This window comes from Mobula hypostoma, chromosome 12 (assembly GCF_963921235.1).
Source record: "Mobula hypostoma chromosome 12, sMobHyp1.1, whole genome shotgun sequence".
NCBI classification, from domain to species: domain Eukaryota; kingdom Metazoa; phylum Chordata; class Chondrichthyes; order Myliobatiformes; family Myliobatidae; genus Mobula; species Mobula hypostoma.
Window position 1 is genome coordinate 19,919,582 of NC_086108.1, and position 271,441 is coordinate 20,191,022.

The 271,441-nt window shown below is 41.0% G+C and overlaps 3 protein-coding genes across 8 annotated transcripts; 2 read left to right on the forward strand and 1 right to left on the reverse strand.

Moving 5' to 3' along the window:
* Window positions 1-1,253: 1,253 nt before the first annotated feature.
* Window positions 1,254-79,431, forward strand: klhl20 (kelch-like family member 20). Of its 3 annotated transcripts, none has more exons than XM_063063710.1 (11): window positions 1,254-1,585; window positions 29,062-29,635; window positions 40,054-40,212; window positions 53,312-53,406; window positions 63,139-63,254; window positions 64,044-64,227; window positions 66,336-66,479; window positions 68,249-68,382; window positions 69,273-69,481; window positions 74,844-74,950; window positions 77,945-79,431. In XM_063063710.1, exons 2-11 carry the CDS (start codon window positions 29,093-29,095, stop codon window positions 78,027-78,029), a joined length of 1,776 nt encoding a protein of 591 aa, XP_062919780.1. In that variant the 5' UTR covers window positions 1,254-1,585; window positions 29,062-29,092; the 3' UTR covers window positions 78,030-79,431. The 3 variants fall into 3 exon arrangements, with proteins under 3 accessions (XP_062919780.1, XP_062919778.1, XP_062919779.1); XM_063063708.1 differs by lacking the exon at window positions 77,945-79,431 and adding an exon at window positions 76,521-77,916; XM_063063709.1 differs by lacking the exons at window positions 66,336-66,479; window positions 77,945-79,431 and adding an exon at window positions 76,521-77,920.
* Window positions 79,432-79,508: 77 nt separating this feature from the next.
* Window positions 79,509-121,873, reverse strand: cenpl (centromere protein L). The gene is made up of 5 exons (XM_063063701.1): window positions 121,621-121,873; window positions 112,303-112,468; window positions 100,532-100,777; window positions 93,722-94,258; window positions 79,509-85,687 (listed from the first exon to the last, which is right to left on the reverse strand). Exons 2-5 carry the CDS (start codon window positions 112,459-112,461, stop codon window positions 85,586-85,588), a joined length of 1,044 nt encoding a protein of 347 aa, XP_062919771.1. The 5' UTR covers window positions 112,462-112,468; window positions 121,621-121,873; the 3' UTR covers window positions 79,509-85,585.
* A 122-nt stretch (window positions 121,874-121,995) lies between these two features.
* Window positions 121,996-217,424, forward strand: dars2 (aspartyl-tRNA synthetase 2, mitochondrial). 4 transcript variants are annotated; one of them, XR_010019869.1, is made up of 18 exons: window positions 121,996-122,250; window positions 134,799-134,898; window positions 143,449-143,515; window positions 159,335-159,436; window positions 162,481-162,576; window positions 163,618-163,741; window positions 170,015-170,061; window positions 177,346-177,452; window positions 182,414-182,483; window positions 184,417-184,596; window positions 185,581-185,688; window positions 186,476-186,538; window positions 190,407-190,559; window positions 191,807-192,025; window positions 194,202-194,312; window positions 209,952-210,027; window positions 212,864-213,039; window positions 214,336-214,431. XR_010019869.1 is itself a non-coding variant. In XM_063063705.1 (17 exons), the coding sequence occupies exons 1-17, from the start codon at window positions 122,070-122,072 to the stop codon at window positions 214,524-214,526; spliced, it is 1,992 nt and encodes a 663-aa protein (XP_062919775.1). In that variant the 5' UTR covers window positions 121,996-122,069; the 3' UTR covers window positions 214,527-217,424. The 4 variants fall into 4 exon arrangements, 3 of the variants coding, with proteins under 3 accessions (XP_062919775.1, XP_062919774.1, XP_062919776.1); XM_063063705.1 differs by lacking the exon at window positions 212,864-213,039 and having other exon boundaries at window positions 163,621-163,741; window positions 214,336-217,424; XM_063063704.1 differs by lacking the exon at window positions 212,864-213,039 and having other exon boundaries at window positions 214,336-217,422.
* The last annotated feature ends 54,017 nt before the right edge of the window (window positions 217,425-271,441 follow it).

Below are 271,441 nucleotides of genomic sequence, written 5' to 3' on the forward strand. Positions count from 1 at the left end.
GAAAGGTCAAAAGCCTGTCTCAAAAGTAAAATCTACACAGAAGGCCGTAAAAATGCATGCTGTACATACTCAGCAGGTCAGCCAACATCTGTGAAGAATGCATCTGAATTACCGTTTCGATTCAATGACCTACCGTTTTCATTTCAGAAATTCAACATCTACATACATTTCTCTAAGCATAACTTACCGTTAGAGTCGGAGAATACAGCAAAGAAACAGGCCCATCTGGTCTATGCCGAAACTATTTAAGCTGCCTATCGACCTGCACCGGGAACGTTGTCCTCCATTGTCCTAACTTCCAAACTTCTCTTAAACGTTGAAATCGAATTCGCATGCACCACTTGTGCTGGCAGCTCATTCCACACTCTTGAGAGTGAAGAAGTTTCCCCTCGTGTTCCCCTTAAACTTACCCTTCACCGACAACCTCTGGTTGTAGTCCCACCCAACCTCAGTGGAAAAAGTCTGCTTGCATTTAGCCTATCTATACCCCTCATAATTTTGTATACCTCTTTCAAATCTCCTCTCATCTTCTGCGTTCTAAAGAATACAGTGCTAACCTGTTCAATCTTTCCTTATAGCTCTGATCTCCCAGACCCGGCAACACCTTTGCAAATTTTCTCTGCACTCTTTCAACCTTATTTACATTTTTCCTGCCGTTAGGTGACCAAAACTGCACACAATACTCCAAATTAGGCCTCACAAATGTCTTACACAACTTCTACATAACATCCCGTCTCCTGCACTCAAAACATTAATTTATGAAAGCCAATGGGCCAAAAGCTTTCTCTACGGCCCTATCTATTTGTGATGTCACTTTCAATATCGACAGTAATGCATATTAATAAAGAAATTGCATTTTGTCACCTTTTAATGTAATAAAACAGCACCCCAGAGTTAGCTGATACACATCGAAATAAAATTTAAAAAAACATACAAAGCTAATGCGGGAGATCATGATGGGGTTAAGAATGGAAGAGTTTGGTCAGAAGGGGAATGTTATAATAGGAATAAGGATGTGCCTTCAAAGGAAAGCACTGTTGCCAGGAAACAGGGCGAGGAGGGTAAACCCAAGATCAGCTTATTTGAGGAGAAGGAAGTATTTTCTATCTCTGAGGTACCACCTGCACCCATCCATCCCATCCGTGCCAAATTCGGCTCGTACTTGAGCGCCTCCTCTCCGCGCTTGCGCGGCTGTCCCTGCCCTGTCAGCGGGTGGCAGTTGCCGCGCAGGCGCTGAATGGGCGCAGCCGCCTTCCAGAAACAAGCCGAGGACGCGCTGCCAGCTCGGTCGTGTGATGGCCTCTTCCTTGATTTTGAAATGCTGCGCGGCTGCTGGTTATTTTTAACTTTTGAGGCCACTTGTCGCTTGTACCGTACCTGGGGCACTGCAGACTTTCGGCCTTTCTTCAACTGGCGTGGTCGGTTCATGTGAATGCAATTTTTGAGCCACTTGGCTGCTTTGGTAGGGAAGATATTAGCGGCTGCATCATCTTCTACTTTCCGAAGGTGCGCAGTGCAGCTGCGCAGTTGGCGAGTGACTGGAGAAACTGTGTGGATCAATAAACTAAAAGCAAAGAAAGAACAGGTATTTATTTATTGTCCAGTGACAGAAGCTTTACAGCATCAAGCTTAAAGAAGGTATTTTAAAATCAATGACAATGCCAGCCCATCTATAACATCAAGGGACCCACAACCTACTTAAGTTGTGTGGAGACATTAAAAATGGGCATTGATCAGCTGAGTCCCAGGTATTGAATTGGACGTGTTATTCATACTCGTGTTCTCTCTCTGCTTGTCGGACATGTGCGGCATGGAATTTTGTCAACCACAGTCAACTGTATGAATGCATCAGCAGTTACTTTTGTTGCCCAAAACTATACGAACAGCAGTTTAATGCTATTTGTTGATTTTACTCCGGGTAAATGAGAAAAATATATTTCAATATAAGTTTTTGTATTATTCTGATACTAATTAATAGATGTCTTTTAAGTTAAAGAAATCTGAAGAAAAGCTACTTGACAATACAAACACCAGGAAGATCAGAATGATTTCAAAGTTGCTAAATCACTTCGTATTTTTAAAACTTTTTTTTAGTTGTGGTCGCTTTGTTTTTCTAGGCATCATCTTAGTGTCAGTGTCTCGACTGGCGATAGTGTCAGTCCCGACCCCCAACGAATTAGGGTTGTAATTTTCTTTCCTTGCACCAAAATACTTCAGTTCAAAACATTTCACCGGTGCTGTAGGTGACTCCTCTTCTAACCAATTATACCTTTTTTTGTGAGCTGATTAGTGCTGTTGTATTTTGTGTAATATAATGCATATTGTCCAGAGAAATAGGAAGTGGCAAAATGTATGTTGCATGATCATCCTATTGTCTTGTTTCTAATGACCTTCTGGGGGGAGGGGTCATTGATATTATAAAGTTAATACTGTACTGTAATCAGGGTGCAGAAATACAGAATGAAGCTGTAATTACTTGAGTACCAATACATTGACATTTTGTTGTGTGAAGAATGGATATTATTTACATGTACATTTGTGTCTGGTTTCAAATGGCACAGTTATTCGTGGACATTGATAACAAATAGCTTGGATCACTGTTATGAAACTTGCAGCAACTATCAGGATTGGCACTATTAGTTACCATCCTTACTGATTGCCAGTGTTTCCTGACCACCTCATTGCTTTTTTGCTGAGTGACTTATTGGAGATGTTTTCTGACTTCATAGCAGAATCACTGAATAATTAGGGCATATGCTTGGTTTCAAAATAATATCTTGGATGTCTGCTTGATATGTGGTAATTAAAGGTTTGGACCAAGTGTTGTGAAGTGGGATTAGGTTGGATCTGCTGTGGACACAATTGGCCAAATGATCCCCTGTACCATGGATTTTCATCTTCCTTCAGATTTCTCCTTTTCTGATGATTTGCTCAGAAATTTGTTTTAAATTGAACTTGAATTGTTTTGCATCTGTTGAAAAGTTGTCACTATCATTAAAGATTTTTGGGAATGTTTCTTAATTATACTGTTGTGGATTTTATTCATAAATTTCTAAATTGTGAAGCAGTCTTTGTTTGAATATGGTAGGAACTAGACATTTAACTTATTTAAGCTGAGTAAGATTCTTGAAGTTATCAGTGAACATCTCCTTTCTCAAAATAAGGGCTGCATTTTCTGGACTGACAAGAATCTCGGAATACTCAGTCTAACAGATTGCAAAGATTTGGTCTTTGAGCATTTGAAGGCAAAGCCCGAGAGTTTTGTATATTAACAAAATCAAGTAGAGTGTGATTTGGGCAGCAAAGAGATTCTGGGTTAGAATCAGCTGTAATTTTACTGAATGCTAGAGCAGGTATGTGGGGGCAAACAACCATTTCTTCCTTCTATTTCCTATAGACAATCAAATCATTTGTATTGACTTTCCCTTCTTGAGTCATTTTCCAATATTTGCTAGCTCAATAATTTTTCGGTTCGGGTATAGTTTATGGGTTTCTGTAATGTAGGGTAACATTCTAAAGTGTTTAAATACATTAATACATTTTTAACTGAAAAATTACAGTGATCATGTACTATTTTAAAGTTATATTAAGAAATAGTGATATCATTAAAGAGTTTAGCTGCTTTAGAATTCTGGTTCTGAAAGTCATAACTTGGTGAAATCCATCAACATTTCTAAAAGAAGTACAAGATCTCTGTGTGTAAGTGAGGACTCTAATTAACTAATTTTAGTTACTTTAAAAATTGTGACTTTTTAATTTAATTTTTATTTAAAATGAGAATGTGAAAGCAAGTGGTTAAAGGCCTTGATAGAGTGGATGTGGAGAGGATGTTTCCTTTGGTGGGAAAGTCTAAGACCAGAGGACAGCTTTAGAATAGAGGGGCATCCTTTTAGAATGGAGATGAGGAGGAATTTATTTAGCTCAAGAGCGGTGAATCTGTGTAATTCTTTGCCACAGGCCAGTCTTACGTATATTTAAGGCAGAGGTTGATAGATTCTTGATTGGTTAAAGCAAGAAGGAATATGGGGAGAAGGAATGAGATTTGGGCTGAAAGGAAAAATAAGTCAGCCATGATGAAATGACGGAGCAGACTTGATAGGCCAAATGCAAGTAGCCTAATTCTGCTCTTATATCCTATGGTTTTATGGATTCCTTGGTGGTGTTGAGTTACCCAAGTGTTGGTTGAAGTATACAATGAAATTGAGAATTGGTTAGTTAATTTAGAAGACTGAGTTATTGTCTCAAAAGATTTATATTTCCATTTTGGAAGTTACCAGAACAGCAAATGTGTTGCTAATGAAGCAGCATTGCTTATGCAGTGCAATGGAACAACAGTCTTGTTTCTATCACTTGCTTTTTCATAAATAGAAAATATTTTAAAGATTCTATTGACTGTACGGAAGGAAAGCAGATGAGTTGAGTATTTAAAATGTATTAGTACATCTCTGAAATCTGAAACATTGCATATGTGAAACAAGAAGCAAGTAGAAATTGTATATATTGAATTAGATTTTTCTTAAAATAAATCTTTTTGAAAGCCCTTTGTACCCTTGTTTTTGAGCCAGTGTTGATGCTGCTGTTAGTCTATGTTCTGGGAAGTAAATACAAACATAAAATGTTGGAAGCAATCAACAATTCAGCCATCATCTGTGGAAAGAAATCTGCTGAGTATTTCCAATATTTTGCCTAGTATTCAGTTTGTAGCATCAAATGTTTTTTGATTGATGAAAAACAAGGTCAGCAGCCACTTAAAGTTTCTTAATTTCTCTAGGTCAGAGGAGAGAATGAGTGGAAAGAATGTGTGTACTTTTGAGTTCAAAATAATTTGAGATGATCTTCATACTTTAATATATTTTTAAATGTTTTGGCTGACGTAGGATTGATCAGCTGGAATAGTGGTACTGTAGCATGAGAGAGAGCTGAAACCAGGCAATGTTGTCTCAGGCTAAAGATTTACTAATTAGGACTGTGATGAAAGGAAATCCCTTCACTTAAATGGTTGGATCTTTGGAATTCATCTCCCCAAAGAATTGAGTATCTTTACTGTTGAGACAAATGGATTTTCAATGGTAGCACAGGAGAAGATTGATACAAAAGATCAGCCATGTCTTTTTTGGAGGTTAGACCTTAATATTTCCAGCATTTTCTTATTTAGATTTCCACTGGCTGCGGTTATAACTAATAATCAAAAATTTCCTTACTTTAGATTATACAGAGATACTCGGCAGGGATATCTTCTTATCCCTTTATTATTTAACTTGTCTTTAGAGCCCCTTGCTATTGCTCTTAGAGATTCCAATACTGTTCAGGGTATTAAGAGAGGGGACAAAGTACACAAGGTTTCATTGTATGCAGATGACCTGTTAGTTTACATTTCAGATCCTAGGAAATCTATTCCTTCTATGCTATCTATATTTTCTGAATTTAGTTGTTTTTCTGGATATAAATTAAATTTACATAAAAGTGAGTTATTTCCCATTAATAATTACTCAGATCAGTATCATCAAGTACCTTTTAGTATTGCTAAAATTACTATATTTATCTTGGTATTAAAATTACTAAAAATTTTAAGGACCTGTATAAATATAATTTTCTCCCATTAATTGATTACACCCAACAAATGCTTTCTAAATGGTCACCTATGACATTATCATTAATAGGTCGAATTAATGCTATTAAAATGGTAGTTCTACCAAAATTCTTATATATACATTTCAGGCAGTTCCTACCTTTGTTTCTTGATAGAATAGATTCTATAATCTTATCTTATATTTGGAATAATAAAAATCCTAGATTGAATAAACCTTTAGTACAGAAATTAAAAAAGGATGGTGGTATGGCTTTGCCAAATTTTAGAATGTATTATTGCGCAATTAATATTCGATATATTACTTTTTGAATTCATTACTCAGACATACATGAATGTCCTTCATGGTTGGATTTGGAGGAAAACTTGGTGAAGGGGTTCTCTTTGGCCTCTTTACTGGGAGCTCCTCTTCCCTTTTTGTTTTCTAAGATTAGTAGTCAAGACTTTAATCCTATTATTAAACATACTTTAAGAATTTGGTTTCAGTTTTGTAGATTTTGAGTTAAATAATTCTGTTCTTTTTAGTAATAGCCATTTTAATTATTTTTTTAAACCATCAATCTTGGATAAGACCCTTTTAATTTGGAAAACCAAGGGGATAACAACTTTTTTCAGATTTGTTTTTACGGGACTGTTTAATGTCTTTTTCTCAGTTAGTGGATAAATATAATTTACCTAATGAACATTTCTTTAGATATTTACAAATTAGGAATTTTTTACATGATTTGCTGCCAAATTACCCTTCTGTTTATCCACCTAATATGACACATGCTCTTTTTCAGCTTAAACCACTTCAGAAAGGGTTGATAGCTATAATTTATAAACGGATATTGAATTTACAAATGATATCTAAAGATAAAATTAAATGTGCTTGGGAATTGGAAGTTCAAGAGTCATTTTCAGATAATCAGTGGAGTAAAATTCTTCATTTGGTTAATAACTCATCTACTTGTGCCCGTCATTCTTTGTACAGTTCAAGGTAGTGCATCGGGCCCATATGTCAAATGATAAACTAGCACGTATTTTTGCCAACATCAAACCTATTTATGACAGATGTAATAGTGAGGTGGCCACTTTAACTCGTATGTTTTGGTCTTGTATAAAGCTAGACAATTTTTGGAGTGATGTTTTTAAAACATTATCAAAAGGCTTGGATCTGGACCTACAACCTAATTTACTTATGGCAATATTTGGGATTACCCCATTGAAACCAGGAAATATACATTGAGCAGAAACAGGAATGATAGCATTTTCAACTTTATTGGCTAGGAGAGCCATTTTACTGAAGTGGAAGGATTCTAATCCACCTATTGTCTTTTATTGGCTTTCCTCCATTATGTCTTGTCTAAGTTTAGAGAAAATAAGAAGTCGGACATTTGATACATCCTTTAAATCAGAGCAAATCTGGCGACCTATTATTCAGTATTTTCATTTAATTTAATTTACTACTCTTCCAATTTTTTTTGAAGTTTTAGATTTGATCAGAAAGTTTTTTTCTTTTTTTTTTGGTTGTATCCTCAGAATGGACTGCCAGTCCCTTTTCCTTTTTTTGTATAGTGTAGTGGGGGTCTTTTTTTCCCTTCATTTAAAATTCTTTCTTTTTAAATCTTTTTATTGAGTAAGTATACAAAAAAGGTAAGCCATATAAACATTAATACAATGTTAAAGTATAATAAAATTCCAAAAGATATCGATACCAAAAAGAAAATACTACAAACAATGTAATTTAAGCATAAGAAACCAAGATAACATAATAGTATACTAAATTTTATATATATCAATGGAAAAAAAAAGAAAAAAAAACCCCCAAAAAAAAACCCACCGTGCAGCTAACTAAAAGCAAAGCAAAGCAATGGGCTAACTTGAAACCAAACAGAGTTAAACTTAAAATCACGTCCTCAATCCCGACCTCCATTAAAAACAGTGAAAAAAAAACAAGAAGGGTAAATATTACATTAAATGAAAATATCGAATAAAAGGTCCCCAAATCTGTTCAAATTTAAATGAAGAATCATAAAGGTTACTTCTAATTTTCTCCAAATTCAAACATAAAATCGTCTGAGAGAACCAAAAAAAGGTAGTTGGAGCATTAAGCTCTTTCCAATGTTGTAAAATACATCTTTTCGCCATTAAAGTAAGAAATGCAATCATTCTACGGGCTGAAGGGGAAAGATTACTAGAAATTTTAGGTAGTCCAAAGATAGCAGTAATAGGGTGAGGAGAGATATCTATATTTAATACCTTAGAAATAATATTGAAAATATCTCTCCAAAAAGTTTCCAAAGTAGGGCAAGACCAAAACATATGAGTTAAAGAGGCTATCTGCCCCGAACATCTATCACAGAAAGGATTAATATGCGAGTAAAAACGCGCTAACTTATCTTTGGACATATGTGCTCTATGAACCACTTTAAATTGAATTAGGGAATGTTTAGCACAAATAGAGGAAGTATTAACTAATTGTAAAATCTGCCCCCAATCATCCACAGAAATGGTAAGCCCCAAGCCCTTCATTTAAAATTCAAAGTTTTTTTCCTTTCCTCTTCATGAACTGATAGGAGGAGGATTGCTGTTTTCTTTTTTATTATATACTAGCTTAACACTATGTATGATTTTGATAATGTCTATTTCAATCTCTGTTTGTATTGTTATTGAGATATATTGTTATATATATATTTGAGATAATTCTCTTGTTTGTATTTATGTTCCTTTTAAATCAATAAAAAGATTAATAAATAAAGATGACTTCCACTTTCTTCAATTTTGGGCTCTTACAATTCTTTTTCTGAACTGTGAAGGTGTTCTATTGATTAACAATTTACTGTTACAATCTGCTTTGTTATTTCATATACAGCTGAAATGATTCATGGCAGCATGTTTTTGATTGATTGCTGCCCAAAGTGGGATTTGTTTGTTAGAGTTCCCCTTTTTTAATTGATACATAGAATTTGTTTGGACTCAAAGACTTTAGTGCAAGTATAATCAGTTTGAGTCAGTTTCCACTCTGACCTTTCCATTTTCAACCTCTTACATTATGTTCCAAAGAAGTTCGGTGAAAATACAGGGAAGAAAAAGAAACCTCATCTTTCTACTAAGCACTCTGGTCTTACCATAGGTCTTAATCAGTACTCCCACTTTATTTTTCACAACCAGCTGCTAGTAATGGAGGATGGCTGTACAGATGCATCAGCAGAGAATGAGATGGAGGCATGTTTTGGGGATATGGATCCCCTCGTGGCACATTTACAAGAGTGCTTCATTCCCTAAGACTACCTGTTCTCGATTTTTATGTCACTCTCACAGATCATGAGAGTTGTATCCAGTTTTTATCTTCAATGCTTCCTTTCTGGTTTTTACAAATAGTTTGCTTCTCCAGATCATATTTTGTTATTAAATTGAGATTTTTCTTCCCTCAAGCACAGTTGTGCTTTTCTATCTGATCCTACAATTGCTTAAAAGCTATTCAACTTATATTTTCTTACAAGAAAGAAAGAAACATTCTGGCTCAATAAGTCTGTGGACACCTCCACACATAAACAAGATCCGTTAATGTTATTGAATTCAAAAGTCCGACATGCATATGTTCATTTCCATGAACAGCAAGAATTGTTTCCTTCATCTGCTTTAAATATTATGTTTTCAGTTTTATGTGCTTTTGATGCCGTGCATTGCCATATAGTAGAGGTATGGTTACCATATGGTGTGTGTTTTTTCTGTGGATGCCTAAGTGTAGAAAGTGGAGACATTGGTGAGCTTTTCTGATTGTGCAGGTTATGTTCTAGGATCATGAGAGGTTCTATGAGATGTGAACTTCCAGGAGTTTGAAACTGCTTGCAGTTTCCACTGCTGTGTTGTCGATGTAAAGGGGGATGAGAATGGTGTGAATTCTCCTGAAGTCAATAATCATCTCCTTCGTCTTGTTAACATTGAGGAAGCAGTTATTTGCTTGGCATCAGACCAGTGTTAAGGATGATGGGAAGGGAGCAGCAGATGTGCAACCTGACTATCTGAGGTCTGTTAATCAGGAAATCCAATAGCGAGTTGCACGGTGGTGTAGTTAGACTGAGGAATAGGAGTTTGTTCACCAAGGTCTCTGGGACAATAGTGCTGAATGCCAAATTGAAATCTAGAAACAGCATTCTGGCATAATTATCCTGGTTTTCCAGGTGTGTCAAGACCTGGTGTATGGTGTAGAGAGCTGTTATGTTGGTAAGCATATTGGTGAGTCTCCAGTGTGGTAGGAATTGATTTTTTGATATGTGCCATTACCAGCCGTTCAAAGTGCTTCTCAATGATTGGTGTTCATCCCACTGGGTGGTACTCATTTAGTTCTGTGGGTGTAGAGTTCTTCAGGGATGCTGGCGGCTGATTTGAAGCATATGGGGACAGCAACTTAGATGAGTGAAGTGTTGAAGATGTCTGTGAAGACATCAGTGAGCTGGTGTGTACTCTCCCTGAGTAGTTGGCCTGGGATGTTATCTGGCCTGGCCACCTTACTTGTAGACTGAAACTGACATTAAACATTATCATAATTTGAAGTTAATGAAGATATTTTAGGCCAAGAGACTTGATGAAGTTCTTTTAGATTAGGCATTATTCCTGTAGTACTCCTCTGTACTAGGAAAAGTATCACTGTGGGATCACCAAAAGTGGATACAATATAATATCCAGCAAATTTCTTAGTGACCTTTCCCTTTGGATTGTTTTAAGATTTAGGATCAGAATCAGACTATTTGGCCCGTCGAGTCTGCTCTGCCGTTTTATCACGGCTGATCCAATCTTGCTCTCAGCTCCAACCTCCTGCCCTCTCCCCCATATCCCTTCATGCAATGACCAATCAAGAAGCTATCAATCTCTGCTTTAAAAATACATAAAGTCTTGGCCTCCACAGCTACCTGTGGCAAAGAATTCCACAGATACACAACTCTCTGGCTAAAGAAATTCCTTCTTATCTCCATGCTAAAAGGACACCCATCTCAATTCTGAGGTGGTGTTCTTTGGTCTTGGACTCTGCCATTGGAGAAAATATTTTCTTCACATCCACTCTATCAAGGCCTTTCACCATTCGATAGGTTTCAATAAGGTCACCCCTCATTCTTCTGAATTCTAGTAAATACAGACACAGAGCTTCATATGACGAGCCATTCAATTCAGGAATAATTTTCGCGAACCTCCTTTGAACCGTCTCCAGTTTCTGCACACTCTTTCTGAGATAAGGGGCCCAAACCTTCTCATGCTCCAGGTGAGGCCTCACCAGTGCTTTATAACGTTTCAACATTACATCATTACATTCTAGTCCTCTTGAAATGAATGTGAACATTATATTTGCCTTCCTCACCACAGACTCAATCTGCAAATTAACCTTTAGGGAATTCTACACAAGGACTCCTAAGTCCTGTTGCATCTCAGTTATATTTTCTCTCCATTTAGAAAATAGTCAACCCTTTCATTTCTTCTGCCAGTGCATGACTGTATACTTCCCGACACTGTATTCCATCTACCATTTCTTTGCCCATTCTCCTAATCTAAGTCCTTATGTAGCCTCTCTACTTCCTCAAAACTACCCACCCCTCCATCTACCTTCATATCATCTGCAAACTTAGCAACAAAGCTGTCAATTCCATCATCCTAATCTTTAACATATAACAAAAAAAATCAGTCCCAACACAGACCTCTGTAGAACACCACTATTCACCGGCAGCCAGTCAGAAAACGCTCCCTTTATTCCCACTCTTTGCCTCCTGTATGTCACCTTGCAAAGGACTTCTGAAAATCCAAGTATTGTACACAACATCAACCAATTTTCCTTATTACTTCTTCAAAGAATTCCAACAGATTTGTCAGGCAAGATTTTCCCTTGAGGATACCATACTGACTATGGCCTATTATGTACTTCCAAGTACCCTGCAATCTCATCCTTAATAATTGACTCTAACATCTTCCCAACCATTGAGGTCAGACGAACTGGCCTATAGTTTTCTTTCTTCTGTCTCTCTCTCTTGAAGAGTGGAGTGACATTTGCAATTTTCCATTCTTCCAGAATCATTCCAGAATCTATTGATCCTTGAAAGATTATTATTAATGCCTCCATGATCTCTTCAACCACCTCTTTCAGAATTCTGGGGTGTACAACGTCTTGTCCAGGTGACTTCAGATCTTTCAATTTCCCAAGAACCTTCTCTCTAGTAATGGTAGCTTCATACATTTCATGCCCCCTGATGCCTGGAGCTTCCACCATACTGCTAGTGTCTTCCACAGTGAAGACTGATGCAAAATACTTATTCAGTTTGTCTGCTACTACATTGTTCCCCATTACTGCCTATCCAGCATCGTTTTCCAGTAGCCCAATATCCACACTTGCCTTTCTATTACACTTCATGTATCTGAAAAAACTTTTGGTATCCTCTTATAAGCCTAGCTTATTTTCGTATTCCATCTTCACCTTAATGACTTTTTTGTTGCCTTCTGTTGTTTTCTAAAAGCTTCCCAATCCTCTAACTTCCCACTAATTTTTGCTTTATTATATGCCCTCTTTTTGGTTTTAATGTTGGCTTTGACTTTTCTTGTTAGCCATGGTTGTGTCATCTTACCTTTTAGAATATGTCTTCCTCTTTGGGATGTAAATATCCTGCACCTTCTGAATTGCTTCCAGAAATTCCAGCCATTGCTGCTCTGCCATCATCCCTGCCAGTGTTCTTTTCCAATCAGTTCTGGTCAACTCCTCTCTCATGCCTCTGTAATTCTCTTTACTCCACTATAATATTGATACATCTGACTTTAACTTCTCCATATAATTCTGTATAATTCTCAGAATGCAGTCCAGTAATCTGTTACCAATGGAAAAATACAGCATGTACTGGAAATATAGACATTAAAAAATTGCCGGTAATACCTACAGATCAGATGGCATACTGTTTTCAGTTGTATATGCAGCTTTATATTTGTTGTGATCTTTCAGTGATGTGTCTCCAATGATACTCAGGACTTATTCTCTCTCAATCCATACTGTTTACTAACAAGAAGTACTGATGTTCTGAACTGGGCTTATCAATATCAGATAAGTAAAGGCATAATAAGGCAACTCAGTCCTACACCTTGTGCCATATTGGAACTCCAGGAAGTTGTTCATGTTCCTTGGATTCTTTCTCATAGCTTTCTCCCAACTTTATGTGGTCTAGGCCCAGAGTGTATCGATGTGGCAGGGTCCGTGAGGAATGATTTAAAATGACGGGCCAGGTGGATTGAAAAGGCAGGATGTCAGAACCAGAAGTTAGGCTGGTTCTGCTTGCTGCTCCGCGATATTTACTCTGCTTTTCACTGAACTGAGGCTGAGACCTGCTCTGGGTGCTCCGGGCTTCGTGTCTGTGGGCTCTGTGATGTTTACTCTATTTGCTGTTCCGGGCTTCGTGTCTGTGGGCTGTGTGATGTTTACTCTATATGCTGCTCCAGGCTCCGTGTCTGTGGGCTCTGTGATGTTTACTCTATATGCTGCTCCAGGGTTTGTGTCTGAGACTGACTTTCATTTTAAATGCTATTTGCTTACTTTTATTGTTTGCATGATTTGTTTTCTCGCTGTCTGTCTCTGTCTCTCTACATTGCATGTTTGTTTTTTTTTGTGGGCTCTTTTGAGTTTCTTGTCTTGTGGCTGCCGGTAAGGAGACCAACCTCAAGTTTGTATAATATGTACATACTTTGATAATGTAATTTGAACTTTAAACTTTGAACCTTTTTGAATGCCCAAAATATAGTACGTCGAATGGTTTTCCCTTTATTTATGCTGTTATATTCTCAAAGAACAGAACAGGTTCCCTGGGATGATTCAGTGATGAAAGGCTTTAGTTATGCGGTTGACTGGAGAATAACTTTATGTATTAATTCAAGGATGCTGCTTTTGCAGGCTGAGCCATCATTTTAATCGCCCGTTCCTAGTTTCCCTTGAGAAAATGGTGGTCAGCTGCCTTCTTGAACCACTGCATCTTGGAGGTATGGGTGCACTCACAGTGGTTTTTAAGGAAGGAGCTCAAGGGTTTTTACTTAAGTGATGGAAAGGCAACATATTTACAAGTCAGGATGGAAGGGCAACTTCCAGATGTGGTGTTCCTAAGCTTCTGCTGCCTTTATCCTTCCAGATGGTAGATGTGACACATTTGGAAAGTGCTGTCTAAAGAGTCTTGGCGAGTTGCCGCAGTGCTTCCTGTAAATGGTAGAAATTGCTGGTACTGTTTAACAGTGATGGAGTGAGTGATTAGTTGTGGATGGGGTATCAATCAACTAGGCTACCATGTCCTGTAAGGTTCGAACTACTTGAGTCATGTTGAAGAAATGGAATTTTGAAGGTTGAGAGAAATCTGATAGAAGTATTTACTATAATGATGGTTGGTGACAGAGTACATAGAAATCATTTCATGGACAGAAGTTTAAGAACAGAGGTCATAGATTGAACTTGATTGAGAGAAGAATAAAATTGAGGAAAACGTTTTTAAGCAGGCGGCTGTTAGAATTTGGAATGGAGTCTTTTGGGATGACAGCATGTGGGCAGTGGTAGGGTAGAGGCAAGGGGAGCTCCTCTAACTGGATTGCACTTGCATAGTCCTGGAATAGAGCTGATAGGGCAACAATCTGCTTCCTATGTTGTAACTTCTTAATGGTGAGCATGGCACCACATTTATGCAAATTAAATGCCACATGGCCCATTTCTTTAATGTATTGAATTTGACAGTATTCCTTCACATCCTTAACCCATGTACAGTTGCTTACTTGTCATGCCTCTAATATCATATTCCAGGGTATTAATAAAGGAAACGAACAGTGAAGTACCTAAGGCTGATGCTGATCAAACAAGGCTGAATTTCTTCTGTTGGATAAAATCTTGTAGTTAACCTCCACTCCAGATGATTAATTTTCTATTGATACTGCAAGATTCTTCACTAACATAATTTAGTATGAGCAACCTGATTGAAAGTTTTAGAAAGTCAAGGTGGTTGCTATGTTAGTGGTTAAAATCTAGATGGAGTTGACAGAAATATGGAGAGAATAAAATGGGATTATTAAAAATTTATCTAAAAGGTTGATTGATAGTCAGCATGGATTTGATGGGCTGAAGCGTCTATTTTTGTGTTGTATGGTTCTGATATTTTTTATTGAATTTCTACCATTCAATATCAAACTAAACTGAAATGTTCATGAATTTGGAAGCCATTACCTGGAAGTTAACTATCTCCAAAAAGCTAATCACTTTAATAAGTATTATTAAAGTGCATTTTGTGTGATCTTACATAACACATTTCCAATAATTTTCAGCATAATATTATAATTACATGAAGAATCAAATTTATGTTCTTTTTGGTGTTAGTAAACTTCGAAAGTAAACCATTCTATTTCAGATGTGGGCAAAGACTCACAGCACTTGTGTCCTGTTTTTGAATTCTGGAACAATACCTGAATTTAGGAAAGATTCAATCTGATTTGATTCTAATCTAACTAAGGTAATATTATTGCCTATTTTAGTAATTCTACTCGGTGCAGAAATTTGAAAGAGTTATTTGGAAATCATAGCCTTGGAAGCTGTTTGAATTTTCCCTGTGGTTTCTATATCCTGACATAGCTGAAAATGTTTTCATAATTGTTGTAATCTGTTTTTGCAGAGATCTTTTTGCTCCCATTATAATTGGTTTACCTCCCTCGATTGCATGCTATAATTATCTCTGTTCTCCTTCAGTTAAAATGCACAGGTTTTTAAAATGTTACAATTTCACTTGAACTGGACTCATTCATGCATGTTTTATTGACCTTTGTCACATATCAGTGAATCTAACTTGCCTTGACATGCTAAAACCAAATTGCTTTTGTCCCTTAGTTTCTCAAGTGTGGTTGCATTTGGTAACTTATAATTTTCAGGGACAACTATTGCAGAATCTTGAATTTTAAAAGATGATAACCAGAGTACCCACTATCTTTTTAGCCACCTCTTCTGAAACTCTGAAATGTGGAACATTAATAACTTCTCTGGTTATTCTGTTTTCCTAAAAGTTGCTATTTTTATATCCATTCCTCATCAGTACTAGATCTTTTGTTCTGTTACTTTTGTTTCTATTATGGATCAATACAAAAAAAAAATTCCTCTTTATGTATAGAAGTTCTTGTGATCTGTTTTGTTTATCATTGAGTCCAACCAAATTGAACAGTTTGGAATACAAGTCTGGAGTAGGTCCAACAGCATTGGCCAAATCATAACTGTTATTGAAGCTGATTAAGAAATAATTGGATTGAAGTCTTTTCACCTCCTTCAGCACTGTGCCCAAGACTTACATTGTTCTTGTAAATATCAGTAGATGATCTTGATTTGGTTCAGCATTCTCCGCCATGCAAGTTGGACTTGAACTATGCTGTGTTACCTCATTCGTTGTACATTAATGGTTACTATTTTTTTTACTAGTAAAGCCAGAATTGATACTAAAGAAAACACAGAATCCTAATTTTTCTTGTGAGTGAACGAAGTATGTATTCCCTTTCATCTTTGATCTGTGTGATGGCAAATTCCTCCATAATGAGAATGTTATGCTTGGCCCATTGGCTGAAGATTGTACAGAAGTTAAATGGTAATTGAAGATATTGAAATAAAGTACAATATCCAGAATGTCATTGCAAGCACCGAGATTTTGGACTAAACTGGAAACACAGATGCACGCTTGACAGCTGTGTCAGAGCTTGAACAGTATTACTTTCTACAAGTCGAGGTCAGTTAGCAGAATTGGCAATGGCCCATCACTGCTGAGTGAACTCAATGCCTTTTTTACATGCTTTGATAGAGATCGACTAAAGCTCAGCGTTTAACAGAATTATCCCATCCTAATCAAGGTTAAAGACCTGGACCTCTGGACCTCCCTCTGCAAATGAATCTTCAATTTTCTCATTGGGACCTCAATCAGTGTGGATTGGTAATGTCTCTTCCTTGCTGACCATCAGCACAAATGAACCTCAGGGCTGCTGTGTGGTTAGACCCTGTACTACTTGCTATACTCATGCTAAACACAACTCCAATGCCAACAGCACACTGATGGACAGGACACCTGGTTGAGTGGTGCAGGAACAACAACCTCTCAATGTCAGTTAAGGGAGATTGGCATATTACCGAACATTCTATCAAACTTCTAGATGGACTTGAAAGACTCATATCATGGTCTGGTAGGGCAATTGATATTGCAAAGGAATGCGAAGAGCTACAGAGAGCAGTGGACTCAGCCCAATATATCGCAAGAACATCCCTCCCACCATTGGTAGTATCTGTGAGACACTACCCCAAGAAGGCAACATCTATCATCAAAGATTCCCAATATGTAGGCCATGCTATCTTCTTGCAGCTACCATCGGGCAGCAGGTTCAGAATCCCAAAGTTCCTCATCATCAGGTTGAAGAACAACTGCTTTCCTTGAACCATTCAGTTTTTGATCCAACTAGGACAACTGTATTCACTACAGTTTAGCAATACTCTGACCACTTTGATCAGAGTCAGGTTTATTATTATCACTGACATGGTTTGTGAAATTTGTTGTTTTGTGGCAGCAGTACAGTGCAATGCATTAAAATACTATCAGGTATAATTAAAAAAATATAAAAAATAAATAAATAGTGCAAAAGGGGCAAAATATTGAAGTAATGTTAATGGATCCAAGCATCATTCAGAAATCTGATGGCAGAGGGTAAGAAGCTATTCCTAAAATGTTGTATTTGTGTCTTCAGTCTTCTGTACCTCCTCCCTGATGGTAGTAATGAGAAGAAGACGTGTCCTGGATGGTGAGGGTCCTTAATGATGGTCCAGAGGCCAGTGCCCATGATGAAGTTGACTGAGTTTATAACCCACTGCAGCTTTTTCCAATCCTGTGCAGTGGGGCCTCCATACCAGACAGTGAGAATGCAACCAGTCAGAATGTTCTCCACAGTACATCTATCAAAATTTGCTAGAGTCTTTGGTGACATACCTAATCTACTTAAACTCCTAATGAAATGTAGTCATTGATCAATCGCTACTGAAGTGGACTTTGTTTTTTTGTGTTCCAATTGTGTACTATCTTGTAAAATTTGTGTGTATGTTTTTCTTGTGATGCTGTGTGACAATGATGCTGTTGCAAGTAAGTTTTCAATGCACCTGTGTATATATGTATGACAATAATCTTGATTTTAACTTTTGAAATAATTAGATGTTGGAGTTTAGAAAGAAGAAAGCATAATACGGATCTTGAGGGAGTTGTAAGTTTTCCTGTAGCGGGATAAGGAAAACTTTGAGAATCTATCTTTATTGGGCAGTAGAAGAGCCAAATTTTAAAAACACTTAAAAATTTTAAAATGGCAAAAATGTGGAAAGAGATGAATCACGAAAGAGACTTGGCAGGAAGCTCAGACACCTCAGCCTGCACGCCACCTTTTGCAGCTGGATCCTGGACTTCCTTTCGGATCGCTGACAGGTGGTAAGGATGGACTTCCCTACCTCTGTCCCACTGACCTCAACACAGGTGCCCCCCAGGGTTGTGTCCTGAGTCCCCTCCTCTACTTCCTTTATACCCATTTCTGTGCTGCCACACATAGCTCCAGTCTGCTGAATAAATTTGCAGATGACTCAACATTGATCGGACTTATTTCTAACGGTGATGAGACAGCCTAGAGGAGAGGTTTAACACCCTGACGCAGTGGTGCCAAGAGAACAACCTCTCCCTCAGTGTACAAAAAACAAAAGAGCCGATCGTGTTTTACAGGAGGAACGGAGACAGGCTCACCCCAATCAACATCAATGGAACTGTAGTTGAGAGGGTGAGTAGTTTCAAGTTCCTTGGATACACATCACCGAAGATCTCACTGGACTGTACACACCAAGTGTGTGGCAAAAAAAAACGCAACAGCGTCTCTTCCACCTCAGATGACTGAAGAAGTTCGGCATAAGCCCCCAAATCCTTCTACAGGGGCACCATTGAGAGCATCTTGACTGGCTGATCACCGTCTGATAAGGGAACTGCACCAAACTTGATCACTGGGCACCGTAGAGAGTGGTACGGACAACCCAGCGCATGTGAACTTCCCTCCATTGAGGATATTTACAGCAGCAGGTGTGTAAGGAAGACCTGGAAGATCATTGGGGACACCAGTCACCCCAACCATAAACTGTTTCAGCTGCTTCTGTCTGGCAAATGGTATCGCAGCATTAAAGCCAGGATCAACAGGCTACGGGACAGCTTCTTGCTACGAGCTATTAGACTTATAAATTCTCATGTCTGTACGTTGTGACTCCCTCATGTTGTGGAACAGATTTAAATAAATTCAAATTCTTTTTTTTTAAAATTTTATTTTTATTTGGATAAGGAATTCACAATTATCACGTACTTTTTTCACACATATAACCTTTTCCATTTTTTTATATGTATAAAACTACAATTATTTATACATTCTTAAGTACACATTGAGATGATATAAAAGGAAAATAAACATTTAAATAGATAATTATGTACTGTGGTAAATCTAACCTATTAGGCTAAGTAAAGAAATTAGTTGTTAAGAAAAATGGTAATAATAGTTTCCATACAACCCTTCTGGACCATTTCCACTGGTCCAAAATGTTGCATACAAGCCTATATACCAACCATTGTAGGTGTTTATATCCCAATTTGTTCGTGCTTGTTCCTGCCCGCAGATATAATTATCCAATCCCTATGTACTTATTTACTTAATTTTTTCTTTTTTTTTTATCCCTTTCCCAAATCTTTCCCTTTACTTGTGTTAATTCTCTATTTTCCAAAAAAAAAACAAACATTTAGACTAGGGGTGCTTACGTTAGCAATATTACTGTGTGGATGAGAAGAGCAATATAAATCATTAGGAGAGTCATCTAAAGTCTGCTCGCATTGGGATTATATATTCAATCCATTTATTCCAGATTTGATAAAATGTTTCTTTTTGAGTTCTCAGGGAGTAAGTCAACTTTTCCATTTTAAATATTTCCAAGATAATTTTGTACCAATCTTCTAATGTAGGTGGTATTGGATTTAGCCATTTTCTAGTGATTGATTTCTTACTTGCCGCTAAGAGGGCCTGCAGCAACTTTATATCTTCCTTCTGTTCAAGGAACAATACATGCCCCAAATAGAGCGTCTCAAAGTTCAGAGGTATCTGGGACCTAAGTACCTTAACTAATATTCTATGAATACCTTCCCAAAATAGACTTAATTTAGGGCAATCCCAGAAAATATGAAAATGATTTGCCTCCTTGGAGCCGCACCTTCTCCAACACATCACATTTGTATCTTTATATTTTTCCTGATATGGGGTCTTGAAGTATCTTGTAATGTTTTTCCAACAATGTTCTCTCCAAGTCAAAGAATTAGTCGAGGACCATTGAAAGCTGCAGATTTTCCCCCAAGCCTCCTCTGAAAGTACCAACCCCGCTTCTTTCTCCCACTTCTCTTTAATATACGTGTCATTAAGGTCTAGATATTCTTTGATTTCTCCCCTTAATCTCTCCATTACTTTCGGGTTATTGAGTATATGTGAGTTTAGCCTCCATAGTGTTTTCCTCATTTTCCTTTCCAGGATTAGAGACATAGAGACTAGGCTATGATCTGACAGATCAATTGTTGCAATATTACAGTTTTTTATCCTGAGTCTATCTGTATTAAAGATAAAGAAATAGTCTATCCTTGAATAGGCTGAATGAGGGAAAGAGTAATATGTATAATAGAAACATAGAAACATAGAAAATAGGTGCAGGAGTAGGCCATTCGGCCCTTCGAGCCTGCACCGCCATTTATTATGATCATGGCTGATCATCCAACTCAGAACCCAGCCTTCCCTCCATACCCCCTGACCCCTGTAGCCACAAGGGCCATATCTAACTTCCTTTTAAACATAGCTAATGAACTGGCCTCAACAGTTTGCTGTGGCAGAGAATTCCACAGATTCACCACTCTCTGTGTGAAGAAGTTTTTCCTAATCTCGGTCCTAAAAGGCTTCCCCTCTATCCTCAAACTGTGACCCCTCGTTCTGGACCTCCCCAACATCGGGAACAATCTTCCCGCATCTAGCCTGTCCAATCCCTTTAGGATCTTATACGTTTCAATCAGATCCCCCCTCAATCTTCTAAATTCCAACGAGTACAAGCCCAGTTCATCCAGTCTTTCTTCATATGAAAGACCTGCCATCCCAGGAATCAATCTGGTGAACCTTCTTTGTACTCCCTCTATGGCAAAGATGTCTTTCCTCAGATTAGGGGACCAAAACTGCACACAATACTCCAGGTGTGGTCTCACCAAGGCCTTGTACAACTGCAGTAGTACCTCCCTGCTCCTGTACTCGAATCCTCTCGCTATAAATGCCAGCATACCGTTCGCCTTTTTCACCGCCTGCTGTACCTGCATGCCCACTTTCAATGACTGGTGTATAATGACACCCAGGTCTCGTTGCACCTCCCCTTTTCCTAATCGGCCACCATTCAGATAATAATCTGTTTTCCTATTTTTGCCACCAAAGTGGATAACTTCACATTTATCCACATTAAATTGCATCTGCCATGAGTTTGCCCACTCACCCAACCTATCCAAGTCACCCTGCATCCTCTTAGCATCCTCCTCACTGCTAACACTGCCACCCAGCTTCGTGTCATCCGCAAACTTGGAGATGCTGCATTTAATTCCCTCATCCAAGTCATTAATATATATTGTAAACAACTGGGGTCCCAGCACTGAGCCTTGCGGTACCCCACTAGTCACCGCCTGCCATTCTGAAAAGGTCCCGTTTATTCCCACTCTTTGCTTCCTGTCTGCTAACCAATTCTCCACCCACACCAATACCTTACCCCCAATACCGTGTGCTTTAAGTTTGCACACTAATCTCCTGTGTGGGACCTTGTCAAAAGCCTTTTGAAAATCCAAATATACCACATCCACTGGTTCTCCCCCATCCACTCTACTAGTTACATCCTCAAAAAATTCTATGAGATTCGTCAGACATGATTTTCCTTTCACAAATCCATGCTGACTTTGTCCGATCATTTCACCGCTTTCCAAATGTGCTGTTATCACATCCTTGATAACTGACTCCAGCAGTTTCCCCACCACTGACGTTAGGCTAACCGGCCTATAATTCCCCGGTTTCTCTCTCCCTCCTTTTTTAAAAAGTGGGGTTACATTAGCCACCCTCCAATCCTCAGGAACTAGTCCAGAATCTAACGAGTTTTGAAAAATTATCACTAATGCATCCACTATTTCTTGGGCCACTTCCTTAAGCACTCTGGGATGCAGACCATCTGGCCCTGGGGATTTATCTGCCTTCAATCCCTTCAATTTACCTAACACCACTTCCCTACTAACATGTATTTCGCTCAGTTCCTCCATCTCACTGGACCCTCTGTCCCTTACTATTTCTGGAAGATTATTTATGTCCTCCTTAGTGAAGACAGAACCAAAGTAATTATTCAATTGGTCTGCCATGTCCTTGCTCCCCATAATCAATTCACCTGTTTCTGTTTGCAGGGGACCTACATTTGTCTTTATCAGTCTTTTCCTTTTTACATATCTATAAAAGCTTTTACAGTCCGTTTTTATGTTCTCTGCCAGTTTTCTCTCATAATCTTTTTTCCCCTTCCTAATTAAGCCCTTTGTCCTCCTCTGCTGAACTCTGAATTTCTCCCAGTCCTCAGGTGAGCCACTTTCTCTGGCTAATTTGTATGCTACTTCTTTGGAATTGATACTATCCCTAATTTCACTTGTCAGCCACGGGTGCACTACCTTCCTTGATTTATTCTTTTGCCAAACTGGGATGAACAATTGTTGTAGTTCATCCATGCAACCTTTAAATGCCTGCCATTGCATATCCACCGTCAATCCTTGAAGTGTCATTTGCCAGTCTATCTTAGCTAATTCACGTCTCATACCTTCAAAGTTACCCCTCTTTAAGTTCAGAACCTTTGTTTCTGAATTAACTACGTCACTCTCCATGTTAATGAAGAATTCCACCATATTATGGTCACTCTTACCCAAGGGGCCTCTCACGACAAGATCGCTAATTAACCCTTCCTCATTGCTCAAAACCCAGTCCAGAATAGCCTGCTCTCTAGTCGGTTCCTCGACATGTTGGTTCAAAAAACCATCCCGCATACATTCCAAAAAATCCTCTTCCTCAGCACCTTTACCAATTTGGTTCACCCAGTCTACATGTAGATTGAAGTCACCCATTATAACTGCTGTTCCTTTATTGCACACATTTCTAATTTCCTGTTTAATACCATCTCCGACCTCACTACTACTGTTAGGTGGCCTGTACACAACTCCCACCAGCGTCTTCTGCCCCTTAGTGTTACGCAGCTCTACCCATACCGATTCCACATCTTCCCGGCTTATGTCCTTCCTTTCTATTGCGTTAATCTCTTTTTTAACCAGCAACGCCACCCCACCTCCCCTTCCTTCATGTCTATCCCTCCTGAATATTGAATATCCCTGAACGTTGAGCTCCTATCCCTGGTCACTCTGGAGCCATGTCTCTGTGATCCCAACTATATCATAATCATTAATAACAATCTGCACTTTCAATTCATCCACCTTATTACGAATGCTCCTTGCATTGACACATAAAGCCTTCAGGCGCTCTTTTACAACTCTCTTAGCCCTTTTTAATGCTTGCCCTGGATTTGTCGGCCTGCCACTTTTACTTTTCCCCTTTGTACTTTTTGCTTCTACGCTCACTTTACACCCCTCTGTCTCTCTGCACTGGTTCCCATCCCTCTGTTGTGAACTAACCTCCTCACACCTAGCCGCTTTAATTTGATTCCCACCCCCCAACCATTCTAGTTTAAAGTCACCTCAGTAGCCCCCGCTAATCTCCCTGCCAGGATATTGGTCCCCCTAGGATTTAAGTGTAACCCGTCCTTTTTGTACAGGTCACACCTGCGCCAAAAGAGGTCCCAATGATCCAAAAACTTGAATCCCTGCCCCCTGCTCCAATCCCTCAGCCACGCATTTATCCTCCACCTCATCGCATTCCTACTCTCACTGTCGCGTGGCACAGGCAGTAATCCCGAGATTACTACCTTTGCGGTCCTTTTTCTCAACTCCCTTCCTAGCTCCCTATATTCTTCTTTCAGGACCTCATCCCTTTTCCTACCTATGTCATTGGTACCTATCTTTACTAGTAGGGTGTAATTCCCTCCAGACATCTATAATTCCCAACTCTTCCATCAATGAATTCACTTTCCGAGTCAGAGGTTTATTCTGAGTAACTATTCTTGAAGAATCTAATATAGGATTTAATCTAATATTAAAATCCCCTCCACAAATTACTACCCCTCGAGAACTGACCATTAGGTCAAAAATGTGTCTATAAAATGACCATTCACTACCTGGAGGAGCATAAACATTCAGCAATGTTATTTCTGTACCTTCTATTCTTCCTGTGATTTTTACAAACCGTCCTTCTTTGTCTCTAGTCTCTGAAATATGTTCATAATTAAGAGTACTTGATATTAAAGTAGCTACCCCTCTTTTGTGACTCAATTTATATGATGAATAAAATATATGCTTAAAGCCCATTCTTTTTAATTTTCCATGTTCAGATTGGCTCATATGTGTTTCCTGGAGGAAAGCTATTTGTGCCCTCTCTTTTTTCAATTTAGACATAATCTTATTTCTTTTAATTGGATTCAAAACCCCATTAACATTATAGGGAATTATTTTTACCAATTCAGTTTGCATTTTTCTCTAGTAGAAAAAAAGCACTCTCCTTTTCTAACCAAACAGTAAGCAATCCCTTCTCAACAGTAAACCAAGACATATAACCACACCCTAGACATTTCTGAACGTATAACATTTGAAAATTTTTCCCGACTTCACACAGTGAGGCCTGAGCACCGACCCGCCTCAGTTCAGAGGGATAACCTCTATCTTCACCCTGTGTTAGAGGGCCCTCAGCAGTTTGAATAATCATAGAGACTTTTCTCCTATTTATGTCTCGACCATATTGCTATCATTCAAGTTATTCCGCCTAGTTTATTTTCAGTTACCAGTTTTCATTTTACTTTTAAGTCCGATTTACTCTTTTCAGTCATTTCTCTTAATTAATCTGTATTCTCTGTACATTCGCGTCTGAATATTTGCAGCTTTTCCTTGTAGTTTGACACTCTGGTTCGAGTGGAGCGTCCTCGCCCCACTAACTGCCACGACTTCTGCCGAATCCTCTCCAGTAGCGACTCTGGTTGGGTGATAACTTTAATAGGTAGTCCCCGGTCCGCCAGGTCCAACGTTGCCTCCTCTACCGTAGCGTAAGTTTTTGTCCCTTCGTCGTAAAAGACTCTCAGCCGAGCTGGATACAGGGTCTGGAATCTGATGTTGTTTTCCTTCAGGACTCTCCGTGTTTCCGTATATTCCTTCCGTCTGGCAAGAATCCCCGGTGCGTAGTCGCGGTCTAAACTGATTTTGCAGTTGTTCCACATGAAACCTTTCTTTTGCCATGCTCTTTTAAGCACCTCTTCCTTCGTTCTGTAACTGAGAAATCTGATCAGAATCGATCTGGGCTGGGCGCCTGCCGGAGGCTGTGGTGCCAACGCGCGGTGAGCCCTTTCTATCTGTAGGTCTTTTGCGGCCGGTATATCAAGGTTCTCTCTAAGCAGCTTCTCCACGAAGGGAATCATCAATCCGGGTTTACCTTCGGTTCCTTCGGGAACTCCGTAGATCCTCACATTTTCCCTTCTTGAGCGGCCTTCTTGATCTATTAGTTTCCACTGGAGCTGGTCTTGTAGCTTCAGCATTTCTGCTATCACTTCCTCGGCGTTTTGTAGCTTCTCTTCAATTCCAACAATCCTCGCTTCGGCTTCATCTATCCACGAATTAGTTTTTACTATTTCTCCTTTAATATCTTCCAGCTGTTTGCTGTTATCTTGTCGGAACTCGCGAATCTCTCCGAGAATCAAAGACAGAGTCACCGATTCCCCCTCATTATCTCCGTCCTGGCTTGCCGTGGGGGAGCTAGGCCCGTCGCCTTGCTGCATCCCTTTATGTTTATCAGCCTTCGAAGCGGACTTTTTATTCTTGTTCTTAGACATCATCCTTGCCCCTTTTATTAATATAGTTATGCAATATTAAGTATTTGTCTAAATTCGATTTTGGGGCAGTTTACCTTCTGTTTTGTCGAGAGACCTTTTCCTTACGCCGCCATTCCCTTGATGACCCGGAAGTCAAATAAATTCAAATTCAATACATAATAAATACTTTACTAACATGTTAGAGAAAACTTCACACCCTATTTTCATTAGAACTGGCAAAGAACAGCAAGATTGTTCCAATCCAAATACTGATGAGGGAACTGCATGAAGCTATATTGTTAACTAACTTTTTAATTGAGATACAACAGAGCTCTTCATTATGAATACATTGATTGGCATAATTTTAATGCGTTGTGAGATAGACAATGCTCTCAGATAAGGTTGTTGTTAAGACTTTATATTTTGCCTTCCCCCTCTCCATTCTTGCGCTCCTGGGTATTGTAGATTTCATGCCATCGTATGAAAACTTAAACATTGATGGGAAAGAGACACAAAGAAACATGTGCTGCTTTATATTGTAATACATGTGCAACCCTGGTGCAAGGCCTGTCTTTATCCTATTCTAATCACTCAAAATTAATGAGTCTATCTAAATGTCTCAAATGATAAGGAAGCAATTCACCATTATAAGTGCATTGATTACTTCATTTCCCCCCAATTGTAACATGGTATTGTATTGCATCGAACAATATTGCTGGAGGTTCTCAGGGGTCAAGCAACATCTGTGGTGATAAATTGAGAGTCATGGTCCCTTCATCTGGACCTACTTGAAACGTTGAGACTAGATTTTCCTGTATGTCTGCTGCTTGACCTATTGAGTTCCTCCAGTAGGCTGCTTTTTTTTGCTCTAGATTTCAGCATCTACAGTCTTTCATGTCCCCACTGTGTTATGTTATGCATTTATTAATTAAGCCATTGCCCAGAAATTCTTTTCCCTGTTCCTTTGGTTAATTCTCTCCAGTTGTATGGAAAGATTTTTACCCTGCAAGACTTTGCTAGTAATATTCTCAGATGAGGGTCACCTTAATAATTGCATCTACATTGTGTAAATGATGCATGTGAAATCACATCAAGATTTGGTGATGCAAAGTTTGTTTCACTCTTAGCAGTTTGGTTGATGGGATAGGAGTTCATGCTCCATTTCAGAACTCGAATTATAACAGGCTGAATGATGTGAATATCCTGCGGCATTATATGGAGTGTAGTATTGATTCCTTTCAGTCATCTGGTCAACACTCATCCCTCTACAACAACAAAAGCAGACTAAAGCCAATTAACATACATCTTTGGGATTTGACTATGCATAAAATGATTCTAAAGTGCCTGGTATGGAAACACCAATGTCCTTGAATAGAAAATCATATAAAATCATATATGCAAACATAAGGAAATCTGCAGATGCTGGAATTTCAAGCAACACACATAAAAATTGCTGGTGAACGCAGCAGTCCAGGCCATATATGATATAAAATCATATATGGTTCAGTCTATCATGGGTAAAACCCACCTCACAGCGACATCCATCATTAGTGATCCCCACCCAGGTCATGTTCTCTTCTTGCTGTTGCCATCAAGAAGAAGGAGGTACAGGAGCCTCAAGACCCACACCACCAGGTTCAGGAACAGTTATTACCCCTCAACCGTCAGGCTCTTGAACCAGAGGGGATAACTTCATTCAACTTCACTTGCCCCGTCACTGAACCGTTCCCACAACCTATAGATTCACTTTCAAGGACTGTTTATCTCATGTCTTCAATTTTTATTGCTTATTTATTTATTATTATTATTTCCTATTTTTCTTTCTTTTTGTTTTTGCACAGTTTGTTGTCTTTTGATCACTGGTTGTCTGCCCTGTTGGTGCAGTCAGTCCTTCATTGAATCTGTTGTGGTTATTGGATTTATTGGGTATGTCCATAAGAAATAAAGTGACTTGCATGTACTCTAATAATAAATTTACTTTGAACTTTGGAATATAATGTGGATGTTCCCCAAAACTTCTAACTGCTCATTGTTAGATTTTCACAGTGCTAATTAGGTAAAGGTACAGATGATATGTAATAAATTTGCAGTTCTGTGAATTTGTTCCTCAATTCTGATTAGCTGATCTTAGCTCAGACAGCTGTTAGCCTAAATATGCCAGCTCAGAGTAAAATACTTGTATAATAATAGCTATGGGCGAATTGCCATGAACTTCATGGCAATGAAACATAGTAAGGTTCAATAGCTAAAAGAGAAGAAACAAAACTGGTGGAAACTCAAAATATTCCATTGTTCTGGTGCATATACTATTTTTTATTTTTCTTATTTTTCCTTTTCCTAAGGAAGTTTATTCAGTAAGTCTGTTGTACATGATGCATTAATGGAGTTACAGGAGTACTTACTGTTTCTTACCTGCCTAGCAGTCTAGCCTTTTTTAAGTATCTATTATATGCCATCTCTTCTGTGGCATAGCAAGTGTGAATTTCAAAAGTTAATTCCATTTTTGCGTACTGCTTTTGCTGTTCTTGAGCTGGGTATCTAGGTTTGCAGATGTAAAATCTGATAATTGTTCCCCAGGTTTGTTTTCAGATTTTTTTCAATGTTCTTTTCTCATTGTATGGTCATGGTCAGATGTGGCAGTTTAACAAAAAAACTGAAATTAACTGTTGACTATGACATTGTAGCCAGAGGTCATATTGCTGTATTGGTGGATAATGCTTATAAACTCTGGTCATTTCATGAACACCACTATTGTGATCTCAATAGCATATATTTGCTCTTCCACCCTTCACTGATTGATCCTTTGTGGTTGAACACTAAAGTAGATTGTACCAGATAACAATCAGTCATTTTGTGGTTCACTGTCAGAGCAGAGTATGAAAGTATTTTTAAAATGTTACTTTAAGGCTCACAAACAAGAGCAAATCTGAAGATGCTGGAAATCCTGGTAACACAAACAAAATGCTGGAGGAACTTAGCAGGCCAGGCAGCATCTAGGAAAAAGGTACACATGACGTTTCGGGCTGAAACCCTTTGGGAAGACTCGAAACGTCAACTGTACTGTTATTTTAAGTCTTCTGTCTGTTATCCTTTGTATCCTTCTGGCTATTCTTTCTATAATTGTGTCAATGAACACTATCAGTGATTATCCTGAGTATGTGCTAAAGGGAATTCATTGATAAAGTGACTTGTTCTATTTCTGTCTGCAATCCACACTAGCGCTCTTCTGTTCCACCTTCTTGTATGGATTTTGAGCTGCTTGATGATGGATTTTGCAGTAAGGTGTTGTGACTGGGGCAAGTAACCTGCCATAGATTTGTGTATTGTTTCAAAATGATGGAAAATTAATATTAACGTTGCACAGTGTTGAACTGATTGCAAATGATGTGTAAATTTGATAAGAAATGTTCTTTTCTTTTCTCAGGTGTATCAGTGTCTGCCCAGGAGAGATCAGAATGGATGTCACGAGCCGATGTACGCTCGGCGATCCCAACAAGCTGCCTGAGGGTGTACCTCAACCAGCTAGGATGCCATTTGTATCAGACAAGCATCCCCGACAGACTTTAGAAGTGATTAATCTTCTGAGGAAGCACCGGGAACTCTGTGATGTGGTACTGGTTGTGGGTGCAAAAAAGATTTATGCACATCGAGTTATCTTATCTGCCTGCAGCCCTTACTTCCGAGCCATGTTCACTGGTGAGCTTGCAGAAAGCCGGCAAACGGAGGTAGTGATTCGTGACATCGATGAGCGAGCTATGGAGCTTTTAATTGACTTTGCATACACGTCTCAGATAACAGTAGAAGAGGGGAATGTACAGACCTTGCTGCCAGCAGCTTGCCTCCTGCAGCTGGCTGAGATCCAAGAGGCCTGCTGCGAGTTCCTGAAAAGACAACTTGATCCCTCCAACTGCCTAGGGATCAGAGCTTTTGCTGACACCCACTCCTGCAGAGAACTGCTCCGCATTGCTGACAAATTCACTCAGCACAACTTCCAAGAGGTAAGGGCTAATGAAAAGGGACAAGGTTCACATTTTCTCTGTGCATTTAAACTTAAGTAGTGGCCCCCATGACACTGCCGCATTTGTTCCATGTTCACAATTGAATGTTCATGGTGCAGTAAAATTGGTTGTTGTCAATTTAATTATTTTGAAATCAATTTTTGCTTGCAACTTTTAATGGTAAGTAGGTGAGGTAATAGAATTATTTTATTTCTTGGAAAATGGAAGCTGAAGAGTGACTTGTGAATGTATAAGAATGGATCTCTTGAATATCTACTAGATATTTCTGCCAGTGATTTTCAATGGTGGAAGCCCCTGCACAGTGGTGGTGGCTGGGATCTTCAGAAAATTGATCCAGTCCATGCCACCAGATTTGCTGTACTACATGCATCTCAACTAGTTAACATACTGCACTGAACATGTTTTGACAATAATAGAGTATAGGCATGCTTTTGTGATTTCAGATAGTTCCCAGACATGGCTATGCCTCTGATTTATTATTTTAAGGCAGTGATGAGCGAACACCGTTCAGTTTCTGATTAGGGAAGGGAATTTAAAGGTTTTGTTATCTGGGTATTTGGGTAACCTTTGAGTAGTGCAAAGCATTCCTTTGCCATAAGCTACCTACGTTGCATAATGTCTGGTTAGTGGGAAATGGAGAGGAATTGGAAATCATTGTATCTATTAAATTCCATTGCATTTCTCTGCTTTCCATTATATAAAAGCCTTATTTAAAATCTGCAGAAATCAAAAACGAGTATCTCACTTGAAAAGAATTACTCTCCTCTTGTCTCTTGACATAAGCTATTCATAAAATACCCATTGAGTTTGTTCTCCTTTCCTTTCTGAATCAAGCCTTCACACATGTTGGTAGGACAATGGTGTCTTGCTCAAATGACCATTCTTTATATGTGATAAAGATTAAAGATTATTTGTCACATGTACGTCGAAGCATACAGTGAAATGTGTCGTTAGTGTCAATAATCAACATAGACCGAGGATGTGCTTGGGGCAGCATGCAAATGTCTCTGTGCTTCCATTGCTAACAGCGTGGTCACAATTTACCAACCCTAACCCATATGTCTTTGAAATGAGGAAACTGGAGCACCGGGAGGAAACATTGCCTTCAATGGGAGAATGTGCAAACGCCTTACACTGGTGGGAATTAAACCCCAATCGTGATAACTGGCATTGTAAAGCATTATGCTAACTGCTAAGCTATCATGTGCTACAATGCAAATCAAGCTTAAAGTTTCTTAAACATATGTGTTTCCTTCTCCATTAAAAGCTATTAGAGAACAGGAAAAGGGTATGTTTTGTGGCTAAGTCGAGCACGAGCAAGAATACAGGTTTCCCCCGCTATCTGAAGGTAGAGCGTTCCTATGAGACGGTTCATAAGCTGGAATGTCGTAAAGTGAATAAGCAATTACCATTTATTAATATGGGGAACAATCTTGAGCATTCCCAGACCAAAAAAAACCTACAAAATCATGCCAAATAACACATAAAACCTAAAATAACAGTAACATATAGTAAAAGCAGGAATGATATGATAAATACACAGCCTATATAAAGTAGAAATACTTTTCTGCAGCACTGTCTAGAGCAGCGAAAATCTCGCGGAAGCGCTCTTGGCAGAAACACTTTCTCCAGTAACCTTTAAGTGATGAAGCTGCCAAATCATACCAAGTAACACATAAAAATACACAGCCTATATGAAGTAGAAGTAATGTGTGTACAGTGTAGTTTCACTTACCGGAATTGGGAAGACTCCAATAAATTGCAGTTTCGTCACAGTTAAACACTTGCTTATACGAATAACCACGTGACGCAATCGGCAATCGCCTCTGATCTGGGCCGACATTTACGTGCCAGGTGGCACCTAATTAATTAGCTTGTTTATTTTGGCTTTTTTCTTAAAGATGTGCTGGGTGCGGCCCGGAGGTTAGGGACCACTGCTTAAACTATGAAGCTGCCCTCGCCTCAGAAGCCGATCAAACCACCCATGACTACCTTTAAATTCCACTTTCGCAACACTTTCATCACCATTGTCCAGTGCTTTCTGTTTCAGCTTATCAAAAAGACTGACCGATTTCTCCTTAAGTATAAAAAAAATTTAACAGAACACCATGTTTTGTACACCCATCAATCCACTCAAGCAATAGACTTTCCATTTTATCCGTTATTGGATGCCGATTAAGAGAGACCACTTTGCTAAGAGTAGTACCAACAATAACATTGGCAGCTTTCAAAGTTCTTCCTCTCTGCGTAGAAATAGTGCGAATGGTGGATGCAGGCAAGTTCAACGCGTGGAGAATGTCCTTACTTCGTTCACCATGATCGAAACGCTTAATTATGTCCAGTTTTACTCTAAGTGTAACACCCTTACGAGCTCTTTTAGGCTTTTCCGATACCTTAGAATTCATCTTGATAACGGATGCACAAAATAAATCGAGTTAAAGTACGTGTTTAAACAATGGCGGCTAGAATGCAGTTCCGGGGGAGGAGCTTGACTGCCTTTTTTCGTAACAGTGAAAACACCTTCTGTTAGCGAAAACAGGTAATTAATGTAGGTCTTTCGTAACAGAGAGGTGTCATAAAGCAAACGTTCGGAAAACGGGGACCACCTGTATCTCCATGGAATAACTTTTAGAATTTTTATCCCCCATCTGTATTGCTGTGGTTGAGATAAGTCTACAGGGACTAATTCCCTATTGTGGAATCTTCTTGAAAATAGTTCATCTAGCCTTGAGTGAAGGAAATAGAAGCTCTTGTGACAATACCTTTGATTTAGGGTTAAATACCGAGCAATCCTCCTTCTGGTCATAGTATTTCTAATTGATTACAAAGGGGCCATTTTGGTACTTTTCTGTATTTCAAGTCTCATGATCAATCATTTAGTCTTTGAATTCTGAATAAATGATTTCTTGATATATTAGCCATTTTAATTTAGTTTGCAGCTGATAGGCTGCTGCAACACACAAGATGCTGCAGGTACTCAGCACACCAGGTAGCATTTATGGTAAAGAGTAAACAGTTAAAGTTTCAGGCCAGGACCCTTCATTAGGACTGGAAAGGAGAGGGAGAAGTCAGAGTAAGACGGTGGGGGGGGGGGGGAGGAAGAAGTACAAGTTGACAAGTGATAGATGAAACTGGGAGAGGAGAAGGGAGTGAAGTAATGAGCTGGGAAGTTGATAAAGAACTGGAGAAGGGGAAATCTGATAGGAGAGGACAGAGACTACAAAAAGCGGGATCTCCCGAGGGCCACCCATTTACCATTTCAATTCTACTTCCCATTTCCACTCCAACATGTCAGTCCAGGGCCTCCTCTACTGCCATGATGAGGCCACACTCAGGTTGGAGGAGCAACACCTTCTATTCCATCTGGATAGCCTCCAACCTAATGGCATGAACATCGACTTCTCGAATTTCCAGTAATTGCACCCTCCCCCCAGGTTAGAGAGGGAAACAGGAATGGAAATGGTGAAGGGGGGCCTCCCCCTTCACATTCGCCATTCCTGTTGCCTCTTTCACCTTATCTACTTACCTGCCCATCACCTCCCTCTGTGGTGCTTCTCCACCTTCCCTTTCTTCCTGGTTTTCTCCCCCTCTTCTATTTAGATACCCCTTTGTCTTTCACCAGTCACCCCCCACTCCCCCTCTCCTGGTTTCACCTATCACCTGCCATCTTATACTTTTTCTTCCCCTCCCCTGACCCAACCTCCTTACTCTGACTTCTCCCCTTGCTTTGCAGTCCTGATGAAGGGTCTCAGCCCAAAGCATTGGCTGTTTACTCTTTTCCATAGACGCTGCCTGGCCTGCAGCATTTTGTGTGTGTCCCTTCAATTTCCAGCATCTGCAGATTTTCTTGTGTTGAAGATAGGCTACTGCTCATTTCTAGCATTTGAGTACTTGTTGCAAATAAAGATAGGTGGGGTTATGTGGAGAAATGAGTAGCTGCTTGCAGATGACTCTTTTTGAAAAGGTCAGCTTTCAATCTGCAGTTGGATCAGTCCCAATGTTTAGATATTTTGAGGCCTGTGGTATATTTTCATTAAGGGTAAATGTTATTACCACTGCTGATATGTGGAACTCACATTTTGTAAGATCTTAAAATGATGCCTTTGGTAATGAGTTGGCCTGGATAACGTGCAGGTTCGTGCTGTATTTGGAAGTACTGATGCTTGCTTTTTTTTTGAAAGATGATGATTTGATACTTAATGCAGGATTTATGAATATTTGGAGAGGCATAATATGATTAGGAATAGTCAGCATGGCTTTGTCAAAGGCCTTACAAGCCTGATTGAATTTTTTGAGAATGTGACTAAACACATATATGGATTTCAGCAAGGCATTTGATAAGGTACTTCATGCAAGGCTTATTGAGAAGGTAAGGAGGCATGGGATCCAAGGGGACCTTGCTTTATGGATCCAGAACTGGCTTGCCCACAGAAGGCAGAGTGGTTGTAGACGGGTCATATTCTGCATGGAGGTTGGTGACCAGTGGTGTGCCTCAGGGATCTGTTCTGGGATCCCTTCTCATCGTGATTTTTATAAATGACCTGGATGAGGAAGTGGAGGGAGGGATAGGTTAGTAATTTGCTGATGATACAAAGGTTGGGGGTGTTGTGGGTAGTGTGGTGGGCTGTTAGAGGTTACAGCAGGATATTGATAGGATGCAAAACTGGGCTGAGAAGTGGCAGATGGAGTTCAACCCAGGTAACGTGTGAGGTGGTTTATTTTGGTAGGTCAAATATGATAGTAGATTATAGTATTAATGGTAAGACTCTTGGCAGTGTGGAAGATTAGAGGGATCTTGGGGTCCAAGTCCACAGGACATTCAAAGCTGCTGCACAGGTTGACTGTGTGGTTAAGTAGGCATACGATGGATTGGCCTTCATCAACCATGGGATTGAGTTCAAGAGCTGAGAGGTAATGTTACAGCTATATAGGACCCTGGTCAGACCCCACGGAGTACTGTGCTCAGTTCTGGTCACCTCACTACAAGAAGAATGTAAAAACTATAGAAAGGGTGCAGAGGAGATTTACAAAGATGTTGCCTGGATTAGTGAGCATGCCTTATGAGAATAGGTTGAGTGAACTTGGCTTTTTCTCCTTGGAGCAATGGAGGATGAGCGGTGACCTGATAGAGGTGTATAAGATGATGAGAGGCATTGATTTGTGGCTAGTCAGAGGCTTTTTCCCAGGGCTGAAATGGATAACACGAGAGGACACAGATTTAGGGTGTTTGGAAGTAGGTACAGAGGACATGTCAGGGGTAAGTTTTTTACACAGAGAGTGGTGAGTGCTTGGAATGGGATGCCGGCAACAGTGGTGGAGGCGGATACGATAGGGTCTTTTAAGAGACTCCTGGATAGGTACATGGAGCTTAGAAAAATAGAGGGCTGTGGGTAATCCGAGATAATTTCTAAAGTAAGTACATGTTTGGCACAGCATTGTGGGCCAAAGGGCCTGTATTGTGCTGTAGGTTTTCCAGGTTTCTAATTTGTTGGTGCTGCCTGACATTTCTCTGGACCCATAAAACATAGGAGCTGAATTAAGCCATTTGGCTTATTGAGTATGCTCCACCATTCCGTTATAGCTGATTTATTATTCCTCTCAACCCCTATTCCCTGCTGTATTCCTGTAACCTTTGAAACCCTTACTAATCAAGAACCTGTCAACCTCTGCTTTGGACTCCCTGATGGACTTCATCTTGTGAATTAAAGAAAACTGCCAGTAAGTCATAATTAATTTTCAAAATTTGTCTGATTCAGTGAAGGTTCCATTAAACAGCAAATGTAAATCCACTTCAGTGTGGGGAAAGCTGGAAACTGCAGGCCAGTTCACTTAATTTTATACGTAAAATGTTAAAGCTTTTATTGAAGACGTTATAGCAGGACACTTAGAGAAGAGCATCCAGGTAATCAGGCAATGTCCATATTGCTTAATCATGTTTAACCATTTGTTGGAATTCTTTGAAGAAATAACCTCTTGTGGATAAGAAGAAATAATCTTGGATTTCCAGGAGTCATTTAGTAAGGTGCTACATCAAAAGCTATTAAAGGAAATAAAAGCAGTTTGTGTAGAGGGTAATATGGAGAGATGACTGGCTAGTTCAGCAGAAAAAAAAGTAGATTTAATTTTTTTTCTTCTTGGCAAGATGTGATGAGAGTTGTGTAATAGTGATTAACCTTTTGAATTTATGCCATTGATTTGAATGTAGGAACTAATGATGAAGTTGCCAGATTGGAATACAGGTATCCCCTGCTTTTCGTAAGTTCGCTTTACGCCACTTTGCTTTTACGAAAGACTTACATTAGTAGCTATTTTTGCTAACTGAAAAAAATCCGGAGGATTTTTGCTTTTACGAAAAAAGGCGAAAAGCGAAAGTAGCATTCAGCATTTGTTTTGTAGCGAGCCGTTATAGAGGCAGCGCGCACCCCGAGCAGCAAGTGTGGCGCTGCCAAGCTCCTTCCCCGGGAACTAAACTCAGCATCTCAGCATCAAGCTGCCATAGCTTTGAACTGTGTGTGTGAGCATCTGTGCTTTATCTCGATTTATTTTGTGCATCTGTTAGCAAGATGTGTCCTAAGGTATCAGAAAAGCATAAAAGAGCGCGTAAGGATGTTACGCTTAGCGTAAAACTGGACGTAGTTAAGCGTTTCGATCATGGTGAACGAAATAAAGACATTGTGCGTGCGTTGAACTTGCCTGCGTCCACTATTCATACTAATTATACAGGCTGTGTATTTATTATATCATTCCTACTTTTACGATATGTTAGTGTTATTTTAGGTTTTATGTGTTATTTGGAATGATTTGGTAGGTTATTTTTTGGGTCTGGGAACACTCAGAAATTTTTCCCATATAAATTAATGGTAATTGCTTCTTTGCTTTACACCATTTCGGCTTACAAAAGGTTTCATAGGAATGCTCTACTTTTGGATAGCAGGGGAAACCTGTATAAGCTGTGAAGAGGGCATTAGGCGGCTATAAAGGGATATCAGTAAGTTAACCGAGTAGACAAAGATCCCTATAAAGTGATATAGGTAAGTTAATTGAGTAGGCAAAGATCTACAGTCATAGAAGTTATAGAACTGTGTATCACAGAAACAAACCTAACACATCCATGCCAATTGTGATGCCTTTCTACGCTAATCCCTTTTCCCACATTAGGCCCATATCCTTCTCCTTTTCCTATACAAGTACCTGTCCGAAGGTCGTTTAAGTGCTTCTACCACTGCCTCTTGCAGTTCATTCCATAAAACTACCATCTTATGTGTGGAAAAACTTGCCTCTGAAATTGCTTTTAAATCTTTCCTCTCTCACCTCAAACCAATGTCTACTGATTTTAAACACACGAGATTCTGCAGATGCTGGAAATCCAGAACAACACACCTAAGATGCTGGAGGAACTCAACAGGTCAGGCAGCATCTATAGAAATTAATATTCAGTTGACTTTTTGGGCCGAGACCTTTCATCAGCAATAGAAAGGAAGGGGGAAGATGACAGAATAAAATAGTGCAAGGAAAGGAAGGAAGTCAAGCTGGAAAGTGACAGGTGAAGCCAGGTTTGGGGGTGGGGGGGAACGAAGGAAAAGCCGGAGGTGATAGGTGGAAAAGGCTGAATAAAAAGGAATCTGTTAGGAGAGGAGAGTGGACTATAGGAGGAAGGGAAGAACGAGGAGCACCAGGGGAAGAAAATAGACAGGTGAGAAGAGGTGAGGCCAGAGAGGAAAAGAAAAAAAGATTACAGGAAGGATATGAAATTTTCCAGCCCTTTAAGCCACGCCACCACTGCAACCCCCAACAAACCTGATTAGGGAGGGAACGTCGACTCAGACCATGAGAGGCCTGCTTCGGGCAGTTTCATGTCTTACAAGGTGCAGATTGGAAGTCTGTGTGGGGCGCCACTCCTTGCACAGACACTAGGGCAATGTGTGGTTAAGTGCCTTGCTCAAGGACACAAACACGCTGCCACAGTTGAGGCTCAAACTAGCAACCTTCTGATCATTAGATGAATGCCTTAACCACTTGGCCACGTGCCTAACTATAACCTACTACAAGACAGTTACAATGACCTACCCGATACATCTTTGGACTGTAGGAGGAAACCGGAGCAGGGAAAAGCCACGCATTTCACAAGGAGGATGTACAGAGGCTCCTTACAGAATGGCACCGGAGTTAAACTCTGAACTCCAAAATACCCTGAGCTCTAATAGCATTGCGCTGGTGCCCAAATTATTGTCCATTATAGGTTTTGCTAGGTCATCTCCTGGTGGTGATGTAGCAGGTGACTTAATGATGTCCTGGTGATAAAGTGTAAGGGAATGGGGGATTTTCAGATTCCTGTAAACAATGGGTTAAGTAACGACTATGTGTATTTTGTGGGTGACTGCAGTGTGTTTGAATACTGTCTCACAGCTGCTTTCTTTGGAGCAAGATGAGGGCTAAAGTTCACCCAGATCCACATAAAATGTCTCTGGGCTTTTCACACCTTTTGATTTTGACAAAAGGCAGTACCTGATGGAAATTTGACAGAACATTCCTTTCTTAAGCATAAATTTGATGTATGTTCTTATCTTTATAATTAAGTTCTGGCTCCAACAAACCATGTAGGACTTTCTTTAATTAACTTGGCTGGAATGCTTATCAAACTGATTGTTGTTTTGTATCGGTGGCCTTATAACTTCTAACAATTCTGACATCAGGCAGTGAACTTGTTGAACTGCTGGGGAGATGAGAACGGTTCTCTCCCTGATGTCGGGTCCAAGTTCACTTGCCGGCTGAGAGCGAAGAAATAAGCGGGTGAAAAGATGAGTAACGATCTTTTTGTGCTGTTGTTATTTGATCCAGCAAATTTACATTTACACTGGAAGCATGTTGCATGTCCAGCCACTTAATATATGGTTTGTTCCATGTGCTAAATCTGTCAAAATCAGTGTTTATGTATACATGAATGGTGATTGTATGTTGCACTCGCAAGAAGTTTTCACATATTTTATAAGATCATAATGGAAGCAAGTGTTACATCACAGGTCTATTTGACTAATTAGCCCATCACTGCCCTTGGGTTCTACGATTCAATCCTGTCTTTAAGTATATTTCTGAGCTACATAACAGCAAGTTTACTACCTGAGCCATTGAGGGAAAACAGTCTAACAGGTGAGTTCAGCTGATGATTTTGCAGCATTATTTGTCAGCTATACTCTTGCTTAGTTATGATTCTCAGTTTTAAAAAGAACAATAATTTATAGAGTACTCTAAAATATTGGAATATATCAGGACTACTTAACAATCAAATAGTTTTCTGGCATTTACTACAGTTGTGGGGAGGTTAACTGTTTGTGTAGAATTGAGAACAATGTTGCCTGGAGGCCATTTTACAAGATGTAAAGTTACTGATCTGAAACTTCTGAACGTGTGTCCTTCATCCTCAAATTGGAGTTTGAATAACGTTTTAGAGATGTTGCTTGCTTCTTTTCTCTCTTATCCTGCATGAAATTAAATACACTGAAGAGGCAGTAACAAAATTAAAGAACTTTGGAGTGGAAAGGAAGGTTGACGATGGGGTAATACTTGAGATCAAATGTTGACATCAGGGAGGTAGGCAGTCGTAGGCTGTGGAGATGAACGTTGGTCATGAACAACTGGTTGACAAGAAGTGCAAAAGGAACCACACAAAAACTGCTGCGGGAACTCAGGTGGTCAGGTATCGAAAGGAATAAAAGAATCAAAGTTTTGGGCTGAGACCCTGTCCTAATTAAGGGTCTCGGCCCAAAATGTCAAGTTTTTATCTCTTTTCATAGATGCTGCCTGACCTGCTGAGCTCCTCCAGTAGTTTGTGTGTATTACTGTGTATTTCCAGCATCTACAGAATTTCTTGTGTTTATTAAGTGTCAAGAGAAGCTGAGTTAACATTTTAGTGGGAATACAGTTGACAAAGGAAGAATCTGGAAGATGAACACTGAAAAATAAATAGAAAATGCTAAAAATACTCAGGTTTAGCAACAACTGTGAAGAGAGAAGCAGTTAACTGTGTTTTACACTCCATAGATGTTGCCTGGCCTGCTAAATATTTCAGCATTAAAAGCAGGAAGTTGGCCCCAACAGGATTTGGGGAAATGGAATACACTGGAGAAGAGTGTGACTGGAGATGATCATAACCTGATAATTTTAAAATTCAAGAGCTTATTTACATGGCATTTCTACCTTATATACGTATGCCCGTGACAAACAATAAACTCAAGCTTGAACCTATCAACGTCGGGATTTTAAAGCAGGTTGTAAACTGTTCCAGACATCCAGTAGCTTGAAAGTAAAGGTATTTGATGATCAGTGAGAGTTTTGTTATGAAATACTGTGGTACGTTGTTTAATTGCTCTTTAAAATATATTTTTTGCCTTTACTTTCAGGTGATGGAGAGTGAGGAGTTCATGCTATTACCAGCAAATCAGCTGATTGATATTATTTCCAGTGATGAGCTGAATGTGCGGAGTGAAGAACAAGTTTTTAATGCAGTTATGGCTTGGGTTAAATACAGTATTCAGGAGAGACGACCACAGCTTCCCCAGGTGAGACAGCATCCAGGTGAAAATCTGAATTCTTACATCTTGGAATGTTTCGTTTCAAAACCTTAAACAGATGGCAGACTATGTTTGCTTAATGTCTGTTGTTTGCAAGATACCAGTGTCTATAATCAGGTCTCCATAAATGAAGAGGAGATATTATGTGCCTTGGCAGGCTTAAAGGTGGATAACACTCCAAGACCAGATGAGATTTGTTTCAGGCCATTATAGGAAGCAAATGAAGAGATTACTGGGGTTTTGGCTAAAATTTTCAAATCTTTTATGGATGCAACTAGATGATATTAGATGACTGGAGAATATCAAATGTGTCATACCCCTTTTTAAAAAAGGCAATAGGCAAAAGCCTAGAAACTATAGACCTGGTAGCCTAACATCTCGGGTGGGATGGTGCTGAGGGAAAGGATTAATGCTATCTTGGAAAAGCAGGGACTAATTATAGACTGCCATTATGACTGTGACCAGTTTGTTTGATTTCTTTGAAGAGGCATCAAAGCGTGTTCAAAGTAAGTTTATTATCAAAGTACATGTATGTTACCATATACAACCCTCAGATTCATTTTCTTGCAGGCATTCACAGTAGATGCAAAGAAACAATGGAATCAATGAAGAGCCACATATGACAAATGGACAAACAACCATTGTGCAAAAGACAACAAGCTGTGCAAATACAAAAAGAAAAAAAACAAAATAATAATAAATAAATGAGCAATAAATATTGAGAACATGAGAAGAAGAGTCCTTGAAAGTGAGCCCATATGTTGTGGAATCAGTTCAGTGTTGGGATGAGTAAATTTGAATGAAATTATCCCCTCAGATTCAAAAGCCTGATGTTTGAGGAGTAATAACTGCTCCTGAACCTAGTGGTGTGGGTCCTGAAGCTCCTTTACCACCTTCCTGATGGCAGCAGTAAGAAGAGAGCATGGACTGGATGGTGGGGGTCCTTGATGATGGATGTTGCTTTTCTGCAACAGTGCTCCATATAGATACTGTATGGATAGGACTTTATCTGTGATCAACTGGGACGTATCCATTACTTTTTGTGGTAATTTTCTGTTCAAGGGTATTGGTGTTTCTATACCAGGCTGTGATTCGAACAGTCAATATACTCTCCACCACCCATCTATAGAAGTTTGTCAGAGTTTTAGATGACATACTGAAACTTTGCAAACTTCTAACAAAGTAGAGGTGCTGCTGTGCCTTCTTTGTAATGGCACTTGCATGCTAGACCCAGGACAGATCCTCTAAAATGACAATGCTGAGGAACTTAAAAGTTGCTGACCCTCTTCACCAATGATCCCCAGATAAGAACTGGCTCATGGACGTCCAGTTTCCTCCTCCTGTGGTCAATAATCAGATCTTTGGATTTGCTGACATTGAGAGGTTGTTGTTGTGGTCAGATTTTCAGTCTCCCTCCTATATGCTGATTTGTCATGATGTTTGATTTGGCCAATGACAGTGGTGTTAGTAGCAAATTTAAATATGGCATTAGAGCTGTCCTTAGCCTCACAGTCATAACTATAAAGTGAGTAGAGCAGGGGGCTAAGCACAGAGCCTTGTGGTGTACCTGACTGATGGTGATTGTGGAGGAGAAGTTGTTACTAATCTAATTGACTGGGTGGGGTCTGGATGTTACCATCACAAACACATCCAGGTGAGAGCAAATAGAAGCATGGCTTACCGCAGAGGTCTGTGCATGGCTGAGAGATCCTGATGCTGCCTTTAGATTGGGGGACGTGACAGCTCTCAGGGAAGCAAGAACTGTGCCTTTCTGCTCCATCAGGAAGGCAAAACGGGAGCATGCTCAGAGAATATACAACCACTTCTGCAATACCAGAGACATGAGGTGTATATGGCAGGGAATTCAGAGGATTACAGACTAAGTTTACCCTATGCATCAGTGATCAGGATGCCTCATTTCCTGACAGGCTGAATGTCTTTTATGCCCGGTTTGATCCACAGAACAAAGTGCAGGCAAGGAAGGCACCAGGGGAGCAGAAACTCAGCCCAGCTAACTGAAGTGCTGATGGATATATTCGCCATCTCTCTGGATCAGTCCATTGTCCCCTCAATTTTCAAGGTGGCAACTATCATTCCAGTGCCAAAGAAGGTGACAGTAAACTGTCTAAATGACTGTCATCCAGTGGCATTAACATCTATCATTATGAAATCTTTTGAGGAGCTGGTAGTGGAGCACATTAAAGCCTTTCTCCTGGATACATTGGACCCTTGCCAGATTGTTTATCAGTCAAATTGCTCCACTGACGATGCCATTGTCTCTGCCCTCCACTCTGCCCTGTCCCACCTGGAAAATAGAGCCTCATATGTTAAGCTGCTGTTCATAGACTTCATTTTGCCATATAACACCATCATGCCCCAGAAAATAATGGGGAAACTATCCTCGCTGGGTCTCAACACCTCCCTCTGTAAATGGATCCTGGACTTAACAGATAGGCCACAGTCAGTCCCTGTGGGTAGCAAAGTCCTAGTCCCATTATGCTGAGCACTGGCGCTCCTCTGGGCTGTGTGCTTAGCCCACTTTTGTTCACACTGTTGATGCACGACTGTGTCAAAGGGTTCAGCTCATACTCTGTCATCAAGTTTGTGAATGACACAACAGTGGGTGGCCTTGTTAACAACAATGATTCGGAATACAGAGAGGAAGTGGAGCGGCTGGTGCGCTGGTGTGAGAGCAACAACCTTAGTGAAGGTGGAGAAGACCAAGGAAATGATTGTGGACGTCAGGAAGGTGCAGATGAACCATCCTCCTCTGCACATACATGGCTCCTCCATAGAGAAAGTTAACTGCACCAAGTTCCTGGGTGTTCATATCATGGATGACCTCACCTGGTCCCTCAGTATTACCTCCCTGAATAAGAAGGCACAGCAGTGCCTCCATTTCCTAAGGAGGTTGAGGCAAGTGAGGATCTCCACACTACCCTCCCTCCACCATCTTAAATGAATTCTACAGGAGCACCATTGTGAGCATCCTGACAAGCTGCTTCTTCATCTGGTACGGAAGCACCAAGGCACTGGACTGGAAGTCCCTCCAAAGGACTGTTAGAACAGCCGAGAGGATCATAGGGGTCTCCTTACCATCCACTGGGGGCATTTATCAGGAGCACTGCAATATGCAGGGCCCTTAGTATTATCAAGGATCCCACCCATCCATCCAGCATATTCTTTGATTTCTACCATCAGGCAGGAGCCTCTGATTCATGAAGATAAGAATGGTCAAGATAGGAAACAGCTTCTTCCCTCAGGATTCTGAACTCCCTACCATATTGCATTCTAAGTGTTACCAGTTAATCTGTTCTGTACCCTACAATATTTAATTTATGCACTTTACTTTGTTTATTTCTGCATGATTCATTTATAGATTTCATTCTTACTTTCCTAATTATTGTGTGTTATATGTGTGCAATGTGTACTACTGTGCTTTACACCCTGATCCGGAAAAAAGCTGTCTTGTTTGACAGTATACATGTATGTAGTTAAATGACAATAAACTCAACTTGACATGATTTGAAGTGAGGAAATTGAGAATCCAGTTGCACAGGGAGGTATTGAGGCCTAGGTGATGGAGCTTATTGATTAGTTTTGAGGAGATGATAGTGTTGAATGCAGAGCTGTAGTCAATAAAGAGCATCATGGTGTATGCTTTACTGTCCAGATGTTCCAATGTTGAGTGAAGAGCCAATGAAATGGCATCTGCTGTTGACCTGTTGTGATGGTAGACAAATTGGAGCAGATCCAAGTTGTTCCTCAGGCAGGAGTGGATATGTTTCATCACCAACCCATCAAAGCGCTTCATCACAATGGATGTAAGTGCCCTGTCCAGGCCAGATGCTTTCTGTGGTTCACTCTCCTGAAGAATGCTCTCACATTGGCTTCAGAGACTGAAATCACAGGGTTGCTGGAGGTTGTGGGAGTTTGTGAAGGTGCCTCCATGTTTTGTCATTTAAAGCGAGCATAAAAGGCACTGAGCTCATGTGGGAGCATACCTTGTTGAAACATATGTCGTTTGGTTATACTTTGTAGGAGGTGATAGCATTCAAGCCTTGCCACAGCTGTTGAACATCTTTCCGTGATTCTTGTTTGGTCCAGAATTGCCATTTTGCACATGAGATGGCTTTCTGGAGGTTGTCCGCAAACCTCTTGTTACTTGGTTCCAAGACACAAATGCCATTGATTCTCATCTGGCTCTCAGCAGATTGAGGATCTCTTGGTTTATCCAGGGCTTCTAAATGATTTTGAGGGACATACCCATCCATGACTGACTTTATAAACTCTGTGACTACCATGGTGTATTCATTCAGATCCTCTTGAGTCCATTAATTTGAAGCAATCCCGAAGCCACTCCTCTGCCTCCTGCAACCACTTCTTCATTGTTGTTGGTAAGGGCAGAGAAGTCAATGTGATTTATATATGGATTTTAGTAAGGCCTTTGACTGGGTCCTCCATGTGAGGCTGTTCAGGAGGTTAGAACTTGTGGAATGCAGGGCAAGGTAATAAACTGGTTCCAAAACTGGCTTAACAATAGAATACAGAGGGGGGGAGGTAGAAGTTTTTATCTCTACAATTAGATGCCATTAACTACTGGTGTCTCACAAGTATCTGCTGGGACCCTCGCAGTTTGTATGAAGGATTTGGATGCGGATGTAGAAGACACAGTAAGTAATGAATGATACAAAGTTTAGTGGAGTTGTTGGTGTGTAAAGTAGTTTTGGGTTGCACAGAGATACTTATGTGTTGGTGAAATGATCAACCACAGCATTTTCCTTATGTATGAACACAAATAAACAAAAAATGCCCTTTCGTACAGTTGCACGAAAAAGTTTGTGACCCATTTGCAATTACCTAGTTTTTTGCATTAATTACTCATAAAATATGATCTGGTCTTTATCTGAGTCGTAATAATGGACAAACAGAATCTGTCTAAAGCAATAACACACGAACAATTGTACTTCTTGTCAGTACCAAGAACAGTGTAGGTTAAAACTGAAAAAATGTTACAAAAGCATTTCTAAAGACCTGGGTGTTCATCAGTCCATAGTAAGAGAAATTGTCTACAAATGGAGGAAATTCTGTACTGTTGCTGCTCTCCCTAGGAGTGGGTGTCCTGTAACAGCAAAAGACCTGCAGAAATCTCCAGAACTTGCTAAAGTGTCTGTTCATATGTCCCGTATAAGAAAAACACTGAACAAGAATGGTGAACAAATAAGGACACAACAGAGGAAACCACGCTCTCCAAAAAAAAAATCCATTGCTGCACATCTCAAGTTTGCAAAAGACCACCTGGATGTTCCATAATGCTTCTGGGACAATGTTCTGTGGACAGATGAGACAAAAGTTGAGCTTTTCGTCCAAAATATACACCACTATATTTGGAGGAAAAAGAGCACTGCACACTAACACCAAAACCTCATCCCAACTGTGAAGCATGGTGGAAGGAGCATCATGGTTTGGGGCTGCTTTGCTGCCTCAGGGTCTGCAATCATTGAAGGAACAATGAATTCAAAATTGTATCGAGACAGGAGAATGTCAGGTTAGCAGATTGTCACCTGAAGATTAATAGAAGTTGGATGATGCAACAAGATAATAATCCGAAACACAAGAGTAAATCAAAAACAGAATGGTTTAAAAAGAAGATTGTTCTTATTTTGTAATGGCCAAGTTAGAGTCCAGACCTGAATCCAATTGAGATGCATGCATGACCTGAAGTGGCCTGTTCATGCAAGGTATCCCAGAAATATTGATGAACTGAAACAGTTTTGGATGGAGGAATGGTCTAAAATTTCTCCTGAACTCTGTGCAAGTCTGATCAGCAGCTACAGGAAATGTTTGGTCGAGATTATTGCTGCTAAAGGAGGTTCTATCAGATATTAAGTACAAGGGTTTACGTACTCTTTCCAGCCTGGACTGTGAATGATTATATAATGTATTCAATAAAGCCATGAAAAGTACAATTGTTTGTGTTTTATTAGTTTAGGCAAATTGTGTTTGCCTATTATTGTGACGGAGATGAAGGTCAGACCACATTTTATGAGTAATTAATGCAGAAAACTGGGTAATTGCAAACTTTTTCTTGCATCTGTATGTCTTTTACATAGAAAAGTTTTATGAAATTACTTAATATCTTTGGAAATTTTTGCAAGTTTATGCATTAAGAGTTTTATTCCAGATGCATAAATACCAAGTAAATGAGTGTTTACTGCAGATAATTGAGTGAGTTTATGAAAAATTGGCAAATATAGTTCAAAATAGGGAAATTGGGGTTATGCACTTCAGGAAAAGGAATCAAACAGCGAACTGTGATCCAAATGGAGAAAAATTTGTCATCAGTGCAATGCAAAAGGATCTGGATGGTAATAGGTGTGAATCATAAATAGTTAGCAAATGGCATATTGGTCCTTCATTTCAGGGACCGAAGCTGTGAAATAGGGAAATTTATTAAAAACTTTCAGGGTATTGCCGAGGCCACATTTAAAGTATTGTGCACATATTTTTGTCCCCCTTTTTCATTAGTTGGTTTTATTAGTTGGTTAAGACAAAGGAGCAGAAGTCGGCCATTTGGCCCATCGAGTCTGCTCCGCCATTTTATCATGAGCTGATCCATTCTCCCATTTAGTCCCACTCCCCTGCCTTCTCACCATAACCTTTGATGCCCTGGCTACTCAGATACCTATCAATCTCTGCCTTAAATACACCCAATAACTTGGCCTCCACTGCTGCCCATGGCAACAAATTCCGTAGATTCACCACTCTCTGGCTAAAAAAATTTCTTTGCATCACTGTTCTGAATGGGCGCCCTTCAATCCTTAAGTCATGCCCTCTTGTACTAGACTCCCCCATCATGGGAAACAACTTTGCCATATCCACTCTGTCCATGCCTTTCAACATTATTGTCACATTATACTGAGGTACAATGAAAAATTAATTTTGCATACCGTTCATACAGATCAATTCATTACAATGGTACATTGACGTAGTACAAGTTAAAGCAACAACAATTTGCAGAATATAGCAGTACAGTTATAGAGTGTAGTGCAAGTAGACATGAAGGTGCAAGGTTATAACAAGGTAGATTGTGAGGTCAAGAGTCCATCATACCACACTGGGGAACTATTCAATAGTCTTCTCACTGAGGGATAGAAGCTGTCCTTGATGGTCTCTTGGGCTTTTGTATCTGCTCCCTAATGGGACCAGGGGAGAAGGAGGATGTCTGAAGTGGTTGGGGGGCCCTTGATTATGTTGAATGTTTTACCGAGGCAATAAGGTATAGACAGGGTCCTTGGAAGGGAAGTTGTTTGTGATGTACTGAGCTGTGAACACGACTTTGCAGTTTCTTGTGGTCACAGGCAGAGCAGGTGCCATGCAAAGCTGTGATTCTTCTGAATAGTACGCTTTCTATAGTGTATAACCAGTGTTAAGAAAATCATAGCAGAAGTATTGCTGCTTTTATTACTGATTGTGGTCTGTTGGTCAGGAAGTCAAGGATCCTGTTGCAAAGGGAGAAGGTTGTCAATAAAAGGTAGTCTAGTGTAGGTGTCTTTGCTGTTCAAATGTGCAAAAGATGAGTGTAGAGCCAGGGAGAGAGCATCCTTTTCAGCAGGAGACAAATTGCAGAGGATTAAGGTCGTCTGGGAGGCTGGAGTACTATGGTTGGCCTCTTGAAGTATCCTTGATTATGGATGTGGATTTATTGGTCTGTAGTCATTAAGGCACATTACCTTGTTTTTTTTGGCTTAAATACAGTACTAGGATAATAGTAGTCTTTTTAAAGTAGGTTGAACCTCAGATTGAAGCAGGGGTTGGTTAAAAATGTCTGCAAATGATCCACCCAGCTGATTTGCACAGGATCTAATGACATGGTCAGTCTCACCATTTGGGCCAGTTACTTTTTCATTAAGGATATAATAGTATTGTAGGAAGTCTAAAAGAGATTCACAAAACTGATTCCTGGAATGAGAGGGATGTCGTATCAAAAGCAGTTGAAAATATTTGGATCTGTATTTTCGGTATTTAGAAAGAATGGTAGGAGTGATCTGATGGTAATGTACAAGTTTCTAAGGGGGCATGACAAAGTAGATGTTAAGATGTGTTCACCACTGGGAGAATTTTGAACAAAGGGATAAGAGGACGGTCCTTTAAAACTGATGATGCAGAGGGCAATGAATCTGGCTATTTAAAGAGTTGGTAGATAATTTCTTTGAACTACAGATTGGATATGCCTTATCTGAAATGCTTGGAGCTGGAAGTGTTTCAGACTTCAGAATATGTAATGAGTAGTTTGGGACTCTAATCATTTCTGACTCTGAATCTACCATTAATATAATGAACATATAATGTGTGGGGGTAACAAAAGCAGCTCAGCAGCATCAGGAGAGTATCTGAATCAGCTGTTGAACAATATCAAACAATGGCAGGCTTTCAGACTCCAACTACGATGCCATGTTTTGATTGAAAGGTTACTGTGTACTGTATTTGAATTTTACATTCCTTTGTTTTTATATGAAATATAAAAATCAGCATTGTAGACTTCTGATGTTAGATTTTCATCAGGGACGACTTTCATAAACTCATCGATGAATTTCTCTGCTACTTCATGATCAGCAGATGGTTTATCTCTCTAATATTTTTAAAATCTCTAAACGTTTGATGCTGTGCCTTTTCTTAAATTTCTGCAGCCAGTCTGCTGAATATTCACAAATTACCTTCAATTTTCAGTTCATTGTGATAGATCTTTGCTTATTTCATGATCACCATGCCATTAAACAGTACATGTTCACTCTGACATTGGTGAATTCATTCTTTCAATACATGATCCAGATCTTTTGTTTTTCTATTTTTCATTCATTTCTGGTCATTATATATGTGAGGTCAGTTCACAGACCTGTCTGTTATGCACAGAGACCTGAGAATCGTCCCAGCACCTTGTGGAATTTTCCATTTGTGATATCATGTCAGCGCTCAAAAAAAATTCACATTTCAGAGGTTTTCAGATTTTGGAATTTTGGATAAGGGGTGCTCAACCTATATCAGGGAATTCAGGACTATGGGGAATTAGCACAAAGGAGAGGTTAAGGCCTTGGGTTGAATATCCATGATCATGTTGACTGTTTGGGCAAGCTTGAGAATAGCTTGCTCTTTCTCCAATTCACTTGTAATCTTGCGTTGCCTGGCCTTAAATGCAAATGAAGTGTTATTAAGAGTTAAAGGTTATGGGGAAAAGGCAGGTAGGTGGAGATAAGTCCATTGCCAGATCAGCTATGATCTTATTGAATGGCGGAGCAGGGTCAGCAGACCAGATAGCCTACTCCTCCTATTTCTTATGTTCTTAAGTGAAGGCTATCAGATGCTGTTATCAATACTTTTAATCTAGCTAACTTCTTCTAAAAAGCGAACATTTTTTAAACCATGAATTCCAAAACTGAGCACTAATCTGATTAAGAGTGGAGCAAATAACTTGCTTCCAAATCTGCAACAAACCAGAAATTCTTTGATAATTACTCTCTGGACACCTGAAAATGGAAAATGGAATAAATACTTTTTTTTTGTTTTTAAAATGTAACACTGATGCATTTCTGCAATCTTAACATTGCTAACTCAGTCATAATGTACAATTGACTCTCTTTTATGTTCAAAACCTCTATGATTGCAGACTGAAGTAGGAATTGATCTGGTAAAAGATCAGAATTTGCATGCATCAGCATCAATACACCTTCTGTTTGTCCTTGATTTTTGTTTGTTGTAATGATTATCTTGCTCCATGAATCGCACTAAGAAATAAATTAGACGTTTTGTATAATATGATTTGGTTGCTCTAAATTCAATTTGTCATTTAGACATGTAATTCTGACTGCTTTCAAAAACTTATGCTGATTTAGTTCCTTTTTTTAAAAAAAAGTCAGTTGGAAATTAGCTGAGTTGTTTGACATATTTGAGAACATGAAATAGAAATAACTGTCGATTCTAGCACCCCTTAAGACCATAAGATATAGGAGCGGAATTAGGTCATTCAGCCCATTGAGCCTGCTCGGACATTCCATCATGGCTGATCCCTGATCCCTGATCCCTGATCCCAGATCCCACTCAATCCCATACACTTGCCTTATCATCATATCTTTGATGCCCTGACCAATCAGGAGACAATAAACTTTCGCCTTAAATATACCAATAGTCGTGGCCTCCAATGCAGTCTGTGAGAGGGTATTCCACAGATTCACAACTCACTAGCTTAAAAAAATTCCTCCTTACCTCCATTCTAAAAGGACGCCCCTTAATTTTGAGGCTGTGCCCTCTAGTTGTGGATACCCTTACCATGGAAAACATCCTCTCCACATCCACCCTATCTAATCCTTTCAACATTCGATAGGTTTCAATGAGATCCTCTCACATTCTTCTAAATTCCAGTGAGGCCCAAAGCTGCCAAACACTCCTCATGTGTTAATCCTTTCATTCCCAGAATCATCCTCATGAACCTCCTCTGGACTCTTCCTAATGACAACACATTCTTTCTGAGATAAGGGGCCCAGAACTGTTGACAATGTTCCAACTGCAGCCTGACTATTGTCTTATAAAGGCTCAGCATTATCTCCTTCCTTTTATATTCTATTCCCTTTTGAAATAAATGCCAACATTGCATTTTCCTTCTTTACCACAAACTCGACCTGTAAATTAACCTTCTGGGTGTCTTGCAGAAGGACTTCCAAGTCCCTCTGCACCTCTGATGTTTGAACCTTCTCCCCATTTATATAATAGTACGCACTATTGTTCCTTTTACCAAAATGCATTATCGTACATTTCCCAACACTATTGTATCTGCCACTTTTTTACCCAATCTTCCAATTTGTCTAAGTCCTGCTGCAATCACATTTCTTCTTCAGCACTATCTACCCCTCCACCTGTCTTCATTATCATCTGCAAATTTAGCCACAAAGCCATCAATTCCATTATCCAAATTATTGGCAAACAATGTGAAAAGTAGCGGTCCCAATACTGACCTCTGAGGAACACTACTAGTCACTGACAGCCAACCAGAAAAGGCCCCTTTTATTCCCACTCGCTGCCTCCTACCTCTATCTATGCCAATATCTATCCTGTAATGCCATAGAACTTAATCTTGTTAAGCAGCCTCATGCGTGGCACCTTATCAAATGCCTTTTGAAAATCCAAGCAAATGACATCTACTGTCTCTCCTTTGTCCACCCGCCTTGTTACTTCCTCGAAGACCTCTTAACAGATTTGTCAGGCAAGATTTCCCTTTACTGTAACCATGCTGACTTTGACTTATTTTACCATTAGTGTCCAAGTACCCCACAACCTCATCCTTAATAATAGACTCCAACACTGGATTGCCATTTAGTAAACTCGTGGCTGAAGATGCACATCTCTCAATTTCCTTGCATATGAATCTTCCCAACCACAGGGTCTTGATTATGCTCTGACTATGCATCTAATATCCTCTTGATTAGAGAATTTGCAACACTCCTAGCTTTAATTGGCTGACCTTGTTTCGTGAAACTATTGCCACTGGTTTTGGACTTCACAACTAGGTGAAACAGCCTGTTGGCATACTTGGACCTTATCTTTGCCAGGCCTTGAGTGATAGAGACTTTGTTGCCAATATCAAACTTTTTTTTTCCTGAGTGTGTAGTTTAATCATGACATTGAGAGATTCAAACAGATTTGCTTATTCCTTAGGTGGGGCATGTCTTATGTGGTTGCTCTGTAAGTAGTGACCAGTGGAACTAAAATGAAAGACCAAAATTCCACTGCAGTTTAACTGTGTTGACATACGCACAAAGCCATGTTTTATGCAAAGTTTTCACTTTTATTGAGACCTCAATTGGAGTTCATGGTCGGGGTTGTTTTGATCATTTAAAATACCTGGTAGATGAACCCATACTGTAATTCCTGAATTTGACCTGAACATATTCATGCTATGTTAAACCTAGGCCCTTTCACTGGGTATTCACCTTTGTCCCTCATGACTTAACATAGTATCTCTGAGGTTGAGATTCAAATTCAAATTATTCCTTTAATTCTACAATTTTCCTTTTATGTTTCAAGGAAAAAATCCCCCACTTTCCCAACCTCTCCTTATAACTTAAGTCTTCAATTCTTGACAACATTCTTGTAAATCTTTTTTGCACTGTTTCCAACTATTGATATTTTTCCTGTACTAGAGTAATAAAAACTGTATATAATACTATATATAAAAACTGTATATAAACTGGAGAAGTGTAGCCTCTCCAACATTCATATAGCTGCAAAATAACCACCCAACTCCTATACTTAGTAGCCTAATATGCCACAGACTATCTTCACGTTCCTGTATCCCTGTGACCCAGAGACAACCTTCACCACGCTTTTTACCTGTCGCAATCTTGTTGGTATGATTGCTTCTTATGCCTGTAGGCACTGAGTTAGTCCATTGCCAAGTAAAGGTCTTTATTCTTCTTGATGTTCCACCATTAAGACACAAAGATGTTTAAATGGGGCAAGTTGTAGAGTTATCAACATTCTGACAGGCTGACAAATAGGTTCTACCTACTTAATCATGTGATTCCTCATGATGCCCTGAGATTTATGAGGATTTGTAAATTTTTATGAATAAAGTTGCAAAACCACACTCTAACTGTATTCGGATTTGAAACATTCTGGCAACAGACATCTCAATATTTCTGCTATCACAGAATGAACAAGTCAATTTTCACATTTTTGCCACAGTCCTCTTGAAATGACACTTTCCTGTTACATTAATCTTCCTTCATGTAATGCACTTCTTCAAAATAACTGGGACCTGAAATTGTATATCTGGAAGTTCATTTTAGCTGTAACTTTGTATTTAGTTAGAAAATTTAAAGGTAGTTGGTCTTGCGTGGATGAGTCACCTCCATGGCCTATGTTTTTCAACATGAGATCCCTCTGTTCTGATTTGTAAATAAATTGGAAAGTTACAATCTGGAAGAAAAATTAGCATATTTGTCTCAACACCCATTTAAACAAGGATTAAAATTTTCCCCCAATGAGATACAATGAAGTGCAATCATTTCTTTTCAATTAATTTTCCTCACTCCAGGTATTACAACATGTTCGCCTGCCATTGCTCAGCCCTAAGTTTCTTGTGGGAACTGTTGGATCTGACCCCCTCATAAAGAGTGATGAAGAATGCAGGTATGATTTCTCTGTTTTGCGTGCATGTAACCATTAACATTATAAATCACGTTACCACAATTAATGTATACTTTGTGAACAGTTACAGACTTACTTGGATATACAGTTTCTTAGCCCTCAGTTTAACAATTTGTTTCAATTTTTCGTTCTGAATTCACAAGTTGCCGAACATTTGATCAAAGGTTTAAGTTGTTGTTTTAATAAAAACCTATAGTAGAAAACATGAATGTGAGCATCACATGGCCATGTTTCCTTTGGGAGTTGTACTATAAAGGACAGAAACATTTAAACAGGTGGAGGGGAGGTGGTGTCAGGCCTCAGTCACATACCTGATAATTATAACTTTGAAATAGAATAGACATTCTGGTTGAGGAATCTTTGAGTCACTGGAAGTATACTGATCTGCTGCCTTAACAAATGAAATGGTGCTTTCACTTGATAAATAATAGGCTTGCATACGAGTTCACATTCCAACTCAGCTGTTTAAAATATAAGATGTAGAAGAGGAGAAATGAAAAGAAGAAACTAAAAGCTGAATATTACAGGCTGCATCTCTCCTGAGTGGCAGCTTGAGAACACATCTCTTGCCTATCTTTGTGCACAATGATGTAGAAGAATTTTAAGAGTGACTATTTGGCAGATAATGTAACTCGGCTACTCAGTATAATTCATTTGGCACAAAAAAGGGATGAGAAGAGTATAGTAGTAGCTTTGGATGCAGAAAAAGCATTTGATAGATTAGAATGGGATTTTTTATTTAAAGTACTAGAAAAATATGGGTTAGGAACATCTTTTATAAATTGGATTAAAACTTTAAATTCTAACCCTAAAGCTAAAGTGGTGACAAACTCTCAAATTTCAACACCATTCCAGTTAAAAAGGTCAACTAGACAAGGTTGTCCACTATCACCTGCTTTATTTGTATTGGCGATAGAGCCATTAGCAGAACTAATTAGAATTGATCCAGATATTATGGGTTTTAGAGTTAATCAGGAGGAATATAAAATTAATCTTTTTGCCGATGATGTTTTGATCTATTTAACAAATCCACAATATTCGTTATATAAATTATCTTCTAGATTGGATGAATATGGGAAGGTATCAGGTTACAAAATAAATTGGGATAAAAGTGAAATTTTACCTCTTACTAAAGGAGATTATAGTCAATGTCAATTAGTAACCCAATTTAGATGGCCAGTAAATGGTATAAAATATTTAGGTATAAAACTTGATAATGATCTAAAGAATTTATATAAATTTAATTATTTACCACTATTGAAAAAAATTCAAGAAGATCTTGACAAATGGATGATATTACCAATAACATTAGTAGGTAGAGTCAATGTTGTAAAAATGAATATATTTCCTAGATTACAGTATCTGTTTCAAACATTACCAATAGAATTGCCACAGAAATTTTTTCAAGAGTTAAATAAATGTGTGAGAAAATTTCCTTGGAAAGGTAAAATGTCAAGAATATCATTGGAAAAATTGACGTGTAAATTTGGGTTAGGAGGGTTACAACTTCCAAACTTTAAAAACTATTATAAAGCAAATCAACTTAGATTTATTGCATCTTTCTTCGATGATCAAAAACCAGCATGGATTAAAATAGAACTAGACAAGATGGGAGAAAATAGACCTGAAGATTTTATATATAAATGGGAATCTAAATTGATACGGGAAAAGAAAGAATCTCCTATATTAACACATTTGATTGATCTATGGAATAAGATAAATGTTGATAATGAAACACAGAAATCTCTATTAGCAAGGAGACCTTTGTTCCAAAACAGACTTATTCCTTTTACAATGGACAATCAACTTTTATATAATTGGTACCAAAAAGGGATTAAATTTATAGGAGATTGTTTTGAACGAGGTATATTGATGTCATTTGAACAATTGAAGGATAAATATAAAATATCTAGTAATACTTTCTTTTGTTACTTTCAATTAAGGGCTTACTTAAAAGGTAAGCAGGGTCAAAGAATGTTTTTGCCAAAACCTAATGAAATTGAAATTTTAATCCAAAAAGGGAAAATTAAAAAATTTATTTCTTGTATGTATAATTTGATTCAAGAACAGACAATTAAACAAGGAACCCATAAGTCAAAGCAAAAATGGGAAACAGATCTGAATATTATTATTGATGAAACAAATTGGTCAAGACTTTGTCTTGACAGTATGACAAATACAATAAATGTTCGACTTAGATTAGTACAATATAATTTTTTACATCAATTATATATTACACCGCAAAAAATAAATAGATTAAATTCAAATTTTTCTGATAAATATTTTCGGTGTAATCAAGAAATTGGTACTTTTTTACATTCTACTTGGTCTTGTTTTAAAATTCAACCCTTTTGGATAAATTTAAGAATCTTATTGGAACAAATTACTGCAATTCAACTTCCACAACTTCCACATAACCCTGTATTATTTTTATTAGGTGATATTGAAGGGATAAAACCGAAACTTAAATTGAATAAATATCAGAAAGAATTTATAAAAATTGCATTGGCAGTAGCTAAGAAGACTATAGCAGTTACTTGGAAATCTGATTCGTAATTAAGTATGGATTGTTGGAATAATGAAATGGCTAGTTCTATTCCACTTGAAAAAATTACTTATAATTTAAGAGATAAATATGTAACATTTTTGAATATTTGGCGCCCTTATTTACAAAAGATAGGATGGCATATTTAAGTGCTCCGATAAAGACTTTGGTCACTTGGGGAAAGTAACGAATAATTATACCAAATTCATTTTGAATCCCATGGAGCATGTGGAAACCTTCCAATAACCAGGCGGTTCTTTTCTTTTTTTTTCTTTTTCTTTCTTTTTAGGTAGGAGATAGTATTAAACAGGAAATTAGAAATGTGTGCAATAAAGGAACAGCAGTTATAATGGGTGACTTCAATCTACATGTAGACTGGGTGAACCAAATTAGTAAAGGTGCTGAGGAAGAGGATTTCTTGGAATGTATGCGGGATGGTTTTTTGAACCAACATGTCGAGGAACCAACTAGAGAGCAGGCTATTCTGGTCTGGGTTTTGAGCAATGAGGAAGGGTTAATTAGCGATCTTATCGTGAGAGGCCCCTTGGGTAAGAGTGACCATAATATGGTGGAATTCTTCATTAATATGGAGAGTGACATAGTTAATTCAGAAACAAAGGTTCTGAACTTAAAGAGGGGTAACTTTGAAGGTATGAGACGTGAATTAGCTAAGATAGACTGGCAAATGACACTTAAAGGATTGACGGTGGATATGCAATGGCAAGCATTTATAGGTTGCATGGATGAACTACAACAATTGTTCATCCCAGTTTGGCAAAAGAATAAATCAAGGAAGGTAGTGCACCCGTGGCTGACAAGAGAAATTAGGGATAGTATCAATTCCAAAGAAGTAGCATACAAATTAGCCAGAGAAAGTGGCTCACCTGAGGACTGGGAGAAATTCAGAGTTCAGCAGAGGAGGACAAAGGGCTTAATTAGGAAGGGGAAAAAAGATTATGAGAGATAACTGGCAGAGAACATAAAAACGGACTGTAAAAGCTTTTATAGATATGTAAAAAGGAAAAGACTGGTAAAGACAAATGTAGGTCCCCTGCAGACAGAAACAGGTGAATTGATTATGGGGAGCAAGGACATGGCAGACCAATTGAATAATTACTTTGGTTCTGTCTTCACTAAGGAGGACATAAATAATCTTCCAGAAATAGTAAGGGACAGAGGGTCCAGTGAGATGGAGGAACTGAGTGAAATACATGTTAGTAGGGAAGTGGTGTTAGGTAAATTGAAGGGATTGAAGGCAGATAAATCCCCAGGGCCAGATGGTCTGCATCCCAGAGTGCTTAAGGAAGTAGCCCAAGAAATAGTGGATGCATTAGTGATAATTTTTCAAAACTCGTTAGATTCTGGACTAGTTCCTGAGGATTGGAGGGTGGCTAATGTAACCCCAATTTTTAAAAAAGGAGGGAGAGAGAAACCGGGGAATTATAGACCAGTTAGCCTAACGTCGGTGGTGGGGAAACTGCTGGAGTCAGTTATCAAGGATGTGATAACAACACATTTGGAAAGCGGAGAAATGATCGGACAAAGTCAGCATGGATTTGTGAAAGGAAAATCATGTCTGACGAATCTCATAGAATTTTTTGAGGATGTAACTAGTAGAGTGGATAGGGGAGAACCAGTGGATGTGGTATATTTGGATTTTCAAAAGGCTTTTGACAAGATCCCACACAGGAGATTAGTGTGGAAACTTAAAGCACACGGTATTGGGGGTAAGGTATTGGTGTGGGTGGAGAATTGGTTAGCAGACAGGAAGCAAAGAGTGGGAATAAACGGGACCTTTTCAGAATGGCAGGCAGTGACTAGTGGGGTACCGCAAGGCTCAGTGCTGGGACCCCAGTTGTTTACAATATATATTAATGACTTGGATGAGGGAATTAAATGCAGCATCTCCAAGTTTGCGGATGACATGAAGCTTGGCGGCAGTGTTAGCAGTGAGGAGGATGCTAAGAGGATGCAGGGTGACTTGGATAGGTTGGGTGAGTGGGCAAACTCATGGCAGATGCAATTTAATGTGGATAAATGTGAAGTTATCCACTTTGGTGGCAAAAATAGGAAAACAGATTATTACCTGAATGGTGGCCGATTAGGAAAAGGGGAGGTGCAACGAGACCTGGGTGTCATTATACACCAGTCATTGAAAGTGGGCATGCAGGTACAGCAGGCGGTGAAAAAGGCGAATGGTATGCTGGCATTTATAGCGAGAGGATTCGAGTACAGGAGCAGGGAGGTACTACTGCAGTTGTACAAGGCCTTGGTGAGACCACACCTGGAGTATTGTGTGCAGTTTTGGTCCCCTAATCTGAGGAAAGACATCTTTGCCATAGAGGGAGTACAAAGAAGGTTCACCAGATTGATTCCTGGGATGGCAGGACTTTCATATGAAGAAAGACTGGATGAACTGGGCTTGTACTCGTTGGAATTTAGAAGATTGAGGGGGGATCTGATTGAAACGTATAAGATCCTAAAGGGATTGGACAGGCTAGATGCAGGAAGATTGTTCCCGATGTTGGGAAGTCCGGAACGAGGGGTCACAGTTTGAGGATAGAGGGGAAGCCTTTTAGGACCGAGATTAGGAAAAACTTCTTCACACAGAGAGTGGTGAATCTGTGGAATTCTCTGCCACAGGAAACTGTTGAGGCCAGTTCATTGGCTAAGTTTAAGAGGGAGTTAGATATGGCCCTTGTGGCTACAGGGGTTAGGGGGTATGGAGGGAAGGCTGGGGCGGGGTTCTGAGTTGGATGATCAGCCATGATCATAATAAATGGCGGTGCAGGCTCGAAGGGCCGAATGGCCTACTCCTGCACCTATTTTCTATGTTTCTATGACTATATATGGGGGGGGGAGGGTTAAGGGGAGGGGGGAGGGTAGATTCTTTTTTTCATATATTCTTTTTGAAAATTCAATAAAAATTATATTAAAAAAAGTGACTATTAATACTGTGTACTATTCTGTTTGGATAAATAATACAAACATTTCAGTGAGTGTAAAATAGAATCTAAGTGGGTAAGCTGCTGGTTAAATAGCTGCTTGCACAGTGGTACTAAGAACAAGCTGTGTTGAAAGAACTATTTAGTTCACACATGTTCCTGTTGCTTGTCAGAACTAATATCTTGTCCCATGGGGAGCAGAGTACATCACTGGGATTCAGTGTTGATCCTGACTGACTTGGTTTATGTAGACAATGAAATCTGGAGAAGCAGATAATTTTTTACATTTTAGTATTTCACAAAGTTTTTAACCATGTTCCTGAATTTTGTGTGGTCTTCTATTTACAAAATATCAAAGGTAAAATTCAATTCATTGTCTATAAATACACTTTTTGGCCACTCAACCAGTAACCTAATAATAACCTTCCCTTCAGTGCAGTGACATTTATCAAGGATAGCAAACTTGACATTGCTCACAATGTCAACCAATATACTGAAGTGCAGAGACAAAATACTGTATAGCAAGAGCATGTCATTCTGAGAAAGCAAGCTTTGTGCAAAGTTTTAATATAAAGATGGACACGTTTTTTGTTGGATGCATTGATGACTTCTAACCACGTTTCTCTTTAAGTCTTGCAGTGAGAAGGAAAACAGTCTTTGTTTTCAAATTGTACAAGCTCAGATCTGTTCACAGTTTGGTTTAGAGATATGCAACATAGAAGTGGGCTCTTCATCCCACCATATCTATGTTGTACTTTTTGTCCATCTACACATCTTTTTCACTGACTCTTCCCTGGATGTTTCATCTACACATGGTTATTGTTCATTAAAGCAACCTCGTAACCTGCATTAAGATTTGTGACTTATTTAATATTGAAAGCTATGATTTCATTGAACCCTACATTGGGATGTTGCTAACTATTTTAAGTTTTTGATTCTTGCACTTTGTTTGGATTGCTCAAGCTCTAGAATTGCAATTTATAAAGCCTTGATTGCAATTATGCTAAATGGTATGTTGCCAAGAGAAAATATGAGATTTTAATAGTATAAAGGAAGGGAGTGGTATCCTTTTGCTCATAGTTGTTAATTGCAGCTTAATATCAAGTAAACTAACATATAAAAATAGTTTAGTAATTTTCTCTGGGCTGCACAGTACTTATCCCAGTAAAATTACAGCAGCTGATTACCCATTTTCTCCAAAACAGTTTCACTTGTTTAGAGAGATTGATTTTCTGTTTTTTTTCCCTCTAGAATGCATACAGCAGTGCTTTAAGTCACTTCCACATTGATAAATTTTGCCTAGTACATTTTTTTTACATAGTAATAGTAAATGCTTATTTCAAAAAAAAAATTCTGCGTATTTGTTATGCCTATGTTGAAGCAATTGCGGGTGAAATGGATAAATCGGTGACCTGCTGCTGGGTATGTTATAGAGCCACTGAGACAGCCTTTCTAGAGTGACAACTTGTATAGAACATAGAATAATGCAGCGCTGGATAGGCTACTCAGCCCATGATATTTCAGTCAATGCTAATTCATGCTAAGTATCCTCCTTTTGCATATCCATATCCCTTTGTTCCCTTCATGTTCTCTTAAACTCTTCTAAGCTCTCTTAAATTCTACCAAACTAGCTGACTCTAATCATCCAGGCAGCTACCACACTTCGCATTTTTTTTGCCCTTAAAAATTCCCCCTCTAACCTTAAAAGCATGTCTCTGGTGATTGACATTTTGAACCTGAGGAACAGATTCTAACTGTTTACACCTCTGTGCCTCTTGCAATTAAAAAAAAAACTTCTTTCAAGTCTCCCCTCAGTCTTTGATGCACTTAGGAGAACAACCCCAGTTTCCCAGCCTGTAATTATTGCTCATGCCCTCTAATCCAGGCAGCATCCTGGCAAATGGCTTCTGTACTCTTTCCACAATCTCCACATCTTTCCTATAATGGGGCAACCAGAACTACATGCAATATTCCAAGTACGGCCTGACGGAAGTTTTGTATAACTGCAGTATGACTTCCTTACTCTTATACTTAACACCCCTATCAGGAAGGCAAGCCTACTTTAACACCAGTTTATCCAGGTGTGTAGCTATTTTCAGTGAACTATGGCCCTGGACCCCAAGATCCCTATGTACTTCAGCAGCAGTAAAAGGCCTAATATTAATTATACTTTTTCTTCCCAGTTGACCTCCTGAAATGCAACACCTCACACTTACCAGATTAAATTGCATCTGCCACCTCTCTGCCCATATATGTACTGATTTATATCCTGCTGTATTCTTTGATAGTCCTTGATATTGTCCACATTTCCACCAATCTTAGTGTTAACTGCAAGCTTGCTAATCCATCCATCTACATCTTCATTCAAATCATTGATATACAGTGCCTGTAAAAAGTATTCACCCCCTTTGGATGTTTTCATGTTTTATTGTTTTACAACACTGAAGCACAGTGGATTTAATTTGGCTGTTTTTGAGACTGGTCAACAGAAAAAGACTCTTTCATGTCAAAGTGAAAATAGGTCTCTACGAAGTGATCTAAATTAATTAAAAATATAAAACACAAATAATTGATTGCATAAATTATTCACCCCCTACAAATCAGTATTTGGTAGATGCACCCTTGGTAGCAGTTACACCCTTGAGTCTGTGTAGATAGGTCTCTGTCAGCTTTGCGCATCTGGACACTGCAATTTTTCCTCCATTCTTTTTTACAAAACTGCTCAAGCTCTGTCAGATTGCATGGGGATTGTGAGTGAACAACCATGTTCAAGACCAGCCGCACATTCTCAATTGGATTGAGGTCTGGTCTCTGACTTGGCCACTCCAGGAAATTGACTTTATTGTTTTTGAGTCATTCCAGCTTTGGCTTTATGCTTGGTGTCATTGTCTTGCTGGAAAAAGATCATCTCCAAAGTTGCAGTCCTCTTGCAGACTACATCAGGTTTTCCTCCAGGATTTCCCTGCATTTTGCTGCATTTGTTTACTCTCTGCCTTCACAAGCCTTCCAGGGCCTGCTTCAGTGAAGCATTCCCACATCATGATGTTGCCACCACCATGCTTCCTGGTAGGGATGGTGTGCTTTTGATGATGTGAGGTGTTTGGCTTACGCCAAACATAGCATTTAGTCTGGTTAAAACTCAATTTTGGTTTCATCAGACCCAAGAACCTTCTTTCAGCTGACTTCAGGGTCTCCCACATGCCTTCTGGCAAACTCTAGATGAGATTTCATGTGAGTTTTTCAACAGTGGCTTTCTCTTTGACACTCTCCATAAAGTTGCAACTGGTAGAGCACCCAGGCAACAGTTGTGTGCACAGTCTCTCCCATCTCAGCCACTGAAGCTTGTAACTCCTCTAGAGTTGTCATAGGTCTCTTCGTGGTCTCCCTCACTAGTCCCTTCTTGCACTGTCACTCAGTTTTTGAGGACTGCATACTCTAGGCAGATTTACAGCTGTGCCATATTCTTTCCATTTCTTGATGATTGACTTAACTGTACTCCAGTGACTTGGAAATTTTCTTGTATCCATCTCCTGATTTGTACTTTTCAATAACCTTCTCACAGAGTTGCTTGAAGTGCTCTTTTGGCTTCATGGTGTAATTTTTGCCTGGATACAACTCACCAGCAGTCGGACCTTTCAGCTACAGATGTATTTTTACTACAAACAATTGAACTACCTTGACGGCACACAGGTTTCCATAAGCAGGTCTCCATTTAACTTAACTAACACCAATTTGCTGCACTAGTGATGACTTGGTGTGTCATATTTAAGGAGGTGAATACGTATGCAATCAATTTTTTTGTGATTTATATTTGTAATTAATTTAGATTACTTTGACATAAAAGCTTTTTTTGTTGATCGGTGCCAAAAAAGTGATTCAATGTTATAAAATACTAAACATGAAAATTTCTGGGGTGGGGGGGGTGGTGGTGAATATATTTTATAGGCACTGTAATATTGCAAACAACAGACGTTCCAGCACCACTTCTTGCGGAACACCACTGGTAACAGACTTCCACTTCTACTCTATTTCTTCTGCCTGTTTGGAAGTGATCTGTGGATCCTGATCAGCATCTTCTCATGGCAGTATTTTGTGGCTGATAATTCAGTACAGGATGTATTATTTATCTTCCTGCTCTGTTAACTTTAATTGTTTTTTCATATGTACAACAGTTAAGTTCTATATAAGAAAATCACTACATTGTTTCTTGTCTCCTTTTTACAGAGACCTTGTTGATGAAGCCAAAAATTATCTGCTTTTACCCCAAGAACGGCCCCTAATGCAGGGTCCAAGGACGAGGCCTCGTAAACCTATCCGATGTGGCGAGGTTTTATTTGCAGGTTTGTAATCTTGCGTAAAATTTATCTTTTAACAGTTCTTAAAATATCAGCTTGTTTTAAGATTTGACTAAAATATACCGTAGATAATGGATGACTTTTGACTTGAGCCACCGTGTGTTTCAGATTTGTTAATGATATTGGAATGTAGCTAGAATTAAGATGGGCCAAAGCTTTATGATAAAAAGAAGTTGAGATTATTAATATCATTAAAAAAGTTTAAGAGAAATTAACAGGTCTAAAACAGGACAAATCTGTTAAAACTAATAGCTGACATCAAAGTGTTCCGAAAAAGGTGGCTTTAGTTGGTGATTATTTTACCAAATTCCCTAGATTGTGGAAACTAGCAGGTTGGAGGGAAACAAATGTAACTTATATACTTGGAGAAGGAAGGAGAGGAAAACATCAAGGAACTCTAGACAAACCAGCCAGATATTGTTTATGACAAAATGATGAAATCCATCAATAAGATCAAGGGCACTCAAAAAATCATGGTGACAAGGCAAGAGTCAGGATGTTTATTTTAATGAATAAAAATTGTGTTTGACAGAGTTAATACAAGTTATTAGATTGGTTATAAATAGCACAGACATGGGATAACTACTGGGAAGTAAATCTAATTCCCAAAATCTATTTGAGGTGCCATAGTCACCAAAAATGAGGCTCAGTCTGGGTTTGAATTGATTGCATAGGTTAAGAATAGGAAACAAAGTAAGAATAAACAGGTTGACTTCAAGTTAACAGATGATTGAATTAAATGGCAAATATTTTCACACCTGAACTCTTGTTTAGTTGGAGGTTGGTGCAGTGGGGATGCAATTTCGAGCGTTGAGCGCTATGATCCTCAGACCAATGAATGGCGAATGGTAGCTTCTATGAGCAAACGGCGGTGTGGAGTAGGGGTCAGCGTGCTAGATGATCTTCTTTATGCAGTGGGTGGACATGATGGCTCATCATATCTAAACAGCGTAGAGAGGTAAGGTGCAATCTGTGTGTGTGTGTGTGTGTGTGTGTGTGTGTGTGTGTGTGTGTGTGTGTGTGTATTTGTGTGTTTGTTTGTGGTTCAAAACTCTGAATACATTTTGTTCCCCATATTCTTTCCTCATTGATGAATACTGTATTTGTACACCTGCAAAATAAATCAGTCAGTCAAACTGATATATAAGATTATACCTTTTACATGATTAATTTTAACTTCAAGTTAATAACCTCACTAAGTACCCACATACAGTTTAGATTTTTAAAAAAGTATATAATACTGCATAGGTGCATCGAGTATACCCAATGAGCAAAGTCCTCTGCATTGCCATCTGTGGATGCAAAAAATAGAGACTGATGATCAGCAGATAGTTTTGCTATCTGTCTCATTTAGTTACACAGAATGTCTCATGTGCACATTTAGATGGTAGCTGAAAGTAGTTGGGCTCAAGACAATTCTTTGAGACAGACCTCCAATAAAACTCTGCAGCTGAGATGATTGCCAACAGCAACCATTGTCATTTTTGCTGAATCTAATTCTAGTCAGCAGAGAGCATTATCTCATTAGCACGCCCTTCCTCCCACCAATCTCCTTGCCCCTGGCTGTACTCTGGTTCAGCATCTTGTCACCAATAATGTTTGTGTATTTGAATAGTTAATTTGAATCTGAGCCAAATGATCAAAGAAGAACCTAAAATTAGAATTAGTGAATCAATGAGTAACCAGGCCATGACGGTTTCCAACAAGAGACCCTAATTACTTCTAGTTTTTTTAATGATGTGAATCCCCTACCATTAGTCACCTTAACAACCATATTGTAGCTTCAAGAGCAGCCCTGTCTGTAGCTATGTAATTTGTGGCAAATGCCTTATCCGACTTCACAGATTCTTTCCATCACCTACAAGGTGCAAGTCAGGAGTTTAATTGAATGTTTGCTCCAACAAAAACCAAGAAGTCGAAAAAGTAACAAAGCTCAAATCTTAACTCCATCTAAGACAAAGCAGTTAACTTGATTATCACTTTTATTGCCAGCTTAAAAATTCAGTCTTTTTCAAGAATAACATTGTTGTGTACCATCTGCAGAATGCTGTGCAGTTACTCATAAAGGCTTCTTTGACTGAATCATCAAACCTCATTACTTCCATTCCACAGGTCAAGACCATCAACTGAAGGAGAATCATACCACTACCAAATTCCACTCCATGTCATGTGCCATCCTGACTTGGAAATACATTGTTTTTCCTTTAGTGTGGAAATGTACATTAAACGTGATGCAATTCGAGAAAGCAACTTGCCATCTTTTCTAAGGATAGACAATAAATGCTGACCTTCCTAGGCCACCTCAGGGTATAAACTTTAAAAAATAGCTATAACAGCTCTGTCAAAGCTGTTTCTAGTATCTCAAACAGTCCTATTGGTATCTCATTTTTCCAGCCAGATTCCACTTTTTAATGGAATTTGATCATTGGCATAATGATAAACATTTTAAGTGGATGATACCTGCTTTCTGGTCTATCTGTCTTTTGTCTTTGTATCTCTTGCTATATTTACACTGACTTAAAATGCTATATCGGATTTCCACCCAACTGGTATTAGTAATGTAGTTGAGAATTGAATTTTGTTCGGCTGCATCTGCACCTGTTTCCTTAAACATAAAACAACATGTTTGTTGAATTATTGAATTCAGTACATGTCTTTTCCATGCCCCCACATGTGGATTCATTCTTCAGATAAGAACATTCAATTTCAGGCATAATCCTAACTTCTGTGTGTGGAGACAATATAGGAAGCACAGTGGTTATCCATGCCATTTTTGCTCAAGTATAAAGAAACACATAAAAAGAAACTAATGTAAAAAATCAAAGGGACAAGAAGTATTGCACAATTAAAATTATCCTTGAATTTTATTATTTCCGTTCTAATATTTGATAAAGCCTGGGAGTATAATTATTCCTTTAATGTAGCGTTTGCTTTTTTTTTTGTAATACTTAAGTTTTAAGAGAAATAAATCTTAAGGTCACAAATTCCACTCGCAGTGTACTCTGTAATTGCGAGTGCTCTGAAACTAGGCATATGTTTTTAATTTTTTAATAATTAAACTTTTAGATATGATCCAAAGACCAACCAGTGGAGTAGTGACGTGGCTCCCACCAGTACATGTCGGACCAGTGTTGGCGTGGCAGTTTTGGGAGGGTATCTGTATGCTGTAGGTGGCCAGGATGGCGTCTCTTGTCTGAACATTGTGGAAAGGTAAACTTGTGGAGTGTTTCTTCCTAACGTGATCTGATAGCAGTAATTGTGTGGTGCAGTAAGTAGCATAGCAATGTTGCCTGTCAACATGCCGCGTTATGGAGTGGACAAGCACCAGTGTGTGTTTGTGATTCCGCTCTGTGGGGTCTGCTCTCACACAGGCTGTTAGTGAAAGGACAAAGTGAAAGCAAGAAGTTTTTTCATCACGGATAACTACAATGCCTCTTCACTGGTTAAATATTAAAGTACTTGTCAAGCTACAGAACCATGACATTTAATTCCCCAGCCACAGAAAATTTACATCAAGGGGAGCTTCAGACCATAATCTTATATATAAGGTAATGCATTACTGGCAGCCTGGTGCCTTGATGGAAGTGGATAATATCTATACCAGAAACCTGATTTGAAACTTGAAATGTTCATATATTAGAGCGCACTCATAGTATAGGTAGTATGCTTGGTTATGATGCTTATTATTCCAGAGGGGTGGTGGTGGGAGGGATAGGGTTCACTTGTATATATCTCTCCCTTTATTTTCAAATTCTAGATCCTTTCACTGATTTGTAGATGTGAACAAAATAATGTATAAACAATCAATTTAATGATATTACGTGCAAAATATGAAAAGTATTACTTCAGTAATGCATCTTGATGTTTTGCTTTATTTAAGATTAGCACATTCTGACAAATAATTTTTGCATTCCTTCCCCTTTTTTATCATTCCCCTTTGACCATTCCTCTTTTCTCTGCATCTCTCAGCCTTAATCACTCTGAGATCGATTTTGAGGAGATCTGGCTGTATCTATGCTCTAATGACTGATTATTTTTAGGGTTATGAGAATGAGTGGATTAAATTGCCTTTAAGTTCTGTTATTTTTCCTCACTTCTTAGAAAGGCATTTCTTTTACTTGTACTTTGCTGACATCTTTCCAGTGATTACACTGTAGTGCAGCAAGTTGGCACAGATCAGCAGGCTACCTACATAAAGAATGCTTGTGTATTCAACTTCATGTACTCTGGCAACTGTTCTGCTGTTTTATACGAACTCCCTGATAAATGGACAGCAGTATTACTAGATATCTAGAAATAAAGTTTTGTGGATGCTGGAAATCTGAATTAAGAACAGAAATTGTTGGAAATATTTAGCAGGTCAGGTGGAATCTGTGGCCAGAGAAACAGAAATAAAATTGAAGGTAAGTGACCTTTCACTAGAACAAAAAGGTCATGAACTAGAAATGCTGACCATGTTTCTCTTGATATAGATGCTGCCTGATCTGCTAAGTATTTCCAATATTTGTTATTTTTCGTTTCCATATTACTGGATATTTTGAATTCATTAAGTCTTTTTATTATATATGTTGTTACTTGGCCCAATACAAAGGAATTTTAATTTTAAACTCTATTATAAATTTTCATACAACAGATGTTCAGGTTTTCCAAGATATGGTATAATAATTGCACATTTTAAGATCGGTATTGATTTAGAAGAACGGTGTTTGGAAGAGGATTTTTAACAAAATCAGCAGTCCCTTAAAACCCAAAGGAACTCCTTCAAGTTGGTCTTCATTGAATTATATCTTCCTCCAGTTATCCTGGTCTGCATAATTTAAAATATGCGAGATCAAAAATAAATTGAACGATGCATAGTTAACCAATTTGATTCAACTGTGAATATACGAGAGATCTTTCAGTGCAGATGGTTGGAAATTCGATCTTTGCTTTCAGTGGTTCTGCATGAAGTGATACAGGCAAAAATATTTTCATTCTAGGTTTGACCCGAAAGAGAATAAATGGGCACGTGTGGCTTCAATGAGTACCAGACGGCTAGGTGTGGCAGTTGCTGTATTAGGTGGATTTCTTTATGCTGTTGGTGGATCTGATGGTACTTCTCCCCTTAATACTGGTATGTTTATTCTGTGTAGAAAGATTTATGTATTTATTTATTTAGTGACACGGCACAGAGTAGGCCCTTCCGGCCCTTCGAGGAACGCCACCCTAGCAACCTCACAAGCCTGGTTAAATCTAACCTAAACATGGGACAATTTACAATGCATAATTAACCTACCCAGTACGTCTTTGGATTGTGGGAGGAAACCGGAGCATCCAGGCAAAACTCACACATTCCGAGACTCCTTACAGAATGGCACCAGAATTGAACTCCAAAATCCAGAACTCCCCACAATGTAATAACATCGTGCTAACCACTATGCTACAGTGGTGCTCAAATTCTGTTACTCCATTATGACAGTGACTCCATAATTCATATCCCTGTGCAGTATGATTTACAATTAGAGCCTGAAACAGAATTAATTTTTGAGAATACCACAGTGTAAGAGCATTTTCTTTTATCAAAGATCCAGAAAATAAATAATGATGTACTTGTAAATGTTGTGTAGGCGACAGTGTCCAGTTACCTTAGTGGTGAGACTTGACCCTCTGTGTATTGTTTCATGGGTCCTTTTTTCACTATGGAATAGAAGGTGCTGCACACAAGGAGCTGAATTGAGCCCTTTTTGCACTAAAAAGGTAACTAAAAATTAACAACTGAGTATTCTTATATAATGTCTTTGTGCATAGGCTTGAGAACTGATCGGGTTGTTAATACAGCTCCTTTTGGACTGATGAAAGTGGTTTGTAACACAAAATCCAATAGAAAGTGACATTTTGATTTATAACTTTTGAAAAGTATGCAAGATGCACAACTGTAGGGAGAGAGGGATATTTCAGATCAGAGGAGAACTTCCATGGTACTATGGTGGCTGATCAAGATTGGCTTGTATTTTCTACCTGTAGTTGAACGCTACAGTCCACAGGAAAACCGATGGCATACCATTGCACCGATGGGAACTCGCCGAAAGCACTTGGGATGTTCTGTTTACCAGGACATGATTTACGCCGTTGGAGGAAGAGATGATACCACAGAATTAAGCAGTGCTGAGAGATTCAATCCCCGTACTAACCAGTGGTCTCCAGTTGTGGCTATGACATCACGGAGGAGTGGGGTGAGTATAGATCCTAATGAAGCAGATGTGAATTGGATTTCCAGAGTAAAACAGCAATGCTTCATTAGAATAATGAAATAGAAGGATGTTGAATAGTCTTTGCACAAGATACCTCAAGCTGGTCAGCCACTGCCAAAACGGGATTAAAGCAAAAAAGTCATTTTCTTTCAAATCCCATCTTGGCAGTGGCTGTCCAGCTTGAGATATCTGTAGACACCTTGTTAATCTTAACAAAATAGGTGCTAGATTTTGAAAATTTGGAGGGACTAATATATAAAACAATTTTCACTGAGCCACGTGATATTGTTGTCATGTTCTTATATGGTCTGTTGGCTTTTTGCATGGATTCAGTATAACCTTTATTCTGTCCCTCAAAGCCACATTGGTCACTCACACAACAGTTGTCCTTGTATCGTTATCTTGTGACTTTATTCCATGTGCAGGGTGAATGTTTTGAGAGTAATGAAAAGAGCTGTGAATAGTTAACTCTCTTGTTCTATCTTTGATTGCAAGTTGGCAGCAGGCCAATACTTTTCTGTCTGATCTCTAACCTCATATTCTCTACCTTACATCGATCTTAACCTCAAATAAATGCTTAGATCTGCAGTGAAGTCAAGATTTAGAATTGACCAGATTAGCTGATTGTGGATAGTAACACAAATATACACACTTTAATTCCTGTAAGATGATAATAATCAAATAACCTTCAGAAACTCTATGTAAGTACTCTAAAAATACATTTTGAACAATGTGAAAATTAGTTTCCATCTATCCTATCAAATTTATTGAGCATCAAAAATACATTAATTTGATAACCACATGTTCAAGGGAATACAAGCCAATCCTATACTATTTCAGTAGACAGTTATCTAATATTCCCAGTATGCCCATTTATATTTGCACCATGTACTGTATACCTTAATAAGGTTCAACTTCCCAACTTGCTTACATCTTTCCAGTGCCTTGGGATATTCAGGAGGCTCATTTTTGATTTGATCTTTCACCAAGAAGAGTGATAGAATTTGTATTCTTTAGTTGCCCAGCACCAGATTCTTGAAACATACTCATTCTATTCTGAGATCAGTCACAGGAAGAAATTAAAAGGCAGACAAAGCATCCTTGAAGCAACGCAACATCCCTTCTGACTTCTAGGAGTCCTTTATGTTCACTCAAAATGGAGGAGCATTAGAGATGATATTGAGAATGGTGAGTTTATTTATCAGGATAAGATAGAGACCTTGTGAAAATGTCAAAAGAAGTGTCCCACTTTACAAACAACACTCCTATGTATTCTATCGGCTAAGATGCTAACAGAGTGCCTCAGCTATAAAAACCACTGCCTCACAGCACCAGCAACCCAAGTTCAATCTTGTATTCAAGTGCTGTCCTTGTATAGTTTGCATGTTCTCCCAGTGCCTGCATATTTCCTATTGGTACTCCAATTTCTTCTCGGATATGCAGATTGGTAGTTTAGTTGAACATTGTAAATTGCCTCTGGTGTGTAGGTGAATAGTAGACTCTGGAGGCTTAGGGAAGGCAGATTAGGTGGGGGTACAATTGCTGCAATTGAATAGTTGCTGTGGAGTGGTCTCAGTGGGATAATGGGTCTGTTTCCATGCTGTATCTGTCTTTGTCTGTGATTTCCACCTTGGCTTCATCAGCCACCTCAGAACTCTCAAAAGTGGCTGAAAGCATCATTTCCAAGCTATATTGTGAATGAGGAAGGAAGAGAAAATAAATTAGATTTTTTTTTGCCTTTTATGAACTAAATCTTCAATTATAATTCACCAATTAAGTCTTGAATTCCCTTGGTTTCACTGCTTCATTGAATAGAAGTTATCACTAAGACATGTATCTAAATTACTTTTGATTAAAATAAATTCTTCTGAATTTTTCATCTATTTGATTGTTAAAGTTCCTAAGTTAGCTAGAACTTTTTAAGATTCAGTATATGTTCCCTACTGTTGTACTTAGTACTTCTGTTTATGAACTGAAGATGCCATAGACTTTGCTAACTACTCTTTCAATATGTTTGATATGTTCAAAGATCATGCACATGTAACCCTCATCCCACCAGGTCTCTCTCCTACACTTCTTAGAACTCTGGTGTTTATAACTATGCATCACTTCAGCTATAATGTATCACCTCACACTTCGCAGTATTAAATTCCATCTGCCAGTCATCTGTCTGTTGTACTGCCTGCCTGCATCCTGCTGTTTCTGATTGGTATCATCTTTACTGTTTCCTGCATTTCCTGTTTTAGTCCATCAGGAAATCTTCCTGTTGTGACTAAACTAAAACTGAGTCAAAGGGAAGTTATAACTGGGAAATATAAAATTCTCTATTCACACAACAATTCCAAGAGAATCTCACTCACCTGACAATATTTTGTACTTCAACAGAAAATTAACAATAAACAATTAACTACAGTTTCAATTGCTTTGATCGCCTACTTAACTTTAACATTCTAAATATAGTCCGGTAAATTTACAGATTACATTTTTTTTTACAATGGTAGCACATCCCAACTAGCAGAAGCTCTTTGAATATTTCAGGATGTACCCCCTTTTCTCTTGTGTTGAGGGTGGCTCCATGAATATACAATTTACCAGAAAGCTAAGAGACAAAGCAGATCTGTCGTGCACTGTGCATTAAGAGGCAGGATTACACTTTTAACAATGTGGTAGTAGCAGTAATATTTGCCCATTGTCTTCTATTAGCTTCAAATAGACAGAATCAGAATGTCCCATAATATCATAACTCCAAAATTATCCCTAACACATTCTAAGCACATCCTGCTATCATTACTTTATCTGACCTCCTTGTAACTCCAGGAATCGATGGACTCTTAACAGCCTTCTGAAATGGAAAAAGAATATCCAAAGTCTTGACCTAAACCTTCAACAACCCCTTCGCTTGCACAGATGCTTGACAGTTGAGTTCTTCAAGTAGCTTATTTTTTTTGTTGCCTTCTGAAATGGCCTTGCAGGTCACACAATTGTATCATAACCCCCATATTAAAACAGAAAGGAAGCATGCAACCAGACACCCTGCATCAACAAGGAACCAAGTTCATTCACAGTAAGGTCACTCTCAGATGTATGAGGACCGCTGCCTCCAGTGGAAGAGTTCTCCTACATCCCCTCAGATAAAGGCTTTAATATAGTTTAATGATGTCCTTTAGACGGAATGCCAGACTCCTCCATCACAAACATTAGGAATATCCTGTACCTCTAGCACCGGGGGTTTTCCAGCATTGACAAGGACACTGCTTTGAGTGACTATGTTTGAAGAATATTGGGGATAGTTTGCCAATTGCACAAATTGAAATTTAATTTCCTCTGTGCTATGTGGCTACATGACCAGATGGCCAGTTTTTGTGTAGGATATTAGGAAGATTAGAGTTTTATTGGGCATAATCTTGTTTTGCGGATGAATTGTGGTTGTGACAATGCATCAGCAAGACAGGATTTTGCCTAGTGGAGCCCTGTCCTTATTTTTACTTGGTGTTTTTTCTGAAAGATGGTTGTCAGTGGGATTGGGGTTGTGGGAAGTATCTACTGTTGAAGGATGTAAGGATTTTCTTTGGTGATATTTGGCTGAATCCTGGAGCTATACACCTTGGTTTTAAGAGAGGAACTATGACATTGTCAAAAGCCTTGTGTCTCTGAATTATTCTTTGGAGGTGTTGGTGTCAATATAAAATGATCGTATGTCACCCTTAACTTGTGTTAATTTCCTTAGAAGCTGTGAACTTGCCACACCTTAGTGTATAGAATTACTTCGTTTGACTGGAGGTATCAAACTTGGAGTAGAGCTATCCTGAACATTTTCAGCCACTAAAGAGCTCTATAGATAATGTATTGGACTGCTCAGGTTCAGCTACTCAATCTGGGATGCCCTACATTTAAGTATATTCACTATGAACCTAGAACTTGAGGTAGATTTGCAGCGTCTAATTTTTGCTAGGATTCCCCAGTATTGTACTGGAAGTCACTTCTCAGTTGATATGTTTGGCCTGACCTAGCACCAATATTCCCTGTGATATTTTTTTACAGCTCGCATACCAGCCTTTGCTCTGAGCAGGAAATTTTTAGACAACCTGAAAACTGTGTGGCACTTACTATAAAACATTATATAAAAGAAAATTGCAGCTTAGAGGGAACAGTGCCTAACAGAAGATTGAAGACCTTGTTGATTCTAACTGGCATGCAGGGCACAGATTTAGAAGACAATACAGATGGGAAGCTGTAATTTTAAATTATTTTAATTTAATTATTTGAATCTTTATTATTTATTTAATTTTAAAGCTTAAGTGTCTCAGTGTCAGACATTGAAGTTACTAAAATCACTGATGGTTTTGACAGAAGACGAAAGACCACCAATTTAAACTGTTTCCCTTCATTCCCTGCACAAACAATACAAGTATTGGGCTAAATGCCTCTTGCACTCCTATTGTGTCCTACTATCCCTGGCAAGTCCATTCAGGTACTGTTAATACTCAGCAGGTTAGGAAGCATCTGTGGAAAGAGAAATTGCTATTGTTTCAGTTCAATGCTGTTTTATCAAAATTGGAAAAGTGGAGGAAACTTGCATGGGTTGGGAAGAATGCATAGAATTAAATGAATGATAGGATGCAGACCAAAGTTGCCTTGGTAACAATACTTTCAAAGCTGTCTAGTTAATAGATGAATGAAGTCATTTTATATATTTAAAAAGAACAAAAGGACATAGTGGACCTGTAAGATGCAGAACCGGGTAGTTCCTGGAAACTTGGGCCGCTGGATCAGACAGCATTTGTGTGATGGAAAAACTGAGCTAAGGTTGCAGGTAAATGACCTTGGAACTGGTCAGTTCAATTCTTTACGATTACGAAAGGGAGGTTATTTGAAATTATTGAACTTTGAATCTAGAGTCCCAAGGGCAGCCAGTTGCCTCGGCAGAAGATAAAATGATCTTCTTCAAACTTGTATTGACGTCAGTAGAGCAGCCCGAAATGTTGACTATACTCTTTTCCATAGATGCTGCCTGACCTGCTGAGTTTCTCCAGCATTTTGTGTGTTACCATTTCTTTCGCTAATTTACAAGCCAATTCATCTAAGGTCAATGCAATTTTGTCTGGCTAATAATGGGTAAATACATTAGTGCATTTTTATAAACTCATAACATTTTGCATTGTCAAAACTGATAAAACAAAATTTTTAAGTGGTAAAAATATTTGAAATCTTTTCCTAAAGTATGTACATTTTGCATTGATTCAGTTGGATCTCTTTTCATGAAAGTCTTTAATTTACATGTGCAAATGGTGCGTCTTTACAAAGGAAGAACATGTCAATCTGATTTTTTTTTTCTTTTTCATAGGTTGGCCTTGCAGTTGTTAATGGACAGCTGATGGCAGTGGGTGGGTTTGATGGTACAACTTACTTGAAAACCATTGAAGTTTATGATCCAGATGCAAATACGTGGAGGTGAGCACAAATGGAATTTATGTTAAAACAGATTTAATGCTCCCCATCTGGTTGGAGTACATTCTTATGTGTATTCGGTGTAGAATGCAGAGACAGTTGCATCACAAAATGTAAATCTAGTCTGTACCACTTTTTCCTGCAGGCATTATTGAAGTGGAAATTAGAGCTCTTCATAAGATTATTTCATGCACCTACAGGTAGCAGAGCTCATGGGCACCACGTGCAGTATTTTAATTTTATGAGTAAATACTGATGGAAAAAGGAGCATGGCAATTATATTGTGTCTTCAATTAATGTGGCACTTAAAAAAAAATTTACCTCTCCAACCCGTTTTTTAAAATTTTCTTGTATAACATCCCTTTTCACTAACCCCCCCCCCACCATCGTCTTTCCCCACCATCTCAATTTCTGTCAGTGATCAGTGAATCTAGAAAGATGTAAAGCCCTATAGCACTCTATAGGGCTATAGAGCCTATACCACAGGTTTGGAATTGGACTATTGAAGTATAATTTCAGTATTGAATGTAGAAACTTTAATTGACTTTTTAAGAGTAGCGTGTTGTTGAGCCCACTAGGGGATCATGTATTCTGGATTGGGTGTTGTGTAGTGAAACGTATTTGATAAGGGAGCTTAAGGTAAAGGAACCCTCAGGAGACAGTGATCATATTCTGATAGAATTCACCCTGCAGTTTGAGAGGGAGAAGTTAAAGTCAGGTGTATCAGTATCATAAATTACAGAGGCATGAGAGAGGAGCTGGCCAAAGTTGATTGGAAGGGGACACTACCAGGGATGACAGTAGAGCAGCAATGCCTGGAGATCCTGGGAGCAATTCAGAAAGCGCAGGGTAGAATCATCCCAAAGAAGTAGTAGTATTTTAAAGGGAGGATTATACAACCGTGACTGACAATGGAAGTCAAACCTAACAGAAGAGCTAAAGAAATGGCATATAATAGAGCAAAAATTAGTGGGAAGTTAGAGGATTGGGAAGCTTTTAAAAGCTAACAGAGGGCAAGTAAAAAAGCCATATGGGGGAAAATATGAAATATAAAGGTAAGCTAGCTAACAATACCAAAGAGTATACCGAAGATAATATATAAAAAGAGAGGGTGAGTAAATATTGGACCACTGGAAAATGATGTTGGAGAGGTAGTAATGGGGGACAAGGAAATGGTGAATAAATTGAAGAAATATTTTGCGTCACTCTTCACTGTGGAAGGCACTGGCAATATGCCGGAAGTTTGAGTGTCGGGGGCAGAGGTGACTGCAGTTGCTATTATTAGGGAGAAGGTGCTTGGTAAACTGAAAGGTCTGAAGGTAGATAAGTCACCCGGACAGGATTCTGAAAGAGCTAGCTGAAGAAATTGTAGTGGAATTAGTAATGTTCTTTTAAGATACAGTAGATTCTAGCATGGTTCCAGAGAGTTGGGAAGTTGCAAATGTCACTCTACTCTTCAAAAGGGAAGGAGGCAGAAGAAAGGAAATTATAGGCCAGTTAGCATTACCTCGGTGGTTGGAAAGAAGTTGCAGTCAATTGTTAACTGACAAATCTGTTTGAATTGAGGAAGTAGCAGTCCAGATAGACAAAGGAAAATCAGTGGATGCAAGTGTTTGGATTTTAAGAAGGCTTTTGACAAGGTGCCGCACATGAGGCTGCTCAACAAGGTAAGAGCCCATGGTACTACAGGAAAGATACAAGCATGGATAGAACATTGGCTGATTGGTAGGAGGCAAAGAGAGCCTATAAAGGGAGGCTTTTCTGATTGGCTGCCAGTGACTAGTAGTGTTCTGCAGGGGTTGGTTTTGGGACCACTTCTTTTTACGTTGTATATCTGATTTGGATGATTGAATTGATAGCCAAGTTTGTGGACGATATGAAGAAAGGTGGAAGGGCAGGTATGTGTTGAAGAAACAGAAGGATTTTGACAGATTAGGAGAATGGACAAAGAAGTGGCAGATGGATTACAGTGTAGTGAAGTGTATGGTCATGCACTTTGCTAGAAGGAATAAAATCCATAGACTACTTTCTAAACAGGGAGAAACTTCAAAAACCTGACATGCAAAAGGATTTGGAAGTCCTTGTGCAGGATTCCCTAAAGTTTAATTTGCAGGTTGAGTTGATGCTGAGGAAGACAAATGCAATGTTAGCATTCATTTTGAAAGGACCAGAATAGAAAAGCAAGGATGTAATGCTAAGGCTTCATAGGACACTAGTGAGGCCTCACTTTGAGAATTGTGAGCAGTTTTGGGCCCCTTATTTAAGAAAGGATGAGCTGACATTGGAGAGGGTTCAGGAGAATGATTCGAGGAATGAAAGGCTTATGATATGAGGAGTGATTAATGCCTCTCGGCCTTTACTCACTAGAATTTAGAAGAATGAGGAGGATCTCATTGAAACTTTTTGAATGTTTAAAGGCCTAGATAGAGTGGATGTGGAGAGGATGTTTCCTATGACGGAGGAATCTGGGACCAGAAGGCGCAACCTCAGAATGGCGATAAGGAGGAATTTCTTTTGCCAGAAGGTGGTGAATCTGTGAAATTTGCCACAAGCACTGTGGAGGCCAGCTTATTGGTCGTATTTAAGCTAGAGATTGATAGGTTCTTGATTTGTCATGATGTGAAAGGTTACGGGGAAAAGTCAGGACAGTGAGGTTAAGAGGAAAATGTATCAGCCATGTGAAATGGCAGAGCAGTTTTGATGGGCTGAATGGCCTAATTCTGCTCCCATGTCTTATGGTCTTAATCTGAGTGGCATGATTTCATGTATTGTTCTCCCTTAAACTATGCCCCATTTATACACATGCAGTATGTTCATCTAAGTGTATGACTGCCATTTACTGATTTATTAATAATTTTACACATAAGCCATTGTGCAATTATATTTTGCAAGTTGAATTTTATTTGTGTAAACCTGCAGAAGTTAGAAGTTGTTAATTGCTTTTGTTTACTTCTTTTTCCTTATCCCTATCTTTTGATCCCACCCCACAAAAAACAGGTTGTATGGAGGTATGAATTATCGCAGACTGGGCGGTGGAGTGGGTGTTATCAAAATGACACACTGTGAATCCCACATATGGTAAACCATGAAGTCTGGTATCCTTGCTGCTATTGGATGCTGTAATTGTTTAGGAAAGCACACTTTCATTCTGGTGTTCAGTTCAGTAGAATCTGGCCACTGATCAAAATAAGAGATATTCAAAGCTCCACGTAGTGATGGAAAAAGACTTCTATGTTGGTCCAGTGAACAGTTCTAATGATATTACAGATTGATGCCTGTAGAAGTTTTTTTGTGTGGGAAAGACTTCTCATTCAGAACAGTTGGGAGCACCTCAAAAATGGGCAGAATAGAAAAGTTGCGCAACTGTAACTTGGCTGGTAAGGATGTAATCAACTCTTTAATCCTCATTTTTCAAGGATATTGAAATGAAAACATTTGTTGGTTCACATCATTTGGAGATGATTGACTATCAACATGTGGAAAAAACTTTATTTCTTTCTAATTGAACAATTCCACGGACTTAAAGAAAGAAAATATTTATGTCATGTTAAGTTGGGGCAAATGGAAACTCAGTTGTCCCACTATGGAGACATAACTATTAAAACCACCCATCGCTACTTTTTTTTCCTGATGCTTAATAAATTTTGTGTTTTGTACAGTGATAGTATCTTTTTATTCAAGATACATGAGCAGTAATACAGTTCTTAATTCTCTAAAATATAATAAAACTGGAATCTTAAAGGGCATTGTGTTCATGAGAAAGTGAACATCAAGTTTTTTTCTGTAATTCTAAGTGCACAGTGTGATAATGCATATCACGTAAATTGAGTATAATGTTGTCATGACTAAATATGCATGGTTCTTCCTCCTGGAAGCCTAAAACATTTGCAAAAGATTTTTCTCATGATAAGCATACCTCTTTAGGGTCAATTTGAGATACTCTAGAAAAGTTGATACTAATGCCATCAGATTTCATTTAGGTTTTACTGATAATTAATTAGTATATTTCACATGGAGCATTTCCATAGCTTTAGATGAATAATAAGTGCTAAGACTTTTAAAAACCATAAACTGCACTGTTTTATGACTACAGTGGGTGCAAACAATATAATGAATCTTCTGCTGAATGGCATCTTGTTAGAGGTCTCACAGATCAATCATTAGATTATCTCCGGCTGTGTTGAAAAAAATGACCAGATGTACTTTCATTAGGAAGGAACATAGGTTGGACATTTAAAAATAGAAACATAGAAAACCTACAGCACAATACAGGCCCTTCCGCCCACAAAGTTGTACCGAATATGTCCCTACTTTAGAAATTATTAGGCTTACACATAGCACTCTATTTTTCTAAACTCCATGTACCTATCCAAAAGTCTCTTAAAAGACTCTATTGTATCCGCCTCCACCACCGTTGTCGGCAGCCCATTCCACGCACTCACCACTCTCTGCTTAAAACAAAATACATACCACTGACACCTCCTCTGTACCTACTAAAAAAGAACCCGCATTTACCACCTCATCTGGAATGAGCTGCCAGATGAGGTGGTAAATGCGGGTTCTTTTTTAACATTTAAGAATAAATTGGACAGATACATGGATGGGAGGTGTATGGAGGGATATGGTCCGTGTGCAGGTCAGTGGGACTAAGCAGAAAATGGTTCGGCACAGCCAAGAAGGGCCAAAAGGCCTGTTTCTGTGCTGTAGTTTCTATGGTTTCTATGGTTTTCTACTCCCCAGCACCTTAAACTTATGTCCTCTTGTGGCAACCATTTCAGCCCTGGAAAAAAGCCTCTGACTATCCACACGATCATTGCCTCTCATCATCTTATACATCTCTATCAGGTCACTTCTCATCCTCTGTCGCTCCAAGGAGAAAAGGCCGAGTTCACTCAACCTGTTTTCATAAGGCATGCTCCCCAATCCAAGCAACATCCTTGTAAATCTCCTCTGCACCCTTTCTATGGCTTCCACATCCTTCCTGTAGTGAGGTGACAAGAACTGAGCACAGTACTCCAAGTGGGGTCTGACCAGGGTCCTATATACCTGCAACATTACCTCTCGACTTCTAAATTCAATTCCACAATTAATGAAAGCCAATACACCGTATGCCTTCTTAACCACAGTCAACCTGCGCAGCTGCTTTGGGCGTCCTATGGACTCGGACCCCAAGATCCCTCTGATCCTCCACACTGCCAAGAGTCTTACCATTAATACTATATTCTGCCATCATATTTCAGCTACCAGAATGAACCACCTCACACTTATCTGGGTTGAACTCTATCTGCCACATTTCAGCCCAGTTTTGCACCCTATCAATGTCCCGCTGTAACCTCTGACAGCCCTCCACACTATCCACAACACCCCCAACCTTTGTGTCATCAGCAAACTTACTAACCCATCCCTCCACTTCCTCATCCAGGTCATTTATAAAAGTCACAAAGAGTAAGGGTCCCAGAACAGATCCCAGAGGCACACCACTGGTCACCGACCTCCATGCAGAATATGACTCGTCTACAACCACTCTTTGCCTTCTGTGGGCAAGCCAGTTCTGGATACACAAAGCAATGTCCCCTTGGATCCGATGCTTCCTTACTTTGTCAATAAGCTTTGCATGAGGTACCTTATTAGATACCTTGCGCTACATCTACTGCTCTTCCTTCATCAATGTGTTTGGTCACATCCTCAAAAAATTCAATCAGGCTCGTAAGGCACAGCCTACCCTTGACAAAGCTATGCTGACTATTCCTAATCATATTATACCTCTCCAAATGTTCATAAATCCTGCCTCTCAGGATCTTCTCCATCAACTTACCAACCACTGAAGTAAGACTCACTGGTCTATAATTTCCTGGGCTATCTCTACCCCCTTACTGCTCCTCAATATCCCTGTTACTATTGAGCGGCCTATAAAAAACACCCAGTAGAGTTATTGATCCCTTTCCTGTTCCTAACCTCCACCTACAGAGACTCCATAGACAATTCCTCCATGACATCTACCTTTTCTGCAGCCGTGACACTATCTCTGATCAACAGTGGCACGCCCCCACCTCTTTTGCCTCCCTCCCTGTCCTTTCTGAAACATCTAAAACCCGGCACTTGAAGTAACCATTCCTGTCCTTAAGCCATCCAAGTCTCTGTAATGGCCACCACATCACAGCTCCAAGTACTGATCCATGTTCTAAACTCATCCGCTTTGTTCACAATACTCCTTGCGTTAAAATAGACACATCTCAAACTGTCCATCTGAGCATGTCCCTTCTCTATCACCTGCCTATCTTCCCTCACATACTGTCTCCAAGCTTTCTCTGTTTGTGAGCCAACTGCCTCATCCCCAGTCTCTTCAGTTCGGTTCCCACCCCTCAACAATTCTAGTTTAAACTCTTCCCCAGTAGCCTACCCGCCAGGATATTGGTCCCCCTGGGATTCAAGTGCAACCGATCCTTTCTGTATAGGTCACACCTGCCCCAAAAGAGGTTCCAATGATCCAGAAACCTGAATCCCTGGCCTCCAATCCCTCAGCCATGCATTTATCCTCCACCTCATTCTATTCCTATACTGTTGCGTGGCACAGGCAGTAATCCTGAGATTACTACCTTTGTGGTCCTGCTTCTCAACTTCCTTCCTAACTCCCTGTAGTCTTTTTTCAGGACCTCTTCCCTTTTCCTACCTATGTCATTGGTACCAATATGTACCATGACCTTTGGCTGTGCTCCCTCCCACTGCAGGATACCTTGGACGCAATCTGAAACATCCCAGACCCTGGCACCCAGTGGGCAAACTACTATGCGAATTTCTTTTCTGTGTCCACAGAATTGCCTGTCTGACCTTCTAACTATAGAGACCCCTATCACTACTGCCTTCCTCTTCCTTTTCCCTACCTTTCTGAGCCACAGGGCTGGACTCTGTGCGATCTTAATTCATTGAATTAATCTTGTCTGTAATATTTTTCTTCACTGGGGGAAAAAAAAACACACACATCACAGATACCAAGCAGGGCATTGATTTTTTTTCAGGCTTGTGTCATTATGTATGGTATAAGAAAGCTTAAGATGATGTAAAATATTGACAAAAGTATGTAAATTTCAATGGTAATTTCCTGGTTCTCCCATCCTTAGTGTAACTGGAACAGTGGAAATTGTGGAGAGAGAAATTACATATTTTCCAGCAGTTTTTTAAAAATCAGATCTTCATTTTTTTTTCTCTTGCTGCTTTGAGAGAGTACAGTACCACATTATGCAATAATTGCATTTATAGCATTGAATAAAAACATGTTTCATACTATTAATTGATTACTTTGAAGGTCAGTAACTGTAATGCTAATAGTTCCAAAGCAGCAACCACAGTAATAGGCTGAGTAATTGTTCAATTTATTTTCTTTCTTGATAATATTTGACAGGCAGCAAGTCACTGAACAAGATACACTAGGATGGTTTGATGGATTTGAAATACAGGTTTACTCAGCACCCACCTCCAAAGATGGATGTCATGGGTGGAATTTGTATTAAGTTATCATGACCAAAACAGGCTTTTGGGTGCACAGTATTTTTCACTAAATAACATTTCATTAATGGGATTGGATTAAAACACCCACAATTTGATTCCAAAGTATTTTATGTAGCAAATCCTATATCACCTGCCTTTCTTATTTGTGCAATATCTCATCATTATTTATTGGTTTCAATTAATTACTACACATTTGTAGGATTAATTTTTGCAGCACTCTAAAAATTTATGCAAATAATCAGTGGGAGTGTTTATGATTCTTTTTTGTGTTCTCATTTAACTGATGTATTTAAACTGTCTTCAATACTTACAATCGGGTTCCGGGGTGCTTTTGGTGTAGATGAAATGTCTTCCTTCTTCCACAGAATTTTTACCCCCTAGCCCTCTGTCCTAAAGTTGATCAAATCATTGTCACTCCAGTTAAACAAGCCAACCTCCTGATGTTTTGCACTTTTCTCCTGACACTTCTCTAATTTTGCACCGAGAAAGGCTTTGGCCCATTAAGTTGGCATCAATTGAAGCATCCATTGCAGCAACTGACCATAATCGTGTTTTACTCTTCCTGCATTCCAATCAGCTCCTTCAGATTCCATCATGTATCTGCATAATGGGGGAAAAGTATGATGGCCAGTTAACCTGACAATCTTCACATCCTTGGGATGTAGGAGGAATAATATGCACCTGGAGAATACTAAGCAGTCATAAAGCAATGGTTTAAGCTATACAACAGAGGAGGTCAGGGATTGAACACAGGCTGATACATTTGAGGCAGAGGCTTTACTAGATGTGCCACCCTATTGCTGTGTTCATTAGTACTGTGTTTTATACTTTATAAGGACTGGAAAAAAAAACTATGTGGCACTTTTTACCATCTTGGGATGTTCAAAAGTGCTTTTAGTGAATGTAATTCCCACTGTTATTCAGGAAGCACAGTAGCCTGCTTGGGTACAGTGAGGTCCCAGATAATCAGTAATTTGATAGTGGCCAGATATCTGGTTTAGGATTATTGGTTGTAAGATGTTAGCCAGAAAACTGGGAGAAAACTTCTGCTGCTTATACTGATGTTCACTATATTTTGTGACAAAACATAATTGTAACAATCCCTGTCAGAACTAAGTTTCAACTGTAAAAATAAAATCACAAAGAATTAATGAAGCACTCTAATTAAGCAGCCTGGATGATTTTTCATTTGTCTTAATATCATAGCCTTTTTAAAAAAAAACTAATGTATAGTGGATGGTACTTGTATTTGCCAATGAAGCTCAGGAGAGTTACACTATATGTCAACCACAAGCATGTGATCTAAACTACTGTAATCTTTTAGTAGCCAGGTTTTAAAATAGCAAAAGTAGAGTAAATTAAGTTTATCAGTTTATTTTTTGAGCTGGATGCCACAAAGTCCCCCCCCCCCCCCCGAATCATGATTCTGTACTATTCACGGGGTTTTTGCATTGCATACATGTGTGCTTTTCTCACTACAGCAGCCAGTCCTAGAGCATGCATGCAAGCACCTTTACTGGAATGGTTGGTGCAGTGTCGAATTAAATTTCATAATTATTCTTAAACCATTTATTATGTTGAAAGACTTCATCAAATTGCCACATATTCCTACTAATGTTAACATCCTCTCTTCCTATTAACTTTAAAAATAGTTCATGTCGCTCTTCCAGGCACTCCCAATTAATGAAATCAGTAATTTCTTACGCTTTCTGATTTTAAGATTAAATTTCAGGACTGTAATCTTCTTTCGCTGTCTTATTGCTTAAAAGACTACCTCTATATTTTAGGTTTATATCTAGTCATTTATGTGGAGTAAATACAGTAGTTGTGGTACTTAATTACAATGGGCAACATAAACATATACAGATATGATAAACTGAAAATATTGTACAGGTCAAGCACTCAGAACGTGATTGAAGGGTTATTTCATGATTTAATAAATTATTTTACTTTATAACAGGTGTTTTTACAAGTTGTATCAGATTTGTTCCCTGTTAATTTAATGTTTTGCTTTCCTTTTAAACTCAAATTAAAGAAGACCTGTACTTATTTTTACCACAGATCCATTGTTAAAAGAAAAACCCTACTTAGAAATAAACAAAATTGGCAGTTGTCCACATCTCAAGTTCCAAATGAGTCTGAGAGAATTAGATTTCAGTCATTGGCAATTGCATCTCCTCCAGGTGCTAATTTCTTTCGACAGTGCTATTTTATGACTTTTGTAAGCAGTTATGAAATGTTACGTGCACTTTCCACAAATAAACTGTAAATTTTTTGGTACAACAATGGTCTGAGCCTGTGTTGTCTTCTTTGCAAATAAAGCCAATGCATCTTTTTAAAATTTTTTGTTTTTAAGTTACATTTGTCTATTTGACATGAACAGTTTTATCATGTTATACTATGAAGTAATATGGTAGACCAGATAGTGAAGTAGAAAGGCAGTGAAGCATTTTTATTTAGCAGTTGTGTTGAATACTTTGAATGTAGGTGAGGAGGTAATGTTAAGCACAGACTATTTGAAAGAATGGGTCAGGAATGATAAATCCAAGGGTTACACAACTAAGGCTACTTATTAAGGTAATGTAGGGATTTCAAAGAATTGTTGCTTATTATAATTGTGCTTTCTGTAGAGTGAATAAATCAACTTAGGGTACTAATACTTTATTAATGTTAACAGCTTTAGATTTGTTGTACAGTAAGTTACGGCATTATAGACATGGTGTTTGAAACTGGGTTTAATGACATTAAATATTTATGTAATAATTTTATCTTTTGCCAGTCATGAGCAGATATATATGAAAAATTAGTTTTAAAATTTGCTCAATAGATACTACTTCTGAAAGCATTAAGATGTGAAAGCAGTTTAAGGTTCTGTGCAATACAAATTGCAAAACAGGAGATGGTCCCTCCAGTAAAAAGAGTGCAGTTTTTATTTTGCCCAAGAATGTAAAAAATGACAGGTTCCTTGGAGAAAAAAAAGCACAGAAGTCAAATGTTTTGGTAGCTCTGTATATGTTCATCCATTTTCTCCTTCCTGTCAGTCATGTCACGCAGCCCAGTAACTGGTTCTTTTCAGAAGAAGATATCAGTCTTCTGTTGTGGCTGAGGAGCAAGTTCGAGATCCAGTCAAATTTAATCCATAGTAGTGCAGAGACGAGGTTGATACTGTATCTGATGAAAAGCCAGCTCAGTTAGGAATGGCAGCACGTGGTCTATATGTTTGCTGTTGAACAGCTGCAGGAGGAGGTAAAAATTAGCACTCGATAAACCAAGTAATTCCATTGCTTACACCAAGGTTTGTAAACATTTTTTAAAACATGCTTATTCTGTTTCCACCATTCCATTTTTTCCCACCCAAATTATTATCACCTAATTTTCAGATTCAACAGTAAAACTATGAAAATAGACAAGCAAAAATTTACTCCAGATACCCCTTTCAATCCACAAACAATGCACATCCTTTGGTTCCTAAACATTTTAATTCTCTCTGCTCCCTGTGACACCTTTATATTCTGCACCCTCTCTGTTGGATTCAGAGTCAAACCAGGCAGCACAGAAGTGCTATGGTTGACTCGGCTTAAGGAAATGACTTGTGTATATAGCAGGCTAATAAGCATGGTTCTTAGAAGATACTCTCTCTCAAGAAAAAAGTTTGTTGTTCTGACGAGTATATTCAACGTTTTAAATCCATTTGCTGTTGCTGTTCAAAATATTTTTGTATTTTTTTTATTTATTAGAAAGAACAGCATTTCTAAGCTTCCTTTTCAAATGTAAGGCTTCAACAAATGCACATTTTCTTAGGACCCTTGCGAGATAAGTTGGAAAAGTGTGTATGGAACCGGAGGAAATAGCGAAGGTACTTAATGAATACTTTCCTTCAGTATTCACTACGGAAAAGGATCTTGGCGATTGTAGGGATGACTTGCAGTGCACTGAAAAGCTTGAGAATGTAGGTATTAAGAAAGAGGACGTGCTGGAGCTTTTGGAAAGCATCAAGTTGGATAAGTCACCGGGATCGGACGGGATGTACCCCAGGCTACTGTGAGAAGCAAGGGAAGAAATTGCTGAGCCTCTGGCAATGATCTTTGTATCATCAATGAGGACGGGAGAGGTTCCGAGGATTGGAGGGTTGCGGATGTTGTTCCCTTATTTAAGAAAGGAAGTAGAGGTAGCCCAGGAAGTTATAGACCAGTGAGTCTTACTTCAACGGTTGGTAAGTTGATGGAGAAGATCCTGAGAGGCAGAATTTATGAACATTTGGAGAGGCATAATATGATTAGGAATAGTCAGCATTGCTTTGTCAAAGGCAGGTCGTGCCTTACGAGCCTGAGTGAATTTTTTGAGTATGTGACTAAGCACATTGATGAAGGTAGAGCCGTAGATGTAGTTTATATGGATTTCAGCAAGGCATTTGATAAGGTACCCCAGACAAGGCTTATTGAGAAAGTAAGGAGGCATGGGATCCAAGGGGATATTGCTTCGTGGATCCAGAACTGGCTTGCCCACACAAGGCAAAGAGTGGTTGTAGACGGGTCATATTTTGCATGGAGGCCGGTGACCAGTGGTGTGCCTCAGGGCTCTGTTCTGGGACCCCTTCTCTTTGTGATTTTTATAAATGTCCTGGATGAGGAAGTGGAGGGTTGGATTAGTAAATTTGCTGATGACACAAAGGTTGGGGGTGTTGTGAATAGTGTGTTGGGCTGTCAGATGTTACAACAGACATTGATAGGATGCAAAACTGGGCTGAGAAGTGGCAGATGAAGTTCAACCCAGATGGTTCATTTTGGTAGTTCAAATATGATGGCAGAATATAGTATTAATGGTAAGACGCTTGGCAGTGTGGAGGATCAGAGGGATCTTGGGGTCCAAGTCCATAAGACACTTAAAGCTACCACGCAGGTTGACTCTGGTTAAGAGGGCATACGATGCATTGGCCTTCAGTCGTGGGATTGAGCTTAAGAGCAGAGAGGTAATGTTGCAGCTATGTAGGACTCTGGTCAGACCCCATTTGGAGTACTGTGCTCAGTTCTGGTCGCCTCACTCTGGGAAGGATGTGGAAACCATAGAAGGGGTGCAGAGAAGATTTATAAGGATGTTGCCTGGATTGGGGGGCATGCCTTATGAGAATAGGTTGAGTGAACTTGGCCTTTTCTCCTTGGAGCGATGGAGGATGAGAGGTAACCTGATAGAGGTGTACAAGATAATGAGAGGCATTGATAGTGTGGGCAGTCAGAGGCTTTTCCCCAGGGCTGAATTGGCTAGCATGAGAGGGCATAGTTTTAACATGCTTGGAAGTAGGTACAGAGGAGATGTCAGGGGTAAGTTTTTTTTTTTACGCAGAGAGTGATGAGTGCGTGGAATGGGCTGCTGGCGGCGGCGGTGAAGGCGTTAACGATAGGGCCTTTTAAGAGACTCTGGATGGCTAAATGGAGCTTAGAAAAATAGAGGGCTATAGGTAGAGCCTAAGTGGTTCTAAGGTAGGGACATGTTTGGCACAGCTTTGTGGGCCAAAGGGCCTCTATTGTGCTTTCTAGGTTTCTATAAATCAACATTAACCAAGAAATCGAGATTAGTGCAACAGAATTTCAAAGAGTTTAAAAGTGAGCAGAGTTGAAAAGGCAAACAACAGGAATTCTGCAGATGCTGGAAATTCAAGCAACATACATCAAAGTTGCTGGTGAACGCAGCAGGCCAAGCAGCATCTATAGGAAGAGGCGCAGTTGACGTTTCAGGCCGAGGCGACGGTTATTTCTTCAGCGGTTTGAATGGGGCACAACTGCACAAGCGATGGAGGTCGGCCAGTGAGAACAGCGGGAAGAGTTTAAAAGGAAGACAGATTTATAGAGCGGTCGTTGGAGTGGGTGACAGTAGTGGGAGACAGAGTAGGAAGGCTTTGGCTCAACGGGGCTTAGGCAATAAGGGGTTGAGGCCAGGTAGGTTATCTGTTTGAAATAAAAAAACAAAGTATGTGTGTGAGGCCGGACGACCACATCTGCACCAGGTGCGTTGAACTGCAGCTCGATGACCTTCGTCCAGTCAGGGAGAGTGAGGAGGTGATAGAGAGGAGCTATAGGCAGGTAGTCGCCCTGGGACCGCAGGAGACTGAGAAGTGGGTAACAGTCAGGAGAGGGAAGGGCAAGAAGCAGGTACTAGAGAGTACCCCAATGGCGGTCTCCCTTAACAATAAGTATTCCTGCTTGAGTACTGTTGGGGGGAACGGCCTACCTGGGGGAAGCAACAGTGGTCGCGTCTCTGGCACAGAGTCTGGCCCTGTGGCTCAGAAGAATGGGGAAAGGAAGAGGATGGCAGCAGTGATAGGGGACTCTATAGTTAGGGGGTCAGAAAGGCGATTCTGTGGACGCAGGAAAGAAACGTGGATGGTAATTTGCCTCCCAGGTGCCAGGGGTCTGGGATGTTTCTGATTGCATCCATAATATCTCGAAGTGGGAAGGAGAACAGCCAGAGATCGTAGTACATATTGGTACCAACGACATAGGTAGGAAAAGGGAGGAGGTCCTGAAAACAGGTTACAGGGAGTCAGGAAAGAAGTTGAGAAGCAGGACCTCAAAGGTAGAAATCTCGGTATTACTGCCTGTGCCACGCGACAGTGAGTACAGGAATAGAATGAGGTGGAGGATAAATGCGTGGCTGAGGGATTGGAGCAGGGGCAGGGATTCAGATTTCTGGATCATTGGGACCTCCTCTGGGGCAGGTGTGACCTGTACAAAAAGGGCGGGTTGTGCTTGAATCCCAGGGGAACCAATATCCTGGCGGGAAGGTTTGCTAAGGCTATTGGGGAGAGTTTAAACTAGAACTGCTGGGGGGTGGGAACCGAACTGAAGTGACGGAGGAAAGGGAAGTTGGCTTACAAATAGAGGAGACAGTGTGAAAGGGAGGATAGGCAGGTGATAGAGGAGGGACGTGCTGAGTCTGATGGTTTGAGATATGTCTCTTTTAATGCGAGGAGTATCATGAATAAAACGGATGAGTTTAGAGCGTGGACCAGAACTTTGGCCATTACAGAGACTTGGATGGTGCAGGGGCAGGAATGGCTACTTCAAGTGCCAGCTTTAGATGTTTCAGAAAGGATAGGGAGGGAGGCAGAAGAGGTGGGAGCATGGCACTGTTGATGAGAGATAGTGTCACGGCTGCAGAAAAGGAGGAAGTCATGGAGGGGTTCTCTACAGAGTCTGTGGGTGGAAGTCAGGAGTAGGAAGGGGTCAATAACTCTACTGGGTGTTTTTTATAGACCACCCAATAGTAACAGGGACATCGAGGAGCAGATAGGGAGACAGATTCTGGAAAGGAGTAATAATAACAGGGTTGTTGTAGTGGGAGATTTTAATTTCCCAAATATTGATTGACATCTCCCTAGAGTGAGGGGTTCAGATGGGGTAGAGTTTGTTAGGTGTGTTCAGGAAGGTTTCTTGACACAATATGTAGATAAGCATACAAGAGGAGAGGCTGTACTTGATCTGGTATTGGGAAATTAACCTGGTCAGGTCTCTCAGTGGGAGAGCATTTCGGAGATAGTGATCACAATTCTATCTCCTTTACCATAGCATTGGAGAGGGATAGGAACAGACAAGTTAAGGAAACTTTTAATTGGAGTAAGGGGAAATATGAGACTATCAGGCAGGAACTTGGAAGCATAGATTGGAAACAGATGTTCTCAGGGAAATGTTTGGAAGAAATATGGCAAATATTCAGGGGATATTTGCGTGGGGTTCTGAGTAGGTACGTTCCAATGAAACATAGAAAGGATGGTAGGGTACAAGATCTGTGGTGTACAAAGGCTGTTGTAAATCCAGTCAAGAAGAAAAGAAGAGCTTACGAAATGTTCAAAAAACTAGGTAAGTTAGGATAGGAATCTAGAAGATTATAAGGCTAGCAGGAAGGAGCTTAAGAATGAAATTAGGAGAGCCAGAAGGGGTCATGAGAAGGAATTGGCGGACAGGATTAAGGAAAACCCCAAGGCATTCTACAAGTATATGAAGAGCAAGAAGATAAGACGTGAGAGAATAGGACCAATCAAGTGTGAGAGTGGAAAAGTGTGTACGGAACTGAAGGAAATAGCAGAAGTAAACATAGAAACATAGAAAATAGGTGCAGGAGTAGGCCATTCGGCCCTTCAAGCCTACACCGCCATTTATTATGATCATGGCTGATCATCCAACTCAGAACCCTGCCCCAGCCTTCCCTCCATACCCCCTGACCCCCATAGCCACAAGGGCCATATCTAACTCCCTCTCAAATATAGCCAATGAACTGGCCTCAACTGTTTCCTGTGGCAGAGAATTCCACAGATTCACCACTCTCTGTGTGAAGAAGTTTTTCCTAATCTCGGTCCTAAAAGGCTTCCCCTTTATCCTCAAACTGTGACCCCTCGTTCTGGACTTCCCCAACATCGGGAACAATCTTCCTGCATCTAGCCTGTCCAATCCCTTTAGGATCTTATACGTTTCAATCAGATCCCCCCTCAATCTTCTAAATTCCAACGAGTCCAAGCCCAGTTCATCCAGTCTTTCTTCATATGAAAGTCCTGCCATCCCAGGAATCAATCTGGTGAACCTTCTTTGTACTCCCTCTATGGCAAGGATGTCTTTCCTCAGATTAGGAGCCCTTTGTCCTCCTCTGCTGAACTCTGAATTTCTCCCAGTCCTCAGGTGAGTTACTTTCTCTGGCTAATTTGTATGCTTCTTCTTTGAAATTGATACTATCATTAAGTATTGTACTTAATGAATAGAGTATTCACTATGGAAAAGGATCTTGGCGATTGTAGGGATGACATGCAGTGGACTGAAAAGCTTGACAATGTAGATATCAAGACAGAGGATGGTGCTGGATCTTTTGGAAAGCATCAAGTTGGATAAGTCACCGGGACCGGACGGGATGTACCCCAGGCTACTGTGGGTAGTGAGGGAGGAGAATGCTGAGCCTCTGGCAAAGATCTTTGCATCATTAGTGAGGACTGGAGAGGTTCCGGAGGATTGAAGGGGTGCAGATGTTGTTCCCTTATTCAAGAAAGGGAGTAGGGATAGCCTGAGAAATTATAGGCCAGTGAGTCTCTCTTCAGTGGTTGGTAAATTGATGAAGATGATCCTGAGAGGCAGGATTTATGAACATTTGGAGAGGCATAATATGATTAGGAATAGTCAGCATATCTTTGTCAAAGGCAGGTCGTGCCTTACAAGCCTGACTGAATATTGAGGACGTGTCTAAACACGTTGATGAAGGTGGAGCCGTAGATGCAGTGTATATGGACTTTAGCAAGTCATTTGATGAGGTACCCTATGCAAGGCTTATTGAGAAAGTAAGGAGGCATGGGAGGCATAGGATCCGAGGGGGACATTGCTTTGTGGATCCAGAACTGACTTGCACACAGAAGGCAAAGAGTGGTTGTAGACAGGTCATATTCTGCATGTAGGCCGGTGACCAGTGGTGTGCCTCACAGGGATCTGTTCTGGGACCCCTTCTCTTTGTGATTTTTATAAATGACCTGGATGAGGAAGTGGAGGGTTGGGTTAGTAAATTTGCTGATGACACAAAAGTTGGATGTATTGTGGATAGTGTGGAGGGCTGTCAGAGGTTACAACGGGACATTGATAGGATGCAGAACTGGGCTGAGAAGTGGCAGATGGAGTTTAACCCAGATAAGTGAGGTGGTTCATTTTGGTAGCGTGGAGGATCAGAGGGATCTTGGGGTCCGAGTCCATAGGACACTCAAAGCTGCTACGCAGGTTGACTCTGTAGTTAAGAAGGCATACGGTGCATTGGCCTTCATCAATCGTGGGATTGAGTTTGAGAGCCGAGAGGTAATGTTGCAGCTATGTAGGACCCTGGTCAGACCCCACTTGGAGTACTGTGCTCAATTCTGGTCGCCTCACTACAGGAAGGACGTGGAAACCATAGAAAGGGTGCAGAGGAGATTTACAAGGATGTTGCCTGGATTGGGGAGCATGCCTTATGAGAATAGGTTGAGTGAACTTGGCCTTTTCTCCTTGGAGTGATGGAGGATGAGAGGTGACATGATAGAGGTGTACAAGATAATGAGAGGCATTGATTGTGTGGATACTCAGAGGCTTTTTCCCAGGGCTGAAATGGCTAGCACAAGAGGGCATAGTTTAAAGGTGCTTGTTAGTAGGTACAGAGGAGATATCAGGGGTAAGTGTTTTTTACGCAGAGAATGATGAATGTGTGGAATGGACTGCCAGCGACGGTGGAGGCGGAAAGGATAGGGTCTTTTAAGAAACTGCTGGATGGCTACATGGAGCGTAGAAAAATACAGGGCTATGGGTAAAGCCTAGGTCTAAGGTGGGGACATGTTCGGCACAGCTTTATGGGCTGAAGGGCTTGTATTGTGCTGTATATTTTCTATGGTTCAAAGGGGCAAACAACTCCACTATACAAATTTATATTAAGGTTGCATTTTTACAATTACAGCTGCTGACAAAATAGGTGTAGAAACCCTAGAGGTGGTGCTTAGTAGAGAACCCACTTGCTTCCTATAGCACAGAAACACTGATAATTTATCTAAGAATAGTAATTATTATATATCCTAGTTTAAAACTGTTAGCAGGGATCCTAAAGAGATGTTACATACATTTATTATATAAGGGTTTATAATTAAAAAAAAAGGATATAATATGACCTTAGGAAGCCATGAATTTCCTCAAGCAGCAAACAAACTTTCATCGATGGATTAAAATAGCATTGATCCCAACATTACCCAGTATAAAAGTTGTGTACTATTTCATGGTGTTGTCAACCAAGAATTGGTCATTAAGCAACTTGAGTAAATTTTCCTTCTTTATCAAGTAGGCCAATAAGCATACATACATACTGAGTTGAAAAATGAAATAACCAAAGCTAGCAGGGATGAATGGATAGCTCGTACATGACTACAACTCAGTATTTATACAGTATTCCTATATTGCAGCAATGACAACATTAAAAACAATTCTACAATGCTAACTTTCCACTCTTGGATCAGAAACCAATAGCTGCAAAATCCGTATATATTCCCCAGTCAGAACCTACTGCAGAAATTTATCTGAATGCAATTTCCAGATTCTTTCAGCTCCTAGAGCTGTACACTGCTGAAAACAGAATAACTTATCTTTTTAATTCACAACTCACTTTCCCTTGCCCATCCCCACACTATCTCCTCAAATCCAGAAGATTAATTACACATACAAGATTCTCCTCAATATACTGTAGTTAATACTGCACAAGTTACATTTTAAATCAGTGTTAACTGTTCCTCACCTTTAATTTTCCATCACAGTGAGCAGATGCAATGCCTGTTGTTACCTTTACTAGGTGTGTAGCTGCAAGCCGCACCCCAAAATGCCTGTAGAAATGTGAATGAAGGCTGCTCATGAATAAATCCACTTCTTCTATGGTGATTTCATCCTCATCTCCATGGATACTGTCCCACAAAGCCTTAGCATCCTCTGGGTGAATACTCAGTGAAATGGTCAGTTGCACAGGGGGCACAGACCATTCTAGTTCCATTACACGATGGATACAGTCAGAAAAACAATTGGCCCACATGGCAGCCATCCAGGTCAAGTTCTCAGAACTGATAGGGAACGCACTGATGTAACAGTCAAATGTTTTCTGCAACCATTCTCCAACAATAGCTGTTACTGTTTCAGGGCCATTGGCAAAAAGCAAGGGCAAACAGGTGAATTCCACAGGGAGAGATGCCAAGAAGCCCAGGTCTCCATCAACACAGCATAGCCACCCAGACCAGACCACCTTTTCATCAGATGATTGTTGGACTGGAGTCTTTGATGTTATCTGTTAGAAAGCAGAAAAACACAAGTTCAGATATTAATTTATTTCCCTTTGTCCTTACTCCTACAAAATTTTGTACAAGACTCATTCTAAAATAATTTGGTCAGTGGTCATTCCATATGTACTGAAATACACAATATTTGGACAATATGTAACTTAATTATTCTAAAGAGAAATGGAGCCTTGTTAATCTCTAGGGATGCAGAAGCCAATAATTTTATCCTATCCAGTGGGGATAAGAATAATAGAATGACTTGGCAGATGAACTGTATTAGGGAGAAAGGTTTCAGATTCTGGGTCATTGGGATCTCTTCAAGGGAAACTATAACCTGTACAAAGAGATGGAGAACCCGAGGGAGACCAATATGATTGCAGGCAGGTTTGCCAGAGCTGTTGGGGAGGATTTAAAGTAGTTTGGCAGTGGGATAGCAACCAAAGTCATGGACCTGGGAATAGTCAGGCCACATGGAGTATTGTCAAAAGTTTTGGGCCCCATATCTCAGAAAGGATGTGTTGTCATTGGAGAGAGTCCAGAGGAGGTTCACGAGGATGATTCTGGGAATGAAGGGGTTAACATGAGGAGTGATTAGCAGTTTTGGGCCTGTACTCACTGAAATTTAGAAAAATTGGTGGGGATTTCATTGAAACCTACCAAATGTTGAAAGGATTAGATAGGGCGGATGTGAAAAGGATGTTTCCTGTGGTGGGGGTATCAGAACTAGAAAGCACAACCTCAAAATTGAGGGGCAACCTTATAGAACAGAAGGAGAATTTATTTTAGCCAGAGAATAGTGAATCTGTGGAATGCTCTGTCACAGACTGCAGTGGAGGCCACATCCGTGGGTATATTTGAGGCGGAAGTTGACCGTTTCCTGGTTGGTCAGAGCATCGAAGGATATGGCGAGAAGGTAGGTGTACGTGGTTAAGTAGGAACTGGGATCAGCCATGATAGAATGGTGGAGCAGATTCAATGGGCTGAAAGGCCTAATTCTGCTCCTATGTCTTATGGACACAGGGTTGATGCAGTGTGTAGAGACTGAGCAATGGATAGGACATAATGGCAGTCAGTTGGATGGGTTGAAATGTGTCCATTTTAATGAAAGAAACAGCATGAATAAGGGTGATGAACTTAGAGCATGGGGTCTGTAAATGGAACAAGGACATTTGCGCCAGTAGAAACATGGTCGTCATAAGGGCAGGAATGGCTGCTTGATGTTCCAGGATTTAGATGTTTCAAGAGGCACAGGGTGGGAGGTAAGAGGTAAGGAAGTGGCATTATTAATCAAGGAGTGTATCACAGCTGCAGAAAAGGAGCAATCATTCTATTGGGAGTATTCTATAGACACTCCCCTCCCATAGCAGGAGACACTGTGAAGATTGGGAGATAGATTTTGGAAAGATGCAAAAATAACAGGGTAAACAACAGGAATTCTGCAAATGCTGGAAATTCAAGCAACACACACAAAAGTTGCTGGTGAACGCAGCAGGCCAGGCAGCATCTCTAGGAAGAGGTGCAGTCGACGTTTCAGGCCGAGACCCTTCGTCAGGACTAACTGATGGAAGAGTGAGTTGGGATTTGAAAGTTGGAGGGGGAGGGGGAGATCCAAAATGATAGGAGAAGACAGGAGGGGGAGGGATGGAGCCAAGAGCTGGACAGGTGAATAATAACAGGGTCATTGTCACTATCCTACCCTAGTCAAGAGATGCAGTTGTTCAAATCAACCATCAGAATGTGATCGAAGTGACTTTGACCATGGATTGTTGGTGCCAGATAGGGTGGTTTGAGTACCTCAGAAACTACTGCTCTGGTATTTTCACATGCAACACATTCTCCACGGTTTACAGAGAATGATGCAAAAAGAAAAAACATCCAGTGAGTGGCAGTTCTGTGGGCGATATATCTTGTTAATGAGAGAGGTTAGAAGAGAATGACCAGGCTGGTTTAAGCTAACAAGAAGGTGACAATAACCATGTATTGCAACAGTGGTGTGCAGAAGAAGATCTTTGAATGCACAGTATGTCAAACCTTGAAGTGGATAGGCTACAACAGGGGTCCCCAACCTTTTTTTGCACTGCGGACTGGTTTAATATTGACAAAATTCTTGCGGACTGGCCGACCGGGGGGGTGTTCAAGTAGGGTTAAACTCACCTCAACATGTCTTTTACAGTTAGGGTTACCAACTTTCTCACTCCCAAATAAGGGACAAAAGCAGCAGTCAAATCCCAGGACACTTTACTCCAGGAAAGACTACCATGACCATGAAGCCTTGCGCAGGTACCTGTGTGCGCATGCGTGATGCGCACATGCCCATACGTGCTGATTTTTCCCCCCACAAATCGCCTTTGCCTTCATCTTCCCAACTATACTGTACATACATTATTTCTACTTTATATAGGCTGTATTTTTATCATATCATTCCTGGTTTTACTATATGTTAGTGTTATTTATTTTCGGTTTTATGTGTTTTTGGTATGATCTGTTAGGTTATTTTTTTGGGTCTGGGAACGCTCAAAAATTTTTCCCATATAAATTAATGGTAATTGCTTCTTCACTTCATGCCATTTCGGCACGAAAGATTTCATAGGAACGCTCTACCTTAGCGGGGGAAATACGGGACAAGGGCAGTCCCGTATGGGACAAACCAATTTAGCCCAATATACGGGATGTCCTGGCAAATACGGGACAGTTGGCAACCCTATGTTCAAGTTCAACAGTGCATGACAGGGAATGAGGAAAGGTGCAACTGACTCATATCATTTGCTCACGGTCCGGTAGCATACGCTTTGCGGCCCGGTGGCTGGAGACCGCTGGGCTACAACAGCCAAAGACCATGGACATGCATACAGTTGCAAGAAAAGGTTTGTGAACCCTTTGCAATTATCTGGTTTTCTGCATGAATTACTCATAGTAATTACTCCACAGTAAGAGAAACTGTCAAAAAAATGGAGGAAATTCAGTACTACTCTCCCGAGGAGTGGGTGTCCTGCAAAGATCACACCAAGAGCACAACGTGCAATGCCAAATGAGGCGAAAAAGAACCCAAGGGTAACAGCAAAAGACTTGCAGAAATCTCTAAAACTTGCCAAAGTTTCTGTTCATGTAAGGATGCAACAGAGGAAACCACTGCTTTCCAAAAAAAAAATCCATGGTTTAAGGCTACTTTGCTGCCTCAGGTCATGTACAGTTTGCAATCATGGAGGGAACAATGAATTCAAAATTGTATCAAGACATTTTACAGGAGAATGTCAGGGTGGCGGTCCATTACCTGAAGCTTAATAGAAGTTGGATGATGCAACAAGACAATGAGCTGAGACACATTTGATGGAGTAATTAATGCAAAAAACTAGGTAACTGCAAAGGATTTACATTTTTTTTCTTGCAACCATACACTCAGTGGCTACCTTATTGGGTATCTCTTATATTTAATAAAGTGGCCACTAAATGTGCAGTTAAGATGAAGGAAAAAACATACTTAAGATTTGGGAAGCAAGGATTAGACAGAGCTCTTGAGTGTTAAAAGTAGCCAGGAAAGAACTTCAGAATGGATAGAGCTAGAAGTAGACACAAGGCCTTGGCGAGGAGGATTGAGGAAAGCCCCAAGCTGTTGTACACATATGTGAAGAACAGGAAGCTGATGACAGCAAGATGATGATAAAATAGGAAAAGTACCTGGATTTGAAGGAGGTAGGGGAGGTCCTCAATGAATACTTTGCTTCAGTATTCACCAGTGAGAGAGACCTTGAAGAATGTGAGGTCAGAATAGAATAGGCTGACATGCCGGTACAGGTTGCTGTTTTAGAATGATGATGTGCTGGAACTTTTGAAAAGCATTAGGATAGATAAGTCCCCAGGGCCAAACAGGAAATACCCCAGGATATGGGAAGTGAGGGAAGAGATTGCTGTTCCTTGGGTCTTTACTCCCTCAATGTGCTAGAAGATTGAAATGTGGCAACTGTTATTCCTTTGTTCAAGATAGATAATAGAGATAACTCTATAAATTATAGACCAATGAGTCTTAATTCAGTGGGGGGGGGGGCAAACTATTGGAGAGGATTCTTGGAGATAGGATATACAAGCATTTGGAGCACAGTCTGATTAGGGATAGTCAATATGGCTTTGTGAGGGGAAGATCGTGTCTCATGAGCCTCAATGAATTCTTTGAGGAAGTGACAAAATGTATCAATAAAGGCAGAGTAGTGGATGGACATTTGACAAGGTTCTCAATGGTCAGCTCATTCAGTGCGTCAGGAGACATAGGGATGCAGGGACACTTGGCTGTGTGGATTCAGAATTGACTTGACCACAAAAGATCAGTGATGAATTGTATTTAGCAGGGATCTGTTCTAGCGATTTTCTGTTCCTGTTCTTTGTAACTTTTATAAATGACTTGGACGAGAAAGCAGATTAGTAAGTTTGCACATGAAACAAAAGCTGGTGGTGTAGATAGTGTAGAAGGTAACAACGATACCTTCTACAATAGGATACAGAGGTGGGCTGAGGAGCAGCAGATATCGTTCAATACGGAAAAGTCAGTGCGCTACAGCACTGAAACAGGCCCTTTGACCCATCTAGTCCATACTAAACTATTATCCTGCCTAGTCCTATCAACCCACACCTGGCCCATAGCTCTCCATACCCTCGCATCCGTGTACTTATCCAAATTTCTCTAAATGTTAAATCGAACCTGCATTCACCAGTTCCATTGGCAGCTTGTTCCGCACTCTCACCACCCTCTGAGCAAAGAAAATCCCCCCAGGTTCCCCTTAAATATTTCCTTTCAGACTATGGTCTCATCCAATCTCAGCGGGGAAAAGCTTGCTTGCATTTAGCTCATCTATACTCAATTTTGTATACCTATCAAATCTCTCCTCATTCTTCTACACTCCAGAGAATCAAGTCTGAACCTATTCAAACTTTACCTATAACTCAGGTGCTCAAGATCTGGCAACACCCTTATAAATTTTCTCTGTACTCTTTCAGTGTGAAGTGATTCACTTTGGAAGGCTGAACTTAAAGACAGAATACAGGATTAATGGCATTTAACAGTGTAGAGGAACAGAGGAATCTTGAGATTCACATCCATAGATCTCGAAGCTGTCACGCAAGTTGATAGGATGATTAAGAAAGCATATGGTGTGTTGGCCTTCAGTAGTCAGGGGATTGTTGCAGCTCTATAAAATTCTGGTCCATCCACACTCAGAATATTGAGTTCAGTTCTGGTCACCTCATTATAGGATGGATGCGGAAGCTTTAGAGAGTGCAGGTTTACCAGGATGATGCCTGGATTAGAGAGCATGAGGATAGGTTGAGTGATTGAAGGCTTTTCTCTTTGGAGAGAAGGAAAATTAAGAGTTAAGTTGATAGAGATGTACAGGATGATAAGATTGAATGGATAGCCAGAGATTTTTACCCATTGCAGATATGGCTAATACAAAGTCTCAGGAGTATGGAGGGGAAGTGATGTCAGAGACAGTTGTTTTTGTTTTAGAGATTGGTAGGTGCATGGAATGCACTGCCATGGGTGAAAATAGAGGCAGACACGTAAGGGACATTTAAGAGACTCTTAGATAGGCACATGAATGAAAGAAAAATGGACTATATGGGAGGGAAGGGTTATATTGATCTTGGAGTAGGTTAAAGGGTTAACAAAACATCATGGACTGAAGGGTATATGCTGTGCTGTACTGTTCAATGTTATATCCCAACTTAGCAAAGGAAGCACCCAAGATGGCTTTTCCAAAAACAGTAAACAATGTTACGCTTAACCTCCAAACCTGGAATTCCCTTTCTGATTCTACATGAGAACTAGTTGGCAATATAAAAGAAAATATCAGATCAGGCTCTGCAATTGGAGTCCAGTGGCAGAATGAAGCGCAGGTTAAAATCACAGACCAAGTTTAAATCTGACTTATCTGGAAACATCTACAGTTAACTGGACCAAAACTGTCATAATAATTTGGATATCCTTAATGAGATCACACCTCATTATGTCAATAATTTTACAAATCCAATGAACAATTTGTATGTGGTGGAGGACATGCAATTTGAGTCATAAGATAAACCTGCCCTTGAAGATTTCAAAGTTAATGATAAATCAATTTGATGATTGGCAATTAGAAGAACCTAGGCATAATTTTTTTTCCTGAAGTCATAAGAAATAGAAGCAGCTTGATTCAGCCACATTTTATAAGAATAAACAAAAAAAAATGCTAACTTTTAAGTTAGCCTAACTCAGAAGAGCTGGTTTGCTGTTGAAAAGTGGTTTACAACCTAACCTGTATGAAGACTGCCTCGGGATCACTTTCAGTAGCTCGGAGACCAGCAAGCATGGAGAATTTAGCTTTGCTGGCAAGCTCAATTCCCACTTCAACTGCCATTCCCTTTTTCTTCTCTGAAGCGATGAACACAGACAACTCATTTGAGTATTTCTTCAGCATGGTGTAAGAGAATCTATACAGGGGTGTTAGATGATATAGATGCCATTGTTTCTGTAATAATAGTGCAATCTGCTCTGGATTCTCCTGGAAAAAAAAATCAATAAGGCAAAAGTTTTATCTACTATCCACACAAATACCTGAAATAATACAATATCTGTTGCCAACCTCAGGATAAGACTTTCCAGTCACAACAGTGAATGCTTTAACAGACAGTGATAATGAGTCATTTAAGGCAGGGGTCTCCAACCTCTTTGGCACCGCGGACCGGTTTAATATTGACGATATTCTTGTGGATCGGCTGACCCGGGGGGTGGGGGAGGGGGGTGTTAATCTCGACTGGAATATAGGTGATAAATCAGCTATAAGTCACTTATAAGAGGCTAATACACTCAATTTCGTTTCTAAAAGGGTTTATCTAACGAATGTAATATTAAACACACAGCACATATTTTCCTCACATGAATATAGTGATAAGTCACTTATAAGTCAATGGCATCATAACATTTTAAGTAACGTTTGGATATTAAGCACACAGCGCATATTTTCCTCGTATGAACATATAAAATCATTGCAACACACCAATATCGTTGAATCAGTGGGAGCCCTGGGCTTGTTTTCCTGCAACAAAACGGTCCCATCGGTGGGGGGGGGAGGGGTGATGGGAGACAGCGATACTCGAAGGGGGTTCCTTATGTCCAGTCCGCAATTTAGTTTTCATTGCATTCATTGAAGAAAACTCCGCTTCACAGTGATACGATGTTGGAAATGGAAGCAATGTTTTCAGTGCTTTCATGGCTATCTCAGGATATTCAGCCTTGATCCAGAATGCCGGCAGAGATGTTACGTCAAACATACTTTTCAGCCCACCGTCATTAGCAAGCTCGAGGAGTTGATCTTTTTCCCGCGCTGACATGGATGATTCACCGGGGACATTCACAAATGGGGCATGGACCCATTCCTTTGCACGTCTTGGGTCATTTGCGTCTTGGGTCACTGATGACCTCGCGTGCGTTCAAGTTCAACAGTGGGCGTGACAGGGAATGAGGAAAAGTGCAGCTGACTCATATTGTTTCATATCGCCAAATCATATCGTTTCCTCGCGGCTCAGTGGTTGGGAACCACTGATTTAAGGAATCAGAAACCTTTTATGCCCGATGGGGAGTTCAGAAATGCATTGTTTTGATGCAAACACAATGACTCTAAACACAATTCAAAAGCCTCGAGTAAATGAATAAAATTACTTTTACAGAATAGATGAATAGCTATTTAAAAATCAATTCATGCTATAACCTGAAAACATACAATTTTATAATATTCCTGTTGACTACAAAATCCAACTAGGCCAGTCATTTAAGAAAATATTGTTGAAATTAATTCAAGTAATGGGAAAACATGGAACAGAACCAAAATTAGTCTGCACTGGTTATTTTCTAGAATATCAGAGTGCAGTAAACCAAAGATGAAGATGAGCAAAGGTTAAGGAGCCTGAAAAAATTAAAAGAAACAGAGTCCACTTTGAGGGAACAAGGGAATGAGAATGGTTGGAAATACACTGGACCCGGAAACGGAGCTTTCTGGGTTCGAAACTAGTCAGGTCCGCTCCCAAGGGCGCTTTCCATCCGTGCCAGGTTGAGTGTCAAGATCGCAACTCAACCTCGTAAAATAAAGGGAAAATACTGTGAAAATGTCTGTGTGAGGAGTGGCGTGTCACGGTCTCTCTCTCTCACTCCGCACCTTGTTAAAAAAAAACATGGAAAAGACATCATCACAGACGCGCACGCACTCAGGCACACGCCAAAAAAAAGAGAATGGTTGGAAATAACGTCTACGAGCCAATACGAGTGATGAGAGAGAAGTGTGTATAAATAGACTCTTATCATGTTATAGACCTCTACCAGATTCTCTCCCCCCCTCACCCCCTCCAGCCATTCCCACCCCACAGAAAACAAAGTTAATATAACTACATTTGTCATCTAATCCAAGCAGCATCCTAGTAAGCATCTTCCGAACCCTTTCCAAAGCCTCCACATCCTCCCCGTAATGGGATGACCAGAATTAATTTCACTATTTCAGTTGCAAGCTAACCAGAGTTTTATAAAGCTGTAAAATTAATTTGATTTGAACTCAACCTCCTTCTGGCATTTCTATTTTCCTCAGAAGTCAATGTCCAAAACTGAACAGGATGTTTAAGTTACCTCTTGAGATTGATCTGAAGATCTATGCACAACTTTGGTCCTCTTCTTATTAAAAAAAAATAACTTTAAAAGTAATATACATTTTAAAAGGGAGCTTGAAATCAGTCTCTACAGAATGATTTGATGCGGAACAAAAATAAGTTTCCTTTTGTTTCTCTTGAACCCCGCCCCCCCAAAAAAAACACAAGCAAATGTTCTACTTGTAATGAAAAATCAAGATTTTCCACTGCTAGATTCGTTTCAAGTTTAAAGATTTATTATTTTTGCTGAAGGATTTACAATGGCTAATATTCGATTTGGAATCGAATTAAAGAAGTGGCAAAACTCTTCCTGAAGCTCAACAAACAAAGAAATTAGACGAAGTTTCTACTTCAGAAAGAAGGCTCTCTTTAATAGAAGCTACTAATGAGAAGATTGGTACAGTTGATACCAAAATCGATAAATTGACGAACGCTAATGAAATGCTTGAAAAAAACCATTCTCGCTGTTCAGGACTCTTTGAAGAATTTGGAAGATCGATATCTGACGCTTAAGCAGAGCACTCATAAAATTGAAAGAGAACAGGAGTTAATGAGTCAAACTATTAAAGAGCAGGATTTGAAGATGTTACGGAAAAAAAAATTAATGAGACTACTTCGGAATTATCAAGAATTAAGAAGAAAACGATTGATCTGGAAAGCAGAAGTCACACGATGAATTTACGTTTACTGGGCTTGCCTGCCTGAAAATATGGAAACCGGTGAGCCATTAAAGTTTTTTTCAAACATGTTATATTCACTCTTTAGTGACATTCTCGAAGCCTGTCCGATATTGGACAGAGCCTACCAAATTCGATGTCTTAAACCTTCAGCTGAAATTAAAGCACGTCCTGTAATTCTGTGTTTGCATTATTTTACAACCAAAGAAGCTATTCTTCGAGATGCAAGGAAAAGGGATAAGCTAATTTATAATGAAGTTAAGATTCGTATAGTTGAAGATTTTTCTCCAGAGACTTATGCTGAAAGAATTAAATATCGGGAAATTATGGCTGAATTTTTAAAAATTAACTGTCGCCCTTCGCTGCGTTATCCGGCTCGTCTGATGATTACGCCATCCAATGCTCGTCTAAAACGGATTAACTCTCCAGAAGACGGTTGGAAATTTATAAAGGAGTTTAAGACCGTTTCCTAAGCAATTTGAAAAGTTGATCCTTATTGGGAAGTGGTTTGTAACGGTTTCGATGAAAGACTGCTCCATATTTTATGAGTGCCTAGACACGGACCTGGTTGACTCACTTAGATCTGTTGTTGTTTGCTTTAATTAATCTAGATTTGGATTTTATACATATAGATTTACTTTTTTTTCTTCGATTTGAGCTAATCTTTAGTTGGGAGTTGTTCGTTACGGATTCGATGAAAATCCACTCCAGGTTTTATGAGTGCTTAGATCTGTTGTTGTTTGCTTGAATAGTTGATGTAGTTTTGAATTTAACATTTATATATTTACTTATTTTTTCTTTGATTTTGTAAGTCTTTAATATTAGTTGTAGCATATTAGTTGGTTGGATCTATTTTTTGAATACATGGTTGCATATTTTAAATGGATTTAAGATGGCCGTTGTTAATTCGGTCTTAACTATTGTTGGACATAATATGAAAATATTTCGAATCTGTTTACTTCTTTATGTATTCTTTGTTGTGTCTCTTTGGTGGTGGTAACATTTTCTTTGTAAGCAGGGGCTGCTATCTGGAGACAGGGGTTAAAGGTTATTAGAATAGCATGCCATTCACCTATTGGATGGTTTCTGGGTTTCCGGGGGAGGGAGGTGGGTCTATTAGATTAGCTTTTTGTCAACTGGGCAATCCTAAGGGTTTTTTTTGTCAATCATTTTGCTTTTCTTTCTGATCGAGTCATGCTTCGCCCTTTTTTCGGATTTAGCTTGTGCCTGCTCATTACTTTACTTTATAAAATTTTTAAATTAAACTTTAAATATGGATCTTAATAAAATTAATATAATATCTTGGAATTTAAATGGTATGAACCAACCTATTAAGCGCAAAAAGATTTTTAAGAAATTAAAAACACTTCATGCAGATATTATTTTTGCGCAGGAGACTCAGATCCGTAGACAGGATGAAAATCGTTTTTTTAAATTTTGGAAGGGACCCTTATTTCATTCTTTATCAGTAAATAAAATAAGAAGGGTATCTATCTTTATTAATTCTAAAATCCCTTTTGTTCATTTTAATACTTTTACGGATTCAATTGGAAGATATTTAATTCTCACTGGTCCATTATGTGGTCAAAAGGTGGCTTTGGTGTGTGTATATGCACCTAATATAGATAACACTGAATTTTTTTAGAAGCTATTTTCTGTATTGCCGAATTTAAATGAATATAAGTTGATTATGGACGGTGACTTTAACCGCTGTCTCAATCTGTCGATTGACAGATCATCCACCAATCCCTCGCTTCTCAATAAAGCTGCAACTTGTATTAATTCTTTTTTATTAGAATACGGTTTGGTGGATATTTGGAGATTTAAACATCCTAAAGAAAAGGATTTTTCTCCAGATAGCAGCCCCTGCTTACCAAGAAAATGTTACCACCACCAAAGAGACATAACAAAGAATACATAAAGTAAACAGATTCCAAAAATTTTCATATTATGTTTAAGACCGAATTAACGACAGCCATCTTAAATCCATTTAAAATTTTTTCTTTTTTTCACATGTATGCCATAAATATTCAAGAATTGTTTATTTTTTGCTGGACATCCGATTGGTACCCTCTGTTGCTGAGTGTATGTATGATGTGATTGCATTGTTGGATCATGCACCTATAAAACTAACTTTGAAGTTTTCTGATAATATTCAGACTCCTCAGTGGAGACTTAATGTTTCATTGTTACAAGATTCAACATTTGTAAATTTTATTAAAGAGCAAATTTCTCTATTTTTAAAAATTAAATACAACTGAGAGAATGTCAAATTTGGTTATTTGGGATTCGATGAAAGCTTTTCTTAGGGGACAGATAATTTCATACTCAGTAGGTTTAAGAAAGAAAACTAAGGCGGAACTTTAACTAATTACTAATAGAATTAAAGAAATAGATCAAGTTTATTCAGTAATGCCTAGTGAAGATCTCTTTAAGGAAAGAGTGGAACTCTAAACACAGCATGACTTGCTTTTGACTTTTCCCATTGAACAGCAACTTCTTAAATCCAAAAGCCAATTTTATATACATGGAGACAAGTCAGGCAAATTATTAGCTGGTCAGTTAAAAGCAAATATAGCTAGAAGATAGATCCTGAAAATATGAAGACCTGATAGAACTGAAACGGTAGATCCTTATGAAATTAATAAGATATTTATGGATTTCCACTCCATTTTTCTCGGCGGTTGATCAGGGCAGGACTGAGCAATTGCGTGCAAGTCAGTCCGTGAGTCAACGGGAGTATTTAAAAAAGAGCAGTTTGACGGAGCAGGCGACGGAGTAGAGGGAGACAGAGTAGGAAGGCTTTGGCTCAAAAGGCTTCGGCGAGCAGAGGCTGAGGACGAGCAAGTGAGGTAGGGCTGGGTAAGTTCCTTTAAAAGGAGAACTGTCTGCAGTGGTATTTTATTTGAAGCAAGGAAGGCGGCGAGTCTGTAGTGTATTGGGTAGGTCATGACAGCTGAGATCTGCCCCGTAGTTTGTTCCTCCTGCAGCATGTGGGAAATCAGGGATACTTCCAGTGTCCCTGACGACAATGTGTGCAGAAAATGTGTCCAGCTGCAGCTTCTGGCAGACTGCATTGAACAGCTGGAGCTGCAATTGGATTCATACTGGAGCATCCGCGATGCTGAGAAAGTTGTGAATAGCACGTTCAGTGAGTTGGCCACACCGCAGGTAAAGGCTACCCAGGCAGAAAGGAAATGGGTGGCCACTAGACAGCATAGCAGTAGGCAGGTAGTGCAGGAGTCCCCTGAGGTCATCTCCCTCCTAAACAGATATACTGTTTTGGAAACTGTTGGGGGAGATGTCTCATCAGGGGAAGGCAGCAGCAACCGAGTTCATGGCACCATGGGTGGCTCTGCAGCACAGGAGGGAAGGAAAAGGAGTGGGAGAGCTATAGTGATAGGGGATTCGATTGTAAGGGGAATAGATAGGTGTTTCTGCGGCCACAAACGAGACTCCAGGAGGGTATGTTGCCTCCCTGGTGCAAGGGTCAAGGATGTCTCTGAGCGGCTGCAGGACATTCTGGAGTGGGAGGGTGAACAGCCAGTGGTCGTGGTGCACCTAGGTACCAATGATATAGGTAAAAAATGGGATGAGGTCCTACAAGGTGAGTTTAGGGAGTTAGGAGATAAACTAAAAAGTAGGACCACAAAGGTAATAATCTCTGGATTACTACCAGTGCCACGTGCTAGTCAGAGTAGAAATAGGAGGATATTTCAGATGAATATGTGGCTTTAAATATGGTGCAAGGGGGAGGGATTCAAATTTCTGGGGCATTGGAACCAGTTCTGGAGGAGGTGGGACCGGTACAAACAGGACAGTCTGCACCTGGGCTGGACTGGAACCAATGTCCTAGGGGGAGCGTTTGCTACTGTTGCTCAGGAGGATTTAAACTAATGTGGCAGGGGGATGGGAACAAGTGCAGAGAGACAGAGGGGTGTAAAATGAGGGTAGAAGCAAAAAGTAGTAAGGTGAAAAGTAAAAGTGGCAGGCTTGCAAATCCAGGGCAAAAATCAAAAAGGGCCACTTTTCAACATAATTGTATAAGGGCTAAGAGTGTTGTAAAAGCAAGCCTGAAGGCTTTGTGTGTCAATGCAAGGAGCATTTGTAACAAGGTGGATGAATTGAATGTGCAGATAGTTATTAATGAATATGATATAGTTGGGATCACAGAGACATGGCTCCAGGGTGACCAAGGATGGGAGCTCAACATTCAGGGATATTCAATATTCAGGAGGGATAGACTTGAAAGTAAAGGAGGTGGGGTGGCATTGCTGGTTACAGAGGAGATTAACGCAATAGAAAGGAAGGACATTAGCCGGGAGGATGTGGAATCGATATGGGTAGAGCTGCATAACACTAAGGGGCAGAAAACGCTGGTGGGAGTTGTGTACAGGCCACCTAACAGTAGTAGTGAGGTTGGGAATGGCATTAAACAGGAAATTAGAAATGCATGCAATAAAGGAACAGCAGTTAAAATGGGTGACTTCAATCTACATATAGATTGGGTGAACCAAATTGGTAAGGGTGCTGAGGAAGAGGATTTCTTGGAATGTATGCGGGATAGTTTTCTGAACCAACATGTTGAAGAACCAACTAGAGAACAGGCCATTATGGACTGGGTATTGAGCAATGAGGAAGGGTTAGTTAGCAATCTTGTCGTGCGAGGCCCCTTGGGTAAGAGTGACCATAATATGGTGCAATTATTCATTAAGATGGAGAGTGATATAGTTAATTCAGAAACAAAGGTTCTGAACTTAAAGAAGAGTAACTTTGAAGGTATGAGATGTGAATTAGCTAAGATAGACTGGCAAATGATACTTAAAGGGGTGACGGTGGATATGCAATATACATTTAAAGATCGCATGGATGAACTACAACAATTGTTCATCCCAGTTTGGCAAAAGAATAAACCAGGGAAGGTAGTGCACCCATGGCTGACAAGGGAAATTAGAGATAGTATCAATTCCAAAGAAGAAACATACAAATTAGCCAGAAAAAGCGGCACACCTGAGGACTGGGAGAAATTCAGAGTCCAGCAGAGGAGGTCAAAGGGCTTAATTAGGAAAGGGAAAAAAGATTATGAGAGAAAGCTATCAGGGAACATAAAAACTGACTGTAAAAGCTTTTATAGATATGTGAAAAGAAAAAGATTGATTAAGACAAATGTAGGTCCCTTACAGTCAGTAACAGGTGAATTGATCATGGGGAACAAGGACATGGCAGACCAATTGAATAACTACTTTGGTTCTGTCTTCACTAAGGAGGACATAAATAATCATCTGGAAATAGTAGGGGACCAAGAGTCTAGTGAGATGGAGGAACCGAGGGAAATACATGTTAGTAGGGAAGTGGTGTTAGGTAAATTGAAGGCAGCTAAATTCCCAGGGCCAGATGGTCTGCATCCCAGAGTGCTTAAGGAAATAGCCCAAGAAATAGTGGATGCATTACTGATAATTTTTCAAAACTCTTTAGATTCTGATTTAGTTCCTGAGGATTGGAGGGTGGCTAATGTAACCCTGCTTTTTAAAAAAGGAGGGCGAGAGAAACTGAGGAATTATAGACCGGTAAGCCTGACATCGGTGGTGGGGAAAATGCTAGAGTCAGTTATCAAAGATGTGACAACAGCACATTTGGAAAGTGGTGAAATCATCGGATAAAGTCAGCATGGATTTGTGAAAGGAAAATCATATCTGACAAATCTCATAGAATTTTTTGAGGATGTAACTAGTAGAGTGGATAGGGGAGAATCAGTGGATATGGTACATTTGGAATTTCAAAACGCTTTTGACAAGGTTCCACAAAGGAGATTAGTGTGCAAACTTAAAGCACACGGTATTGGGGGTATGGTATTGATGTGAGTAGAGAACTGGTTGGCAGACAGGAAGCAAAGAGTAGGAATAAACGGGACCTTTTCAGAATGGCAGGCAGTGACTAGTTGGGTACCGCAAGGCTCAGTGCTGGGACCCCAGTTGTTTACAATATATATTAGTGACTTAGACGAGGGAATTAAATGCAGTATCTCTAAGTTTGCAGATGACACGAAGCTGGGTGGCAGTGTTAGCTGTGAGGAGGATCTAAGAGGATGCAGGGTGACTTGGATAGGTTGGGTGAGTGGGCAAATTCATGGCAGATGCAATTTAATGTGGATAAATGTGAGGTTATCCACTTTGGTGGCAAGAACAGGAAAACAGATTATTATCTGAATTGATCTATCACGCCCCTATGGCTGCGGTTATAACTAATAATCAAAAATCTCCCTATTTTAGATTATATAGGGGTACTCGGCAGGGATATCCTCTTAGCCCTTTATTATTTAACTTGGCTTTAGAACCCCTTGCTATTACTCTTAGAGATTCTAATACTGTTCAGGGTATTAAGAGAGGGGACAAATACACAAGGTTTCATTATATGCAGATGACCTGTTAGTTTATATTTCAGATCCTAGGAAGTCTCTTCCTTCTATGTTACCTATATTTTCTGAATTCAGTAGTTTTTCTGGGTATAAGTTAAATTTACATAAAAGTGAGTTATTTCCTATTAATAATTACTCGCATTCAAATTATCAAGTACCTCTTAGTGTTGCTAAAAATTACTTCACCTATCTTGGTATTAAAATTTAAAAGACCTCTATAAATATAATTTTTTTTCCATTAATTGAATACACCAAACAAAAGCTTTCTAAATGGTCACCTATGACATTAACATTTATAGGTCGAATTAATGCTATTAAAATGATAGTTTTACCAAAATTCATCTACATTTCAGGCAGTTCCTTCCTTTGTTCCTAAAACGTTCTTTGACAGAATAGATTCTATAATCTTATCTTATATTTGGAACAATTAGAATCCTAGATTGAGTAAACCCTCATTGCAGAAATTAAAAAAGGATGGTGGTATGGATTTGCCAAATCTTAGAATGTATTACTGGGCAATTAACATCCGATATATTACTTTTTGGATTCACTATTCAGATATACATGAATGTCCCTCATGGTTAGATTTGGAGGAAAACTCAGTAAAGGGGTTCTCTTTGGCCTCTTTACTGGGAGCTCCCCTTCCCTTTTTGTTTTCTAAGATTAGTAGACAAGATTTTAATCCCATTATTAAACATATATTAAGAATTTGGTTTCAATTTCGTAGAATTTTTTGAGTTGAATAATTTTATTCTTTCTAGTAATATCCATCTCAATTTTTTTTAAACCATCAATTTTGGATAAGGCCTTTTTAATTTGGAAAACCAAGAGAATAATAACTTTTTCAGATTTATTTTTAGGGGATTGTTTAATGTCTTTTTCTCAGTTAGTGGATAAATATAATTTATCTAATGTACACTTTTTTAGATATTTACAAGTTAGGAATTTTTTACGTGGTTTGCTGCCAAATTACCCTTCTGTTTATCCACCTAACATGCCCGATGCTGTCTTTCAGTTTAAACCATTTCAAAAAGGGTTGATAGCTATAATCTATAAACGGTTATTGAATTCACGAATAATATCTAATGATAAAATTGAACGTGCTTGGGAATCGGAATTTCAAAATTATTTTTCAGATAATCAATGGAGTAAAATTTTTCATTTGGTTAATAACTCATCTATTTGTGCTCGTTATTCCTTGATACAGTTCAAGGTAGTGCATCAGGCCCATATGTCAAAGGATAAACTAGCGCGTATTTTTTCCAATATTAATCCTATTTGTGACAGATGTAATATTTAGGTGGCCACTTCAACTCATATGTTTTAGAAACATAGAAAATAGGTGCAGGAGTAGCCCATTCGGCCCTTCGAGCCTGCACCGCCATTCAGTATGATCATGGCTGATCATCCAACTCAGAACCCTGTACCAGCCTTCCCTCCATACCCCCGATCCCTTTAGCCACAAGGGCCATATCTAACTCTCTCTTAAATATAGCCAATGAACTGGCCTCAACTGTTTCCTGTGGCAGACAATTCCACAGATTCACCACTCTCTGTGTGAAGAAGTTTTTCCTAATCTCGGTCTTGTATAAAGCTAGATAACTTTTGGAGAGATGTTTTTAAAATGCTATCAAAAGTCTTGGATCTGGATTTACAAGCTAATTTACTTACAGCAATTTTTGGGATTATTCCATCGGAAGCAGGAAATATTCCTGTTTCCGCTCAACGTATGATAGCCTTCTTGACTTTATTGGCTAGGAGAGCCATTTTATTGAAGTGGAAAGATTCTAATCCACCTTCTGTCTTTTTTTGGCTTTCCTCCATTATGTCCTGTTTAAGTTTAGAGAAAATAAGAAGTCGGACATTTGATACATCCTTTAAATTTGAGCAAATATGGCGACCTATTATTTTATATTTTCATTTGATTTGATTCATTATTCTTCCAATTATTTCATTTTTTCAAAGTTTTAGGTTTGATCAGAAAGTCTTTTCTTTTTTCTTGGTTGTATCTCTGAATGGACTGCTCAGTCCCCTTTTTTTGAGTGCAGTGGGTTTTTTTTTTCTTTATTTTAAATTTAAAGTTTTTTTCCCCTTTCTTTATGAATTGATAAGAGGAGAATTAGCTATCCTTTTTTATTAATATATTGCATATTTGCTTATTACTATGTATGATTATAATATCTATTTTATCTTTTGCTTATATTGTTGCTGATATACATTTGAGGTAATTCTCCCCTTGTCTATATATATTTTCTCTAAATCAATAAAAAGGTTAATAAAAATTAAAGGTTATTCTACTTACTACTGGCCATTCTGGTCTCGAAATCCTCCGTCTAGCTGGGGTCTGACGAAATGGCGTATGCTTGTGTACTGTCCTCAGAACTACTGGAGGAGAATCTGTTTGAGGAAAACACACACCCATGTGCGCCATTCCAGCCTTGAAAGGTGTCAGGTGTTCCATATCAAACCTGAATAGGGGAATAAGCGAGTAAAAGAAATTAAATATTTTGTAGCAATAAAAATAAAGCCAGTGATGGAAAGTACAGCTGCATTGGTCCAATCAATTCATAACATTTGTCTGTTCCCACCCAAGTCCAGCACAGCGTTTTTTCCCCTTGTTATTAATGGGTAATGGGTATACCTGCAATATCTGTTCAGAATACAATGTTAAATGTCACACAATGAGATTTTAAAAAGCAAAGAAAAAAAGCACAGATACTAGAAATCTAAAACAAAACAGAAAATTTCAGAACTACTCAGCAGGTCTTTGACCCAAAACACTAATCATTTTGTTTTCCAAAGATGTACCTGATCTGCAGAACATCTCCAGCATTTCTGCTTTTAAATTCAAGCTTAAATGTATTATCATGGGCAGGGGTCCCCAACCTTTTTTGTACTGCAGACCGGTTTATTATTGACAATATTCTTGCAGACCAGCCGGCCGGTGGGGGGTAGGGTTGCCAACAGACAAGAGTAGCAGTCAAATACGTTGTGTTTACCCCGAGAAAGACTACCATGACCATGAAGCCTTGCACAGGCACCTGTGTGCACATGTGTGTACGCACCGATTTTTTTTCTACAAATCGTTTTTGGTGATTCTGTTCAGTGAAACTACACAGTACATACATTATTTCTACTTTATATAGGCTGTGTATTTATCATATCATTCCTGCTTTTACTATATGTTAGTGTTATTTTAGGTTTTATATGTTATTTGGTATGATTTGGTAGGTTATTTTTTGGGTCTGGGAATGCTCAAAAATTTTTCCCATATAAATGAATGGTAGTTGCTTCTTCGCTTGACGCCATTTCGGCACGAAAAGTTTCATAGGAACGCTCTACCTTAGCGGGGGAAATACAGGACAAGGGCGGTCCCGTATGGGACAAACCAATTTAGCCCAATATACGGGATGTCCCGGCTAATACGGGACAGTTTGCAACCCTGGGGGGGGGGCGGGCGGGCGGTGTTAATCACTACCGGAATATAGGTGATTTCGGTAATATAGGTGATTTTCCTCGCATGAATATAGTGATAAGTCACTTATAAGTCAATAGCATCATAACATTTTAAGTAACGTTTTGGATATTAAACACACAGCGCATTTTTCCTCGTATGAACACATAAAATCATTGCAACACACCAATATCGCTGAATCAGTGGGAGCCCTGGGCTTGTTTCCCTGCAACAAGATGGTCCCATCGAGGGGTGATGGGAGACAGCGATACTCAAAGGCGGTTCCTTATGTCCAGTCTATTCCGCAACTTAGTTCTCGTTGCATTCATTGCAGAAAACCCCGCTTCGTAGAGATATGTTGAAATGGAAGCAACATTTTCAGTGCTTTCGTGGCTATCTCAGGATATTTAGCCTCAACTTTGATCCAGAATGCTGGCGGAGATGTTATGTCAAACATACTTTTCAGCTCGCCGTCATTTGCAAGCTCGAGGAGTTGATCTTCTTCCCTCGCGGTCATGAATGATGCGTGCGTAATGACCTCGGGTGCGTTCAACTTCAACAGTGGGCGAGACAGGGAATGAGGAAAGGTGCAGCTGACTCATCTCGCCAAATCATATCGTTTCCTCGTGGCCCAGTAGCACATGCTTTGGTTGGGGACCACTGATCATGGGTATAAACAGCATGAAAGTTTGCTTTATTCAGCAGCAGCACATTACAAGCAATAATTACATAAACTTAAATCAAACAATTATACACAACTTACACTGCACAAGTAACAAAAAAAATGACATTAGTGCAAGTATAGTTTGATGTAAAATTTAGGGGTTTTCCAAGAACCACAGTGGGAAGCAACTATTATTGAACCCCTAGGTGTGGGTCATCAGGCTCATGTACACCCAGAAATGAGAAGGCGGCACGGCTCAGGTGGTGAGATCCTGGATGATAGATTTCAGTTTACTTCCAATTTCAAAATAAAGCTCAGAAATAAATACATCAATATTTACAAAACTGTAAACTGTTCCAACCCTTCCTGTTGGATAGGTACACAAGGTTTGTGGGCCGGATGAAGTCAAGCGGGATTTAGAGTAAAAAGGCATTTTGGTCAGCGTGAATGAGTTAAGGTGAAGCGCCTGTTTCCATACTTCACAAATCTATCAATATCAATATTAAATACACACACTTCTTTCAACTGCTTCATTTATTCATAGATGAATATCTGCTTATCTTCCATAGAATAGTATGCTTCCCTCTTGCATAGCCTTCCATTTTTCTTTCAATGTGCCTATCTAAGAGTCCATTAAATGTCCCTAATGTATCTGCTGTTACCACCATCCTTAGCAGAGCGTTCTATGCACCCACCACTGTGTGTAAAAAATAAACCCCATTTCTGACATCCTCCCCATACTTTCCTCTAAAACACCTTAAAATTATGCCGCCTTGCATTAGCCATTTCCACCCTGGGAAAGTCTCTGGTTGTTCACTATCTATGCCTCTTATCTTGTTCACTTCTTATCAAAGTTCAAAGTAAATTTATTGTCAAAGTATATATCACCATATACAACCTTGAAATTCATTTTCTTGTAGACGTACTCAATAATCAATGAAAGACTATCTAAAGTGGGCATTCAACCAGTGTGCAAGACAACAAACTGTGCAAATACGAAAAGAAAGAAATAATAATAAACAAGCAATAAATATCTAAAACATGAGATGAAGAGTCCTTGAAAGTGAGTCCACAGATTATGGGAACATTTCAATGATGGGGAAGTGAAGTTATCCCCTTTGGTTCAAGAGCCTGATGGTTGAGGGATAGTACTCCTGAACCTAGTGGTGTAAATTCTGGGGCTCTTGTACCTTTTTCCTGGTGGCAGCAGGAAGAAGAGAGCATGAGCTGGGTGCTTGGGGGGGGGGGGGTCTCTGATGATGGATGCTGCTTTCCTGTAATAGTGCTTCATGTAGATATGCTCAGTGGTGGAGAGGGCTTTACCCATGATGGACTGAGCTGTATTCGCTACTTTTTGGAGGATTTTTCATTCAAGGACATTGGTGTTTCCAGACCCAAGCTGTGATGCAGTCAGTCAATATAGTCTCCACTACACATCTATAGAAGTTAGATATCATGCTTACCCCTCATCCTCCTCTGCCCCAAAGAGAAAAACCCAAACTCACTCAACCTTTTCTCACAAGGCAACATTGTGATAAATCTCCCCAGCATCTTTTCTAAAACTTCTACATTCTTCCATTGAAGCTATTGAAATTAAGCACAATCCTCAAAGTGTGGTAGAACCTGAATTTTACAGAGCTGCAACGTTACCTCGTAGCTCTTGAACCCAATCCCCCGACTAATGAAGGCCAACACATCATACTCTTTCTTAACAGCTCTATCAACTTCTATGACAATTTTGAGGGATCTATGGATATTAAGCCCAAGATCCCTCTGTTCCACCCTACTGCAAAAAAATCCTGCACTCTGTCTCAAGTATGATCTTCCAAAGTGCATTGCTTCACACTTTTCTGGGTTGAACTCCATCTCCCATTTCTCAGCCCAGTTCTGCATCTTATCAATGTCCCATTGCAAACTATGACAACCTTATACACTATCCACAACATCACCAATCTTCAGGTTATCTGAGAACTTACTAACCCACCTTTCCACTTCCTCATCCAAGTCACCTATAAATTACAAAAAAATCACAAAAAGCAGGGATCCAAGACAAATCCCTGTGGAACATCACTGGTCACCAACCTCCAGGTAATATACGCTTGTGATGAAATCCTAAGGATTATTCATTATGGACTCTGCCTTTAAAAAGAGAGAGAAAGCTGTACAGCACAAACAGCTTGTTGCAGAGAGAGATAGGGGCCAAGACTGCTTACAGTTTGTTTGGGATTTATGCAAGGACACTGCCAGTTTCTGAGTTCCTACAGAGAGAGAGGGGAGGAGCTACATGATGGACAGCTGGTGTTTGGCACAACAGTATTTAAACCAGCGTAGTTGCTTGTTTCGCAGGACACGCAGACGCACTAAGGTGTGGCGAAACTACCACTACACTTGCAGGTGCCCACGAGTGTGGGACTGAGGATCGATTAAGAGGAAATTATTATTAGTGCATGAAAGAGCAACCCTGTGGAATCTACAGTGTGTCTAACTCTTGCCTGGGTTGGTAGATTATCACTTGAAGACGGCGCTCTTAAGTTGGTCAAATCTGGCTAACTTGGAAGTTTCGGGGGACAACGGGAAGAATCGACGGCATCGGCTTACGTGGACAACAAATCATCTCTCTCTCTCTCCTCAGTTCTACTCAACTCAATAACATGAACTGAACTGACTTCGTTTACCCACCATCATAGGACTGTATCACTTACCACCCAAGTTGAAGTTGTTTGCATTTTATATTTCCACACCTATATATGCATAAACTTTGCTAACCTGTTTGATTTATCTGGTTATATATTACTGTATTGCGTAGTTTAGATTATTAGATTATGAGGACACTCAGTCCTTGTTTATTGTCATTTAGAAATGCATGCATTAAAAAATGATACAATCTTCCTCCAGAAAGATATCACAGAAACACAGGACAAACCAAGACTAAAATTGACAAAACCACATAATTATAACATATAGTTACAACAGTGCAAAGCAATACCGTAATTTGATAAAGAGCAGACAATGGGCACAGTAAAAAAAAGTCTCAAGTCCCAATAGCCCCATCATCTCACGCAGACGGTAGAAGGGAGAAACTCTCCCTGCCATTAACCTCCAAGCACCGCAAACTTGCCAATGCATTGGAAGCACCCGACCGCAGCCGACTCTGAGTCCGTCCGAAAACTTCGAGCCTCCGACCAGCCCTCTGACACCGAGCACCATCTCTGCCGAGCGCTTCGATCCCACCCCGGCCGCAAAGCAATAAGCAAAGCTGAGGACTCGGGGTCTTCCCCTCCGGAGATTCTGGATCACACAGTAGCAGCGAAGCAGGCATTTCAGAAATTTCACTAGATGTTCCTCCGTGCTCTCATGTCTGTCTCCATTAAATCGGGACTGTGCACGGCACCCTACTTGACAGATAACAGATATTACCACCGGAGTGGCCGCTGCAAGCTGCGTCGCGCCACCATCTTCTCCTCCCGCCGTTTATTAGTTACTAATAAAAATAGTGTTAGTAAACAGCAAAACCAGACTCCAGGTGTGTTCCATTTCTGCTGGTTACCAGGTACATAACACGCTCCATTTACTACCACCCTCTGCCTTTAGTGGACAAGCCACAGAATCCATGCAGCCAGCTTTCCTTGGATCCCATATCTCCTGGCTTTCTGTATGAGTCTATACTGGGGAACCTAGTCAAATACCTTACTAAAATCTATATACACCACATCCACTGGTCTATCTTCAATCTGTTTTGTCACCGACTCAAAGAATTCAATCACGCTCGTGAGGCACAACCTGCATCCCACAAAGCTATGCCGACTGTCCCTAATCAGACTATACTTTTTCAAGTGCTCGTAAATGCCATCTCTAAGCATCTCTTAATTGCCATCATTGCAGAAGAAGCAAAGCTGCTCCAGAGGCAGAGGATGTTGGGTGAGGAAGGGAAACAAGGGTTTAGACCCGGCAACATTCTTTTTGCTTTTCTCTGTACTTTCAACCTTATTTACATCTTTCCTGTAGGTAGGTCACCAAAACTGCACACAATATTCCAAATTAGGCTTCATTAACATCTTATACAACTTCAACATGACATCCCATCTCCTGAACTCAATACAATGATTTATTAAGGTTAATCTGCCAAATGCTTTCTTTATGCCTATCTACCTGTCTTCCTCGCTGTCCACTACACCCCTAATCTTGGTGTCATCTGCAAGTTGCTGACCCAGTTAACAACATTGATATAGATGACAGACAACCACGGGCCCATCACAAATCCCTGCGGCACTCCACTAGTCACAGGCCTCCAGTCAGACAGGCACCATCTACTATCATTCTCTGACTTCTCCCACAAAGCCATTGTTGAATTCAATTTATTACATCTTGAATGCCAAACGACTGAATCTTCTTGACCAATCCTCCCATGATGGACATTCTCAAATCCTTGCTAAAGTCCATGTAGACACCATCCACTGCCTTGCCTTCATCTTGGCAACTTCCTCAAAAAACTCTATAACATTGGTTAGACACAACCTACCATGCACAATGCTATGCTGACTATATCCCTAATCAATCCATGTCTATCCAAATACTCATATAGCTGGTCCCATAGAGCACCTTCCAATAATTTACTGATGTCAGGCTCACTGGCCTATAACTTCCTGATTCATATTTGGAGTCATTCATAAACAGAGGATCAAAATTAGCTATCCTCCAATCCTCTGCTACCTCACCCATCGCTAAGGATTTAAGTATCCCTGGCCTCAGCAATTTCTGCACTAGCTTCACACGGGGTCCAAGGGAACACCTTGTTGGTCCCTGGGGATTTATTCACCCTAATTTGCCTTAAGATGATAAACACCTTCTCCTCTGTAATCTGTATGGGGTCTGTGAAATTGATGCTGCTTTGCCTCATTTCTATAGACTGTGTCCATCTCGTGAGTAAATACAGATGTAAAAAAATTCATTTGTGATTTCCCCCATCTCTTTTGGCTCTGCATATGGATTACCATAATGACCTTCCAGAGACCCTTGCAATCCTTTCAACATATCTGTAGAATTCCTTAGGATCTTCCTTCACCTTGTCCTCTCTGGCAACCTCATGCCTTCTTTTAGTCCAACCGATTTCTTTCTTAAGTGTTCCCTTGCATTTCTTATAGCACCTCATTCGTTCCTACTTGTCCATACCTGCTATGCACCTCCTTTTTTAAACCAGGACCTCAATATCACTTGAAAACCAAGGTTCCCAAAACCTGTTATCTTCACCTTTTATTCCAACAGGCACATGCAAGCTTTACGCTCTCAAAATTTCACTTTTGCAGACTTCCCATTTACCAAGTACATCTTTGCCAAAACACCCTGTCCCAATCTACACTTGCCAGATCCTTTCTGATACCATCAAAATTGGCCTTTTTCCAATTATGAACCCACAGACCAGACCTATCTTTTCCTATATTTACTTTGAAACTAATGGCATTATGATCACTAGATGGAAAGTGTTCCCCTACACAAATTTCTGTCACCTGCCCAGTCTCATTCCCAAACAGTAGATCAAGTATCACACAATCTCTCATTTGGACTTCTTAATCTTATTAAGGAAAATTTCCTGAACAAATTGACAAACTCTATCCTACCAAGCAACACACATAAAAGTTGCTGGTGAACACAGCAGGCCAGGAAGCGTCTCTAGGAAAAGGTACAGTCGACATTTCGGGCCGAGATCCTTCGTCAGGATTAACTGAAAGAAGAGCTAGTAAGAGATTTGAAAGTGGGAGGGGGAGATCCGAAATGATAGGAGAAGACAGGAGGGGGAGGGATGGAGCCAAGAGCTGGATAGTTGATTGGCAAAAGGGGTATGAGAGGATCTTGGGACAGGAGGCCTAGGGAGAAGAAAAGGGGGGGGGAACCAGAGGATGGGCAAGGGGTATAGTGAGAGGGACAGAGGGAGAAAAAGGAGAGAGAGAAAAAGAATGTGTATATAAATAAATAACGGATGGGGTACGAGGGGGAGGTGGGGCATTAGCAGAAGTTTACCAAGACCTTTTACGGTATGGGAGTCCAAGTCAATATGTAGAAAGCTAAAAATCGCCTACTCTAACCTTATTTTTCTTGCAGCAGTCTGCGATCTCTGTACAAATTTTCATTCTCATGCCCAGAACCTCCCGTCAGTTCCCCTAACTCATGAATCCCTATCACCACAGCTTTCCTTTCTTCCCACCTTCCCTTTAAAGTTACAGAGCCAGACTCAGTGCCAAAGACCTGACTGATGTGATTTTCCTCTGCTAGGCCTTTCCCCACCCACAACAACAGCATCCAAAGTGGTATACGTGTTGTGGATGGGATAGCCACAGAGGTACTCTGCACTGGTTGTTTAACCCCTTTCCCCTTCCTGTCACCCAGCTTCCTGTGACCATCACTCTATCACTCCCTCAGCCACCTGAATGATCTGGAGTTCATCACTTCGGGCTTCAACTTCTTAACGCGCAGTGTGCATATTATCCCTGTGACTGTTCAGATTTCCCTCAAGTGTTCTGGTTTCCTCAGGACAGTAGGCTGATTGGCTATTATAAATCTCACAGCAGTTAGATACACTTCTTGCAGGTGTAGTCAATAAAGATACTGGAGGTCTCCCAGCCTTCCTACATCCTGGAAGTGGCACATTCAACTATCCTGCCTGGCATCCTTACTGTTCTAACTGAGCAAATATAAACAATGAAAACAATAAAACTCTGTGTGTGGGCGGGGGGGGGGTGGGGTGGAAGAAGAATCTATCTATAGGTTTTTCACCTTCTCTCACTCGCCTCTCCTTACTGGTCTCAAAGAGCTAAAGCCTCAAAATACCACTCTAACACTATCCACTCCAACAAAGCTGCTCCGCTTGCCCCTGCCTTAACTTAATTTATTCTTGCCAATTAATCTCAAATTGACCACTGTTCAGTCGCTGCCTTTTTTACTCAATTGGCGAACCTGAGTAAAGCTGCATCTTCTCAGGTTTCAGATCGCTGATTGGGCGCTGCTCAAAACAGTAAGCCTTTTCAAAAATAACCAAGTTCGAGATACAATCAAAAAACAGGAATTAACTTTTCCATTCCTAGACATTTTGGACAATTCAATTCCATTTACCATTACAACTTGCTTTAGCGCAAAGTATTCTTTAAAAGTTCTGCAGGATTACTTTTAACAGGAATAATAATTCATCAAGGGATAGTGAACTGAGGCAACGAGAGAATTTAACATTGCCTCGTTAATTGAAAACGGGATTTTTTTTGTCAACAATTTGCTGGGAGGAATTCAGCAGTTCGAATAATATTTGTGGGGGGAAGTCAATTGTTGACGTTTGAGTTAGAGATCTAGTTTATTTAACTGATTTTGAGATATGGGAAATCTTAAAGTGCTTGAGATAAACAGCAAGTCAGGAGTCGAAGAGACAGGCAGAAAAGGGGCCTCGGACTCAAAGCGCAAACTGTTCCTCCCTTCAGTGATGCTGACTTTTGCGCATCTGTGGTACTTTCTGCTTTTACCTCGGGGAGACGTTACGATCACCCTGAAGCTCGAACCCTCAGAGTTCCCATCCGGAGAGGGATAGAAGAGTGTTGGTTTTGCTTTGACCAGATCAACAGAAGACTCTCATCTTAATCGGGCTCAGGGTGGAGACAAAGCTCACCGTCCACTAGGCCTACAATGCAACTCGAGGTGAAACTGCCTCAGGCCTCTCCCCACGGCCACAACCTCAGCCGATAGCTCCCGACCCGGGCTAAATCGGTTTAAACCTGCTTCCCGTCCTGCACTGCGCTGCTTGCCAACAGACTGAAGCAATCGCCGGCCGATTACACGACAAACACATAGCTTTGGATCGATTCGATTAATCATGCCTGTTGCCAGAGGCGGGGAAAAGAGAGTCAGTGGAACTGGTCAAGGGGCAAAGGTTGTTCCGAGTGTGACGAGTTGTAGGTTGCGGAGTGAGGCCAAAATGTACCGTCGTAGTGGGCTCCTGGTGTGGGAAATAATGAGGACGGCAGTAGGTCATGTCCCGGGTTGTCCTGCTGGCCTGAGAGCAGCTTGTACCGCGGAGGGTAAGGACGCCCACAGCCGCCCTGCATTTGCTCCGTGTGAGGCCCAGGCCGTCCATCGCCGCGCCGCGTTTAGCCCAGGTGAGGCTCTCGTCGTAGTAATGAGCCCGTGCATTTAATGACTTCTCGTCCTAACGACTTGCTGGCAGTTTATGCTAGACTCCAGAAAAGCAACGTGTTTCAAGCAAGTTCTTGAGGGCAATGTTGCCATCAGAAAGAGAAGGTACAGGAGCCTCAGACCCACACCACCAGGTTCAGGAGTAGTTATCCCTCACTCATTGCGCTCTTGAACTAGAGGGGATAACATCATTCAACTTCACTTGCTGAACTGTTCCCCACGACCTGTGGATTCATTTTCATGGACTCTTCAGCTCATATTCCTGATATCACTGGACAACAAATTTTTTCAAAATTGTTGCTTCCTCAGAATTTTTTTGTTTATGATAGACTGCTTGAAGATGAACACATAATTTCAGACTACTTGTATCACACAGGAATTTGGAGAAACAACAAATTAACTTTTGTTGAACATAATGTGTTTAATTGCATAATGGTGCTGATGCTTTGCAATAGTTCAACTAAGTTAAAAATATTCTGTTAATGATTTTCATTTGTACTCAGTATCTGAGGCTTCTTGCTTAAGTGTCCAACGATAATTTGCCAGGATTGATGGATTCCAGTTGCCCTGGTATCTTTTCTCAATGACCGCAATGTCCTGATGAAACCTTTCACCATGCTCATCACTAATAGCACCAAGATTTGTAGGGAAGAAGTGTAAATGGGAATGCAGAAAGTGAATCTTTAGTGATGTTGCGTTTCAAGGCTTTATATGCTTGAAGCATGCTTTCAACCAGCTGCATGTAGTTTGGTGCTCTGTAGATGCCGAAAAAAATTTCAGCAACTTCCTTGAATGGCTTCCATGTGATTTTCTCCGGACTCACTAGAAATTCTTCAAATTGCCTGTCATTGATGACCTGTTTGATTGTGGACCAACAAAAACGCTTTCCTTAATCTTGGCATCAGTTATTCTGGTCTCTGTGTCTATTTGAGACAGCATCTGTCTCAAATATTAAAATCCTTCATAGAAATTTTTGTGCCATCCTTACAGTCCTGAACCCAATAATTATTACTAAAACCTGTCCTGCCATGCAGCAGCCGTGCCGCCGAAGCATGCCTGGACAAGATAGGAAACTTTCTGGCTTACATTGTAGGCAACATATTAATTGACTTGAATTATGAATTGAAATAATAAACATAAGTTTATTTTAAAAAATGATACATGATAGGGAAATTTCATGCTGATTTTCATGATCAGTAACCCAAAATTCATAAGATACACCTAAAGGTATTCAGGAAGCAAAATCTTTGTAAAATCTTTGTATTTACTGCTTATTAATTATCATTAGTTTTCTTTTGTATTTGCACACTAGTTGTCTGCCCTGTTGGGTGCGGTCTTTCATTGATTGTCTTGTGGTTATTGGATTTATTGAGTATGCCCACAAGAAAATTAATGTCAGGGTTGTACGGTGACATATGTGTACTTTGATAACAAATTTTTTTTGAAGTTTCAACACCTCATGTTCGGAAACGATGGAAAATCCAAGTGTAACTGACTCCATACAGCAGCATGGTTAGAAGGTCTACTAGTTCATGCACTGAGAATGTGTTCATTTCTGACATCCAGTGCTGTGTGGATATTATCCCTGTGACTGTTCAGATTTCCCTCAAGTTTTCTGGTTTCCTCAGGACAGTAGGCTGATTGGCTATTATAAATCGCACAGTAGTAATGGTTGGTAGAATCTGGGGAGGGTGGGAGCGAGGGGAGTTGATGGGAATGGATGTGATTGAAGTGGGGAGAGAATATATCACAGGGAAATGATAGTGAAGGAATGAGATTTCTCTGAGCTCAGCACAATGTATAAGAATATGAAATCTCTCCTCAACCAGAAACCAGCCTGATGAGTCATTAGTGCACTTCGATAGCAAGTATATTTTGTAAATAAGAAAATCAAAATTCTACACCATTGTTCAGTCTTCACCAAGGCCCTACATAATTGTGACAGTGGGAAAGTGTGTATGAAACCAGAAGAAATAGCAGAGGTACTTAATGAATACTTCAGTATTCACTATGGGAAAGGATCTTGGTGATTGTAGGGATGACTTGCAGTGGACTGAAAAGCTTGAGCATGTAGATATTAAGAAAGAGGATGTGCTTGAACTTTTGGAAAGCAACAAGTTGGATAAATCGCCAGGACCGGATGAGATGTACCCTAGGCTACTGTGGGAGGCGAGGGAGGAGATTGCTGAGCCTCTGGCAATGATCTTTGCATCATCAATGGGGACGGGAGAGGTTCTGGAGGTTGGAGGGTTGCGGATGTTTTTCCTTTATTCGAGAAAGGGGGTAGAGATAGCCCAGGAAATTATAGACCAGTGAGTCTTACTTCAGTGGTTAGTAAGTTGGTGGCGAAGATCCTGAGAGGCAGGATTTATGAACATTTGGAGAGGTATAATATGATTAGGAATAGTCAGCATAGCTTTGTCAAGGGCAGGTCGTGCCTTACGAGCCTGATTGAATTTTTTGAGGATGTGACTAAACGCATTGATGAAGGAAGAGCAGTAGATGTAGTGTATATGGATTTCAGCAAGGCTTTTGATTAGGTACCCCATGCAAGGCTTGTTGAGAAAGTAAGGAGACATGGGATCAAAGGGGAAATTGCTTTGTTTATCCAGAACTGGCTTGCCCACAGAAGGCAGAGTGGTTGTAGTCGGGCCGTATTCTGCATGGAGGTCGGTGACCAGTGGTGTGCCTCAGAGATCCGTTCTGGGACCCTTAATCCTTGTGATTTTTATAAATGACCTAGATGAGGAAGTGGAGGGATGGGTTAGTAAGTTTGCTGATGACACAAAGGTTGGAGGTGTTGTGGATAATGTGGAGGGCTGTCAGGGGTTACAGCGGGACATTGACAGGATGCCAAACTGGGTTGAGAAGTGGCAGATGGAGTTCAACCCAGATAAGTGTGAAGTGGTTCATTTTGGTAGATCAAATATGATGGCAGAATATAGCATTAATTAGATTAGATTAGATTGAGGACACTCAGTCCTCGTGTATTGTCATTTAGAAATGCATGCATTAAAAAAATGATACAACGTTCCTCCAGAATGATATCACAAGAAAACACAGGACAAACCAAGACTAAAACTGACAAAACCACATAATTATAACACATAGTTACAACAGCGCAAAGCAATACCATAATTTGATAAAGAGCAGACCATGGGCATGGTAAAAAAAAAGTCTCTTTCTTTCTTTTTAAATCTTTTTATTAATTTTCCAAAATAACTATTGATACAGAGAGATTGAAATAATCTTATCGTTGATAAGCATGTGCAAAAAAGATTTCAAATAATAAGTATAATAGACTTCCAAACTCTTAATGTAATTAATCATAGAGAAAAAAGAAATAAAAAGAAAAAAAATACAAAGAAAAACCCCCAAAAAAAGATAGCAAACAGAACAAAACAAGGCTAGACCAATATCTTAAATCAAACACTTTCAGTAATGTCGTCAACTCCGCTCCTCTATTCATATATTTTAAGTTAATAAGGATTTGGAAAGGTCAAATTACATCATATGAAAATGTTGAATAAATGGTTTCCAAGTCTCTTCAAATTTAACCAAAGGATCTAAAATGTCACTTCTGATTTTTTTCTAAATTTAAACATAACATAGTTTGGGAAAACCCTTGAAATGTAGTAGGAGGACTGGTCTCCTTCCAGTTCAATAAAATTGATCTTCTGGCCATTAACATAACAAATGCAATCATCTGACAGGCTGAAGAGGATAAATATCTATGTTCTACCACTGGCAAACCAAAAACTTTCGTAATAGGATGGGGTTGTAAATCAAAACACAAAACTGTTGAGATAATATCAAAAATATCTTTCCAGAATTTTTCCAAAAGAGGACAGGACCAAAACGTATGAGTTAAAGAAGCCACCTCAGAGTGACATCTGTCACAAATAGGGTTTATACAGGAATAAAAATGGGTTAATTTGTCTTTAGACATATGGGCCCTATGCACTACTTTAAATTGTATTAGCGTATGTTTAGCACATATAGAGGAAGAACTAACTAAATGAAAAACTTGATCCCATTTCTCTATAGGTAGGCAAAGTTGAAGTTCCCTTTACCATTCATTTTTAATTTTATCAGATGTCCCTTGCTGTAATTTCATAAATAAATAGATGCTAGTAATCCCTTCTGAAAGGGATTTAAACCTAAATTGTTATCGGTGATAATCAGTAGGGTATGAGATTGGGAAGGTAGGCAGCGAGGTACTTAAAAAGTTTCTTATTTGTAAATATCTAAAAAAAAATGGGATCTGGACAAATTAAATTTATTAGATAACTTCAAAAGATATGAAGCAGTTATCCAGAAATAAGTCATGAAAACATACCTTTCGTTTTCCATATCAAACAGGCTTGATCCACAACCGAGGTTTGAAAAAAAAATTAGATATAATAGGGCTTGATAATATAAATTTGTTCAAACTAAAAAATTTATGAAATTGAAACCATATTTGTAATGTATGTTTAATTATTGGATTAATCATTTGTTTATTCAATTTAGATAATACAAAGGGAAGTGAAGTTCCTAAAATGGAAGCCAAAGAGAACCCTTGTGCAGAGTAGCCTTCAAGGTTTACCCAATGTGGACTTGGAATTATATTCCAATCTTGTGTCCAAAATATTAAATATCAAATATTAATTGCCCAATAATAGAATCTTAGATTAGGCAATGCTAAACCACCATCTTTCTTGGACTTCTGTAAATATTTTTTACTTAACCTGGGATTTTTGTTCTGCCATATATAAGAGGAAATTTTAGAATCGATAGTATCAAAAAAAGATTGAGGAATAAAAATTGGTATTGCTTGAAATAGATATAAAAATTTAGGTAAAATAATCATTTTTAATAGCATTAATTCAGCCAATCAGTGATAGAGACAATAGGGACCACTTAGTAATCAGTTGTTTAACCTGACTAAATAACGGTAAAAGGTTGAACTTGAATAAATCCTTATGTCTCTTAGTAATTTTAACTTCCAAATAAGTAAAATAGTAATCACTCTGAATGGAGAACATCCATAAATGGGAACCTGCATATTTAATGGAAAAAGTTCACTCTTACCTAGATTCAAATTATAACCAGAAAAACTACTGAACTGAGCAAGCAGAGATAATACTGCTGGAATAGATTTCCCCGGGTTAGAAATATATAGTAGTAAATCATCTGCATATAGTGATAATTTATGTGTCTCATTTCCACGAGTAATGCCAAATATATTAGGAGAGTTACGAATAGCAATAGCTAGCGGTTCCAAGGCAATGTCGAATAGTAGTGGACTAAGAGGGCAACCCTGCCTAGTACCATGGAATAGATGAAAGAGGGGAGATCTTTGAGTATTAGTAAATACCGAAGCCAAAGGAGTAAGATATATCAATTTAATCCAAGATATAAATAGCGGACTAAAATTAAATTTCTCAAGCGTATTAAACAAATATGTCCATTTGACTCTGTGAAAGGCTTTCTCAGCGTCCAATGAAATGACACATTCTGGAGTTCTGGGTGAAGGAGTATAAACAATATTCATTAATCTAATATTAAAGAAAGAGTAACGATTTTTAATAAATCCAGTCCAATCAGCAGAAATAATTTGAGGCAATGCATTCTCCAAACTCATTGCCAATATTTTAGAAAAAATCTTAGGATCCACATTCAACAAAGATATAAGCCTATAAGATGCACATTCAGTAGGATCCTCATCTTTTTTAAGAATTAGGGAAATAGAAGCTCGATAAAAAGATTGTGGTAATTTACCTATAGATACTGCATCCCTAAAAGTTCTACATAGCCAAGGAGTCAGTGTAGTAGAGAAAGATGTAAAAAAATCTACTGTATACCCGTCTGGGCCAGATGCTTTACCTGAGTTCATCGAAGAAATAGCATTTTTTATTTCTCCTACCGCTATAGGTACATCTAGTTTCAAATGTTCATTAGATGATAATTTTGGAATATTCAATTTCTTTAAGAATTCATGCATTATAGTGGAGTCATCAGGAAATTCTGATTGATATAGGGAGGTATAAAATTCTTGAAAAGATTTATTTATCTCATCATGGTCAACCGTCAGAGTACCATCTTTTTTACGAATCTTAACAATCTGTCGCTTAATCGAAGCCGATTCCAATTGATTAGCCAATAGTTTCCCAGTTCTATCACCATGTATATAGTATTGACTCTTAGTTTTAATTAATTGGCTTTCAATCGAAGATGATAGTAATAGACTATGTTCCATTTGAAGTTCAACTCTCTCTTTGTAAAGCTCCTGATTAGGCTATAGAATATTTCTTGTCAATTTCTTTAATCTTGTCAACCAGTTTAAGTATTTCATTATTAGTTTGCTTTTCTAATCCAGCAGTATATGAAATAATTTGTCCATGAATGTATGCTTTAAAAGTGTCCCATAGTGTCCCGTGGGAAATACTCTCCGTAAAATTCGTTGTAAAGAAAAAATTAATCTGTTCTTCAATAAATTTAACAAAATCTGAATCCTGAAGCAAAGTGGTATTAAATGGCCATTGTCCAGAACTAGAAGATGTATCCCTTGACTTAATAGATAGTTTCAATGGCACATGATCGGAAACAGCAATGGAATCATATTTGCAATCAATAACAAATGGAATTAATTGAGAATCAATAAGAAAATTATTCTTGAATAGTGATGATATACATGTGAAAAAAATGAGAACTCTTTCTCGTTAGGATGCAAGATCCTCCAAATTTCTGAGATTCCACAGTCAGTCATAAAAGAGTTAATAAGAGTAGCTGATTTATTCGGGAGTACTTGATTGGACATCGATCTATCCATCAAAGGATTTAAACAACAGTTAAAATCTCCGCCTAAAATCAACATATAATCATTTAAATTAGGAAGAGATGTAAAAAGATTCTTAAAAAATTCGGGACAATCAACATTTGGGGCGTAAACATTAAGCATAACAACTTTTTTGTTAAATAACAAACCAGTAATTAACAAAAATCTACCATTCGGGTCTGAAACCGTCTCATGATGCAAAAATGAAATTGACGGATCTATAAAAATAGAAAGACCTTTTACTTTGGCCTGTGAATTCGAGTGGTACTGTTAATCCTTCCAGAACCTATAAAAACGCTGATTATCCTCTTTTTGGACATGAGTTTCTTGTGATAATGTGAGCATTCATCCTATGGAATACTTAAAAAAAATTTTCTTCCGTTTAATCGGGTGGTTTAAACCATTTGTATTCCAAGAAACCAAATTAATAATCTTATCCATAGTACTGAACTCGAGCATAAGGTATGTGAAGGGTTAACCAGAGTACAAACTCATGACCCCGGAAGAGGGAAGAAGGTCCAAAGAGGAACCGCAAGTCACGGCATTTCGGACATTTTGGTAGTTTCAGGTCAGCCCGTTTAAAAAGAAAAACTAAATTGAAAATAGGAACAAAAATGCCACCCCTCTCCCGCAAAAAAACAGAAAAAAGCCAGAAAGTGGCCAATGCTAAATCTACAGCAAAATCTAACCCCATCTTTCCAGAAGGCAACCCAAAAGAAATATGTTTATCATAAGAAACACCACCCATAGTCAAAAAAGTGAAAAAAAGTTAGTATAAATGTAAGGAAAAGATTACAACAATTACAAGCATAAAATAGATACTTCTTACTTATATTTAAAAAAGAGACCAGGTGCCAATTCATATTATTAGTTTTTCGTATATAAATGATCGGAAGTGACTCAAGAAGAAGAGAGAATTCTAGGAAGAAGAAAGAAGCAATCCACCATCTTAAAATATAATACTTCTCCAGTAACATTACGAAAAAATGGAAAACAAACGTTAAAACTGTAACTAAATTGCTCTCAAAAGGAAAAAATATTAAAAGTGAGATATACAAAATCACTAAAAAAAAAGCGTATTATCATTTAAGAATGTAAAAAGTACCTACACTACAAAATCAAGGCAAGAACCCTCAGAATATAAAATTCTAATTCTATAAGGTAAATATTAACTTTTTTTTTAAAAAAAGGAAATGAAAATCAGATCAAAGAAAAGAAAAAAAAACAATGCATTAATTAGTCCTCAGCAGAGGAAGACAAATTGTCGAGAAAACTTTGAACTTCGGTCAGAGTTTTGAACAAACGACAAGATTTGTCCGGCATAACAACTCTCAAACAGGCTGGGAACAACAACGCTATTTTATAGCCCTGACGATAAAATTCTGACATCTGTGGTTTAAAAGCCACCCGTTCTTTCAATAATTCTTGGCTGAACTCCTCAACATTTCGAAATTTAAAACTTTGAAATTCAAAGCCTTTCTGTCGAGCAGCTCGATTCACTTGTTCCTTAACATGAACATAGTGAAACCGAATAATGACTGGCCTCAGTCTGGCTTGTTTCGCCGGTTTAACATGTAAAGAACGATGTGCATGGTCTAACAACGGGGGTTCCTCCAAAATATCTGAATCAAACACATCCACTAACAATTTAGAAAAGTATTTAGCAGGATCTCCCGTCTCAACATCTTCAGGAAAACCGATTATTCGCAGATTCTGTCGTTGAGAGCGATTTTCAAGATCAATAATCTTGGCTTTATAACGCTCCAACTGCTGAGTTGCCAAAGTTAAATTTTTTTCAAGAGCTTCAATTTTTCGATCCCTTTTGCGGCCATCTTCATCCAGTTCCAAGATTCTAATTTGTTGTTGATCGATTTCACGTCTGAACGATTTAATATCATCTTGAGTCGTCTTCACCACTCCTTCAATTACGGTGCGTCTTTGATTAATTGTAGTCTCTAGAAGTTTCTTCATTATTTCAAGAGTTAGTGGAGCCTCCTTCGATGCTTCAGGATCATCATCTTTTTTTCCGTTCCCACTGGAGCCCTTTCCGTTTTTAACTTCTCGTCCTCTGGTATGCATTTTCAGTAAGTAAAAATCAAATTTCAAAGATATATTTGTAGTATAATTCCTTTAGTGTAAGTATAGGTAAAGTAAATAAGAGTGGTTACATGTAAAAAAGATAAAGAGAATGGAGCAACGTCAAAGTACAGCTCACTCCATGAGTGCCCCCCCGCCGGAAAAAAAAAGTCCAAAGTCCCAATAGCCTCCTCATCTCACGCAGGTGGCAGAAGGGAGAATCCCTCCCTACCATGAACCCCCAAGCGCCGCAAACTTGCTGATGCAGCACCATTGGAAGACCCGACCGCAGTGGTCTCTGAGTCCGTCCGAAAACTTTGAGCCTCCGACCAGCCCCTCCGACACAGCTTCTCCGAGCACCATTGTCTGCCAAGCGCTTCGACCCTGCCCCAGCTGCCAAGCAACAAGCAAAGCCGAGGACTCGGGGCCTTCCCCTCGGGAGATTCTGGACCACACAGTAGCAGCAGCAGCGAAGCAGGCATTTCAGAAGTTTCACTAGATGCTCCTCTGTGCTCTCATGTACGTCTCCATCAAATCAGGATTGTGCACAGCACCCTACTTGACAAATAACAGACATCACCACCGGAGTGGCCACTGTGAGCTGCATCGCGCCGCCATCTTCTCCTCCCGCCTCTTGGGAGTGTGGAGGATCAGAGGGATCTTGGGGTCCGAGTCCATAGGACGCTCAAAGCAGCTGCGCAGGTTGACTCTGGTTAAGAAGGCATACGGTGCATTGGCCTTCATCAATCTTGGGATTGAGTTTAAGAGCGTAGTGTTGCAGGTATATAGGACCCTGGTCAGACCCCACTTGGAGTACTGTGCTCAGTTCTGGTCGCCTCACTACAGGAAGGATGTGGAAGCCATAGAAAGGGTGCAGAGGAGATTTACAAGGATGTTGCCTGGATTGGGGAGCATGCCTTATGAAAACAGGTTGAGTGAAGTCGGCCTTTTCTCCTTTGAGCGACGGAGGATGAGAGGTGACTTGATAGAGATATATAAGATGATGAGAGGCATTGATCGTGTGGATAGTCAGAGGCTTTTTCCCAGGGCTGAAATGGTTGCCACAAGAGGACACAGGTTTAAGGTGCTGGAGAGCACTTACGGAGGAGATGTCAGGGGTAAGTTTTTTACACAGAGAGTGGTGAGTGGTTGCTGGCAACGGTGGCGGAGGCGAATACGATAGGGTCTTTTAAGAGCCTTTTGGATAGGTACATGGAGTTTAGAAAAATAGAGGGCTATGGATAAGCCTAGTACTTTCTAAAGCAGGGACATGTTCGGTACAACTTTGTAGGCTGAAAGGCCTGTATTGTGCTGTAGGTTTTCTATGTTTCTGTGTTTCTATAATTGCAGAAAGATATCATTACTCTTGTATCAAATCCTTATGCAGTAAAGGGCAGCCTATTACTTGCCTTCCCATTTGCCCACTGCTACATCATGTTAACTTTCAGTGGCATATGCACATTTCCTTTTGACCATCAACATTTCCCAATCACTCATCACTTAAAAAGTATTTAGTACTCCTGTATTTTCTGCTGAATTGTTCACCTTCAGATTTTTCCAGATGTGTTCCATTCAGCACAGTGTTGCCCATTTCTCTAGCCTCTTTGATAGATTGATAGTTTGATAGATTTTGCACATCAGGGAACCAAGTCTTATGAGGATTTTGCTGGAAGGTGATACTACAGTAGAAGTACGGCCATGATTTTGATGGAGGAACAGGCAAAAAGAGCTGCATAGCCTAATCCTCATTCTTATTTTTATGTTGTAACGGGAGATCGAACACGGTTCAGTTTCACTGGTCAAAGTCAAAAATCAAAGAAAATTTATAACAAAGTTTGTTCAAGTTACTGTATATGGCCTTGCGACTCATTTTCTTGCAGGTATTTACAGGAAAATAAAGAAATACAATTGAATTCAGATTTGGGAACAGCTTCTTTCCAACTGTGATAAGACTACTGAATGGATCCTGACCTGGATCTGGGCCGTACCCTCCAAATATCCAGACCTGCCTCTTGGTTTTTTTTGCACTACCTTACTTTCCATTTTTCTATTTTCTATTTATGATTTATAATTTAAATTTTAAATATTTACTATCGATTTGTAATCCAGGGAGCCAGAAGCGCAGAATCAAATATCGCTGTGATGATTGTATGTTCTAGTATCAATTGTTTGGCGACAATAAAGTATAAAGTATAAACCATATATAAACTATCACTGACAAACAACCAATGTGCAAAAGACAAATTTTGCAAATAAAAATTAAATAATACTGAGAACAGGAATTGTTATTGTCAAAAGTGAGTTTGTAGGTTGTGGAATCAGTTTAGAGTTGTGAGTGAAGTTATCCACGCCAGTTACAGCCATGATGCCTGATTTTTGTAGATAACGAAGCCTGAGCTTGTCTGTGTTGGACCTAAAACTCCTGTACGTTCTGCCTGATGGTAGTAGTGAGAAGGAGGAATGACCTGGATGGTGGGATCCTTGATGATGGATGCTGCTTTCTTGTGGTAGCACTCGGTGTCAGTGTGCTCAATGGTAGAAATAGCCTGTCAAACTGAGAAAGCAGGGAGTCTGCAGGACTTGGATCAGGATAATGGACAGATAAGTGGCAGATGGAATATAGTGTAGGGAAGTGTATGGTCATGCATCTTGGGTGAAAGAATAAAGGTGTGGACTATTTTCTAAACGGAGAAAATTCAGAAATCAGAGGTGAAAATGGACTTGAGAGTCCTCATGCAGGATTCCTAAAGGTTAACTTGCTGTTTGCATTCATTGTAAGAAGATAGAATATAAAAGCATGATGTAATGCTGAGGCTTTATAAGGCATTGGTCAGACTGCACTAGGAGTATTTTGAGCAGTTTTGGGCCCCTTATTTAAGAAAGGACGTGCTGGCATTGGAGAAGGTCCAGAGGAGGTTCATAAGAATGATCCTGGGAATGAAAGTGTTAATGTATGAGAAGTGTTTGAAGGCTCTGGGACTACCCCCGCTGGAATTTGGAAGAATGTGCGGGGAGGGAGAAATCTGATTGGAACCTATCGAGTATTGAACGACCTAGACAGAATTGACATTGAGAGGTTGTATTGAGAAGTCTAGGCCCAGAGGACACAGCTCATAATACAAGGATATCACTTTAAATCAGAGAAAAAGAGGAATTTCTTTAGTCACAGGGTGGTGAATATATGGAATTCATCGTCACAGAGGAGGCCAAACCTGGGGTATATTTAAAGCAGAAGTTGTTAGGTTCTTGATTCGTAAGGGCATTAAAGCTTACGGGGTAAGGCAGGAGAATGTGGTCAAGAGAGAGAATACACCATCCATGATGTCATGGTGGAGCAGACATGATGGGCTGAATGCCTAATTCTGCTCCCATGACTTAAGGACCTATTGATCCCTGCTCTTTGCTTTTTTTTAAACCTATTAACCAACTTAATACACTCGATTTCAGGGCCATCATGTCAACTCTAACAAAGTGGGTTTCTCACTGACTGCAAAACCTATGAGCATTGAGTGGAATCCATATATTCTTCAGCTTCAGAAAACTTTTGTTGCTTTTTTCCCCACAAAAAAGGTTTGGTGTGATAAATAATGAAATTCCTGTTTTCTTCTACTGTAGACCTGAACAGTTTTGTTTCTCGGACTCATACTTGTGGAGAGCTTTGTGCTGCTCATATTGGTCAGGAGGTTAGACTCTGTGGCTGGATTCAGTATCAAAGGTATGTACTAAGTATTTGTTCCTTTGCTGATTTGTAGATTAGCTTTATTTGGCAAGTGTGTTGTTTGTACACTTACATCAAGTAACATTCGAGAACGTCGGGGGCAGAAGTGAGTATAGTTGCTATTAGTAAGGACAGGTACTTGGGAAGCTGAAAGGTTTGAAGGTAGATAAGTCCCCAGGGTTCTGAAGGAGGTAGCAGACAGGAGGCAAAGAGAGGAAATAAGGGTGGCCTGGTTGGATGCCGATGACTAGTGGTGTTCTGCAGGGGTCAGTATTGGGGCCACTTCTTTTTACATTATGTGTCAATGATTTGGATAACGGAATGGACTTTGTGGCCAAGTTTGTGGATGATACAAAGATAGATAGAAGGGCAGGTACTATTGAGGAGGTAGGGGATTTGCAAAAGAACTTGGACAGACTAGGAGAATGGGTAAAGAAGTGGCAGGTGGAATTACAGTGTAGGGAAGTGTATGGTCATGCACTTTGGTAGAAGGAATAAAGGTGACTATTTCTAAACAGGGAGCAAATTCAGAAATCAGAGGTGCAAAGAGACTTGGAAAATCTAGTGCAGGATCCCTTAAAGGTTGGCTTGCAGAATGAGTCGGTAGTAAGGAAGGCAAATGCAGTGTTAGTATTTAGAGAGAACTAGAATATAAAAGCAGGGATGTACACTCAGTGTCCACTTTATTAGGTACATCTGTGTTCCTGCTTGTTAATGCAAATATCTAATCAGCCAATCGTGTGGCAGCAACTCAATACATAAAGGCATGCAGACCTAGTCAAAAGGTTCAGACCAGACATCAGAAAGGGGAAGAAATGTGATCTAAGTGACTTTGAACATGGAATGATTGTTGGTGGTTTAAATACGTCAGAAATTACTGATTAATGGGAATTTCATCAACAACAGTCTCAAAGCAAAACAACATCCACTGAGCAGCAGTTCTGTGGGCAAAAGCACCTTGTTAATGAGAGAGGTCAGAGGAGAATGGCCAGACCGGTTCAAGCTGGCAGTAACTCAAATAACAACATGTTACAGCAGTGGTGTGCAGAACAGTATCTCTGAACGCTCAACACGTTGAACCTTGAAGTAGATGGGTTACATGTTCTGTATGTTCATGGTCTTCTGCTGCTGCTTCATGGTTCGATGTGTTGTGCATTCAGAGGTGCTCTTCTGCACACCACTGTTGGAATGTGTGGTTATTTCAGTCACTGTTGCCTTCCTATCAGCTTGATCCAGTATACCCTGTACCTAATAAAATAGTAATTGTAAAGGCTTTATAAGGTATTGATCAGACCACACCGAGTATTATGAGCAGTTTTGGGCTCCTTATCTCAGACTGTGTGTGCTACCTTTGGAGAGGGTCCAGAGGAGGTTCACAAGAATGATCCAAGGAATCATTCGTAGGTTAACATATGAGGAGCATTTGGTGACTCGCTGGAGTTTAGAAGAATGAGAGGGGCTCTCATTGAAACCTATTGAATATTGAAAGGCCTTGATAGAGTGGACGTGGAGAGGATATTTCCAATAGTGGGTGAATCTAGGTCCTGAGGGCACAGCTTCAGAATAGAGGCGAACGTATTCAGAAGAATAGAGATGAGGAAGAATTTCTTTAGCCATAAGGTGGTGAATCTGCATTCATTGTGTATATATAAAGTGGAGGTTGATAAGTTCTTGATTAGTAATGGCATCAAAGGTTACAGAGAGAAGGCAGAAGAATGGCATTGAGAGGAATAGTAAATCATTCATGATTGAATGGCAGAGCAGACTTGATGGGCCACATGGCCTAATTCTGTTCCTCTGTCTTATGGTCTTCCCTTTCAATGTAGAAACACTGACAAGGATTGTTCCTGAACTCTGAATTTTATATACTATTGTTTAAACAGATTTAACAAGAATAATAAAACACAGTAAAGTCAGTGGTTTGGAGGCAGGTATAATGAACATGTTCAACTCTGAAATTCCATTCAGCATGTAGTTTCTGACATGTGACTATCTGAGTTACTGTCACCTTTCTGTCAGCTTGAACCAGTATACCCCATACCTAATAAAATGGCCGCTGACTGTATGGTTAAGGCAATACAATGCAAGCAGATAGCAGCAATATAGTTTCATAATTGAGGGCTGATCTTTTAAACTTGAAAATTGCCGTGGAAACTACTGCAGTAAACAGCCTGCATAAAGCCATTAAAATGAATAACCAACAGTACGAATCCTAGAAAGAACCAATAGACATGGCAGAATAAATCATCCAGAAGATAAGGCTTGCAGCTGGAAATACCAGGGAGGCCTCTTAGTCTTTGAAAACATGGTTGCAGGGGAGGGTATCGGGTAAGACTGAAGACCAAGGCAATCCTTTGTTGGCACGCTTCTGGATTATGTGTAGTCATTAGAAAACAAGATTGAGGATCTCAGAGCATGACTATTGGTAGGGTACAAGGGGCTGCTGTGTACAGTACTCTATTTCACAGACATGTGAAATTAACCCAACTCAACTGACATGGTGTCTAGTTCATTGATCGACCGCATGGCCCAGATAGCAGCGTCAGGTAAGGGAAAAGGTGGCTGTGTCTTAATGATAAACTCATCGTGGTACACAGACACAGTGGTTTTGTTCCATTCCTGCTCCCCCTGCCTGGAACATCTTGCACTGAAGTGCTGACTCTTCTACCTGCTGCGGAGTTTTCTCCTGTTCTCCTGACTGCATTCTACATCTTACCTCAGGCAGACATCAAGCTCGCACTTGAGAAGCTTGACGTTGTAATCAACAAGAGTAAAGTGGCATACCTTGTCACCCGTTACATCGTGGCAGGTGACTTGTATCAGTTTAGCTTAAGTAAGTGTCTGCCTAATCACAATCAACATTATCTGAAACACTAGAAGACCGAACACATTCGACCACTGTGATACCACCATTAAGTACGCCTTGGTAAATCCAACTACCATGCTCTGCGGCTTCTGTTGGTGTACAGACAGAGATTGAAGAATGCAACACTGATGAAGAGCTGGGTGGCAGAGGCAGAGAAGTGAATTTGGGATTGTTTAGAGTTAGAAGATTGGATCATGTTCAAGGATTCATTAAAAGACCTAAGTGAATATGCCACAGTTATCATCAATTTCATATGGAAATACATGAACAAATGTGTACCCACAAAAAACGTTCCTTGCCTTCCCCAACCAGAAGCCCCTGAATGAACCAGATTTGTAATTTGTTGAGGGCTAGATCTGTGGCATTTAGTGCTGGCAGTCAAGAATCATAGAAGTCCAGGTGCAACCTCTGGATGGCCATTGAGAGTGCAAAGAAGCAATTTCAGACTAAACTGGAATTACAGATGGATGCTCAGCAGCTAGAGCAGGACTTGCGCAATGTTACATCCTACAAGGTGAGATTGGTTAGAGTAAGTGGCTACTGTCCAATCCGTTCTGAATGAGCTCAATGCCTTTTATGTATTCTTTGAAAGGAAGAACTACTTTTCTCAAAGAAATGCCACACATACATTTCTGGATGACCCGATACTTTCAGTCTCTGAGGCCAGCAACTGCGCTTTCTTCAAGTGAATAAATCTACAAAGGGCTTTTGGTCCTGATGGTGTATCTGGCTGAATACCAATGATCTGCGTGGACCATCCAGCTGAGTATTTTTGGAAATATTTCAGTCTCTCACTTCTGCACTGTTAAGTTCTGATCTGCTTCAAAAGGCATCTATTGTACGGGGTCCAAGAAGAGCACGATGACCTGCCTCAATGACTACTGTCTGGTAGCCCTTACATTAATCATAATGAAGTGCTTCAGAATGCTGGTATTGGGCATATCCAACTCCTGCCTCAGAGAGCACCTAGATAAGTTTCAGTTTGCCTACTGCCAGAACAGTGAAACAGCGGATACTCAGCCTATAATTACCCTTTTGGAGTTGAGCTTTGCCTGTACAACCTGGCATTTTTTGCAGGGTGAACTGAAATCTCAAAGGTGCAGGACAGTTGTGGCCGAATTGAGAGTGGAGAAGGAGCTGATGTTTGGCCATTGCTGGAGCGAACTTGGATGCAACATGAAATGGCAGAACCATGGTGAGGCATGGTCGAAACATGGCCTGGTTCTGAGACTGGGAAAAGGCCAGTTATTTCATGAAGGATCCCACCCACCCTGCTCATGGACTGTTTGTCCACTTTCATTAAGGGGAGATGCTACGTAGGGGACACCGGGACCATCAGACTCAAAAACAGTTACTTTTCCAAAGCAGTGAGGCAAATCAACACCTCCATCCGTTAACTCACCCCACAACAGCACAACTTTACCATTTCTTGTCAGTCATCTTCTATCTAGACACTCTTGTACCTCCTGTCATTTTATGTATGATCAATTCATGTATATAAGCTATCTTATTTATTTGTATTTATGCTATTTTTTATATATAATTTTTATTGAGTTTTCAAAGTGATACATGAGAAAAAAAAATCTACCCTCCCCCCTCCCCTTAACCCTCCCCCCCCGATATATACTCCTACCTAAAAAGAAAAGAAAAAAAAAGGAACCACCTGAATATTGGAAGGTTTGCACATGCTCCATGGGATAAAAATAAATTTAATATATATTTGTTACTTTCCCCCAAGGAACCAAGATCTTCATCATCGGAGCTATAAATAAGGGCTCCAAATATTCAAAAACGTTACATATTTATCTCTTAAAATCTAAAACATTACTTAGCTTCTCAACTGTCATAGTTCCCTGGGGAATCTCTTTGAACTTCACCATGTTGCTATGTGTTTCCCTCCCAATCATCCAGGCAAAAAGAAAAAAGAAAAAAAAATAGATAAGATACAAAAAAGGAAAAAAACAAAATACCCCCCCACTAATGTTGTGAATGAAAAGATACACAACACTACCCCCCTCCATTGTGTGGGTCGTGGCTATTGCCACGCTTGCACACATGAATAACGTAGCGACTGGTCAGTGTTTCTTCCAGCTCCCCAGTAACAAAAAATTATATATACATAGAAAAAAATTAATGTTATTATTCCCAGCTAATGTTCCTCAAATTTTAACCTTTCTTCCCCTCCCTCATATAATTAATAATATATTTATATATTCAACCGCCTAAAAATTCAACAGGCCTAATCCTTGATCCAGTCTTCATCTTCAATCCATCTCGCTCCCCTAAGTTTGGTCTTGTATCTGGTGAATATTCAAAGAATCTCACACAAACTCCTCTGCTTTCCGGTAATCGTCAAAAAATCTTTTTTCTCCACCAGGCAAAAAAATCTTCAAGGTTGCAGGATAACGCAATATAACTTGATAACGGTGATCCCATAGGGCTTTTTTCACTGGATTAAACTTCTTTAAAAGTTCATAACTTATGTCAGGGTAGAAAAAAATTTTCTTCCCTTCTATCATCAGTGGCCCTTTTCTCTTCTTGGCAGTTTGGGCACCCGCCTGTAGAATCCTTTCTTTGTCTTGAAATCTTAAGAATTTTATTAAAATTGATCTTGGATATTGGTCATCTTGTGGTTTTGGTCTTAGAGCTCTATGTACCCGCTCAATTTCAATTGATCGGTCTTCCTCTTTCATTTGCAAGGTTTTCGGGATCCATCTTTGAAAAAATTCTATTGGATTATCTTCCTCTATACCTCCTTTAAGACCAACAATTTTAATGTTATTACGTCTACTAAAATTTTCCAACACGTCCACTTTCTCCAAGAGTCGATTTCTTTCCGTGTTCCAGACAAGCACATTATTTTCTGTTTTTTCCACTCTATCGTTAATATGCTCCATTGTTCTTTCCATCTTCTGAAGTTTCTTATCCATTTTATCCTGTCTTTTCATAGCTTTATCATAGCACATCTTCACGTCTCTAAGCTCTGTTCTTAATTTTCTTAGTTCAGCCGTTAATTGCAATAGAGCCTCTCTTATATCTCTGTCGTCTCCTTTACTTCCAGTCTCTTCCAGTTCTTCCTCCTCTTCTTCATCTGTATTCTCTGCGATATCCAATTCTGACTCTGAGTCACTTTCAGTTGCAGTGGCCGTCGGCTCTTGTAGTTTAAATTGTGTCGATTTGCGCATGCGTACTTCCGGCATCTTCTTCTGAGAGACCGCTACCGCCGCCATTGCTCCCTGTTCTTCTATGCCAGAGATAAAATGCGTCTCCTCTGAAGGAGATCCAACCTGAATCCGAGGCTCCATCGCTGCAGTAGGCCTTTTTTTCTTCCCATCTCGTGGCGACTTCACAACAACAGACTTCTTCTGTTGAGGTTTACGAGGCATATCGTAGAGTAGTCTTACGAAGTTTATAGAACACACATAAAAGTTGCTGGTGAACGCAGCAGGCCAGGCAGCATCTCTAGAAAGAGGTGCAGTCGACGTTTCAGGCCGAGACCCTTTGTCAGGACTAACTGAAGGAAGAGTGAGTAAGAGATTTGAATGTGGGAGGGGGAGGGGGAGATTCAAAATGATAGGAGAAGACAGGAGGGGGAGGGATGGAGCCAAGAACTGGACAGGTGATAGGCAAAAGGGATACGAGAGGATCATGGGACAGGAGGTCCAGGAAGAAAGACAAGGGGGTGGGGGGCGACCCAGAGGATGGGCAAGGGGTATATTCAGAGGGACAGAGGGAGAAAAAGGAGAGTGAGAGAAAGAATGTGTGTATAAAAATAAGTAACAGACGGGGTACGAGGGGGAGGTGGGGCATCAGCGGAAGTTAGAGAAGTCGATGTTCATGCCATCAGGTTGGAGGCTACCCAGGCGGAATATAAGGTGTTGTTCCGGCGGACCTCCTGTCCCATGATCCTCTCGTATCCCTTTTGCCTATCACCTGTTCAGCTCTTGGCTCCATCCCTCCCCCTCCTGTCTTCTCCTATCATTTTGAATCTCCCCCTCCCCTTCCAACTTTCAAATCCCTTACTCACTCTTCCTTCAGTTAGTCCTGACGAAGGGTCTCGGCCTGAAACGTCGACTGCACCTCTTCCTAGAGATGCTACCTGGCCTGCTGCGTTCACCAGCAACTTTTATGTGTGTTGCTTGAATTTCCAGCATCTGCAGAATTCCTGTTGCTTACGAAGTTTATAAGTAGTTTTCGGAAAGTATTTATTAACTTTACTTTGTTTAAACGGTACTTTGCTGATTTTTTACGGGAGAGCTGGATTTACACGTCTCAATCCCACGTCATCACGTGACGCCCCCCATTTATGCTATTTTTATTATTGTCTTTACCTTATTGTGTTTTTTTGTGCTGCATTGGATCAGGAGCAACAATTATTTTGTTCCCCTTTACTCTTGTGTACCAGAAATGACATCTTGAATTGATTTTGAATAATAGGCATTATTTTTACTAACCACTGAGATAACATCCTCTTGCTTGATTTACACTTCATCCCCTTGTTTCCTCAGATTAGGTTTAGAACAGGGTTCTCAACCTGCAATCCACAGACCCTCAGCTCAATGGTATTGGTCCATGGAATACAAAAAATTGGGAACCCCTGATCTAGAACCTCATTCTTAATAGAAATATTAATTCAGCTGTGTGCAAATTTCTTAAATAGTGTGTAATGCTTTGGTTCATTTTTTTTTACTGTTAGGATGCTGCTGCAAGCTGCTTGTTTGAGTTACTGTTGAAGATAAGAGATAGGAGAATCGTGTGCCATCCAATTAGGATGGCCAGATTAAAGGGAGGTTTCTCTGGGGAGGGACACTAAGGTTGGGCTTGGGGCTTTTTGGTTCGAGGGATGAAGGAAGAAGACATCGGAGAGAAGAGGTCGTAGGACTCGACCCGGAGCGGGGCCATGATTTGACGAAGCCTAGGGTGAGATCGAAGGAGGATTGGCAATGGGGAAACTGAGAGCTCCAACTTGTGCACATTAGACTGTTTCATTAAAATGGGCTTTTTAAAAAATTCTTTCTTTACTAACCCTTAGTCAAATTAAGAATTATAAAGCTTAATCTTTTAATTGTATGCGGTGTACTGTCTGATATTTCATGGTACTTATTTGTAACAGGGTAATGAATCATGCAGCATCCAGACAAACGGGGTTTTGGGATGGGCTTGCGCCTCAATCTCACAAGTTTGGCTGGGGTCAGAGATTGTCTTCCCTAGACTTGCGCAGCCGACCAAACCAGAGTGTTTCAAGTGTATAATCCTTTCATGCTACGGTGATCTCTGTTAATGTTGGGGAAGTTTGAAATCCCTTACTACTACAACATTGCTGCTCTTGCATCTTTGATTTGTGAAGGTATTGTGAAATGATAGCTGTTCTGGTTGTGTTGCATCATTTTTTTTCCTGGTTCCTAGGTTTTGCTTAAATTTAAATAGATACCATAAGTAGTGTTTCTCTGTGGTCTCACAAGTGCTCTGAGTTGATGGGTACAAACACTGCTGTGTTTTTAAGTACAGATACCAGCTAGTCAAGTTGCCATATGGAATACAAAATTGAAATAGATCACCCCCAGTTTCTAGGTGTCTTGACTGAGAAAAGAATTGCAGGACCCTTGTGATAGAAGGAATTGTGCATTGTAATTGAATGCCTTATCACCTGCTGTCATTAACTGTTTCTTGTGTTTGTTCAGACAGGGCCTCTTTATAATCCTAAGAGATTTTGATGGATTAACTCAAGTTGTTATACCACAGGAGGAGGTACGTAGATTTGGAGTTCAGCAAATTTTATGATTGTAATCACCACACCATCAGAATTATCTTCATTATAAATTTGAAGCAAATGAATTAGATCTTAAGGACATATTCTCAGCTGTATTTGTACTTTTAGAAAGATGGTAAAATTTTGATAATTCAAGTTATTAAGAATACCTGGGCACCAAGGTAACACGGCATTGAGTTTGGAGTTCACTTCTGTAAGGAGTTTGTACATCCTCTCTGTGACCTCGTGGGTTTCCTCTGGGTGCTCTGGTTTCAAGTTCACAGTGCAAAGATGTACTAATGATTAGGTTAGTTGGTCAATGTAAATTGTCCTGTGATTAGGCTAGTATTAAATAGGTGGGTTGCTGCGCAGCGTGGTTTGTTGGCCAGAAGGCTCAACATTATTATCGGAATAATAAGATCTGCAGGTGCTGGAAATCCACAGCAACACACACAAAATGCCGAGACCCTTCTGCAGGACTGGAAAGGAAGGGGAAAGAAGCCCAAAAAAAGGTGGGGGAAAGGGAAGGGGTATGTCTAAAAGGAGATGGGTGAAGTCAGGTGAGAAGGATAGGAAAAGGCCTGGAGAGGAAAGAATCTGATGGGAGAGGAGAGTGGACCATAGGATAGAGAGAAGGAGAGGACCTGGGGTGGGGGTGGGCAGAGGTTGAATCGGCGCTGAGAGGCAGCTGAGAAGACTTAAGAGGCCTGAATGGGGAATCAAAGAAGAAAAGAAGGGGAGGGAATTTTTTTTTACTGGAAGAAGAACTCCATATTCATGCCACCGATTTGGAGGCTACCCAGACCGAATATAAGGTGTCGCTCATCTACCCTGTGTATGGTCTCGTTGTGGCACAAGAGGAGCTCATGGACTGACATGACGGAATGGGAATTGGAATTAAAATGCTTGGGTACTGGGAGATTATGCTTTTGGTAGATGGAGCAGAGGTGCTCATGAATTGGTCTCCCAATTTATGTAGCTCTCACCAGCTATGGTTGCACTAGGAGCACTGTACGTAATAGATGACCCAAGCAGGTTCAGTGTTGCCTCACCCGATATGACTGTTAGGGCCCTGAACAGAGGTGAGGGAGGAGGTGGATGGACAACTATAGCACTTTGGCCAAATGCAGGATAAGTGTCAAGAGGGAGATTAGTGGGGAGGGACAAGTGGACGAGGGAATCATGGAGGAAGTGATCCCTGTGGAAAACAGAGAGAAGGGGGAGATAAAGGTACGTTTGGTGGTTGGATCCCTTTAGAGATGGCAGAAGTTGTGGAGAATAATGTGTTAGATGCGGAGGCTCATATGGTGGTTGATATGATGTGAGCGTGGATGTCTGGGAAATAGAGGAGATGCGGGTGAAGGCATCGTCAATGGTGGGGGAAGGGAAACCCCGTTCTTTGAAGGAGGAGGATACTTCTATGTCCTGGAAAGGAAAGATGCACCCTGGGTGCGGATGTGACACAGACAAAGAAACTGAGAAAAGGAAATAGCATTTTTACAGGAGACTGGGTGGGAGGAGGCGTAGTTAAGATAGAGGAGCAGAATTAAGCCATAGGACTATTGAACTTGCTCTGCCATTTCATCATGGCTGTTCCATTTTCCCTCTCTGTCCCAATCTCCTGTCTTCTCGCCGTATCCCTTCATGTCATGACTAATCAAGAATCTACCAACCTCTGCCTTAAATATACATAAACACTTGTCCTCCACAGCTGCCTGTGGCAATGAATTCCACAGCTTCAGTGCTCTCTGAATAAAGAAATTCCTCCTTTTCATTCTAAAACAACTCTCCTCTATTCAAAGTTTGAAGTACATTTATCATCAAAGAATGTATAGATTATACAACCTTGAAATTTGTTTCCTCATAAGTAGCCTTAAAGCAAGAAACCTGAAATAACACAATTTATAAAATAAAAATGGAAGTCCAACACCCGATACGCAAGAGAAAAAAAACGCAAATCATACGAACAATTGAAGCGAACTGCAACAATCTGAACCAAGAATTGAGTCCTCAGAGCTGACCCCAAAGCCTTGTTTATCAGTTCATTATATTAGTGGGCATGGAACACAACAGCCAGGGCTGTCTTCATAGCCTCAGTGTCATAGAGAGAGAGGAGTGACCATTGTGGAGAACGAACAAAATCAGCTCTCACCCGGGATCCCAGTACTCAGTCTTTTCAGTCTATCTGGGCCAGTGTTTAAATTGACCAAACATTGGAACAGCGAGAGGCTCCGGTGCCCTGAAGAAAGGAGAGAACATCATGGAGGGCGAGCGAAATCGGCTCTCACCTCTGATCTGGGTTGGTGTTTAAATTGTCTAAACAGCATATGGACCCTGGCACTGCTGCTGCGAAAGGCTCCAGGCCTACACCACGCTGCCCATCAGCTCGCTTCAGATCCAGATTTTGTTGCCCAGCCCAAAGCTGCTGTCAAGCTCTTCATTTCAGCTCACTGCCCAGAGCAATTTAACCTCGTACACAGGCCAGTTGTACAGGTACCAACTCTCCTCTGCCCAAGCCCCAGCTTCTCCTTTCGGCACCCAGAGTAATCCAACCTCACTCCTGGGCCAGCTGTATGTGCACTGGAACTCTTTATCTGCGATGATTCTGCAACACACCTTCGCAGCTCATCCCCTGAACTCGCCTCGCCATCGCTCACTGTTTGCAGCCATAATTTAACACGATTTATCTCGGAGAAGGTACTTTTAGTGATGTTTTTAGTCAGATTTCTTAGCTGTTTGATTACCAAATAAGCTGTTGCACATATTACATAGTGCTATCTTAGCCAGAAGAGTCCTCTGGTCAGACTCTCCCACCACAGGAAACATTCTCTCTACAACCACTCTAATCAAGGCTTTTCATCATTTGATAGCTTTCAATTAGGTCACCCCTCATTCGTCTGAATTCCAGTGAGTACAGGGCCAGAGCCATCAAACATATGACAAGCCTTTCCATCCCAGAATCATTTTTGTGAACTTCATTTGAACTCTCTCCAACGTCAGCACATACTTTCTTAGATAAGTGGCCCAAAGCCACTCATAGTACTCCAAGTGAGGCCTCACCAGTGCTTTATAAGGCCTCAGTATTACATTCTTGCTTTCACATTCCAGTCCTCTTGAAATGAATACTAATAATGCACTTACCTTCCTCACCACCAACTCAATCTGCAAATTAACCTTTAGGGAATCCTTCACAAGGGCTCCCAAGTCCCTTTGCACTTCAGATTTCTGAATTTTCTCTCTGTTTAGGAAATAGTCTACCCTTTTACTTCTACCAATGTTCATGTCCATACTCTTCCCAACACTGTATTCCATCTGCCACTTCTTTTCCCGTTCTTTTAATCTCTCTCTACTCTCTACCTCTACTTCCTCTCTACTTCCTCAAAGGTACCTGCATCTCCACCTACCTTTGTATAGTCTGCATACTTTGCAGCAAAGCCATCAATTCTGTCATCCAAGTCATGGACATATAATGTAAAAATAATCAGTCCCAACGCAGACCCCTGTGGAACACCACTAATCAATGGCAGCCAACCAGAAAAGGCTTCCTTCGTTCCCACTCTTTGCCTCCTGCTAATCAGCCACTGCTTTATCCATGCTAGAATCTTTGCTGTAATACGATGGACTCATAGCTTGTTAAGCAGCCTCGTGTGGCACCTTGTCAAAGGTCTTATGAAAGTCCAAGCCACCAATTCTCCTTTGTCTATCCTGCTTGTTATTTCTTCAAAGAATTCCAACAGAGTAGTCAGGCAAAGTTTTCCCTTAAGGAAACTATGCTGGCTACAGCCTATTTTATCATGTGCCTCCAAGTACCCCGAAACTGTATCCTTAACAATCAACTCCAATATCTTCACAAACACTAAGGTCAGTCTAACTGACCTAAAATTTCCTTTCTTTTGCCTCTCTCCCTTCTTGAAGAATGGAATGACATTTGCAATTTTTTTCGGTCTTCCAGAACCATTCCAGAATCTAGCAATTCTTGGATGATCATTACTAATGCCTTCACAATCTCTTCAGCCACCTCTTGAGAACCCTTGGGTGTACACCATTTGGTGCAGGTGACTTATCTACCTTCAGACTTACAGTTTCCCAAAAAGCCTTCTCCCTAGTAATAGCAACTTCACTCACTTCTGCCTGCTGACACTCTCAAACGTCCGGCATATTGCTAGCGTCTTCCACAGTGATGATTTATGCAATATAATTATTCAGTTTGTCGATCTGCCTCTCTACCAGAGGACTTTAGGTTCAGACCCAGGGAATAATTGTCAAACACAGTTTACTTAAAATTGCATACTGTTTATTAGCAAGATTGCGTCGCTCAGTATAACTACGGAGTCCCCGCACACAGAACCTGGGAAAATCTGCAACCCAAGTAAGCCCTGAGTACTGTCTGGGGTTGCTTGTTAAACATTTGTTATCGCATACATACTCTGATTGTTGCTAGGCATCTTGATACGGGTTACACAGAGCAGCAACAAGCACTTCTTTGTTCATTAGTTATCTTTGCAACATTATTAGCCAAGCTGCAAGTAAACCAGTTAGGTTTCAGCCTTTTTAATTCTGCATATAATTCCTCAAGTTCATCTGCTATTTCCTTATCCTCCATTACTACCTCTCCAGCATCATTTTCAGGCGGTCCAGTATTCACTCTGGCCTGAAGAAACTTTTGGTATCCTCTTTAATATTATTGCCTAGCTTACTTTCATATCTACCTTTTCCTTCTTAATCACTTTTTTAGTTGCCGCTGTCAGTTTTTAATAGCTTCCCAGTCCTCTAACTTCCCAATAATTTTTGCTGTATTATATACCTTTCTTTGGCTTTTATGTTGGTTTTGACTTCTCTTGTTAGCTATGGATGTGTCATCCTGCCTTTAGAATACTTCCTTCTTGGGATGTATATATCCTGCACCTTCTGAATTGCTTCCAGAAATTCCAGTCATTGCTGGTCTGCTGTCATCCCCGCCAGTATCCTTTCCCAATCAATTTTGGCCAACTCCTTTCTCATGTCTCTGTAGTTCCCTTTACTCTACTGTAATACTGATACATCTGACTTTAGCTTCTCCTCAAATTTCACTGTGAATTCTATCATATCGTGATCACTTACCCCAAGGGTTATTTTACAAGATAACCGTGGGAATTGGTAGGTGTATAAAAGACAACAGTCAGTAGTTTGTTTCCACAGCTGGAGACAAAGAGATCAAGAAAGTGGAGGGAGGTGTCAGAAGTGACTTGAGGGCAGGGTGGAAGTTGGAGGCAAAGTTGTAATAGCTCAGCATAGATGTATAAAGCAGCACCAGTGCAGTGGCCAGTGTAGCAGCAGAAGAGTTGGGGAGCATTACCGGGAAAGGGTTCGTACATGGAAGTTCTGCATGGCCAGCGAAAAAGCTAGCATAGCCCAGTGTGTGCCATGGCTACCCCTTGAGTCTGGAGAAAGTGGGATGAGGAAAATAGCTGAGGGTGAGGACCAGTTCTGCGAGACAGAGGAGGGTGGTGGTGGAGGGAAACTGGCTGGTTCTTTTTTTGAGAAAGAAGCGGAGAGCTCTAAGGCCTTCCTGATGGGGGATAGAAGTGTGTAGGGAATGGACATCCATGGTGAAAATGAGGCAGTCTGGGCCAGGGAATTGTAAGTTATTGAGGAGATAGAGAGCATGAGAAGTGTCACAGATGTAGGTGAAAAGGGACTGAATTATGGAGGATAGAATGGGGTTGAGGTATGAGAATATGGGTTTAGTGGGGCAGGAGCAGGCAGAGACAATAGCCTACCTGGATAGTCGTGATTGTGGATCTTGGGTAGGGGGTAGGAGGTTGTAGTGAGCTGTGGAGGGTAAGGGAACTATGAGTTTGATGGCAGTAGATGGGAGTTCTCCAGAGTTGGAGGTCAGCAATTTTTGGGTAGGAGATAAATGAAGTGTTTTAATATTACTTGTCCTACTTGGGTGACAGTCAGAGGGGAGGAAGCAAAGGTGAGTAGACAGGTAGTGCAGAGCACCCTTGTAGCTATTTCCCTGAATAATAAGTATACCACCCTGGATACTCCTGGCAGGGACAACTGACCAGGGGTGAGCCACGGTGGCAGGGCCTCTGGCACTGAGTCTGACCCTGTGGTGCAGAAGGGTGGGTTGGAGAAGAGGAGAGCTGTCGTCATTGGGGACTCTATAGTCAGGGGAGCAGACAGGCGGTTTTGTGGACGTGAGAAGGACACCCGCATGGTTTGTTGCCTCCTGGGTGCCAGGGTCCGGGATGTCTGTGACCGGGTGCACGACATCCTGGTACAAGAGGGAAAGCAACCAGAAGTCATGATACATGTTGGTACCAACAACAAAGGCAGGAAGAGGGATGAGGTCCTGAAGTGTGAGCTTCAGGAACGAGGCAGAAGGCTAAAGAACAGGACCTCAAGGGTGGGGTTCTCAGGATTGCTGCCAGTGCTACGTGACAGTGATGGTAAGAATTGGAGGAGATAGCAGTTGAATGCGTGGCTGAGGAGTTGGTGCAGGGGGCAGGGTTTTAGATTTTTGGATCATTGGAATCTCTCCTGGGGAAGGTGGGACCTGTACAGATTGGATGGGTTGCACCTGAACTTGAGGGGAAGCAGTATCCTTGCAGGTTGGTTCGCTAGCATGGTTCGGGAGGGTTTAAACTAATTTGCAAGGGGGATGGGACCCGGAGTGATAGAGCAGTGGAAGAAGTGCATGCAGTAAAGTCAGATCTAACATATAAAGAGGCTTTGAGGAAAGAGAAGCAGAATAAAGGGTGTAAAGGTAGTAAGGCAGAAGGGCTGGAGTGTGTGTACTTCAATGCAAGAAGCATCAGGAACAAAGGTGATGAACTGAGAGCTTGGATACATACATGGAATTATGATGTAGTGGCCATTACAGAGACTTGGCTGGCACCAGGCAGGAATGGATTCTCAATATTCCTAGATTTCAGTGCTTTAAAAGGGATAGAGAGGAGGGCGAAAGGGGAGGAGGGGTGGCATTACTGGTCAGGGATACTATTACAGCTACAGAAAGGGTGGGTAATATAGCAGGATCCTCTTTTGAGTCAGTATGGGTGGAAGTCAGGAACTGGAAGGGAGCAGTTACTCTGTTGGGAGTATTCTATAGGCCCCCTGGTAGCAGCAGAGATACCGAGGAGCAGATTGGGAGGCAGATTTTGGGAAGGTACAAAAATAACAGGGTTGTTATCATGGGTGACTTTAACCTCCCTAAAATTGATTGGCACCTGATTAGTTCTAATGGTTTAGAAGGGGCAGAGTTTGTTAAGTGTGTCCAGTACGGATTCCTGTCACAGTATGTTGACAGGTGGACTAGGGGTAATGCCATACTAGGTCTAGTATTAGGTAACAAACCGGGTCAGGTCACAGATCTCTCAGTGGGTGAGCATCTGGGGACAGTGACCACCGCTCTCTGGCCTTTAGCATTATCATGGAAAAGGATAGAATCAGAGAGGACAGGAAAATTTTTAATTGGGGAAGGGCAAGTTATGAGGTTATGAGGCTATAAGGCTAGAACTTGCGGGTGTGAATTGGGATGATGTTTTTGCAGGGAAATGTGCTATGGACATGTGGTCGATGTTTAGGGATCTCTTGCGGGATGTTAAGGATAAATTTGTCCCGGTGAGGAAGATAAAGAATCGTAGGGTGAAGTAACCATGGGTGACAAGTGAGGTGGAAAATCTAGTCAGGTGGAAGAAGGCAGCATACATGAGGTTTAGGAAGCAAGGATCAGATGGGTCTATTGAGGAATATAGGGTAGCAAGAAAGGAACTTAAGAAGGGGCTGAGGAGAGCAAGAAGGGGGCATGAGAAGGCCTTGGTGAGTAGGGTAAAGGAAAACCTCAAAGCATTCTTCAATTATGTGAAGAACAAAAGGATGACAGGAGTGAAGGTAGGACCGATTAGCGATAAAGGTAGGAAGATGTGCCTGGAGGCTGTGGAAGTGAGTATCCTTAATGAATACTTCTCTTCGGTATTCACCAATGAGAGGGAACTTGATGATGGTGAGGACAATATGAGTGAGGTTGATGTTCTGGAGCATGTTGATATTAAGGGAGACGAGATTTTGGAGTTGTTAAAATACATTAAGACGGATATGTCCCCAGGTCCTGACGGAGTATTCCCCAGGCTGCACCATGAGGTGAGGGAAGAGATTGCTGAGCCTCTGGCTAAGATCTTTATGTCCTCGTTATCCATGGGAATAGTACCGGAGGACTGGAAGGAGGCAAATGTTGTCCCCTTGTTCAAAAAAAGGTAGTAGGGATAGTCTGGGTAATTATAGACCAGTGAGCCTTATGTCTGTGGTGGTAAAGCTGTTGGAAAAGATTCTTAGAGATAGGATCTATGGGCATTTAGAGTATCATGGTCTGATCAGGGACAGTCAGCATGGCTTTGTGAAGGGCAGATCGTGTCTAACAAGCCTGATAGAGTTCTTTGAGGAGGTGACCAGGCATATAGATGAGGGTAGTGCAGTGGATGTGATCTACATGGGATTTTAGTAAGGCATTTGACAAGGTTCCACATGGTAGGCTTTCTTTCTTTCTTTTTCTTTTTCAATCTTTTTATTAATTTCATAAAATATAAACATAAGATAGCAATAATACAAATAGTTGGAGATACATTGTTGTACTTAAAATGAGTAATTATAAGACCAAATAGTATAAGTTGACAAAACTCCCATTTGTGTAGGATAACAATGAATGATACAGGACAAAAAAAAACTGGAGAAAAATCATGAAAAAGAAAAAAAAATAGAAAAAAAAAACCTCACCCCCAAAAAAACTAAACTAAACAGAATTAGTCAACTAAACTAAAAGACTTGGGCAATCCTAACAACGTAAAAATGGAAGAGAAGAAAAGCTTAGTGTCAACGACTCCATTCCTCTCAACCAACAGTACAGAGAAATAAGTTTGGAAATGGTCAAATTACATCATATGAAAATGCTGAATGAATGGCCTCCAGGTTTTTTCAAATTTAATGGCAGGGTCATAAACCACACTTCTAATTTTTTCCAAATTCAAACACAACATAGTTTATGAAAACCAGTGAAATACAGTAGGAGGGTTAATCTCTTTCCAATTCAGCAAAATGGATCTTCTAGCAATTTAAAGTAAGAAATGCAATCATCCGGCGTGCTGAAGAGGTTATATAATTTGAGTCTATCATTGGTAATCCAAAAATAGCAGTAATTGGATGAGGTTGTAAGTCTGTATTCAAAACCGCCGGAATAATATCAAAAATATCTTTCCAATATTTTTCCAACAAAGGACATGACCAAAACATGTGAGTTAAAGAGGCTATCTCGAAATGACATCTATCACATATTGGATTAATATAAGAATAATAACGAGATAGTTTATCTTCGGACATGTGAGCCCTGTGCACTACTTTAAACTGTATCAACACATGTAGGAATCAGCACATATAGAGGATGAATTAACCAATTGAAGAATTTTTTCCCATTTTTCAATCAGTATAATAATCTTAAGTTCTCTTTCCCAATCAGCTTTAATTTTATTGGAAACATCAGGACATAAATTCATAATTATATTATAAATAATTGCTACAACACTTTACTGAGAGAGATTTAGATCTAAAATTTGTGGTAGGCTTATTCAGAAGGTCAGAAGGCATGGGATCCAGGGAAATTTGGCCAGGTGGATCCAGAATTGGCTTGCCTGCAGAAAGCAGAGGGTTGTGGTGGAGGGAGTACATTCGGATTGGAAGGTTGTAACTAGTGGTGTCCTACAAGGATTGGTTCTGGGACCTCTACTTTTTGTGATTTTTATTAACGACCTGGATGAAGGGTGGGTTGGCAAGTTTGCAGACGACACAAAGGTTGGTGGTGTTGTGGATAGCGTAGAGGATTGTCGAAGATCGCAGAGAGAATTTGATAGGATGCAGAAGTGGCAGATGGAGTTCAACCCGGAGCAGTGTGAGGTGGTACATTTTGGAAGGACAAACTCCAAGGCAGAGTACAAAGTAAATGGCAGGATACTTGGTAGTGTGGAGGAGCAGAGCGATCTCGGAGAAGGAAGTCTGAGAATCGGAGTGGGAGTGCAGACGAAGCCATTTTTGAATTTTTCATTTTTTTTTCATTGGCATTCAGAGAGGCAGGACTGCGCAGGCATGTGACGTCGGGCAGTAAAGCTCGGAAGATTTAAAAGGAACAGAGCCTTAAACAGCGGGCAGCGGAGTTTGCGGGCGGCAGAGTGAGCCGGGAGCAGAGTGAAGGCTTAAGGGCTTTGGCTCAACGGGCTTAGGTGGAAATGGGCGAGGTGAAGAGGGTTTGGTATTCATTTTTTGTTGTTACTTGAGGAGAGGGGGAAGTATGAGTGTGAGGGCAGCATGTTGTTCTCGGTGCCGGATGTGGGAGGCTGTGGAGTCTTCCAGCCTCCCGGACGTCCACCTCTGTGCCAGGTGCGTCGAGATGCAGCTCCTAAGAGACCACATTAGGAAACTGGGGAGCTGCAGCTCGATGACCTTCGTCTGGTCAGGGAGAGTGAGGAGTTGATAGAGAGGAGTTACAGGCAGGTGGTCACACCAGGGCCACGGGAGGCAGACAAGTGGGTCACTGTTAGGAAGAGGAAGGGGAAGAGTCAGGTAATAGAGAGTACCCCAGTGGCTGTGCCCCTTGACAATAGGTACTCCTGTTTGAGAACTGTTGGGGGGGACAGCTTACCTGGGGGAAGCAACAATGGCCGTGCCTCTGGCACAGAGTCTGGCCCTGTAACTCAGAAGGGTAGGGAAAGGAAGAGGAAGGCAGTAGTAATAGGGGACTCGATAGTAAGGGGGTCAGATAGGCGATTCTGTGGACGCAGTCCGGAGACCCAGATGGTAGTTTGCCTCCCTGGTGCCAGGGTCTGGGATATTTCTGATCACGTCCAAGATATCCTGAAGTGGGAGGGAGAGGAGCCAGAGGTCGTGGTACATATAGGTACCAATGACATAGTTAGGAAAAGGGGAGAGGTCCTGAAAGGAGAATCTCGGGAGTTAGGAAGGGAGTTGAGAAAAAGGACCGCAAAGGTAGTAATCTCAGGATTACTGCCTGTGTAACGCGACAGTGAGAGTAAGAATGCAATGAGGTGGAGGATAAATGTGTGGCTGAGAGATTGGAGCAGAGGCAGGGACTCAAGTTTTTGGATAATTGGGACCTCTTTTGGCGCAGGTGTGACCTGTACAAAAAGGACAGGTTAGACTTGAATCCTAGGGGGACCAATATCCTGGCGGGGAGATTTGTGCAGGCTACTGAGGTGACTAGAATGGTTGGGGGGGTGGGAATCAAACTAAAGAGACTAGGAGAGAGGAGGTTAGTTCACAAATAGAGAAAGCTAGTAGACAGTGTGTGAGGGAGGATAGGCAGGGGACAGAGATCAGGAGCACTCAGACCAAAGATGTAGGGGACAAGGAAGAAAAAATAACAAAGTTGTTTGCTCCATTAAGGATAAAGAGAGAGTAAGAGGTGGAGAGTTTCTTTAATGCATCTATTTTAATGCTAGGAGCATTGTAAGAAAGGTGGATGAGCTTAGAGCATGGATTGATACCTGGAAATATGACGTTGTAGCTGTTAGTGAAACTAGGTTGCAGGAGGGGTGTGATTGGCAACTAAATATTCTAGGATTTTGTTGCTTCAGGTGTGGTAGAATAGGAGGAGCAATAGGGGGAGGTGTTGCATTGCTTGTCAGAGAAAATATAACAGCGGTCCTCTGGCAGGATAGACTAGTGGACTCGTCCAGGGAGGCTATTTGGGTGGAATTGAGGAATAGGAAAGGTGTAGTGACGCTTATAGACCACCTAATGGGGACCGAGAACTGGAGGAGCAAATTTGTAAGGAGATAGCAGATATTTGTAGGAAGCACAAGGTTGTGATTGTGGGAGATTTTAATTTTCCACACTTTAATAGACTGGGAAGCCCATTCTGTTAAAGGGCTGGATGGTTTGGAGTTTGTCAAATGTGTGCAAGATAGTTTTTTGCAGCAATACATAGAGGTACCAACTAGAGAAGGGGCAGTGTTGGATCTCCTGTTAGGGAATGAGATAGGGCAGGTGACGGAGGTATGTGTTGGGGAGCACTTCCGGTCCAGTGAACACAATACCATTAGTTTCAGTATAATTATGGAGAAGGATGGGACTGGACCCAGGGTTGAGATTTTTGATTGGAGAAAGGCTAACTTTGAGGAGACGCGAAAGGATTTAGAAGGAGTGGATTGGGACAATTTGTTTTATGGGAAGAATGTAATAGAGAAATGGAGGTCATTTAAAGGTGAAATTTTGAGGGTACAGGATCTTTATGTTCCTGTTAGGTTGAAAGGAAAGGTTAAAAGTTTGAGAGAGCCATGGCTTTCAAGGGATATAGGAAACTTGGTTTGGAAAAAGAGAGGGATTTACAATAAATATAGGCAGCTTGGAGTTAATGAGGTGCTCGAGGAATATAAAGAATGTAAAAAGAATCTTAAGAAAGAAATTAGAAAAGCTAAAAGGAGATACAAGGCAGCTTTAGCAAGTAAGGTGAAAGTAAATCCAAAGGGTTTCTACCATTATGTTAATAGCAAAAGGATAGTGAAGGATATAATTGGTCCCTTAGAGAATCAGAGTGGACGGCTATGTGCGGAGCCAAAAGAGATGGGGGAGATTTTGAACAATTTCTTTTCTTCGGTATTCACTAAGGAGAAGGATATTGAATTGTGTAAGGTAAAGGAAACAAGAAGGGTAGTTATGGAAAGTATGACGATTAAAGAAGAGGAAGTACTGGCGGTTTTAAGGAATATAAAAGTGGATAAGTCTCCGGGTCCGGACAAGATATTCCCTCGGATCTTGAGGGAAGTTAGTGTGGAAATAGCAGGGGCACTGACAGAAATATTTCAAATGTCGTTAGAAACGGGGATGGTGCCGGAGGATTGACGTATTGCTCATGTGGTTCCATTGTTTAAAAAGGGTTCTAAGCGTAAACCTAGCAATTATCGGCCTGTGAGTTTGACGTCAGTGGTGGGTAAATTGATGGAAAGTATTCTCTGAGATGGTATATATAATTATCTGGATAGACAGGGTCTGATTAGGAACAGTCAACATGGATTTGTGCGTGGAAGGTCATGTTTGACAAATTTTATTGAATTTTTTCATGAGGTTACTAGGAAAGTTGACGAGGGTAAAGCGGTGGATGTTGTCTATATGGACTTCAGTAAGGCCTTTGACAAGGTTCCACACGGAAGTTTAGTTAGGAAGGTTCAATCGTTAGGCATTAATATCGAAGTAGTAAAATGGATTCAGCAGTGGCTGGATGGGAGACGCCAGAGAGTAGTGGTCGATAACTGTGTGTCAGATTGGAGGACAATGTGTAGCGGTGTGCCTCAGAGATCTGTACTGGGTCCAATGTTGTTTGTCATATATATTAATGATCTGGATGATGGGATGGTAAATTGGATTAGTAAGTATGCAGATGATACTAAGATAGCTTGCAGAGAGCTTGTGGTGGCCAGTGCTATCATGTTTGCTGTTGTGTGCTGGGGCAGCAGGCTGAGGGTAGCAGACACCAACAGAATCAACAAACTCATTCTTAAGGCCAGTGATGCTGTGGGGATGGAACTGGACTCTCTGACGGTGGTATCTGAAAAGAGGATGCTGTCCCAAGTTGCATGCCATCTTGGACAATGTCTCCCATCCACTACATAATGTACTGGTTGGGCACAGGAGTACATTCAGCCAGAGACTCATTCCACCGAAATGCAACACAGAGCGTCATAGGAAGTCATTCCTGCCTGTGGCCATCAAACTTTACAACTCCTCCCTTGGAGGGTCAGACACCCTGACCCAATAGGCTGGTCCTGGACTTATTTCCTGGCATAATTTACATATTACTATTTAACTATTTATGGTGGTATTACTATTTATTATTTATGGTGCAACTGTAACGAAAACCAATTTCCCCCGGGAGCAATAAAGTATGACTATGACTATGAGATTTAGGCCAGTTGGAAGAGTGGGCTGAAAGATGGTGGATGGAGATTAATGTTGAAAAATGTGAGGTGCTACATTTTGGTGGGACTGATCAAAATAGGACATACATGGTAAATGGTAGGGCATTGAAGAATGCAGTAGAACAGAGGGATCTAGGAATAATGGTGCATAGTTCCCTGAAGGTGGAATCTCATGTGGATAGGGTGGTGAAGAAAGCTTTTGGCATGCTGGCCTTTATTAATCAGAGCATTGAGTATAGGAGTGGGGATGTAATGTTGAAATTGTATAAGACATTGTAAAGGCCAAATTTGGAGTATTTTGTACAGTTCTGGTCACCGAATTATAGGAAAGATGTCAACAAAATTGAAAGAGTACAGAGGAGGTTTGTTAAAATGTTGCCTGGGTTTCATCTCCTAAATTACAGAGAAAGCTTGAAAAGGTTAGGTCTTTATTCTTTGTAGCATAGAAGGTTGAGAGGGGACTTGATAGAGGTGTTTAAAATTGAGAGGGATTGATAGAGTTGATGTGGATAGGCTTTTTCCATTGAGAGTGGGGGAGATTCCAACAAGAGGACATGAGTTGAGAGTTAAAGGGCAAAAGTTTAGGGGTAACATGAGGGGGGAACTTCTTTACTCAGAGAGTGGTGGCTGTGTGGAATGAGCTTCCAGCAGAAGTGGTTGAGGCAGGTTCAATGTTGTCGTTTCAAGTTAAATTGGATAGATATATGGACAGGAAGGGAATGGAGGGTTATGGACTGAGTGCAGGTCGGTGGGACTAGGTGAGAGTAGGAGTTCGGCACGAACTAGAAAGGCCGAGATGGCCTGTTTCCGTGCTGTAATTCTTATATGGTTATATGGATCTGGGGGTACCTGCCCACAGATCCCTGAAAGTTGCCTTACAGGTAGATACGGTAGTTAAGAAAGCTTATGGGGTGTTAGCTTTCATAAGTCGAGGGATAGAGTTTAAGAGTCGTGAGGTAATGATGCAGCTCTATAAACCTCCGGTTAGGCCACACTTGGAGTACTGTTTCCAGCTCTGGTCACCTCACTATAGGAAGGATGTGGAAGCGTTGGAAAGGGTACAGAGGAGATTTACCAGGATGCTGCCTGGTTTAGAGAGTATGCATTATGATCAGAGGTTAAGGGAGCTAGGGCTTTACTCTCTGGAGAGAAGGAGGATGAGAGGAGACATGATAGAGGTATACAAGATATTAAGAGGAATAGATAGAGTGGATAACCAGTGCCTCTTCCCCAGGGCACCACTGCTCAATACAAGAGGACATGGCTTTAAGGTAAGGGGTGGGAAGTTCAAGGGGGATATTAGACGAAGGTTTTTTACTCAGAGAGTGGTTGGTGCATGGAATGCACTGCCTGAGTCAGTGGTGGAGGCAGATACACTAGTGAAGTTTAAGAGACCACTAGACAGGTATATGGAGGAATTTAAAGTGGGGGGTTATATGGGAGGCAGGATTTAAGGGTCGGCACAACATTGTGGGCTGAAGGGCCTGTACTGTGCTGTACTATTTTATGTTCTATGTACTTTGTGGAATTCCTCGATTAAAGGCTTCACACTATCGGATACATAAAATAAAAAATCTCTCCATGTTCGCAAGTGGCTGTGGCCTAAGAGTTTTCTTTGGTGCTACTTATTGTCCAGTACCCAGAGCCTTCCATTCAATGGCATACTGGATGTTAGTTTTGTTAAGACCTCCTGTTGACTGTCAGCACAGTTCACGTATATAGTAAGTGATTGAGATTCCTACACCATAACCAGTCATCTTCTGTATCACTCATTTTTACCAAGATTGTTTTTCTTTATTGTCCCTGAATAGCTGCACTATCACATTTGAACTTGATTAATTCCTCTCTTCACAGTCCACTGAACACTTGAAGAAGATGCTTTGCGACCTTCCTCTTGAATCTGTAATAGCTGTCACTGGAACAGTGATTCCCAGGCCACCAGGACAAGCTAATCTGGTCAGTATGATTTGTGAATCTCCTGTATCCCAAAAAGATATGTTGGATTTATTGTTTCTCTTAGTATTAATTCCTTTACAAACTGAATTAACAGTTTAGCTTTCTTATCACCAATGCATTTTGGAAACAACTCCTGTTGACTGATGAAGTTAAAATGGAACTTTTTGGCCGCAAAATGTATCAGGCTTGTTTAGATGTTCCTTTAAACCTTTTGAATAGAACTTTTTGTCCGCAATGAGCAAAGGTATGTTTGGAGAAAAAAGGGTGCAGAATTTCATGAAAAGAACCCCTCTCCAACTGTTAAGCACAGGGGTAGATCGATCATGCTTTGGGCTTGTGCTGCAGCCAGTGGCACGGGGAACATTTACTGGCAGAGGGAAGAATGAATTCAATTAAATACCAGCAAATTCTGGAAGCGAACATCACACCGTCTGTAAAAAAGCCGAAGATGAAAAGAGGATGGCTTCTACAACAGGGTAATGAACCTAAATACACCTCAAATTCCACAATGGACTACCTCAAGAGGCGCAAGCTGAAGATTTTGCCATGGCTCTCACAGTCCCCTGACCGAAACATCATCAAGAATCTGTGGATAGACTTCAAAAGAGCAGTGCATGCAAGACAGCCCAAGAATCTCACAGAACTAGAAGTCTTTTGCAAGGAAGTGTGGGTGAAAATCCCCCAAACAAGAATTGAAAGACTCTTAGCTGGCTACAAAAGTGTTTACAAGCTGTGATACAAGCTGGGGGTGTTACTAAGTATTGCCATGCAGGGTGCCCAAACGTTTGTGTTGGGCTCTTTTCTTTTTTTTGTTATATTGAACCTATAAAAGATGGAAATAAAGAAGTTTTCTTGCTTAAAATATTAAAGAAATGTGTCATCTAAATGTGCCTTTTGGAAATCAGTTCATCTTTTACTTGCTTAGCTATTCACAGTAACAGAAATTTTGTCCGGGGGTGCCCAAACTTTTGCATACCACTGTAAACCCCTCTGGTTATCATTTTGAAAACAACAAAAGACATGCTAAATTATTAGCTGAATGTCAAACTGATAAGAGTGTGATGCAGTGCAAAATCTGTTTATCTCGTTTTAATATTTTTGCACTTTGGTTTGAGCTTCTTTACATGTAGGGTATATTTCCCAAGTTTCTATTGATAGTTCGTTGGATTATTTGCTAGGTTGTGCCAAAGAAATACAGTTTTTCTCTCCCTCTCTTTGGTTTCTGCAAATTATTTCTACATCTAAGTCATTTTATGATGGGGTGTAGACAATATGTTATTTAGTTTATAGTGTATTCTAAACTATGTATACTGATCAAATCTTATTGGTTTTTGCATTATGTTGTAGAAATGCAATGGCATTATTAGCATTGCTTTGTTAGAACCATTTGAAGAGAAATCTATGTGACTAAGTAATCCATTAAAAAATCTTGCACGTGCATCTAATGGTGTAAATCCTGTTATTGATTGGGTATCAGTAAACTGTGTGATTGCATTTTAGACCCTGAAACTAATGAATAATTATTGAAAAATCCTCTGTTTCATTAAGTTGGTTTAGGGAAGCAAATCTCCCATCTTTGCAATAGTACTCTAAAATCACTGCTATTCTGAGACAAGGATGTAAGAAATAGAAATGAATGTTAGCTATATGCCTGATCTTATCTTGGTCTCAAACCGCACTTTTCATGCCTGGTCCCATTAATCCCCAATTTACCTATAGACCAAAAATATACCTATTTCAGTATTGAATATATATTATTCAGTGTCCACAACTTTTAAGTGTGGAGAAATCCCAAGGTACACAACACCCTCATCTCCATTTTAAATGGTACCCCTTATCCAAAACTACTTGCTTTAATTAAAGTTTCCCACAAGGGAAAACATCCTGTCAGCATCTACCTTGGATAGGCCCTTCATAATCTTATGTTTTATTAACATTATCTTGTATTGTGGATAGCCACAGCCTACTTAAGCCTTCCTCGTAGGACATCCTTTCTTACCAGGAGTCAACCTATTGAATCTTCTCCGAACTACTTCCTTCAGACTAAGTTGTGTACTTTGGATATGGTCTTAGCAATGGCCTCTACGATTATAATGACTTCTAATTCTGTGAAAATCAAAACTAATCAATAATTTCACTTTTATATTCCAGTCCTTTGAAATAAAGGTCAATCTTCAATTTGCATGTTTGTGTTAGCATTATGTGTTTCATATGAAAGCAAACCATTCAGTTCAAAAAAAAAGAGATGAAAATATCTGAATTACCAATAACTTTAATAAGACCATAAGATATAGGTTTATAAGCCATCTGGTCTATCGAGTCTACTCTGCCATTTCATCATGGCTGATCCGCTTATCCTTGCAGCCCCAATCTCCTGCCTTCTCCCCATATCCCTTCATGTCCTGACTAATCAAGAATCTGTTAACCTCCGCTTTAAATATCCCTAACGCAATAACTTCCATATTCTGTGAATTAATTTAAAAAATCATTCTTAGGCTGTTTAGAGATTTGAAATGTAATTGTAGCTTCCCAATAATGATGGTGCTGATAGGTTAGCCGTTTGCATCCCAGTGCATTAGTCTATGCAGCAGTGATTCATCTGTAATCATGAAGGCTTGAGGCTGTGTCTCTGAGTTGAAGGTTATTTGACTAGGGTGAATCTTTAATGTATTGTTTTCTTACATAGTATGATATACAGTAGTTCTTTGATTCATATTACTATTTATTAAAAAAAAGGAGTCATGTTGATTGATTACATATGAATCACTTCAGCATTGGGTTGCAAACTGCCAAAGTATGAGCACCATCATTATTGGGAAGCTACAATTACATTTCAAATCTCCAAACAGCCTAAGAGTGATTTTTTTTTCTTTTGCACAGAGATATGTGTCAGGGTGGGTTATTTGCTTCATATTTATTCAAGAATACTTTAATCTCTGGACACTTGGAATTAGTGCTTTTCTTTTTCACTGGTGAATTTTGTTGGTAATATAACTTCAGAAAGATTCCTTACCTTACTTAACCAGTTGTCTTTTGGGCTTCAGGAGATGTCGACAGGTAAAATTGAAGTGAGGCTGCAGCATGCTGAGCTACTAAACAGATGCAGAAAGTTACCCTTTGAAACCAAGGAGCTTGCAAAGGTAAATTCTGGAACGAAGATACGATGTCAACAACATGTTGACATAATACCTTCTGGTTTTTTTTTTCACTTATCACTTGCTTCCCTAATGACTGAACCCTTCCTTTCAGATTTGTCTAAGTACTTTGGCAGACACTACCCAAGGGACAAACAGCTCTAGCAACACACCAGGACACCATTATCACAATGAGTAATCACAGTTTCAAATCCCTGTTGTTAGTGGTAGAACTGTTTGAAATCCCATTACTGTGTTCTCAATTTCTTTCTTTCTTGCTCACTTGATTCATGGACCCATAGGTAACTTACCCAGTTTTATGAGTCTTGCCAGAGTGCAAAAAAAAAGCTACAGATGCTGGAAATCTGAAATAAAGACAGACGATGCAGGAAGCCCATGGCAGGTCAAGCAGCTTCTGTGGAAAGAGAAACAGGGTTAATGCTTCAGGTCCAAAATCCTTCATCAGATCTGCATCTGCATCAATGAAGAGCTATCCGACCCAAGCCCTCAGACTGAAGTTTGTACTTTGATGGCAAATCAAGTGCTCTTCTGAGAACTTTCTAAATGTCTTTTCCATCTCGTCACACAAACTTTTTTTAAATCACTTGCCCTTTGAATAATGAATGGTCATGACTACTTCACTTATCTTCATCCTCCTGGCTAGTTCCCAAAAATGATACTCCAGTAATTTTCAGGCCAACTATGGCAAGTCCATCTACTACCCAACTAAGCTGCACTAACTCGGCTCAGAACAGTGGTTAGTACTTAACATAATGGCTCGATGGCATACCATGTTGAGCTTTTGAGAGTAGCTCAGCATAAGAGTTTGACTGCTTGAGCCTCACAAGATGATGTGAATTAAGCTGTCAAAGACGTGATGATTACAGAGGGAATTGGATTTGCACTATCTCTCCCCAATCAAAAGAACTAGCAATGTCATAATCTGAAATTCACTGCCGGTTCAGAAGGCGAAAGAAGATTCAGTATAATTTTCAAAAAATGGTGCAAGACTACATTTTAGAATTCCAAATTTCCAATTTTCTTCAGAAGTCAGAAGTATTACGTATGCAACACCGGTACTTGGACCTGAGAAGTTCCCAGATGCAGTACAACTTGCGACTACGTTCCCAGATGGTCATGAGAATGCGGGAGTATCTCTGTAATTTACATGGTGAGAAACAGTGATATGATTTCACATCTCTCATTCCATTTGATTCTTTTTCATTTAATAACTATATTCCTTAGTAGCATGTGTTAGTGTAGTCGAGGGGAGCACATTTTACCTATGGATTGTTGAGGGGTGCTAGGCCTCCTTTAGATGAGGTGCCACCCAGCTGTTTAGAAGACTCTTTACTCATATTTGAAATGTTTTGCATGTTAAATACTTCCAAATCTAATATAAACATATAACCATTACAGCACGGAAACAGGCCATCTCGGCCCTTCTGGTCTGTGCCGAACTCTTACTCTCACCTAGTCCTACCGAACAGCACTCAGCCCATAACTCTCCATTCCTTTCCTGTCCATATAGCTGTCCAATTTAACTTTAAACAACAACATCGAACCTGCCTCAACCACTTTTGTTGGAAGCTCATTCCACACAGCTACCACTCTCTGAGTAAAGAAGCTCCCCCTCATGTTACCCCTAAACTTTTGCCCTTTAACTCTCAACTCATGTCCTCTTGTTTGAATCTACCCCACTCTCAATGGAAAAAGCCTATCCACGTCAACTTTATCTATCCCTCTCATAATTTTAAATAGCTCGTGTAGCTATGGGCACCCGTATGGGTCCTAGCTATGCCTGCTTTTTTGTTGGCTTTGTGGAACAATCTATGTTCCAAACCTATTCTGGTATCTGTCTCCCACTTTTCCTTCGCTACATCGACGACTGCATTGGCGCTGCTTCCTGCACGCATGCTGAGCTCGTTGACTTCATTAGCTTTGCCTCCAACTTTCACCCTGCCCTCAAGTTTACCTGGTCCATTTCCGACACCTCCCTCCCCTTTCTAGATCATTCTGTCTCTATCTCTGGAGACAGCTTATCTACTGATGTCTACTATAAGCCTACTGACTCTCACAGCTATCTGGACTATTCCTCTTCTCACCCTGTCTATTGCAAATATGCCATCCCCTGCTCGCAATTCCTCCGTCTCCGCCGCATCTGCTCTCAGGATGAGGCTTTTCATTCCAGGACGAGGGATATGTCCTTCTTTTTCAGAGAAAGGGGCTTCCCTTCCTCCACCATCAACTCTGCTGTCAAATGCGTCGTCCCCATTTCACGCACATCTGCTCTCACTCCATCCTCCCGTCACCCCACTAGGAATAGGGTTCCCCTCGTCTTCACCTACCACTCCACCAGCCTCCGGGTCCAACATATAATTCTCCGTAACTTCCGCCACCTCCAATGGGATCCCACCACTAAGCACATCTTTCCCTCCCCCGCCCACCCCCGCTTTCTGCAGGGATCGCTCCCTATGCGACTCCCTTGTCCATTCGTTCCCCCATCCCTCCCCACCGATCTCCCTCCTGGCACTTATCCTTGTAAGCGGAACAAGTGCTACACATGCCCTTACACTTCCTCCCTTACCACCATTCAGGGCCCCAGACAGTCCTTCCAGGTGAGGCGACACTTCACCTGTGAGTCGGCTGGGGTGATATACTGCGTCTGATGCTCGGATGTGGCCTTCTATATATTGGCGAGACCCGACGCAGACTGGGAGATCGTTTCGCTGAACACCTACGCTCTGTCCGCCAGAGAAAGCAGGATCTCCCCGTGGCCACACATTTCAATTCCAAGTCCTATTCCCATTCTGATATGTCTATCCATGGCCTCCTCTACTGTAAAGATGAAGCCACACTCAGGTTGGAGGAACATCACCTTATATTCCGTCTGGGTAGCCTCCAACCTGATGACATGAACATTGACTTCTCAAACTTTCGCTAATGCCCCACCTCCCCCTCGTACCTCATCGGTTATTTATTTATTTATATATACACATTCTTTTTCTCTCTCTCCGTTTTCTCCCTCTGTCCCTCTCACTATACCCCTTGCCCATCCTCTGGGTTTTCTCCCTTCCCCCTTTTCTTTCTCCCTGGGCCTCCTGTCCCATGATCCTGTCATATCCCTTTTGCCAATCAACTGTCCAGCTCTTGGCTCCATCGCTCCCCCTCCTGTCTTCTCCTATCATTTTGGATCTCCCGCTCCCCCTTCCACTTTCAAATCTCTTACTAGCTCTTCTTTCAGTTAGTCCTGACGAAGGGTCTCGGCCCGAAATGTCGACTGTACCTCTTCCTAGAGATGCTGCCTAGCCTGCTGCGTTCACCAGCAACTTTGATGTGTATTACCTCTATTAAGTCCCCCCTCAACCTTCTACGTTCCAAAGAATAAAGACACAACTTGTTCAACCTTTCTCTGTAATTTAGGAGATGAAACCCAGGTAACATTCTAGTAAACCTTCCCTGTACTCTCTCTATTTTGTTGACATCTTTCTGATAATTCGGTAACTGAAACTGTACACAATACTCAAATTTGGCCTCACCAATGCCTTGTACAATTTCAGCATTACATCCCAACTCCCATACTCAATGGTCTGATTAATAAAGGGGAGCATGCCAAAAGCTTTCTTCACCACCCTATCCACATGAGATTCCACCTTCAGGGAACTATGCACCATTATTCCTAGATCCCCCTGTTCTACTGCATTCTTCAATGCCCTACCATTTACCATGTATGTCCTATTTTGATTAGGCCTACCAAAATGTAGCACCTCACGTTTATCAGCATTAAACTCCATCTGCCATCTTTCAGCCTACTCTTCTAACTGGCCTAAATCTCTCTGCAAGCTTTGAAAACCTACTTCATTATCCACAACTCCACCAATCTTAGTATAATCTGCATACTTACTAATCTAATTTATCACCCCATCATCCAGATCATTAATGTATATGACAAATAACATTGGACCCAGTACAGAGGCACACCACTAGTCACCGGTCTCCAATCTGACAAACAGTTATCCACCACCACTCTCTGGCGTCTCCCATCCAGCCACTGCTGAATCTATTTTACTACTTCAATATTAATACCTAACGCTTGAACCTTCCTAACCAACCTTCCATGTGGAACCTTGTCAAAGGCATTACTGAAGTCCATATAGACAACATCCACCGCTTTACCCTCGTCAACATTCCTAGTAACCTCTTCAAAAAATTCAATAAGATTTGTCAAACAGACCTTCCACACACAAATCCATGTTGACTGTTCCTAATCAGACCCCGTCCATCCAGATAATTATACATACCATCTCTATGAATACCTTCCATCAATTTACCCACCACTGACGTCAAACTCACAGGCTGATAGTTGCTAGGTTTACTCTTAGAACCCTTTTTAAATGATGGAGCAACATGAGCAATATGCCAATCCCCATTTCTAATGACATTTGAAATATTTCTGTCAGTGCCCCTGCTATTTCCACACTAACTTCCCTCAAGGTCCTTGGGAATATCCTGTCAGGACCCGGAGACTTATCCACTTTTATATTCCTTAAAACCTCCATTACTACTACTACTTTAATCATCATAGTTTCCATAACTTCCCTACCTGTTTCCCTTATCTTACACAATTCAATATCCTTCTCCTTAGTGAATACCGAAGAAAAGAAATTGTTCAGAATCTCCCCCATCTCTTTTGGCTCCACATATAGCTGTCCACTCTGATTCTCTAAGGGACCAATCTTATCCCTCACTATCCTTTTGCTATTCATATAACGGTAGAAACCCTTGGGATTTATTTTCACCTTACTTGCCAAAGCAACCTCATATCTTCTTTTAGCTTTTCTAATTTCTTTCTTAAGATTCTTTTTACATTCTCTATATTCCACGAGCATCTCATTTACTCCATGCTGTCTATATTTATTGTAAATCTCTCTGTTTTTCCAAACCAAGTTTCCAATATCCCTTGAAAACCATGGCTCTCTCAAACTTTTAACCTTTCCTTTCAACCTAACAGGAACATAAAGATTCTGTACTCTCAAAATTTCACCTTTAAATGACCTCTGTTTCTCTATTACATCCTTCCCATAAAACAAATTGACCCAATCCACTCCTTCTAAATCCTTTCGCATCTCCTCAAAGTTAGCCTTTCTCCAATCAAGAATCTCAACCCTGTGTCCAGACCTACTCCATAATTATATTGAAATGAATAGTATTATGATCACTGGACCTGAAGTGCTCCCCAACACAAACCTCCGTCACCTGATCTATCTCATTCCCTAACAGGAGATCCAACACTGCCCCTTCTCTAGTTGGTACCTCTATGTATTGCTGCAAAAAACTATCTTGCACACATTTTATAGACTCCAAACCATCCAGCCCTTTTACAGAATGGGCTTCCCAGTCTATGTGTGGAAAATTAAAATCTCCCACAATCACAACCTTGTGCTTACTGCAAATATCTGCTACCTCCTTACAAATTTGCTCCTCCAATTCTCACTCCGCATTTGGTGGTCTATAATACACCCCCATAAGAGTTGCTACACCTTTCCCATTCCTCAATTCCACCCAAATAGCCTCCCTAGACGAGCCCTCTTATCTATCCTGCCAGAGCACCGCTGTAATATTTTCTCTGACAAACAATGCAACACCTCCCCCTCTTGTCCCTCCGATTCTATCACTCCTGAAGCAATTAAATCCAGGAATATTTAGTTGCCAATCACACCCCTCCTGTAACCATGTTTCACTAGTAGCTACCACATCATACTTCCAGGTATCAATCCATGCTTTAAGCTCATCCACCTTTCTTATAATGCTCGTAGCATTAAAATAAATGCATTTAAGAAATTTTCCACCTCTTACTCTCTGTTTATCACTAACTGTGCAAATAACTTTACTATTTTCTTTTTCTTCCTTCTTCCCTACATTTGTTCCTACACTCTGGTTCCCCTCCCCCCTCGTATCTAGTTTAAATCTACCAGAGCGCCTCTCGCAAACCTACCTGCAAGAATATTTGTCCCCCTGCAGTTCAGATGTAGACCGTCCGGCCGGAACAGGTCCCACCTTCACTGGAAAACTGCCGAATTATCTATAAATCTAAAGCCCTCCCTCCTGCACCATGGCTTCAGCCACGTGTTGATCTGCGCTATCTTACTATTTCTAAACCCGCCTGCACATGGCACTGGCAGCAATTCTGAGATTGCTATCCTGGAGGTCCTGTCCTTTAACTTGGTGCCTAACTCCCTAAACTCACCTTTCAGGACCTCCACACTCTTCCTACCCACATCATTGGTCCCTACCTGGACCACGACATCCGGCTGCTCACCCTCCCTCTTGAGAATACCAAGAACTCGATCCGAGATATCACGGACCTTGGCACCAGGGAGACAACAGACCATCTGGGATTCTCGATCTCTTCCACAGCACCTCTTATCTGTCCCCCTAACTATTGAATCCCCTATCACTATTGCTCTCCTCTTTTCCCTCCTTCCCTTCTGAATTGAGGGCCCCATCTCGGTGCCAGAGATGCAACCACTGCAACTTGTCCTTGGTAGGTCGTCCCCATCAACAGTATCCAAAACAATGTACTTATTATTGGTGGGAACGGCCACAGGGGTGCTCTGCTCATTCTGTCTCTTCTCCTTCCCTCTCCTGACAGTCACCCAGCTACCTGTCTCCTGACCCTTGGGGGTGACTATCTCCCTGTAACTCCTCTCTATTTCTGCCTCTGCCTCCCGAATGATCCAAAGTTCATCCAGCTCCAGCTCCAGTTCCCTAACTCGGTTTGTCAGGAGCTGCAGCTGGATGCACCTTTCGCAGGTGTAGTTATCAGGGACGATTGTGCTCGCCCTGACTTCCCACATCCTGCAAACGGAGCATTCAATTGCCCTAACTGCCTCCATTACCTACTGCCAAGGTAGTTTGATTTATTAAAGGAACTTACCCAACCTTACCTCACTTGGAGTGAAGCTCTTCCTCAGCCTCTGCTCGCCGAAGCCTCAGGAGCCAAAGCCTTTCTACTCTGTCTTTCTTTACTAAGTTGCCCGCTCCATTAATCTGCTTTCTTTTAAATACTCCCGCTGCCTCATGGTCCGACTTACACGCGCTTGCTCAGTCGTGCCCCGTTCAACTGCCGAAGAAAATGACTGACTTCCACAAACTGCTCTTTATTTCTAATTTATCTTTTTTTCTGTCTGTTGTTACCTTTGCATTGATTACTTTGCAGAAGTTCTCAGAGAGCATGAGGGCATTGTTAGCTCTGATAATTCAATCTTCTTGTTATAAAATGCCTCGGTTGTATTTTCTCTACTGTAATACTTCCATCAATTCATTTCTTTTGGCAGTATTACAGATTTGGTAAATTTGATAGAAGGCATGAAACATGCGAAATTGTGGTAAATGCAAGTAAATTAATGCAATACTTTGCTGCTTACCCATGTTTTGTTTTCAGGTTTTGTAGACGTTGAGACACCAACATTATTTAAGAGAACACCTGGAGTAAGTACGCCAAATATTTCTGCTCTTCCCAACTGCATTTTCTTTTCTACCTCTTATAGGTGAAAGAGGTGGAAAAGAAACCGTAGCTTAAAAAGTTTCCATTCAAAAACATGCCATTCTCAATGGTGGTTAGATTTTTCTTCTCCCAACCCAATACCATTCTATCTTAGTTCACAAAATATACTTTTGAGAAACCTTGGATCAGTTCTCCTTGGACTTTTTGCCCTTGCCCATTCTGTTTTAAATAATTCAGATCAATTATGGGGCCTTAACTGGTGAACTCTGCATAGATCTGACACCTCCCTACATGTCTGAGTACATTACCTCACCACATGATGAGCTGGAGCAGAACTATTGTAGGCCACTGTGACTTTGTGTCTCTAGAGCTATGGTTTTTAGATTCATGTGCCCAAGGAAAGGGCTTTGTGTGGCTGGCAGGGACCATGTGATGAAGCATCCTTTTGGAGTAAGGAGACTTGTGTTCTGACAACAATAAACAAAACAGAAAGAGATTGATTCATAACATCTGCAGAGACTGGGATTCTGAGGCTTAATGTTTCAGACTTTTGAGTTGCAGTGGTGGTTTTAACTGATTATGTTAACTGATTACACAGTTATAGAAGTCAGTGACAGATCCGTACAGAGAGGGAAGAGGCTTGTTTTGATCCTTTGGCTTCATTAAGTGTAAGGTCAACTGTTGATAGGACTGCAACAAGACGTACAAGGGCAAAATCATGCCAAAGACCACTGTTAGACTTAATAACACACATTAGAGTTGCTGGTGAATGCAGCAGGCCAGGCAGCATCTCTAGGAAGAGGTACTGTCGGAGTTTCGGGCCGAGACCCTTCGTCAGGACTAACTGAAAGAAGAGCTAGTAGGAGATTTGAAAGTGGGAGGGGGAGGGGGAGATCCGAAATGATAGGAGAAGACAGGAGGGGGAGGGATGGAGCCAAGAGCTGGACAGTTGATTGGCAAAAGGGATATGAGAGGATCATGGAACAGGAGGCCCAGGGAGAAAGAAAAGGGGTGGGGGGGGGAAACCCAGAGGATGGGCTGGTGAAAATAAAGCGGTGGGGGTCAGGGAACTTAAAATCATTGCAAAGTTTCAGAGCGTGAGAAGTGTCACGAACATAGGTAGGAAAGGATTGAACAATGCTGAAAATTAATGTTAAGACTTAGTGTTATTATTATTTGGACGTACGTTAACCAAATTCAGTGGCATTGTTACTCAATGCTGTTAATGGAGCAGAAAATCTGCAAAGAAAACCTGTAAAAATGTAATTTTGTGTTTTGATTTTGCAGCTATTTTAGATGTTCTTTTAGAAATCACTAGTTAATCTAAGTGAAGTAGAAAAGCTGGTAAATATACTTTGAACTTACTTAATGCAGTCTCCATATACCATGTGTTAAGGTTGTCATTAAACAAAATAAATATACTGTAGAACCGAGATTCGTGTTTCAGAGATCTTTCTCAAGAAGGACGGGAGTGATCTTTTACACCAGAATGATAAATAAATCTGAATCATTGTGGCCAAAGCTGATTGAGGTTTTGAGTATTAAAGCAGTAAGCTTTACTAAAATCATTCATAATTTTTGTTTCCCCCACAAGCAACATATTCAGTCCATGTTCAGCTCATTACGTGTTAGTTTTTAGAGGTGTTATAAAGCAGGTCTCGATGTCTGAATTGGTTAGCTTTTTTATACGAATCACCCCTTGTGAGGCACAGAGAGATCTGTACTTATCGACCTTTATTGTTCAAACTAATAAATACATGAATTTGAACACTAAATACCTTGTGTGCACATCTACTAAGTTTCCCTGACTCTCCTGAATAGCAAAGGTATTACCCGGGCAAAGGAGTCTGTGCAGGCTAGGCGTTCCTTCTAGTCCTGATTCACTTGCCACGTGTTCCACGATGGTTATTCTTTGATGTTACCGCTACCAGCACACACGAACTATCCATCCCTTATCAATTCAGATGTTACATTCCAGTGTCATTGGCCACGCGTTATGTGTCCGATCTTTAACATCTTTTTATTGGCTCTACTCCAAGCCAGCATCCATTTATTGCCCTCTTTAAAGCAAGTGACAGTCGATAATTTATAGCTCTTTGTTTTCAATCAGCACCCAGCTTGAATTACTCCAGGTAGGCACAACCCCCAACATTCACAAACCTGCATGTTATATTCAACCAAAGGACATCTCACAAATAACTTCTTATTTGGAAGTGATCTCAAGTCCAAATTTCCTGGAGCATCATTGTGTCTTCTTTAAAACATTCATCAAGCCCAGAATGTGAAGCTCACATTCACAACACGCTGGAGGAACTCAGCAGGTCGGGCAGCATCCGTGGAAACGATCAGTCAACGTTTCGGGCCGGAACCCTTCATCAGGACTGAAGAAGGAAGGGGGAGGGTGGGAAGGAGAAGGCTGGTAGGTTCCAGGTGAAAAACCAGTAAGGGGAAAGATAAAGGGGTGGGGGAGGGGAAGCAGGGAATTGATAGGCAGGAAAGGTGAAGAAGGAATAGGGGAAAACACAATGGGTAGTAGAAGGAGGTGGAACCATGAGGGAGGTGATAGGCAGCTGCGGGAGGGGGGCAGAGTGAAATACGGATAGGGGGAGGGAATTACCGGAAGTTGGAGAATTCTGTGTTCATACCAAGGGGCTAAAGACTACTGAGACAGTATATGAGGTGTTGCTCTTCCAACCTGAGTTTAGCCTCATCATGGCAGTAGAGGAGGCCATGTATAGACATATCCGAATGGGAATGGGAAGCAGAGTTGAAGTGGTAGCAACGGGGAGATCCTGTCTGTTGTGGCGGACGGATTGGAGGTGCTCGACGAAGTGGTCCCCCAATCTGTGTCGGGTTTCACCGATGTGGAGGAGGCCACACCGGGAGCACCGGATGCAATAGATGACCCCAACAGACTCAGAAGTGAAGTGTTACCTCACCTGGAAGGACTGTTTGGGGCCCTGAATGGTGGCAAGAGAGGAGGTGTAGGGACAGGTGTAGCACTTGCACTTACAGGGATAAGTGCTGGGTGGGAGATCCGTGGGGAGGGACCGATCCCTGCGGAAAGCAGAGAGGGGTGGAGAGGGAAAGATGTGCTTAGTGGTGGGGTCCTGTTGAAGGTGGAGGAAGTTGCGGAGGATAATGTGCTGGATCTGGAGGCTGGTTGGGCGGTAGGTGAGGACAGGGGGAACTCTGTCCCTGTTGTGGGGGCGGGACGATGGGGTGAGGGTCGAAGTGCGGGAAATGGAGGAGATGCGGGTGAGGGCATCATTGATGACGGCAGAAGGGAAACCACGATCCTTAAAGAAAGAGGACATTTGAGATGTCCTGGAATGGAAAACCTCATCCTGGGAGCAGATGCGGCAGTGACGGAGGAACTGGGAATAGGGAATGGCATTCTTACATGTGGCAGGGTGGGAAGAGGTATAGTCGAGGTAGTTATGAGAGTCAGTGGGCTTGTAGAAGATGTCAGTGGACAATCTGTCTCCAGAGATGGAGACCGAAAGATCGAGAAAGGGAAAAGAAGTGTCCAAGATAGACCAAGTGAATTTGAGGGCTGGGTGGAAGTTTGAGGTAACGTCGATGAAATTGACGAACTCAGCATGGGTGCAGGAAGCAGCACCAATGTAGTTGTCAATGTAGCGAAGGAAAAGTTGGGGAGCAGTACCAGAATAGGTTTGGAGCACAGACTGTTCCACATAACCAACGAGGGGGCAGGCATAGCTGGGGCCCATGCGAGTGCCCATAGCTACACCCTTGGTCTGAAGAAAGTGGGAAGAGCCAAAAGAGAAGTTATTAAGTGTGAGCAACAGGAATTCTGCAGATGCTGGAAATTCAAGCAACATACATCAAAGTTGCTGGTGAACGCAGCAGGCCAGGCAGCATCTCTAGGAAGAGGTACAGTCGATGTTTCAGGCCGAGACCCTTCGTCAGGACTAACTGAAGGAACTCTACCACCACTCTGCTCTGTCTAGCGGAATTAGTCCTTACTCTTAATAATTTCTTCTTTGGCTCCTCCCACTTCCTCCAAACTAAAGGTGTAGCTATGGGCACCCGTATGGGTCCTAGCTATGCCTGCCTTTTTGTTGGCTTTGTGGAACAATCTATGTTCCGTACCTATTCTGGTATCTGTTCCCCACCTTTTCCTTCGCTACATTGACGACTGCATTGGCGCTGCTTCCTGCACGCATGCTGAGCTCGTTGACTTTATTAACTTTGCCTCCAACTTTCAACCTGCCCCCAAGTTTACCTGGTCCATTTCCGACACCTCCCTCCCCTTTCTAGATCTTTCTGTCTCTATCTCTGGAGACAGCTTATCCACTGATGTCTACTGTAAGCCTACTGACTCTCACAGCTATCTGGACTATTCCTCTTCTCACCCTGTCTCTTGCAAAAATACCATCCCCTTCTCGCAATTCCTCCGTCTCCGCCGCATCTGCTCTCAGGATGAGGCTTTTCATTCCAGGACGAGGGAGATGTCCTCCTTTTTTAAAGAAAGGGGCTTCCCTTCCTCCACCATCAACTCTGCTCTCAAACGCATCTCCCCCATTTCATGCACATCTGCTCTCACTCCATCCTCCCGGCACCCCTCTAGGAATAGGGTTTCCTTGGTCCTCACCTACCACCCCACCAGCCTCCGGGTCCAACATATTATTCTCCGTAACTTCCGCCACCTCCAACGGGATCCCAGCACTAAGCACATCTTTCCCACCCTCCCCTGCTTTCCACAGGGGTCGCTCCCTACGCAACTCCCTTGTGCATTCGTCCCCCCCATCCCTCCCCACTGATCTCCCTCCTGGCACTTATTCTTGCAAGCAGAACAAGTGCTACACATGCCCTTACACTTCCTCCCTTACCACCATTCAGGGCCCCAGACAGTCCTTCCAGGTGAGGCGACACTTCACCTATGAGTCGGCTGGGGTGATATACTGCGTCCGGTGCTCCCTATGTGGCCTTCTATATATTGGCGAGACCTGACGCAGACTGGGAGACCGCTTTGCTGAACACCTACGCTCTGTCCGCCAGAGAAAGCAGGATCTCCCAGTGGCCACACATTTTAATTCCACATCCCATTCCCATTCTGACATGTCTATCCACGGCCTCCTCTACTGTAAAGATGAAGCCACACTCAGGTTGGAGGAACAACACCTTATATTCCGTCTGGGTAGCCTCCGACCTGATGGCATGAACATTGACTTCTTTAACTTCCGCTAATGCCCCACCTCCCCCTTGTACTCCATCCGTTATTTATTTTTATACACACATTCTTTCTCTCACTCTCCTTTTCCTCCCTCCATCCCTCTGACTATACCCCTTGCCCATCCTCTGGGTCCCCCCCCCCCGTCTTTCTCCCTGGGCCTCCTGTCCCATGATCCTCTCATATCTCCTTTGCCAATCATCTGTCCAGCTCTTGGCTCCATCCCTCCCTCTCCTGTCTTCCCCTATCATTTTGGATCTCCCCCTCCCCCTCCCACTTTCAAATCTCTTACTAACTTTTCCTTCATTTAGTCCTGACGAAGAGTCTCGGCCTGAAACGTTGACTGTACCTCTTCCTAGAGATGCTGCCTGGCCTGCTGCGTTCACCAGTAACTTATTAAGTGTGAGTACCAGTTCCACCAACCAGAGGAGGGTAGTGGTGGTGGGGAACTGGTGAGGTCTATTGTCCAGAAAGTATTGGAGGGCTTTGAGGCCTTCTTGATGGGGAATGGAGGTGTATAAGGATTGGACATCCAGAGTGAAAATGAAGCGATCAGGACCGAGGAACTGAAAGTTACTGAAGAGGTGGAGGGCATGGGATGTATCCCGGATGTAGGTGATCGTTTCCATGGATGCTGCCTGACCTGCTGAGTTCCTCCAGCGTGTTGTGAGTGTTGCTTTGACCCCAGCCTCTGCAGAATATTTTATGTCAAGCTCACAAAATGGAGAATAGTGTCTACAAAATGGTAGCCTCCAGCCCCAAACTCATGGCAAGAACAAAGACAATTAGTCTGCCTGCTTCCACTGTCCTCGATTCATTCGAATTCACTGATTTGTAGACTGTCATTCTTTCTAACCAACAACTTTCATAAGGTCAAAATGAAGTCGAATTTATTGTTTTATTTTTTTCAAAGCAGTATTTGCTCTGGGGTTAGGATACCATAATTACAGAAACGTGGCTGGGGGAAGGGCAGGATTGGCAGCCCAATGTTTAAGGATATTCTTTGAACCTCTCCAGCCCGCTACCCACGGGACATTCAATGAAGCCATATGGGTAGAACTTAAAAACAAGAAGCGGATATTCACTCTGATGGGATTGTATTATAGGCCCCCAATAGTTGGGGAAATGGAGGAACAGATGTGTTGAGAGATTGTAGCCAGTTGTAAACTTAGCAGGGTAATATTAGTGGGAATTTTTAACATCCCTAATATTGACTGGGCCAGCCATAGTGTAAAAAGCTTGGACTGAATGGAATTTATGGAATTTGTATCCAAGAGTGCTTCCTTTATTAATATAATAGAGAGATCTACTAGAGAGTGTAGCACTGGACCTCCTGCTGTGGAATGGGGTAAAGCAAGTGGTGGAGGTGTCTGTTGGCAAACACTTTGGGTCAAAAAATTCATTCTCTGATCAGTTTAGCTTTCATGAATACTTATGTGTCGTATCTGATATGAAAGAATATGCTTCTGCTACAATATTGTGATTAGCACAGCTGAAAGATGTGAAACAGATGGAAGAATCTCATTTCTTTTCCCGAGTCTTACAATCAGGAGAGAGGATGGCAGTTGAAGGTTGGTGAATGGAGATAACATGCTAAATACAGTTTGGAAGACTGATCATCTAAAATAGAAAATGCTGGAAACACTTGGTGGGTCAGGCAACATCTGTGGAACATTAAACAGTTAATTTGTTTTTTTCCACAGATACTATCTATCCTCTGTTTTTGGCATCTTCTGCTTTCTATTTTAGATTTCTGGAATCCTTAAGATTTTTTTTACAACCTATATTCAAATCTGGTAAATGAGCTTGTAGAATACTGAAAATTGTTCAAATGTTTCAGTTTCATAAGATTCCATTTATGGCAACTTACTCTCCATTGATATTTGCCCTGTTTGGTCTTCTTTAAAATGCCAATTAGTTAAATTGGAGGAGGAAAGCTGATTGCCTTTCTGAACTACTATCTTGATGAGCCATGATGAACAATGTAGTGCTCACTTGACTTCAGATCTGCACCTCCATTAAGGGTACAGAATGAGCTTGCTGTAGATTTAACTTGTTGTTTGTTCTTAAGGGAGCAAAGGAATTTGTGGTACCTTCGAGGGAGCCAGGAAAGTTTTATAGTCTCCCACAAAGCCCTCAGCAATTCAAGCAGTTACTGATGGTTGGAGGACTGGATAGGTAAGATCTTATTCTAACCAACAAATGTGGGGGATTATGACTTTTCAGTTTAGGAAATATTGAATCAAAAAGTAACTTGAATTAAGAATAAAATCTGATGGATCACCTGACAGGGATCTAGGCACTGGATTCTCAACTCCAAACCCAGATGCCTATGTAAATCCTCTACACATATGTTTGACTTGGTAGAGCTGTTTTGCAGTTTGACTCATGCTGAAAGAAGCACACCTTGCAGAAGGTCCCAATGGTTGTTGGAAGTTAATTATTTCAGGCATTCCTGCAGGAGTTCCTCAAAAAAATGTCTTGACCAAACTATCTTCAGCTGCTTCAGGTAGGACCTTCCATCATGAGATCAGAAGTGGGGATGTTTGATAAATGCACAATCTTCAGTTCCATTTGCAGTTTTAAAAATAAAACAGTGCATGCTAGTGTATTGCAAGACTTGAACAACATTTAGGCAAGCATTGATCTGGTGACAAGAAAAACATTGTGCTTCAAAGTAAGGCATAGGCCATCTTCACAGGACAGAGTACATACCTAACATTCAATAGCATGATTATTACTGTATCGTGTACCATTTACAACTGGAGGTACATATTGAGCATTAGTTTAGCTGGACCAGTCACATAAATATTGCTCTTGAGCAGTATGTGAGAGTCTGCATATTCTCCACGAAATTACTCAGCTTCTGCAAAGTACATCAGGAATGGAATGGAAAATTTTCTGGACAAATGCAGCTCCAACAAGTCTTGAGCTCAACTCCATCCAGATGACACAGTCCAATTGATTGTTACCCCACTCATCACCCTGCACTTTCTTTACTTGAGCAGTGCACAGTGGCAGCATTGTGTATCAGCCACGAAAAGCTGTAGTTTCTCGTCTCCACCACTCTGACAACAACTCCCTCACCTTTGGCATTTACCATTAAGAACAATCGTGAATTTACAGAACTTCTCCAAGCCTTACACCTTACTAACTTGGACGTACATTCCTGTTCCTTTGTTTTTACTAAATCTTGAAACTCTCTTACCAACAATGGTGCAAGGAGATGGATTCTTGGTTGGTCACCAGAGATGAGCAGAAAATGTTGGTCTTCCCACTATCATTCAGATTTTATTTCAGTTTATCAGGTTTGTGAAAGTATTAGCCAAGGTATTAATCTAACCTCACAAGATTAACTATAAAATACAATTTTAAAGCCACAGGGCAACTGTTGTTCTGACTAGGAATTTTTCAATATTGATTTTGTTTGATTCACACAGACACTGCAAAGTATTAGGTTTCAGTTTTTAATAAGTTGTGATTTGAGTCCACCAGTTGTCATGTAGTGTATCACAAAGGAGAGGAAAGAAGTATGCAGTTCTTTCTCCCTGTCACAGTTGTCATATGGCAGAAGTTGAAGAGAGAGTCCAGGGCATCAATTTGAAACTGGGAATGCTCTCTCTATGCTGTCTCTTCTATACCTTTTTAGTTCAACAATTTTTTATATCTATACATGCAGTGGTAAAATGTGAATATCTGTGTTATCAGGTCATATAATTATGGGAGAATTCAGATACAGTGGTACAACTGTAAAACCTTTACAGTCTCATTTTTTTCTGTAATGTGTGCAAAATATTTGTGTGCATTATTATTATGTTATGCAGCAAAATTTCAATGTATTTCTTGCTTGATTTCCAGTGAGCACCTCAAGACATATGTCTTGAATGTTGCTTGTAAAATCTTCTTTTATATGCTTTTTAATTCTGCTCTGTAATACTGAACTTGAGAAATTCAAGAACTTTTTTGTTCATTTAATGTAAACATATGTATGTTATAGAAACAATTAAAATACATAAAGATGTAAAAGAATTTCCAGAAGTAGATTTGTGTATGTTGTATCCTTAAATATGCATTTTTAACCCTGATACGCAAGGAATAATAGTCCACATAACTAAATTAATTGTTAAGACCACCCCTCCTCCAAATGACCAGGTGCTGTGTCTTACCGTGGCCGATGTGAGGAGAACTCTGTGCAGGGTCAACCCACGGTAGGCTGCTGGACCAGACAATATTCCTGGCAGATGTGCAGACCAGCTAGCAGAAATTCTCACTGACATCTTCAACATCTCCCTGAGCAACACCGTCGTTCCTACGTGCTTCAAGGCCGCCACCATCATCCCCGTGCCGAAGAAGTCTCTAGTGTCCTGCCTCAACGGCTACCGTCCCGTCGCGCTCACATCCATCATCATGAAGTGTTTCGAGAGGCTCATCATGAGGCACATCAAGACCCTGCTGCCCCCCTCACTGGACGCCTTGCAGTTCGTGTACCGTCCCAACTGTTCAACAGACTATGCCATTGCCATCATCCTCCACCTGGCCCTAACCCACCTGGACAAAAAAGACTCGTATGTTCAAATGCTGTTCATAGACTTCAGTTCAGCATTCAACACAATCATTCCTCAGAAACTGATTGGAAAGCTGAACCTACTGGGCCTGAACACCTTCCACTGCAGCTGGATCCCAGACTTCCTGACTGGGAGACCTCAGTCAGTTCGGATTGGAAGCAGCATCTCCAACACCATCACACTGAGCACGGGGGCACCCCAGGGCTGTGTGCTCAGTCCACTGCTGTTCACTCTGCTGACCCACGACTGTGCTGCAACACACAGCTCGAATCACATCATCAAGTTCACTGATGACACGACCGTGATGGGTCTCATCAGCAAGAATGATGAGTCAGCATACAGAGAGGAGGTGCAGCAGCTAACAGACTGGTGCAGAGCCAACAACCTGTCTCTGAATGTGAACAAAACAAAAGAGATGGTTGTTGACTTCAGGAGGACATGGAGCGACCACTCTCCGCTGAACATCAATGACTCCTCCGTAGAGATCGTTAAAGAGCAGCAAATTTCTTGGTGTTCACTTGGTGGAGAATCTCACCTGGTCCCTCAACACCAGCTCCATAGCAAAGAAAGCCCAGCAGCGTCTCTACTTTCTGCAAAGGCTGAGAAAAGTCCATCTCCCACCCCCCATCCTCACCACATTCTACAGAGGTTGTATTGAGAGCATCCTGAGCAGCTGCATCACTGCCTGGTTCAGAAATTGCACCATCTTGGATTGCAAGACCCTGCAGCAGATAGTGAGATCAGCTGAGAAGATCATCGGGGTCTCTCTTCCCGCCATTACAGACATTTACACCACACACTGCATCCGTAAAGCAAACGGCATTCTGAAGGACCCCACGCACTCCTCATACAATCTCTTCGCCCTCCTGCCATCTGGCAAAAGGCACCGAAGCATTTGGGCTCTCATGACCAGACTATGTAATAGTTTCTTCCCCCAAGCCATTAGACTCCTCAATACCCAGAGCCTGGACTGACACTAACCCACTGCCCTCTACTGTGCCTATTGTCTTGTTTATTATTTATTATAATGCCTGCACTGTTTTGTGCTCTTTATGCAGTCCTGGGCAGGTCTGTAGTTATTGTATTGTTTCATGTAGCACCATGGCCCTGAAAAACATTGTCTCGTTTTTACTGTGTGCTGTACCAGCAGTTATGGTCGAAATGACACTAAAAAGTGACTTGACTCGACTTAAATGTGGACTTTTTCACTGGCTGTCAGAACCAATTCATCATCTGCTCAATTATCATTATGCCAAACCATATCTTCCAGGCAATTGGTCAAATAGAATCACAATCAAAAGAAAGATAGTAAACAAATATCTTGGTGAGTAACTTGCACAATACAGAAAAGCGATTAGACTAATTCAAATAAAAGACTAAACTTTAGAATAAAAGACTAGTAGAAAGACAATTATGTGTCATCTTGTGACAGAATTTTAATTGAATCTTTAATATGTATGATGGGGGCACCAGCTTCACAAAATCATCTGGGATATGTTTCAGTTCTTTCTTTCTATGGCGTCCTTCAAAACAGACTGGGTCATTTGAAAAATAACTCAAAGCCAAATAGTCCTTTTCCATCCAGCATAGAAATACAATTGTATTGCTATGTTATATTGACTGTCCTCTTGTACAGACTATTTATTATAAATTGCACATTGCACATTTAGATGGAGGCGTAAAATAAAGATTTTTACTCCTTATATAGATGAAGGATGTAAGAAATAAAGTCGATCCAATCCAACCGTATTAACTTTCCCAATTAGGTAGAGCTGCAAGCTTAAGCTTTTTGTTGAACAGTTTGAAAATAACAGATTGTTAAGGTAGTTAATCTGTTAAAAATATATATTGATTTTATAAGAAGTAGCTTGCAATCTTAATTAAAGTTTCAGTTACAAACTGATACAATTATTTACAAAGTTTGGTGCTCTGGGTTTCAGATGCAACCATTTTGGAAACGTGTATCTTATTCAGCTAATAATATGCCTGAAGATGTGTTTATTTGTATTAGTTGAAGTAAAGTGAAACTTAAAGAGTCAGTAGAGCAGGATTTGCAGAATAATTTATCCAACCAATAGTCTATTCATGATCATGTGGAGGAGGGGAGGAGTACTATTTCTATATGAAATCAAATGCCTTTTAATAGCAGTGTGAATTTGGCATTTTAATCCAACCACAGTACAGTTATGATAAACAGTATGTGCTATTTCAGTTACAGGCATAAATCATTAATTCCAATAATCTTGCCATTAAATTCAGCCACTTAAGAAGGCTTTCTTTCCCAGTAATGTCAATATGGAAGAGATTTTGGTATTGCTACAGTGTGTCTGCAAACTAGTACTTCTTTCAGTAAAGTTTTAGGCAGAATTTCAATTGCTGAGCAGCAAACTTGTATAACAGGCAGTACATGCAGAAATTCATATGTATAGTTTTCCCCAAAAAGTCCAAAAGAATTATGAGATTGCAGATGCAATTATCATTAACGGCTGGAAAACAGGCTTGTAAACTTTCAGTTTCATTTCCAGGAGGGATTTGGGTTATTGCACTGTTTCACTTGCAATATCATTTCTGCAGGTACTTTCAGGTGGCACGTTGTTATAGAGATGAGGGTTCAAAGCCAGACCGGCAACCCGAGTTTACCCAGGTGAGTTCGGAACTTGGAAGGAAGGTAAATGAACAGTATGTTTAATTCTTTGTTATGTTAATGAAACTTCAATTTCTGGTGGTAATAAATAATTCCACTTAAATAGATGTTGCCTTGTAGCAAGTTTTGTTGTGCAATCACTCGATACGCATATGATGTTCTCTTAAGGGGTTTTGTATTGGTGAGTTCTCAGGTGGCTATAGAGACCAATCTGGGATCCACATATTCTGGTGCAGTGTGGGCATAAGTAAGTGGTGGCTGTTAATTCACGTTTGGGTCTTTTAGTTGTTCAGTCTCTCCTTTTGGAGCTGCCATTTGCTCTCTGCAGCACAGTAGAAATCACGCTCGTATAGCACTGCTCCCTCTTGGACAGATTTCCTCCAGGTCCATCAATTGGGTGTAGCATCTTCCCAGTTTTTAGGTGTAGTGTTGAATTTCTTCAGGTTGAATTTGATGTTTCCTTTGCCCACCAGGGGCTCACTGACCTTCCTTCATCTGGGAGTTAAAGATCTGTTTGGTGAGACATGAGTTAGACATCGGTTAACATGACTTATTCCTTGGAGTTGGTGTTACTTTATCAAGGTGGAGATGCTGTTCATGTTCGCCTCCTTCAGTATACTGGTGTTAGTGTTCCTGTCCTTCTAGATGATCATCAAAATCTTTCATAAGAATCTTTGGTGGTATTGTTCCAGGGCTTTCAGGTGCCTACTGTAGGTGGTCCATGATTTAGCTTCATACAGTAATGTAGAAAGGGCAACCAAAAAGTTTGTTTGGACCTGTAGGTCACAGTCTTCAAAGACTCTTTTCCTTAATCTTGCTTAGACTCCACTTGCACCACTCATGCGGTGGTTGATCCCTGAGTTGATGTCTGCTTTTGAGGAGAAATGCTGCTAAGGTCCAGAAAGTGTCTACATTTTCAACGATAATATTGTCAACTTTTATGGAAGCAACAAAGTGTATCAATGGGTGTGCTATTGGCCCCAGCTTCATGTGTGTAAGAAGTAGGAATTCTGAGATCCTGCAAAGTTATGGTAAGACAACACCAAGTATTGGGAGTAGTTGTAATCTCATTATTCAAGGAAGGATAAAGTTTTTGGAGGAGGTCATGCAAAGAACCAGTTTTGGGAATGAGGGAGTTTTTCCAAGAGGAATACTCGAGCAGCATAGTCCATATAATGGAATTAGGAGGGAAACCCTCAGAGAAGAAACTCCTATCATTGAATCACATCAAAGTCTGGAGGTTTGACAGTGTAGATTGTGTGATTATGTTCCCTTAGCTGGCTGAGGAGTTATGGTGTCAGAACAGTGTTGATCACTTAAAACTTCTGAGTTTCTTTGAACATTTGCATGCTGTGTCATTAAGTACATTCAAGGGAGTTGCAATTTTGAACTACCTGGGAATTAAATATTAAGGACATTGGAAAGTGGAACTCAAATCAAAGATTAGATTAGCCACAGTGTTGTGGATAGTAATCTTCATATCCACTTTCTTCTCAGTTTTGAATGTACCTAATGAGTTTAAACCTTCAAAGAAACTACTCACCTCAGTATTTAGTCTCCTCTAAAATAGTGCATGCATGTAATTTGCCTAGCTTGCTTTCTTTTATTTGCTTATTTTTACATAGGTTTGAGACATAGCCATACGGACAATGATTTGTAGTTGTTTTTTGAGTCTAGATAATGTAATTTTAAGATGTAAATTCTAGTGCTTCTCAGTCTATTGTAATGTAACCCATGATATAAATTAACATAAAGCTGCAGTTCTTGCAGCCTTAAATTTCTAACCTGCTCTCTCACTACTTTAAGGCTTAAAGAAGTGACTAACTTCTTTAAGTAAGTGCTTTTGAAGTGTACTGCTTTGAGATTAACTGGTACAAAATATGTTGTTCACATTTTATACTATCTATCTCTAATTCTCTGGTATCCTTTTCAGATCGACATTGAGATGTCTTTTGTAGACCAGGTGGGGATTCGGAAGCTGGTTGAAGGATTACTAGAGTACTCCTGGCCAGAAGAGAAAGGACCCATTGCTACACCTTTTCCATCCATGACATATCAGGAAGCCATTGACAACTATGGCATTGATAAACCCGATACTCGATTTGGAATGAAGGTGTGTTTTCTCAGAATGGGGTGTATGCTCTCAAAACATCCTGAAATATATTCTTGATTTTTTAGTAAGTAAGAGAGGTTCTGGTGGATCAGTTTCCCTACCACAAGGCAGAAGACCTGAAAAACGCATTCACAGTACATAGTGAAATATTCATTAATAACAACTTGCTTGTGTATTGATCCTTTAAAATTGTACGTTTCCCACTAAATTGAATAAGAAGGAAATAGAGGCTGCGGTACTCGTAATTTTTAAGGAGACTCTTAAAAGAGGTGCATTTAAAGCTTGCAGGGTGGATTCCAGAGTTTAGGGCCTGGATTGACCTATGCATGAGATCAGCCACAGAAAATCAGGGATGTGCAAGAATTGCAGACCCTTTAGCTAGGTATGTTGGAGTGGGAGTGAAAGTTGTGAAGGTAGAGAACATTGAGGGACTTACAAGTAAGAATTTTATATGTTAGATATTGCCAGATTAGTTGGATCAGTTGCTATTGAAGGCCAGCAGGAATAAAAGCTAATTGAAAATTGATGTTTGGGATTTGGCAGTTTTGAATATGATAATTAATTGAGGATAAATCATGCAATGGAAGCTGAAGAAGGTATTAGAATAATTGTGTAAAGAACTTCAGCTGAGGGTTTTTGCAGTTGAAGCAGAAAGGAAGTAGAAGTGGTCAGCCTTGATGAAAAAGATCCAAGGTTGTATATCTAGCTCAGCTCAGCTTTCTAGATCTCTGAATCATGTAATACTACTCTTAATTATAGGACTTGGTTATTAACCATTTGCTTTAGGAGCATTTTCATTGTACTGTATAATACTAGTGCTATATGATCAGTGGATAAATTCTAAGTATTTCTGATCTGCCTTGTTCAATTTCTCTAGTATTTATTTTGAAGTGTGTAATTTATCTGCTGATAAAATTGGAGTTAAAATTACTTGTGCTCTCAAATTATTTCTCTAAAGTATACTTCTGTTTTTTAAAAAAATAGATTATTGACGTCAGTGAAGTGTTTAGAAATACAGAGATTTCCTTTTTGTGTGATGCACTCTCCCAAACCTGTGGTGTTGTACGGGCAATCTCAATCACAGAAGGGGTGGTAAGTGTAACAACATTAAGGTTTGCCCATGGAGTATCTCTGTCCTCTCTGTTTGATCTGTAATTTTATATGCAAAATCACTACTTATTTTACTACCTAAACTCTTGTTCTCTTTGCTCTGGCTATTCTTTATGTTTAGCCCAATCAGTTTCAACATCTAGTTTGCATTGTATATCACTTGCTGTAGTGTATTGTGAACTTTGAGTCTTCCCACAACTGTTCTTCATTTCAGTTTTACTATTTGAGAATCCATTAAGTAATAAAATAATGTTATGTCATTAGCCTACGGACTATTGTAAAATGTCAGAACATGTGTAGCAATGCATTTATCTGAGAGTGGTGTACTTTAATAAAACACAAAAGTTACGGGAAGGTTGATAATAACAAGGTCCAAAGTAATACGTTCATATATAGCATATTGAATTTAATTTCAAAGTCTAATTCATTAATGTACAATGTTCAAAAATATTATTTGAGTAATTAATACAATTACAGATCTGTAAAAGGATAATTTATCTTAAAAATAATTGGGCTTTTACTGTGGGGTTGTTCAGTCAAACATGAGGTAAAATTCTAAGATGTAAATCGATGAATTTTAAATTGATAGTTTGAACCATACAGTCATACAGAAAGGGCCCAGTAAAGGCCCAAGTAGATGGACAGTCAGCGTCCCATCTGTTCCGACACTGTCCTAATAGAAATAGAATCTCCCACTTGGAGTGGGAGAGAAATAGGAATAAAATCATACTTTTTATATTTAATTGTATCAGTATTTTCATTCTTTCAGAAACTTTTGAAAAAGAAGGATTTGGAAGATCTCAAGAAGTTGGCAAACACCCAGTTTAATCAGGTAATTTAGTGATACCTATTGTTTTCATAGAAAGTGATTTTGCAAAGAATTAGGTTATATACAGTATGTATACACTGTAAGCTGGAACTTACTCCCTTTCAAGATCAATTGTGTTGTAAAGTATAGAAATATGCTTTTATAATCTAAGCAGCATAGTTTCACAACTACTTGGTAAATCTTGCTGTATTCCAGATCACAATCTATATCGTCACAGTTCTGAGCAGGTCCTTAAAATTTGAAGTGTTGTTATACAAGATCACAATTTTATGGAAAATCTTGTCTTTTGGATAATAATAATAATAAAATATTCAAAGGTGCCAGCTCAAGTTCATTGTGTGTTATTTATTAACCAGTTGATAGAAAATGAAACAAGTTTTCTAAGTGTAGTGGCCAAATGATTGTAGGTCATGTTTTAGTTGTGGAACTGTGCAAAATGCTTGCATTAACAATATGAAGGTACTCTTGCCGCTTATTTAAAAAAAGACACCAGACAATAAAGTCATAAGCTAATAAATAAACTATTAAGTTTAAAATTAAAGTGAGTTTCCATTAAGCATCGGAATATGCACATAATAGCACATGAGGATTTGTTGATTAAATAAGAGGTTTGAAAGTTCTGTCACAGTAATTCAGCATTGATAGATACAATTGATAAAAGAGTGACTGGGAATGGATGTGAGCCTCAGATGTCAATAATAGCTTGTAGCAGATGTCCAGCAGATGGAGCTCATTGTGGGGGTGTAAGCTCATCTCACATCTGAAAAAACACAAAACACAAGTTTTTAAAAAACACTAGATATTACTTGGACCAAAGGGATTGGAATGCATATTTACAAAACTCACATTAAGTTTATAGACAGATATAAAAAACATTTAGAGATCAAAATTTCATGAACTTTTTTTCCATCTTGTGCAAGGGTGAGAAAATTTATTTATAATGAACTCTGATTCAACCCCATTTGCAGCATTGTTTTCATTTTGGGGCATGCCATCTCTGGAAAGGCAAATTGCTTAAAAAGGAAAAAGTTGATTTTCACAAAAATAATACAATGGCTTATATTATGATGGCAGCTTGTCTAAACTCTATTTCTGTGAGGTACAAAATTATGTAACTAAGTAGTTTAAAATAAAATACTTGCTGGAGTGGATGCAAAAGAGAATGTATTTTACTTTGCTGGAAAATATAAAACAAGCTGAGATCTTAAAGTAAGATCCAGGTCACTGAGGAGAGACCTCTGAAAGTGATTTTCCATCCCCCCCCCCCACCCTAAGGGTGGATTAAAAACAAACTACCCTGTTTCTCTCTTCCTAAAACACTACCGTTGACCAATCTGGATGAAATCTTCACTGAGTTCAAGTTTTTTGGAACTTTGACTTGTCAGGCTGTTAAGTATTGCTTCTCAGATCTCAACAGGTACAGGTTTTCCTAATACTTTCTGTCCCCTTTTAATAAGTTACCTCAATCATGACTGTGATGATGTAGTTCCTTCCAAGAGAAATAATATCATATGGATTTGAAATTTTTAGTATTAGCTTTTATGCCTTTCAGTAAGGCTGTTGCCTCAGTTTTGTAGACGCATTTAAAATATTTCTAAGGATTATTTTTCTGTACATTTTCATTGTAAATATTGACAATTTGTCAAACAATTATGGATAACTCAAAGAAATAATCACATAGCATATAGTTTTAAATGGGAAGGTAATGTTCAGATAAAAATAGTAGGAAAGTAGATTTCCTGGATGAACCCGAACATTTATCTTGAAGTTTTACATAGCACAGGTCCAGGAGAAAGTAGCATGGAATTATTTATGATGCGTAGATGCTGTTGTACATTTCTAAATCATGACTCCAATGTTATTATACCAAACCAAGTTTCCTTCGTTAGGTTAATGTGAAGGGGTAATATAGAAATATAGAAAATAGGTGCAGGAGTAGGCCATTCGGCCCTTCGAGCCTGCACCGCCATTCAGTATGATCATGGCTGATCATCCAACTCAGAACCCTGTACCTGCCTTCTCTCCATACCCCCTGATCCCTTCAGCCACAAGGGCCATATTTAACTCCCTCTTAAATATAGCCAATGAACTGGCCTCAACTGTTTCCTGTGGCAGAGAATTCCACAGATTCACCACTCTCTGTGTGAAGAAGTTTTTCCTCATCTCGGTCCTAAAAGGCTTCCCCTTTAGCCTCTAACTGTGACCCCTTGTTCTGGACTTCCCCAACATTTGGGAACAATCTTCCTGCATCTAGCCTGTCCAATCCCTTTAGAATTTTATACGTTTCAATAAGATCCCCCCTCGATCTTCTAAATTCCAGAGAGTATAAGCCTAGTTGATCCAGTTTTTCATCATATGAAAGTCCTGCCATTCCAGGAATCAATCTGGTGAACCTTCATTGTACTCCCTCTATGGCAAGAATGTCTTTCCTCAGATTAGGGGACCAAAACTGCACACAATACTCCAGGTGTGGTCTCACCAAGGCCTTGTACAACTGCAGTAGTACCTCCCTGCTCCTGTACTTGAATCCTCTTGCTATGAATGCCAGCATACCGTTCGCCTTTTTCACCACCTGCTGTACCTGCATGCCCACTTTCAATGACTGGTGTACAATGACACCCAGGTCTCGTTGCACCTCCCCTTTTCCTAATTGGCCACCATTCAGATAATGATCTGTTTTCCTGTTCTTGCCACCAAAGTGGATAACCTCACATTAATCCACATTAAATTGCATCTGCCATAAATTTGCCCACTCACCTAACCTATCCAAGTCACCCTGCATCCTCTTAGCATCCTCCTCACAGCTAACACTGCCATCCAGCCTCATGTCATCCGCAAACTTGGAGATGCTGCATTTAAATCCCTCATCCAAGTCATTAATATACACTTTGTATATTGTAAACAACTGGGGTCCCAGCACTGAGCCTTGCAGTACCCCACTAGTCACTGCCTGACATTCTGAAAAGGTCCTGTTTATTCCCACTCTTTGCTTCCTGTCTGCCAACCAATTCTCTATCCACATCAATACCTTACCCCCAATACCGTGTGCTTTAAGCTTGCACACTAATCTCCTCTGTGGGACCTTGTCAAAAGCCTTTTGAAAATCCAAATATACCACATCCACTGATTCTCCCCTATCCACTCTACTAGTTACATCCTCAAAAAATTCTATGAGATTCGTCAGACATGATTTTCCTTTCCAGTTAAAAACCGCTTCTGCTGTGCTGGTCATTGATTGGCCCGTTCAAGGGATGCAGCAGCTCTTTCCCATTGGTTGCCTTGCACACCACGGCACCGGTGTCCAGTTCTGAGTTATTCAGGGATATAAGAATAGCACATACGAGAGTCATGCTGGCTTTCCTTTGTCTCCAGTGGCTCCTCTACACTGAGGTTGCAACCAGTGCTGAAGAACCGTTAGGAAATTATGCTACAAATATAGGAGGACCCATGCACACACTTTGCTAGGTATCTGTTGAATGTTTAGTTTTGCAGTTGTATAACTTGGGGAGACTTTAAAGTACCTGCGAGTTTGAAGTGTTAATGCTTAGTGTCATAGCTTTTGTAACTTGGGATGGCTTAGATGTTAGTTCAAATATTTTACTCTTTGTTAAGGTGCTTAATTGTAATCAGTGTCTTCTGTCTCACTTACCAAACCCGTGAACCTGCTTCACCATAACAGTTACTTAGTTACCTGTTCTGCTATCCTTCCAGAAAACCACTTCCAATACAAAATCCTGGATTGAGATGGTCTTTTCATCTCAGTCACAAAATGCTGCTAGACGTAAGAAACTGAACAAGAGAAAATGAGTAACCACTGTAGAAATGGAAGATAATTCTTCCTCTATCACTTGTGATTCCTCTCACCCCACAGGACCTAACATTTTTTGCACTGCATTCTGATGGGACATGGAAATCTCCATTTGCCAAATTCCTTACGAATGTGGAACGATCTCAGCTATGTCACGCAACAAATCTCCATAATGATGATGTTCTGATACTTGCCACAGGTGATCAAGCAAAAGTAGTAAGTTTTCCATTAAAAATTATTAGAAACCAAACATTAATTTGTAAATGCATAGATTCATAAAGGACAATTGGAAATAATTAATATCCAATTAACCAAATTGATGAACTGCCAAAGGTGCTGTGCATTTTAATGTGGACTGTCAACAAGTATTCAGTAGTGTCATACCAGATCCCCATTAAGATTGATGCTCAAAGAATTAAAACAAACATGGTAGTACAAATAAAAAATATGGTCAGTAATAAGATTTAAAGGAAATTATAAGAAATTTTACACTGGGAAGTGGCTTTTAGTAAAGTTCCCCAATGATCATGCTCCATTACTCCAAGCATAGTTCCAAACTGCAATGTAGTCGATAGTCATTAGCATCGGTGTAGATTTCAGGATAATAGGTTTGTTGGACAAGAATCATGCATTCAAATGAGAAGTGCTGCAGTTTGGAAGGACTAGTGTAGAATGACTGTATTAAACCGTAAGACATAGGAGCAGAACTAGGTCATTCAGCTCATCATCTCTGCTCTGCTCTGTGAATAATGTGATTAATGTCCATGTGCAGAAACACAAATATGGCAAATTTGGAAAATTTCTAAGATTTATAAATACAGAAAGTTAAAGTAAATGTATTATAAAACCTTATCTTATTAGACTTTAAGTGGAATTTTATGGCAGTTCTAGGTGAACACACTTCTGGAACGGAAGTTTACAAAGGATGAGGAAATTCTGTTGTAGAGCTGAGTTGGCCAGATAGATTTCACAGGTGATGAAAGTGTGTAGAAAAATTCCTTGTGGCATTTGAGTCACTAACCATTGGCAAAAGAGTTAACTGGGAGAGGAGGTAACTGGAACATTCTACCTGAACAGGCAGTGCAAGTAGATATAGCAATATTTTTTCAGAAACGGGGTTCTGGAATTAAAATAAAAGAACCACGTGGAATAATATTTGAGCTGATCCTGAATGTCTTGTACCGTATCTACATTGTACCTGCAAACAAAGATGAGTGAAGCATACTTTTGATTTTGATAATACTTTAGAAATAATGAGCATTGTTGATAATTCAGGCAAGAGTTTAATTCTAGAACAGCTTTTGAGCTCAGGATATACTCAGGTGGAATACCTTCCTACCTTTGCACTGTTGTGTCCTAGCTTACATTCAGACTAGCTTTCAAGTTTTCCATTATAGCTCTGTCATATACAGTGTGTGATCTAAAATGAGTTGAGACATTTATACTAGTATCTTTTCTCTCAGAGTGCTACATTAGGGAAGTTACGGCTAGAATGTGCCAACATACTGGAGTCTAGAGGTATTGCCGTCCGAGATCCAGATATGTTCAATTTCCTCTGGGTTCTTGACTTCCCATTGTTTCTACCAAAAGAAGAGAGACCTGAAGAGTATGAATCTGCACATCACCCCTTCACAGCTCCTAACCCAGATGATGCCCATCTCATTTACACAGAGCCTGACAAGGTAATGGCATCTAAACATAAATCATAATGGCAAATCCTTAGATCAATGGGAATCCTCAAATGCAATTGATACATTGTTAATTTTTAAATAGAAGTTCTTACATTTTTATGCCTTCAGATATAGACACTGAAATGCCAGTATCTAATGCACCAGCAGGCCTTTGATTAGAAGATCATTAGATTGTGCAATTATGAAAAAAAATCTCAAAGCTCATTGGGGGAAACAATACTTGGAGAATAAGTCTCCTACATTTCATAATGGTTGACTTAATAGCGGAAATATTGCAAATTGTTTTGACGTTAGCTCACCAAAGAGATTCTCAGGCAGCAAGGTCAAAACTGTAGCAAACCCACAAAAATACAAAAAAAGGACTGTTTTAGGGTCTGTAGGGTTTATTCTGTGTTGCTAGGACCAGTACAAATATATTCAGGTTCCTAAGTAGCCATGTGAATAATTGATATTAGATGGATTTTGTTTTATTTGATATTTGTGAAGATTTGCTGCTACATCCAGAATATGCTGAGAGACACTTCAGGCCCTTTCAAAGAACTTAGAACAGTCCAGCACAGTATGGGCCCTTCAGTTCATAATGTTGTGCCGACCTATATAAGCTACTCCACGATCAGTCTAACTCTTCCCTCTTCCCCTCCATTTTCTTACATTCATGTGTCTTGTCTCTCAAATGTTTCTGTTGTATCATCTTCTATCATCGCCCCAAGCAGTGCATTGCAGGCACCTACCACTCTGTCTAAAGAAAAACCCGACCCTTGATATCCCTAAACTTTCCTCTACTCGCCTTAAGCAGATGTCCTTGGTATTGGCCATTGTCACATGTCCAGCAACAATGAATATACAATTGAGTCAAGTATTATAAACAAACATAAACATTTATTAAACTCTGCTCAACAATAGTGAAAAGTATTCAAACGACTAACTTAACCGGAAGTTAACTGCTATATGGCAACTCTGGAACAGTTCTTAAAGTGGTAAATTCAAACACAGTCTTAAAGTGGTAAATTTGAACACAGTCTTAAAGTGGTAAATTTGAACACAGTCTTAAGGTGGTAAATTTGAAAGTCCAAGTGAATTATACAGTCAATAAGGAGAGTCTTCTCTGAAACTGAATTCTTCGACGACGTGACGTTACTGCTGATCCTAGCTGAGATGCCTTGTCCAAAGAATTCACGACAAAGGAAATAAAATGGCTTAAAGGAACTGACCTTTTTCCTGGATAGTGAACACTGCACAAACCTTCCTGATCTTGCAGGGGTTATCTCAGATGCAGGCCACTATTCCTGAACGAGGATTCAATAAGGTCGATCCTTTATGAAACCGCTGAACGACACCAACTCTACTCAATTCTTCGGATTCCTGTACTTTAGTAAGGTCTTCACTCTCCAATACTAGACTGTAAAGGTGCAACAAACAAAAACTGGCAGCGATTGGCGAAACTGCTGGCACAATGATTTTACCTTACAATAGAAAGTAAAACTCCACTTTAAAACGAAACTGCGTTATGAGATGAATACGCAGCATAATGAAGTAACTGACGAACTAAACTGTGTGACAACGGGGGTTTCCCCTTTATATACCTGTAGGGAACATGTCATCACGTGACCTCACACTGGCAGGAAAATTACATCACTCCATCATCACAAGACCATTATATCATGCTCACAAGATACTTTATTACATCATGGTCATAAGACAGTCACAAGATGCCCATGAGGTATGTAACACCGTTGCCACCCTGGGGAAAAGTTCTGGCTGTTTTCATTATCTGTGCCTCCGATAATCTTATACACCTCTATCAAATTGTCTCTCATCCTCTGCTCCAAAGAGAAACACCACGTGTACCAAGATACAGTGAAAAGCTTGTCTTGTATACTGTTCATACAGATCAAATCATTACACCACTGCCCTGACTGCCATACCCATTGCTCTAACCGTGCAATAAGAAGGAGAGAAGTCTTATCTGAACCTCAACTTAGACTCACTTATGACACTTCTTCATGCTAAAGTCTCTTGAGCCTTTTTCTAAGGTGATTGAGTCCTGCTTTCCATTATTCATGATTGGCCTCTTGACTTTCTAGCCTTTCCAATTTCAACTTTAGAATTGCAGCATCCAAGGGATTTTTGCTATTGCTTTACTATGGCCAGATTCTGTTTCCTGCAGGTAAGGAGTCAACATTATGATCTGGTACTGAATGGCAATGAAATAGGAGGAGGCTCCATTAGAATACATAATATGGAATTGCAGCGTTATGTACTGGAATCAATATTAAAGGTATGTTGCTCAATTTGTATTGCTTATATTGCTTGTGTATAAGTGTAATTACAAAGGAAAATCCTTCTGAAATTTTGTTTCCTGTCCACACCTTCGCATAAGATACATCACAAGTGCAATCACCATAGCATTTATCAAATTACATAGAATGCAATATCAGTAAATCAGTAAATTGACCACCATCTTTGACTTGACTGCTAACTTATGAATTTGGTCTTTATGAGAGACAACTGCTGATTTGTGCAAGCTTTAGGCAATAATTATTAAATTATTATGCTTTGTGAAATAAAAGTTGGTGTGCTTGCTTTTAAAGCAAAAATGGAGCAGATTAAAATATAGCTAATTAGTCTATGTTACGTATAATTATTCAGCTACTGAAGATTAATCAGAATAAAAACCTTAATTATTGAGTATATTGAAAAGAGCACAGTTTGATCTGGCTCGGTCTCACGGTCTTGAACATCTTCAGCTTAGAGCTGGAGTCAAAGTGAAATTGAAGGGAGCGACTTAGCTGGACATTTTGATCCCAACACCATATATGTTACTTAATAGATGGGATTTTAGCAAGAGCAGGAACAAGAGTGTGATTGAGAGTCAGGCATGTATGAAGTAACACACATCAAAGTTGCTGGTGAATGCAGCAGGCCAGGCAGCACCTCTAGGAAGAGGCACAGTCGACGTTTCAGGCCGAGACCCTTCGTCAGGACTAACTGAAGGAAGAGTTAGTAAGACTAACTCTTCCTTCAGTTAGTCCTGACGAAGGGTCTCGGCCTGAAACGTCGACTGTGCCTCTTCCTAGAGGTGCTGCCTGGCCTGCTGCGTTCACCAGCAACTTTGATGTGTGTTGCTTGAATTTCCAGCATCTGCAGAATTCCTGTTGTTCATGTATGAAGTAACTTAGGTTATAATTATGCAAAGGTTTCAGTCCTTAAACTTATCCATCAAGCACTGAATACTTACTGCCAGTAGAGATGTTGGAATTTATTCAAGTGGAAATAATGAAACGCGGTTGTGATAAGTGGATATAGTTTTCTGAAACTGCAACTTAGAGTCCCAAGTGCTGGTTTGTTAACTGTCAAGATTAAGTAATGGAGGATGAAGAAGTAAATGCCATAGTTCCTCTCGGAATGATCTCCACAAAAATGTGGTTTGTATCAGAATCCCAATAAATCTGAAGGATTGACAAAGTGAGAAGAGTTATGGAACACTACAGCACAGAACCAGATCCTTCAGTCTATCTAGTCCAAGTCAAACTGTTATTCTAACCAGACCCATTGAGCTGCACCTGGACCAAAGCCCTTTATACCCCTCCCATCCATGTATTTGTCTAAACTTCTTTTAAATATTGCAGTCAAACCCACATCCACTACTTATGCTGGAAGTTTATTCCACACTTACACTATCCTCGGAGTGAAGAAGTTCCCCCTCTGGTTCCCCTTAAATATTACACCTTTTACCCTTAACCCACGACCTGGTCTCATCCAACCTCAGAAAAAGCCAAGATGCATTTACCCTATCTATATCCCTCTTATGTATATACCTTTATCAAATCTCTCCTCATTCTCCTATGAGAAGTAAAGTGCTAACCTGTTCAACCATTTCCAATAACACTTGGAGTCCCAGCAACATTTTTGAAAATTTTGTCTGCACTTTTTCAATCTTATTGCTAACTTTCCTGTAGGTAGATGACTAGTACTGTATATAATGCTCCTAAGTTCAGCGTCACCAGCACTCTTTACATATTCAGCATAACATCCCAATTCCTGTACTCAATACCCTGATTCATGAAGGCTAATGTGCCAAAAGATTTCTGTATGATCCTATCTACTGTAATGCCACTTTCAAGGAATTATGGCTGTGTATTCCCAGATCCCTCTGTTCTGCCTCACTTTTCAGTGCCTTACCATTCATTGTGTATGTCCTATCCTGGTTTAACCTCACAAAGTGCAGCACCTCACACTTGTCTACATTAAATTCCATCTGCCATTTTTCAGCTCCTCTTTCCAGCTGATCCTGATCCTGCAGCAAGCCTTGATAGTCTTCCTCACTGTCCGTTACACTCTCAATCTTGGTGTCATCTGCAAATTTGCTGATCCAGTTTTCCACATTATCATCCAGGTCATTGATAAAGATATCAAAAACAACCCAGCACCGATTCCTGTGGCACACCAGTCCTCCAGTCAGAGACACAGCCTTCTACTGCACTTTGCCTTCACCTGCTAAACCATTGTTGAATTCATTATACTACGTCATTCTGAATACCAACTGACTGAAACTTCTTTACAGACCTGCCATGCAGTACTTTGTCAAAGGCCTTGCTAAAGTCCATGTTGACAACATTCACTGATGTTTCTTCATCAACTTCAGCAAACTTGAAGGCAAAATATAAGGCTAATAGCAGGATTCTTAACAGTTTGGAGGAACAGAGAGATCTTGGGGTGCATGTCTATAGATCCCTCAAAGTTGCAGTGCAAGTTAATAGGGTGTTTAAGAAGGCGTATGGTATATTGGCCTTCATTAGTCAGGGAATTAAGTTCAAGAGCTGCAGGGTAATGATGCAGCTCTATAAAACTCTGGTTAGACCACACTTGGAGTATTGCGTTCAGTTAGGGTCTGGATGTGGAAGCATGAGAGAGAATGCAGAGGTGATTTACCAGGATGCTTCTGAATTGCAGAGCATGTCTTATGAGGATATGTTGATTGAGCTAAGGCTTTCTTCTTTTGAGAGGAGAAATATGAGAGGTGACTGGATAGAGGTGTACAAAATTATAAGAGACATAGAGACAACCACAAACCTTCTTTCCCCAGTATGAAAATAGCTAAAATGAGGGGGCATAACTTTAAGGTGTTTGAAGGAAAGTATGTGGAGGGATGTCAGAGGAATTTTTTTTACACAGTGTATTGGTAGTTGCATAGAATGCACTGCCATGGTTGGTGGTAAAGGCAGATACATTGAAAAATACTGTGCTATATTGTTTTATGTTTTATAACCTTCCTGTTAACCACCTCAAAAAAACTATGAGATTGGTTATATTTGACCTACCACGCAAAAGCCATGTTGACTATCCTTAATCAGACTCTGTCTGTTGGATATATAACTTGTGTGTATATATATCCTGTCTCTTAGAATACCTTTCAATAACTTACCCAGTACTGATGTCAGGCTCACCAGCCTATAATTTCCCGGTTTATTCTTAGAGCCTTTCTTAAAGACAACATTAGCTATCCTCCAGTCCTCTAGCCCCTCATCCAGGACACTTTACATGCCTTTGCCAGAGGCCCCGCAATTTCTGCACTAGCCTCCCACAAGGTCCAGGGGAACACCTTGTCAGGCCCTACGGATTTATCCACCCTATTTTTCTCAAGACGGAAAGCATTTCCTCTTCTGTAATGCGGACATGGTCCTCGACCTGTCAGCTGTTTTGTCTTAGTTCTATAGACTGTGTCCATCACCCAAGTAAATACAGATGCAAAAAATCCATTTAAAATCTCCCCCATCTCTTTTGGCTTCATGAATGGATGAGCATGCTGATTTTCCAGAGGACCAATCTTGTCCCTTGCTATCCTTTTGCTCTTAATATATTTGTTGAGGACCTTAGGTTTCTCTTTCACCTTGTCTGCCAAAGCAACCTCATGCTGACTTTTAGCCTTCTTGATTTCCTTCTTAAGTGTTCTCTTGTATTTCGTATGCTCCTTAAGTACCTCATTTGTTCCTTGCTGCTTATACCTGCGCTGCACCTTCTCGACAAGGGTCTTAATACCTCTTGGAAACCAAGGTTCCTTAAACCTGTTATCCTTGACACTTATCCTAAAGGAACATACAAACTTTGTCATCTCAAACTTTCACTTCTGAAGGCCCCCCACTTACCAAGCATCACTTTGCCAGAAAGCGACCTATCCAATCCACACCAGGCAAATATTTTCTGATACCATCAAAATTGGCCTGAATCCAATTTAGAATCTCAACCCAAGGACCAGTCATATCCTTCTCCATAATTACCTGAAACTAATGGGATTATGATCACTAAATCCAAAGTGATCCTCTATACACGCTTCTATTACCTGCCCAGTGTCATTTCCTATTAGAAGATCCAGCGTCACAATCTCTCTATTTAGGACTTCCTTATATTGACTATATTGATAAGCAAACTTTTCTTAACACCCTTGACAAAGTCTATCCCATCCAGTCATTTTACAGTATGGGAGTCCCAGTCAATATGTGGAAGGTTAAAATCACCTATGACAACAACTTTATTTTTCTCTTAACTGTCTGCTATCTCTCTTCAAATTTGCTGCTCTAGATCATACTGACTATTGGATGGTTTATAATATAACCCTATCAACGTGGTCATCCCTTTCTTATTCCTTAGTTCCACCCATATGAATGACTTAAGTAGACGAGCTCTCCAGTCTGTCCTGTGTGAGCAATGCCATGACACTTTCTCTGACTAGTAATGCTATCTTTCCCCCTTTAATCCCCCTGCGCTATCATGTCTAAAACAATGAAACCCTGGAACTTTGAGGTGTCAGTCCTGCCCCACCTGTAACCAAGCCCCACTTATGGATACGATGCCCTACCTACAACACTTGCTTTGAAATAGATGCAACTCAAAATGTTAGTACCATCATTCTCAACCTTTCATTTCCTGTCGTCTTATGTACGCCAAACACCTTACCCTACAACCACACTGTTAGCTGTTCTGGCAATCTGGTTCCCATCCCCCTTCCCTTCTGAGTCATAGAACCAGACTCAGTGCCAGAGAGCTGTGAGCTTTGTTAAGTCAGCACCTCCCCCCGCCCCCCCAAACAATAGTATCCAAAACAATATACTTGTTATTGAGAGGAACTGCTGCAGAGGTACCCTGCAATGGCTACCTATCCCTTTCTCTCTCCTGTGTCCTGCACCTTAAGTATAACTGCCTCCCTGTTTCTTCTGTCAGCACCTCAACCTCCTGAAGATCTCGAGTTCAAGATCTAGAGTTTAAGAAAGGAGGGAGGCAGCAAAAAGAAAATTACAGACCTATTAGTCTGACCTCGGTAGTTGGAAAGTTATTGGAGTCGATCTTCAAGGACAAGGTTATGAAATACCTCGAGGTGCATGACAAGATAGGCCCAAGCCAGCATGGTTTCATAAAGGGAAGATCCTGCCTCACCAACCTATTGGAATTTTTTGAGGTAATCTCAAATAAGATTGACAAGGGAGAGGCTGTGGATGTTGTGTATTTGGATTTTCAAAAGGCCTTCGATAAGGTGCCGCATAAGAGGCTGCTTAATAAGATAAGAGCCCATGGAATTATAGGAAAGATATTGGAATGGGTGGAGCATTGGCTGATAGGCAGAAAGCAAAGGGTGGGAATAAAGGGATCCTATTCTGATTGGCTGCCGGTTACTAGTGGTGTTCCGCAGGGGTCTGTGTTGGGGCCGCTTCTTTTTACAATGTATATTGATGATTTAGATTATGGATTAAATGGTTTTGTGGCTAAGTTTGCGGATGACACCAAGATAGGTGAAGGAGCAGGAAGTGTTGAAGAAACGGAAAGGTTGCCAGTTTAGGAGAGTGGGCAAAGAAATAGCAAAAGAGATACAATGTTGAGAAACGTATGGTTGTACATTTTGAAGGAAGGAATAATCGGGCAGATCATTATTTAGATGGGGAGAAAATTCAAAAATCGGAAGTGCAAAGGGACTTGGGGGGTCCTCGTGCAGGATACCCTAAAGGTTAACCACCAGGTTGGATTGGCAGTAAGGAAAGCGAATGCTATGTTGGCATTCATTTCAAGAGGAATAGCGTATAAGAGTAAAGAGGTGTTGATGAGCCTCTATGGGGCACTGGTGAGACCTCATTTGGAATACTGTGTGCAGTTTGGGCACCCTGTCTTAGAAGGGATGTACTGATGTTGGAGAGAGTTCAGAGAAGATTTACGAGGATGATTCCTGGAATGCAGGGGCTAACATATGAGAAGCGTTTGTCGGCTCTTGGACAGTATTCATTAGAGTATAGAAGAATGAGAGGGGGTCTCATAGAAACATTTTGAATGTTGAAAGGGTTGGACAGAGTAGATGTGGAAAGGCTGTTTTCCTTGGTGGGTGAGTCCAGGATAAGAGACCAGTCTTAGAATTAGATGGTGTCCATTTAAATTATTGTATCATTTTTTAATGCATGCATTTCTAAATGACAATAAACGAGGACTGAGTGTCCTCGTAATCTAATCATAATCTAACCTAAAACAGAGATGAGAAATTTTTTTAGCCAGAGGGTCATGGATCTATGGAATTTGTTGCCACGTACAGCTGTGGAGGCCCGATCATTGAGGGTATTTAAGGAGGAGATTGATAGGTATCTAATTAGTCAGGGTATCAAGGGATATGGGGAAAAAGCCGGAAATTGGAACTGGATGGGAGAATAGTATAGCTCATGGTGGAGTGGTGGAGCAGACTCGATGAGCCGAATGGCCTACTTCTGCTCCTTTGTCTTGTGAATTTCTTTCGTCCAGCAGCAGCTGGATGCACTTCTTGAAGGTGTAGTCATCAGGGACACTGGATGTCACCCTGCTTTCTCACATCCCACAAGCGGAGTGTTGACTGTCCTGACTGTCATTCCCATTACTCTTTAACTGTACAATAAGAAAGAAACAAACAAATAAATGTACCAGAAACTTGCAATACTGTTATATTGTGGATGAAATTACCGGAGAGACAGAGTCACTGGTAGATACAAAGCAGCTTCTTTATTCGACACAACAAGGTACAACAGGCATCTCGAGACGCTTTCCGCAGAAAGGTCTGCTAGCTAAATGTGGGCTCGATATTTATATGCTAAACACAAAGGCAATCGCTACTTAAAAAGTTACAGACAATGCATAGACAATGCTTCCTTTTGAAGTTACATACAAACATCACACCTTCGGATTTCATCCTTTCCTTCTAACGCCAACATGTCTGGGTTGGTATCCACAGCCTTTAGTTCAATCCACAATACATTTATTTGGCATTTTACGTGCTAACATAGAAGACAATTAATATTTATAATGTATAATACTGTCTTCGAAACTACAGCATCAGGCACCAGAAGCTTCTGGTATTTACACCTTTTAGGAAGCCCATTGTGGTGGACTCAATCCACAGTCCTTTGTCAAACAGTTAAAATAGAAGTCTGGTGGCCAAAGTCATTTAAGTGTTAACAAATCATCTACCCAAAAAGAAATCCACTCTAACAATACCTCAGCCTCGGCCACTTCTCTCAGAAGCCTCTTGAGTCAAAGCCTCAGCTCCCCACTCTAACACTGGCCCACTCACACTATGGCCGATCCCACCATACCTCCTCCACTTAAACCTTACTTTTTTTTGGCCTTTTCGAAGTGCCTAATTACCCAGTGATCTCAAGCTCCACTGAAAGTCCTGATAGGTCCCACTCACTTTTCAAATCGCAAGTTCTCTCACCACAATCAGCAGCTCGTGTAATCTCTCAAGCTCCACAAAAAGATTGTGTTCTGTGGCTGGGGACTCCATAATTAAAGGGCACAATGTCATGATCAGGGTCAACCACTTAAGACCAAGAATAATAAGAAAATTTCTTGTAAAGTTGTGACTCTTTGACATTTTCAGAATGAACTTGTTGAGTTATCAAATGTATTCAAGGTAATTATTGCTTTGAGTTTGGACACTAATAACAATCATAGAAGGTGGAGAAGGTTGAGCATGAAAGTGGACATAATTTATGAATTGATCTTTTCAGATTGTTGATGTGGTTTTGAAACTAAGCCAAAAGTGGTAATGAGGGAGGGAAAAGTTATATAACTAAAATAATATTTTGGGTAAGTATAAGCAGAGCAAGAAGTAACATTTGAATACTAATAATGCACAACTAAACAAAATCAAATCATTGAAAACACGGTAAAGGTAAAGTTCATAAAGCATTCATGAATGAATGACAAAATAACAAAATAGATTCAAACATATACCCCAGGCTACTGTGGGAGGCGAGGGAAGAGATTGCTGAGCCTCTGGCAGTGATCTTTGAGAGGTTCTGGAGGGTTGGAGGGTTGCGGATGTTGTTCCCTTATTCAAGAAAGGGAGTAGAAATAGCCCAGGAAATTATAGACCAGTGAGTCTTACTTCAGTGGTTGGTAAGTTGATGGAAGAGATCCTGAGAGGCAGAGTTTATGAACATTTGGAGAGGCATAATATGATTAGGAATAGTCAACATGGCTTTACGAGCCTGATTGAATTTTTTGAGGATGTGACTAAACACATTGATGAAGGTAGAGCAGTAGATGTAGTGTATATGGATTTCAGCAAGGTATTTGATATGGTACACCATGCAAAGCTTATTGAGAAAGTAAGGAGGCATGGGATCCAAGGGGACATTTTGCTTTGTGGATCCAGAACTGGCTTGCACACAGAAGGCAAAGAGTGGTTGTAGATGGGCCCGTGTTGGGACTGCTTCTTTTTACATTGTACATCAACAATTTGGATTATGGAATAGATGGCTTTGTGGCTAAGTTTGCTGACGATACGAAGATAGGTGGAGGGGCCGGTAGTGCTGAGGGAACAGAGAGTCTGCAGAGAGACTTGGATAGATTGGAAGAATGGGCAAAGAAGTGGCAAATGAAATACAGTGTTGGAAAGTGTATGGTTATGCACTTTGGCAGAAGAAATAAACGGGTAGACTATTATTTAAATGGGGAAAGAATTCAAAGTTCTGAGATGCAACGGGACTTGGGAGTCCTTGTATAGGATGCCCTTAAGGTTAACCTCCAGGCTGAGTCGGTGGTGAAGAAGACGAATGCAATGTTGGCATTCATTTCTAGAAGAATAGAGTATAGGAGCAGAGGTGTGATGTTGAGGCTCTATAAGGCGCTGGTGAGACCTCACTTGGAGTACTGTGGGCAGTTTTGATCTCCATATTTAAGAAAGGATGTGCTGACGTTGGAGAGGGTACAAGAGAAGATTCACTAGAATGATACTGGGAATGAAAGGGTTAACATATGAGGAACGTTTGTCCGCTCTTGGGCTGTATTCCTTGGAGTTTAGAAGAATGAGGGAAGACCTCATAGAAACATTTCGAATGTTGAAAGGCATGGACAGAGTGGATGTGGCAAAGTTGTTTCCCATGATGGGGGAGTCTAGTACAGGAGGGCATGACTTAAGGATTGAAGGGCGCAAATTCAGAACAGAAATGCGAAGAAATTTTTTTAGTCAGTGGGTGGCAAATCTATGGAATTTGTTGCCACGGGCAGCAGTGGAGGCCAAGTCACTGGGTGTATTTAAGGCAGAGATTGATAGGTATCTGAGTAGCCAGGGCATCAAAGGTTATGGTGAGAAGGCGGGGGAGTGGGACTAAATGGGAGAATGGATCAGCTCATGATAAAATGGCAGAGCAGAATTGATGGGCCAAATGGCCAACTTCTGCTCCTTTGTCTTATGGTCTTATGGGTCATATTCTGCATGGAGGCCGGTGACCAGTGGTGTGCCTCTGTGATCAGTTCTGGGACCCTTTCTCTTCGTGATGTTTATAAATGACCCGGATGAGGGATAGGTTAGTAAATTTGCTGATGACACAAAGGCTGGGAGTGTTGTGGATAGTGTGGAGGGCTGTCAGAGGTTACAGCGGGACATCAATGGGATGCAAAACTGGGCTGCAAAGTGGCAGATGGAGATCAACCCAGGTAAGTGTGAAGGTGTTCATTTTGGTAGGTCAAATATGATGGCAGAATATAGTATTAATGGTAAGACTCTGGGCCATGTGGAGGATCAGAGGGATCTTGGGGTCCAAGTCATAGATAGATATACTTTATTGATCCCGAGGGAAATTGGGTTTCGTTACAGCCGCACCAACCAAGAATAGAGCATAAATATAGCAATACAAAAACTACAAACAATCAAACAACAATATGCAAACTATGCCAGATGGAAATAAGTCCAGGACCAGCCTATTGGCTCAGGGTGTCTGACCCTCCACGGGAGGAGCTGCAAAGTTCGATGGCCACAGGCAGGAACAACCTCCCGTGATGCCCAGTGTTGTATCTCGGTGGAATATGGCCGGAGTCCAACAGCAAAAAGTTCATTATCCGGTCTACAAACTCGTTCCTCAATCGTAATATGACCAGGATTGCACCATCCGTTGTTAACCAGAACAGCAAGCCCCCAACTCCTTTACGCTTACCGCTCTCTGTGCACTTCCAGGACATAGGACACTCAAAGCTGCTGCACAGGTTGACTCTGTGATCAAGAAGGCGTACGGTGTATTGGCCTTCATCAACCCTTGGATTAAGTTCAAGAGCCAAGAGATAATGTTACAGCTTTATAGGACCCTGGTCAGACCCCACTCAGAGTACTGTGCTCAGTTCTGGTCACCTCACTACAGGAAGGATGTGGAGACTATAGAAAGGATACAGAAGGATGTTGCCTGGATTGGGGAGCATGCGTTATGAGAATAGGTTGAATGAACTTGGCCTTTTCTCCTTGGAGAGACGGAGGATGAGAAGTGACTTGATAGAGGTGTATGAGATGATGAGGGGCATTGATCGTGTGGATGGTCAGGAGCTTTTTCCCCAGGGCTGGGGTGGCTGACACGAGGGGGCATGGTTTTGGAGTGCTTGGGGGTGGATGCAGGGGGAAGGTCAGGGGTGTGTTTTTTGCGTGGAGAGTGGTGGGCTGCCGGCAGCGGTGGTGGAGGCGGATGCAGTGGGGTCTTTTGGGAGACTCTTGAATGGGTACATGGGGCTTGGGAAAATAGAGGGCTAGGTAATTTCTAGGGTAGGTACATGTTCGGCATGGCATTATAGGCCAGAAGGCCTGTATTATGCTGTTGCTTTTCTATGATTCTATATCTTTCAAGGATCTGGTTGCCAAGTGATTAAGATTTTGGAATTAAATATTATGCTGAATCTGACAAAGTACTTTTTTTAATAAAAAAGGACTGAGTGTAACCCTGATAATAAATGATGGCATGGAGTGAAACATAACTGTGGCCCTGGAAAACAGGTGTACAATCATAAGAGAAAACAAACCGTGATGCTACCGGTAACACAATTGGAAAGACTGAAAACAATTGCATCTTGGACTGAAGATTAGATGGTTATTAGAGAGTCGAATGGACATATTTATTTAATATACTTGAGAAATTTAATTTTAGTCTGATATTTATATCTTGGATTAAATCCTTATCCCTTCGGCTTCGGTATTTACCAGTAATCAAAGATCTCCCTTTTTTCATTTGTTTCATGGCACTAGGCAGGGCTGTCTTCTTAGCCATTATTATTCAATATTGCCTTGGAACCTTTAGCTATTACTATTCGTGACTCACCTAATATACTTGGCATTACCTGTGGGAATGAGATACACAAGTTATCGCTATATGCAGATGACTTATTGCTATATATCTCTCTAACCCTGAGAAATCCATTCCGGCAGTAATATCCCTGCTTGCTCAATTTAGTAACTTTTCTGGCTACAAATTGAATCTTAGTAAGAGTGAACTCTTCCCATTAAATATGCAGGTTCCAATTTATAGACTTTCACCATTCAGATTGGTTACTGACTATTTTACTTATCTGGGTGTTAAAATTACTAAGAAGCATAAGGATTTATTTAAGCTCAGATTTTTACCGTTAATCAGGTTAAACAATTGTTTACTAAATGATCCCCATTGTCTTTATCACTGATTGGCCAAATCAATGCTATTAAGACCATAAGACAAAGGAACAAAAGTTGGCTATTCGGCCCATCGAGTTTGCTCCACCATTTTATCATGAGCTGATCCATTCTCCCATTTAGTCCCACTCCCCCACCTTCTCACCATAACCTTTGATGCCCTGGCTACTCAGATACCAATCAATTTCTTCCTTATATACACCCAATGACTTGACCTCCACTGCTGCCTGTGGCAACAAATTCCATAGATTCACCACCCACTGACTAAAAAAATTTCTTCGCATCTCTGTTCTGAATGAGTGCCTTTCAATCCTTAAGTCATGCCCTCTCGTACTAGACTCCCCCTCCATGGGAAACAACTTTGCCACATCTACTCTGTCCATGCCTTTCAACATTCGAAATGTTTCTATGAGGTCTCCCCTCATTCTTCTAAACTCCAAGGAGTACAGTCCGAGAGCGGTCAAACGTTCCTCATATGTTAACCCTCTCATTCCCTCTCATTAAGATGATTATTCTACCTAAATTTTTATATCTATTTCAAACGGTATCAATTTTTATTTCTAAATCCTTTTTTGATACTGTTGATTCTAAAATTTCCTCATATGTTTATATATATGGCAGAATAAAAATCCTAGACCAAGTAAAAAATATTTACAGAAGTCCAAAAAGGACCGTGGTTTGGCATTGCTGAATTTAAGATTTTTTACTGGGCAATTAATATTCAACGCAAGATTTGGATATAATTCCAAGTCCACGATGGGTAAACCTTGAATGTAATTCTGTACAAGGGTTCTCATTGGTTTCTATTTTAGGGACTTCGCTTCCCATTGTTCTCTCTAAATTGAATAAACAAATGATTAACCCAATAATTAAATACACATTACAAATATGGTTTCAATTTTGTAAATTTTTTGGTTTGAACAAATTTATTTTATCAAGCCCTGTTATATCTAATCTTTTTTTCAACCCTCTGTTATGGATCAAGCCTTTTTGATATGGAAAATGAAGGGTATAATGTGTTTTCGTGATTTATTCTTGGATAACTGTTCCATGTCTTTCAAACAGTTGTCTAATAAATATAATTTGCCCAGATCCCATTTTTTTTAGATATTTACAAATTAGAAACTTTTTAAATACTACGCTACCTACCTTTCCGACTTCATATCCAAGTGATATCACAGAAAAAAATTTAGGTTTAAATCCTTATCAGAAGGGTTTAACAGCAATTATTTATGATATCATTATGAAAATACAGCCGGATATATCTGATAAAATTAAGAATGAATGGGAAAGGGAACTTCAACTTCACTTATCTATAGAGAAATGGGAGAAAATTTTTCAATTAGATAGTTATCATGTGTGATTTTAATAATCAAATTGACTTGGCAATCAAATTCACATTTGTAGTTTGGGTATGTGTTGTCATGAGCAGAGTGCTACAAAGATCAGTATTGGACCTTCAACAACTCAGAATTTCTATTATTGTCTTTCATCCAAGTTTGTTGGAAAGAGGGAATTAGAGTGATTAAAAATTGTAAAGCAGTGAGACAACTAAAAATGCTGTACAAAAAGATGTTGGTGTTCTACTAATGAAATGTAGAGAAACAATCATACAAGTCCAACAGGGAACTAGGAAGGCAGTATGCTGGTGTTTATTTTGAAGGGTTCTGAGAACATAAGATAAGGAAGTCTTGCTGTGAGATGATATTGAGTTTTGCTTTGATTGCAAGTGGGAGTGTGTGAAGTTTACATCAGAAGATGGATATTGCTGTGGGACCAGTAGAACATTGTCAAAATAGATTGATTCAGGATTGAAAAATTAAGATTAGTGTATATTAGTGAAATTTAGGAGAATGAAGGGAGATCTCATTAAGATTCATAGAAAAAATAACGGAGTTGATGCCAAAAGGTAGTTTAGAGAGTTAAGAATAGGTTTCAGATTAAGTGGTCAATCATTTAGGACAAAGATATTTCTGTACAAGAGGCTTGTAAACATTTGAACTTCTCTGACAACTGTAGACACTCAGTTATTGGTTTTATTTGATATACTGATAGGCTTTTAGATAGGAAATGAAGGACTATAGAAATCAGACAAAAAACTGCTGGAGGTACAGAATCATCCAAGAATCTATTCAAACCTGCTCTGTAAACAGTTCTTGCTTTCTTAAAAGCAATACCTGTTCTGCTTCAATAATTTAACCAACTTTTCCATATCCCTTTGAATTTAGTTAATGCATAAAGGTTACTATGTCAAACATCCTTGAAAATATGAGACGCAGGACTTCAACCTTAGTACAGGTGTCCCCTGCTTTTCAAACGTTCGCTTTACGAAACCTCACTGTTATGAAAGACCTACATTAGTACCCTGTTTTTGCTTTCAGAAGGTGTTTTCACTGTTACGAAAAAAATCAGCGCGCGATAAAAGGCAGCGTATGCCCTGAGCAGCCGCTCTCCCCTGGATTCGGAACGGCATTGCTTTAACACGTGGCATTGAGCAGCCGTTAGCAAGATGAGTTCTAAGGTGTTGGAAAAGCCTGAAAGAGCTCGTAAGGCTGTTACACTTAGCGTAAAACTAGACATAATTAAGCATTTCGATTATGGTGAACAAAGCAAGGACAAAGTGAGTTTGGCTTGTGGAAGCTGACGAAGATGATGTTGAAGAGGTTTTGGCATCCCATGACCAAGAACTGATAGATGAAGAGCTGATGCAATTGGAAGAGGAAAGGATAACAGTTGAAACTGAATGCAGTAGTGAAAGTGAAGCAACTGCGTGAGATTTTCGCTGCAATGATAAAGTACGACTTTAATTTTGAAGGGGTATGTAAGTTAAGGGGATGTTTGCAGGACGGTTTGAGTGCTTACAAAGAACTGTATGATAGAAAAATGCATGAGGCTCAGCAGTCAAACAAGCCTTCCACATCAACCACAGCAGATGACGAACCTCGACCTTCGACATTGAGGTGGGCAGTCATAGGAGAAGATGAACTGCCTGCCTTGATCGACGATGAGATGACACCCCCGTGTCCCACCACCCCAACCCCCGTGCCCCGGACAGATACTGTACCGATTCGCAGAGAATGCAGCGGTAGCCAGGAGGCACACAGCACATCTTTAAGAAAAAAGCCAAAATAAACATGCTAATTAATTAGGTGCCGCTTAGCACGTAATTGTCGGCCCGGATCAGAGGTGACGCATTTACGTGCCGGGCAGCACCTAATTAATTAGCATGTTTATTTCGGCTTTTTTCTTAAAGATGTGCCGTGTGCCTCCTGGCTACCGCTGCGTTCTTCGCGGCAATGTATCGGGTCGGCGGCCCGGAGGATGGGGGCCACTGCGCCAGCCCAACCTGCAACGACTCAGTCTAACACATCATCATCAGTGTGCTCGGCACTGTCTTCCCGATTCCAGTTAAGTGATACTGCACTGTATACTACACTGTACACTGATTTGTTAGGTTATTTTTGGGTCTGCGAACGCTCACAAAATTTTCCCATATAAATAAATGGTAATTGCTTCTTCGCTTTACGACATTCTGGCTTACATAGTCATAGTCATACTTTATTGATCCCAGGGGTTATGAACCGTTTCATAGGAATGCTCTACCTTCGGATGGCAGGGGAAACGTATTAAATAGTTATTTAAATCAAGTTAATCCATCATGAGCTCAGCATGACAAAAAGAATATCTATGGCTGCTAAAGGTACAAGTTGATGTATTGGTTCAAAATGCAAAATGTTGACCCATGCCTTTTGCGTTCATAGATGTTGCTCGACTGAGTTCTTCCTCTGTTCGTTTTGTTCCAGTTTGCAGCATCTGCATCTTTTGTCTTATATCTGCATTGACATTCATTTACTGGTGCACAAATGAATGAAAATGTTTTGGAAATCAGTCTTTTGAGTAAATGCAACAATGGTAGGGCAAGTGCAACATAATCACATAGAATTGTTTCAGTTGAATAGATCTTTATTTATGTGTTTATCATAGGAAGACAGTGGATTATTACAACATCTACTGAAGGCATTAGATTCTGGTGCACCGCCCCATGGAGGGATTGCATTGGGTGAGTTCCGGAATAAATGTTTGTCAGTCTGTGATTAAATTAAAACAGATGAAACCCCCTGGTTTCCTTGGCTGCGTAAGTCTAGGGAAGACGACCTCCGGCCCCACCAAGAACTTGTGAGATTGAGGTGCTCTCCTCCACCCAAACTCTAGTTTGTGTGGATGCTGTGTAAGTTGCTACCCTGTTACAAATTGGTGCCATGAAATAGCAGACAGTACACTACATACGATTAAAGGAATTATATTTATGAATCTTAACTAAAGGGTTAGTAAAGAATAACAAAAAGAAAAGGACCCATTCTAATTAAACAGTCAGATGTGCACAAGTTGGAGCTCTGTCTTGAACTTCTGTCACTCACACACTGGGCCCTCATCAGCGTGAGCGCGCACTCCACCTTCTGAACGTCGGTCGCAATCCATCTTGAGCAATCGGGTCTCCCACCAGATCATATGCTAGAACTTGTTCTCCCCAGCATTATGTCTCTTCATCTGCCCCTAGAACAAAAGCCCAAGACCAACCTTATTGTCACTCACCAAGAGAACCTCCCACGAATTGGATGGCACACATTCCACATCATCCCTTCTCTTCAACAGTAAACCAAACAAGCTGAAGGGGAGCAGCTGAAAACCAGCAGCTCTCACAAAACTGCCAAAATGAAATACATACAACATGACAGTAAAAATATGAACCAGGGTATTAAACAGGTTTTTTATTGATAGCCTATCATGCAGCTCACAATCACAACTGAGGGTGTAGAGTTTCTGGGATCTGTTTAACATTGAATAAGAATATTAAACATAGAAACATAGAAACATAGAAAATAGGTGCAGGAGTAGGCCATTCGGCCCTTCGAGCCTGCACCGCCATTTATTATGATCATGGCTGATCATCCAACTCAGAACCCTGCACCAGCCTTCCCTCCATACCCCCTGATCCCCGTAGCCACAAGGGCCATATCTAACTCCCTCTTAAATATAACCAATGAATCGGCCTCAACTGTTTCCTGTGGCAGAGAATTCCACAGATTCACCACTCTCTGTGTGAAGAAGTTTTTCCTAATCTCAGTCCTAAAAGGCTTCCCCTTTATCCTCAAACTGTGACCCCTCGTTCTGGACTTCCCCAACATCGGGAACAATCTTCCTGCATCTAGCCTGTCCAATCCCTTTAGGATTTTATACGTTTCAATCAGATCCCCCCTCAATCTTCTAAATTCCAATGAGTACAAGCCTAGTTCATCCAGTCTTTCTTCATATGAAAGTCCTGCCATCCCAGGAATCAATCTAGTGAACCTTCTTTGTACTCCCTCTATGGCAAGGATGTCTTTCCTCAGATTAGGGGACCAAAACTGCACACAATACTCCAGGTGTGGTCTCACCAAGGCCTTGTACAACTGCAGTAGTACCTCCCTGCTCCTGTACTCGAATCCTCTCGCTATAAATGCCAGCATACCATTCGCCTTTTTCACCGCCTGCTGTACCTGCATGCCCACTTTCAATGACTGGTGTATAATGACACCCAGGTCTCGTTGCACCTCCCCCTTTCCTAATTGGCCACCATTCAGATAATAATCTGTTTTCCTGTTTTTGCCACCAAAGTGGATAACTTCACATTTATCCACATTAAATTGCATCTGCCATGAATTTGCCCACTCACCCAACCTATCCAAGTCACCCTGCATCCTCTTAGCATCCTCCTCACAGCTAACACTGCCGCCCAGCTTTGTGTCATCCACAAACTTGAAGATGCTGCATTAATTCCCTCATCCAAGTCATTAATATATATTGTAAACAACTGGGGTCCCAGCACTGAGCCTTACGGTACCCCACTAGTCACTGCCTGCCATTCTGAAAAGTTCCCGTTTATTCCCACTCTTTGCTTCCTGTCTGCTAACCAATTCTCTATCCACATCAATACCTTACCCCCAATACCGTGTGCTTTAAGTTTGCACACTAATCTCCTGTGTGGGACCTTGTCAAAAGCCTTTTGAAAATCCAAATATACCACATCCACTGGTTCTCCCCTATCCACTCTACTAGTTACATCCTCAAAAAATTCTATGAGATTCGTCAGACATGATTTTCCTTTCACAAATAAATGCTGACTTTGTCCGATGATTTCACCGCTTTCCAAATGTGCTGTTATCACATCTTTGATAACTGACTCCAGCAGTTTCCCCACCACCGACGTTAGGCTAACCGGTCTATAGTTCCCCGGTTTCTCTCTCCCTCCTTTTTTAAAAAGTGGGGTTACATTAGCCACTCTCCAATCCTCAGGAACTAGTCCATAATCTAACGAGTTTTGAAAAATTATCATTAATGCATCCACTATTTCTTGGGCTACTTCCTTAAGCACTCTGGGATGCAGACCATCTGGCCCTGGGGATTTATCTGCCTTTAATCCCTTCAATTTACCTAACACCACTTCCCTACTAACATGTACTTCGCTCAGTTCCTCCATCTCACTGGACTCTCTGTCCCCTACTATTTCTGGAAGATTATTTATGTCCTCCTTAGTGAAGACAGAACCAAAGTAATTATTCAATTGGTCTGCCATGTCCTTGCTCCCCATAATCAATTCATCTGTTTCTGTCTGTAGGGGACCTACATTTGTCTTTACCAGTCTTTTCATTTTTTACATATCTATAAAAGCTTTTACAGTCAGTTTTCATGTTCCCTGCCAGTTTTCTCTCATAATCTTTTTTCCCCTTCCTAATTAAGCCTTTTGTCCTCCTCTGCTGAACTCTGAATTTCTCCCAGTCCTCAGGTGAGCCACTTTTTCTGGCTAATTTGTATGCTTCTTCTTTGGAATTGATACTATCCCTAATTTCTCTTGTCAGCCACGGGTGCACTACCTTCCTTGATTTATTCTTTTGCCAAACTGGGATGAACAGTGATGAATATTGATGGAAAGCACTTCTATCCCGAGCAAATTTGATAAAAAATTTAAGGACAAGCATGGGCACCTCTTTGTCAAAGATCTGGGATACAACTGGTCTAAGAAATTTTGCCACAGGTGTGATTTTCCATTTATCTAAAATAGTTATCACTTTTACTGGGGCTGGCTTTTGATTTTTGATTTTTAAGAAGTGGAATTCAAATTCTGGAATGTGGGATATGACTCTTGTCTTCTCAAATTTAATCCAGCAATATAATCACTCCGCAAACAACAGGAATTCTGCAGATGCTGGAAATTCAAGCAACACACATCAAAGTTGCTGGTGAACGCAGCAGGCCAGGCAGCATTTTGTAGGAGGAGGTACAGTCGACGTTTCAGGCCGAGACCCTTCGTCAGGACTAACTGAAGAAAGAGTGAGTAAGAGATTTGAAAGTTAGAAGGGGAGGGGGAGATCCAAAATGATAGGAGAAGACAGGAGGGGGAGGGATGGAGCCAAGAGCTGGACAGGTGATTGGCAAAAGGGATACGAGAGGATCATGGGACAGGAGGTCCGGGATGAAAGACAAGGGCGGGGGGGACCCAGAGGATGGGCAAGGGGTATATTCAGAGGGACAGAGGGAGAAAAAGGAGAGTGAGAGAAAGGATGTGTGTATAAAAATAAATAACAGATGGGGTACGAGGGGGAGGTGGGGCATTAGCGGAAGTTAGAGAAGTCGATCTTCATGCCATCAGGTTGGAGGCTACCCAGACGGAATATAAGGTGTTGTTCCTCCAACCTGAGTGTGGCTAATCTGGGTCGCCTCCAACCTGATGGCATGAACATCGACTTCTCTAACTTCCGCTAATGCCCCACCTCCCCCTCGTACCCCATCTGTTATTTATTTTTATACACACATTCTTTCTCTCACTCTCCTTTTTCTCCCTCTGTCCCTCTGAATATACCTCTTGCCCATCCTCTGGGTCAACTCCCCCCCCCCCCGTCTTTCTTCCCGGACCTCCTGTCCCATGATCCTCTCGTATCCCTTTTGCCAATCACCTGTCCAGCTCTTGGCTCCATCCCTCCCCCTCCTGTCTTCTCCTATCATTTTGGATCTCCCCCTCCCCCTCTAACTTTCAAATCTCTTACTCACTTTTCCTTCAGTTAGTCCTGACGAAGGGTCTCGGCCTGAAACGTCGACTGCACCTCTTCCTAGAGATGCTGCCTGGCCTGCTGCGTTCACCAGCAACTTTGATGTGTGTTGATATAATCACTCCACTAGCTACAGTCATTTTCAATCCTGAGGGAATTCTGCTCCGGGCAGGCTTTATGTATTAAAGCTAAAGGCAACAAAATCCTGTTTTTTAAATGTTAAGTAGCCACGACTTATAACTATTTAGGATGTTTGATTCATTGTCTAATCTGTTTCATTCCAGGCTTGGACAGACTGATAGCTCTTACAGTTGGAGCTTCGACCATCAGGGATGTGATTGCCTTTCCTAAATCCTTCAGAGGACATGATCTAATGAGTAATGCTCCAGACTCTGTGAGTCCTGAAGAACTAAGTCCATATCATATTCAGGTCAATTGGCCAGCAGAAACCCACAAAGACAGAACCAACTCATGAGTTACAGCACTGATCATTTCCCAAGACAAAAGCAACAGCAGCCAAAGGATTTGGACTATATAAGTTTGTATCATTACCAGAACCAATGAGGGTTGGTATGTCTGAACTTCCCTGCTGTGGCATTGAACATTTTCCAATATCTCATGCACACTTCTATCAAATCATGACAATTTATTCACTAAAACCGCTTTTTCTTCAAGTAATAAGGTAAATTACATTCAGGATAAAACAAAGTTGTCTTATAATTTATTGGGTTCATCCAAATTAGAGTAGGGGAAGAGGAAGAAGCAACGTCTTTGCCGTGCAGAGCTCCCTATAGAATCCCTTGTGCCAGGGCAGCTGTTACAAGTAGTATTGTAGATAATATAGTGAAACGGCAGAAGTCACACTCTCTGTGGTTTAGGTTCAAGCATAGATCAAGGTTGGCCCATGATTTTGCTAAGTATATCAATCCCAAAGCTGTGGGATCACCAGATCACCCAAAATGTGAGGGTAATGAAAGAGCCTCAACTCCATCACTCCCAGAGTTCTTCCTCAGCCCTGATTTTCTGTGAATTGTTGTGGTGCACTAATAGGTGATAGAAAAGGAGTTGAGCTTTTGCAGAATTCCGGGCATCTATTTTGTAATGTTGACAGTTAACTGCTAAATTGTCAATGCCATTTGGGAATGGAACAAGGAATCTTAAGTCCAAAGTACAAGCCTCACCAAATCTCAAACCTTACTGAACCTGGGACCACACTGAAAGAAATCAGTAAACTAGAGGCAGGGGCCCATTCACTTATTGGCATTGGAAAATACAGTCATATATTTAATGGTCCAAGAGGTTCTACTCTGCTTTCAATTCTGTACTTGTGCTACATTGATATTTTGTGATCTGTAATGTTTTGCAAATAATACCATAAAACAGAAATGGTCAGCTGACTATAAAATACTGCAACACAGAATGTTAATTGAAACATTTTCAAAGGGTAGTGGTGAAAGTAAAATAGTTAATACCACATTGCCCTAAGCAGCAACAATAAACACACAAAAATCCATATGAAATGTTGAACTCAGCAGGCCAGGCAGCCTCGGCCCAAAACGTTGTCTGTTTAACTCTTTTCCATAGATGCTGACTGGCTTGCTGAATTCCTTCAGCATTTTGTTTGTGTTTTTTGATTGCCAGATTTTCTCTTGTTTGTGATTACACGGAAATCCATTGGTTTTGGGATTTTCTGAGGATGCACCCATGAAAACATTGAATCCATTACTGCACAAGAGGTTAAGCAACTTGCCACAGCTACACTGTCTCCAAGGCAGTGTGGCCTTAGGCTGTTCCTGCGGATTGGGTTCAATTTTCAGTCCATTTCGCAGAAGTGGAAGACGTCTTTGTGTGAATTTTTCGTAAAGTGAGATGGTTAATGCATAGGTCTTGACAAGGAAAATTGATGATTGAGTGCATTACCTCTGAAGTGAGTTGTACCTTCTTTATTTGTCCTCCAACTCGCAGTAGTCCCTCAGAGTCAGGAAAGGGACAGAGTTACTAAGGGGACTTAGTTTTGGGAGAGGTTCCTGGTTGTGTAAACCTGTCTTAGAACAACAACATAGATTCTAACCTTTGCCAATTCAGTTGCTGAGCACTGAGAGGTTGTTTACAAATGTGCCAACCATTGCAAAGGCTGTCTTTGGCTGCTACTCTAATAGAATGAGTAATATGTGAGAGCTAGGCATTTGCTCTGGTAACTCAACTTCCAGCTTAAAAAAACACTCGAAGTGTGTTCTGCCAATTTGGAGAAGTGATAAATGGGTTATGTTGTTCTACACTTGAGGACATTTTTCTACATCTGCCTCAAGGTCAGCTAAGTCAAAATTTGTTCCTGGTGGGGATCAGCTAAAAATGTTGGGCGTTAATGTTAACTATAAGGAGAGGATGAGCTGATAAGTTTTGAGCCACTTTGTGGCATGATCAGCCAGGTTGAGATCAGTAGGAACACAGTTCCATTGGCTTCTCTGAGTTGATCGTCTGATACGTTGGATCCTATTATGTACATAAACATAGAATCAGTGGTTCCATTTAATATCAGAGAATGTAGGCAATATACAACCTGAAATTCTCACTCTCCGCAGACACCCTCGAAACAGATGAAAAAGGCCTCAAAGAATGAATGACAGAGTAAAAGGAAGAGCCCCCGCCACCTTCTATGCACAAACACATCAACCCTCCCCCCACTTACTCTAGCATAAAGCATCAGCATTCCTACCACCCATCATGCCAGCATCAGCAAAGCCCCTAAAGAGAGATCATGGTCTACAGTACATCAAAAACTAACTGTCCATTCCAACATCCCGCAGGTTCTCTCCCTAACAAGGAAGAGACAGGTATTGCTGTTTCCACAGCAAGAGGGGAGACCAACAGCTTGTCTCTTTGTTTCATCAAATGTAAAATAGAGCACAACCTTGCTGTCAGTAAAGAACTTGATGCCATCTAGTTCTGTGTCCAGCTCTTTGATTATCATCTCTGCCATCTCAGAATCAGGTTTAATGTCACCACCATATATCATGAAATTTGTTAACTTTGCTGCAGCAGTGTAATGCAATACATGATAATATAGAAAAATAAACTGAATTACAGTAAATATATAATAGTTAAATAAGTAGTGCAAAACAAGCAGTGAAATTAATAAAAAAAACTAGAACAGCAGCACCAAGTTCAAGTTTTGGTTTGGTGAGATCTAGTTTGGGAGCAAACTTTGACTTTCCAGGATAAATCTAACTAATCCATCTTCACTGTATCTATCATCATCTGTGACCTTCGGGTACGCAACAGCAGCAATAGTTTTAATTAACGCATTACAGAATGCAGACATCTTTGTTTTGGGCATCAGATGGTGGAATTGCATGTAGGTTCTTGGAATTTTCAAGCCTTTATGATCCAGAAGGGAAGAACACCACTGCTCATGTTTCTCAGTAGGGAGTGGGACATCCCATCCTCAAGCATCTGAGGTCAACTTTATTAACATGAAACTTCCCTGCTTGAGCAGTAAATCAGAGGATGAAATAGACTGTGGATAGTTGATAGCAGACTATGATGCATAAAGGGTCTTCCTGTATCAAGGACCTGGAAAATAAAGGTTCAAGGCCCAGACTGCACTGTATAGGAGGGAGGTCCTGTCCAAGATAAAAAAAATTTAAGATATGAGGCGTAGCATGACCCCAGCACAGTTGGATGCAATCTTATGCAGTCTAAGATTAGACTGTGCCAATATGTCTTACACTGCTTTCAGCAAGCTGACAACTACTGCTGCACTAGAAAATGATGTAAGACCATTACCAATATAGAAATACCTTTCTACATCGCTCTTGTGCTTCAATCCTGAATTCCTTCTCTCCCTTGTTAACTGTCCTCTTAATCCCATAGATTGCCCATTCTGGTGAGGGACAGTTACCAAATACATGAACTCTCATGTGGTATCCAGAGTCTTAATGTCCAGTTGGTGGTCACAAAACTGCAGAAATCTGAGGTAGTCTCAATGATCAACTCTCATTAGGAAGCCATAAGACGTAGGAGCAGGATCAGACCTTTCAGCCATCAAGTCTGCTTCACCATTTCATCATCATTTCCTTCGCAACCCCATTCTTCTGCCTTCTCTCCATAACCTTTCATGCCCTGACTAAACAAAAACCTCTCAACCTCTGTCTTAAGTACACCCAGTGACCTGCCTTCCACTGCCAGCAGACTGGCAACAAATTTCACAGATTCACTACCCTCTGGTTAAAGAAATTACCCCATATTCCCATTCTAAATAGATGCCCTTCCATTCTGAGGCTATGCCCTGTGGTCCTAGCTTCTCTTCCCCCCCCCCCCCACCTCCTACATAGGAAACATCATTTCCACATCCACTGGGTTTCAATGAAATCCCCCCTTCATTCTTCACATCATACTCCCTGGAGTTCTTCACAATTCCAGGGAGTAAAGGCCCAGAGCCATCAAACATTCGTCAAAGCTGATTGTGCACTTCAGGAAGGGAAGATGAAGGAACACATATCAATCCTCATAAGAGGGATCAGAAGTAGAGAGAGTGAACAGTTTCAAGTTCTTGGGTGTCAAGATCTCTGAGGACCTAACCTGGTCCCAACATATCAATGCAGCTATAAAGAAGGCAAGGCAGCGTCTATACTTCATTAGGAGTTTGAGGAGATGGGTGGGGTGGGGGTGCTACTGCATAGGATGGAAAGAAGCTGCAGAGGGTCGTAAATGTAGTCAGCTCCATCTTGGGTACTAGCCTGTAAAGTACCCAGGACATCTTCAAGGAGCGGTGTTTCAGCAAAGGCAGCGCCCATTATTAAGGACCTCCAGTGCCCAGGTGTTGTAAGTGAGGAAACAGATTCGGTAGGTCTCAAAGGCACGGACTCTGGACACAGTCTTGGTAGTAAAGGATTTTATTTACAGAAGGCAAACGTGGGAAAATGACAACAGAAGCAACACGCACAAAATTTACAGCCGTCGTGGGAAAAGTCGGATCAGCAATAAAACACATGCGGACGATTAATAACGAACGTGGAAAATCACGTGGGAACAAAGAACACACACACATACATACAACCAAGGGAAAAGTCAATAAGATATCTGTCAAGGGGTGGCCGGTATCATATTTACTTTTCCTTTGGTTGTATGTGTGTGTGTGTGTGTGTGTGTGTGTATATACTTTGTTCCCATGCGATTTTCCCATGTTCATTATTAATTGTCCGCGTGTGTTTTACTGCCGATTCGACCTTTCTCATGACTGCTGTAAATTGTGCGTGTATACGTGTTACTTCTGTTGCCATTTCCCCACGTTTACCTTCTGTAAATAAAATCCTTTCCTACCAAGACTGTGTGTCTAGAGTCCTTGCCTTTGAGACCTACCGACTCTGTTTCCTCACTTACAACAATTGGCGCTGCGAGCAGGGTAGTTCCTCGGAGATGGCAAAGAGAGCGAGTCCAGCACACATGGCACCCTTTTAGTGCAGGAGGGCTGGAAGGTCCAGCCCAGGTAAATCACAGGGCGCCAATGGCTCGGTGCCAGCGGAGTTAAGCTGATTACAAAGGCTAATTGCCCGAGGCCAAGTACAAGGCTAATTAAAGGAGGGGTCAAACCTTGATTGGCAGGTGGTGTGCCTTCCGACCAGGTAGTGGGCAGTGCTGTCACGTGTCAGTCACGACCCTCCAATACACCAGGACATTCCCTCTTCTCACTTACTATCAGGTACGAAGTACAGAAGCCTGAAGCCACACACTCAGCGATTCAGGAACAGCATCCTCTCCTCTGCCATCTGATTTCTAAATGGACATTGAACCCGTGAACACTACCTCAGGTTTTTAAATATATATTATTTCTGTTTTTGCACTATTTTAATGTATTAAATATACATATACTGTAGTTTATTTATTATCTTCTTCTATATTATGTATTGCATTAAACTGCCGCTGCTAAGTTAACAAATTTCATGATACATGCCAGTGATAACAAACCTGATTCTGATACAATAAGCCTTTTATTCCCGAAATTATTCTTGTGAACTCTTCTGAACCTTCTCCATTGACAGCACATCTTTTCTTAAATAAGGGTCCCGAAACTCTCACGGTACTCCAAGCAAGAGCTCACCAGTACCTTATAAAGTCTGAGCATTACAGCCATGTTTTTATGTTCTGGTCCTCGCAATGTTGGCATTCATTTTGAATTTGTCTTCGTCACTACCGACTCAACTTGCAAATTAATCTTTAGGGAACCCTGCACAAAGACTCCCAAGTCCCTTTGCACCTAGGACTTTTGCCCATTCTACTAATCTGTAAGCCACTTCATTTAGAACCTTGGAGTGTTGTAGTCCATATGGTCTAGGTGACTTACCACCTTCAGACCTTTCAGCTTCCCCAGCACCTTCTCCCCGGTAATTGCAGTTGCACTCACTTCTGCCCCCTGGCATTTTTGAAAGTCTGGCATATGACAAGTATCTTCCACAGTAAAGATGGATGCAAAATACTTATTTAGTTTGCCATTTCCTTGTCCCCGTAACTACAGTACCTCTCCAGCATTGTTTTCCAGAGTTCCAATATCTACTCTTGACTCTTTATTGCTGTTTATATATCTGAAAAATCATTTGGTATTCTCTTTGGTATTCCTTCACATTTCTTTCCTTGTGATTTTTTAGTTTCCTTCTATTGGCTTGTAAAAGCTTCCCAATTTTCTGACTTCCCACTAATGTTTACTCTATTATATATCCTCTTTTGCTTTTATGTTGTTTTTAACTCCCCTTGTCAGTCATGGTTGCATTTTTAGAATACTTCCTGTTCTGTGGGATGCATCTGTCTTGTGCCTTCAAATTTGCTCCCAAAAACTCCAGCCATTGATGTTCTGCCATCATCCCTGCTAGTGTCCCCTTCCAATCAACTTTGGCCAGCTCTTCTCATGCCTCTATAATTCCCTTAACTCCACTGTAATTCTGATGCATCTGATTTTAACTTCTCTCACTCACATATATTGTGATCACAAACCTTAAGCTCTGTAATCAATTCTTGTTCGTTATATAACACTCAGTACAGAATAGCCTTTTCCCTGGTGGCCTCAACCACAAGCTGCTCTAAAAAGCCATCATCTAGGCAGTCTATAAATTCTGTCTCGGGACCCAGCACCTACCTGATATTTCCAATGTTGAAATTCCCATAACTTGTAACATTTCCTTTTTGACATATGTATTCTATCTCCCTTTGTAATTTGTAGCCCACACTCTGGCTGCTTTTCAAAGATCTGTAAAAAACCTCTATCAGGATCTTTTTATTTTTGCATTTTCTTAACTCTACTCACAACGATTCTACATCTTACGATCCTGTCAATTTTACCAACAGAGCAACCCCACCCTCTCTGCTACCTGCCTGTTTTTTTCGATACAATACCCTTAGATGTTAAGCTCCCAGCTATGATTTTTTTTTCAGCCACGACTCAGAGGTGCCTTCAACGTCATACCTACCAATCTACCTTATTTCGTACACTACCTGCATTCAGATATAACACATTCAGTCAGGCATTCGTCACCCTTTTCGATTTTGGCCCCATGTTACACGGCAACTCTTCCCACTGACTGCAATTTTCTCTATTATCTGTCTGTCCTTCCTGACAGTCTCACTGCACATTGCATTTAGTTGTATACCAACTGCCCCATTCTCGGCCCTATCACTCTGATTCCCAACCCTCTGGCCATTTGGTTTAAACCCTCCCCAAAGGCTCTAGCAAACCTGCCAGCAAGGATGCTGGTCCCCCTCGGGATCTGTGTAACTCTTCCCTTTTGTACAGGTTCCCAATAAGAGATTCCAGATATCTGAACCCTTGCCGCCCTGCACCAGTTCTTCGGCCACTTTTTCATTTACCAACTCATTCTGTTCTTACCCTCACTGGTGCGTGGCACAGGCAGGAATCCAAAGATTACTACCCTGGAGGTCCTGCTTTTCAGCTTTCTACTTAACTCCCTAAATTCTCTCTCCAGGACCTCCTCCCTCTCTGTATCTTTGTCATGGGTCCCAATATGTACCTTTGGCTACTCACGACCCTCCTTCAGAATGCCATGGATCCGATCCGAGACGTTCCTAATCGTGGCACCTGGGAGGCAACATGCCATCCGAGTGTCTCTTTCACGTCCACACAACCTCGTGTCTACTTCTTTAACTATTGAATCTTCTTACACGACTGCATTCCTCTTCTCTGCCTTCCCTCCTGACCACAGCGCCAGACTCGGTGCTAAAGACCCGGTCGCTGCAACTCCTTCCTAGCAGATCATTCCGCTCAACAGTACCTGAAGCGGTACAGTATACTTATTTTTGAGGGGAACAGCCACAGGGCTACTCTGCTCTGGTTACCCATTTCCTTTCCCTCTCCGGTCAGTCACCGAGATACCTTCCTCCTGCGTCTTAGGATGACTACCTTCCTTAATTCCTATCTATCACATTCTCAGTTTACCGCATGAGCTGAAGCTCATTGAGCTCCTGTTCCTTAACACATGCTTAACGTTGTCACAGCGTCTGAAATGACGGGTGCATTTTCTCCAGGACATTAGGCTTAAATATGCTGACAGTGGGCTGATGAGCATCATCGAGGCAGATTTCGCCCAGTATGACCCAACCCAGGTCCAATCGCTGTGCGGTGTGCTGACCATTTGGCTGTTCAGGTACAGTAAGTGTGTCTGCCAAACAACAGGAGAATCTCTGCAGAAGAATCAAGTGGCGGAATCTTGTCAGCTGTATCCTTAGGATGTGAATGACAGTGTGCAGCTTCAGGAGTTGGGATTTCATCCCTGTTGTTGGTAATATTGTGGCACTCCGGGGGGCGGGTGGGTTGGGGGTTGACAGCCCGCCGCAGCATTCCTAATGACCAGCGCTATTTGTTGTTCTTGTGTTAAAATGTTTTCGTGGGATTATGGTGGGACGTTCGTTAATTTATTGTTACATTTAGGCTTATACAGTTATTCGCTTATGTGTTTGTGGGTCACACTGACTGTAACCGGGGTGTGTAATACTGTAATCACCTTTCCCGTTTGTATGTGATTGAATGGGTCAGAGCGTCAGTTTTTGTGCTTGTCACAGTAAAACCGGTTGCGGAGTTAAATGAGCTTTCTCGTCTGTCATCCTGGACAATATGTTCACAATCAATGACGGTCGGCGAGGACAAGCAGATCTCCTCTCCTATTGAGCCCATGGTTCTTCTTCCGGTAACATCTGATCCACAACATATCCATGTCACAGTGTATAGGAAAACATAACTTTGAATACTGATTTTGCTAATGGCACATCTAATAATTCATATGCCTTTACTTTTTGCTTAGGGTGTCCTTTCGTGTAGATTTTGACTGGACATACTTTGGAGCAGGAGTTACCTTCGCCGCATACCTCCGTGCGAGGGAAAGAAGCTGTACTGTATCTGAGCGAGCTCCCACCATGCTCTACTGCGGGTGTGCTAGAGCCAGTATTAGCCCACGGTGCTGGCCCTGACTGAAGTGCTGATATGTTCTGGTCACTTTTGCACTCAATGTAATGTAAGATAGCTTTACAGTCTTTAGCTTGGTGTGCTATTGAAGCACAACATTCGAAGCGTATTGAATGCTCTTTTAAAGAGTCTCCACTCTCCAAGCGGGTTTTCTCTGAATTCTCTGCATCTCCTTAAGGGGCGAGGTTTCTTATTGTCTATCGGGAATCTTAATTGCGTTTTCTACTTCAGTCTTGCTGACTGTGATAGGAGTTTTGGTTTTTCATGCTGTTGCTGGAGACCTCTCTTTGAATGAAGTCTTACTGGAAGTCGATAGCGCAAAACTAGGGCCATTTCACATTACTGCGTAGCGGCAGACGAAGTCCACAAGGAATTAAAATGGGGGATAATGGGCACAATGCTTCGCTTTATACGTGAACCCTTCAGTTACCCACAGTTCCTGGATATCGTTTGGTATTTTGTCCACTAGAGGGTTCATTCCTCTTGCTGTATCCAAGAAACTAAGCCCCAATCCCTCGTTTATTTTTGCGGCTTGCAGTTCCGACAACAGACATGCAAGCTTTTGCGTTTCTTTGGAAAGTTATCAACTCTACTGAAGAAAGATTTTTCGATTGTCTTTGGAGAGCCAGAGCATTTGTCCAGCCTCTGCCACAGCATATGCAAACCCGTGGCTGGATTATTAATGTGTACTGCCCGAACCCTTCTTGCATGTTGCAGCGACTCCTCATCCAGCCCCTTAAAGAGAAGGTCTGATCTTGGCTAGGTTTGAGACTTAGTCCTTACACGACATTGCGAAAGCTCGACTTGCAAGATTGATAACTGGTAGACAGTTTGTTAAATACTTTTAGTCCCGCTGTATTGATGAGACAGATACCAAACCAAATCTATGGCTCCTAAATGAGAGCATCGTGATGACTGGTTTGCCAAATGTGTTTCCTAGGATGGAGGGAAGTTCAGTCTGTGCAGATGGGAGTAGCTTCAGAAGCAACTCTTGACTAGGACTTTGCAGTTATGGAACTCCGGTAGGGGGCGCTGTGGGTCTTTGCTGCTGCAGACCTTTGACTGTCAAAAACTAGACTGTGTGAAAGATAAGTTGACTGAGTAGTGCAGGGGTCCCCAACCTTTTTTGCACTGCTGACCGGTTTCATATTGACAATATTCTTGAGGACCGGCCGACCGGGGGGGGGGGGGGGCGGGGGGCGGGGTAGGGTTGCCAACGGACAAGAGTAGAGCCAAATACGTCGTTTACACCGAAAGACTACAATGACCATGAAGCCTTGCGCGGGCAGTAGTGCGCATGCGTGTACGCTCCGATTTCCCCCCCCCCGCCAGCGTATCATTTTTGGCGATTCTGTTGGTGGTGGGGGTGGGGTGTTAATCACGACCGGAATGTAGGTGATAAGTGGCTAATACACTCGATTTCGTTTCTAAAAGGGTTTATCTAACGAATTTAATATTAAACACACAGCGCATATTTTCCTCGCATGAATATAGCGATAAGTCAATTATCAGGGAAGGACAGGGGAGCTTTAAGTAAGTATTGAACGAACTTCCAGTAGAAGTGGTAGAGGCAGGTTCGATATTATTTAAAGAAAAATTGGATAGGTATATGGACAGGAAAGGAATGGATGGTTATGGGCTGTGTGCGGGTCGGTGGGACTAGGTGAGAGCACAAACTAGATGCAGAGATGGCCTGTTTCCGTGCTGTAATTGTTATATGGTTATATAAGTAAGTCAATAGCATCATAACATTTTAAGTAACGATTGGATATTAAACACACAGCACATATTTTCCCCGTATGAACATATAAAACCATTGCAACACACCAATATCGCTGAATCAGTGGGAGCCCTGGGCTGAATGCTTATTTCCCTGCAACAAGATGGTCCCATTTTGGGGTGATGGGAGACAGCGATACTCGAACGGGATTCCTTATGTCCAGTCTATTTCGCAATTTGGTTTTCGTTGCATTCATTGCAGAGATATGTTGGAAATGGAAGCAACGTTTTCAATGCTTTCGTGGCTATCTCAGGATATTTAGCCTTGACTTTGATCCAGAATGCCGGCAGAGATGTTATGTCAAACATACTTTTCAGCCCGCTATCATTTGCAAGCTCGAGGAGTTGATCTTGTTCCCGCGCTGACATGGATGACGTGCGGGTAATGACCTCGCATGCGTAATGGCTCAACAGTGGGCGTGACAAGGAGTGAGGAAAGGTGCAGCCGACTCCTATCGTCAAATCATATCATTTCCTCACGGCCCGGTAGCGCATGCTTTGCGGCCCGGTGGTTGGGGACCGCTGGAGTAGTGGGTTCAGCTTCATGTAAAGCTGAAGTAATGTCTTTTTATAGCCAAAATATGTTGGAGCATATTCTTTAGTAAGATTCATTGGCTGTCGTGAATGCAACCATAACTGGTTCTGGTTATAGACTCACAAGTCTCTGCCATCTCCAGCTTCATACACCTTTACCTCTGCTGAGGCGGCCTCAGCTTCACACTCTTCCTTGAGCACACTTAATGTAGCCATGGTATGCACCCTCTCCATTTCTACATGTGCTTTCTCCACTTGCATCTCTGTTTCGCACTTAACAAATGTTGCTCTCATTCTTGCCAGTTGTACTTTCATTTGAGCATTGCGAAAACATGGTAGATGAGCCACATTCTGACCTGGCTTCCAGATCCTAGTGATCAATGTTACTCGAGTTGGAAGATGACATTATTATCATGGTTGTCAAAGGTATCTCCAGTCCAGCTTTAAGGACAAGTCATCTTTTCTCTTTACTGCCCTCACTGTGTGTGGACACAGCTGTGCAGTGAACTAAGCAACTTCTCAACAATCACCTGAGATGGAACATTTCCTTCAGGGTTTTTAATGAGATTTCTTTTTTTTTTGAAAAGATATTGTTTCAACAGCAAATAAAGAGCAGATGGAGATAAATGTCTTTCCACCATGTGCTTCAAGTAAGGATAAAATGGAAATTATATAAAATAATTTATGTATAGGAAGTATGCTCATACAAAATAAACTGTGCCTCTGGAGGCCAGAGCATAAGGAGACCAGGCTCTGAAGCAAACCTAACACGCACAATCTTATTCACATTCCCCTGTAGGAGTTAGCTGGCTGGTGGCGTAGTGGCATTGGCACCGGATTTCGGAGTGAATGCTCCTGAGTTCGAATCCAGCCGGCTCCCCAGGCACGCTTTCCATCCATGCTGGGTTGAGGGTCAAGCTAGCAACTCGACCTCTTAAAAAAGAAATTGCCTGCTACAGAAACATCAACAGCAAAAAGTCGATGGCTTATGCTCCCTCATGAGTTTAAAAGCAATTTCCTTTCCTTGCAAGAGTTACACCAAGAGTTACACCAGTCGTCCCTCAATCCCAGCTGATATGCTATTCAAAGCATCAGATTGTGATCTCCTGTTCCCGGATCGCATTCAACTCCATACACCTACCCTCTCACCATATTCCTTGATGCCCCAACCAATCAGGAATCTATCAATATACCCATGAACTTGGCAGAGCGTTTCACAGATTCTCCACTCTTTAGCTAAAAAAAAATTCCTCAGTATTTCCATTCTAAAAGGTCGCCCCTCAATTTTGAGGTGGTGCTCTCTAGTTCTGGATACCCCCTCCAGAGGAAACATCCTCTCCACTTTCACCTTATCTAGTCCTTTTAACCATAAGACCATAAGACAAAGGAGCAGAAGTACACCATTCGGCCCATCGAGTCTGCTCCGCCATTTTATCATGAGCTGATCCATTTTCTCCTATTTAGTCCCACTCCCCTGCCTTCTCACCGTAACCTTTGATGCCCTGGCTACTCAGATACCTATCAATCTCTGCCTTAAATACACCCAATGACTTGGCCTCCACTGCTGCCCATGGCAACAAATTCCATAGATTCACCACCCTCTGACTAAAAAAATTTCTTCGCATTTCTGTTCTGAAGGGGCGCCCTTCAATCCTTAAGTCATGCCCTCTCGTACTAGACTCCCCCATCATGGGAAACAACTTTGCCACATCCACTCTGTCCATGCCTTTTAACATTCGAAATGTTTCTATGAGGTCTCCCCTCATTCTTCTAAACTCCAAGGAATACAGTCCAAGAGCGGACAAACGTTCCTCATATGTTAACCCTCTCATTCCCAGAATCATTCCAGTGAATCTTCTCTGTACCCTCTTCAACGTCAGCACATCCTTTCATAAATAAGGAGAACAAAACTGCCCACAGTACTCCAAGTGAGGTCTCACCAGGAGCCTTATAGAGCCTCAACATCACATCCCTGCTCCTATACTCTATTCCTCTAGAAATGAATGCCAACATTGCATTCGCCTTCTTCACTACTGACTCAACCTGGAGGTTAACTTTAAGGGTATCCTGCACGAGGACTCCCAAGTCCCGTTGCATCTCAGAACTTTGAATTCTTTCCCCGTTTAAATAATAGTCTGTCCGTTTATTTTTTCTGCCAACGTGCATAACCATACACTTTCCAACATTGTACTTCATTTGCCACTTCTCTGCCCATTCTTCCAATCTATCCAAGTCTCTCTGCAGACTCTCCATTTCCTCAGCATTACCGGCCCCTCCACCTATCTTTGTATCGTCAGCAAACTTAGCCACAAAGCCATCTATTCTATAATCTAAATCGCTGATGTACAATGTAAAAAGAAGCAGCCCCAACACTGATCCCTGCGGAAGACCACTGGTAACTGGCAGCCAACCAGAATAGGATCCCTTTATTCCCACTCTCTGTTTCCTGCCAATCAGCCAACGCTCTATCCACGTATGTAACTTTCCCGTAATTCCATGGGCTCTTATCTTGTTAAGTAGCCTCATGTGTGGCACCTTGTCAAAGACCTTCTGAAAATCCAAATATACAACATCCACTGCATCTCCCTTGTCTAGCCTACTTGTAATTTCCTCAAAAAATTGTAATAGGTTTGTCAAGCAGGATTTTCCTTTAAGGAATTGTTACGTACCCCGTAACTGGGTTGCCAAACCAGCAGTAATGGATCACTCAGTTGGAGTCTGGATTACTAGAACTAAGAAAGTTTTATTAAAGAAACAAGCAACACAGTACTCTAATCAAAAGGATAATAAATGCAACAGTTCAGCAATGATAAACACACATGTACACAGAATTAAGATAACAGGATTAATCAAGCTCTTTCATTGTCTAGGGGTAAATGACCAGTTTCAAAGTGATGCAAAGTTCAGTTCAATTTAGTTCAGTTCAGTTTGCAGTAATCGCTGCCGTGGCGATGGATAGTGGGGGGGGGGGGGAGGAGAGAGAGAGCAAAATGAATGAATATTCAAGGTTTCCAGACAGACCTTCACAGTCAGCTTTCGGGCGAGTCCTTTGTGATGTCATCTGAGGTCACCGACCGTGACCCCTCCGTTTCCAGATACGATCGTTTCCCTGCGCTGAACCTGGCACCCAGGCAAGGGTGGACACACACCAGGTTCCCGCCGATCGTGCCTTTCCACCCTGTGCATTTACGGCCCGGTACTACCCACCGACTTGTGAGAGACGCACCGCTTCCAGGGTCTTGTTACCTAAGGTGTTGTGTGTGTCGCCCTAGCGAACCTGTCCCTTTTTATCCCTCTGCTGGGGTATCACCTGTCCATCACTTCAAACAGTTCAGGGTTCAAAGGGGGAGCCGCTCTTGACAGCTCTCTCCTTCTGTCATTCTCTCTCCCGTCCCTTCATTACACATCTCCAAGTGCTGCTACATTGTTTGCCTTATCTCTCTCTCTCCTGAAGACAGGTGGCAGACCAACTGCTGATCCCACCGGTGCCAGCACAGGACAGCTACATCTTAATCTATGTGTATTCTTGTCACACTTCCCCCCTTTAAGGATTTTTACTGGGGGGTAAGAATTACAAACATGAATACATTATTTGATGCACACACAAATATACATCTTTATCAGCTATTTGGCTAATACAGCGTGTTTGAAGTTGTCAACACCTGACAGTCAGCCATCACATTTTCTGTTCCTTTTATATGTGTTATTAATAATCCCTTAGACCAGGCTCCAACTTAGCAAACTTGATAGTGACCAAAAACACTGATGAATTGCGATCAATGTAACCTCTCATTTGGTTTTGTCCTGGACCACAATAACAAGGGTCGTCCCATTCCGACTTAGTTTTCTCTCGCAAGGGCTCAGTAGGAGGGGGAGGGGTAGTGACCGCAGAGTTATTGCAAAACTTCCTACAGTACCCCACCATCTCCAAGAGCCTTCTGAGGGCCCTCTTGTCTGTCGGGGTTGGGAGGTCAGCGATAGCCTGCACTGTAGCTTACATTGCTGCCAGCTGCCCCGTGTCACCACAATTCCCAGGTAAGTGACCTTCGTGTGGCCGAACTCATTTTTTTCAAGGTTCACTATCAAGCTGGCTTCAGACAGCCGTATTAAATTGCCAATACACACTTCTGTGTTCGTCAGCCCTTTAGTCACTGAATTACTCATTCTATATGACTGTTGCTCGCTAGGCTGACCAAGTGTAACAGACACCACCCAACATCCCAGTTCTTTGCATCGCCTCGGGACAATCAAACACACGGGTGCGAGTCGTTTAATTACTTCTCCTAAAGAGTCGCTTTGTTCGGGGATTAAGGGAGAGACCTTATCAGCAGACCTGGCCAAAACAATAGCCTTCTCCTATCTGGTCGATACCATACTCATCTTTTCAAAATGTTTTTTTTCTCTTATCAGGGGGACCCTAGCTTCATTGATTTCCGCGCTAACACCGACTAGGTTTGTTAGCATATCAAAAGCCTGTGACCATCTCAGTTCGTGTCGGCCACAATCAATAACATCCTCCCTCCTGGGCAGCCGGTAAACCTCTTTCATAATTCTGTCGACTGTCTTCCTCACCCCAAAATGTCCACTGAGGGGTACTTTGTGGGCCAGGTTAAAAATCTCGGCCCTATAAATTTTCGGCACTACCACCTGGTGTACAACTTCCCACTCCTCATCTGCGGGCACAGTACGTGGTCTCCATTTCCTCATTAGTACTCCCTCCTTTACATAATAGCCGACTGGTTCCATTTTCAATTCTGCGTCAGAGAGAGCTGTCTCTGCCAAACCCATCAGCTCCTCGTCTCACTTTTGTGCCTGTTATAAAGTCCTTCCTGGCTAATGCTAAGTCTGCCTCAGCCCCCTCACCTCCTCTTGTTCCACCACGCTCCTCCTTTTCACTTTCTACTCCCTCCTCGTACAAGGCTGGCAGAAACGTCTCAGCTAGCTGTATCTCAGCCTTTGCAGCCTTCCTCGACATCCGTCGAGTTATTGCGCAAACGGGGTAAACCTGCGAGTCCATGAGCGGGGCCTCAATGCTGACTTGTCAATCTCACGGCTGGGAACACGATTCCCCCCGCGAGGTCATTACCGAGCAAGACTTCCATGCCTTTCATCGGTAATTCGGACCTCACCCCGCTCGTGACTAGTCCAGAGACCAGGTTGCTTTGTAAGTGTATCTGGTGCAAAGGCACGGCTTCCGTCCCTTTTCCAATGCCTTTGATCACGCTGACCTCCCCAGTCTCGGTCTCTGAACTAAAGTCTAAAACGCTCCTCGAGATCAGTGACTGACACGCTCCTGTGTCTCTCCAGATCCGTACTGGAACTGGGTTTAACCCCTCCTTCACCGACACCAATCCGGCAGAGATAAACCTCTCGTGCCCTTCCTGAACCTTATCCGACCTCCCCTCTCCTGGAGGTTGGTTTGCCGGCTCAATACAGCCAGCCGGAACCCTCGTTTTTCCTTTTCCCGTCTCCTTCTTTGGGGCAAAGCACCTGGACGCAAAGTGTCCGACTTTCCCACAATTATAACAGACGATCCCAGGAGACTTCCTACCAGACTGCTCCCAGTCTACCTTATCCTTCTCACTAGTCCCCCGCTTACTTTCTGACTTTTCCGGCGGACTCTCCCCGCCGTCCTGACGTCCCTTCTGGTAGCCTTTACTCGGGGCAAACTTCATTTTATGCGTCAACGCATACTCATCCGCTAACTTAGCAGTTGCGGCTAACGTGGCTGCCTCTTTCTCATCGAGGTAGGGCCTCATACCCTCAGGGACACAACCTTTAAACTGCTCAATCAGGATCAACTGTAGCAGTCTGTCATAATCCCCCTCTACCCCCTTTGAGGCGCACCAACGCTCACAATATGTCTGCATCTCACGGGCAAACTCCAAATACGTGCGGTCCCACTGCTTCCTCGCATTCCGGAACCTCTGCCGGTATGCCTCCGGGACCAACTCATAAATCCTGAGGATGGCCTCTTTCACCACCTCATACCTCTGGGCATCTTCCGCGGACAAAGCTGAGTAAGCCTCTTGGGCCTTCCCTTTCAGTACACTCTGAAGTAAAACAACCCACTTATCCCTCGGCCAGTCCTGACTTGTAGCCACTTTTTCGAAATGGAGAAAGTACCGATCCACGTCAGTATCGTCAAATGGGGGAACCAGCCTAACCTCCTGGGTCGCCCGGAACCCTCCACCTTGGTTCGGCACGAGCCCCTGCTCTGCCCTTATCTTTAACTTCTCCAGCTCGAATTCCCTTTCCCTCTGTTTCTCCTCTCGCTCCAGCTGTCTCTCTCTCTCCTGCCTTTCTAACTCTCTCTTTTTCTCCTGCCTTTCTAACTCTCTCTCTTTCTCCCGCCTTTCTAACTGCTTCTCTTCGTGTTCTAACTGTCGTACCCGGAACTCGTGCTCGAGTCGCAGTTTTTCAAGCTGTACCTGTACCGCGTCTCCGGCAGGTTTTTCAATAGACACCACCTCCAGCTCGCCTTGGGGAAACACACCTTTAGATACATAGTGCTCTACGATAGCTCTGTGTATCTCCTCTCTCCTCATTGTCGACTTCCCCTTAGCAAGATTCAACCGTTTGGCCACAGCTACCGATTCCGATTTCCTGGCATCCTCTAATGCCTCCAAGGTCAGCGCCTTTATAATTTCCTCAGCCTCCATTTCTGCTGTTTGTCTTCTCTTTCTTTCAGGAATTTTGACCCAATCAATTTACTCCGTCCCAAATTTAGCGTTCAAAATCGTGGATGAGAACCCCACTTATGTTACGTACCCCGTAACTGGGTTGCCAAACCAACAGAAATGGATCACTCAGTTGGAGTCTGGATTACTAGAACTAAGAAAGTTTTATTAAAGAAACAAGCAACACAGTCCTCTAATCAAAAGGATAATAAATGCAACAGTTCAGCAATGATAAACACACATGTACACAGAATTAAGATAACAGGATTAATCAAGCTCTATCGTTGTCTAGGGGTAAATGACCAGTTTCAAAGTGATGCAAAGTTCAGTTCAGTTCGCAGTAATCGCTGCCGTGGCGATGGATAGTGGGGGGGGGGGGGAGGAGAGAGAGAGCAAAATGAATGAATATTCAAGGTTTCCAGACAGACCTTCGCAGTCAGCTTTCGGGCGAGTCCTTTGTGATGTCATCTGAGGTCACCGACCGTAACCCCTCCGTTTCCAGATACGATCGTTTCCCTGCGCTGAACCTGGCACCCAGGCAAGGGTGGACACACACCAGGTTCCCGCTGATCGTACCTTTCCACCCTGTGCGTTTACGGCCCGGTACTTCCCACCGACTTGTGAGAGATGCACCGCTTCCAGGGTCTTGTTACCTCGGGTGTCGTGTGTGTCGCCCTAGCGAACCTGTTCCTTTTTATCCCTCTGCTGGGGTATCGCCTGTCCATCACTTCAAACAGTTCAGGGTTCAAAGGGGGAACCGCTTTTGACAGCTCTCTCCTTCTGTTATTCTCTCTCCCGTCCCTTCATTACACATCTCCAAGTGCTGCTACATTGTTTTCCTTATCTCTCTCTCTCCTGAAGACAGGTGGCAGACCAACTGCTGATCCCACCGCTGCCAGCACAGGACAGCTACATCTTAATCTATGTGTATTCTTGTCACACAATCCATGCTGAGTTCTCCCTATCTTGTCATATGCCTCCAGGTATTCTGTAACCTCATCCTTGACAATCGACTCCAACAAATTCCCAACCACCGATGTTAAGCTAACAGGTCTATAATTTCCTTCTGGCTTCCTTGCCCCCTTCTTAAATAGCGAGTGACATTTGCAATCTTCCAGTCCTCCGGAACCATGCCAGAATCTATCGACTTTTGAAAGATCATCGCTAATGCCTCCGCAATCTCCACAGCTACTTCCTTCAGAACATGAGGGTGCATTCCATCTGGTCCAGGAGATTTATCTACCTTTAGCCTATTCAGCTTCCTGAGTACTGTCTCTGTCGTAATTGTGACTGCGCACACTTCTCTTCCCTGCCACCCTTGAGTGTCCGGTATACTGCTGTCTTCCTCAGTGAAGTCTGATGCAAAATACTTGTTCAGTTCCTCTGCCATCTCCTCATCTCCCATTACAATTTCTCCAGCATCATTTTCTATCGGTAGGTTAATGTTGTAGGTTTCAATGAGATCCCCACACATTCTTCTAAATTCCAGTGAGTACAGGCCTAAACCTGCCAAACACTCCTCATATGTTGACTGCCTTATTCCCAGAACCATCCTTGTGAACCTCCTCTGGACTTTCTCCAATGGGTTGGCGTGTGGCCAAGTGGTTAAGGCGTTGGACTAGTGATCTGAAGGTCACGAGTTCAAGCCTCAGCTGAGGCAGCGTATTGTGTCCTTGAGCAAGGCACTTAGCCACACATTGCTCCTGCACATTTATAGCCCAGCGGCGGTGGTTAATGCAGTATGGACAAGACAAGACAAGACAAGTATGAAACTTTGTCTTTAATAATGGACTTCAACATTTTTCCAAACACTGAGGTTAGGTTAGCTGGCCTATAATTTCCTCTCTTTTGTCTTCCTCCCTTCTTAAAGAGCGGAGTGACATTTGGAATTTTCCAGTCCCCCAGGACCATGCCAGAAACAAGTGATACTTGAAAGATCATGCTTCAGCAACCTCTTTCAGGACTCTGGGATGTGGTCCATCTGGTCCAGGCGATTTATCCACCTTAAGACGTTTCAGTTTGCCTAGCACTTTTTCCTTTGTAATGGCAATGGCACTCACTCCTGCTCCCCCAACACTCCTGGACCTCTGGCACACTGCTAGTGTCTTCCACAGTGAAGACTGAAGTAAAGTACTTATTAAGTTCATCAGTCATTTATTTGTCCCCCATTACCACCTCACCAGCATCTTTTCCAGTGGTCCAATATCAACTCTCACCTCCCTTTTATTCTTTATATAACTGAGAAAACTTTTAGTGTCCTGCTTTATATTACTGGCTAGTTTGCCCTCATATTTCATCTTTTGCCTTCTTATAGATTATGAAGACACACGATCCTCTTTTATTGTCATTTAGTAATGCATGCATTAAGAAATAAAACGATATTTCCTCTGGTGTGATATCACAAAACACAGGACAGACCAAGACTGAAAAAACTAACAAAACCGCATAATTATAACATATAGTTACAACAGTGCAACAATACCATAACTTGATGAAGAAGTCCATGAGCACAGTGAAAGTTCAAAGTCTCTCAAATGTCCCACATCTTACGCAGACGGGAGAAGGAAGAAAAACTCTCCCTGCCATGCCCGACTACAATCCGTCTCTGAGTCATCCGAAAACTTCAAGCCTCTGAATCAACTCTCTGATACCGAGTACTGAGCGCCATCTCTGTCCGAATGATTCGACCTCAATCTCGGTCGCCAACAGCAGGGAAAGCTGGGGATCTTGAGGCCTACCTTCCGGAAGATTCCCGACCATGCAGTAACGACAGCAGCGAACGAGCGTTTCAGAAATTTCTCTAGATGTTCCTCTGTACTTTCACGTCCCTCTCCATCAAATCAGAATTGTCCATGGCCCCTATTTAATGGATACAATATCATTTTTCACCGGATGGCAAAAAGAAGACATGAGGTTGCCTTGGCAGTCAAAGTGAAGGATAATCCAAAGAGCTTTTACAAGTATATTAAGAGCAAAAGGATTGTAAGGGATAAAATTGGTCCTCTTGAAGATCAGAGTGGTCGGCTTTGTGCGGAACCAAAGGAAATGGGGGAGATCTTAAATAGGTTTTTTGCGTCTGTATTTACTAAGGAAGCTGGCATGAAATCTATGGAATTGAGGGAATCAAGTAGTGAGACCATGGAAACTGTACAGATTGAAAAGGAGGAGGTGCTTGCTGTCTTGAGGAAAATTAAAGTGGATAAATCCCCGGGACCTGACAGAGTGTTCCCTCGGACCTTGAAGGAGACTAGTGTTGAAATTGCGGGGGCCCTGGCAGAAATATTTAAAATGTCGCTGTCTACGGGTGAAGTGCCGGAGGATTGGAGAGTGGCTCATTTTGTTCTGTTGTTTAAAAAAGGATCGAAAAGTAATCCGGGAAATTATAGGCCGGTGAGTTTAACGTCAGTAGTACGTAAGTTATTGGAGGGAGTACTAAGAGACAGAAACTACAAGCATTTGGATAGACAGGGGCTTATTAGGGAGAGTCAACATGGCTTTGTGCGTGGTAGGTCATGTTTGACCAATCTGTTGGAGTTTTTCAAGGAGGTTACCAGGAAAGTGGATGAAGGGAAGGCAGTGGATGTTGTCTACACGGACTTCAGTAAGGCCTTTGACAAGGTCCCGCATGGGAAGTTAGTTAGGAAAATCCAGTCACTAGGTATACATGGAGAGGTGGTAAATTGGATTAGACATTGGCTCAATGGAAGAAGCCAGAGAGTGGTGGTAGAGAATTGCTTCTCCTAGTGGAGGCCTGTGACTAGTGGTGTGCCACAGGGATCAGTGCTGGGTCCATTGTTATTTGTCATCTATATCAATGATCTGGATGATAATGTGGTAAATTAGATCAGCAAATTTGCTGATGATACAAAGATTGGAGGTGTAGTAGACAGTGAGGAAGGTTTTCAGAGCCTGCAGAGGGACTTGGACCAGCTGGAAAAATGGGCTGAAAAATGGCAGATGGAGTTTAATACTGACAAGTGTGAGGTATTCCACGTTGGAAGGACAAACCAAAGTAGAACATACAGGGTTAATGGTAAGGCACTGAGGAGTGCAGTGGAACAGAGGGACCTGGGAATACAGATACAAAATTCCCTAAAGGTGTCGTCACAGGTAGATAGGGTCGTAAAGAGAGCTTTTGGTACATTGGCCTTTATTAATTGAAGTATTGAGTATAAGAGCTGGAATGTTATGATGAGGTTGTATAAGGTATTGGTGAGGCCGAATGTGGAGTATTGTGTTCAGTTTTGGTCACCAAATTACAGGAAGGATATAAATAAGGTTGAAAGAGTGCAGAGAAGGTTTACAAGGATGTTGCCGGGACTTAAGAAACTCAGTTACAGAGAAAGGTTGAATAGGTTAGGACTTTATTCCCTGGAGCGTAGAAGAATGAGGGGAGATTTGATAGAGGTATATAAAATTATGATGGGTATAGATAGAGTGAATGCAAGCAGGCTTTTTCCACTGAGGCAAGGAGAGAAAAAAACCAGAGGACATGGGTTAAAGGTGAGGGGGGAAAAATTTAAAGGGAACATTGGGGGGGCTTCTTCACACAGAGAGTGGTGGGAGTGTGGAATGAGCTGCCAGACGAGGTGGTAAATGCGGATTCTTTTTTAACATTTAAGAATAAATTGGACAGATACATGGATGGGAGGTGTATGGAGGGATATGGTCCATGTACAGGTCAGTGGGACTAGGCAGAAAATGGTTCGGCACAGCCAAGAAGGGCCAAAAGGCCTGTTTCTGTGCTGTAGTTTCTATGGTTCTATGGCTGCACACGCACGGCGCGCTGCTATCACCTCCTCCCGCCTTTTAGCTTTTATAGCTTTTTTAGTTGCCTTTTGTTGGATTTAAAAAGCTTCCCACTCATTTTTGCTCCCTTATATGTCCTTTCCTTGGCTTTTATGTAGTCCTTAACTTCCCTTGTCAGCCTATCCCTGCCATTTGAGAACTTCTTCAGTGGGACTCACCTATCCTGTGCCTTGTGAACTATTCCCAGAAACTTCAGCCATCTCTGTTCTGCCACCATCCCCACCAGTATCCCACTCCAATCCATTAGGGCAAGCTCCTCTCTCATGGCTCTGTAACTCCCTCTATTCCATTGCGATAGCGATAAGTGTGATTTATGCTTATCCCCCTCTAACTGCAGTATGAATTCAATCAAATTATGATCACTGCTTCCTAAAGGTTCCTTTATATTAAGCTGACTAATAAAATTTGGGTTATCATACAACACCCAACCTAAAATAGCCTTTCCCGTAGTAGGCTCAAGCACAATATGCTCTAAAAAGCCATCTCATAGGCATTCATCAAATTCCCTCTTGCAATCTGACACCAGCCTGATTTTCTCAATCCCCTTGGTTATTGAGAATCTCATTACAATTGTGACATTATTCTCATTACATGCCCTTTCCAGCTCCCTTTGCAATCTCAACCCCACATCTTGGTCACTATTTGGAGACCTATACATGACTCCCATAATGGAATTTTCTTTTACCCTTGCAGTTTCTTAAGTGCATCCACAAAGATCTGACATCCTCTGACCCTATGTCACCTCTTTCTAAAGATGTATTTCCATCTCTTATAAACAGAGCCACACCACCACCTATGCCTTCCTGCCTCTCCTTTCGATACAAAGTATATCCTTTGATGTTAAACTCCCATCTATGACCTTCTTTCAGCCACAACTTAGTGATGTCCACAACATCATACCGACCAATCTCTAACTGTGCCACGAGTTCATCCACCTTACTCTGAATACTACATGCATTTAAATAGAGCACCTTCAAACCTACATTCTTTGCCCTTTTGAATCTTTTTTCTGTGGTACATCTTAGCTCTCTGCTCTGTCTGCATTTGTGCCCAGTCATTGGCTTGTCCTTCCTTACATTCATATAACACCCATCATCTACTTGTAAACCTGCTGGCTCATCCTCAGCTCTGTCATAGAAACATAGAAAATAGGTGCAGGAGTAGGCCATTCGGCACTTCGAGCCTGCACCATCATTTATTATGATCATGGCTGATCATCCAACTCAGAACCCTGCACCAGCCTTCCCTCCATACCCCCTGATCCCTGTAGCCACAAGGGCTATATCTAACTCCCTCTTAAATATAGCCAATGAACTGGCCTCAACTGTTTCCTGTGGCAGAGAATTCCACAGATTCACCACTCTCTGTGTGAAGAAGTTTTTCCTAATCTTGGTCCTAAAAGGCTTCCCCTTTATCCTCAAACTGTGACCCCTCGTTCTGGACTTCCCCAACATCGGGAACAATCTTCCTGCATCTAGCCTGTCCAATCCCTTTAGGATTTTATACGTTTCAATCAGATCCCCCCTCAATCTTCTAAATTCCAACGAGTACAAGCCCAGTTCATCCAGTTTTTCTTCATATGAAAGTCCTACCATCCCAGGAATCAATCTAGTGAACCTTCTTTGTACTCCCTCTATGGCAAGGATGTCTTTCCTCAGATTAGGGGACCAAAACTGCACACAATACTCCAGGTGTGGTCTCACCAAGGCCTTGTACAACTGCAGTAGTACCTCCCTGCTCCTGTACTCGAATCCTCTCGCTATAAATGCCAGCATACCATTTGCCTTTTTCACCGCCTGCTGTACCTGCATGCCCACTTTCAATGACTGGTGTATAATGATACCCAGGTCTCGTTGCACCTCCCCTTTTCCTAATCGGCCACTATTCAGATAATAATCTGTTTTCCTATTTTTGCCACCAAAGTGGATAACTTCACATTTATCCACATTAAATTGCATCTGCCATGAATTTGCCCACTCACCCAACCTATCCAAATCACTCTGCATCCTCTTAGCATCCTCCTCACAGCTAACACTGCCACCCAGCTTCGTGTCATCCGCAAACTTGGAGATGCTGCATTTAATTCCCTCATCCAAGTCATTAATATATATTGTAAACAACTGGGGTCCCAGCACTGAGCCTTGCGGTACCCCACTAGTCACTGCCTGCCATTCTGAAAAGGTCCCGTTTATTCCCACTCTTTGCTTCCTGTCTGCTAACCAATTCTCTATCCACATCAATACCTTACCCCCAATACCGTGTGCTTTAGGTTTGCACACTAATCTCCTGTGTGAGACCTTGTCAAAAGCCTTTTGAAAATCCAAATATACCACATCCACTGGTTCTCCCCTATCCACTCTACTAGTTACATCCTCAAAAAATTCTATGAGATTCGTCAGACATGATTTTCCTTTCACAAATCCATGCTGACTTTGTCCGATGATTTCACCGCTTTCCAAATGTGCTGTTATCACACCTTTGATAACTGACTCCAGCAGTTTCCCCACCACCGACGTTAGGCTAACCGGTCTATAATTCCCCGGTTTCTCTCTCCCTCCTTTTTTAAAAAGTGGGGTTACATTAGCCACCCTCCAATCCTCAGGAACTAGTCCAGAATCTAACGAGTTTTGAAAAATTATCACTAATGCATCCACTATTTCTTGGGCTACTTCCATAAGCACTCTGGGATGCAGACCATCTGGCCCTGGGGATTTATCTGGCTTCAATCCCTTCAATTTACCTAACACCACTTCCCTACTAACAAGTATTTCGCTCAGTTCCTCCATCTCACTGGACCCTCTGTCCCCTACTATTTCTGGAAGATTATTTATGTCCTCCTTAGTGAAGACAGAACCAAAGTAATTATTCAATTGGTCTGCCATGTCCTTGCTCCCCATAATCAATTCATCTGTTTCTGTCTGTAGAGGACCTACATTTGTCTTTACCAGTCTTTTCCTTTTTACGTATCTATAAAAGCTTTTACAGTCAGTTTTTATGTTCCCTGCCAGTTTTCTCTCATAATTTTTTTCCCCTTCCTAATTAGGCCCTTTGTCCTCCTCTGCTGAACTCTGAATTTCTCCCAGTCCTCAGGTGAGCCACTTTCTCTGGCTAATTTGTATGCTTCTTCTTTGGAATTGATATTATCCCTAATTTCTCTTGTCAGCCACGGGTGCACTACCTTCATTGATTTATTCTTTTGCCAAACTGGGATGAACAATTGTTGTAGTTCATCCATGCAATCTTTAAATGCTTGCCATTGCATATCCACCGTCAATCCTTTAAGTGTCATTTGCCAGTCTATCTTAGCTAATTCACGCCTCATACCTTCAAAGTTACCCCTCTTTAAGTTCAGAACCTTTGTTTCTGAATTAACTATGTCACTCTCCATCTTAATGAAGAATTCCTCCATATTATGGTCACTCTTACCCAAGGGGCCTCTCACGACAAGATTGCTAATTAACCGTTCTTCATTGCTCAAAACCCAGTCCAGAATAGCCTGCTCTCTAGTTGGTTCCTCGACATGTTGGTTCAAAAAATCGTCCCGCATACATTCCAAGAAATCCTCTTCCTCAGCACCTTTACCAATTTGGTTCACCCAATCTACATGTAGATTGAAGTCACCCATTATAACTGCTGTTCCTTTATTGCACACATTTCTAATTTCCTGTTTAATACCATCTCCAACCTCACTACTACTGTTAGGTGGCCTGTACACCACTCCCACCAGCGTTTTCTGCCCCTTAGTGTTATGCAGCTCTACCCATATCGATTCCACATCATCCCGGCTTATGTCCTTCCTTTCTATTGCATTAATCTCCTCTTTAACCAGCAACGCCACCCCACCTCCTTTCCTTTCATGTCTATCCCTCCTGAATATTGAATATCCCTGAACGTTGAGCTCCCATCCTTGGTCACCCTGGAGCCATGTCACCCCCCTGCCATGTTAGCTTAAACCACTCCCAGCAGCTCGAGTAAACCTGCCCACAAGGATATTGGTCCCCCTTGGATTCAAGTGCAACCCGTCCTTTTTGTACAGATTATACCTGCCACAGAAGATGTCCCAATTATCCAGCAATCTGAATCCCTGCCCCCGCTCCAATTCCTTAGCCATGCATTTATCCGCCAACTCATTCTATTCCTATCCTCACTGTCGTATGGCACAAGGCAGCAATCCTGAGATTACTATCCTTGAAGTCCTGTTTCTCAGCTTCCTTCCTAACTGTTTTCAGAACCACCTCCCTTTTTCTACTTATGTCATTGGTACCAATGTGTACCATGACTTCTGCCTGCTCACCCTCCCTTTTCAGGATATTGTGGACACACTCAGAAACATTGTAGACCCTGGCAACTGGGAGACAAACTACCATCTGTGTTTCCTTCTTGTGTTCAGAATCACTTATCTGACCCCCTGACTGTGGAGTCCCTTATTTCGGCTGCCATCCTCTTGAGTTCCCTACCCTTCTGAGCCACAGGGAGGCCGTGCCCCCAACAGTACTCAAAATGAAGTTCTAATTGTTGAGGGGGGATGGCCACAGGGGTGTTCTCCACTATCTGACATTCTTCCTTCCCTATCCTGACAGTCACCCTTGAGGTGACTACCTCCCTGTAGCTCCTGTCTATCTCCTCCTTAATCTCCCTAACAAGCCGAAGGTCATCGAGCTGCAGCTCAAGTCCCCCAACACAGTGTATAAGAAGCTGCATCTCAATGCACCTGGTGTAGATGTGGCCATCGAGGAGTCTTCTGGAAATGTCACATCTGACACTCAGAACAGAATACCAGCTCTGCAGACATACCCCTATTCTCTCAAGAGTTACTTCAGGAAAAAGAATTAAGAAATAAGGAATGAACTTACCTACTTACCTTGCCTCCACCTGTTCTTGCTGAAGCCTTGTTGAGCCAAAGCCTTACTACTCTGACATGGACTACTCCGATGAGAACCACTCCCACAATGACCGCTCCACTAGGTGGTACCTCTCTTTATAGAGACTGGGTTTTTAAAGCTCTTCACCGGACCTGTACGGGAACACTTTTGTTGCATCTGTGCAGTACTCCATTCGAAAGATTTGCTATGAAACTATGACCCTTCCAACCAAATGGAACATTTAGCCCACCAGTCCCCATTAGAAGTTTCTACATTTCAATAAGATCACCTTCTGGGAAAAAAGCTTCTGACTATCCACACGATCAATGCCTCTCATCATCTTATACAATTCTATCAGGTTAAATCTCTTCCTCCGGCACTCCTAGGATAACAGGCTGAGTTCACTCAAGCTGTTCTCATAAGGCATGCTCCCCAATCCAGGCAACATCCTTGTAAGTCTTCTCTGCACCCTTTCTATAGTTTTCACATCCTTCCTGTAGTGAGGTGACCAGAACTGAGCACAGTACTCCAAGTGGGGTCTGACCAGGGTCCTATATAGCTGTAACATTACCTCTCAGCTCTTAACCTCAGTCCTACAGTTGATAAAGGCCAATGCACCATATGTCTTCTTTACTACAGAGTCAATCTGCACAGCAGCTTTGAGTGTCCTATAGACTCGGACCCCAAGATCCTTTTGATTCTCCACACTGCCAAGTGTCTTACCATTAATACTATAATCTGCCATCATATTTGACCTACCAAAATGAACCACCTCACACATTACCTGGGTTGAACTCCATCTGCCAGTTTTCAGCCCAGTTTTGCATACTATCGATGTCCCACTGTAACCACACTATCCACAACACCACAACCTTTGTGTCATCAGCAAATTTCCTAACCCATTCCTCCACTTCCTCATCCAGGTCATTTATAAAATTCACGATGAGAAGGGGGTCCCAGAACAGATCCCTGAGGCACACCACTGGTCACCAACCTCCATGCAGAATATAACCCGTCTACAACCACTCTTTGCCTTCTGTGGGCAAGCCAGTTCTGGATCCACAAAGCAAGGTCCCCTTGGATCCCATCCCTCCTTACTTTATCAATAAGCCTTGCATGGGGTACCTTGTCAAATGCCTTGTTGAAATCCATTCACACTACATTTACTACTCTACCTTCATCAATGTGCTTAGTCACATCCTCAAAAAATTCAATCAGGCTCGTAAGGCACGACCTGCCTTTGACAAAGCCACACTGCCTCTCCAAATGTTCATAAATCCTGCCTCTCAGGATCTTCTCCATCAACATACCAATCACTGAAGTAAGACTCACTGGTCTATAATTTCCTGGGCTATCTCTACTCCCTTTCTTGAATAAGGGAACAACATCTACAATGTTCCAATCCTCCTGAACCTCTCCCATTGATGATGCAAAAATCATTGCCAGAGACTCACCAATCTCTGCCCTCACCTCCCACAGTAGGTTGGGGTACATCTCATCCGGTCCCAGTGACTAATCCAACTTGATGCTTTCCAAAAGCTCCAGCACATCCTCTTCCTTAATGTCTATTAATGGAGGGGACGAACTGGAAATATAAGAATGGAGTTAAAGGGAAAGAGAGAATAAGAAAAGTTAAGAAAGACAACAGAATAAAAGGGCAGAAAGCTCAGGAAGGGATCGGAGAATATGGCCAAGTGCAATAGGAATCGATGTGAAAGGCGAGGGGAGTAAAAGTATTACTTTAAAAGGATTAAAAGTATTATACATGAATGCACGGAAATAAAGTGGATGAACTTGAGGCTCAGTTGGAAATTGGCAAGTAGGATGTTGTGGGAATAACAGAGACATGGCTACAAGAGGACCAGGGCTGGGAAATGAATATTCAGGGATATACATCCTATCGAAAGGACAGACAGGTTGGCAAAGGGGGTAGGGTGGCTGTATTGGTGAGGAATGAAATTCAGTCACTTGCGAAGGGAGACATAGAATCAGGAGGTGTAGTCAGTATGGATAGAACTGAGAAACTGTAAGGGCAGAAAGACCCTGATGGGAGTTATCTACAGGCCCCCAAACAGTAGCCTGGATATAGGGTGCAAGTTAAATCAAGAGTTAAAATTGGCATGTCGCAAAGGTAATTCTATGGTTGTTATGGGGGATTTCATTTTCATTTTAAAATCTTTTTTATTAATTATTATTGAAAATCAACAACAAAGAAAAATACATCAAAATAATCAAGACAACATATGTAGAATAAAAATTAAACTATCAACCAAGTTAAACAGTATATCAATAATAATAATAAAAAAACAAAATGTTAAAGCTATTTCTTTGGAAAAAAGAAAGAAGGAAAAAAAGAACCCCCACTAACTAAAACAAAAAAAAAACCCTAATAACAAAAAAAGTAAAGAAAACCCATTTGGAGCACAAACCCGGAGCTATACGCCATACAAGCTTCCATAATAAAAAAAACATCAATCTGCCAACCAAATCCATTTACCCAAGAATCAGAAGAGGACCATCTTAATTAACTCAAATCAAATGATAGTAGCGGGCAAAAGAACCTCACCTTTTCTCAAAGTCAAATCGAGGATCAATAGTTCGACTTCTAATTTTTTCCAAACTAAGACATAACATCACCTGAGAGAACCATTGTATCAAAGTGGGAGCAGAAGCATCTTTCCATTTTAATAAAATAGCCCTTCTAGCCAATAATGTGACAAATGCAATTACGTGTTGGTTTGATATAGAATTACCGTGAACATATTGAGGAATTATACCAAACAAAAATGTCAATTTATTAGGTTGTAAATTGATTTTTAAAGCTTTAGAAATTGTAGAAAAAATAGATTTCCAAAACTGTTTCAATACAGAACACGACCAAAACATATGTGTCAAGGTAGCTATCTCAGTTTTACATCTATCACACTGACTATTAACATTCGGAAATATTTTAGACAATCTCTCCTTTGTCAAGTAATAACGATGTACAATTTTATATTGAATTAGAGAACGACTGGCACAAATCGAAGAAGAGTTGACCAACTTCAAAAATCGCAACCAATCCTCTGTTATCAAGGTCATGTTAAGCTCTCTTTCCCAATCTTGCTTAATCTTAAGTAAAGGATAGTTATCCTGTTGTAATAGTAGATTATAAATTTTCCCAATGAAACCTTTCACTAAGGGTTCATTTTTAAAATAATGTCTAACAGGTCAGAATCTTGTATATATGGAAAATTACTTAAATATTCTTGTAAGAAATGTCTGACCTGAAGATATTGCAAAAAATTTGAATATGAGAGAGAATATTTAGTTACTAACTTCTCAAAGGACATCAATCGGCCTTCTTGAAACAAATCCGTAAAGGAAAAAAATTCCTTTATTCCTCCAAAGAGAAGAGGTAGGATCACTAAGTGAAGGTTTAAATAAATAATTTCGATAAATTAAACTAAAAAGGTTAAATTTTTTAAGATTAAAAAACTTATGAAACTGGTACCAGATTCGCAATGACTGCTTGATCATAGGATTTATATTTAGAATAGAAATTTTGGCTAGTTGTACAGGTAAAGGACCTCCTAATAACAAAGTTAAATAAAATGAACAATCCATGGTGGTCGTTCATTTTTATCGGTCCAATATAACCAAGAACACGCATAACGTATATTAACCGCCCAATAATACATTCTTAAATTAGGCAAAGTAAGACCTCCATCCTTTTAAAATTTTTATAAATGACATTTTCCAATTCTTGGTCTTTTATTATTCCAAACAAAAGATGAAATAATAGAGTCAACCTGATCAAAAAACTTCTTAGTTAGAAAAATAGGAATATTTTGAAATACATATAAAAATTTTGGTAAAATCATCATTTTAACTGCATGAATTTGACCGGCTAATGAAAGTGTAAGTGGATTCCATCTAGAAAATAATTGCTTCATAAAATCCACTAAGGGAACTGAATTAGCTCTATAAAGGTCTCCATAATTTTTAGTGATGATAATACCTAAATATTTAGAAGAATCCGTAACTTTAAAAGGAATGTCATCGTATATAGAAGCAGAATTATTTAAAGGAAATAATTCATTTTTATGCAGGTTTAATTTATATCCTGAAAACAATCCAAATTCATTTAATAATTTCAATAAACTAGGAATAGATTCTTCAGATTTCAAAACATTAACAAAGAGATCATCTGCATAAAGGGAAATCTTATGAATAGTCCCATTTATAGAAATTCCTCGAATATCTCTAGCTTCACGAAGTGCAATAGGTTCCAACATCAAATTAAATAACAAAGGGCTTAACGGATATCCTTGTCTCGTACCCCGCGAAAGTCGAAAAAAGGGGGATCTGCAGTTATTAGTAGTAACAGTAGCAATAGGGCTTTTATATATCAATCTAATTCATTTATTAAAATTAGTACCAAAGCTAAATTTCTCTAAAACGTTAAATAGATATTTTCATTCAACTCTTATCAAATGCCTTTTCAGCATCTAGAGAAACAACACATTGGGGAGTCTTCGAGAGGGATGAGTATATAACATTTAACAGTCTCCGAGTGTTAGAAAAGGAATAACAGCCTTTTATAAAACCTGTTTGATCCTGAGAAATAATTTTAGCTAGTATATTCTCCAACTGATTAGCCATTATTTTTGAAAGAATTTTAGCATCCACATTTAATAATGAAATAGGCCTATATGAAGCACAATCAGTAGGGTCTTTATCTATCTTAAGAATTAAAGAAATAGAAGCTTCATAAAATGTGGAAGGTAACTCTTCTAACAGAAAAGAATCTTTAAGCATTTCCAACATATAAAGAGTAAGCAAATCTTCAAATATTTTATAAAATCCTACAGTAAAACCATCCAGACCAGGAGCTTTACCAGATTGTATTGAAAGAATAGCTTTCTGAATTTCTCTTTCAGTAAAAGGAGCTTCAAGAATTTGCTGATCTTCAACAGATATTCCAGGAAAATCAATCTTTTGTAAAAAGGCATACATATTAGAAGGGTCAGCTGGAAACTAAGATTTATAGAGCTCACTGTAATAGTCTTGAAGAATTTTATTAATATCTTCATAATTACAAGTTAAACTACCATCTCCCTTATGAATTTTAAAAATTTGTCTTTTAGCTCTAACTGCCTTAAGTTGAGATGCTAATAGCTTGTTACTTTTATCTCCAAACACATAAAATTGACTTTTTAATTTAAGCAAATTTCTTTCAATAGGGTAAGTTAATAGTAAATTATATTGTGATTGACGTTCAACCCTTTGTTTAAATAAATCAACATTAGGAGAAACTGCATAAGTGTTATCTAGGTCTTTAATTTGTTTTGAAATTCTATCCAACTCTATTTTTGTCTGTTTCTTGAGCTTAGCCAAATAGGAGATTATCTGATCTCGCAAATAAGCTTTAAGTATATCCCATATAATCAATTTCAAGACATCTTCCGTATTATTAAAAAGAAAGAAATCTTTTATCTGGATCTCTATAAATTTGACAACGTCCGAACTTTGTAATAAATTTTCTGGAAAACGCCAAGGCAAGTTTGCATTACTAACATCATTTAACTCAAAAGTTAGGCTTAAAGGTGCACGATCTGAAACAGCAATAGCATCATATTCACATTTCTGGACTTTGGACAAAAATCAGAAATCAGCTATAAAATAATCAATTCTTGAATATTTTTTATGGACATATGAATAAAAAGAATAATCTCTATCATTAGGATGTAAATTTCTCCAGATTTCTATCAAACCATAATCAATTAAAAAGGAATTAATGTGTTGCTGAACAACTCGGAAGCTGCTGATTGGTTGAACTATTGGCTGATTGTCAATCAAAGGGTTTAAACAACAGTTGAAGTCACCTCCCATCAGCAGCATATATTCATTTAAGTCTGGTAATAAACCAAATACATTTTTTTAAAAAGGATAATTTACATTAGGTCTGTATAGATTAACCAGGACAATTTTTCTATTACAAATTGTTCCTTTAATAATTAAAAATCTACCATTATTATCTGAGATGATGTCTTCTTGAATAAATAAAATATTAGATTTAATAAAAATAGATACTCCCTTTATTTTATTTAGACAAGTAGCATGATATTGAAGGCCCTTCCACATTTTGAAAAATCTATTTTGATCACCCGTTCTGATATGCGTTTCTTGAACAAAAATTATGTGGGGCTGGAATGGATTAATAATTTTAAAAGTCTTCCTTCGCTTAATAGGGTGGTTCCAGCGAAGTACGTTCCAACTAATAATGCCAATCTGTTTAAGTACCATTGAATATTGTTTTTAAACACGAAAATACACGCGTACCATCACGGGCTAATCAAAGATGGCGGTGATGAGTATAACCAAATAGAAAACACGCATGCTCTGGAGCTCCATAATGGGGAAAAATACAGGAAACGTGTGAAAAAAATTGAAAAATAAAATCCCACGATAAACCCCAAAATGCAAAAATACTCCCAAACCTCCCACCATTCCCAAAGATAGGAATCTGGCAAAGGAGAAAAAAAGCTGGAACACATCCTCAAGAAGAAAAGCAAAAAAGACTGAACTCCGCATGCCACTCAATTTAAATAGTGATTTAAAAGTTTTTACTCTCAATTCCCCCCTCCCCTTACAAAGAAAATACATAACGTTAAGATAAGAAAGCCCAACAGAGAAGAAAAAAATGTTTATACTTAATCATTTAAAATAAACTAGGGAATGCAAAAACAGTCTCCAAAAGCATCAAAGCAATGCTATTAAGCCTAAACAATATAATCTCTAATAAGAGAAAAACAGTGCCATTATTCTTTAGCTTACTACCTTATTTAACAAAAGAACTGAAGCTAATTATCTATTACTAAATACTCCATAATATAGGAAAAAGTCTATATAAACTATAAGCAAACTATCACTTAATTAATAAAGAAAAAGGAAGATAGAAACAGATAACCAAACCAGTTAACAATCTGTCCACTGTATTAATTCACTCTGTATACTAAACAGACTTCAAAAAAAAATCACTCTTTAGTCAAGCAAAGAAGTTCACCTCTTCTTTAAATAATCCATCAATCAAAGGATACCTTCAGCATACAGAAATCTTCAAAGTCTGTTTTCTTTCAGAAAATTACTCAGCAACTCTAATATCCTTCATACATCAGCCGATTCCACAATAGAATAAAATTGACTACAATTGGCCGAGCTTTATCTGACGAAGTGAAAATTTTGTGAGCTCTTTCAATATCAGGAGGCTGAGATAGAATATCTGGAAAAAGAGATTGAAACAAATTGGCAAAATAGTCCAATACATTCCCACTCTCAGAGCCTTCCTTGAGACCAACAATTCAAATATTATTTCGATGAGACTTCGCCTCTAAATCGACAATTTTGCGTTGAGCCTGTTCCAAGCGGGTTGAAATATCCACAATCTGACATTTCGATTCTTTAAACTCGGTATTCAAGGTAACAATATTTTCCTCAATAGTCTGTAAACTCTGTTGGAACGACTTCAACTCAGAAGTGTTATTGTCTATTTTGTTGTCGAGACCCATCAACGCACGTTCCAAATGCTCAGGCCAGACAGGCATATCTTCTGATTTTTCTTTTGAAGTTTTCCCCTTTCCATTGCTGGGTTCAAAAAGCTGCTTTCCACTTCTTAAAGGGTACAACATAATGACAACTATTTCCCTCCAAGATCCAAAAAATAAAAGTTAAACAATTTGAAGTTTAGACTGAGGAAAAGGAGGAATTAAAGGCAGCCACAAAATTTATGTACTACTCCATTAAGCTGTAGGCGGAAGTCCCTCCTGGGGGATTTCAACATGCAGGTAGACTAGGAAAATCAGGTTGGTACGGGACCCTAAGAAAGGGAGTTTGTTGGATGCCTTTTAGAGCAGCTTGTATTAGAGCCTACTAGGGAGAAGGCAATTCTGGATTTAGTGTTGCATAATGAGCCAGATTTGATAAGGGAACTCGAGGTAAAGGAGCCATTAGGAGGTAGTGACCATAATATGGTAAGTTTTAATCTACAATTTGAGAGGGAGAAGGAAAGATCGGAAGTGTCAGTATTACAGTTGAACAAGGGGGACTATGGACCCATGAGGGAGGAGCTGGCCAAAGTTGACTGGAAAGGTACCTGAGTAGCGATGACCAACAACAATGGCCGGTATTTCTGGGAATAATACAGAGGGTGCAGGATCAGTTCATTCCAAAGAGGAAGAAAGATTCTAAGGGGAGTAAGGGGCGACCGTGGATGACAAAGGAAGTCAAGGACAGTATAAAAATGAAAGAGAGGAAGTATAACATAGCAAGGATGAGTGGGAAGCCAGAGGATTGGGAGACTTTTAAGGAGCAACAGAAGATAACTAAAAAGGCAATAGGGAGGGAAAAGATGAGGTACGAAGGTAAGCTAGCCAAGAATATAAAGGAGGATAGAAAAAGCTTCTTTAGGTATGTGAAGAGGAAAAAATTAGTTAAGGCCAAAGTTGGGCCTTTGGAGACAGAAACGGGTGAAATTATTATGGGGAACAAGGAAATGGCGGACGAGCTGAACAGGTACTTTGGATCTGTCTTCACTAGGGAAGACACAAACAATCTCCCAGATGTAAGAGTGGCCAGAGGACCTAGGGTAACGGAGGAACTGAAGGAAATTCGCATCAGGCAGAAAATGGTGTTGGGTAAACTGATGGGACTGAAGGTTGATAAATCCCCAGGGCCTGATGGTCTGCATCCAAGGGTACTTAAGGAGGTGGCTCTAGAAATCGTGGATGCATTGGTAATCATTTTCCAATGTTCTATAGATTCAGGATCAGTTCCTGCGGATTGGAGGGTAGCTAATGTTATCCCACTTTTTAAGAAAGGAGGGAGAGAGAAAACAGGCAATTATAGACCAGTTAGGCTGACATCAGCAGTGGGGAAGATGCTGGAATCAATTATAAAAGATGAAATAGCGGCATATTTGGTTCTGTAGAATTTTTCGCTCTGCCTCAGAAAGCAGTGGAGGCAAAGGCCAATTCTCTAGATTCTTTCAAGAAAGAGTTAGATAGAGCTCTTAAAGATAGCGGAGTGAAGGGATATGGGGAGAAGAAAGGAAAAGGGTACTGATTGTGGATGATCAGCCATGATCACAGTGAATGGTGGTGCTGGCTCGAAGGGCTGAATGGCCTACTCCTGCACCTATTGTCTATTGTCTATATGTTCAATCTTTTCAATCCACTGTAAGTCATCCCTACAATCACCAAGATCTTCTTCCGTGGTGAATACTGAAGCAAAGTATTCATTAAGTATCTCTGCTATCTTCTTTGGTTCCATACACACTTTTCCACTGTCAAACTTGATTGGTCCTATTCTCTCACGTTTTCCCTCTTGCTCTTCAGACACTTGTTGAATGCCTTGGGGTTTTCCTTAATCCTGTTCACCAAGGCCTTCTCATGGTCCCTTCTGTCTCTCCTAATTTCATTCTTAAACTCCTTCCTGCTAGTCTTATAATCTTCTAGATCCCTAGTTTTTTTTAAACCTTTCGTAAGCTTTTCTTTTCCTCTTGAGTAGACTTTCAACAGCCTTTGTACACCACAGTTCCTGTACCCTATCATTCTATCCTTGTCTCATTGGAATGTACCTGTGCAGAATGCCATGTAAATATCCCCTGAACATTCGCCACATTTCTGCTGCACATTTCTCTGAGAACATCCATTCCCAATTTATGCTTCCAAGTTCCTGCCTGATAGCCTCATATTTCCCCTTACTCCAATTAAACGCTTTCCTAACTTGTCTGTTCCTATCCCTCTCCAATGCCATGGTAAAGGAGATAGAATTGTGATCACTATCTCCAAAATGCTCTCCCACTGAGAGATCTGACACCTGACCAGGTTCATTTCCCAATACCAAATCAAGCAACACATAAAAGTTGCTGGTGAATGCAGCAGGCCAGGCAGCATCTCTAGGACAGTCGACGTTTCGGGCCGAGACCCTTCGGCAGGACAAATCAAGTACAGTTTCTCCTTTTGTAAGCTTATCTACATATTGTGTCAAGAGACCTTCCTGAACACACATAACGAACTCCACCCCATCTAAACCCCTTGCTCTAGGGAGATCACAATCAATATTTGGGAAATTAAAATCTCCCACCACAACAACCCTGTTATTATTACACCTTCCCAGAATCTGCCTCCCTACTGCTCCTCTATGTCCCTTTTACTGTACTATTGGGTGGTTTATAAAAGCACACAGTAGAATTATTGACCCCTCCCTGTTTCTAACTGCCACCCACAGAGCCTCAGTAGACAATCCCTCCACACTCCCACCTCTTTTGCCTCCCTCCTTGTCCTTTCTGAAACATTTATAGCCTGGCACTCTAAGTAACCATTTCTGCCCTGAACCATCCAAGTCTCTGTAATGGCCATAGAACCATAGAACATTACAGCACAGAAAGAGGCCTTTTGGCCCTTCTTGTCTGTGCCGAACCATTTTTCTGCCTAGTCCCACTGACCTGCACCTGGACCATATCTCTCATCCATGTAGCTGTCCAAGTTTTTCTTAAATGTTAAAAGTGAGCCCGCATTTACCGCTTCATCTGGCAGCTTATTCCATACTCCCACCACTTTCTGTGTGAAGAAGCCCTCCCCATCTTCCCTTTAAACTTTTCCCCCTTCACCCTTAACCCATGTCCTCTGTTTTTTTTTCTCCCCTAGCCTCAGTAAAAAAGGCCTACTTGCATTCACTCTATCTACACCCATCATAATTTTATATACCTCTATCAAATCTCCCCTCATTCTTCTACACTCCAGGGAATAAAGTCCTAACCTATTCAACCTTTCTCTGTAACTCAGTTTCTCAAGTCCCGGCAACATCCTTGCAAACCTTCTCTGCACTCTTCCAACCTTATTAATATCCTTCCTGTAATTTGGTGACCAAAACTGCACACAATACTCCAAACGGCCTCACCATGCCTTATACAACCTCAGCATAACATTCCAAGTCTTATACTCAATACTTTGATTTATAAAGGCCAATGTACCAAAAGCTTTCTTTACGACCCTATCTACCTGTGACTCCACTTTTAGGGAATTTTGTATCTGTATTCCCAGATCCCTCTGTTCTACTGCACTCCTCAGTGCCCTAACATTTACCTTGTATGTTCTACCTTGGTTTGTCCTTCCAAAGTGCAATACCTCACACTTGTCTGTATTAAACACCATCTGCCATTTTTCCTGCTGGTCCAAATCCCTCTGCAAGCTTTGAAAACCTTCCTCACTGTCTACTACACCTCCCATCTTTAGCATCATCAGCAAATTTGCTGATCCAATTTACCACATTATCATCCAGATCATTGATATAGATGACAAATAACAATGGACCCAGCACTGATCCCTGTGGCACTCCACTAGTCACAGTCTCAGAGAAGCAATCCTCCACTACTACTCTCTGGCTTCTTCCATTGAGCCAATGTCTAATCCAATTTACTACCTCTCCACGTATACCTAGCGACTGAATCTTCCTAACTATCCTCCCAGGCAGGACCTTGTCAAAGGCCTTACTGAAGTCCAACATCCACTGCTTTCCCTTCATCCACTTTCTTGGTAACCTCCTCGAAAAACTCTAATAGATTGGTTAAACATGACCTACCAAAGCCATGTTGACTCTCCCTAATAAGTCCCTGTCTATCCGAATACTTGTGGATCCTATCTGTTAGTACTCCTTCCAATAATTTACCTACTACCAACGTCAAATTTACCAGCCTATAATTTCCCGGATTACTTTTAGAGCCTTTTTTAAATAATGGAACAATATGAGCTATCCTCCAATCCTCCGGCACCTCACCCGTAGATACTGATATTTTAAATATATCTATCAGGGCCCCTGCAATTTCAATCTCCAAGTTTTCTCTATTTGTGAGCCAACAGCTCCTTCCTCCGTCTCTTCAGTTTGGTTCCCACCCCCCAACAATTCTATGTCCACCGTTTCTCTGTATTAGGACCAATTTACAGGAACCAACTAATTTAACAGCATGATATGGGAGGAAACAATGGATTTGGGGGCAGGGGGCATGGAGAACAACAAACAAACACCTAAAGTTAGGATGAAACTCGAATCACTGGAAATGTGAGACAAGCTCTTAAACACTGTGTTGTCTGATAAAATTCGAAACCAGTCTGTGTAATCTGTCTTTGTACAACAAATCTGGTGAATCCTCAACGCACCCACTTCTTTGATATGAAGACTAGATTTGTCAACAATATTCCTCATGCAATCTCGCCATGTCTTCTATATAACAAGAACAAAACATCTCTTATGCTTTGATCTTCTTCATTAATTGCTCATGCACCATTTGCCTAACTAGATATTCTAGTAGCTTTCAATGATTCCATGAGGATACCAATTCCCTCGGAACACTCACCTTTCAACCTCTCACTACTAAGAATAATTGTGTTAAGGGCAGGGAAGAATTAAGGTTTTTCAATATGTGTGCAGTATTTATTGGCAGGATATCTTTCTTCCAATGAAGGCGACATTACTGAATCTAGTTCTGGGTAGGTCAGGCACATCAAGCTTTAGCAGGGGAATATTTAGGAGGTGGTAAACATAATATCATAAGATTTAAATTAGTTACAGGAAAAGGGAAGGAAGAATCCAAAATAAAAATAATTTCGGTGGCTTGGAAGAGGACCTGATTGGTCAACTGGAAAAAAACCAAAACTTAAAAAACAAAGGCCATCTTTAAGGAAGAAACTGTTCAGTTGAGATACAGTTGAAGCATATTACCTTAAGGCAAAGAAAGAAATAAACAAATAAAGAGCCCTCTGGATGGCAAAAGTGGTACAAAGGAAGATAAAGCAACAAACATTAGGTAGTAAATATCAATGAGAGCTAGACCAATTACAAAGAATCAGAAGGGAACATAAATGGAAAGCCAGTAGTGTTCCTTGGCATCTAAATGGTGAAGGGGCAGAACATAGAGGAATGATGCTAATTAAGGACAAAAAAAACACGTGAAAACACTTTAAGATGGCACTGTGTTATCATCAAATGTTATCTAAACAAGATACGAGCCTATGGCATTACAGGAAAGATACTAACATGGATAGAGGATTGGCTGACAGGCAGGAGACAAAGGGTGGGAATAAAGGGAGTCTTTTCTGGTTGGCTGCCAGTGACTAGTAGTGTTCTGCAGGGGTTGGTGTTGGGTCCACTAATTTTCACATTATATGTCAATGATTTGGATGATGGAAATGATGATTTTCTGGCCAGGCTTACAGACGACTCAAAGATAGGGGGAGGGGCGGTGTTGGATCCAACTGTTTAATTCTTCGATTAGACTGTTTGTTTTTTCTTTGCAGTATAACATTTATCTGATTGTATTTTCAGAAGTACTTACATGCATGTTATAGTTTATTATGCTTCCTAGTGATCATAATATGTATATGCAAGTTCAGTGTGCCCCTGAGTTGTTATACAAAGCATGATTCTGAAAGCTTCTCTTGGTACTGCATTATTTGAATAATAGCTATCTCATTGGTTAACACTCATCTACAAACTTGAATGTTTTTTTATACCTATGGACAGGTAGGCAGAGGGGGTGGGATGGTAACATTGAAATCAAATCCTTAGGAAGAACTGATATTGGATCGGAAAATGTAGAATCTTTGTGGGTAGAGTTAAGAAGCTGCAAAGGTAAAAAGACCCCGATGGGAGTTATTTACAGGCCTCTGAACAGTAGCCAGGATGTGAGCTACAAATTACAACAGGAGATAGAAAAGGCACATAAAAAGGGCAATGTTGCAATAATCATGGGGCATTTCAATATGCAGATAGACTGGGAAAATCAGGTTGGTGCTGGGTACCAAGGGATGGAATTTGTAGATTGTCTATGAGATGGCTTTTTAGAGCAACTCATGGTTGACCCCATTAAGGAATCGGCTATTCTGGATTGGGTGTTCTGTAATGACCCAGATTTCATTAGGGAGGTTAATGAGCTCTTAGGAGGCAGTGATCATAGTACAATATAATTCACCCTGCATTTTGAGGAGGAGAAGCTAAAATAAAATGTTTCAGTATTACAGTGAAAGGGAATTCGTGTGTTGGCGCGTGGCCAAGTGGTTAAAGCATCGGCTTAGTGATCTGAAGGTCTCTAGTTCGAGCCTCAGCTGAGGTAGCATGTTGCGTCCTTGAGCAAGGCACTCAACCACACATTGCTCCACAATGACACCGGTGCCAAGCTGTATCGGCCCTAGTGCCCTTCCCTTGGACAACATCGGTGGCGTGGAGAGGGGAGACTTGCAGTATGGGCAACTGCTGGTCTTCCATATAACCTTGCCCAGGCCTGCGCCCTGGAAACTTTCCAAGGCGAAAATCCGTGGTCTCACGAGACTAACAGATGCCTATTATTAAAGGGAATTAGAGAGGGATGAGAGAGGAGCTGGCCAAAATTGATTGGATGCGAAATCTAGCAGGGATGATGGCAGAACTGCAATGGCTGGTGTTTCTGGGGGAAATTTGAAAGGCACAGGAAAGATATACCTCAAAGTTGAAGAAGTATTCTAAAAGGAGGATGAGGCAACCAAGGCTGACAAGGGAAGTCAAAGACAGCATAAAAGTTAAAGAGTGGGCATATAATATAGCAAAAATTAGTTGGAAGGTAGTGGCTGGGAAATTTTTAAGAACTAATAGCAAACAACTAAAAAAAAACCATAAGGAGGGAAAAGATGACATATGCAGGTAAGCTAGTCAATAATATAAAAGAGGATATTAAATTTTTCAGATGTGCTATATAAAGAGTGAAAGAGATGGGAGTGGATATTGGACCATTGGAAAATGACGCTGGAGAGGAAGTAATCGGTGACAAAGAAATGGCAGAAGAACTGAATAAGTATTTTGCATCAGTCTTCATCATGGGAGGACACTAGCAGAATGCCAGAGATGCGAGTGTGTCAGGGAGCAGAAGTAGATGTTGCTTTTATTGAGGAGATGGTGCTTGGAAAGCTAAAAAGTCTGAAATTAGTTGAATCACCTAGACCAGATGGACTACACCCCAGCATTCTGAAAGAGGGGGCTGAAGAGATTGTGGAGGCATTAATAATGATCTTTCAATAATCACTAGATTCTAGATGAGGTTTTGGAGTACTTGGAGGCGCATGATAAATTCAGTCAAAGTCAACATGGTTTCCTTAAGGGGCAATCTTGCCTGACAAATCTGTTCAAATTCTTTGAGGGAATAACAAGCTGGATAGGGAAAGGAAAGTCAGTGGATGTTGTTAATTTTGATTTCCAGAAGGCCTTTGACAAGGTGCCACATGCAAAGATACTGAGCAAGATAAGAGCCCATGGTATTACAGGAAAGATGCCAGCATGGATAGAAGATTGACTGATTGGCAGGAGACAAAGAGTAGGAATAAAAAGGGGCCTTTTCTGGTTGGGAGTCGGTGACCAGTGATGTGGGGACCACTTCTTTTCACGGTGTTTGTCAATGATTCAGAGGAAGGAATTGATGGCTTTTTGGCCAAGTTTACATACGATACTAAGACAGATGGAAGGGCAGGTAGTGTCGAGGAAGCAGGGAATCTGCAGAAGAACTTAGATTGGGAGAATGGGCAAAGTGGCAGTGGATTGAATATGGTAAACAAGAGAAAATCTGCAGATGCTGAAAATCCAAAGCAAAACACACAAAATGCTGTAGGAAATCGACAGGCAGCATAGAAACATAGAAACCCTGCAGCCCACAAAGTTGTGCCGAACATGTCCCTACCTTAGAAATTACTAGGCTTACCCATAGCCCTCTAATTTTCTAAGCTCGATGTACCTATCCAAAAGTCTCTTAAAAGACCCTATCGTATCCGCCTCCACCACTGTTGCTAGCAGCCCATTCCACGTACTCACCACTCTCAGTGTAAAAAACTTACCCCTGACATCTCCTCTGTACCTACTCCCCAGCACCTTAAACCTGTGTCCTCTTGTGGCAACCATTTCAGCCCTGGGAAAAAGCCTCTGACTATCCACACGATCAATGCCTCTCATCATCTTATTCATAAGGCATGCTCCCCAATCCAGGCAACATCCTTGTAAATCTCGTCTGCACCCTTTCTATGGCTTCTAAATCCTTCCTGTAGTGAGGTGACCAGAACTGAGCACAGTACTGCAAGTGGGGTCTGACCAGGGTCCTATATCGCTGCAACGTTACCTGTCGGCTCCTAAATTCAATTCCACGATTGATGAAGGCCAATACACAGTATGCCGTCTTAACCACAGAGTCAACCTGCGCAGCTGCTTTGAGCGTCCTACGGACTCGGACCCCAAGATCCCTCTGATTCTCCACACTGCCAAGAGTTTTACCATTAATACTATACTCTGCCATCATATTTGACCTACCAAAATGAACCCCTTCACACTTATCTGGGTTGAACTCCATCTGCCACTTCTCAGCCCAGTTTTGCATCCTATCAATGTCCCACTGTAACCTCTGACAGCCCTCCACACTATCCACAACACCTCCAATCTTTGTGTCATCAGAAAACCTACTAACCCATCCCTCCACTTCCTCATCCAAGTTATTTATAAAATCACAAAGAGTAAGGGTTCCAGAACAGATCCCTGAGGCACACCACTGGTCACTGACCTCCATGCAGAATATGACCCGTCTCCAACCATTCTTTCTCTTCTGTGGGCAAGCCAGTTCTGTATCCACAAAGCAATGTCCCTTTGGATCCCATGCCTCCTTACTTTCTCGATAAGCCTTGTCTGGGGTACCTTATCAAATGCCTTGCTGAAATCCATATACACTACATCTACTGCTCTTCCTTCACCAATGTGCTTAGTCACATCCTCAAAAAATTCAATCAAGCTCGTAAGGCACGACCTACCCTTGACAAAGCCATGCTGACTATTCCTAATCATATTATACCTCTCCAAATGTTCATAGATCTTGCCTCTCAGGATCTTCTCCATCAGCTTACCAACCACTGAAGTAAGACTCACTGGTCTGTAATTTCCTGGGCTATCTCTATTCCCTTTCTTGAATAAAGGAACAATATTCGCAACCCTCCAGTCCTCTGGAACCTCTCCCGTCCCCATTGATGATTCAAAGATCATTGCCATAGGCTCAGCAATCTCCTCCCTCGTTTCCCACAGTAGCCTAGGGTACATCTCATCCGGACCCGGCGACTTATCCAACGATGCTTTCCAAAAGCTCCAGCACATCCTCTTTCTTAATATCTACATGTCTTTTTAGTCTGCTGCAAGTCATCACTACAATCAGCGAGATCCTTTTCCATAGTGAATACTGAAGTAACGTATTTATTAAGTATCTCTGCTATATCCTCCATTTTCATACACACTTTCTCACTGTCACACTTGATAGGTCCTATTCTTTTACGTCTTATCCTCTTGCTCTTCACATATTTGTAGAATGTCTTGGGGTTTTCCTTAATCCTGCCCACCAAGGCCTTCTCATGGCCCCTTCTGGCTCTCCTAATTTCCTTTTTACGCTCCTTCCTGTTAGCCTTATAATCTTCCAGATCTCTAACATTGCCTAGCTCTCTGAATCTTTCGTAAGCTTTTGTTTTCCTGACTAGATTTATTGCAGCCTTTGTACACCATGGTTCCTGTACCCCACCATAACTTCCCTATCATTGGAACATCCCTATGCAGGACTCCACACAAATATCCTCTGAACATTTGCCACATTTCTTCCGTACTTTTCCCTGAGAAAATCTGTTTCCAATTTCAGCTTCCAATTAAACACTTTTCTAACTTGTCTGTTCCTATCTCCCTCCAATGCTATTGTACAGGAGATAGAATTGTGATCACTATCTCCAAAATGCTCTCCCACTGAGAGATGTCTCCTGACCAGGTTCATTTCCCAATATCAAATCAAGTACAGTCTCTCCTCTTGTAGGCTTATCTATATATTGTGTCAAGAAACCTTCCTAAACACACCTAACAAACTCCACCCCATCTAAACCCCTTACTTTAGGGAGATGCCAATCGATATTTGGGAAATTAAAATCTCCCATCATGACAACTCTGTTATTATTACACCTTTCCAGGATCTGTTTCCCTATCTGCTCCTTGATATCCCTGTTACTATTGGGCTGCCTATAAAAAACACCCAGTAAAGTTATTGACCCCTTCCTGTTCCTAACCTCCACCCACAGAGTCTCCGTAGACAATCCCTCCATGATGTCCACCTTTTCTTCAGCCATGACACTATCTCTGATCAATAGTGCCACGACCCCACCTCTTTTGCCTCCCTCCCTGTCCTTTCTGGAACATCTAAAACCCGGCACTTGAAGTAACCATTCCTGTCCTTAAGCCATCCAAGTCTCTGTAATGGCCATCACATCATAGCTCCAAGTACTGATCCATGTTCCAAGCTCATCCGGTTTGTTCACAACTCCTTGTGTTAAAATAGACACATCTCAAACCGTCGGTCTGAGCGCGTCCCTTCTCTATCACCTGCCTATCTTCCCTCACATACTGTCTCCAAGCTTTCTCTGTTTGTGAGCCAACTGCCTCATCCCCAGTCTCTTCAGTTCGGTTCCCACCCCTAGCAATTCCAGCTTAGACTCTCCCCAGTAGCCTACCCGCCAGGATATTGGTCCCCCTGGGATTCAAGTGCAACCCGTCCTTTCTGTACAGGTCACACCTGCCCCAAAAGAGGTCCCAATGATCCAGAAATATGAATCCCTGCCCCCTACTCCAATCCCTCAGCCATGCATTTATCCTCCACCTCATTCTATTCCTATACTCACTGTCACGTGGCACAGGCCGTAATCCCGAGATTACTACCTTTGTGGTCCTGCTTCTCAACTTCCTTCCTAACTTCCTGTAGTCTTTTTTCAGGACCTCTTCCCTTTTCCTACCTATGTCATTGGTACCAATATGTACCATGACCTCTGGCTATTCTCCCTCCCACTGCAGGATACCATAAGACCATAAGACAAAGTAGCAGAAGTAGGCCATTCGGCCCATCGAGTCTGCTCCGCCATTTTATCATGAGCTGACCCATTTTATCCTATTTAGTCCCACTGCCCCGCCTTCTCACCATAACCTTTGATGCCCTGGCTACTCAGATACCTATCAATCTCTGCCTTAAATACACCCAATGACTTGGCCTCCACTGCTGCCCGTGGCAACAAATTCCATACATTCACCACCCTCTGACTAAAAAAATTTCTTCGCATTTCTGTTCTGAAGGGGGCGCCCTTCAATCCTGAAGTCATGCCCTCTCGTACTAGACTCCCCCATCATGGGAAACAACTTTGCCACATCCACTCTGTCCATGCCCTTTAACATTCGAAATGTTTCTATGAGGTCTCCCCTCATTCTTCTAAACTCCAAGGAATACAGTCCAAGAGCAGACAAACGTTCCTCATATGTTAACCCTCTCATTCCCGGAATCATTCTAGTGAATCTTCTCTGTACCCTCTCCAACGTCAGTACATCCTTTCTTAAATAAGGAGACCAAAACTGCCCACAGTACTCCAAGTGAGGTCTCACTAGCGCCTTATAGAGCCTCAACATCACGTCCCTGCTCCGGCACAAAGTCTGGCCCTGTAGCTCAGAAGGATAGGGCAAGGAAGAGGAGGGCAGTTGTGATAGGGAACTCGATAGTAAGGGGGTCAGATAGGCGATTCTGTGGACGCAGTCCAGAGACCCGGATGGTAGTTTGCCTCCCTGGTGCCAGGGTCCGGGAAATTTCTGAGCATGTCCAAGTTATCCTGAAGTGGGAGGGTGAGGAGCCAGAGGTCATGGTACATATAGGTACCAATGACATAGGTAGGAAAAGGGATGAGGTCCTGAAAGGAGAATATAGGGAGCTAGGAAGGGAGTTGAGAAAAAGGACCGCAAAGGTAGTAATCTCGGGATTACTGCCTGTGCCACGCGACAGTGAGAGTAGGAATGCGATGAGGTGGAGGATAAATGCGTGGCTGAGGGATTGGAGCAGGGGGGCAGGGATTCAAGTTTTTGGATCATTGGGACCTCTTTTGGCGCAGGCGTGACCTGTACAAAAAGGACGGGTTACACTTGAATCCTAGGGGGACCAATATCCTGGCAGGGAGATTAGCGAGGGCTACTGAGGTGACTTTAAACTAGAATGGTTGGGGGGTGGGAATCAAATTAAAGAGGCTAGGCGTGAGGAGGTTAGTTCACAACAGGGGGATGAGAACCAGTGCAGAGAGACAGATGGGTGTAAAGTGAGAGTAGAAGCAAAAAGTACTAAGGAGAAGAGTAAAAGTGGAAGGCTGACAAATCCAGGGCAAGCATTAAAAAGGGCCACTTTTCAACATAATTGTATAAGGGCTAAGAGAGTTGTAAAAGAGTGCCTGAAGGCTTTGTGTGTCAATGCAAGGAGCATTCGTAATAAGGTGGATGAATTGAAAGTGCAGATTGTTAATAATGATTATGATATAGTTGGGATCACAGAGACATGGCTCCAGGGTGACCAAGGATGGGAGCTCAACGTTCAGGGATATTCAATATTCAGGAGGGATAGACATGAAGGAAGGGGAGTGGGGTGGCGTTGCTGGTTAAAGAAGAGATTAACGCAATAGAAAGGAAGGACATAAGCCGGGAAGATGTGGAATCGATATGGGTAGAGCTGCGTAACGCTAAGGGGCAGAAGACGCTGGTGGGAGTTGTGTACAGGCCACCTAACTGTAGTAGTGAGATGGTATTAAACAGGAAATTAGAAATGTGTGCAATAAAGGAACAGCAGTTATAATGGGTGACTTCAATCTACATGTAGATTGGGTGAACCAAATTGGTAAAGGTGCTGAGGAAGAGGATTTCTTGGAATATATGAGGGATGGTTTTTTGAACCAACATGTCGAGGAACCAACTAGAGAGCAGGCTATTCTGGCCTGGGTTTTGAGCAATGAAGAAGGGTTAATTAGCAATCTTGCCGTGAGAGGCCCCTTGGGTAAGAGTGACCATAATATGGTGGAATTCTTCATTAAGATGGAGAGTGACATAGTTAATTCAGAAACAAAGGTTCTGAACTTAAAGAGGGGTAACTTTGAAGGTATGAGACGTGAATTAGCTAAGATAGACTGGCAAATGACACTTAAAGGATTGACGGTGGATATGCAATGGCAAGCATTTAAAGGTTGCATGGATGAACTACAACAATTGTTCATCCCAGTTTGGCAAAAGAATAAATCAAGGAAGGTAGTGCACCCGTGGCTGACAAGAGAAATTAGGGATAGTATCAATTCCAAAGAAGAAGCATACAAATTAGCCAGAGAAAGTGGCTCACCTGAGGACTGGGAGAAATTCAGAGTTCAGCAGAGGAGGACAAAGGGCTTAATTAGGAAGGGGAAAAAAGATTATGAGAGAAAACTGGTAGGGAACATAAAAACTGACTGTAAAAGCTTTTATAGATATGTAAAAAGGAAAAGACTGGTAAAGACAAATGTAGGTCCCCTGCAGACAGAAACAGGTGAATTGATTATGGGGAGCAAGGACATGGCAGACCAATTGAATAATTACTTTGGTTCTGTCTTCACTAAGGAGGACATAAATAATCTTCCAGAAATAGTAGGGGACAGAGGGTCCAGTGAGATGGAGGAACTGAGCGAAATACTTGTTAGTAGGGAAGTGGTGTTAGGTAAATTGAAGGGATTGAAGGCAGATAAATCCCCAGGGCCAGATGGTCTGCATCCTAGACCGCTTAAGGAAGTAGCCCAAGAAATAGTGGATGCATTAGTGATAATTTTTCAAAACTCGTTAGATTCTGGACTAGTTCCTGAGGATTGGAGGGTGGCTAATGTAACCCCACTTTTTAAAAAAGGAGGGAGAGAGAAACCAGGGAACTATAGACCGGTTAGCCTAACGTCGGTGGTGGGGAAACTGCTGGAGTCAGTTATCAAAGATGTGACAACAGCACATTTGGAAAGCGGTGAGATCATCGGACAAAGTCAGCATGGATTTGTGAAAGGAAAGTCATGTCTGACGAATCTCATAGAATTTTTTGAGGATGTAACTAGTAGAGTGGATAGGGGAGAACCAGTGGATGTGGTATATTTGGATTTTCAAAAGGCTTTTGACAAGGTCCCACACAGGAGATTAGTGTGCAAACTTAAAGCACACGGTATTGGGGGTAAGGTATTGATGTGGATGGAGAATTGGTTAGCAGACAGGAAGCAAAGAGTGGGAATAAACGGGACCTTTTCAGAATGGCAGGCGGTGACTAGTGGGGTACCGCAAGGCTCAGTGCTGGGACCCCAGTTGTTTACAATATATATTAATGACTTGGATGAGGGAATTAAATGCAGCATCTCCAAGTTTGCGGATGACACGAAGCTGGGTGGCAGTGTTAGCTGTGAGGAGGATGCTAAGAGGATGCAGAGTGACTTGGATAGGTTGGGTGAGTGGGCAAATTCATGGCAGATGCAATTTAATGTGGATAAATGTGAAGTTATCCACTTTGGTGGCAAAAATAGGAAAACAGATTATTATCTGAATGGTGGCCGATTCGGAAAAGGGGAGGTGCAACGAGACCGGGGTGTCATTATACACCAGTCATTGAAAGTGGGCATGCAGGTACAGCAGGCGGTGAAAAAGGCAAATGGTATGCTGGCATTCATAGCGAGAGGATTCGAGTACAGGAGCAGGGAGGTACTACTGCAGTTGTACAAGGCCTTGGTGAGACCACACCTGGAGTATTGTGTGCAGTTTTGGTCCCCTAATCTGAGGAAAGACATCCTTGCCATATAGGGAGTACAACGAAGGTTCACCAGATTGATTCCTGGGATGCCAGGACTTTCATATGAAGAAAGACTGGATGAACTGGGCTTGTACTCGTTGGAATTTAGAAGATTGAGGGGGGATCTGATTGAAACGTATAAAATCCTAAAGGGATTGGACAGGCTGGATGCAGGAAGATTGTTCCCGATGTTGGGGAAGTCCAGAACAAGGGGTCACAGTTTGAGGATAAAGGGGAAGCCTTTTAGGACCGAGATTAGGAAAAACTTCTTCACACAGAGAGTGGTGAATCTGTGGAATTCTCTGCCACAGGAAACAGTTGAGGCCAATTCATTGGCTATATTTAAGAGGGAGTTAGATATGGCCCTTGTGGCTACGGGGATCAGGGGGTATGGAGGGAAGGCTGGGGTGGGGTTCTGAGTTGGATGATCAGCCATGATCATAATAAATGGCGGTGCAGGCTCGAAGGGCCGAATGGCCTACTCCTGCACCTATTTTCTATGTTTCTATACTCTATTCCTCTAGAAATGAATGCCAACATTGCATTCGCCTTCTTCACTACCGATTCAACCTGGAGGTTAACTTTAAGGGAATCCTGTACGAGGACTCCCAAGTCCCGTTGCATCTCAGAACTTTGAATTCTTTCCCCATTTAAATAATAGTCTGCCCGTTTATTTTTTCTGCCAAAGTGCATAACCATACACTTTCCAACATTGTACTTCATTTGCCACTTCTCTGCCCATTCTTCCAATCTATCCAAGTCTCTCTGCAGACTTTCCGTTTCCTCAGCACTACCAGCCCCTCCACCTATCTTCGTATCATCAGCAAACTTAGCCACAAAGCCATCTATTCCATATTCCAAATAGTTGATGTACAATGTAAAAAGAAGCAGTCCCAACACGGACCCCTGTGGAACACCACTGGTAACCGGCTGCCAACCAGAATAGGATCCCTTTATTCCCACTCTCTGTTTCCTGCCAATCAGCCAACGCTCTATCCACGTATGTAACTTTCAAGTAATTCCATGGGCTCTTATCTTGTTAAGCAGCCTCATGTATGGCACCTTGTCAAAGGCCTTCTGAAAATCCAAATATACGACATCCACTGCATCTCCCTTGTCTAGCCTACTGGTAATTTCCTCAAAAAATTGTAATAGGTTTGTCAGGCAGGATTTTCCTTTAAGGAATCCATGCTGAGTTCTGCCTATCTTGTCATATGCCTCCAGGTACTCTGTAACCTCATCCTTGACAATCGACTCCAACAACTTCCCAACCACCGACGTCAAGCTATCAGGTCTATAATTTCCTTTTTGCTTCCTTGCCCCCTTCTTAAATAGCGGAGTGACATTTGCAATCTTCCAGTCTTCCGGAACCATGCCAGAATCTATCAACTTTTGAAAGATCATCGCTAATGCCTCCGCAATCTCCACAGCTACTTCCTTCAGAACACGAGGGTGCATTCCATCTGGTCCGGGAGATTTATCGACCTTTAGCCTATTCAGCTTCCTGAGTACTTTCTCTGTCGTAATTGTGACTGCGCATACTTCTCTTCCCTGCCACCCTTGAGTGACCGGTATCCTGCTATCTTCCTCAGTGAAGACTGATGCAAAATACTTGTTCAGTTCCTCTGCCATCTCCTCATCCCCCATTACAATTTCTCCAGTATCATTCTCTATCGGTCCTATATCTACTCTCACCTGTCCTTTACTCTTTATATAATTGAAAAAGCTTTTAGTATCCTCTTCGATATTATTTGCTAGTTTCCTTTCATAGTTAATCTTTTCTCTCTTAATGACCTTTTTGGTTTCCTTTTGTAAGCTTTTAAAGACTTCCCAATCCTCTGTCTTCCCACTAATTTTTGCTTCCTTGTATGCCCTCTCCTTAGCTTTAACTTTGGCTTTGACTTCTCTTGTCAACCACGGTTGCATCCTTTTTCCACTCGAAAATTTCTTCTTTTTTGGAATATACCTGTCTTGCACATTCCTCATTTCTCGCATAAACTCCAGCCACTGCTGCTCTGCCGTCTTTCCCGCCAGTGTCTCTTTCCAGTCAACTTTGGCCAGTTCCTCTCTCATGCCACTGTAGTTTCCTTTACTCCACTGAAACACCGACACATCAGATTTCGGCTTCTCTTTCTCTAATTTCACAGTGAACTCAATCATGTTATGATCACTGCCTCCTAAGGGTTCCTTCACCTCACTCTCTCCAATCACCTCCGGTTCATTACACAATACCCAATCCAGTACAGCCGATCCCCTAGTGGGCTCAACAACAAGCTGTTCTAAAAAGCCATCTCGCAGACATTCTACAAATTCTCTCTGAGATCCAGTGCCGACCTGATTTTTCCAATCTACTCACATGTTAAAATCCCCCACAATTATCATAACACTGCCCTTCTGACAAGCCTTTTCTATTTCCAGTTGTAATTTGTAGTCCACATCCCTGCAGCTGTTTGGAGGCCTATAAATAACTGCCATCAGGGTCCTTTTACCCCTGCTATTCCTTAGCTCAACCCATAAAGATTCTGCAGCTTCCGATCCTATATCACCTCTTTCTAATGATTTAATATCATTTCTTACCAATAAAGCCACGCCTCCCCCTCTGCCTACCTTCCTATCCTTCTGATACACCATGTATCCTTGGACGTTCAGCTCCCAGAGACATGCATCCTTTAGCCAGGTCTCAGTGATGGCCACAATATCATACCTGCCAATCTGTAGCTGTACGACAAGATCATCCACTTTATTTCTTATGCTGCGTGCATTTAAGTACAACACCTTAAGACCAGTATTTGATACTTTTTGCTTTGATTTCACTGCAACTCATCCCAATGGCTACACATTTGCCCCATCACCTGCCTGTCTTTCCTGACATCTTTACTGCTCACTATCTTAGATTTATTTCTGTTTTCCCCTTCCTCCGCTCTATCATTCCGGTTCCCATCCCCCTGCCAAATTAGTTTAAACCCTCCCTAACAGTTCTATTAAACTTTCCCGCCAGGATATTGGTCCCCTTCGGGTTCAGGTGTAACCCTTCCCCCAGAAGAGATCCCAATTATCCAAGAATCTGAAGCCCTGCCCCCTACACCAGTCTCTCAGCCAGGCATTCATCTGCCTGATCCGACTACTCTTGCCCTCGCTAGCACGTGGTACAGGTAGCAATCCCGAGATTACTACCCTGGAGGTCCTGCTTCTTAGCTTTCTTCCTAACTCCTGGAAAACTCTCTTCAGGACCTCCTCCTTTGTCCTATCTATGTCATTGGTACCAACATGTACCAAGACAACTGGCTGCTCACTCTCCTCCTTTAGAATATTCAGGACCTGATCCAAGACATCCCGTACCTTGGCACCTGGGAGGCAACACACCATGCGGGTATCTCTGTCAGGCTCACAGAATCTCCTGTCTGTTCCCCTGGCTATGGAATCCCCCACAACTACCGCATTTCTCTTCACCCTCCTTCTCTCCTGCACAACAGCGCCAGGCTCAGTGCCAGAGACCCGGTCACCGTGGGCGTCCCCCGTCAGGTCATCCCCCTCAACAGCATCCAGAACAAGATATTTGTTGCTGAGTGGGACAGCCACAGGGGTGCACTCCACTATCCGGGCATTTCCCTTCCCTCTCTTGACAGTGACCCAGTGTTCTGACCCCTGTAGCCTTGGACATGATCTGAAACATCCCAGACCCCAGCACCTGGGAGGCAAACTACCATCCGAGTTTCTTTCCTGCGTCCACAGAATCACCTGACCCCCCTAACTATAGAGTCCCCTATCACTATTGCTTTCCTCTTCCTTTCCCTACCCTTCTGAGCCACAGGGCCAGAATCTGTGCCAGAGGCACAGACACTGTTGCTTCAGGTCTTAGGTAGGCTGTCTCCCCCAACAGTACTTAAACAGGAATACTTATTGTCAAGGGGTACAGCCACAGGGGTACTCTCTAGTACCTGACTCTTCCCCTTCCCTCTCCTGACTGTTACCCACTTATCTGTCTCCCGTGGCCCCGGTGTGACCAACTGCCTATAGAGGTGTATGGGGTGTCAGGGAGGGGTAGCAACTCTGGTGGAGGAACATGTCACGTCCTTTTCAAGGTGGTTAGTCCACCTTTGGTCCCCACCTGGCACTCGGCTCTCACCTGTGGCTCCTCGTAGCTGTTTGCATGCGACAGCAGCCACACCCCGGGTAATGGCTTCGACAAGCCAGCTAAACCAGGTGAGGGTAGCCGATGGGTCTCAAACCCTCGGTGAGATAGGGAGTTGTCTATCCCAGCATGTGAAGCCAGACTCCGGCGGATTGAGCGGACGAGACCAATGGAAGGTCCAACGGTCAAGAAGGCAGTCTCTGCAAACATTGTGGAACGTGTAGAGCCCGACAAGACACAGAAGACATCCTGGTCATCCACTGCGCCTCGTCCCATCTCCAGCTGTCTCGACTCTATCTTGCCACTGGATCCAGATGGGAATTGGGAAAAGAGAATGAGGCTCTCCCTCACTTAAATCCAAATCATGCGCTAGTCTCAACACCATCAATGGTGTCGAGGTCTTCATCGACGACGACGATGGACGAACATGATAACTCCTTTCTATCACCTCCTCGCTCTCCCTGACCAGACGAAGGTCATTGAGCTGCAACTCCAGTTCCCTACCGCGGTCCCTTAGGAGCTGCAGCTCGACACACCGGGTGCAGATATGGCCATCCGGCAGGCTGGGAGACTCCAGGACCTCCCACATCTGACACCGAGCACAGAACACCAGTTTCACACACATACTTCCTTTCCGCAATTGACACAGGTAACCTACCTAGCCTTATTACCGCATAAGCCCGCTGAGCCAAAGCCCTATCACTCTGCCACCTCTTATTCCGCTACCTGCTACAAACGCTGCCTGCTGGATATGGCGGTCTTCTTTTTAAACATTTCCCGCTCTACTGGCTGATGTCATGCGCCTAGCCTCTATGGAAAAGAGTATAGTCGACGTTTCAGGCCAAGACCCTTCACCATGAAAATTATTTTAAAAATTAATTTTAAGAGATACAGCAAGGTAAAGCCCCTTCCAGCTCAATAAGCCCATGCTGCCCAAATACATCCAAGTGACTAATTAACCTATTCATCCATAACTGGAGCACCCAGAGGGAACCTGTGCAGTCACAGAGAGAATGTACAAACTCCTTACAGACAGCAGCGGGAATTGAAGCCTAGTCAGTGGCACTATAAACATTACACTAACTGCAACGCTACCATACTGTTAGATCGTTGTAGAGAACCAACTTTAATGTCTTGTAGAGGAGAAAATCTACCTGGTCTAGTCTACATGTGACTCCAACATACAGTAATTGTGTTGACTCTTACCTGCCTTCTGAAATAGCCTAGCAAGTCATTCAGTTGTAACAAGCTGCTGGAAAAGCCACAAAGTAGCACCCAAATTGGACAGATGATCACCTTGTATTGACTGATGGTTAAAGTTGCCTTACCAAAATTGGGACAATCATCTCACAAACCAGTCAAGCAACGGGCTTCCTCAGTAATGACTGAAATCATTGCTTACTATAGTTGTCTCCGCACGGTCCTTCCTCAGATTACCTGCACCCCATCATTGGTTTTGTTCAAAACAAATCTGCCAAAATTCATCCCATATACTTGACCTCACCCCAGGTCTTACTGACTTAAAGACAGGATAAATGAGATGGATTTGTTAAATAGGCTAATAGTACTAAAAATATAAAACTTATACCACAACAACCATTTACTAGAGAAAGAGAAACCATGGAAGAAATTGCAAGACAATGAAATCACTGAGGGAAAGCAATGGACACTGAAGAGGGAGGAGTAAATTGGAAAAAGACTTATATAGTTCCTATCTGCTATAATATGAACTCTCAATCCTCCAATATACAGTATCTTGTGGTCCTTGCACTCTGTCTGGATGATATGTAAACCAAAAGCTTTTCACTGTATCTCACTGCATACGACAATAATAATAATAATCAGTTCTGATCACGGACGCCTAGCAGATGCCATGAAGAAAAAGAAGATTTTAAAGATAAAATAGCTAATGAAGATAAATTCTGAAAAGTAAATTGATGCAAATTTTGTACATGGTACAATAGGTCAAATATTGGACAATTTACCCACATGAGCAGTCAATAAATGAAGGGGAGGGCTTTTAATTATATTAATTCTTTTGATTATATTAATCCTGCAGGACTGAAGGACTGCAGACAAATGAAAAAAAAAACAGGCATTGGTATTCATTCTCCTGGATTTCGAATCTTGTTTTACTGTTACACATAAACGGATTCTTTTATATGCATAATTTTAGTACAAAGGAAGATCTTAGATTTACAAAATGGGCATACACCTACTAATCTTAGAAGGTACTGAAAGAAACATGTTGACAAAGGCATGAAGCAGCTAAAATGTAGACACAGGCAAAGCCTTTGTCAGTGACAATGCCTCTGAACCAAAGATTAAGGTTTATATTCTTCTACAGATCTTTGGAGGTCCAAAATTGTTTAAAATTAAAGTCCCATCTATCCTGCTGAGTCCAATTTTGAAACTTCTAGAAAAAAATTCCA

Excerpts from the sequence above, each read along its gene's own strand:
- klhl20 (XM_063063708.1), top strand. The coding sequence starts at position 29,093 with ATGGATGTCACGAGCCGATGTACGCTCGGCGATCCCAACAAGCTGCCT. Across the intron at positions 63,255-64,043 it reads TGGCGAGGTTTTATTTGCAG|TTGGAGGTTGGTGCAGTGGG; the intron begins GTTTGTAATCTT and ends ACTCTTGTTTAG. Across the intron at positions 66,480-68,248 it reads TGTCTGAACATTGTGGAAAG|GTTTGACCCGAAAGAGAATA; the intron begins GTAAACTTGTGG and ends TTTTCATTCTAG.
- dars2 (XM_063063704.1), top strand. The coding sequence starts at position 122,070 with ATGTACCGTCGTAGTGGGCTCCTGGTGTGGGAAATAATGAGGACGGCA. Across the intron at positions 162,577-163,617 it reads AAACCAAGGAGCTTGCAAAG|AAGTCAGAAGTATTACGTAT; the intron begins GTAAATTCTGGA and ends AATTTTCTTCAG. Across the intron at positions 185,689-186,475 it reads TCTCAATCACAGAAGGGGTG|AAACTTTTGAAAAAGAAGGA; the intron begins GTAAGTGTAACA and ends TCATTCTTTCAG.
- cenpl (XM_063063701.1), bottom strand. The coding sequence starts at position 112,461 with ATGGAACACCTGACACCTTTCAAGGCTGGAATGGCGCACATGGGTGTG. Across the intron at positions 100,778-112,302 it reads CGAGACCAGAATGGCCAGTA|GAGAATCCAGAGCAGATTGC; the intron begins GTAAGTAGAATA and ends TTTTTTTTCCAG. Across the intron at positions 94,259-100,531 it reads CCGAGGCAGTCTTCATACAG|ATAACATCAAAGACTCCAGT; the intron begins GTTAGGTTGTAA and ends GCTTTCTAACAG.